This window comes from Maylandia zebra, linkage group LG23, assembly GCF_041146795.1.
Source record: "Maylandia zebra isolate NMK-2024a linkage group LG23, Mzebra_GT3a, whole genome shotgun sequence".
NCBI classification, from domain to species: Eukaryota; Metazoa; Chordata; class Actinopteri; order Cichliformes; family Cichlidae; genus Maylandia; species Maylandia zebra.
The window spans coordinates 3,999,017-4,241,582 of record NC_135188.1 but is presented as its reverse complement, the minus strand read 5'-3'; the positions used below and the strand labels follow the sequence as shown (position 1 = coordinate 4,241,582).

At 42.2% G+C, this 242,566-nt stretch overlaps 4 protein-coding genes across 16 annotated transcripts; 1 reads left to right on the top strand and 3 right to left on the bottom strand.

Annotated features, from left to right (window-relative positions):
- Positions 1 to 37,276: 37,276 nt before the first annotated feature.
- On the top strand, positions 37,277 to 113,563 carry tle2b (TLE family member 2, transcriptional corepressor b). Of its 3 annotated transcripts, none has more exons than XM_012920160.3 (20): positions 37,277 to 38,188; positions 49,345 to 49,442; positions 50,567 to 50,630; positions 67,271 to 67,315; positions 86,995 to 87,057; positions 89,718 to 89,792; positions 92,837 to 93,017; positions 94,339 to 94,355; positions 96,473 to 96,613; positions 98,460 to 98,513; positions 101,564 to 101,731; positions 102,061 to 102,211; positions 102,877 to 102,977; positions 103,460 to 103,536; positions 104,502 to 104,751; positions 105,054 to 105,301; positions 105,755 to 105,902; positions 106,556 to 106,706; positions 106,870 to 106,946; positions 109,380 to 113,563. In XM_012920160.3, exons 1-20 carry the CDS (start codon positions 38,165 to 38,167, stop codon positions 109,485 to 109,487), a joined length of 2,241 nt encoding a protein of 746 aa, XP_012775614.1. In that variant the 5' UTR covers positions 37,277 to 38,164; the 3' UTR covers positions 109,488 to 113,563. The 3 variants fall into 3 exon arrangements, with proteins under 3 accessions (XP_012775614.1, XP_004555035.1, XP_004555034.1); XM_004554978.3 differs by having other exon boundaries at positions 37,278 to 38,188; positions 92,840 to 93,017; positions 102,808 to 102,977; XM_004554977.3 differs by having other exon boundaries at positions 37,278 to 38,188; positions 102,808 to 102,977.
- A 9,074-nt stretch (positions 113,564 to 122,637) lies between these two features.
- On the bottom strand, positions 122,638 to 157,733 carry tle2a (TLE family member 2, transcriptional corepressor a). 6 transcript variants are annotated; one of them, XM_012920184.2, is made up of 20 exons: positions 157,155 to 157,733; positions 147,271 to 147,434; positions 137,399 to 137,462; positions 134,946 to 134,990; positions 132,765 to 132,827; positions 132,382 to 132,486; positions 131,685 to 131,901; positions 131,318 to 131,334; positions 130,558 to 130,653; positions 129,953 to 129,997; positions 128,791 to 128,952; positions 128,359 to 128,485; positions 127,239 to 127,435; positions 126,822 to 126,901; positions 126,064 to 126,313; positions 125,536 to 125,783; positions 124,634 to 124,781; positions 124,394 to 124,544; positions 124,030 to 124,106; positions 122,638 to 123,791 (listed from the first exon to the last, which is right to left on the bottom strand). In XM_012920184.2, the coding sequence occupies exons 1-20, from the start codon at positions 157,176 to 157,178 to the stop codon at positions 123,684 to 123,686; spliced, it is 2,388 nt and encodes a 795-aa protein (XP_012775638.1). In that variant the 5' UTR covers positions 157,179 to 157,733; the 3' UTR covers positions 122,638 to 123,683. The 6 variants fall into 6 exon arrangements, with proteins under 6 accessions (XP_012775638.1, XP_076736132.1, XP_012775640.1 ...); XM_076880017.1 differs by having other exon boundaries at positions 131,685 to 131,898; XM_012920186.2 differs by having other exon boundaries at positions 131,685 to 131,898; positions 132,412 to 132,486.
- Positions 157,734 to 178,575: 20,842 nt separating this feature from the next.
- plpp2b (phospholipid phosphatase 2b) lies at positions 178,576 to 195,310 on the bottom strand. 2 transcript variants are annotated; one of them, XM_004554980.5, is made up of 6 exons: positions 194,818 to 195,310; positions 185,512 to 185,663; positions 185,053 to 185,315; positions 184,816 to 184,873; positions 183,642 to 183,818; positions 178,576 to 182,706 (listed from the first exon to the last, which is right to left on the bottom strand). In XM_004554980.5, the coding sequence occupies exons 1-6, from the start codon at positions 194,876 to 194,878 to the stop codon at positions 182,551 to 182,553; spliced, it is 867 nt and encodes a 288-aa protein (XP_004555037.1). In that variant the 5' UTR covers positions 194,879 to 195,310; the 3' UTR covers positions 178,576 to 182,550. The 2 variants fall into 2 exon arrangements, with proteins under 2 accessions (XP_004555037.1, XP_076736184.1); XM_076880069.1 differs by having other exon boundaries at positions 195,044 to 195,310.
- Positions 195,311 to 203,656: 8,346 nt separating this feature from the next.
- Positions 203,657 to 219,706, bottom strand: mier2 (mesoderm induction early response 1, family member 2). Of its 5 annotated transcripts, none has more exons than XM_004554984.3 (13): positions 219,596 to 219,706; positions 218,266 to 218,437; positions 216,850 to 216,963; positions 216,515 to 216,623; positions 215,728 to 215,807; positions 215,069 to 215,138; positions 213,034 to 213,179; positions 212,445 to 212,526; positions 210,480 to 210,574; positions 210,254 to 210,384; positions 208,576 to 208,718; positions 207,889 to 207,989; positions 206,375 to 206,512 (listed from the first exon to the last, which is right to left on the bottom strand). In XM_004554984.3, the coding sequence occupies exons 2-12, from the start codon at positions 218,410 to 218,412 to the stop codon at positions 207,934 to 207,936; spliced, it is 1,173 nt and encodes a 390-aa protein (XP_004555041.1). In that variant the 5' UTR covers positions 218,413 to 218,437; positions 219,596 to 219,706; the 3' UTR covers positions 206,375 to 206,512; positions 207,889 to 207,933. The 5 variants fall into 5 exon arrangements, with proteins under 5 accessions (XP_004555040.1, XP_024654334.1, XP_076736391.1 ...); XM_004554985.3 differs by having other exon boundaries at positions 207,889 to 207,986; XM_004554983.3 differs by lacking the exon at positions 207,889 to 207,989 and having other exon boundaries at positions 203,657 to 206,512.
- Positions 219,707 to 242,566: the final 22,860 nt, after the last annotated feature.

Below are 242,566 nucleotides of genomic sequence, written 5' to 3'. Positions count from 1 at the left end.
TTGCAGAAGTACCCTTCAAAGAGATCGGCGAACGTGCACGTTTGATATCCAAAAGTGAAAATACATATGAGGGACTTTCAGAATAAAAGCCTCCGTCTTCTAAAGGTTCAGGTGATAAACTGTTGATGGCATTTGCTGGAGGACTCTTTCAATGATCCCCATTGTTGTGTATGTATGTGAATACATAAAACAAGGTGTGTATAAACACTTGTACAGATCCCGTAGTCGATGCTAAACCAGATGAAATGTGTTGCTGTTCTTACAACTAAAGCTAACATGCTACCTTGCTTGTGAATTAAGCTCGCGGCACGTCGTCCTCCCATCTAGCTGCATACTGTATGTATCTAGTTGCATACATACTGTACTTGTTGTAGTGAAATGCAGAGCGTGTAGACAAAGCAGAACACACACACACATCAATGCATGTCTGCAGGGGAACTGAGATTGATTTCTTTCTAGTGGAGACATTTTTTTTTTCTTTTTAAAGAATGTTTGATCCAAACTTTCTGTGATCGATGCACTCGTTCCTTTCCTCCCCCCTTTTCTTCGTTTTTAAATATTAATCGATATGAACTAGAGGGAGATTTGCAAGGCTGACGTTTTAGACGTACAAATGAAATTCTATGTATTTGTTGAAGTAGTTGGAGGTGCTCGCCTCTGTATACAGTTATACATAGAAAGCTTTATGTGTATATGGCTGCATCTTCTCTTGTCTGTCCTGGATGATTCTTGTGCTATTGTGTTACAAAACTGATGTGACACCAGGGGGGAGGGAAACTGCAGTATGTTGACCTTTTCACCCTTTGATCCCCCTTTCCTTTTCTCCCCCCTCCCACCACCCTAACACTCCCTCCCTCCCACCCACTCCCCTTGACTCCTGTGCCGCCTCTTTGCCCTCATAGCGTGAAGCATTGTAAGCGTTTTGAGCTTTGTAAAGGTCTTTTTTTAAATACTTATTTTGTGTATAATGTAAAACCTAAAAGTGTGTAATTTGGCAAAAAAAAAAAAATGTTTTGTGTCTGAAATCATAGCTTCATTTAAACAAACGAAAAAGAAACTCTAAAAAAAAAAACGTACAGCAAACATTTACTATAAATAAAATGAAATGTTCTGCAGTAAGGAAGGACTTCTGGTGCCTTACAAATAAAGTCAATCAAATCATAAACAAGTCTCGCTCGTCTTTGACTTGATGCACACCGTCTCCTGACTGGGAAGAGTGGCTCTTGTGGGCTTCCAACATTTTATTGTCCTTTTTCTGCTTATTGCTGGCAGGATGGAAGAATCGTTGCTTCCCGGTTATCTCAGCGTTCGAGTGTGAACTTGCAAACTGAAAAATTTGCAATCAACATTAACAATAACCAGTCCCTAGCTTGGCTGGCTGCTGCACCACTCACACCCCAAAAAGTTACAAAGAAAATGTTATTGCAGGGTAAGTGAGGTTCTTCAGGTATGCCCCACTGTGAGGGGAACCCTAGGGTGGATCCAGGACATGTTTCTTCTCTTGGCTGACCTGGGACCACCTTAGTACCCCCACAAAGAGCTAGAGGCCTGAGATAGGGAGGTCTGATAATCTCTGTTCAGGCTCGTGACTGGATAAGGACAAATGGAGGGATGGATTGATTATTAGGAAATATGCACGTTGTGATCAGGTGAATACCGTTGCTTTTCCAAGTGTGCAGGTTTAGCAACACTGACTCCTAAAAATAAGAATAACCCAAAACCCCCTTTCTAGATTTATGCCACTTTAGACAGGTGACAGTGAAAGTCTTATTTATTTTAAGGTAACACAAACCTAACAATTTTTAATTTCAGCTCTAAAAAAAATCACGATTGTGATCTCTGCCAATAGATCCCACTCGATCCTACTTTAATTACAGCATACGCCCATGAAGCACACTTCACAAGGTAACATATTATTTGGAACATGGGCAACTTATTTTTTTTAATTGGATGAAAGATGCAGAGCCAGTGATATATTTTTAAATCAGTTTCACTTCATGCTACTGAAGTGCTCTTTTGCCACCATTCAGAGAGACCGATTAAAAACCCAAACGCTGGCATGGCTGATTAATGTGCAGATTAATCAAATCTCTCTCGAGTGTTTCAGCTTAAACTTGAGCTTGTGCGTGTCTTTGGGAAACTGTTACTCATCACGCCAGCGCAGATGTTCTTTATAGTGGCACTAAAAAACTCAACATACGAGTGAATCACCCATCTTTTAAATTTTAGGGTCTAACTCCAAAGCTTAGATAAGAGAGCACTCAGTGTTTTAACATCAGCGATGTTTGAGGTTTTTTCCAGACCCGGAATTATTCATTTAAACGTGTCCTGATGTCTTCTGACCGCCCTAGGGTGGCTGTAGTTCACGTCAGATCCACCAGGAGGAAGTGTTGATTTACGTTTACCAGCCCTTTTCCCACTGAGGTGAACCCGGCAGGTAATTGCTCTGAGGTATTCTCACATGCGCTCCTGTGTTTGTGTGTCACATAGGAGGGGAAGCTTCCTGTTCTTAAGACTGCAATGATGAGATTTTATCTATTCTGCACTGTGTGTGTCCAGATTTGATGTTACATCTCGAAGGCAGCGGATCACGACCCCGCTTGGCGCCTGTACAATATCCCCATTTGGATGCTCTGTTTATCAGGTTTGAGCCCTAACTTGGTTTGCTGCATTCACCACTCCTCCTGGTCCATTCAGGTGGATGCACATCCAGTGGATTTTTGTTTTTCTTTGTGCAAAATTACATTGGTTTCTTTCTCATTTCCTCCTCAGTCTGTTTTCTCTTTTTCCTCCCTGTCACCGTCTCCCTCTGGTTGCCTTCCTCACTGTGTGTCCAAGCAGCTGTGTGTGTGTGTGTGTGTGTGTGTGTTTTCAGAGATGAGGGAGAGGAAGGCTTGTGAGCCCTCTGAGTTCCTGTGGTTGCAGCCCTTCCTCCCCTCTTCCTCCCTTTCCTCTTATTCTGTCTCCCTGCAGACGGCTCTGGATCTGACACTTAAATAAATATGAAAGTGCCCTATTTTTTTCCTCTTTCTGTCTGAGGATTCACACATTCCTCACAAGAAGCTACACAGGCAGCAGAGGAGGCGCGCATCTCTCTCATCCAGTGTTTTTTTTTTTTTATTATTTCTTCCCCTCCCCTCCCCTTTCTAAACCCCATTGGAAAAAAAGTGCCACATTCTTACTTAGGTTGTTTAATTAGTGGCACTTTAAAGGATAAAGTTGGTGTCATATTATGTGAACAAATCCCATGAAAAGATCCCTATTGTAGCATATTCCTCAGTGCTATCTCAGGACGACAAAAGCAAACAAAACATGCCATTAAAAAAAAAAAACTTTAAGATTTTAGCAGTCCATGCTGGAGAAAGTCAGTCTTTGGTCCCCTATAGCTCCTCTCCTCACTAGCACACATAAAAGACTCAGAGCTAGGACAGCAATATGCTGCTATTTGTTGTTAATGGTGCTTGGCGATGCAGGCCAGTGCCGGCCGCTGAGCTACATTTATTTAAAGGTGCCCAGCCCGGCAATGTATCGAGGCTGCGGGAGGGTTAGGAGTGCAGGGTTGGGGGTGGTTTGAGATACATTATACTTTGTATAAATGAGAGAGTCACAACCAGACAAAAGCCGCTCACATTTGTTGTGATGCTGAGATGTAACCAACATGAATTTTTAAAGGCACACTTGTTATGCTTGTCCTTAAATTCTGCCACATATATATTGTGGTATCCGATCTTGAAAGTCAGGCTTTGTGCAGCACATGAGTCAAACACAGCCCAGTATAATATTAGTAAGAGCGTATATACTCAACATAGGAATCTCGCTCACACTGCTCCACCCACTTCCTGTTTATACCTTTTGCTTGCAAGCGGCGGCCAATCAGAAAGAAGTTGGCTTAAAAATGTAATAGAAGGGAAATTGTGAGTCATACAAAGCAACTCCAGTAGAATCCATCAATAAAAACACGGAGCAGGAAATGAGCATAACTGAGACTCATTATTTATTTCTGCTGCTATTTGTTAAAACGGTTAAAATCTGACATGGTGCTCTCACTGCTGCATAAACAAATGAACCTCTTTCATTATAGCTGCGCTCAGAGCCCGTCAGTTCTCTGCTTGCTCTTTTCCCACCGGGCACTTTCCACCATTCAGCTGAGAGCTCTGCTTATATCCGTGCCCGCTCTTCATATAGCACACAAATGTAAGTTAGTATTGTCACTGCCCACTTGCTGCTTGTGTTGAGCTTGATGCTGTTGACAGAGTCGGAGTGGAAAAGTCAAATCTGTAGATCATGTGCATTTATATTTTAATCCATTCCACGTGCGTGACTCAAAGCTGCACGAGCCAACAGGTTTGGAACGGACACGTTTGAAGATGCCGGCTGTGGACCTGCAAACTGAATGAAAGCACCGACTCTGTATGCAGTTCTGATGGGAATGCACAGGGCCTGCACTGGAAAACAAGCGTCTGTGTGTGCGTGTGTGTGCGCGTGTATATGATGATGATGATGAGTGCAAGCAAAAAGAAAGAGGGAGAGAGCGGCGGAGAGCAAGAAGCGTCTTGATTAATCATGATTGACTCATTCAGAGCCCACTCGTCTTTTCCCCCTCGCTCCCTCGCTCCAGCTCTCCTTTATGGCTTGATTACGGAGACGTACTCTATCTCTCATTACCTCCCCTCCTCCGTCTCTCACTTCTTTTCTTCATCTTTTCTCTCTTCCTCTGACAACCCCCCCACCACCAATACTACTCACCCCCCCCCCTTCAACGCCTACCCAACTGCGCCACTTTATTCATCCCTCCCCGGAAAGGAGGCTGTCAATCTCCACGTCTGCCGTGTCTCCATCCTCTAACCCGCCGCCGCACTAGCCCTCCATCCATTCATCCCCGGCCCATCCATCAGTCATTCTTTTCCCTCTCTCCTTCCTTTTTCCCTCCCTGCCTCACTCATTCCTGCCACTTTGTGACTCTTTTATATATAAAATTTCCCCTCTTTCTCCGTTCAAAGCTTTCCTCTATTTATCTTCATCCCCCTTTTTCCTCCCTCTACTGCATTCAGTGATCAGTGTCTGCGTGTCTGTCAGGCACGCTCGGAAATGGAAAGAAGCAAACACACAAAGCAAAAACCCTCTCTCTCTCTCTCATTCTCAGCCTTTCTCTGTGTCTCTCTTCCTTTTCTCGCGGCCTCAGCTGGAGGAGCTGAGTGTTGACACAGCCTGGTCTAATACAGATGCTTCCAGGGATGCATCCTGGGAAAGCATCTCTTGGCCTGGTTTTCTAATCTTGTCTTCTCTCTGTACAGTTCCCGAACGCATGCACACGCACAGTTCATGCATGCTTTTATGTGTGTGCTGCATCTGATCTTTTCTGTGTGTGTGTGTGTGTGTGTGTGTGTGTGTGTGTGGCTGGTTTTCGAATGCAGAAAGAGAGATGAGAGACTATTCAAACTTTAATGCACTCATACGAGATACAAACGACCTTTCTCTCACTCCTTCATGCTCTGCCCTCTCCTTTACTCACCTTCCTCATCTCTTCTTTCCTTTTCTCTCATTCTTCACTTTGATATCTTCATCTTAAAAAAAAAACAACCCAAATTTTACTCTAACCCTTTGTCTCTCCGCTCTCTGTTCTTTCCTCTCTTTGCTCACCTCCTCTTTCCTCCTTGCTCATTCTCCATTCTCTTCATCATCTCACCCCATTTCATTCACTTCTCTTTTTCAGTTTTGTCTTTCATCTCTCACCCCGTCCTCGTGTTTGACTCATAACCACTCTCACCTTATCTCTATTACTCAGCATCTATCTCTGCTGCTTTTTTCCTGCCTGAGCCGCCTCTCTTGTTCTGCTGCCTAACGGCTGCCGTCTTCAACCAAGGCCTTTTTTTCCCCCTTTGGACATTTTTCGAATCTTTGTTGATAAAATTGTCAACACTGTCTTTTTTTTTTTTTAACAGTTGTTGATTTACTGTGAAGATAATCACAGAAATATTGTTATTAGAGTTTTTACACTGCTCTGTATCCGTGCTTTAGGTTTACAGCAAGGAGTTTGACTTGTTCAGCATGGCTGCTGTTAAAACTAAACACTTCTGAGCATGTGACTGATTTAAGAGCTGTTGTGTTTCTGCACAGACCGGGCGTTTCCAGGAAGATTTCAGGTTTAGTCACTGCATGCAGATGTTACTCACCAATGTTAGATGCAGGGTGTAGCTTGCTTAAAGTCACTATTACCACCACAGGCTACATTCACAGACTGACACATTCACAGTTTTCAGACCAAAGTATTTGTATATGAAATTAACATCTTCATATGTATTTCTTGAACAAAACAAACAAGCAAGAGAAACTTTAATTATATTTTCTTTTTGCCTGACATTTGACTTGGTTCTTGGTTGTCTTTGTATGTGGACAAAACACATCATTACTTTTGCAATGTAATCCCATCATGGATTAGGTTCAGGTGGGGCTTTATTGCACGCTAAGCCCACATTAGACTGCATTTGTCTACAGTTGAGCGTGCCTGGTGTTTTTGTTTGTTTTTGTTTGGGATGCTTTTAGGTCATAAGTGTTTGGGCAATGGCACAGTTTTCCTAACCTCGCCTCTGTACACGATCACATTAGATGTTAAATCAAATGATTAGATTGAAGTGCAGACTTTCAGCTCTAATTCAAGGGTACTAATTAATTACATTAACAGCTTCTCTGGGAAAAAAAGGAAAGACGGGATATTCTTCAATAGCCGACTTAGTCACCTGATTTCAAGCCAAGAAGGCATTTACTGAAAACAAAACTGAAGGCAGAGAAACCGTGTGGTTGCATGTTTAAAGGCCTGGCACAACACCTCAAGGGAGGAAATGCAGCATTTGGTGGTGTCCATGGGTTCTGCACTTCAGGGAGTCATTGACTGAGCGGTGTGCCTGGTTATGTCCAGTGTTGTAAACCTTGCGCCCTGCTGTGTCAGCCTGCGTCTGGTGCATCTCCATCCATTTATTCCTTCCGGCTCTTCATCCATCCAACCCATCCCTCTTTTCTCTCTTTCTTTCCTCTTCCCTCTCTGTTTCACTCATTCCCGAAGTTCCTTCTCTGCTGACTTTGCACAGTCGTTTCTCTATTTGTTGCTCGCACGCTTATTAACTCGCAATCACTGAAACAACCTCGAACGTTAGAGGGAATGAAAATCCCACCATCGCTCATCAAAACATTACCTCACGCTTCTGCCAGGGGTCAGATAGTCCTCGTGGTATTATCTGCCACCGATGTCATTCTTTCCATCTAGTTCTTGAAAATAAAGCAAAGAAGCTCCGAAACAGCTGTTCCCAAAACAAATTCTCCTCTGTGCTCTTTCCATTTGATTTTCATCTCTGCCCCCTAAAACCTCCCCACATCTCCCTCTGTAGTCTCTCTGGCCCCACTGGTTGTGTTGTTCAGAGTGGAGCCCTCCCCTGTGTGGTTAGTGGGCTGTTACCCAGCTGCCTCTGATACTTCCTGCCTGTCACTTCCAATCCCAGTGACAGTGTGTGTGTAGAACGTGCACACACACACACACACACTCCTCGTTTTTTTCCGACACACCATAGTTTAGGAACATTATTTAGCCGCCTGTCCAAAAGATATGCACAAACACGCACACGGATGTTTTTTGCACACAAATCTGCAGAACAATTTGCGTATTAAGATGCACAGAGACAGCCATGCAGAGGCACACACACACACAGAAACCATTGCTGGCAGTCATACATGTGTTTATATGAGGATATGAACATACAAGCACATGTGCCTACACACACACACAGGCACACACATTACTGGCGCAGCAGTGGAGTAGACTCCCCATCGCTGAAAGCCAAATTCATTTAGCAAGTGCCCTCTCCCTCCTCTCCCTCTCTCCCTCTCTCCCTCTCTCCAGCTCTATTTGCAGCCTGCCACGCTGCTCCTCCTCCTCTTTGTCTCCTGGCTGCCAGAGGAGAAACCAGGTCTTCTTTTTCTCTTCCTCTACCTTCTGTCTTCCCATCTTTTTTCTGCCTTCCATATTTGTCAGCAACTCGCTCTCCTTCTGTTTTTATATTTGCTTCGAGCCTTTGTCTGTCTGCATTTCTCACAGTTTTAACAGAACAACACTTACTCTGCACGCAGACTACTGTGCATTCACAAACTCTGCGTGTAAATAGATTCATACATTTACGTTGTGTACATAAGTAGCTTGGGAAAATTGGGGCTACTGTGCAGACGTTGTGAAACGTTTCAGAATGATGAAGGTCCTGGTGCCACGTTTCCACCTGTGAATGCACTTCATCTCAGTGGAAGTGCTCAGAGTGGTTATGATCAGGTTCAGTGGTTTGAAGTGGACTGATTCTGTGCACCGTAGAGATTTATGTATTCAGGATATCTGTGACATTTAAACAAACTCGGCACGCTCCCATCTTACTGCAACAAATGCTGCCATTCAGTCAAAGCCTCTGATGCATCCACGTCACTCACAAGGTGTCCTCTGGTCCTCGATGCACCGGCCACGGCAGCACTGGATGCTGCATCAAAAACCACATTAGTGGGTTGGAGTGGCAGCAGTTTGCATCCCATTCGGACCTTTGTTTTCACTTCCTCCATCATTTTATTTTGGTTTTAAGTTGCTCCTCCACAGCAGCAATGGCACATTTCATTATATGTAAACCTGTGTAGGATTTCAGTACATTGAGGCAGTGAAAACAGCAAAATGAAACATCAAAGCTATTAAGTGTAAATCTGTGTTGAGTCTCTTTTTGAATGCACAGGTGTATTTGACCTCAGGTCAGCAGTAACTGAAAGCACCTTCAGCACACTTAGATCTGATTCTAGGCTTGTAAACAGTGAGCAAGTCAGAAATGTACTGAGGAACCAAACCATTGAGGTACTTCTATAGTTCCCTGGGAACCAGTGAAGTGACTTCAGTGCTGGGGTGATGTGGTCAAATGTCAGCGTACCTGTAATTGTCCTGCAAATAGAGCATTTCAGTAATTGAAGCTAGTTGAAATGAAAGCCTGGAGCAATTTGTCAGAGTCAGTTTAAACTCTTCTGCATTAACACTGCACATCGAAGGATGCCTACTCCATGCACTTATTTTAACTTTGAATCCCTTGCGAGCATCCTTATGTGATCACATGGTAGCAGAGACACGTCAAAGGCATGAATGGGACACTTTAAGTGAGTTTGATGAAACTGCATTAATCGATTCTCTGGGAATGAGAGCAGGCCGGATGAGTCGTACGCTCCCTGATTATAATGGGTGATGAGGGCTTGGCACAGCGCTGTGTGTTTGCTTATAGGCGTCTGATTAAATTGTTTTCACAGTTACTAAAAGTTAATGCAACTAATCAGGATCCAGAATTATTCCTGATCTTACATTTATTTATGTGCTAAAACAAACATCGGACTTCACATGTTTCCTTTGGCTGTTTGTTTGCGGTTTAGGCTGAGACTCACAGGAGCCTTAAATATTATACTGTTACAATGTTACTGTACTTATTACATACTGTAAAGGGGTTTAAAATGCACGTCTGCTACTCCATATAAGGCAACATACATGCCATAATTCTACGTTATTGTATACAGCATAAATTAGTCATATATGTTTGTATATTTTTGTCATTTCATTTCAAAGTGTTTTATTTTTTGAAGTAAGCTCCTTGTTGCAGAGAAGGCCAAGTGTAATCACAAATATTTCTGCCTTCCCAACTCTTCTTTTGTAATGTTTGCAGATATTAGGCCAACATAAGTTTCCTTATTTGCATGTCTCCCGAGTGCCTGCCGGGAGGTTTGAGAGGAAGTTTAGTTCCATTCGTTTTAGATATAAACAGAAGACGTTATGCTGTTTTGATCATAATGGAGAACAAGGAAAAAGACCGTATTTATCATATGGATACAAATCTATGCAGATGAGGTGAATAAACCTGTTTACGCAGACTAGAAAATCAGCACAAGCGCACGCATGTTTAATAAAACACAGGTTTTGACGACTGTGGCTTTAACGTTACAACATTTTCTTAACTTTACTAATATATGTTTCATATAAGCTCTGTTTGGTCTTTGGTGTTATGAATAAATTACATCCCTCCTGAAACTCTCATGCAGAGGTTTTCTTTTTTCTTTTTCTTTGTTTGACCTCCGTTTTGTCTTACCTGTTTTTTGGCTTCCTTGCTTTTCCACCTTTTCTGCTTTTATCTTCAAGGGAGTGCTGTTACGCTCCAAGTGCATCTAGTTCATCAAAGCCTGGCTAATTTCTCAGCTTGTTTGATTTACTGTTAATTGTTGCTAAAATGCCAGCATTGAGCTGTGAACTTTGGAGGAAAATCTTTGAGCGGATGAGAAAAGAAAAGGAAAAAAAACAAGACTACGAAAACTAAAATGAGATAACACTCACACTGACAGGTCTGCAGATTGCACTGAAGCTCGGCTGGCGTGTGTGATACGTGTTGACAGTTCGTGGGTTCATGGCCAGCCCGTCCCGTCTATCACTCCGGCCTCACACCCTGGGCCTACCTGTCCCATGTGTCCCGGCTCTGTCTGGTCAGGCCTGTTGTTTCTGGAAAGCACTTTCATCCTGATCCTCATCACTAATTCATCCGCTTACGACCTCCATCCATCAGTGCTAGCTCAAGTATGAAAACACCTCAGGCTAACTCGCTACAATAGCGGTCTGGCTTCCTCCTTGCACCATGAAACCTGCTCTGCTTCTTTCTCTTTTTCTACCTGAGAAAAACACCATCTTTCTCCCAGTTTGGCTTTTCTTCTTCGATTTCTCTCTTCTATTAGTTACTGTCAGAGGTTTTTGTTTTGTGCCTCTTGTATTCTCTGTTTATTCTATTCTTTTACCATTTATTTCTCCCCTCTCTCTGTTTCTTACTGCGTTTATCCCTTAGATGGAAGCACTGCAGCGAGAGCCACTGACAAGATAATTGCCTTCCTCTAGTTAGTCTCCTAAACACAGTAATGCTAATGTTAGATCCTCTCTGCACCTTTGTGTGCTTCACAAATATATTCCTGGCAACACGTGCTTCCTAATTCTAATTTACCTGATTTTCTATTTTTCTTCTTCTTTCTTTTCTTTTGTTGTTTGTATTAAAAATGCATGCGACTCGTCTGCAGCACCGCTGCACAGAGATCAAGGTTGCAGACTTTTTTCACGTGGCCAACTTATTTGTTTTTTTAGTGTTTTTGTCCCCTTTCAGATCTGGCCTTTGGCAGCCATTTAGATCTTGTGTATGACTTAAAAATACACGGTTGTCAGCCTGTGAAATATTAGGTTTGCTCAATTGCTCGAATGCTGATTCCTCGGTGATGGAAGTGTTTCCCGCTGTCACCTGTGCCAGCCAACATCCCAATACTTAGAAAACCAGTGAAGTCAGTCCACACAGGATTTATCCACGCTAGAAACGAGATTGTACCGAGGTCGCTGTTTATCTTTTGGTCATTTGGACTCTTGGAATTTTTAAGTTCACTAATTCAGCGGACTGTTGTAAATCTTTGTGTAAATATTAATGATCCCATGGCAGTAAACCGATCAGCCACAACAATAAAACCAGCTGTGGGTCATTCCACCATGTTTACCCTCCCTAACCCAGTCATAGATTCAAAGACTCCAGAGGTAGTTTTAATGGGAATTATGCAAAATTTTAGATCTCTGTTGTCATTAGTTTCAGGAGTGCAGTTCAAGTTAACACAATGACAGTGTCGTGGTCCTGGAATTGTTTACCCTGCGTTTGACTATTTGGACGTTTTAATTTTATAGTTATTATACGAGATCCCAGCATTGTGTAATGCTTGTATTACTTATTGTATTCCTCCTCTCACTGTAAGTTTGATGTTCCTCCCCCCTGTTACAAGTCTCTTATATTGAGTTCCTTGGTGTGTCTGTGCCGTCCCCATTTAGTTATCACTACCTGTTGTACTTTGAGTCTTTGTGGTCCTGGTGTTTTGCTTTTAGTTCCCATCCTTTGTCTCGTCTGCTGTGATTTGGTTCACCTGTGTATTACTCTCCCCAGCTCTGTACGCTCTGCTAAATGACCCCTCTGTGTATCTATTGTTATCTCATCATCACAGCATCTGTTCTTCTTCCTCACTGAATCCGAGCCCTGGGATGTTTTCTAGTTTTCTCCTGTTATGTTCCAGCAGTCGTTGTTTTCGGTTCACTTGTGGACTTTTACTTTTGTACCACATTCAGAAGAATAAATGGCTCGCTCTTCGTTAAATGTTGCCTGCCTGAGAGTCTGCACTTGGGTCCTCAGAGAAAGTTTATGTCAATATTATATCTAAAAATTTTAATGTGGTATTTATTTATTTATTTATTTATGTAAGAAAATATAAAGATATTTGGGACCTGAAATTCCTGTCATAAAGTTGGAGTTTTTTTTAAAAGAAAATCTGTGAAGGTCTGGGAGGAGGGGGCATCCTTCTTCCTCTTCCATCTCAGGGCAACATGTGTCACCAAAGCAAATATGAGGTAACGCCACGAGTGTAGGAATGTTGGAGCTCTCTTTAGTCCATTCACTTAGAGCCCATTCATTTGGTAAATTGTGCTCACATTTTAAACATCAAATACGATCGCTTCTCTAGTTTGAATTTGCCGTGCCTGCAGCCAGTCGACCACGTGTTATCATCAAACAAGAACGCCTTTCAGTGCTGGAAATTCCACACTACTTTCCTCCTGACATCTGAGAAAGGCTCCAACAAACTGTGCAAAGTAATGCGTGATCTCTACTTAAGGAAACATCTGCCGCCTCTAGATATCCTTTCTGCTTTATTGCATGCTTTAAAACATTTGATGTAAGAGTAATCAAAAAGAAACCAAATGGATTAAATTGCATTTCTTTGACAAAATAATTAAAATAGTTACATTTGTCTTAAAAAGTGAAAGATCCCTGGTTTGATCCCAGGAGGAGGCACAAAAATCCCTTTGTAGTTGCATCAGGAAGGAAACAAATGTATCCAGTTACATTCTCACCTTGGAATTTAACTGGCTGCAGATCCACAGCGATGAGTGACGGTGAAAGGCTCATTTAAACCACTCATTTTTGATTTTTCAGCATCTTTGTCTCTTTGAATGTGAGAGTGAATCTGAAAGGGAGCGTCAGTTTGCTGCCAGGTAACACGCTCCTGTAGCTCGCTATCTCAGGTTACCTGTGCAATATAACGTTAAGGATTGCATGCAGGTGGTTATTAAGGGAAATTGTTTCTCCATGGTGACGTTGCTCGGCTGTCGGTAAATATAGCGGGCTTTACGCAGACAGGATGAGGACGGAAAAATTGCTCAAACTGGCTTCTTAGTCCCTATAAATGTCTTCTTCCTTCGTCTCTGTGTTTCTGCTCCGTTTTTCCTCCCCTGACAGACTGTTCCTGCCTTCTTAACAGCACTTCATTCCTCTTGCTAACTCTCCTCCTGTTGTCCTTCCTCCCTGACTCTTACTCCTGCCCTTCCTGCTCCACTTTTCTTCCTTCATCCTTTGACACTGCCATCACACCTGTCCTTCCTGCCATCACTCTTCTTCCTTTGTGTTTTTTTTATATGACTTTCTGTCTTTTTCTTTGCTGCTTTTCCTTCCCTCCTCCTTCCTCTCCCTCCCTGCACACAGCCATATGCAGCTCTGTAAATGGCAGGATGCTGTGTGGCTGTGATGTGGTCTGGCTGTGGTCTGTTTGCACTGCCACTGTGGTTCATTCTGCTTACCAGCCTGCTGCTTCACCCTGTCTGGACCCGGCCGGCTGCCTGCCTGCCTCCCTGGCTGGCTGGCTGGTTGGTCGTCCGATTGACTGACTGCTGTGTAATTGAGGCGGTAGATGCACACACATAGATGCTACCACTGTCGCAAGCCTGTCACAAACCATTACAAACTATCCCGTCGCTGCAGAGACGCAGGCCAGCCATCAGAGTCGCATTTACTGCTCTGTTTTCAACTTAATGCCCCCGTCGTCTAAATTTTCTGACAATACCACCAAATGGCATTTATCATCCAATAATTGCAGCCTGCAGAAAACTGGTCAGTGAGAATGATTAACGCGATGACTCATGGGCTGTGTTAGCCCACCTGATGGGAGCGGTGATATATTATGTGGAGCAGAGGACGGAGTCTGTATCCGAATGTGGGTAAAAAGTGTGTGCCGTCTGTGTGTTCTGGCACATACAGTGGAGCAGTTACATTAAACAGTTATATCCAGAGAGACACAAATTGAAAAGGTGACCATTTTGGAGTAAGTGCAGTAATAAGGTAATGTGGTAAAGGGAGACTTTCCATATGTGTGTTTCGCTGTCTGTGTGAGAGAGAGAAACTGAGTCAGACAGAGAGCAGACAGAGAGCGAGAGAGGAAGAGGAAACAGGAGGAGGGTTGCTGCCAGAGGGTGAATGTTGGAACATAGAGCATGCTGTGTTGATTTGATTAAATTCAGTTCTGTTCTATTTGCAGTAGGCCTAGTTACTCAGCTATATTTGTACAGTGCTGTCTGCAGAGTTTTAACAACGCTGACACAGATCCGAGTGAGAGCGGGAGGCCTGGGATTAGGCTGCAAAATACACTTTTGAAAAGGATACGCCAAGTTTTGGGGGAGATTAGCCCCGTTTGTACGGTTTATTTAAATTAAACCATGTGTCCCCCGTTTGGACCTGCTCTCAGTGCTAACACTTTAACAATTTATCGTACAAAAAACGTGGAGTGAGGACTAGCATTATATCAAATTTAAAAAAAGATGAAAGAATAGACCTTGAAGCGGTGCTATAAATAAACACCCAGCAGCGTTGTGTACAGTACTTCTTTATTTTGAATACAAAAGACTATAATTGCATCTGCATGGCTAAACATTGCCATTTATTCATGTATTCATTCTATTTTTATTTATCTTTTAAAGTGTCCCTTGTAGTGGATGTGCGTGACATCAGAGGAAAAGCTTAATCAGCAGCCCTCACTTACATTCCTCTTGTTTAAGAGCCAAAAAAGACCCCACCCAGGTTTTCTACTGGTTTTCTACTGGGCAGGAGATTGACTGGCTTTAAACCACAGTGGAGCTTCCATGGAACTGTAGGTATGCGAATGGCTGTTTTGTATCCTTGCACATGTATGAATGGTTGTTGTGTTTATTGATTTTTGTTTGTCTGTAACATATTCTGTGAATGAAACGAGCCGAAACACTGGTTGTATTCTGGTTACTTTGATATATTAAAGTAAGCAAGCAAACTACGTCACTATTTGTGGAGGAATTTCAGTGAGGTTGTGTGAATTTAGATTGCTACAGACAGTGATGGGAAGGTTATTTTTTAAAATGTATTCCACTACAGATTACAGATACAAAATACATTTTGGGGCATGTAACGTATTCCGTTACGTTACTCTCATTGAGTAACGTAACGGAATACTTTGGATTACCTATTATATTATCATGCTTTTTACAACTACATGAATGTACTATTGCTGTGTGAATTGTTACTTTTACTGAAGGTTACTCGCCATACCAATACCGACTAGATGTTTAAATCTTAATATAAATGAGTAACAGTAGGTGGACATTAGGTAAGGCTGCACGTTTTGCAGCGATCTCGTATAGAAAACAGTTTCACGCGTATATAAAACAGGACCGCGGCTCCGAACCGTAGTAAAGGGGCCTCTGGCTAATACGTCAGGTTCATGTCGGGCTCGTAGCCGAAAACTAGCTTTACTTTGTTGTGTGGGTCAACTTTGCTAGCGAGAGACAGAGAGAGGCGTTGAAAGGCTGCTCCAACAGAACTTATTGTTTCGGAGGAAAACACCAACACAGCGTACAGTCGAGTCTTAAGAGCGTACTTACAACTGGGCTCGCCAGGCACTTTTTTTGGTTGCAGTGGTTATTATTATATTATTATATTATATTATATTATATTATATATATTATATATATATATTATATTATATATTATATTATATTATATATATATATATATATATATATATATATATATATATATATATTATATTATATTATATATTATATTATATTATGCTTCCAGAGTCCGCTTCTATGGAAGCCCGTTTCCACCACAAAAAAAAAGGATCCATAACTCGAAATTTCAACTTATTAACTCAAAATTTCGACGTATTTTTGAGTTAATAAGTTGAAATTTCGAGTTAGCACTGCCAATCAGTAGTCTACGTGGATGACGTCATTTCCTTGTTACCCGGAAGCTGAAGCCCTCAGGTACAAATGCTACAGCTAAGCTACCGGTATTACATCCAGTCATGAATGCACAGATTGCTGAGTATTTTCAGCGTGGCTTCAAAAAAGGTGAAGTCCTTGTGTTATTAGCTGAATCACACGGCGTTACTATCAGCAAATGTACTCGCGAGGGCGGCAATTTGTTGCGATCTGGTTTTGAGTGGGCGTTACTCTGCGCCATATGCTTCCGGGTAACAAGAAAGTGACCTCATTCACGTACATTACTGACTGGCAGAGCTAACTCAAAATTTTGAGTTAAAGTAACTCGAAATATCAAGAAAATAACTCGAAATTTCGAGTTATGGTTAATTGTTTTTTTTTGTTTGTTTGTTTTTAGTGGCGGAAACGGGCTTCCATACGCTTCTGGTCGGTGACAGCTCGTACTTTTCCACTCTCCTTTTTCTCCCTCCCTCGCTCACAAACACATAACGGGTACGGCAGTCCATTCTCCCTGCAGCACGGACTACACTGCCCATGAAGCTACATTCTTTAGGGCTACGCCTGTAACACTCTGCCTATTGCCTTCATATTAAATCATTTTTGTGAATAATTTTTTAAAAATATTTCTTCACATCATTATGCGAACCGCAAGTAGGGGTGACATTGGCCGCGAGATTGAGACACAGACATTGGAGCCTCTTAATGCGTGTTTTGTTTGGGGCATGGAAACCAAAAATAGAGAGGACACAGCCGAACATATGAAACAGGAAAATACCGCCGAGTAATCCATTTATTTCAGCAAAGTAACTGTATTCTGAATACCACCTTTTTAAACGGTAACTGTAACGGAATACAGTTATTCATATTTTGTATTTTAAATACATAACGGCGATACATGTATTCCGTTACTCCCCAACACTGGCTACAGATTTGCAGTTTTTTGCCATATTACTACGAGCAGATTGCATGTAACTGCCATCTTGACCCCATTCGCTCGTAGACTGACTCCACCTCATCCTGCTTTTTATCCAAAGTATCCTCGATGACAGTAAGTGACTGTGAGTAGTTGCAGACCTGGTCCCATCTTCAAAGCAACCATTTCAAAGGCAACAGGATCACAAGTTCATTGCACACAGTCCCAATAATTTTGGTGGTGCCGTGGTCTGCGCCCTGTTTCCCCTCTTCAAACTTTACATTCTTCTCCACGCACCTTTGACAAAGGTGAGAAACTTTCATCCAAAGAATAAAATATGTTGTACTTCACTGAAAATCCTAAGAAAGAAGTTAGCATGTAGCTTTGGAACAAATAGTTTTCCCAGGGAAAATCCAATGCATTTGATAGTGAGGCTAGTATTTGAGACTTTCCTGTTGACAGGATGGTGTTTTATATGTGTAATCTTTGTACAATTTTGAATTTTTAGGCATTAGTTTGATGTTATTCTTTGACAGCAGCTGTGTCTTTCAAATGACGGGAAGGTTCGGTCTGCTCTGAAGCCTGGAAACAAACAATCGGTGTTAAGTGAAAGCTTCCCTGGTCTTGTTTTGCTCCTGCACTTTCATTTGAATGTGTATAACTTTCAAGCCTTTCGAGTGACAAACTACCCAAAACTCTGAGTGATATTTATGATTTTAGTTTAATTAAGATAAATCATCTTGATGAGAGTTTAGAATAAAGCTTAAACTTTGGAAGCATTTGGCTCCGGCTTCTCCTTTGTACTTTTTACCGCGTGATTATTAATACAGTTATAACTTTTTGCTCTCATCGGCTAAGTGGCTGCTAAGTTTGATAGGCTTATATACAATGTGTGATGTGACCGCTCAGACTAACCGGAGCTGTTTGTGGAGCCAGTAAAACAAATACAAGCTGAAAACTGTGCATCACCACCTCAACCCCTGCGAACGAATCAGATGTGCAGCCTATTATTTTATATTACACTGAATATTTGTTTATTTATTTTACGATTTTGAGCAAATCTTCAGTCCACCACAAAATAATCATTTTGTCATCAGGGGTAAATGACCACATCTGCTTCTTCTTCCTGCTTTTCCTGTCCAGTAGCACCTCTTCTCAAAAGCATGCTGGGCGCACTGTTAGTTGTTCTGACCTCTTTTTAAGCATTAAAGCATTTTGTTGTCCTAACAGCGCATGACGTTCCCTCCACCTGCAACTTTTTTGTTTCTAACAGGCTCTCAACATTTCTGAAACTGTCAGTTTTCAATGAGAAATGCTTTTTCAGAGAAGGCAGTTTGATACGACCGGTAAGAGGGTCGGGTGCACTTTTTCCTTTTAGACACCGTTTGACAAAATGGACAGAATGAAGTTGTTTCAAGCACTTTAAATCCCCACACAATCCAACAAGCAATCTGCATAAAGTAAGTCTGAGTTACTCTCAGAATTGGTGGTCACATGTAGGAGGCAGAAAGGGGCCCGTGGTCCAGTTAGAAGCCGGTTCATCTCTCATATCCTGAAATCATTCAGCACTGCAGACAGAAAAACAGCAGCGATGCTGTGGCCTGAATGCACGGTGCTGCCAGCGAAATCATTGAAGCCTTAACAGGACGAAATGTATCCTGATAGAGAGTTCGATAGGGAAATACTTCCTGAAAACAAATCCAATTCCAGGTGTAACAAAAAGGGAGAGATCTGAAAAGTAACGCTTTCAGTGTGAAGCTGAAATCGTTAGATTCGGCGTGGAACTCAGAGTTTCTCCGAGTGTGTTTTTGAATGTGATGGATGGATCGAGTCGATGTGTCGATGGTGAGTGTATAGGTGCCTGAGTCAATGTCTGGTGACAGCTTGGGAACAGTCAGCCAGCTCCAGTCCCAGGGGACACTCGGAGTAGGTCGCGCACACACACACACACACACACGGCCCAGACCGGGTTGATGCTCACTCAATGTCACTCTGACATTTACTCTCTGAGGGAACGCTGCTGTCACTGAGGACGATGTGTCATGAGATGGAGGCAAATTTTTTTTACAGCCTTACTCTGCAGTAAACACGTACAGTAATAATACAGGGGTGGATTTTTTTGTTTAGTTTTCGGAAGTGAAATCCTGAGTTTACGTTTCTTTTGAGATCCGTTTTGATGAATTAGTTTCCCTTTCAGAGCTCGATGCGGAACACATTACAGGTTTTTGTTGTTTTGATTTTAGGTGGATGCCCCGCTACTGCTGCATGAAACCCATCTGACCAGACACACAGCTTCACTTTCTGCTCAACAGACACACACACAGATGTACTTTACCTAAACTCTATAGCTTTCTCTCCTCCTGGTCTACAGCTACTCTTGCATACATAGCACCATTATCAGTACACACACACACACACACACACACACACTCCCTGGTTGATGTTGTCCCAGCTTCCTGCCAGATGGTGTCATTTGGCCAGACAAGGTTGCTCTGCCCCAGTTGCTGACAGAAATGTCAACTCTAGCAACTTGTTTATAGTTTCACTTCACCTCATATATATATATATATATATATATATATATATATATATACTGTATAAATATATACAATAAACTTTTCCGCTTTTCATTAGTGATGCCTAACTGTATATTTTCATTTGTTTACTTTTTTTTTTTAATTTCCTATTTGTCTCCATTCTTGCATGATGTACACAAACGGAGGATTGTTTTTGGCTCTTGGAGCTTTGGAATAAACAGTCACACACCTTCGCACAAACAATATCACCGTCACTCTGGATAATCCGTAGAGCTCACCTCACTGACAGTTGACTGAAAAGTGTAGCAGACTTCTCTTGGCCTTAAGACTGAACGCACAACTCGGTGCTTCCTTCCAATCCTCCAACATCCTTTGACTCCTGCGCTTTCCTTCGCACCGTCCCTGCCTTCACTGTATCCTCGTTTCCCGTGTTACCTCAGACAACCTCACGCTTCCACCTGTGTTCACATCCCATTACTTTTATATCTGTCAGCTCCCAAAGATGCCATTTCCTTGTTTAACTTCCCCCCATCACTGAACACAAAACTGGGTTAATTTTTATGGCAGATGCTCGGAAGTAAGTTTGCATGCCAGGGCTTTGTCTCACTCTTCTTGAATTGTGTGTGAGGCTCTGCAAATGTGTGTATTTCACTCTCACTTCAGGCCAGGGTTAATGCTGTGGATTGCTGGTAGAGTCTGACCCTAATTAGCATGATATAACCCGGGCATGGTGCCAAGCTCCGTTTGCGCGTGCTCATGTGTGCGACGGGGACGTGCATCGTGTCTTATTGTCTGTGTGTGCACACATGGTTGTGCTTCTGTTTCAAAAAATATCTCAAAATAAATTTGTGTGTGTAGATATGATCATTTAGGCACATGCAAAAGACGTTGCGTGCAAATACGTAGCTCGTTTATGTGTTATTATGTGCGCAGACATGCGGCGCAGGTGCCGCAAAGCAGGAGCAATATTTCATGTCATGTAGCAAAAGTAAGAAAAATGCATTTACTAACCAAAGCTTACAAGGTGAAGCCATCCAAGATTTTAAACTGAAACCTAAACCTGACCTGAAGCCAGTGCAGTGGAGTGATATGAGGCTGAGTTAATCGACTTACAGCAGCATCTTCGGGCAGACTGAAGGTGATTAAAAGATGCTTTAGACAGATGAGAAAAGCTGAACGAATATCTCTAGTTCACAACCCTGAGTTTAGCAATATTTCTCAAAAGACAAAAAAATCTCTGAAAGTATTTAGTTAAAATAGTTTCTTCAAATTCATGCAAATTTCTTTTCACTGCAATAGACTATGTGCACGTTAGCATGTGCTACTTCCGGTGCGGAAACTCCTGTGGGGAGCTTTGTTTCCGGTGTCCTGTTCGCGCCTTGTTTACGGTCCAAAACAAGTTACGCAAATGAATGAATCAAGCGGCGATTTACATTTCTATAGATGTCTCGGGCATTTACCCAATATATCTGTAAATGATGTTCATCGACTTGTCGATATTTTCCCCCGGCGCCTCAGAGCAAAAGAGAAAAGGGATTCAAATGTTATATTTCTCAGCTATCCCTCGTTTATCGCGGGTGTTATGTTCAAAAAATGACCAGCGATAGGTGAAATCAAGTAGCCAATTTTATTTTTTGACGGTGCAAAACGTTTTGTCGACATACAGCACTGCACTTCAGAGTCACACTGCTAGCGATCGATGCAGCGATTCTGTACTGTACAGGAGAGACGGAGGAGATCGTCTGCAGCGATCAGGACGCAGGACACAATGTGACGTAAAAAAAATAAGCACGCAAATTTGCATTAAAAAATCCGAGAAACAGCGAGGTGAAAGGTGAACCGCGTTATAGCGAGGGACCGCTGTAATTTTGAAGGTAAGTCACAACATAGTACCCTCATAAATACTAATGTATAGAAACCGTTACCATTCATTTTTTGTGTGGCTTTTTTCACGGTTTGTTGACATGCTGTGTAGGTGTGTACTTGACTAGCTGATATCGACATAACGGGGAAACATCTGGTTTGACTATTCTTCACCTGTAGTTTGAATGCTGAACATTTGCCTGTTTAAATCATAAGACCAGTCACTATACAGAGATGTGCTTCTGAGTGTGGACGATGTGTCTTCTGCTGCAGTGATGCAGTTCTGCTTGCGTTGAGTGATGTAAACAACTGATCGATCTAAACTCTTTAAACGTCAAAGTTGATCATTAGATTTTTTATGACACAACAGTGGTGAGTGTTCCCACCTTCTGCTCTTTGTAACTTAACGCCATCTTTCCGTTTTCGAGTTTTGGACATGATTTTGGAGGATATCTTCGCCGTAGCGATTGACCGCAAAGTAAAGCTACCGGAAATGTACAACCCCACATCCGGTCTCAAACCAGGAAGTTAGCATTTTCTCGTGCACAGGGTCTATTTTGAGATCTTGGTTTCTTTTACAGACCACGTAGACGAATGACGGTGCAACAACGACTGAACTGGGTCTTTAACCTTGCAAGAGAGGGTATATTGAGTGTACTGCATGCATATGAGCTGAACAGTTATGTGATGTGTAATTGTTTCTTTAAGGAGGACACTGTCTGCTGCACTACCTGTTAAGAGTGACCGTCTTCCTGTGATCACAAGTAGAAGGAGTGAAATACTCACTTTCACCCAATAAGACTGAAAGAAAGAAGACCTCCCCAAGCATTATCTTAAAGTTTTTATTGATTCATAAGAGAAAAAAACCTCTCCTGCACACTCCCTGGTGTATATTTCTGAATAACAGATTCAGTATTAATAAACCTTAAAGCTGGTAAAACAACAGTGAAACCTCCACTGAGATTCACGATTAAGAAATCAAGACAAATACGATTATATTACTGACATCAGGATTATTGAATCATGTTGATAAGACAACTCTTTCTAAACAAAAGCAGTGATGGCTCCTTAAAAAAAGTAGAACTAGAGAAGAAAATGGGGCTGTAATGAGAACGCTGGCTCATATTCAGCTCTGTGTGAGGCTCCGGGTTGGTCACGCCGGTCGCTGCCAGTTTCCATTACCTAGTGCAGAGTCCGAACCCGCTCCACTTGGGCTCAGAGTGCTCTGTTTGCACAAATGATCTTGGCACGCTAATGTCTCGAACACCTCACTCAACAAACACTGTGTCAAGGGAGCGGCCACAGAGTAACGTGTGTAATGGGGAGTTAGGATCACTTTGTTCATTGGCAAGGAAAACACGTCTTGTTTTCTCCAATCTTCCCTCGACCTTTATTGCTACCTCTGCCTCTTTTATTTTTTTCATGCATACAAACAACACAAAAAATGATTGATTCATTTTTTTGGACCAAATATTATCTAAAGATGGTGCTCATTCCTGATTTATTGCTGATCAGCCTTCTCCAACTGAAACCATTTTAATGAGAGGCATAAAAAATGTCTCCAGCTCACTTCATCAAAAAATACACTTTTTATGAGATATTTTAGTTGTTGTGTGCTTTTGTTTGCTTTGCTTGGCACAACACTGTTACCAGTACTCTGCAACCTGAAAAGTAGATTTTAGTCGCACTCAAACTGAATACTCAGGTAATCAATTTTGGGTAACACTTAACTTTTCAGATAATGATATTAAAAATAATATGACATAAATGTGACAATTAAATGCTCAGGCTAACAGAAGTACTGTTTACAGTTAGGTCCATATATATTTGGACACTGACACAAGTTTTGTTTTTCACCTGTTCAGTGAAACAGATTCCTGTTATAGTTATATAATAAACATGGACATAATGTGTAGACTCTCAGCTTTCATTTGAGGGTATCTACATTCAACTTGAATGACGGATTTAGGAGTTTCAGCTCCTTAACACGTGCCGCACTCTTTTTAAAGAGACCAAGAGACCACCTGACTCATGGGCAGGTGTGGGCAATTACTCCTTTATGTCATTATCAATTAAGCAGATAAAAGCCCTGGAGTTAATTTGAAGTGTGGTGCTTGCATTTTTAATATTTTGCTGTGAACAGACAACATGCAGTCAAAGGAGCTCTTCATGCAGATGAAACAAGCCATCCTTAAACTGTGAAAACAGAAAAAAAAAATCCATCTACAATATTAGGTGTGGCAAAATCTGCAGTTTGAGAAAGAAAGAAAGCAGAAAGCAGTGGTAGACTCAGCAATGCAAAAAGACCTGGGCATCCACACAAGACAACATTGGTGGATGATCACAGAATCATTTCCATAGTGATGAGAAACCCCTTCACAACAGCCAACCAAGTTAACAACACTCTCCAGGAGGTAGACGTATCCATATCCAAGTCTACCGTAAAGAGAAGACTGCATGAAAGTAAATACAAAGGGTTCAAGGTGCAAGCCATTCATAAGCCTAAAGAATAGAAAGGCTAGATTGGACAAACAAACAAACAAACAAACAAAAAAAACCCCTGAAAAATCTTTTTTAAAAAGCCAGCACAGTTCTGGAAAAACATTTTGGACAGATGAAACCAAGATCAACCTCCACCAGAACGATGACAAGAAAAAAGTATGGAGAAGTCGTGGAACAGCTCATGATCCAAAGCATGCCACATCATCTGTAAAACACGGTGGAGGCAGTGCGATGGCTTGAGCATGCATGGCTGCAGGTGGCGCTGGGACACTAGTGTTTACTGATGATGTGACACAGGACAGAAGCAGCCGAGTGAACTCTGAGGTGTTCAGAGACATACTGTCTGCTCAAATGCAGTCAAACCGATTGGGCGGCGTTTCATAATACAGATGGACAACGACCCAAAACATGCAGCCGTAGAAACCAAGGAGTTTATTAAAGCAAAGAAGTTGAATATTATTGAACGGCCAAGTGAGTCACCTGATCTTAACCCAACTGAGCATGCATTTCACTTGTCGAAGACTAAACTTTGGACAGAAAGGCCCACAAACAAACAGCAACGGAAAGCTGCCGCAGTAGAGGCCTGTCAGAGTAATGAAAAGGAGCAAACTCAGCATCTGGTGATGTCCATGAGTTCAAGACTTCAGGCTGTCATTGCCAGCAAAGAGTTTTCAACCAAGTATTGGAGATGAACATTTTATTTTCACTTATTTGATTTGTCCAAATACTTTTGAGCCCTTGAAATGAAGGGATTGTGTCAAAAAATGCTGTAGTTGCTCACATTTTTATGCAATCTTTTTGTTTAATACACTGAGTTAAAGATGAGATTCTGCACATTTGTTTAATTTACAATTCAATGTGGTAATGTACAGAAACAAAATTATTATTGTATAGTGGGGGCTAAATATAGTTATATCAGTGAAAGAAAAGCTTTGAAAATCTCTTCTTTTTGGTAATATCAGTAATGATGTTGCATTGGTTACCATAGTTAATCTAGTCAGAAAAGACTGGAAAAGTATAGAATGTATCAAAGAGGGTTGGCTCTGTATTGTGGGACACAACTATAACTACATATCTGTTGTTGTTGTTTTTTTCTTTAAAATATGTAGTGCAATATTAAACGTCATTCCTGCTCTCAGTTTCATGTATACTTGAGGAAATTAAACCAAGATTCGTTAAAAGATCAACAGATCTGAGGTGCCGGTAGGTTTTTGACTTTATTTTGTACTTGGTGGGAAGAGAGTTTGTTTGAAATCTGAATATATTTGTCAGAAGTGTGCTAACATGTTATTGTTCTGCAAATTTTGTGAAACAGATAAGTAGATCTTGGAACTTTTGTGTGACAAAGAAACCCCCGAGGGATAGATGAAACAGAAAACCAGCGAGAAGAAAAAGCCAAATACCAAAAAGATCTTTCTTTTCTGACTTTCTGTATCTCAGCTTCTCCATGTTTCTTACTTCTAACTCTTTCTTTGATCCCATGTCTTTTGAGTAGACGCACACACGCAATGCACGGGTCCAGTGTGTATTGCGTGTGCGTGAGCGAGTGCCGTGCATGCCTGCTCTGTAAGGCCAGTTGAACAACAAGATATCCCCCAGGAATCTCCAAACATGGCATCATGAATTTTTCAACACCGACATTCGCCATCTGCACCTCGACCAACACACACATGCACAAGCGTGCACACACGAGCACACACATCCCGATCCAGCATTCCTCGCACGCATACGTGCATCTGCTCTCTTTCAGTCCATCTCACCTCTCTCTCTTCCTCTGTGTGTTTTTGAACACTCTGCATCTGGTCGGAAGAACCCCTGCCAGTACATTTCACACTTACATAATGTATCCTACTGTCAGAATCTTTAAGAAGAGACGGAGAGAGGTGAGAGAGGAAGGAACAAAAAGAAGGAAAGAGAACAGAGCAACGGGGAGAGGTATTGATATTCCTGTTTGATTAGTATTATCGATAATGCAACAAACCATTTTTCCAGTCCAATGAGGCACGATGCAGAATTCGAGGCAGAGCTGAGAGTTGGACGAGGGAAAGCTTTGATATGCAGGATGTATATGGAGCAGCATGCCGAGATGGAAAACAAAACACAGCGATTGTGTTGTACTGCTGGATAAATGACCAACTATCACAAAGTAAAGAGCTGCATGACTTTATTTTCCTGGTGTCAGTGGAAATGATCAAGAAAAGAAAAATGCAGAGGCACAAATGAAATACGTTCTGCTGGAAGCGTTAGCTCGGCGGGGAACTGTTTTTGTGTCCTTGACTTTGAAATGACATACGTGCCTTTATTAAACCTTTTTTTTTTAAGTTAATCTATTATGTGTGTTTGTTCAAGTGTTTGTTTCAGACTGTGCAAGTGTATATAATCAGTCTACATTCAAGCTAGCACCTCTGTGAAGCCGTACTTTGGCTCAGCTGTGAATGTCATCGGCATGCTAACATGGTGATGGTGTTGAAATGGTTCCAATGCTGCGTTTGATATATTAAAAGCCCCATTAGCTAATCGCCACAAAACATAAAGGCAACAGGAATGCTATTTGTTTGGAGAGTAACCATTAAAAAAAACCCCTAAAAAAACGAAGTACTGAATGAATTAAAGCTGTAACGGGAACTTGAGAGCTCATTTCATGGCTATCCACCAAATAGCTGTGAATATGTAGAGCAGTTTCTCTCCAAACCACAAATGTCAGCTCTTGACGAGAAGTCAAGGGATCACCACAGGCGGAGGGCTTCATCTCTGGGGACCTCAAGTATGAAAATTCAGTGACGATCCACCCACAGCGGCTTTTTCAGTCTGGACGAAACTGGCTGAGAGAGCTGACAGAGCAGTGCTGCCATCCATAGAGCCACGCTGCCAGCTTGGCTAAAAAAGTAAGAGTAAATATTGCTATATGCATTCAGGAGAGACACAAGCAGGTCTGAGTGCGAGATGATGACAATAATGGTGGAAGGGGAGAAGGTATTTTGTTTGCTGGAGTCTGCCTCAGTCCAAATTAGTCACAGAATTGGCTCACGCAAAGCAGTCTGATCCCAGGACAGTCTACTACAGCCTGGAGGGTGTGAACACGCATGCCACACATGCACACACACAAACTGAGTTGTGCAAACACATCTGCATAGGTAACAGCTCTTGCAGCACAAACACAAGCGTTCTCACCGGGTGTCCAGTTTGTAGTCCACGTGTTTCTGAACAATCAAACATTTTTTGTAATTTTTCCTCTGTGCATCACCACAGACAAAATCCTCTGAATGCTTTGCCTTGTTTCCTGTGAATGAAGCGAGGACTTTCAGCTTTAATTCAAGGGATTTAACAAAAAAAGTTAGTATTCACTTTTTACAGGAACCATTTTCTACACAGTCCCCCATTTTTCAGATGCTCATGGGTAACTGGAAAAACTAATATGATTTTAAATATAAGGGTGTTTTGTAAAGATTAGACGAAAATCATTTGAAGTCTCAAACCCACAAACATCACTAGATGTTTGTGGGTTTGAGACCACAATGTATGTGGCTACAATGTAGCTGCCATCACCAGTGTGTGAATGTGTGTGTGAATGGGTGGATGACTGGATATGTAAAGCGCTTTGGGGTCCTTAGGGACTAGTAAAGCGCTATACAAATACAGGCCATTTACCATTTAGATCCTCTGCTGGGCCACCTTCAGTTGCTGCTTATTTGTGGGTCTTTCTGCTTCGGTTTTATCTTCAGTAACTGAACATCTGCTGGTTCAGGTGACCGACTTTGCCACTGAAGAATATCCCGTTTCTTTACCTTGAGAAACTCTGGAGTTGCTTTTGCACTGTGAGCGAATGAGCAGCGATTATAGACCTGCTCGCTTCAGAATTCATCCTGCAGTCACGTCATTAGAAAACACTGGTGAACAGATTTTACTGGCAGCTTTAAGTGCACACACTGTAACACTGGCTCCACTGTGTTTGACAGATGATGTCGTATGCTTCAGATCGTCTTGGTTTCATCTGCCCAAAGTTTCCAAAACTGTTCCAGCTGTTTATTGGCAAAGTTTAATCTGACCTTCCTGATCTTGAGTCTAACTCTCTGTATTTACAGTAATGAAGGTGTCCCTACCTGTCCGAGAGTGTTCCTGACCAGGCTGGATGGTGTGAACTGGCCTCCCCAGTTGAACTGACTTCACTTGGGGTCTCACATTCAACATGACAAGGAAAAGCTATAGAATACAAATTCAAAACTTTGAACCAATTCAAAATCTTTTATTTGCATCATTTGTCTTGAAATAATAAGAGTATCTGCCTCACCTGGCCATGAAGCTGACTATTAGTCCACTGTCCAATTAGATTTGAGATACTGATAATGTTAAAAATGTTAAAAGCCCTTTCACTAGCTGGGTCCACGTCCTCATTTTAGGTTTTACAGCTTTCAGTAGGTAAAAGTGAATGCTTTGACATGACTTGAGCTGCAGTTTGGGGAAGGCCTCGAAGGGGAGTGGAGATGGCTCCTGGGCCTGGCAGATCCCCATGCACTAAATAGAAATGAAGAAGCTAAAGAATTGAGAACGAAGAGGGAGGCAGGGTGGGGAACGTAAATGAGAATGAACAGCTGGCAGAACTGGGGGAACCTATATAGATGACAACCGGAAGGAGCGTGTTTGGAGCCGTGGTCCTGCTCCTGAAATCCCGATAGATAATCTCCAATAAATTAAAGCTGAAAGTATGTGTACAGTATGCACATGCATACATACCAGTTATGCATACTATATCATCATATTTTGGGAAAAAACATGCTGCAAACACATTACAGCTTATCAGATGTGGAGATAGCTGATACAAACCTTTTACTACACTTATTGCATCCACCTGTGGTGAGTGTGCGTCAGTGGCCTGACGTGACCAATCACACACACGAACAATATAGAAACAGGTCGTAGAAATGTCATGACTCCCCCTTCTTCTGAGATGCACAGGTGGAAAGCACGGAGTCCCCTCTCCTTTTATGTCCTTTCACGTCCCCAGATGCTGATCCCTATCGTCTGGATATTTGCCGCGTTTCCTGCTGAGCTGACCTTCAGGTGAACAGTCCATTAAGAGACATAAGGACTTCTGAGTAAATGAAAAATTAACCAGACAAACTAAGGATAGCATTAAGTGTTGTTTGGAGGAACTGCATTGTATTGTACCACTGACCTCTAAGGCCTGTTGCATTCACTGTAGGACCACACCCAGTTTTACTGCTATGTGTTGGTGATGATCAGCTGAAGTCACCACAAGATTATCTCCTGGCTGCATCTTTTTTTTTTTTCCCTTTCTGTTTTTGAAGCAAACTTGTCACAGTAAGATTTCCTGAACCAGACAAGTTTAATGTTCCTGGGGAATTATGCCGATGTTTGAGAACTTTGAACCTCTGAATTCAATGCCAGTGTGCAGTGCAGGGTACAGGAAGCGGTGCATCCAGCTTTCATGCAAAAAAAACCAAAGTTTGCCTCCTGTTACAGGCGGGCAAAACGTTTGATCTGAACATCCGTGTACTGGAGATATTATTAGCACTCAAGGAATTCTGCAACAGCAAAGATGATGGTAGAAATAATCTGATCTGACTGCCGATTCCATACACGCTGTCTTCATGCCTAGCTGACTATTGAATTTGAAGCTAATTTAGACAGTTCTTCAAAACAACTTCCTAAAAAAGTGGGCAAAGTGGTTTTGTTTCATTTAAGATCTAATGTGCCGGAATGCAAATCTTGCCCCATAGAGATGCACACATGCACATCACACAGAAGTGACACAGTTCTTTCCTGCAGCAAGGAGCAGGAAATAAGTTGGACGAAGATAATTATGGCACAGAGTGTTGCTGCACATATTCCACACAACCAGCCAGGAAGTCACACTGATCTTGCAGAAACATACACAGTCACACCCAAACACGTCAATACACGCACAAGCACGCACTCACACACATGCACAGATCCTTTCACAGTATAGCCCAATGTTTGCACTACCAGGTCAGGAGATCACATGTGTTTGCAGGCACTCAGGGGCCTGTAACCCACCGCAGGTATATGTACATGGCAGTTTTATTCGCACTGTGTGTCTGTGTGTGTGTGTGTAGGGGTCTGCTAGTAACGCATGTCGGCACATTCCCCTGTTTGTGTGTGCCAGTGTGTGAATAGGCGTCTATTTATCCGGCATCAACCACACCAGAGCTTCTCCAGACTCCCACATCACAGGGATAGGGTTTCTCCTTGTGCCGTTTCCTATTACTGAATAGATTAGTCAGTGCAGATCTGCAGATCGCTTCCCTGACTGACAGCTGTGTGTGTGTGTATGAAATCATTTAAACAAAACAGAAAACATCAGAATTGAATAGAAGATTCGAAGAAACGAACTCTAAGTCAATCAGTTAACTTTTTTTTTTTTACCACTGCGTCTCATAGTTGACATCAGCAAGTAAAGTCTACTTACTCCTGATCTTGATCCTCCACCATGTCCTTGGCAACAATTAGGTTCAGTCTGCAACTGAAACATCTGATAGACCCGACCCGAATACCTTGAAGTTTGATTAGAAAAACAGTAAAGTTTCACAGTCATAAAAGCAGAATAAGGACCAGCAAAAAAAGCAAAGAAATGAATTAAATAGAACGCACTTTAAATCTTACTAAAACTAACTAATATTACTAAAACTACTGAAAAGATACATGCACAAGCTTTTTAAATGAGGCTCTGCAGCCACAGTTCGAAGTTTTTCTTCTTCCTCTTCGCCTCCTGCCTGACACCTCCAACTTTGTCCAGTATTTGTGAGTTTGATAAATCAGTAATTCTAAAATGGACATCGGTGTGGACGTCTTTGTATATGTTTATATGCGCCTTTAAACCCTGAATCGAATAGAAGACTGATGGACAACAAAAGAACTTTCATCAAAGCTACAAAGGAGTTTGATTTCCATTTCACTTCTAATAATCTGAAACAGCAATGATAAATGTCATGGTTATGGTGCTTGACATTTCTAAAGAGCAAGCGATTGTTTCCAGACAAACAATGTGGGTATAAACCTACTGCAGAAGACGCAGAGATGCCAGTTGCTCTATTGACGTCCTACAGCAGGTGACGCAGCTACACGTGCGCTCCGAGCCAAAGACAAGGATTCGCATTCAAAGAAAATGTACTGCGGTGTGGAGTGCACTTCCCTCTAAACATCACTGTCTTTGGTGACCTCTTGGTTCTCCAGCATCCGTGTTCCCTTTAATGAGTAGGTACAGACAGACCCTTTTACTGCATTTCACTGCCACACATTGACAGTTTCCTCTGTAGCCTGTCCATAAAGCTTTATGCAGCCTTCCACACACCTAAAGACAAGACAGCGAGTACAATGGCACTCAGCAGCTTTTTATTTTTACCCTGCAGTGCAGAGTTGTAAAATGTGGTCCGTGAAGGGAGTCATCATGCCGGAGCGTGTTTTGTTGAGACACACCAAATTTGCACAGTATCGCTCTGGAGGTGCACGCAAGAGCTCAGTGTGTGTATGTGTGTGTGTCTGCACGCATGCACTGCATACAACGACGTATAGAACGTGCCACAAACAGCAGTAACTACGGAACTAGAAAATCATGTGTGTGTGTGTGAGTTTATACACTATGTGTGTGCGAGTTGCATCTTTAAAGATATAGAAATTATTTTACACAAAAAGCAAGACAGAAAGAGCTGGGAAAACACATCGGGCATGAAAGCCAGACGCTGCAGGTTGTTTGTCATATCCGACTCGTTTTATGTGTTTAGGTTAGGGTTGTTCCACATGAATGTTTACTTATTTTAATTTTTAAGTGTTTGAAGTGGAATAAAGGAGCAAGAAAAAAAGGCTTTAATTTCGTGCTGGACTTAACTGCATGTGAGGTGTGTGTGTGTGTGTGTGTGTGTGTGTGTGTGTGTGTGTGTGTGTGTGTGTGTGTGTGTGTGTGTGTGTGTGTGTGTGTGTGTACAGTATCCAGTGTGAGAGACCGTGTGTGTGTGCAGTAGAAATAGCGGGATTGAAATTAACGGCAGAATTTACTGAGCATTTATGTAGCGTGACTGACAGGGTGCGTGTGTGTTTGTGCGCGCGCGCAGAATAATTGGAACTTCAATGCCCACAATCCCCACAGACTCGTCGGCTACCCCCCTCCCCGCCGCCGCCACCACCGCCCACACCCATTCAATGGCCAAGCTGCACCACGATTGGCCCGCTCTCCTCATGACATCAGGACCCAACGTGGGGTTCCCTGAAGGCAATTGGTTAAAACAGGGAGACCCTCCCTCCAATCAGAACGCGGAGAGAGCCCCCAGTCAGAGCTGAGCTTTTAAGGTGGAACCGAAGTGTTGGGGTGTGAGGGATGTGGGGGGCGGTCCTTTTCTACAGTCTAAATTGAGACGTGTTAGCATGAAACTCGAGTTTCCCTCACCTTTACGGCGTGTTGTTACCTAACTAATAGGTGATCTTATTTGAATGTAAGTGTATTCAGTGTATTCAGCCACTGGACATTTTTAGTTCAGGCGTCGTGTAAAAATGCCGCCACTGCTAATTTGTCGATATTTTAACTGTCATTAGGTGCCATAGTTAAGTTGGCTGCACTAAGTTTTGGTTGCTAACTCTATGATAGGTTTTTGTCTCATTGTGTAGTGTTAGGTTGTAGTACTGGTTATTTTCCATTATAGACCATGAGAGGACCATGTTTATCCCATGATAAACATGAGCCTGATCTCGCTCTGCTAGAAATGATTACCACACATATAAACAGTGTATAAATCATCTGTTGCTGCTATTTAGGGCTTTGGAAGCTGAGATCATAGTGTCATTGTTGTATCTCATCATGTGACTTTTTGCATCAGTCTGAAGGCGCTGACTCAAAGGCAAAGGTCAGTCAGAACACACTCCTACGCACGCGTTTGATATCCATAGAGAAACTGTGGGTTGTCCAGGGTTTCACCAGTCCAGCATTTCAAATTGGCAAAAGTATTTCTTTCTTGTGATTTTCTGTGTTAGAAGACATTCAGTTAAGGCTCTAACATGAGATGAGTAGGCTCTCTGTGTATCCCAGATAATATCAGTTGTTGTACACTAACAGATTATGCCTCTATGAATGTCACTGATGGACCTGCTGGACTTGGTACTGTGATGTGACTTGGTCCTTTTGGGCTAGTGCACCCTCATAAACCAATTTAGCCCATATAGCGTTGCGTTAAAATCAGGTCGGCACTATAAATGCTTTGAACCGATCTGTACTGATGTCTGCATCTGTCTGTGTGTTTGCATGCTTACCTATCTGTCTCTCTTAAACCCAATGTGAGGAGTCGGGGGAGTAATTACCTGCATAATCCATTCTAGAAAATTAGATAATGCTGATTAGTACAATGGGCTACATGGGGAATAGTGGTGGGCATCACTGAATGACAGTATGTGTGTGTCTGTGTGAAAGAGAACGCTAAGAAAAAAGCTATTTAGAAAGAGGAGAGAGGGAAATCAGAGGGAAAAATGTGTTTCCTCACTAAATGATAGCTTAAGCAGACTTAAAAGTTTTTTTATTTTGTTTTGTGCTTCCCTCTCTCAGAAGTTTCCTCAGGTGACCTGTCCACCTCTAGTCCTGCTCGGATTAATTGTTTGGATGTGAATAATCCGGATGCGTAGATTTGATGAAGAAGGTGATGCGCTTCTTTCTTAACCTTTGGGCTGCTGTTGCTTGATTGCACTCATGATTTCCATTATGTCTCAAACTCTGCTCGATGCTTCAAGTGTAAATTTATGGAGAATGAACTGAGAGAGTAAGGACAATTTCAAACGCTGAAAATATAAGAGCTTCTGCAAGTTCTCTGTCCATTCATCCATTTTCTTAACCAGTTATTCAATTCAGGGTTGTGAAGGTGTGGAGCCTATCCAGACTTTTAAAAGACAAGAGGCAGGGCACACGCTGGACAAGTCGCCACTTCATCACTGAGCTAACGCAAAGAGACGGACAACTGTTCACACTCACATTCACACTTATGGCCAATTTAGACAAGCAAGCTAACAGGCATGTCTTTGGGCTGTGGGAGGGAAAACATGCAAACTCCACACAGATCTTTGGTTCATGTTACAGCTTAAATTTTGTATTATTTCCCATTGGTTAGTTAGCAATAGTAAGCAGAAAGGGGTCACTTTCAGAGTAGAAGTCATCCAGTATTATAGTGGGTAGAAATGCTTTTTAAAAATCTGGGCTTTTATTTTGAAAGGCATATGTATTGCGATATAACAGACATGAGACCATTAACCATAAGACATTAACTTGTCGGCTATTTTGGACATGTGACAGTCATGGCAGGAGTCAGTCAGTCGCACAGGCCTAGAGACTGGTCGTGAGGGGAAAAAGGAGTATGGCTGCGAATGGTTGCTGGCAGTCACTGGAAAAATGGTTGGTAAAGCTCCAGTCACACAGGCCGGTTACACCCCCCCATTTTTCTCTAGTGATCCACCTGTTGCTCTAGAAGGGGAACAGATAGGCAAAAACCTCGTTGTTTGCTTGTATGCTAGTCACAGACTAGTCTGCAAACACTGTCCAGCTTTTCTCTGAGCTGTTAGCTGTGAAGAGCAACGCACAACAGAAATGGGGACTGTTTGCCTTGAAATTAAAAGTTGGGCTTTTTGATACATTGATAGTACATTTCATGGTACTTATGGAGTATATGCAGACAAACATGAAAAACTACAGGCAACCATGGCAATCACTAGCAGGATTTGAGTGCAGCACATTCTTTGCAACCACTTTTTCCAACTAAAGCCAGCAACCGCCAGGAACCACTGCTAACCAATCGGGGGAATAGACATTTACACCATTTAACCCTATAGAAATTAAAACAAATCTCATTAGAGTAATAAAGTGGCACTAGCGTTTCGAATAGCTAGCTAAACATAACAACAGTACTTAATCTACCCATGTTTTTTTTCCCTAACCCGTATTTGGGGGGCATCCTTGTGTTTTTGCCCCCGACCATTATTCTGTCCTTTAAATGACTGCTGGATAATATGTAGGAAACATATTTTATCACTTTTAAATTTAAAGAGTTGACATCAAATTATTTCCCTTTTTTTGGTGAAACAAAACACGAAGAGTTAAGATGAATGAAAGACAGAACATATGAAATGGATCCTATTTCTTCTTTTTTGTTGATTAGAAATCAGTTACCTTCCAAAATGATCTGAAATCAATTCCAGTAAGACAGCTAACAACTGAAATAATTCATTTATCATAACAACAGATTGGTGTGTAACATCAAGGCTCATCACTCCCCACAAATATGCTTTATATTAAATTAGGGAGTGACGAGTACAATCCCCCTGGAGCTCACAGGTGGATCCTGGGGTGATGGAGGGGTTTTAAACAGCAGGCGGTGAAGTCAGATGGGCGTTTTGTTGGGCGAGACGGTAAATTTTGCAGCTTAAATAGATAAATATCCAAATTCGGATGGTGTGTTTGTAATATGACGTAAGGTGGCAGGGAAGTAAGTGTGCATGATGCATTGCAGCTTGCCTGAACTAGCTTGCAGGCTTCTCACCATTAATCAACAGATTGCAATTAACAGCAGAAATGTCTGGCCTCATCACCACCACAGCTGCCCGTCATAAATGTATAGTCTGCTGAAATTAACTGTAGAGCCTGTCTTAGTTTCAGTCAAATGACAAATCAAACATTTGAACAAATGTAGAACAATGCATTTCAGAGCGCACTGACAGCAGATTACTCCAGGATCTATAGTGTGTGGTAATAGGCTGTATTGGATAATAGGATGTCTGTATGTGGCCTTAATTGAAGCTCTGGAGCTGCCCTCTGGCTAACCCACTAGTTATCCAATGCAGTTTCTGTCTTACTGGAAACCCTCCACGGATGCCAAGACCGACTGTCCGATTCTACAGCGCCGGATTAATGGCTGTTTGATCAAGTTCAAAGGCAGAGCTGCTCTGGATAAACTCATTATAAACTGCGCCAAAAGACGGCTTGGCCACACTGTCGTACTGTACGTGGAAAGGCTTTAAATACCAGGTCTTAGTTGGTCCAGGTCCATTCTGGGCAGTCCTGTAAATAACAGGTGCGCTGGAGCCAAGAGTCAAAAGTAGGCAGGGAGACATTTTTATCTTGCTCTAGCTTGGATATTTCTGGTGCGTTACGCTGGTAATCCTCCAGTTACTCGACGTGTTGATTTAGATGGCGTCTTTGGCGGGAAGTGGACGTAACTGTAGCGTTCCTGCTCTGAAGTTTTGACAAATGTGGCCATAATTATCCATTTTAATTCAGAAGTCTCTGCAGGTGGCACGTCTAGTTGTTTATTCCAGCTGAGTGTTCTCGTTAAGGTGCAAGTTCTGACAAATAGTCTGTTTTTTAAACTAAATCTTAATGCCAACGTGTTTTTTTTAAATAATATACTGTGAGTTTCTGTTCACCTTAAGAAACCCATGGAGAAACAATAGATCAGAATTCAGAACCACCAAAAACAGTTCTGAGCAGATTATTTTTAAAAAGGGGCGTATGTGTTGTGTTTAGAGTTTTAGGCCCGTTGTAGAACATGATAAGGCTCTTGCTGTCTGCACCTTTAGTGTGGTAGCCCTGGAAAACTTTATCATTATGAAGTGTACGCCAAGCCCTGTGAATAGCCTCGAACTATGCGCATCAAGTGGCACCCTTCTTCCAGGTGAACCAGAAAGCAATATGAGACACCTCACTGGGTTGTATCCTTGTATCCCAGCCCGTGCTTTCATATTTAATCATTACTGCAAACACGCTCACAGCCTTTAGACATAAACGTGATAACTTTACCGTTACAGTGCGTACTTCCGTGGCACTCTTCTGTGTTAGAGAGGCTGTAGGAGCAAATGTATGCGGTCTGAACTCCTGGATGCAGTGCTTCTCAGGCCTTTGAGGTGTGAGGAGTCACATTGGTAGCAATCTTCAGCGCCGCCTGAGTGTGTTTACACCTGGATTTGTGCGCGAATAGGTGTGATTGGATTGCTGTCGCATCGTCCATGCCGCATTTTAATGCGAGGTGCAAACTGCCTAATAAACTTATCACTGTAATTGTTGTGTGTGGTTGGTGCTGCACATCGAGTTTGTCCGCATAGCTGTCGAGCGTTTTGTGTGTTTGAATCTCGATTCATATCAGTTTGAGCCCGACTCTTTGTGCATGACTGATTGCTTTGTGTGTCTGACCACAATTGAAAAGAGATCCATCTCTCGCCTCTCTCTCTTGCTGCCCCTCTGTGTGCGACTGGGTGTCTCTATCTACTCAGTTCCACCTTAAGAGGAGCTTTAGCAGGCTGTCGTGTTTGTGTTGAAGCCAACAGGCACAATATATTACAGTCTAGGGCTTGCTGCTGAAAAGCCCGCTGGATCCTCCACTGACCTGCTGTTCTTTCCTGCTTTCCTCTTGCATTTTTTTTCCACATTTAGATTAAAAACAAAGCTCTCACTCTCTCTCTCACACACACTCTCACTCCCGTCCCCTCCTCCTTCTCCTCCTCCTCCTTTTTCTTCTTCTTCTTCTTCTTCTTCTTCTTATCCTCCTTCTTTTCTGCGGCAGCAGTCAAGGCAGAGGCTTCAGTGTGTCACAGAGAGGGCGAAGAGGAGGAAAAAGCAGAGAAGAAGACTATTTGATCGAGCTGAGTGTTTGTTTACGTTTGTGTGTTTCGCCATTGGACGGCTGGGTGAAGGGGCAGGAGGAGAAGAGGGGTGAAGAGTAGGAGAAGTGGAAGAGGGGAGCTTGTCTGGATGAAATTCTCTGTGTCATGTCACTACGTGTGGACCCTGACTGATCACAGGGTGAGGAGAAGGCTGAGAGACGCTAAGGAGGAGAAACTGAGACTTTCACTGTGGAAAGGACAAGAGAGGAGGAGGAGGTAAAGTCCGCTGCTCCGTTTTGTCATGATATTATCGGATGAAGGAATTGACAGACTTCTTCTTCAGTTGTGCGTCAAGAGGAATATGCAGTAAAAGATAAATATATATATACATATATAGGGAGAGAGCGCGCGAGAAAAAGCAAAGAAGAACAGAAGAGTAAAGACTGCTGCGTTCAACCCTGCCAAGGAGCAGGAACTGGACTTATTGACTGGTGAGAGTGTGCGGGGGTTTGTGTGTGCGTGTGTGTGGCTGTGTAACCGGTGGAGGGCAGAGGAGTGGAGGGCCAGGGGACTAACCTGGCCATCAAACGGACTGGCAGCCTCTCCTCTCCTGGGATCATGTACCCTCAGGGCAGGCATCCGGTATGTACCTCCTTATGTCTTTTTTACCTGTCTGTCTCTGTCTCCCTTTTTATGTCTCCGATTGCATTGTCACTTTTTTTTTTCTTCAGTATGTCTCTTATCTTGCGTCTTTCTGATTTCTTTTTTCTTTTTTTAATTTCCTGCTGGTCTTTCCTTACATCCCTCCTCTTCTCAACTCTCACCTTGTTTATGTGTCTGTGTCCTTCTGTCTGTCTTTTTCTGTCCCTCCTCCTTAGTTTTACTGTAACATGAGGAGTGAGACGTGATGGGAGGGGAGGGGGATGTTTGGGCTAAGAGATTCCCTGTTATGCACACACACACACACACACACACACACACACACACACACACACACACACCCCTCTGTCATCTGCAACCAGGTGCCTTTGAGATCTTGTTGATAATTGGCAATGTAGGTGGCACATAACTGAATCTGCACCTTTCAGTGTGTGTGTGTGTGTGTGTGTGTGTGTGTGTGTGTGTGTGTGTGTGTGTGTGTGTGTGAGAATAGATCTGGCTGCATTAATGTGTGTGTGAAAGACCATCAGCTGTCTATTTGCTCATTTCTGTTGTTAAGCAAACACACACAGATGCCCAGACACACACACACACACACACACACACACACACACACACACACACACACATAGACATAGGCCATTTAATTTATAGTTAAATTCTACTTAATTCATTTCCATTACAACTACGAAAGGTCGTGAGTGCACAAGTACTTCCCCTTAATACCTCTTTAAAATCCCTCCTTCAGTTTCACCCTCCACCACCAGTAAGAATTCGCCGTTAATTTACCTGCCGGGGTAAAATAAAGGTTAAATACGTAGACTAAAAAGCACAGAAGGATGAATGACAGCTTAGGCTCAGTTTGGCTTAGGCCATTCGTTTCACAAGGGCCCTGGTCTGGTTGCTATAATCAGATTTGGTTGTCAGTCTCTTTGTATCTGCTACAAATGGGTCAGTGGCCACTTTGCCTCACAGTCAGCCAGCAAGCCAACCACTCAGTCAGTCAGCCAGCCATCCAACCAGCCAGCCAGCTATCACACAGAATTATGAATGACATTTCCACAAGAGGAAGGCATGAGGAATCAATTATACGTACAGAGAGAATGCTAATAAGGCAGCAGCGGGAAAAGAAGGGAGAAAAAGACGCTGGAAGAAACAGAGGAGTAAATACAAATGGAGAAAGTGAAAGATGTAAGAGCCAAGAAGGAGGAGGGGGGGCAAAAAAGGCTAGAAAGAATTCTTTAAAAAGGCACGGCTGGGGGTGGAAAGAGAAATGAAAATGAATGAGAGATGCGAAAGAAGAATAGAGCGCGAACATTCCTCTGTTCTCTCCTTTAGAGACGAATCAGAAAGCTTCCTGCTGCGATGCTCTGCCTTTCTGATAAAGTTCAATGCCAGATTGAGCCAACTCCAACCGATCAATAGTCTCCATCTCGCTCTTTCTGTCTCTCTCCCGTCTTTCTCCTCCTCTCTCGCTTCTTCCTCTGCGGCCCTCCTCTGCCAGAGGAACTTTATTTCTGGTGTTGCTGTGAAATGTGATCTGTGGAGAGGTGCGAGGGTGCAAAGAACGGTTACGTGTGTGCGCGCATGTGTGTGGTTGTCTGAGTTTTCATGCGCTTGTGTTTGTAGACACTGTGTGAGTGTGCTCATATGCATATACACATGTGCTCAGTTCAGACTTACTTATAATTTGTACTCTTAGCTTTTTAGCAGTCCGTCAGCTTTTCCACATGCAGGAATGCTAAATATTATTATTTTTCCCTGTTTTCATACTAGTTTGTTGTTTAGATACTTGAATTGTGCCTATGTGAATGGGAAAAGGTTGTAATAGGTATAAATATATACTCCCTTCAATAACATCAAGCAGGTTTCTAGGAATGAGCTTACATTTAAAAAGTGTGTTTCTAGTTTAGAGGCAGATTTCCCTTTTTTTCAGTCAAACATTAGTTTCCATTCATTTAAAAGAGGCTTGAAAGTTGCACGAGTCAGATCATCTCTGACAGTAATCGCTGTATTGCCTTAATTGTTTGTGGTAAAGATACACTTCTGTGTTGCTGTCTTTTTACACGGATCCCCATCAAACATTCTCCTCAAAAACTAGTCGACTGCATCAAACAGCTGATGAGTGTCACTGGTAAATGCAATCAGAAGACAAGCTGTAAGGAATGTGAAAGTAAAGTACGAGCTGTGTGTGTTTTTGATCACACCACAACAGTTTACGAAATCTGTGTGAAACCTGCGTTACCAAGAGCTGATAATGTAACTTTGAATGGTTTCATGTCACGACCAAGTTAGGTTATGAAGTATAACTTATTTGAAAGTTTGTCTGAAGATGTCTTAAATATACTTGATTTCTTCATCTAAAGTGGTGGTTAAGTCATGATTGATGATGTGATTTTTCCTCTTCAGTCTGACATGTCGGTTTAATTCCCAACAGGCTGCCTTGAATGTGACATGCTCCGACCCATGCCTATTTGGAAGTGATGTCTTCAGATTAATGGATAAAACGAGGATGCAAGGCTTGAACTGCATCATTACTGTTGTTGTCATTTTAATTGTTTTTGGAAAAGTCAGACTTTGTTCTGGTTCTCTGGTGGGAAAGGGTTAAAAACTGAGGGTTGATTTGCCAGGCGAGCAGAGCTGTAATTGGTTCCACTGGATTTTTGTGGCAAGCGTTATCAGAACTGTGTGTGTGTGTGTGTGTGTGTGTGTGTGTGTGTGTGTGTGTGTGTGTGTGTGTGAGAGAGAGAGGGGGGGGGGGTTTGTGCGAGGTGTGTTTCTGTTTAATGTGTGTTTTGCAGCGCGTGTGCTTTTTCTTTTAGGTGTCTATTTCCTTTTAGTGCTTTGCGAGTGTGCGCATATTTGTATTAGCTGTGTGTGAGTGTGTGTCGCCTTGTTTGTTGACTTAGATGTGTGTTTCTCAGTGTGCATTTCTCCAGTGTAAGGTTCAGTGCTGTCTTACGTGCGTTTGTGTGTAACCATATGCATGTGCTTGGCTGTAATGCTGTTAGTTTTTATTTATCAGTTAAATGCTCAAGAACCCCTCGTTCTTCCTGTTTATTTATTTTTATGGTTCACGTTTGTTTACTTGCTGCACATGGAATTTGGGACCAATCAGACAGCTCTATGCCAGTATTGCAGGGTGGATATGAACCCCCAAACTTTTGCATGTGTGTGTGCTTGATTTGGAAGTGGAAGTGCAAAAGGAGAGCCGTGGCGGTGTGTGTGGATGTGTGTGTATGTGCCTACAACAGTAACAATAAATATTGTCCCAGTTCGACCTCGACTGCTGCTGTGAATGTACAAGGCCTTGATTGGCTGCCACACCCCAGTGAGCCAGGGGGAGGGAAAGAAGGGGCGAAAGGGAGAGATTTCCAGTTTATTTTCACGGTTAACAGAGATGTCAGGGACTCCTAGCTTGTAGAGGGGATCATGATTAGACTCAAACTGAAATATACACGCGTACTTATCTTCTACGTCATTATATACAGTGTATTTCACAGCCACACAAACTCTCTGCACGTTTCTTTAAAGGTGCAGAATCTACACATTTTGGCTGTGTGTTCACCTTAAGCTGCTTCCCTGTGTGTGTGCTACAAATTCTTCCTTGGATCCCACATTTGCGAAGACTCTAGTGTGGAGGACAGAAGCATATGCAATTAGAAGAGAAAGAGCAAAGCATGGTCGAGCCAGGAAGAGAAAGGTGTTGAATTTTCCACAATTGTAATAATAAAAGGTTGCAAAAAAAATACTGGAGATATTTAACCACATCTATCATGATGTTACAGTTATTAAATTGTTCAATATTTGCCTTTCAATGAGTTTCCAGACAAGTAAAGGGGAAAGTGTTTGTTGCAGAACTTAAAATGTACAGTCATCTCTGTGCATGTATGAAATGAGCTTGCTTCTCCTGTGGCCATGAACAGACTGACAAACTAATTGCAATAGACGGCCACAGAAAGTACGTATGACTCAGTAATGAGGCGAGAGACGCCGAAGTGTTTCTGTGCAACTTAAACTCGTTTGATGAGTGTGTGTCAGACTAGTTGAGATGACTTCATTGCGTTGGCAGTAATTAAGTAATTGTTAGTTTGTTCTGCAGACATACAAATATGCAGCGTTTGCTTTCACATGCACACACTGGCCCTGCCATTTCTTCTTCTTCTTTTTTGCCAGCTGTGTTGGGTAGTTTGTTTTTTTCCAAACATTTGTGGCTGTAATGACATCTACGTATGGTAAACAGCACAGAGGATTGCTGTAACCTCCCACAGATGACATTCTCGCCTCCTCCCGAGACATTGTCCTTGTGTTGTTTACATTTAATTTCATTCAGCATTTCAGAGGCAACCTTCTAAATGGCAAAAAGTCAAGCAACAACAATACAGCTGCAGTGAGACGACCCGCAGGATAAGCAAAAGTCAAACAACTAACCAAGCAGCTACTCCTGATCAGCCATCAGCAGCCACCCAGATTAAGGCTCCTCTCTGATTAAAAACAGGCCTTTTTTCATCCTCAAATCCTGCGTTCTGTGTTCTTTTCTTTGCCATTAAAAGAAATGATCAGAGCGAGGCTTGGATCGAGTCCAGAGACTCATTTAGCTGCCAATCTTTCCCTTATTTGTAATCCACCTCTGGCTTAACGGCTGACTGGTGAGCTGCAGCTTTAACTGGCTTGCTTTCTGACTGACTGGTAACTAGTGGACTGACGGGCTGATTCAATGTCTATTTCACTTTCGGGCTACTGGAACACTGACTGACATTGATTAGATCTTATTGATACAAGCAGCGCATTTGATTTAGCTTGCAGTTGTGTTTTGTTAAGTTTTTTTTAATTGATCCTCCTCTCGATTGCTGAAAAAATATTTTTTTTGTTCTTTATTAGCATCCACCCAGCTGGGTTATTATCTCAGAGTGAGCTGAAGCTTTACTACAATGAAATTGAAATAATTATTGTACCACGTCAGGGTTTTTCCTCGCTCAGAATGTGCCTCCGGGGAGCGACTGTGCACTTGAGCGCAATTGGTCTGTGTATAATTCTGGGACAAAGTCTTTGTTACCTGAGTTAACAGAAGTTTATAGAGTTTAAAAGAAATAAGCTTGACTATATCAAACTGTCCAAATTTTTAGTACTGATGATTTTTCATATGGAAGACCAAAATATCCCAGATAGATGAAAGGAATTTCAAGCTTGAAGAATGCAATTCTGATGCATTAGATGATTTTTGTGCCGGTTCTCAGCCGGAAACAGTCTTGATTCAAATTCTTACCGACTGTAGCTGTTTCTGAACCTCATGGAGGAGTATGTGAAAATCCAAATGTCCTACTCAGTCAGACCCCGGCATTAAACAGCCTAATCCAAAGGCTGTGTAATGACCAATTGCGCTGATTTGTGCCATTGTGAAAATGCTGCGGTTAAAAATCTGCACGCTCCTTTCTGGCGCTTTCTTCGACTAAACCACACTGAGAGTCTCCAGTAGGGGGAATGCATCTGAAGTGGATTTTCTCCTGCTGTGTGATACGTGTGAGACAAAACCGCTTCAGACAATGTCCCAACCCGTTTTCCCTAAACTGTCCGGACTGCATCTCCTTAAGTGTTAGTTTGTTAAGATTTAAGCTTTTAAAGGCTTGAAAAACCAAATAACTGTTAATAGCAAAAGATGTCCCCGAGTTCTCAGCACAAAGAAAGAGCCAGAACCTCTAAACGGGACTGTTGGATGAGTGTTTTTCTCTTAGTAATAAATACTTTTGAGTGGAAATGCAGGGACAGACTTACAAAAATGAAACTCTGAGGGCTTCATAAAAACCTTGCTGATATGTAGGTACATTACATTACCATCCTTCCCTTAAGCCTCTATGTTTAGCTTTTCATCCACACACAGCCTAAACCAAGGAGCTGTTCCTGATGTTACTGCTCACTTCAGCAGACACAAATACTCAAGCTCACACATATGCAGGCGTGCGCACAGCACACACACACATATACACACATGCACAAGGGGCACTGACACTCCTCTGCCACACTTGGCATTTCTCATCTATTCGTGTGCCTTTTTTCCTAAATATTTCACCAGCCAATTATTATTTCATGTGCTATCTGAATGTGTCTCTGCTTGTCTCAGACAGACACACAGGGGAAGGGGGGAAAAAAGAGGGAGCAGGAAGGATGAGTAAAGAGCGACAGAAGAGAAGAAGGAGGGAAGAATGAGCCCGAACGGCAAGCGAAAGGGCACGAAAAAGAAAAACAAAAGAGAAAAGTGTTCTGTGGGTGTTTTGGTTGAATGAATGCGTCCATGCATAGGCATGCCTGCTTATACCGTGCGAATACTTATGTGATGGTGGAAAGTGTGCCAGGGGCTAAACAGATAGGTGGAGGAGACAAGCAGACAGAAAGAATCATTTCATTCCCAGACCTGAATCTGTTTCACAGTTGCCTCTCGTGCAGCAGCTATCGGTGCAGCTTGAACAGAAGACAGACAGGCAGAGAGACTGACACAGACGCAGGCTGACCTGATACCTGGCAATTTAAAAAAATAACTGAAAAAGTACAGAAAACAGACGTGAATTGAATAGTTGGAAAAAGTATTCATGCGCAAATTCACAGTCTTTAATACTTTTCCCACAAAAAACGAGTGCCCGTGTGTGTACCGTGACATTGACTAGTGACATTTACTGAATGACAGTTTGTAAAGGCTACATGAGATTTGACGATGCTGAGTTTTTCACCTAAGAAATGATTAAATTAATTAAAACACCAGAGTAATGTGTGTCTTTATTCTGTTTGTAGTATCCACACTCAAATTGATGCTGGCACCAAACATGGGTGGCGTGATTCACGTCCCGCAGTTGGTTTTTCTTTTATTTTGACTGATATGATGGTGCAAGGTAGTTTGTTTGCGCCTGATGGAAATAAGCAGGCATAGAAACAATGCAGGATTTCAATTATTTAAGAAACTGCTTTGTAAATATTTTATGATATTTCTGAAGAAGCACATTACTGCCACTTGTATCTCTTCAGTCAATGCCCACAGCTCATGGCAGTAGATGAGGATAGGAAAATAGATTGACCAGTAAATCAACAGAGCGCTAAAGCATCCGCATCGTTGCAGATGCCGCAATGATCCTCCTATCAATCTTCCTCTGGATTCTGCCTGGAACTTGTGAAGCAGCAGGTTTCCAGTCCAGATCATGCAAATCCACCAATTTTACTGCGGATTGGAGTTGCTCATTCTTACTCGCTCACCTCCAGAGTGTCCCAGTTCAAGCTGGAGGTCAACATCAACCTTCAGAAAGTCACGACACCAGCCCATCAAAACTTGGCCTCACCTAGAAAATCTGTCAGGGCTGAGGGTCGTTATGTCCTTACAGCCCTTGCAGTCAAACTCCTGACAGGTGGATCAGTTGACAGACAGGTAATAGTTGCGTCCAGCAGGTGGGTCCCTCCCCCGTGCCGTCTCGTGACACGGTAAAATAGGCTTCAACCACCACTCCCCTCCCCTCGCTTCCTACCATATACATAATCCTTCCTAATTCTCTGCTTACCCGTGCCAGCTCGTCCAAATTGTGATTGACTGCTGGCCCACATGGTGCATGTGTGTGTGTGTTTATGCACAAGTGACCTTTATTTCTCTTCCTCTCCCCTCTTCCACCTCCACCTCCTAGATTAACTGGATCAGTTTTGGGTTTCAGGATCCCCTATGCTGGATGATATGGTGCTCTCTCTGAAATGCACACACGCACACAGACACACACAGTCACACATAAAAACATGGGAGGCGTTAGGCTGTTTTTTGGCTCATCGTGACGCCCTACTGGACCCCTAACAGTCTGGTCTGCCATCTGTCACAATATAGGAGAGAAGGCTCACACATACACTCAAACAACAGTGTTTGTTTGGTGTACATAGAGCATTGCTTGCTGATGCTTCTCTCGCAGAAGTTCAATCTTACTCTTACTGGCTTAAGTGTCCTTGAGTAAGACACTAAGTCTCCTGTTATTACATTTAAGCATGAACTATTTTCATTCCAGCTTCCCATGCTGGTCTCTTCATTCTGACAGAAAGAGCTCAGCGCAAGCGTGGAATATTTCTCCTTTTGCCTCGGGACCTTATAACTTTTTTTTGTTGTATTTTTCATTTCCTTTTTCGTGCATAAGAAGCTTTATCGCTCCAGGCTCTTTGAAACTCATTCAAAAAGGTGCAACTGGCAAATCAAAAGTAAGACATTTTTCGAGTTTTTGTCCAGCAGATGAAAGGATTCAGGTCTCTCTCATTAGCGCGCAGCACAGGACGCCGTGGCGACACCAACGGTTGTGACTCGCAGATCTCTTGTATAATCCCGATCTGTGACTATGGGCTTTATTATGTGACTTAGTGCTGCTGAGCCAGCAGCACTTTGTCTGTGTGCTCATGTGTGCATGGCAGCAGATGGTAGAAGCAGTATTACCACAGGCCGACGGACAGGGTAGAGAGACCGGGCTGTGTTGACTACAGCAAACACAGCATCTCTCTCTCTTTTACCCGGTCGGTCTGAGTCTCTCTCTCCCTATGTCCTCTTCCCCTCGCCTCAGTGTCAGACGGATGAATGGCTGGCTATTTCTCTCAGTCAGCAGCCACACCACTTTTTCATCATCTGTCTCTCTGTTCGTTCTTTCATTCCCCTCTGGAAGAATGTCAGACTAGTCTATCACACCCTCCATCCCTCAATCCATCCACCCCTCTGTCTGTCATATGAGTATCTATCTTTCTTCTGACCCCCCCCCCCAGTCAATCCATCCCTCTGTCCCTACCCTCCCTGTGTGAGTTTGTGCGTCGTTTGTGTGGCACTGTGTACTTAAATTGTGAACCTACATGCACAGTGTAACAGTGTATGTTTGTTTATGTGTTTTTCAATAAGCTTATGCTGTGTGTGTGTGTGCCAGATCATGGTCTGCAAGCCCCCCCCCCCCCCCCTCCCGACACACACACTCCCGCCTCTCCTCCCCCACTGGGTGTCTGTGGTGTGAATCAAGGTCGGTGGGGATCTGTTGGCAGACACCATCATGTATCCCATCTATGCCCTCCCTTATACGCGCGCACACACACACCCTGGGGGTTTGTGTGTATTGCGTCCGTCCACCCATCTAGACGTCCCCACCATGCCTGCCTCAGTTCAGTTAAGCTCGGGCTCAGCTCGGCTCCCCGGATTAATTACTGGGTAACCCACCGCGTCTTTGACCTCCACCGTCGGACTAATTGAAATCTAATTGAATTGTGCTTGTCTAGACTAATGAAGAGCCACCACTGAAACCGCCAATCTTTTAGCCGTGGCTGTTGCCCGATAGCCACCCAACTGCGCCATAGCGACAGCACCAGTCTGCTCATTCTGATTGGATGGATGACTGCACAGAAGGACGCGTGGATAGGTATAGAGACAAACAATAGTTGATTTGGATAACCAAAGCAACCAAAAGAAAGCTATGAAATAAATATGATATCAACAAACTTTAACAAGGGCGTATTAGCCTCTGCTTAATAACCACCGTTAGCCTTTTGCTCCTGCAGTGCAGCCCTGAACTTTTAAAACTTACTTGACAAAGGTGCAAATGTTTGATGCAATCTGACTGGACATTAGCTGGTACCTCCTTGGTACGAAGTCCGTGTGATTTCAGATTGCAGAATGTCAGAACGGAGCTAATTTTCTGGTGCATTTACCACTAGTGTACAGCAGAGCTCACCTAAACCAAACAAAGCAAACGTGTCCGAAATAGGCAGCTATGTGTGATTCTCTCAAAATTGTCCCTAGTGCAAGTGTGATAGTTGTGATACAGGCAGAAAAGATGTTGGCATTGAGTTATGCACCTGTAGGACAGCGGAAGACTTAGCTCAGTTTACACTTCTGCGCGCCTGTGTTGCTCTGCAGTCTCCCTGACGAAATGCTACTTGGCGCTTCTCTTCAAGTTGATCCGTTTTCCTACAGTTGATTGGGAAAAATTGTGGCTGCAGGCTGCAACGACGTGACGTGCTGTTACTTTTATAGCAAGACGCACATCGGGTTACAACACAGGCTTTTGGGTTTTTGTGCAGCATAGATACAACACAGAAGCATAAATTCCCCTTTAGTCTCCAAACACTACAGGAATCTGGCTTCTGTCCTCAACTGCCATGCTCTTGGCTTTGGTGGGGGGGCTCATGGTCACAGCGGGGATTATTTGCAGCCTGGAAGCAGATGAGTTGTCCTTGTCAAAGGAATTTAAAGGGGATAGTGGTGAGACTGCACTCTGACAGGTCATAAGAAGTGCGAGCCTAGCAGACTGCCAGGTGCCAGTCTGCTAGGCTCGCAGTGAGCGTCATAATACAGAAAAATTAATCAGTCTAAATTCGGAGGAAGTAGGAGAAGAATGGAAAAAAAAAACTGGTGTCTTCTTACATAAAAATGTCCTCCGAGGATTGACAGTGTCATTAAAAACACGCTCGTGCTCTTCCGCGTACTCCAGCCCCATCCCCAAACAAAACAACTTCTGCATCGAAAAACATCAACACTGGCCTCGTTTCTCAAACTTTGCGAAGACTATGGAGAAGCAGGGCTGCTGTCGAAAGCGTTTTAGACAGGCACGGAGGGCTGGTGGTGGGGGACCCTTGGGAGATGCTTGTTTTGTTGGGCCTTCTTTGGCTTTTAGCAGGTGAGAGACGATGCCGTGATTCCCTATAAGTTATTCATTTGATGTTTCCTCCCTTCTCAGCTCTTTGTAGGCTGGAATACATTAGCAGCCTGCCAGAGTGAAGAGGATGCTAATGTGGAAGCGAGGGAGAGCGAGAGGAGAGGAAGAAAGGATAGGGGGGCAGTGGAGAGAAGGAGGCAGAGTCATTAGAGGAGGAGGAGAACAGAGAGAGAGAGGACAAGGCTTTTATGATGTGTGGGAAGGGGAAGTGACCTTCCCTCTCACTTTCATCTTGGCTTTTTTTCCTCCTCGTGCATTGCTCCCTCACACACAAAAACACACAAACACACTTACAGTTTCTCGCACACACTCCAGTATGCAGGTTCACATGCACCTGCACATTTACAGCAGTGCTTACAGTCTGCTCTCGAACAGGCACACACACATTCACACCTCTCTATCTGTTTTTCAACCACTCTTTGTTCTGTTTTCTCCCCTGTGCAGGTCCCCTTGCAACCTGGCCAGTCTTTCAAGTTCACAGTCCTGGAAACTCTGGACCGAATCAAGGAGGAATTCCAATTCCTCCAGGCTCAGTATCACAGGTACCTAAAACACATTACACAAATCCATTTGTGCATGCGTGCAGATACACAAATTTATTTAAAAACATAAATATTGTTGGGAAACGAAACAAGCTTCCTGAAGAAGCTTGAAACCAGTAACGCTCTTCTAGTCTTAATATAGAAACAACAAATTGTAATTCAGTTCAAATAATAAAGATAGAATGGCTGCACATGTGTCCTTTAATCTTTATAAGGAAATATGGGATGCCTGTCATACCAAATTCTTTCTCTTTAGCTGTCTCTACATAAGTTTCAGTCTAATAGGCATCCATTTACACTAATTTGGGGAGAAATATGCTATCATTGTGTCTGTCCGTATCAACCTTAACACGATATTAATAAGAAATAAATATATCACATCTAATTTTAAAATACTGCATTTTTTTTCAACAGTATAACTGAGTTTCCAACATAAAAAAAGAAAGTTAGGTAATTCAGGTCTTTTATTTTTAACTGCTGGAGGTGACTGATCAGCTTATCACGGCTGGCTGACCTGAAATGACCTCAGCTAATAGAGATAAAGAGTTAGGTTAAAAAATAAAAGCCTCTTTCTCACACCTCAGCGGGCAGGTTGAACAGCCTGCTGTGATACATTAACAGTAATTCACTGCAGGGTGTGGTGGATCTGTGCAAAACACACACATATCTACAAAATCAAAGAGCATCACTAACGCCTTTCATAATAATGACCCACTGGAACTTTCTTCGTTTAATCACTGTTGATTCGTTTTAAAACCACGCACTCTAAATATCTGTCACGTCTAGAAACGATAACAATAATAAAAATGCAGAGCAAATGTGCAGTTTAAGCAGAATTGAAAAAACGTTGCACTTGGTAGCACCGAATCGGACACCTTCCCACACACGTGTTGTTTCTGTGGTGAACTGCAGTCAAGAATGAGAGACGCCCTTCTGGCTGTTGCTGCTATAAAGGTGAACATTTTCTGTGCTACTTTAAGCAGACCTTAGACCTTAAATAGTATTTTTTTGGCATGTATGGCATAGCAACCTAAACTATGTCCTGAGTCCTGTGTAAATTATTTCACTGGATTCAAGTAAACCATTTCATTCATGTGTTTGTGCTTTTTCTCACCCTCATGCAGCCTGAAGCTGGAGTGTGAGAAGCTGGCCAGTGAGAAGACTGAGATGCAGAGGCACTACATCATGGTGAGTCCAGTCACATCTTTACCAAAGCTATATGTTAATTGACTAGTCTGACCAGGGCTCTCGGCTCTCTGAGAGGAGTCTGCTGGGTTAAAATCAAATAGATGGTATATATCGAGGGAAGTATCTTAAATATCAATAACAGCAGAACACGCTTGCACATTTGCACAATAGAGTCTTTGCTATCGAGAGTTTTTCTCACACGCCGTTTATCTCGCTCTCTCATACCTGCCTCCGTATCTCTCGCCATATTTTATTCCTCATTCAGACCTTTTATATTGTCTTTTTCTTTGGCTCTTCTTTTTCTCTGTTTTCTCCCGTGTGCTAACAGCCTGAGCTCCTCGTGTCGGTGTGTCTGCGCGACTAAAGGCTCACATGTATCGTAAGCCTTCGTCTGTGGTACAAAACCCACACAGAGCCGACCAGAATACGATATGCACCATCTGCTAAGCTGCTCGCATTTCATAAACCTGGGAGAGCAGGCAGGATCAGGGCCGTAAGCTAGATAGACACACAGATGGAGAGACATAAAGAGGGAGAGAGAGAGAAGAGAAGCAGACTGGCAGATAGACTGACAAAAGAGAGAGGGAAAGGTAGAGAGAGAGAGCACTAAACAGGCAAACTGGCAGACAGACAGATGGATGTAGATGGCCACAGACAGGCAGGAGATCAGCAGATAAACACACACCCACACCCACACAGACACCCACCCACACACAGGATGTACAGGGTACTCGTTCATTCATCCATACTTGCACACGACCTTGTTCCTCTGTCCTTACGAGGACCTGATACAAGTGCATGCCAAATGCTGTAACACATGCATTTCTCCAAATAAAACAAAATTCCTTTTTTTTTAAAAATAAAAGAGCATAAGAACACTCTCTAGCAGTTGCTATTCTTATTACGTACAGTAGTTTGGTAAGGCCTGACAGCCTCTGATCGCTAAGGAAATAGTGTAATTCCTGACCAGCTGGAGAGGTGTTGTTAGGGGTTGCTAGCTGTCGCTAGGTTAAATTAGTCGCAGAGACTGCGCTACATATAAATGGTAAATGGCCTGTATTTGTATAGCGCTTTTACTAGTCCCCCCTAGGGACCCCAAAGCGCTTTACACACCCAGGCATCCACACATTCACACACTGGTGGAGGCAAGCTACAGTTGTAGCCACAGCTGCCCTGGGGCAGACTAAAAAGACTAAAAACCTCCATGCAAGTGCTTTGGTCGTAAGCACAACGAAACAACCTGTAGAGTGCATGGAAGATGAAAACTAGTCTGCAAACTGGAAATGAAAGTAAAAGAAGAAGAAAATGCGCCATTGTTCAGCTCACTGCACTTGGGTGGCTTACTGCTGTGACCCTTACTTCCGTCCAGTGTCTCCTAATAGTTCTTTCAGCTAATATAGCATGTTTGGACAATTGTGTGATTGAAGTCACTGAAACTGTTTTCACGCATGCACTGCAACCCTGAACATTTCTGGGCGATACGTGAGAGCACAACTGCCTCGTGCTGTTGGATCAGACGTAAGCCAGTCAACCTGTGAGCCAGAGTCTGCGTGATGTCATTTTGTACCGATGTGCAAATAACACAGATAGTAGTACAGTGTTGCACGCACCATCCAGGCTGCTGCCAAATGACACAGAATACTTCCAGTTGTGCCAGCGCGTCTGAAGCAGGCTATATCCTGCTGTGAGAAAGAACAACTGTGGAAAATAGCCAACCTCATTATCTCAAAATTGGCTTGAGTTCATGTGTGAAAATGTCTTGAGATAACACGCTGATTGTACAATTCTTTTGTCTAACAAATATTTTAGTTTCACGAGAAGAAGACTGAGTGTTTCACCAGCAGATTTGCATGTTGCTCAGGTCGCTCACTCAGGTTATAATGACATCTTTAAAACGACTGGAACAAAAATCCGCTGTGCTGCTTGCAATCTAAGTGGCTGTTCAGCAAAAGGTATGCAAGCTCATATTAAAGTTATTTATTATTCACTTATTCTGATTTACAATTGAGTTATAACAGAATTTCTGATTTCACTTAATTGTATTTCCATGATTTGTCACTTACTCCCAATACGGGAGCCTTTTCATTACATTTTAAAGTTATTGCATTTTCTGGCAGCTGCATAAACACTATAAAACTTTAAATTAATGGCATACTGCATATCAATAAATTCAAGCAACTGGATGACGAAATGCTGATTGAGGATTCCAAACAACACAAAAGCATGTGCATTAAAGATGAAAGGTTGTCAAACTGACCTCATTATAAAGTTTTTAATGTGCTTCTCATTATAAAAATCAAGAAGATGCATGCGCACATAAATATGGTGCGGTACAATGTGGACAACTTGAGCAATTCAGGCACTCCCCATTTTAGCTTCACACATTTACTGTGGGGAAGAAAAAGCTTAGATAAACATCCGTCTTCCCCAGTGTAAATCTTCACCACCCTTTCTTATACAATAGGGGCAGCGGCATGCCAGAACAGATACATTTCCGTGTCTTTCAATAGTCAGCGGGATTTAATCGAACTTGTGCATATCATATGTCACAACCTCTGTGACCGCTGTGGATGGAGGAGGAATGACACACAGTATCCGCTGCTGTGTGTTTAAACACGGGGCTTTAACGGCTGCCTTTTGCAGGAGGTCAGGGAGCTGCAGATGCTGATGACATACCCATATAGGTTAGCATAGCAGAGCGTTAGCACCGCAGGCTATAATATTTGAACAAGGGCTCACTGTATTGTAGTGGATGGCTAACGCAGTGTAATGCTACTTCATAGGCATGGCTCAGAAATGAGAGGGAGGGAAAGAGGGAGAGAAAATGAGAGAGAGAAGAAAGAGAGGCTCAAAGGGAAAGATAGCTTGAGAGAAAAAAAGGCTCAGAGAGTGTCAGACAGAAAAAAAAAAAACAGGGAGCTGCTGAGGGAGGAAGGGATACAAAAGGAGGCAGAGATAAAGAGAATAAAAGAGGAGAGGGAGAGAGAGGGAGAGAGACGAGAGAGAAAGAGTGTGGAAAAAAAGCTGAAAAGGAATGAGAGAGAAGAAATGAGAAAGAGGGATACCAGGGGACGGAAAGATGGAGACTGAGGAAAAAGATGCTGCGAAGGGATGAAATGGACAGAAAGGGAGAGAGAGAAAAAGAGTATGCAACACAGAGTGCGAGAGAAAGAGATAGCGATGTGTTTGTGTGTGTGGTTGGGGGGGGGGGGGGCGTGAAATGAGAGGGCGAGAGAGATGGAGAAGGAGAGAGAGGGTGCACGCACAGACACGTAAATAATGTGAAGCAACAACGGACTCGCTGCGCCCACAGAGGAGATAACCCAGAAGGCTATATTTAGCTCGTTAGGCCTGTCATCCACACTGAGGCCTGTTTCCACAGGCTGGGGCTCTGCGCACCATGCTGCACTGCTCCTGCCTTTACTATTCATCAGTTTTAAGCTCTTTAAATACCAGGGTGAGGGGTTGGAAAGTAGGAAGGTAGTTACACATAACTGGAGCGCGTGTAAGTTCTTGTAAACTGTAAAAGCTTTACATTCAAGATGACATGACAGTTAAGAAACATATACTTTGTGCCTAAAGGTGGGAGGTCTGGGTGTCTCTTCGGCATCAGAAAGCCTGCTGCTTGTTTCATACAGGCAGTCACTTTAGAGCGGTTAAAAAAAAAGTATACTGGTTAAAAAAAGACATGCAAGTTGAAATACGCTTCAGTCTTTGTTTTAAATTGCTTTCCTAGTAAACCATTTTAGTAAACCTCAAAAATATTCTGTGAGTACTTTTTGGTTCCCGTTGATTTGGTTTTAGAATCAGTCAGTCGGTAATTTGTTTCCTGAACACGAACGAACCACATCAGAAATGTTTCCGTTTACTGCATTCTCAAGCCAATAGTCTCACACCACAAAAAAGATGAAAATAATAGTGTTTGCACAACACGCCATCATGCCACGATTGAGTCAACCCAGGTCGGGCTGTTGCTGCGTGCTCGCATGTCCGTGGGAGCGCCATCTCTGATCTGATTGTTCTTGGCTCTACCTGCACTTGTCCCATTTTCGGAGCAGCATCTTGCTCTGCGGTCGTTTCAGCAGGACAGCGCCCACCCACAAAGTACCAAAATAGCTTGCGTAGCCAGACTTCAGTCCTGATATGTATCTTATTGAGCATCCCTGGGACATGCTGGGCTGACATGATCATCAGAGGCAGTAATGATGCAACGTACAGCTACAGGCGGCACTCACTGAGGAATGCAGAGCAATTCCTCAACAGCAGATGCGGATACTTGAGAAGTTCATGCGCAGATGGGTGACTGCTTGTATCACATCCAGGGGGGGCATACCTCGTATCAAACATCTTGCACATATAAATTTTTCTAGTGGTGGTCTATAACATGTATTTACATTACTTTTTTTGCCTGCTATAATGTCTTTACCCAGCATGTGGTGGCGTTGCTTGGTCGGCCATTCCTCTGGTAACTTCTCAGAACTGCAGCATTTGTGCATTTATCACAAATGAACCGGTGTTATGATTTTTGCTTTGGGACATGTTGAAAACAGGTGTTAACTGAGCTGCTGGTGTACGAAATTACATTTGAAGGACAGTTTTTTTATGTGGAAAACCACAAATAACTCCTTTATTCTTGTAAACACGAATTCTTTTATTCAGTTTAATCACAGTGTGGTTGGGAATTGCAGGTTTTACAAATCACATTTCTTTGTATTAATCATCTTTAGGCTAATGATAATTGCTAAATGGAGGTAATAGTGCTGAGAAATACTAATTGACTAATAGCAATAGACTGGAAATGCCCCGTGTTCAATAAACTATTTGAGAGAATGAGGCACAAACAAATCAACACGAAAAATAAACTGAAGTTAGAAAGTAGCTGTAGTGTGTGTGTGTACACAGAAGGTGCAAGTTTCACTGTGCTGCTAGCTCTCTCCTTATGGCATTAAACTTTTGGGGAGATGCTTTTTCCACACATTTACCACTTTAATTCTATAGTTGGCAATGGGTACGTTTTACACATTTCACGCTTCAAGAGATGATGCCATAACCCCCTCAAATTGCTCCTGTTTGTGGCGTGTTGCCGCAGTAAAATAACACAGCCAGGTTTGGATGTAGTATATTTCTATGTTTGGCAGAGCGAGTCTCTGTAGCTCTTTGGATGGGATATATGTTTTATGTTGGCTAAGCTACTGGGCCGGCTCACTGGCAACGTGCACACACACACATGCGCACACACAGACAAACATCAAGACGTGCACATTAAGTGTCTGTGGGAGTCTTGCTCTTATCCGGCAGTTGCATTTATAATTCATGGCTCTCAGATTTCACTGCTCTCCTGGAATTCCACTGTGTATTTTTAAATAAGGTTACATTGTAGCCCTGGTTAATCAGCGGGCATAGACATGTCGGTCACATGCTCGCACGGTGCGCAAGCGAGACTTCCACCTGAAGAGCTGCGTTCGCCCAGCGTGGCCTGAGGTTGGATCTCGCAAAGAACAGATGAAAGGGCGCGAGGCTCAGAGGAATTTGAAAGGAAAGGAGTGATAAAGTTGTTTTCTTGCGTCATAAAACTTCCAAAGTCACCTACGGTTGAACCTCTTGTTTTAACCTCTCCTCTCCCTCCTTCCTTCATGGCTCTAGGCAACATGAGGGTAAGAGAGTGGGATGCTTGTGGGCCTAAGATTGGAAAAAACTCCTTGATGACGATTTTATGGCTGAAAGTTTTACAGTCAGTTCTAAGTCAGTTTTGCCCTCGTCTTCTCCATTTTCTTTTCTTTGTAGGAGTTAATGCCTTCAGAAGCCTTTTTTTTTCTGCACAGAGAATTGCCTTTGCTGCAGCTCTCCTCTCATCTCTACTGTCAAACACAAGACAAAACTCTTACAGAGGGGTGGACTGCCCAGCCCCTTTAATATAGAGTTTAAAAAAGACATGTCTACTGGAGGGTGACAGCTCGCAGTTGGGAATCACATTAGGTGGCCTCTCCATCACTGCGTTTGTGTCTATGTGTGTAAGTGAGGTACAGTGGAGCTGCAGGGGTCTAGGGTTAATGAAGAGCCATGCTGCTAGCAAGAGACAAAATATTGTTGCATTACGTTTCATGATAAAAAACAATCGCAGGATGAAGCGCTTGGTATGAAATTATATATTTTATAATTGTGTTTTCCCTTCCTGTACGAGGGGACTGCGAACAATAGAGCTGTCATCATTTCAAGCTACCGTTGAAACATAAAGCGATGATTTTAAAAAATTCAAAGTACACTTTGCATGGGCTCACCAAAACTGGACAACAGAAGGTCTTGATTTCTTTGAATGGTAGGGTCAGAATGGCTCCATGCTGCCTTGTATCAACAGTTTAGTCTGCCGCTGGTAGTGTAACGATGTGGTGATTTTTATTTTAGCTAACCGTGTCCCTGTTGGTACCAACTGAGGATCATTTAAGTGCCACAGCTTAGCTGAGTACTCTAACTGATCAAGTCCGTGCCTTTATTACCAAAAGGGAAGTGTAACCATCTTCTGATTGCTGCTTCCTGCAGGATTACTGTCAAAAAGCTCAAACAAAACCAGTTTCTTGAACATGACAGTGAGTTCACTGCGCTCAAATGTCCTCCTCAGTAACCAGATCGCAATCCAGTAGAGCACCTTTGGGATGTGGTGAAACAGGAGATTCCCATCGTGGATGTGCAGCTGACAGCAGCTGTGTGATGATATCATGTCAATAAGTACCAAAAATCTGAGGAGTGTTTACATCATCTTGTTGAATCCGTGCCACAAAGAGCTGAGATCGTTTTAAAGGCAAAATAGGGTCAAACCCAGTACGAGCAAGGAGTAACTAAGAATAACGTGAGCAGTGATTATAGCTTATTGTTTTAGTGCATGCTAAGCTTTTGTGGACAATAATGCAACAGTGAAAGACGTGGTTACTCATATTATATCCTCAATAGGCCTTGTTTGATGTTACACACCTGCTTTTTGTGAAACTGATCAACAAGTCTGACAGTATCAACAGATAACTTCAAAACTAAGCTAAGCCTCCTCTAGTGGCTGTAGGCTAGCATTACACCTCCTGCTGTTTTATGGCAACTTTTTGAAAAGCTTTTACTGCAGAAGTTTGCATTTTAAGGATTAGTTGGCATTCATTACATTAATATCAAAACTTAGAAACATCATGCTACTCAATTTTCCAATTTAAAACGATTAAAAGAAAACTGAGATAGAAAAAACCCACTGGTTGGTCACAGTAGTAAATAAGTAACATTTAATACTATTGGTATTTCATTTCTTACATAATTTATTACCTAGAAAGCTTACATTAATGGGGTTTCTTTTAGAATCACGGTGTGTATCAGGCTTTTCATGCTTTTGCTCATGTTTTGTCTCATGCAGTCATTTTCTGGAGCATTGTGAGGATGTGTTTGTGCATGGTTTCTCTGTCTTAGTTTGTGTGCGTGTGTGTGTGCAAGTATATATCTGTGTGCATTGTCCGTTCAGACCCTCAGGCAGGGACTATGTGTGTGTTAGTGTGTGTGTGTGTGGATTAATGCAGTGCTCTCAGCCTCTTACTCCACTCCCAGCTCATCTGTCTGATTCAGGATGACACACTGTGTTCTCTTCAGCAACATTACAGTCACAGACTGCTTAGGAAAGGGGGGCGGTGGAGGATGTAGAGAAAAGGAAGGAGGGCGTATAGAAGCAATGAGAGAGAGATGGGGACAGTGAGATAGATAGAAAAAGGGGTGAATAAAACTGAGATGAAAGAGAAATATGAGAAAGAGGCCACAAGGGCATTGGCAGAGAGAGAGGGAGGGGAAAAAACAGAGCAAGGACACTGCTGAAGAGAGAGGGACGGAGAGAAACCCAGAAAAGGAAGAAAGTGCAGATTTTTCTACACGAGGATGATGGAGGAGGGTTCAGAAAAAGAGAAATGAGAAGAATCAGTTGGAAGTAAAAAAAAAATAAAAGTGATGTGTGATAGGAGGAAGGCACAGGGCAGAACCCGAAAAGGGATCGGACCGTGCTAAGCTAAATGTTGCCCCACCATCCACGAGTGGGAGTTGGCCAGGCAGGGATTTAAGCATGGCCAGATGTAGGGAAGGATTGAGTCCGTTTTAAGAATCTTAAACCTGTCTGAACTGTCTGGAGCGAAGTAAACAAACAAGATAGGAGTATTCATAAAGACCGAGCGAGTCTCTGTTGCAGAACATACTGTACACATGTGTTTAAGGATAGAAACCCCTGAAATTCAAGGTCAGTTATCCGGCTGTTGTTGTGACTCTCTTTCTCTGATGAAACTGGCTGCAAGAGAAGCTGCAGTGAAACTGGATGTCGGCTGTGACTGATTTAGTCGTCACCCGCTGACAGGACACAACAGAAAGTCAGCGTCTGCTAACATAACCTCCGATGTGGGTTAGCACAGCGTGCTAATAAATGTTTTAACATTGGCGGTATGTGTGTGTGTCCAAGTGCGTGTGCGTGGGCGGGCAGATGAAAGAGACAAGCTCGCCCGAGAGACATCGGTGAACAATGCTTTTGTTAAGGCTTTTTCACACACACACACACACACATGCACACACTTACACCATGCTCGAGTAAAAGCATGCCTGTAAGCTACACACAGACTGTATGAATACAAACATGCTGTAAAGCATTACACACACACACACACACACACACACATGAATGTCCCATTTAGATAAATCACCTTGGATTAGACCCACTTCCTAAAGCTCATTTTAAAGTCTGCCAGCGTTCTTTGCAGAATGCATAGAGGAGATAGAGGGGAAGAGAGAGAGAGAGTCTGGCACTGTTGTCTGACACTCTCTCAGCACCATGAGGGTGGAGGGAGGGAGGGCGGGCAGAGTGGGGGAACGAAAGAGCAAACACTCCCTGAAGAATGGAAGAGTGGAAAGGAGGAGGGAAACACAAGAGCGAGGGAAGAAAGAAGCAGGGAGAGGGAGAGCATTTCATTGAGAGAAATGCAGGAATGCTTTTTGTCTGTTTGTGCCCCGATGATGACAGTGCAGTCCGTATGTTATTAGCAGGAGATGGATGCTAGATATGAAGTGTGTTCAGAAGAGTGGGATGTTACAGTTCGATCAGATAAACAAGAATTACACTGCTACCTCATTTATCTAAAGTAACCCGCCTGCTGAACTGACATAATGAGCCGAAAAGCAAGCAGAAAATGAAGGAGTGATAATGGAGTGAGTGAATGTAGACTCAACATGAGTATACAAGTATTTCCTCTCTCCCTCTCTCTCTGTTTTTGTCTTCTTCTTTTTATGTTTGGCTACACTGGGAATTGAAAACATTTTTAAGGATTCGCAGATTTTATTCTCCTCAGCTGTATGGGTGAAAAGCTTCACTTTAAGGAAAAAAGAAAAATTGCACACAAGTCAAAGAATTAAGATTTTGCTTTCTTTTCGAAAGGATAAAAAAGACTTCAGATTTGTAGAAAAGTAATAGTTTGCAGATGCAACTAAGTGTTTAATTAAATTAAACTTGCTCCAGTCTGTTAATTCATTCCTGTTCAGTTTACTTCCAGTAGAGGTCAGTTTTCATATTAAATCAAGCCAGTATCTTAGAAGTAAAGTTGCCTTTCCATTCACAAAGAAAATACTTTCATGGAATATTATTAAATTTACTCAGTCTGTGCCAAAACTAATATATATAAAAGATGGATGTAGCCACTGTGAAGTCACTTACGGGTTAGCGAAATCCTGGCTCAAAGCCTCGGGCCGAGCAATTTGGCTGTCGACACCTTGGTGTTTTGACACCGGACGTGACGAGTGAGGAGAGGATCTGACTGAGAAGCCGCGGTGCTACAATCGGAGGTGTAATGGCCGTTAGAAAGAGTGCAGATTTCTTTGTTTGCACACATTATGCTGCTAAAATCAATCTCTTAATTCCGAGATAATAAATTTTGGCTTCAAAACAAAATGAAGCAAAAAATAAAAACAACCCAGTTTGTTACCCAAACTATTCTGCAAACAATAATTATGTATTATTGTTCACGTTACCTTGGGGGGTTGATGACAATTTCGCTTTTACCGAGGTGAACTTGTTGTTTTGTGTTAGTGTTGCTAATGGATTGCACCTGTGTTGTCCGTTTTTCATGTTTTGTGCATGCGTGTCTATAATTTTGCGAACGCACAAGAGCACATTTAGGTTAATGCAGCCATGGACACCGATAACAATGTCTGCATCACATAAGACGCTCTCATTAAATGTCATTTGGCGATGGATTCACTTTAATCTAAGAGCGCTGTGAATGCCTCTGTGGCTATGTGCTCATGCCAATTTCAGTCTGTTCTAAAAATAGAAAATATACATAACCCAAGTAGATTAGTCTCACTTTCCCAAGCTCTCTGTTTGTGTCCTTACAGTTCCCATTATCTTCAGATGAAGCTTCACTGTCTGTTACAAATACACACACCACAGTACACGTGCGCACTTCTCTGTCTCTGCTCGCTGGGTGGGCAGTGCTGGGTGTTCTTGGTAAGTGATGTCAGCCGGTTGGCTTAATGCCCCTCTGCCAGGCTTAACATACCACACACATACACAAACACACATGCTCATCCAGCGCATGTGCCTTGCACTGTGTGCGACACACACACACACACACACACACATGCCCACAAAGCCTGCATACACCATAGATCTTACACTGAGTGCTGAATGAGATTGCAGTGGCACAACAGAGGGATTATATAAGGCAGAAGAGCAGGCATCAGTGGGTGTAATTGGAGGTTGGAGGGGCAAGCAGTTAAGAGGAGATGAACTTATTAAAAACAGGACTACAACAGACAAAACATACTGTAGTACAACAATTTCAACTGTTCAGACAGAAGCGTTATTAGTCATATTGTGCAGTCATAGTGCAGCTGTTATCCCCGCCTACTGTAGGGGACCGTGTGGTGCATCTGTTACTACTGGAGTGCATATGCACAATGCAGTCCCACGTTGTGATATAATTTTCCATCTTCAGTTCTACAGACTATAGTTAAACATATTTGCGAAGTGGTTGACTTTAGTATTATCAAAACAAAGACATTAATAGTGGTCTGTACTGTAAGTGCCAATCACGTTCGTTTTAAATCAAACTCAGCTTTTAACTGCTTCAACAGACCAGGCTCCCATAGGGTGCTGTCGCTGCCGCTCTGCAGAGATCGCACAAAGAGTACAATAGTCACTTTACTGCTGTCTGGCCAACTCCCACTGGACAACTGTTACTACATTTCAGGCTCCTCTTTTGTGCCTCTTCAAAGGAAACCCTGGCTGAGACAAGTTTTGGACCAGTCATTTTACAGTTTAAAGAGCCTATTTCTATTTGGAGCAAGTTACCAGTGTAAATCAGCGATGCTCTAAAAGATACGCTGGCTTGTGGCTTGTGTCCCATTCAGCTCTTAGCTTCTTATCATCTCTTGGTGTTTAAAATCCTGCAGATTTCTATGTGTGGGAATTCCTGTTTTATTTTCTTTATACTGACTTAGATTTAAGTCCTAGTAGTTTATATTTGGCATGCACACCATACTGAATAATTATTTGCTGCTTACGGAGGTTTTCCTTCCCCTGTACTCGTTCCTAAAATGTTTAAAGGTAATCCGTGCGTTCATGTCTTTTCTAATGAGCCAGGAGTGGTAGAAACATTTTAAACAGTGCACTCAAAGTATGAAAAAAGTAAAAGAAACCCTGTAAGACCCAAACACCCTGCAAAATTCAGATTTTTTTGGAACTGAGATGTTTACTAACCCTTATAACAAAATCCACAATTTTTGTTTTTGCTATATCATGTTGTGTATGATATATTTATTACATCGCATTTGATACATTGGGTGTTTTTGGCAACTTTTTGTTAACAACAATGTTAATTTTAGACAAAAAAAAAAGAGTTTTGTCCATAACAAGTATTGATCATGTTGCTGAGATAGAGGTCTCAGAAACTCATGTATCAAATATGATACAAAGGGCATTATTTGTGGGGTCAGATATCCTTATAGGGCAGCACGGTGGTGAGCAGTTAGTGGGATCGGGTAAATGGATGGTTGTAGATTGCCCGTATGTGTGAATCTTTGTGCTAGCCTGGCGACAGGTTAACGATCTGTTCAGGGTGTACCCCGCCTCTTGCACTGTAGTAGCTGAGATAGACTTCAGGTTTTGAAAGTTTTAGCCACTTTTCCTACAAATCAATAAAAAGTTGAAAAAATTTATGCTTTCCTGTTAGTTTTGGGCACCAAAACAACCCTAATTTAGGAAAAGATCATGGTGTGGTTTAAAATAGACCTTTTCATTTTGCTTGGTTCCTCAAGTGACGAGTCTCATCCCTACAGTATGCCCCCGGCAACTGCCTTTATTATAAAAATACTACATTTTAAACCGTGGACCAACATAGCTATTACATGTTTTGCTTTTGGTCTCATGCAAGCTAAAAAACATATTAATGAGAATGTGAGCAATCACAGTTGCTCATACCCTGTAATACTGCAAAAAGAAATTTTAGGCTGTGGCTTTTCTCAGTGTGTCTGATTTTCATGTGGATGTTAAAGCACCAACCGGTCCTAACCTGCGATGAACACAGGGGGCAGAAATCCTCTGTCAGCCAAAAGCACAAATAGTGATACTTACAGATACCTACAGGGATACAGTACATAGATCCAAAAACAACTGCACATACATTTATGCAAATAAAGCCAAAACACTGACAGGAAAAATCAGTATCCATAATAAGAAAAGTACCAAATGTGATATTCTGTATCATGCAATATAGTGAGTGATCAAATATACACATTAAAAAGCTATAAATGCATATAAAAAGCAATCCATTAGATGACCCTACATAACTAAATTGTTTATCATAGGGCCTGTGGTAAGACATAAAGACCTCTTAATGAGCACAACAATAATTCCTCATTTCATCCCGGAAGATATACTATTTGCACAGATTTCTGCTTTGTGCTGTTCCACTGCAGGATTTTGCTTCTGCCCAGTTTTATCTGTAACTTTTTCTTGATCTCAGTTCTCCCGCTACAGTGGAAAAGCTGCAGGTTAGCTTGATTTCAAAGTTTTAAATGTGAGAGAGTTTATCGAGCTCTGAACTTTCCCTGTCATTAAAGGCTCATTTTTAAAATCCGTTAGCTGTGGCTGTCTTTATTTATTTTTTCCACTTTACTGTAGGCCGTTTGCACATGGGTACCCTGCCTTTTGCATAACGTACAACTGTACAATCAGCTACTTCGTATAAGTCCAGACTGGAGTGTCCTTGCAAAGGTCGGCTGCTGAAGTGATCTGGCAAGGTTGTATTCAAATATAGGAGCCCCAGTTGTAGCACTCAGCTATTTGTGTAATGGGAAAAATGTTGATTACTACTTTTTTTTTGTAAAAGAGGAAGATGTAAGAGAGGAGGGAAGGAAAGAGTAATGACAGGTAGTGAGGCTGATGGCAGCGATGGAGGGAGAATTAATAAAGAGAGACAGACAGGAATCGAGTTAAAACGATGGGATGAGCTGAGGGGAGGTCTAATGATGGAGAAGAGAGAAGCTGAGGATAGATGGAGAGAGGGGGAGAACAAAGAGAGATGTCACATGTCCTTTATGTTGAGAGGGGCTGGAAAGGGAGACACCTTCATGCAAAGACCTACTCACATGTGTTTGTGTGCATTTGCTTTCAGCAAAGTTTGTTTGCATTTTCACAGGTGAACGAGATCGCAAGATTGCATCTGCTTTTGTGCACATGACTTCTTTTTCTTTCTTTCCTTTTTTTTGGCCAGAAATGGAAAGAATAGAGAACTAAATACACAGCGGAGGTGAGCTCGACAGAGGGAGAGAAAGGAGAAAATGTAGATATAGCACTCAACAAGGACGAGAGCAGACAAAATACACAAAGCAAGGGAGCCAAGTAGAAAATGGCAATAGAGCGCGAGAGCATGAAGCGGGGCGAGAACATAAAGGAGAGGGATGATTGATAGAAATTACTAAAAGGGGGAAAGAAAGGCTAAGAGAGTGTAAGGGACGGAAACAAAAATGATACGGCAGATAGATAAAACAAGGGGGGAGGGATAAAAGAGTGTAATGGGGAGAGGGAAAGAAGGTCAGAGAAATGAACGAAAAGGATAATTGGCCAGAAAAACAGAAAAGGCTTTGGCAGCTGAGAGCGAGAGAGGATGCAAGGGAGGAAGAAGGTGACAAAGGAGAGACGGGACAAAAGGGTGACAACAGAGGGAGTCAGGTTTGGTCGTGGTGGGGCACAAAGATGACTTGTGGTGATCTCGACTCCTGCAGTTTAAAAAAAAAAAATCCATTTCAACCTCTTTCTAAGATGTTTTACAGTAATGATGTCACTCTGTGTCTGCCATCGTTCCTGGCAAGCCAGTAATAATTCATACAGCCACTAGAGGCCCTGATGGGTAAATTGTACTGATGTGCCAATGTGATTTTCTATGCCTTGATTAAGGACGATCTGTCAACTCACAGTGGTGTCTTTTCCCCAAATAATAGCTATATTTTATGGAATGGAATCACTTTTATATAAATGAAAAGGTAAATTCTTTATTTATAAAGGTGGCCACTCATTTCTGAACTAGAGCAAAAATACCAAGAATTTCACACATGCACAGACGAAAAGCTTAATGACGGAAATACTGACACACCGAAGCAGCAAAATGTGCCACAGCATATCACTACCTGAGGGGAAAACCAGGGAAACTGTACCGAGCTTCTTCAAAAGTCCTCCTTTTGCTTTTGATCTTTAGTCGTTCTTGCAGTACGCTAGTATGTAACCCTGCAATATTGTAAATATATTGTAGTAATGCAAAAACTGCTTGCTTTTTAAAACACTGTTCTTATTCTTCTTTACATTTTCCGAGTATGTAATTTGAATTCGAGATGGATAGGTGAGTCCATGGGTAGAGACAGATAAAGGCAAAGATACAGAGTTCAGTAAAATGAGACAGGAAATAGAAAAATACACTGAAATGGAGAGTGAAAGAACATCTGACAGCTAGGAAAAAAAGGGAAGGGAATAAGTAGAGAGCAGCATGAGAGAAAAGATGGACTGACAACCCCTTAAAAGATAGAGATTGGAGTGAGAGGGAGGGACTGAATGAGGCGGGGAATAAATGGAGAGAAGAGAGAGCGATCGAGTGAAAATGAGCAAGAGAATACCGAGAGTGGGGGGGAAGAGAGAGAGCCGTGTCTCACTCTCATCAGTCAGAGCGTTGCTCATCCACCGGCAGAGGATGCCTTTGTCACCATGACGGATCCTCGCTGTCTGTGTGCCGCTCGCCGCCAACACCATTACAGAACATTACTGATGTACACACAGAAACACACAGAGGAGAGAGAGACATATTTAGGAAGGGAACACATGCAGTGGTGATAGCACACGGCATTTAATAAGAAGAGGCGCAGGTATTGTGTCAAACATACAAAGGAACACAAAACATACTCACTCAGGACAGGAGCCTGACATGCGCTGGTATTGATATGTTGTGTTATTGACCTCTTTAGATCTTGTTTTGATGTGATATGTGCACATTATGCACAACACGGCTAAAGCTGATAATAGTTTCTATGGTAGTCGGTCTGTTAGTTAAATAATAAGTCATTTAGTCCAGAAAACGGAGTAAAACGATGCAATAATTATTTGCATATAAATGCAGAAGACACAAGTTATTTAATCATTAAAATATTGCAAATGATTGACAGTCAGCTGAATCCATCATTAATCAGTTCGATAGCTTAAGCTTTTAGCTGGATAATGACATCTGATTGGAGGCGTTACATCTTGTGTCCCACATCAAGGGAAGCAGTGACGCTTTGCGGGCTCCTGTTTTTCTCTGTTAAAAAAGGGCCTTTGAAATTGGCAAAAAGCAGGAAGAAGGCGTACATTCATTTTTTTTTCTCGTGGCCACACTGTCTGCATTTACACCTCACCTGTGTGCTCACAATACCAGCTTCTAGATGTGGTTTGGCCAAGGTTGTAGCAATCCAGTTGCATTGTGTTGTGCGTGCATTTACGCCATGCATTGCCAGATGTTTTTTACTTAAAATACCCGGACAGATATTTCATGGTAATCCAAGGTGTGGAAAGAGATTTTGTGCCTGTAGAGTATTTGACACACAGACTATACACACACCGAGCACAATATGTTCACAGTAAGCATTCACAGAGTCTTATTATTTGGATACAACGCATAGCTGTTCGTGCGCATAAAACCAACATCCACACAAACGGTGAGAGAAAACAACATGCAGTTAACACACACAAGCACACTCATAATGTCATGCTCATTTGGCAGCTGTGCACAAATAGTCAAACTGTTAAAAGGAAGAAACCCTGACACACGCACGACACGCGCGCACATACAAATGCTCGTGTAACACTGAGACAAAAATATCTCATTACCTCCACGTAGACAGACACGCACTTGTTGTGCATCCCATGTGCGCTCTTCATCTTTTCCGTCTTTTGGCGCGCTCGTTTTCTTTCTGTCGTTAAAACCGCAGTGACAAACAGCAGCATATGCGGCTGTGCCGAGCAACAGCTGTTCAATGGGAGATTTTGTGTAAGAATGAATGTTAACGTGGGCTGTGAATAAAATGCTAACAAAGCTCCGTGTGTCTCTGTGTGTGTGTCTCCGCAGTACTATGAGATGTCCTACGGTCTCAACATTGAGATGCACAAGCAGGTAAGAAACTCTGCATGTAGTATGATTGGATTTCTTCCAACCTCCAGGTTGTTGCTGTGTGTTTGGTTGCCGTTCATATGTGTACAGAGTAATGTGGCTGGGTTTAAACTGTATTTTCTTGCGACCTCTATGTATGCAAACAAATAGGACACTTATTGGTTAAATGTATGGTTGTAATGCTGGTTAATGCATACCACCACCACTTCAAAATGTACTTTGCATATAAATACACACAAATATTTCTCTTGACTGAATTTGTGCATGATATTAGTATTCTGATAATGTATATATTTGGAAGGCATTGGGGTATTTTGTGGTTAGGAGTGTGTTCACACATCTTGGTTAATTTGTTCCCGTATTTTAAATGATTTTGTGCACACGCTTTGGTTTATTCGTGTGCTTGTAAATGGAGAGCCTGCACAGCAGATTAGCCTTTCTCCTCAAAGCATTAGGTGAACTCTGCCTGCTACTTAGTACAGAGTTGTTAAAATACAAGCACCGTCTGTTTCCTAGAGTAGTAAAGCACACAGCAAGCTACAGTCAAGTGTTTGTGAAGTGATTATGCTGACGCTACTCTGACTGAAGATATTGGACATTTTTGTATTATCTCGGGGCTCTTTGCAGATGGTCCACGTAAATTTGTCCTGCTGGGGTCGCACGTAGAAATTTCAGTAAGCCTCATCCAGCTGACCTACTGTCAGAGTCAGTTTGCAAAAAACACCCAAACCAAGCGAAACCTTTTATCCATTTATCTTTTTCTCCTACTACTATTATTGCTCTTTAAAACTGCAATGAAAGCAATAACTAAATATATGTAGCTCCCAGCTGTGTTTCTGTAGATAGGTTATGAATAAGAAAATTTAGCTGGGTACCATTTATAAGGCATATGATGTTAGTTATGCTCTTCCTTGTGTTTTAACTCCACAAAGGACTATAATGGTGCAGCACGGTTATAGAAAACCCAGCTGCTGGATTCAGACTGGCTGCAGTAGAAGGAGTGAAATATGCATTAATAAAGTTCAATAATTTGATTAAGAGTTCAAATACTCCACGGCCATGTTGGAGTTTAATTTCAGAACCTCACAGCTGCTCTGTCACTAGTAAATGAGTAAAAAGTGGCCTTGAAAGATTTTTCGCTCTATGGTTACTGACAGGCTCCATAGACGGAGTGATCCCAGTTTTTCCTCCTCATTTATGAAGACTAATAATCAGCCCAAACGTAGCAAGTTGTTTCAAAAGGCTGAAATTTTAGTAAAGGTCACTGCCCAACATTTCAGTTTGGAGCTGCAGCGATTCATCGAGTAACTTAATAACTTAAAAGTTTTGCTTTGATACTTTAAAACCGCGACTCTGCAGCGCTCAGTTCTCACTGTGTAACAGTTTAACGTGTCTGTCTGCACACACAGTGTTTACACACAAGGCTGATATCAGGGGTCTTACTATCACTGCAGTATGCAGGGGTGAGCCTGAAGGGGGGCATGAGGTGTACTACACCATGTTTATTTTAAGGCTTTAGTAACATTACTTTTGCACATGTAGTTAATATAAAATATAGGAAACGCATACACATGAACATACACCAACTCTACGTATAAATATTGTCAGTATTTTATTTTATGGCTTTGTGTCAGTCCTATGTATAACTATTCTATTTAACATCACTGTACTTGTGATTGTTTATTTATTTTTGCGTTTTTAAAAAAAGTTTTCTTTAAAAAAAGATTTTAATATGGCAATTAAATACAACGAAAGAGTTTAGTATTTGTGGACAGATGTTGGACACATTGCAGTTTCTCAAATGAAAACCAGTGAGTGCTTCGTTTTTTCCTCTTTGACTAACTAATAACTAGTGTCGCTCATGAATAAGACAAAAGTATTTTATGAGATCACTTGATTCATTGGAAAATTGATGGAATACTCAATATACCTGTGCATGCATCAAAAGCAAGCGCTGCAATCTCTGTATGAATGAAAAAGTCATCGGTTATCTCAAAATTATGATAACCTATGAATGTGTATTTGTGTGCATGTTTTGCTTGATCATTATAAAGCAAAACAAAGAATAATGTGTGCAAATGAAAGAAGATATAATTACTCGTGAGAGACAGCTGACCGGCACAAAACGGTGACCTTAGCAATGATGAATGTATGTTATACAAAACTGGTATTGACAGATTGAAGACAGGTGACACTAGCTCAATAAGGATTAGCTATAATCTGCAGCATGTGATATGATCAGGGTGTAAAAATCATTCCCCATGGTTCTCCTACACTGTAAAGAATACCATGTAGAGAGTAGTGTAAATTGTGCAGCGTTTCCACTTGTCCTTGCTGAGACTGGGTGTTCCTGTATGAAGACGTGTCTAATGAGCAGTGTGTGCTCTCAGGAGCCAGTGACTGCTTGAATTCCCACACTTGCTGCTAATTTGCTGTCTGTGTCACGTTACAGGAGAGAACAACAGTCAAACCGCACATAGAAAGACGTGCAGACAGTGAGATAAATGTCTTGGCAGACGGACAGACGTTGAGACCTGAAAGCTGTTTTTTTCTCCGTGTTGATAGAATTATTATCCGTGATTATCCACCTTAAAGACATTTCCTTTAAGAAGCCTGCATTTTCCCCCCACCTCCCTCTCTGTATATCTATCAATCTATCTGCGTCATGCTAACTCTCTCCCTCGCTCTCTGACTTAGACACTGTCATGGAAGAAAAGACAAGAGGGGTTTATTATTTTCACGTTTCACAATGGGCTCTCAACCTGCCTGTTATAGCCTTTCAGAAGGAAGCTCATTGTTTGAAATAATCTCCAAAACGCCTTTAAATGAAAGCCTCTGCACTTCAACCTCGTAATCATCGTGTCATTTAGCCATCAAGGCAATTATAGCGCAAAGACATCCAACAATGGCTCCACATGTCGAGTACTGTGTACATATGTGCTCCAAATCCTCTGCTGGGTGTCGTTAGCAAAGAGAAAACACATGTTTAGGGGCAAACGGGGCATATGTATCGATTGATCTGAATCAGCTGTATTAATTTGAGTCGAGATCTTTGTGTAAAGCATCCATCAAAAACACTGCATCGCATTCTGTTGTTGCACTAGAACTTCCTCTTAAATCACGTTGTGAGCGAACAGAGTGCAGCACAATACGTCTCTTTCCTTTGGTGAAGTAAGGATGTGTTGTGGATTGCCTCTTATGTTGTAGTGTTTTTGAAAACTACAGTTATACTTCAGCAGCCTATTCAGTGTTTGAGGTAGGTGAGACTGCCCATTTTTTAAAACTGTGACATAGAAATGAAGCTATCGTCACCTCGCTGAAAGTTCATCAGCTTGGTTCCTGTTTTCTTGTAGATTTTTTTAGGCCTACAGTCTGCATATCAGATACGTACTTAGATTAGTGATATTTAAGACATTATGTAACATGCTTGTGAGGCACCTTCATGCTAATTCAAATCCAGCCTCCACATCTTCATTAAAAATCATTATTCTGGTCTGCTATCATACATTATCTGTTTTTCCAGTGCACAATTTCTGCTTTCAAATATAAAACTAACACTATCACGCAAACACTCAGAGTTTAATGGATGCACTGGGGGCAATTTGAGGTTAAGTCTCTTTCCCAAGTACGCTCTAACATGCATAGTCTTCCAAAATTTAGCATATTTCTTTCTACCCTTCCTCAGCCTTACAGTGGACACTACTACATGGCACAACTACTGAGGAGCAACGATCAGAAAGAGTGGAAGACTGCAAGAGATGAAAAAAAAAAAACAAGAAGGGGGGCTAGAGTTGAAAGAGATCGCAGTACTGTGAAGGTTTTGTGTTAGCAACCATTTATTTCATAGAGGAACAATTCGAACTACAGTAGGATAGAGAATGTCGATACACAACTGCAGTTCATTATTACATCCACACCTGCATTTACTAATGTTCACTGTGTATAATGTCATATAATGATATGTCAGCTTTTATTAGTCCAACTGGGGAATTAAATATTTAAATAATAATACTTGAAACAAATAAAGCCAACCACTGAAATGCAATTATCTTTGCTTTCCTTGACATTTAATGCTACCCCCCTTTTAAATGTATTTTGGGTAAACCAAACGAAACGCAGTGAAAGTTTTATGTCAATCACAAAAAGGGAAACTATTACTCAGCAGGAAGGGAGAATAGATAAAGAGAGGCAGAGCGAGTGGGGAGAGAGAAATGTGGCTGGCAGCAAAAGCCAGGCAGAACTGGACTGTCAGCTTTTGTCGCCAAAAAAGAAGAAATGGACTCGGTGCTGGCTGCACCTCTGAGAGATGAAGAGAGAGGAGGAGGGCGAGGAGGAGGATGATAGGTGGGGAGGATGACAAAGAGAGACCAAAGGAGAAGTGAGTGAGGAAAATAGGAGGAGTGGAAGGAGAGATGGGAAGAAAAGATAGAATGACAGGAGGAGACCAAAGAGCCGGAGTGGGGCATATGAGAGTGAAAAAGAGAGAAAGTAATGAAGAAGAAACGGTCTGGTGTCAGGAACCAGCGAACGAGGCTGCGAGAAGAGCTAGCAGCCAGAATATGAGAGCGAGGAAAGGTGGAAACAATTTATGATTGAGCAGCGGGAAGGAGAAGTGCATATGTGCAGAAAGAAGGAGGGCGGTTAAAAGGGATGGGATAAGATGTAGGAGAATCGGCGTGAGAGGAAATGTGAAGCAGATAGCAAAAGAGTACGCACGGTATCACGAGTAGAAAAGGAAACAGAGAAGCCCAATTTGACAGAAATAGAATAAAAAGAAGGTGGTGGAAGGGAAAGTGGTCTAGCACGGAAAATTAGGGAAGTACTGTAAAAATGGCATCAAAAAGAGAGAAGATGTAAGAATTTTTGAGAGAAAAGAAAGTGGACACAGTCATTGCACAGAACGAGAGGTTGTGGAGGATGTTACAAAGGGAGAAGGGCTATAAAAGTGAGTGGAAGAGTTTGAAAAAGTAAGATCATTTATAAAATTGGGGACTGAAGACATAAAAGTACAAGTGCACGTAGAAAAAGACTGTCAGAGTATGGGAGATAGGGAAACTTTAAAAAAATGGCAGGGAGAGCCGATGTTGGAAAAAGTGTGAGAGCAGTGATGAGAAGGAGAATAGGAGAGAGAGATTAATTGAACGGATGAAAGAGGAGAGGGTAAACAGGAAGGATGGAGCCTCAGAAAAGACAGATAAAGACCTCATAGAATAGATGAGGGGAGGGGGAGCGATGGAGATGAAAATGAGAGCAATGGGGGGAATGGGAAAGAAAAAAAGGGGCAGAGCAGAAATAGGGAGACATAGAGAGAAACAGAGACATCAAGAGAGGGAGGGGAGCTTTGAGCTGCAGCACGAAATAATGAATCATGAATAGATTTAACAGTATCTGCTCTTATTTCCTCTCCACACACCCCCACCCACCCTCCAGCTTCCTCCTAACATCCTGTCGAGATCACTGCTATTGCCTCTCTCTTTCTCTTTCTCCAGCGCACGCTCTGTCATTATCTGTGGCAGGGCCATCTCATGTCCTGGCATTAATTGAGCTGTAACAGTCATCTCTTGCCTTTCTACCCTTCCTTCTACCCTCTTTTGATTTTTTTCTCCCCTCATCTCTCTCTTTTCTGTTCTTTTACAATTTAATTTTCACATTTCTTTAAATTTCACACCGCTTTTTTTATCTCTGCGCTTCTTTCTTTCACTCTCTTCCTCGTTCTTTCTTTGTGCTCCGATGGTAGCATCTCCCTCCTCTTAGGCTGTATGGATACACTGACATGCATGCACACACGCACACCATCACATTATCTCACTTCCATTATCATATCATATATATATATACTAGCTGTATCCCCAGGAGGAGCGAGGGAGGCTGTGAGAACTTTACGCTGCTCTCCGTGGTTATTCTGTATTCATTGATATAGCACTTTTGGGGCTTGAGTAGTTATTGCCTGTATCCCCTGCTGTGCACAACATGTATATTCAGTATATTTTGTAATTCATCCATAAACTGTGAGCTCAGAGTTGTTGGCAGAGGGAAGCTTACAGATGCAATAGTGTGCTGTATGTCTTGAGATGTGTTTTGAACAGACTGAAACCTGTTTTGTATTGATGCTTAATTCTGGAAGCAGATTGATAAGTTGGTGGGATGGAAGCTGTGTTAGACTCGTTTCCCACAAGAGCACAGTGCAGTCTGGGAGACTGTGAAAATGTGAAAGGCAGGAGGTTAATAAGATAGAGCCAATACTTGTTTGCTGTAGCAAAAAGACAATCGCAGCAGAACTAACCAGCAGCTTAAGATTCATAACTACGGTGAGCATTACACGCATTATTGGTACTTAGCAGACAAAAAGCTTCACAGGTTAGAAGTTCACGGTTTGATTATGATGACGTGAATACAAATATTTACTAAAATAGTCACAAGAACAACCTGGACAGACACAGTCTCAGTCGATAAAAGTGTCATTTTGAACGGATGTCGTGTATTTGAACTGAACCGGAGCGAAAAAGAGCAATACTGGCAGTAACGTGACACGCCACCATTTCACAAGCAATATACTATTGTTCCTTCAATTCATTGTTCATCAAAAATGACTGACTTGAACACAAGATGATACTTGCATCCCATCTTATATGATTTACAGGATGGGATGTAAGTAACGGGAGACAGACGCCCTCTCTACTTTTGAGATTAGCTGTAAAAATGTCTTGTGTGTCTTTGTCCTGCCTCTCTCCCCTTACTCATAACCAGTCACGGCAGATGTTTGTCTTAACAGTTCACTTGGAGAAGTTCCTGTGATTGTCACTATAATGACTTACTGGAACTCCTACTGGAACTCAGCCATCATTAATTTCACCAGTCCTTTCCCCGCTATGCTGAGTCAAAATGTCTGCAAAGACCAGAATTCTAATCAACCAGTGAGTGAAACCGTCTATTTGACGGATCATTAATTGTTGAAGAAGCTGTAATGTAAAGTGGCACAAAGATTAGCTGTGCAACTCGAATATAAAGCACATCAATCTTTGCGTGCTGGTATGCTGAGGTGTATACAGGAGTGTATCACTGAAATGCCAGTAAACCTGTGATACCTACATAGGTGGTCGATGGTGCTAGGTGCAGAGAAACGCCCCGCCTCCTAAACAGACTGCATCTTCTGCACTATAAGCTGGCTAACTGAGACTATTTTGGGGGTTGAAAATGACAACATATTCATGTATCTTTCCTCTATTTTGTAGTACAGCGTTGAACGGTGCATCCTCACAGTTTCAGTGGTAATATGCGATTTCAGCAGTAGGCTCTATTGCTTCTTTGCTGGGGTTCTGTCCCCTTGAAAACCCAGGGGGTCTGCAGGGGCTGTGGCAGCATTTCAGTAACTGCCTGGGTAAGTGTTTCTGTATGACTGGATCGGGATCTGACAGTGCCTCGCAAAAAAAAGAAAAGAAGCTCAGATGACTTCCAGGATTCAGCCTTAGGCTGCCTCTATATCTTCACCTCCTTCCTAACAAAAATAAACTCCACACATTAGTGTCTAAATTATACCTGGAAAGGAAGCAGGAGTGGATGAAACGCACATGGCCTAAGCTTATGTTGCATCATGTAGCCGCTCTCCTCCCTAACAGTCACTCCACAATCTTATCACTGGAAACAGGAAAATCCTGCCTTTGACTCCAATTTGGGAGACTTGATCTCGTTAATTCATTATGATTATGCATGTACAATGATCGCTGCTTTTAGGTGTGTATAAATGTCTGCCTGATTTATTTAGAAATCAATATCCTAAGGAAGCAAATAGCAGCCTTTATGAGTCAAGCTTGCGTGGTCGGCTGATTGAAATCCGTGATTTTTACATAAGGATCAACACTGAGCCGTGACAACAATTTTAACCAGTTTGACGTTTGAAAAATTATTCACACTGGGAAGCTGGGGTTGAAACTGCTTATTTGTTTGCATTTAAACAGCCTGATAGAACGCGATGCTACGACACAAGGCTACTGGGCAGCAAGGGCAGTTAATTAGGGATTAAACAGCAGGAAATTGGAGGAAAGTGTGAAGTTAAAAGCCGGGTCACAGCTGAATTTTTATAATGGTGCATACAATACATTGCTTTCATGGCAGAACACATGCATTTACCAACTCGTCTTTTTCTTACAAATACCTGTATTTTGCTTTCCGGTTACACTCACACGCAGTGTAACCCTACAGTGTGATGTTTGCAAGCCTTTAACAGCCGTTTTAAAAGACGTCTGCACCAAACTCATTAAATATTGAGGTCAGTTTAACTAAGTAGTGTTTATTAGCAACAAATAAGCACCTGTTTTATCCTACAGGTTCTTCCTCTTTTCTGCGTGACTAAATGTATGTTACAACCATGTTACAAGCAAGTAAAAATAAATCTGCATTATATACCTGTCATATAAGTGGCCCTGCCATTAAATTCCTCCACTGTCAGATATGTTTTGAAATATCCTCTGTAATAATTTTACAGGCTAAGAGGCAGAAAAGGTGGCCAAGTGGTGAGCGAGAGCATCCCATTAGTGAAAGGTGTCAGTGTGTCCTTGAGCTGGAGTGAACCCCTGGCTGGTTACTAATTTTAAGCCATTTAGGATAATAACAGCGTGAGATAAAAGCTTTAAAATTAGTAGCTGGGAATTTAGGAAACCAAACCTAAAACCTCAAATACTTATTAAAATATAAAAATTACACAGTAGACCGACGGCCAGCGTCTTTCCAGTCATCTTTCCGAAGTTTGGTTCCTGAACTTCAGGATGAGACTCAGTGAAATAAATACTCGGCACGAAGGGGACGCTACGTTATTTCAGCACACATTTCCCCTCAATAAAGAGCAGCGTCGGTAAGAATGCCAGATTCCCGCACTATATATGGCATATTATAAGAATCAGCGATGCATACATATATATAGCCTTTACATAGTGTTTCAGGATTCTAGTTAAAGAGATTGTGTGGTGCACAGAGCAGGCAGGATATTATAGGAGGCTGTGTTTGATAGTCAGGATGCTCAGCAGCCAGACTGTTTCCCCTGTGGACTCCTGAGGACAGATGAAGCAGCTGGCTGTCCTTCCTTCCTGTTCCCTCCTTTCATTTCACCACCACACATATGAGGCCGAGGGTGTGGGAGTGTGTGTGTGCGAGCGTGTGTGTGTGTAGGCGCGCTTTTGTGTGAGAGAAAACAGCGAGTTTCCCAGTCATTTTTGTACTCCCATTTATGTGGCGGGTTATGTTATAAAGTAAACAATTTTATATTTCTCAGCAGTGAAAGAATAAAAAAACGAGCCGAGTAGTGGTGGGAAAACCTGAGAAAAAGACAGGAAAGAGGCTGAGCAGAGAAATAAACAGAGAAGATGAATAAAACAGAAATGGGGACTAAGGAAGATTAAGAGAGAGTACAAGCAGGAGAGAGAGATCACACGGGAGAATATTTATCTGCTTGCGTCGTGTAAAAAATTGTGTGCATGCGCTCATCCTCCAGCCTAATTAGCCCGGGCTGTCTGGCCTTTTTATGCATGTGTTTGTACACATGCGTGTGTGTGTGTGTGTGTGTGTGTGTGTGGTATATTTGGCTGAAGTTGTGACCTGAATCCTCATCTCAATGGGGAGAGGGAAGAGTGAACGAGAAGGAGAAAAAAAGGGGGGAGAGTGTGAGCAGGAGATGCCTTCATATCATCTCAGCGCTTTGGTTCATAATAGGATTGGGCTTCCCTCTCTTTTCCTCCTTTTTTCCCCTTCTTCTGTCTCACTCTTTCAATCTCCTGTGCCTCAGATTTTTTTTCTTTCATTTTCACCACCCAGTCAGTGCATAATCCCATGGTTGCGGTTAGATTTTTATTTAAAGTGGTTTTATTTGAAGGGCTGGATTAAGATGAGGCTGGATATGTGGGTCAGCTGAAACAAGCTTTGGAGAGGTCAAATGACTTTGTTTGTGTGTTTGTGTGTCTGTGTGCGTGCGCGCGTCTGTGTTTGGACTCTCTTTGATAGTGGTGGTATAAGCAGTCTCCTCTTTTAACATGTTAGCATCTGTGCCCTGTGTGTGTGCGCGCGCATGTGCAAAGCTTTGATGTCTCACACTCTCTTTCCTTATCTCTCTCTCTCTCTCTTCAAACCGTGTGTGTGTTTGCTTTTGTATACATGTGTTGCAGAGCTCATTTGTGAATAATGAAGCATAGACAGCGAGAGCTGGCTAGTTTGATATAGCCCTTTAGGAATGATAGAGTAGAAGTTGAGAGAAAAAGAAACACAGTGAAAAAGAAAAAGAAAGATGAGTTGAAAGATAAAAGCATGTGATTAAATTCCCAGGGAGCTAGCCTTTTAAGATAAGATAAGATAAGATAACCTTTATTAGCGTAATAGCTTTGTCACATTGGCAGAGGATCTCTGGTTGCTTCACAGACTATATTGCCTATAATTCTGTGTGTGTCTGTGTGTGTTTTGACATGTGCATATATATTTGAAAGGGCTGTATGTTGTGCCAGCGACCTGTGCTTGAACTGGAATAAATAAGCTGGCTAAATTCGGAAGACACAGTTGTAGTTTTCACTATAGATAACATATTCTGGTGTTTGCTTCACGTTGTTTTGTTTAAAGACATTCTTGTAGCACAATGAGTGAGACGTTGATTTTAAATACCAAAGTAATAATAAAAGTATGATATTTCTGTGTTCCACTATCTTTCACTCATCATGAAGTTCACATTTTAAAATCCTTTTGTATACTTTTACAACTTGGCGCCTAGTTACCTTACTGACCTCATCGACTTGTATCGCCCCAAGAGAGCACAGATCCTCTAACCAACTGCTCTTAGTGCAACCAAGGCCCAGACGAAAGACTAGAGGGAACTGAGCTTTTGCAATTGCCGCACCCAAACCGAACTATTGATGGTCACACATCCGAATCCATACAATCATTTAAATTGTGCTTAAAAACTCACTTGTTTAATCTAGTTCGGATTTCCACCCGGTCTGCATTTGTGCTACATAACTGTAACTGTTACTGTAACTATAACTGTTTTTGTTATCTTTTGTTGTAACCTGCGTTCCGGCACTTGTGTGAAGCACTTTGATGAACACAGGTCCTTTTTAAATGTGCTATAGAAATAAACTTTGATTGATTGACATTTGTTATTTTGGAGGTAATGATTCAACCGATTTTAAATGAATTGCAAAGAAATTTGCTTCAGAAGTGCAACTAGACAAATTGATAAAAGGATGAAGAATTTAAGTACTGTCAAGTTAAACTGCTAAACATCAACACGTTAGCATGTTGATATAAACATTTAGCGTAAAGCATGGCTGTGTCTTTGTACTGAATTCGATTTCCTTCAGCACCACGGCTAGACTCTAAAGTTTAAGTAAAGTAGAAAAGTCAAGCAAAACGAATTCAAAGTTTGTCTGTGAAGTGATTGTTGTTATACTGACTAATACCGCTATAGGCAAGCTCATAAGTCTTGGCAAGACTGTTCTGATTTTCTGTTGTCCAATTTTTTGTGAGCCTGTGTGAATCGTAGCCTCAGGTTCCTGCTCTTTGGTGTCTGAAGTGATACCTGCTGTGGTCTTCTGCTGCTGTAGCCCATCTGCTTCAAGGTTTGACATGTTGGCGGTTCAGAGATGCTCTTCTGCTGGTTGTAACAAGTGGTGTTTTCAGTTACTGTTGCCTTCTCTGATCTCTGACATCAACAAGGCAGTTAAGAACTGCTTCTCATTGAGTAGTTTCTCAGTTTTGGCCATTCTTCATAAACCCTAGACGTAGTTGTGGAGAAAAATCACAGTAGATCAGCAGTTTCTGAAATATTCACACACGTCTGTCTGTCAACGACAACCATGCAATGTTTAAAAGTCACCTTTTCTCCCCCATCCTAAATGCACTGAGTTGCTGCCATGAGTTTGGCTGATTGAAGAGTTGCGCTAACAAGCACCTGAACAGGCATACCTAATAAAGTGGCTGGTGCGTGTATAGAGTGACTGTTAAGCAGATGCTGAAAAAATAAAAAGGCTAAATCTAAGAAACTGTGTCCCACACCATAGAGCATATGTTTCAGCATCTCACAGACCCGGCAACAATGAGATACATAAAAGCAACATTCATTAGCGTATATGTAGGTGTCGGTGTGTGTGATGCGCACGTCTTTGAATGCCTTTTCATGCGTGCATACTCTGCAGCCAGCTTTGCTACTCTGGCTACTTTGTGTCTGATTGCATTGTGGATGACATGGGTTTGAAGCCGTATGCAGTCTGTCAATGCAAGCTGGTGAGCTGGCACAGTGTGAATATGACTAATAGCTTAGTGTATAATAGAGTCAGAGAGCGCAAGATCTAGAAAACTATCAAATTTCAACCACAATTGCAAGGCAGAGATTTTGAATCTCATTGTCACAGGCTTGTGTGTGTGTGTGTGTGTGTGTTTGTGTGTTTGTGTATTTCAGAAGCATAGAGGGTGTAAGGACCGTGCATCTGTGCGTCTCGAAATTATCTATGTGCCTTTTGTGTGAAGTTTTTGCAAGTACATGTTTCGTACTGTGTGGCACCTCCATGTATGATTGGATACGTGTGTTCATGAGAAAGTCGAAGTGAGCTGTCTGTCTGTATTTTTTATTCTAAATGATTCTGCTGCCCGCTCCGCTGCCTATCTCGCATTGGTTCTGCACTGAAGGTTGAATCTGTGCCTGTGTGTATGTGCTGGAGCAAGTGTGCGGGTGTCGGTCCCATGCTGTGAGGCTGCTTGCTCTGCACACAGCTCTGTGTATGCGTGCTCCTATGTTCTGTTTAGATTGGTTTTCTGTGTGCTCTTGTTGCTCGGTCCGTGTGTATGTGCGTGCACAAATGCTCGCGGTGGCTTTTGTGTGCGTACTTGTGGGCTCAGTTGCGATATGCACAATTCCGAGGGTGCGTGCATGCTCGTATGTGTGTCGTTTTGGTGTATGTGTCTGTGTGTTTTGGTGCCCCCCTCCCTCTTTCTTTCTCTGTTTCCCTTCCTCTCCTTCCAGAATAGTGGGGCCATCAATCAGAGGCAAGGGGGATAGAGGAAGGGAGTGAAGGGTGGAGGAGGCGAAGTGGAGGAAAGGAGCTGGCTGGGTGCCAGGGAAGAGGAGCTGGCACGCTGCCCAGAGGAGAGAGAGAGGAGAGAGAAAATAGGAGGGTAGAGGGAGACTCTGGGAGAGAGAAACAGGGCAGAGAGATGGAGCAAGAAGGGGAGAGAAATGAGAGAGAATAAGAAGAAGGGCAGAGAGAGAGCAAAAGAGCAGAGCCAAGTGCACCGAGGGAAAACAGAGGGAGAGAGCAAGAGAGACACCGTGGAAGTGGGGAAAAATGAGCCAGCAGAATAGATAAAGAAGAAGGCTGATTGCTTGGAGAAAAAGAGGAAATATGGGGAGGAGGTGGGGGGGGTACTGAAAGGGAGGAAGTGGGAATGGTTGTTCTCACCGAACAGCGATGTGTCTGCCACCCCAATCAGTGGGTGATTAGTACGTCATTGGCTACAAATATTTACCATAACCCTCAAAAGTCACCACACTGCTGCTCGTAATGATACCAACCAGCAAGGGATCGCCAACGAGCTCGGTTTGCAGCCACATCTTCAGCCTCGTCCCATGAAAGATCGACCGCTTTCAGGTCCTCAATGAATGACCATCTCCATGTCTGTTTTGGTCGTCCGTGGCTCCGTGACCCCTTGGCGGGTCTCCACAACATGGCTATCTCCGGTAATCGTTTCCGATGTTGGCGAAGAACGTGACCGGCGAAATGGAATCGTCGCTCCAATACCATGTCCGCTAGCGGTCGTGAGGCAGTGTGCTCGTTGGTAACTCGATACGAAATCTTGAGAATCCGTCGGAGGCTGTGCTGTTGGAAAACATTCAGTCGTCGGATAATTGTTGCCGTCGACAACGTTTCACTCGCATAGATAGCCATCGGTACAACTATCGTATTGAACAAATGGACTTTAGATGATATCGAGATGGTGGTCGATCTCCAAACCGGTTTCAAGTTGCGCATGGCCGATGCTGCCTTTCCGAGCCGACAGGCAATGTCCTTCTCCGAGCCACCGTCCGGTGTTATCACACTGCCCAGATACGTGAACTGATCGACTTCATCAAGCGGGCAATGGCCGAAGAGTACCGGAGTATCGGACGAGTACCGGAGTCCGATACTCTGATGCCAAACGATGATGATTAAAATGTGTTTAGTATTACATAATATTATAAATTTTGAGGATTTTCTCTTTTTTTTAAATAAACTGGATCTTTTACTTTATCAATTACTGGTTTCTGTTATCTTGTGTTGGAAGTAGAGAGTGTATTTGAATGATTATGAGTCCACTCGCAAAACGCATACGTTTGCAAAAACTTGCACAAATGTATACGATGCTTTTAGAACAACTTTAGTGCCATGAACGCAGTAAGATGAGCTTTCATTGTGATTTACAAATACTATGAGCCACCACTTGTATAAATTACGAAGGTCAGAAGCTCATTACTCCTTCTGTCACCACAGAACAGTTTTGTAAAACCTTTTATATCGATGTGAAAATGACTGGATATTCTGTTTTCAGTAGCATCATCTGCCACGCTCACTGTGGAATGCATTCAATTTAAAGTTGCCCGTTGCCTTCGGTGCTCCACTCTTCCTTTTTCCAACCAGTAACTATTCCAGCAACAAGCAAGAGGGGGAGCAAAGAACAGAAACGGAATAGGAGCTAAGAGAGGTGGCAGAGATTTTTGTTAGGAGCAATTAGAGCGAGTAGAGGGGTATCACTCACACACTTATGCACACACAGACACACAAAGCTGGCTTGCTCAGCCATAGTGGGACTCAGAGGCTGGCACAGCTGGCAGTGCCAGAGCACACTGGGCACCATCTTCCTCTTCCCGTGCCAATCTCAACCCATGCTCATCACATTCAAATTCACCAAGCTTTATTGGCAAGACGAAGGCGGTCAGTGTTGCTCGCTGTCATGCTGAGAGACCAAATTGAATGCTGATCTTTCACAGGGAAGTGGCTTCCCCATTGTTCCAGCTCAAGTTTACTTTAATGTCAAAAGTGAAAATGTGTGTGCTCGGAGAAATGGGACTTTCAGTTTAGCCCTTCATTTGAGTTTCTCTGCATTTAGTCTTCGTCGCTTTGTCTGGCGATATGTTGAAGCTACACAGGATGAAAAAAACACAAGATGCTTTGCCATTCTAAGCAAACAGCTGCGTGCAGATTGTAACACGTAACGTGTAACACAACCTCCCTACGAAACAAACTTTGGCTTTGTCAGAGCAAAGCCAAACTCTTGCACTTTTTTTTTTTTAAGAAAATTGCATAGGCAGATACGCCATCATTCTGCAGTTGCTTATCTTGTGAGTGTTATAATTTTCTTTTTAGAGTACGCACAGCCTCATCTTCCCACCTGTCTGGACTATTTCTACTTCAGTTAGTCATTTTCAGCATTTTCCAGAATGCATTTTGACAGCCTTCATAGAACAGACAGGAACATGTTGCGTTTATCGTGTGGGTTAAATATGTGGGTGGACGGAGAGCAGCAGATAGCAATTGCAAAGTAAGTGCGGGAGAATGAGTTTTTTTTTTTTTTACAGTCAAACTCTAAGAATTACACCTCTAACTCAAAGCGTCACTCTTGCCTCTGCATTATGGTCCACTGAGCCGAATGCTGGTGTGGAAACTGTCCCTCCTGCCTGTCTTTGGAGTTCCTCCTGACTGACAGCTGAATGTGGGTCCAAAATGTTGGGTCAAGGACAGTTTATTGGCATGTATGTCTGACTTGCATTCAGATTTTTAATCATGATGTCAAATCGTGTGCTGCTGACCACTTTAAAGAGAAACATCAGCTCAACACATCTGTCTTTTTATAGACTAAACTCTTCACTTCTGCTGAATTGCAGAGATATCATCATGCTGGATGTCATGTTTCTGACAGTCTTTGATGTGACTTAGTACAGTGTGCTGTGTCTAGGGTACTGACATTTTTTTTAGTGGTTTCACGTAGATATTTATGTATTTTACAATATGTGGTATATAATCGATGCGGAATATACCTGCATAAGCCTGGTAATTGCATAGTTGTTTTAGATTTGAGAGGATTGCATCCTGTCAGCGATGAAAAGCCTAGGTGTGCTTCTACTGAGTGAGCTTGTCTGTTACATGAAGACACCGTCATACATGGAGCATGTGTGTTTTTATGCCTGTGGCTCGAACAGTCCTCAGGAACAGACTGTCTTTGTCCCAGCATTCCTTCTTCTTCCTTGTCTTCATTTCTTTCAATTTCCCTTCCTCTGTCAGTCTGTTTATTCTGGAGACTGTTTTGGTAGATTTTTGCCCTTGTGATTGAAAAGCTATTCCCTCACCTATATTTTCTCTCTGTTTCATCTGAAGCTTTTTTCTCTGTCTCGCTGTCTGACTCCATGCCAGCTGGCAGGGTATCTGCCCTCAGGTGTTTATTGACCAGTCCCTTGCTTTCCTTTGTATCTATCCATCCATTCATCCCTCCATCCAGCCAGTCTTTGCCAGTCCTCCCCGGTGGCTGTGCTTCGGTTGGACAGTGGAACGACAGTGTGCTGTGTTGTTTCTGAGACCCGGCCCGGCTCAGGCTGCTTCAGCAAGCTCGCTTTCGTCCAGTTGTAAAACCCATCAGTTATTGGTATCTTGTGCTTATAATACCTACTGTCTCTCAGGCATAACGTGGAGTTTGTTTGTTTATGATCTTCTCTTTAACTTTTGTTTTTTATCTTTCCAGTAAAGTTTGTTTGTATGTCGTAAGATCAAAGTTATGGGGACAGTAAATAAGAGTGGCTTCATAGACCAACCATGTTCAGGTCAGTCCCTTCAGATTGTATTTGGTTATCGGACATATGGTTAAACATCAGTACTGTCAGATCGGTTTCCTACTGGCCAAACTGAACCAGGTCATCTGAATTGATCTGATGGCTGAGCACAACCTGTTGCATGATAAGCGGCAATCTGGCATAGTTGCAAAGATAATTAATGGAGGAGAACATTGAACACTGAAGTGTACTGAACTATACCCTGCATAATTAGCAAAAACTCAGTGAGAAGTGGTTGTGAACCATCTCACAAATTACAAAATGACAGTTAATCCTCAAACATGTGTCCACTTAGAGCAATTTGTGGATCAAACTGTTCCCAGAGTGTGATCTTTTTTAATTCATAAGAACTTGTTTCCTATTTCTAAAGCTGTTCGTGTCAACTCAGAGCAACAACAGATATACGGTACTGTGCAACAGTCTTGAGCCACCCATTATTGCTTTACATTTTGCTTCCAAGCAGCCAGACTTTCTTCTAATGTTTTACTGAGGCCTTGAGGAATAGTTCTTCAGGCCATCTGAAAGTCTTTCAAGATTTTTCTTTTGACATTTGCTGCTTTTTTTCTCTCATTTTCACTCCCGAAATTGAGGAAGAGTCCTTGTACCGGACTATGTTCAAGGAAATGTTTTCTTAACACTGACCCGTGAATTATTCAAGCGTAAAAAAGTCACCTAACTCCAGGGATGAACCACTTTAAATTCTGTCTCTAGTCTCTTTGTTACTAGCACAACACATCATTTTTTCCCATTTCTTTAGTTGAATCTAAATGCCATGTTTGACTGGCATAAATGATATTTTTACACCAACAAGGTGATTCCCAAAGAGCTATTAGCTGAAAACATGGCACATCTCAGCAATTTGAAATTTCTTTTTTTAACATTATCAGGAAAGAAGTACAACAATAGTCCCACAGACAATGCAAATGCTGTAAAAGCATACTTGGATAGAAAAAAACACAGTGGAACACAAACGGTTATAGGCTGGCCTTCCTCGAGCGCAGACCCGAAGCAGTGTGGGATCATCTTTACAGCAAATGGAATAAAAAGCAGCCAACATCCAAGGAAGAGCTTTGAATGACCTTCAAGAAGCTATTGCTGACGACTACCTAAAGAAATTACAAGAAAGCTTGACTAAGAGAGTTCAGGCTGTGTTAAAGAAGTAAAGATTGGCAGAACTGTACAAATGCTCATGTTTCAATATATCCCTGCTTCTATTTCCCTGCATCTATTACGAGTGCTTTGATTTATTTCCATCTGCGATCTAGTTGGACAGATTGAACGAGCAACAGGCTAAAGTATAGTCAAGCAGACTGACCAAGGTTTCAGAAGAACAGATACCACTTGAATACAGAAGAACGACTCCCTTGAGTTTAATGTAGTAAAAGTTTCACATTGGCAGCAGGCGGATAATCTACTTCCAGTTATAAAAAATATATTCAGGTTTGCCAAGTTCTTCTTTCTAACTCTTTGTGGTCCTCACATACATACAGACACGCATGCTTTATAGAAATACACCAAAGGAGCTGAGGCACAGTCATCTACACATGAATGCATAGGTTTACACACGCATGAAGCTGTGTCTGTCCTTGGAACTGAGCCGGGTGTCTGGTGCTAATTGTTTACGAAGCCTCGTTGAGAGTAACCGAAAGGCTGGTTGAATGGTGCGTGTCTCTGAGAGCCTTTGTATGATGGCATACACAGCCCCGTCAGTCCTGCGCTGCCCTCCATTGCCACGTCTGCTGTCTTTTATCTATTCCTCTTCAACGCCTCTAAGTGCCAGCAACATGTGTTAGTGAGGATGAAGTGATGCAGAGAGAAAGAGAGACTGAAAGCAGGACGGGCAGATGGAGGAAAAAGGGGGGAAAAATAAGACTGTTGGAGAAAAATCACCGAAAACATGAGAGCGACTGATGTTATAGAGGAAGAATAAGAGCAGCTGAGGGAAAAGGAGGGCCGACAGATTATAAAAGAGAGGAAATAATATAGAAAAATAGAAAGATGGGGAAATAGACAAAGAGAGCAACTGAGGGGAGGGAGATGAGAGAGGAAGAGAGAGGGGGAGAGGGATGGGAGGAAGAGGATGAATAGGGTAATAATGGCTCAGTGTGAGAGCTGTTGTAGAAAAAGAGAGAACGGCTGAGTGAAGAAGAGAACAAAATGAGGCTGAGGGCACTCAGACAGATAGAATTAGACACACCGCAGAGGTTCACTGTGCGTGTGTGTTTGTGTGCAAGGCTGAGAGGGAGTGTGCTTTTGTTTCTGTGTGTTTGTGTGCACTGGTGTAGAGTGTGTGTGTGTGTGTGGGCAGCAGTTTTCTTAGGAAGGGCACTATTGCTGCTGGTGTGAATGGATGGATGGAGGATAAGGGGCCCAAGAAAAAGCATTTTCGTGAATTTTCACAGTTTTCGGAAATGGACAAACATAATAACATGAAATAGCCGGCTGAGACAGGTGGAGAGCTCGGGAGGAATTTTCTGAGGTTTTCGGCTCTCTGTGAATGTTCGTATGTTTATTGTTGGATCGTGAGGACAAGCTGAGTGAAACTAGTGTGAAGGTGCTAAAAGACCCAAATGATGAGCGTAGCTCTAATGCTGCCTCCATCCCACCACCTCTGCTGTTCGCTCACACAATCCCCCACATGTTTCTTCTCTCAGTCTCACAGAAATGTCACTGACAGAACTTCTTGCTCATTAAGAAGGTGTTTAAATGCAACAAAGGCTTAATGTGCTGTAGAGGTGTATCATATGCTCTGTGCTCATTGTGTACTTATGATCCTGCAATATGCAACATGATTATATATCCCCTACTACTCTCTCCTTCTGTCTCTCACTCTCATTTCTCTCTCTTTCCATCACAGGCGGAGATTGTCAAGCGTCTCAGTGCCATCTGTGCTCAGATCATCCCTTTCCTCTCTCAAGAGGTAAGTGTTACTACAGCCAGAGACATTTACACATGCACAAGCAACATGCTGGCACAAAAAAGGGGAGAAAACCACTCATACCTCAGACACTTCCTCACAGAATATCAGAAATCATATACTGGATACAGCAGCGGTCCCCAACTTTTTTTGCACCAGTTTATGCCCGACAATATTTTACGGACCGGCCTTTAAGGTGTCGCAGATAAATACAACAAAATAAAACTAGTACCGGTACCGAAAAAAAGAAGATTTATTCATAACACACGTGAAAAGACCCAGGAAAACCGAGTTAACGATAAAAACTATAACAAAATAATGCTGAAAACCGATAAAACCCCTGAAAACCATACATTTCACACCTGAGCCGCAACTCTCGCGGCCCGGTACCAAACGACTCACGGACCGAGGCCCGAGGGTTGGGGACCGCTGGCATACAGGACATTTAACAGTTGAAGAATTTAAATACTAATCCTGATTTGCTACACAGATGTTAATTCATCCAAATCCTTTACATTTTAAAGTAAGCATATTGATAATGGAACGTTAACTTTCAGTGGAATGTTGTCACTTGGACAGAATTCTGTATTATATACAGTTAGATCCATAATTTGTTGGATAAAAACATTTAGTGTTGCCTCTGAGTCCCACAGTTTCAGGCTTAATGTCAACTGGACAGTGTTTCATTTGTATTTCACTTTATTTTCACTGTAATTTTGCCAGTGAATAATTCCACCATCGGGCTGAAAAAGCAAAATAAACCGAGAGAAAGCAAAAACTTTACGAGTGGCCAAATCTACAATTTGGTTTATTCTTAAAAATAAGGACTCCACTGACCAGCTCAGCTTTTTTAACAGCAAATCTGTGAGAAAAGTTGGAGGCAATGTTACGGCTGCCAGTAGAACCATGTCAGTAGTGTTTACTGATGATGTGAATGGAAAATGAACCAAAGCAGACTGAAAAAACAACCCAAGAGTTTATCAATGAAAAGAAAATGGGTACTTTTTAAAGGCAAAAAGTGATTCACTTGTTCTCAAACCAATAGACCACGCTTTTCAGGTATTTAATACAAATCTTAAGGCAAAGAACCGACAAACAAGAAGCAACTAAAAGCAGCTGCAGTAAAAGTCTAGTTGAGCATCCTGAGGTAGGAAACACAGCATTGATGTTCATGGGTTCTAGACTTTTTGCTTCTGAAAATGTGGAACTGTGTATAAAAATATCAGTAAATACTAAACAGTTGAATATTTCTTTCTTTTTTAATGACTTGAATTAAAGCTGAAAGCCTGCACTTCAATCATGTCTTGAGTGTTTGATTTTAAATCCAATGCGGCGGTGCACAGAGGCGGCATTATTAAAAACGGTCTCCAACAAATTATTGATCTGGCTCTGTTAGGCGAACACAACAACTGGCTAATTTTTAAGATAAATAAATCAAACCAACAATAATATATAACAATAACAATTTCACAGTTAGTGTAGCAGATGTGATTGATACTTCTACATTTCTGACTTGAAGGGGCCACCATGTCATGTTACAGTCAGCTAATATTTGCTACTATTATTATTATTATTTAATGTAATGCCCCATGGTGAAAACAAGGTATTACAGTCATATGCATTGTATGTGTTTCTGGGGTTATTTACTAATGAACTATCCAATAGCGAATGGCGCTGATAACATAATAAATCTCACGACTTTCAGTGTAACTGGAGACAAAGCAGAAGTCTTTAGCATAGACGCAGCTATACAGCACATCATGAAGTAAGCTCTCTGACTACTCTAAGTTAAATACATACTTTTTTTAAGAGCTTCAGGGCCTCTTATCATTCAGAAACATTATCACCATTCCTGCACGAGTGTTTTGCTTCATTAATTGCTCCTTAAAGCCGTAATTTAATTTGTATGTGCTTAGAGGAGCAGAATTATTGATGATATATTGTTACATTGTTGCTCTGACTTTGGGCGAGACAACAAAACAGATTAAATGAGAGGAAACCATTTTTATAGTTTAATTCTACTGCGTCAGTGTGATTTTTACTGTACATTTGTGTGTGCGTGGAGGGTTTTTTGTGCAGGTGTGTACATTGTGTAAATACAAACCTGCAGACACCCTCCTTTTTTTTGTCTCCAAGTGTGAGTGTACACTGAGTGCGCTACCTGGAGACAGCAAGGTCACAGCTTTGTCAGTTTGATCAATATTGACACTGTGTGTATTCTGTGTGTAGGTGTGCAACAGCGGCACACACATGTATGTTTGAGTTTGTGCGACTGATTACATTGGGATTTTGTTCAAACAGAGCTGAGGTTTTCGTTAGCCTTGCTCTCGGTGTGTGTGAATGCGCACGTATCTGTACGTGTCTGGCTACAGTGTGTGCGCTTCCGTTTTTTTGTGACGTTCTCTCAATGTTTGTGTTGTGTGAATGCATGGTTGCCCCATCCAGACCATCTTATTTGCACTACCTGTACCGGCTTTGGATGGAGGCAGCAGCGTTTCTCTAGCTTGTTTAATGTAAAAGTCCCCGTTGTGTCATTACTGAGTGTACATGCAATATACTCTACATCACATTATGCTTACAGTATATATCCCAGTACACACCGTGGATGATTATGCACTGTAATATGTCTTTCTTTCACTTTCTCCCTTTATGTGTATGTGTAGCACCAGCAACAGGTGGTCCAAGCTGTGGAGAGGGCCAAGCAGGTCACTATGGCTGAACTCAACGCCATCATCGGGGTGAGTCACCTTGATTCATCAACACAGAGGAACTAAGAATGATGGGAATTAAATTATTATTCATTCTTAATGTCTATAAATACAAACGTCTGTGATGAGCAGTCCTGTGAAAATGATTCAGTAGCTTGCAGAACCACCTTTAACAGCAGTAACTTTCCATTTCTCTCACATCCTTATGGAGAAGTTTTGCCCCCCCCCCTTCTTTACAACTTCACTTCACCTCATTGAGATTTGCGGGCATCTGTTTATGCACAGCTCTCTTAAGGTCCCGTATCAGCATTTCGATCAGGTTGAGGTCTGGACTTGGACTCCACTGCAACACAGTCATTCTTTTCTTTTGCAGTGATCCTGCTGTTTGCTTCCTCTTGAGAAACATCAGGTGGTCACCCAAAAAGTTGATTCACAATACTTTGAATACTAACTTATTAGACTTATCAGAGTATTTTTGCATCACCAAAAGCACGCCCTTGCACATTTGGCTATATTGTCCTGAGTATGCATGTGCCCCACTGCACATTAGGGCTGCCACGATTAGTCGACTAGTCACGACTGATTTAATAGTTGACACGCCGTTTGAAGCTTTGTAAGATCACAAAAGACTCAGGAATAAGTAGTAGGATTTAAGAGTGTAATAACGGACTGAAACAGAAGATGGCAGCACTGCATGTACAAGGATGCCAGTTGCCATTAAACCCCAAAGAAGAAGAAGTAGCTCTGTCCCAGAATTCATAGCGCAGCCCAGCTCAGTTTCCAACAATGGCGGCAGCTAGTTAGTTTTAATATTACTCTTATTATTCTTTCTGGGTCACAAAATAAACGTTTAACATATTTTCAGGCGAGAATGTAGCTGTGTAAAACTTAAATATCTGCTCAGTTTATCAAGACACCGCATATTTTGAAAAGCGCTCTGACGTTTTCAGAGACGTCTGTTACCCACTAGCTCGATAGCTAGCCGGGGGCAAGGCTAACTAGAGCTGTGAGAACACCGGACTCTGGGCAAATCGTTTTCAAACCCACCGCCGTCTGTCGCTACTCAGGTTAAACATACATAAGTCACTTAAATGTTATTGTTTGGCTTTTTTTAGAAGTGTATTTATTCCTGAGTAAATCGGTTTGGCTGAAGTTATAGTTTGTCCTGTTATATTTTAGATAGCAAGGAGTTTATTAAACTTCACCCAAACAATGCAAAACTATCTTGTCTTTATTTTTAGTTAGCACATACCTTAAACACTTAAAGCTGTAAGCTAATGATAGTTATATAAGAGCAGATGCATGCTGGTGCAATAAGCTGTAGTTTTACATCCAATGGATGCATGATCTGATTAGTCGACTAATCCCAAAAATAATTGGTGACTAGTCGACTATCAAAATAATTGTTTGTGGCAGCCCTATTGCACATATATGTACGTTTCCTCATTTCACCGTGAGATGATATTGGTCGCATCTAACCGGCGATGCCCTCATCATTTTTCATTGCAGCGGCAGCTTAAACCAAACTAAACGCTCGCCGTTAACGTGTGGGAGCTGTGGCGCCAGCATCGTTCTCCTCCTCTTCTCCACCACTGTTGTGGAGCTATGTTTAGCTCACAGGTGCTTCCTCAAATTTGAAGGGGGGAGCTTTTCGCAGCTGACAGACACTTTACACCTGGGCACAGTTTGCATTTCCCTGTGATCTTCCTGCCATTTTCACCCACAAACTTAAAATAATGTGGATACTTCCAAAACATAAAGGCTTTCATCGCTGCCATCTTACTTGCAGAGCTACATGCACAGCGAGACCATTTGGCAAATGTTGATCATGTGAGCGGAAGGTCAGCGAGTAGAAGAGGTCAGATTGAACAGGAATGGTTTATTAATCTGAAGATTTGACACAACTAAATAATGAGTTGCCTGAATCATCAATTCAAGAACTTTACCAATGCTCATATTGTGCATATGATCTGCTTGTCTGTATATACATATATATGTACGCACAGAGAGACACAGTGATGCTCCTGAGTGCTGTAGTAGATGGGGCTTTCCACAGCTTGTCAGAGCACTGATCACATTACTGTCTACTTAAGGCCCTTTGTTCCTCCCAGCACTACAAACACTGCTGTCTCTAAGGTGTGTGTGCTTTTGTGTGTGTATGTGTGTCTAATACACCGGCTTGACAAAACAGCACACAAAAACACATCATAATGCTCCCCTCAGGATAATAGCCTTTCTTTATCTGTAGCTGCTCCTTTGCTCTCCTCTCTCTCTCCTCATTTTTCTCCATCTCTCTTTTTTTCTTGCCTTCGTCATTTTCTTTCTGGATTTTCCCCACAATCTTTTATCGTTCTCTCCATCTTACATCGGCCGTGTCCTCATTTCTTCTCTGCCATCATTTTTTTTCTCTTACCTTTTATTCTCCCTACTGCACACTTGCCTTCCCTTTCTTCCTGCACTCATTTACTCTTTCCCCTGTTCATGTAATTCTCCTTCACTTTTCATTGCTTCCTATGTTATTTCCTTCTGTTTCTCCTCATCATTTGCTCTGTGACTCAAACATTTTCATCCTTCCCTTTAATCCTCCCTGTGTTTTCCCATGGCCCCTTTTCTACCTTTTTCTTCTCCTTTATAATAAATCCCATTGCCTCGATATCTCACTCTTCTATTCACTTCTTGGTTTCATTCTCAACTGCCTTTGCTTCCTGGGTGTATCATGATCATTCAATTTCATTCTGCCTTTCTTTCCTTGTCCTCTTTCCCATCCTTGGTCTCCATCCTTTCACCTGTTAATCCTCTAATCACTTTCACATCCTGTCCACTTTCATCTTAACATCCTTCTTCACCGTTTGGCTCTCCATGTGTGTTTTATTTAATTCGCCTTCTCCCTTTCTCATGTTTTTCCTCAATTCTTTTTCCAACCACAACACTGCCTTCCCCCTCACTTCACTTCTCCCGTTTTTCATTCCCTTTTCTTCTTTACCTTGTCTTTTCTAACCACACACTCCCTTGTATCTCACCCTCCCTCCCCTTACTCCTTACCTCCCCGCTACTTTCTTTCCCTGTGGCCACAGCAGCAGCAGCTCCAGCACCTGTCTCACCACGCCCCTGGCATCCCCCTGACGCCACACCCATCAGGGCTGTCCCTGGGCGCAGGGGGCTCAGGACTGCTGGCACTGACGGGGGCTTTGGGGGTCTCAGCCCACCTTGCCTCCAAAGATGAGCGCAACCACCTGGACCCTGAACATCTCAGAGGTAAAGAAGCGTTTATCCTCTTCGTTCTCAGTTTTGACTGTAAAATCAGGATTATGTGTTTTGGTAGAGTATCTGTCATGAGGATATTCTGAGTGAGCAGCTAGAATAAAAGACTGTGACTTTGAGCAGCGTTAGTCTTTTCTACTATTGAAACCGGCTGCCTTTACTTGCACTCACACTCATCAGAACATCTTGTTTCTTAATGTGGACGTTTTTACCCCTAAAAATCCCTCCAGCCCTGAAGTGTACCACGGTTGTTCCACAGTGAGAATCAGTGTACTTGTTTTTGTTTCAGGTTTACACAAAGTGCTTGATCGATGATGAAATCAATGACAGTATTGAACATTTTGAGCAGATTTGGTTAGCTAGTTCTGTACATGTGAGGCTGAGGGAAACGGCGCGTGCACCTATCGAATGTCAAACGCGCAGAGATGATTTTTTGCTTCCTAAAATGTGTCTGTTTTCCAACATTTGCATTTCTGATTTTTGTCTTTAATTGGCTTCATTTGTCATCCTAGAATCGGCGGATAGTAACTCGTGACAGCTGCAGAATAAGAAAAAGACCATTTTTTATCATTTTTAACCACACAAAATGTAGTCAAAAATGCAAAGCAGCACTATACATCATCTCTGACAGGCAGCTGCTTTGTAATTTGTCCAGGAACTCACCTTTTGGACTCAGTTTGAACTTTCCTGTTTCGATTGCTGTCTTACCATGACCAGATGTATTCATGGCCTTTCTGTAAATGCAGGAGAAACGCTCTCTCCCTATGAACTTCCTTTCACCCCGATAGAATATCTTATCTTTGTGCAGTTTTTCCGGCAGCGAGCCAAGAGAGACTTTCTCATGAATAAACTGAGAGCTAGAAAGAAAAATGGAAGGAATCGGTGAGAACAGAAACAGGGGAAAGATAAAGAGATCACTGTGTTCGTATTGTCACGTTAAGCATCTGTGTAAGAGCTTATGCATGTCTGCAGCTGTGTGTGTTTCTGTTCTTACATATGAGACGAAGAATGAGGGAAAAGATGGTGAGCGTTGATGGCAGCAGGGGAAGACAGCGAGCTTTGTCTGCTTGGAGAAGAGAGAGAGGGAAAGATAGAGAGGATAGAGGAGGCTGGAGTCGGGCACAATAGTGGGTTTGTATCTTTATTAGACAGAAGTCGTCGTAGTTCAGCCTAACCTTGGCTGACTGGGGACTGTTGTTGTTGTTATCGGCACTGACGTCAAACTTTCTCTCTTCTCCCCATTTTCCCTTCTTCATCGCTCTCTTCTTTTTCTCTGCTCGGTTTTCTTTCCTTCCCTTTCTCTGCCCCAACCCAGAGGGAGCGCCCAGCAGGGTGAGTAGTGTTGCATGTGTGTACCTTGATGTAAGTGTTTTGTACGCCCACGTTTCACCGTGTGCACGCGCGTGTGTGACAGTGATAAACTGAGAGAAATGGAGACGCGCCGCAAAGTGGCCTCTAAAAAAGGCAGTGTTTTGCTGGAGCTCAGCCAGGAGTAGCACTGCTCAACACCGGCACAATAGCAGCTCATCACCATCAACCTTGAGCTTCTCAAGGTTTTCCACATTATACTAACGTCTGAGCTCGCTGCATTCGACCGTTATCTGGAGGAGCCTACGAACTGAGTTAATGGACTGTTTCTTTATCAGCGCCACAAATATTCGGGTAATCTACAACATATACAGAACATGAGGAAGGATTATATCTGAGTTAATGTTAAATGCTGCCCAAAATACCCCAAAATAAGAAATGCAAGTAAAACCGCTAAATAGTGGCCGTGAATCGCCAAATATTCCTGAACAGCAGATCCAACAGCGATTAGATGCTTCAGAGTCGAAACTATCCTTAGTTAATATTAAACCTAATGTGCAAAAGTGCCGTCGTCACCATGAAGTGAAATCGCTGCACCAGAAAATCAAAATGCTGTTCACCATGAATGGATGAACAGTTCAAAGGCTTATGGAGTTTCTAGCCTGCAGGAAGTAATGTAATGTTTGAACACATGTTGCTCTAAGAGCAAAAATGATCAGTTTACCAGCCCGGTTCCAAAAAAAGTTGGGCTGTTGTGCAGAATGGAAATAAAAACAGAATGTGCTGATGTCCAAATCTGAAAAAGATGTTTTATTAACAGCAGAACATAGGAAACATGAGTGGATGCATGGTGGACGCAACATGTTTCAAAAACTTTGAGATAAAATGAACCAGAAGATTATTCGACATGAAACAAAAAATATAAGAAGTTTGGGTTAGTTAGTTTGTTCGGGTTTGTGGTTGTTTGACAGTTTTTACATGTACAGTAACTTATTCTGAGTTTCATTGGGCACAATAAGAATAAACCAAAGTGACACAGATGACATTACAGTAGCTGTCTTTTCTTTAAGGTGACATTTCACTACAGCACTGACCTGTTGGAGTTTTTCCATCAGAAGCAGCAAAATTCTTTGTATGAAAACTGAAAAAGAAACTAAAGAGAAGAAACTTGAAACTGGGTGGAGGGGAGAATGTGCTGGCAGCGGTGGGGTGTTGTTAAAAATACCAACAAGTCTTTGTTCTAGCTTTATTGTGAAATAAAAATGATTTAGGGCCGCTGCTGACTTTACTTTCCCTCGCTCTTTCTGCAGTGAAAACCTTAGCATAATTTAACTGCGAGCACAATGCCGATTGTTAAGCACCAAGAAAATATTTCTCTCATGAGCGGAGGTTTCTGCTGAACTTAGCCAAGCATTACCGCATTTGGGGAAGAAAGGGAGGAGGAGGAGGATGCATATCAATTGACATTTATCAGAGAGCCCCACGCTGGCAAAAACAAGTTTGAATTTGAAATGGAGGGGGGGGGGGGAAAGGGACAGCGAGAGGAAGTGAACAGAAGAGGAGAAAAAAGGCGGAAAAGAATGACACGAGGGAAATTTGCGGAGCTGCACTGAGGTCCATTGTGCAGCCTCTTCTCTCGTGTGTTGTGCTCCTTCCTGCCGTTCCCGTGGGCTCCTTCCTGTGTGACTCACTCGTGTGTTAAACCCTCGCTGTTCTTGTCCTCCCCACGGGGGGACAGAGAATGACAAGTGGCCCTCGCCGAACCTCCGGCCCTTGCCCCAGTCCTAAAACAACACAATGCTTTGATCGGATTTTCAGAGTGCTGAGCACCAGGAAAGGCTTGTAAATATACCTGCACAGCTTTATTGGCCAATAATGAGACTCATATTTTACACGAAGACTGCTGTGTCGAGGGAGAGCAGTAATTAGCTTTATAGGCTGGCCTGTGCGCCGCTATGACCGTGTCTTAACCTGTGCTTGTGTTTTTCTGTGTGTGTTTACTTTGCTGTGTTTGATCATTTGCAAGTGTGACGTGAATCTGCGTGTCATGCCCTGGGCGGTCGTTACCTGTGCTTTTGCTGTGAGGTCGTGTTCACGCGTTCATACTTTTGATTGTGTTCCTGTCTTTTCTTTTCCCCCAGAGTAAGTCGGTGTCATCCACAGACAGCCAGCCAAATGAAGAGCGTCAAGGCCCATCAGGAGGTTACGCCTCCTCGCAGGGAGGAGCTGAGGCCAAGAGAAGGCGCTGTGACGACAAAGAGTCTCTCCCGCCACATTCCTACGTATGTGTTTGTTACCTTCACCAATGTTATTAAGGGTTGGTTCAGTAGTGAAGGACTGAGGGGGCTGCGTAGGTGGTGAATCTCAGATCAGATACAGAACTGGATCCAAGTGTTTTTTGGGAGGATTCTTTTCCATTCTTTCAGAATTTCTTCACAAAAAGCATATCGACATAAAATTTAAAAAAAATGTATATATAGTCTTGATGTTCTTAAAAAAATTGCAGTGACCCAGATTCAGATGTCCTACACCAGGGGTGTCCAACTCCAGGCCTCAAGAGCCAGTGTCCAGCAACACAGCTGATTTAAATGCTTAAATTACCTCCTCAACATGTCTTGAAGTTCTCCAGATGCCTGGTAATGAACGAATTATTTGATTCAGGCGTGTTGACCCAGGGTGGTATCTTAAACCTGCGGGACACCGGCCCTCGAGGCCTGGAGTTGGACACGGTGTGGACACAATCTCGGACCCAATCCAAGCATGTTGCAGTGGGAATTTTCAACCTTGGTGACAGGAAGTGTGTTATGTGACTTTGTGCTTATAATCTGAGCCTGAAACGATGCCACTGAGAAAAATAAAATGCAGCAGCGGAGGTAACAACCAACGGGAGGAATCATAAAAGTTACATGTAAACTAACAACTTTTGTTCTTTATATCAACCAAAGATGTCTGTCTGATGTGTGGTTGTGTGTGTCTGTATGACATTGCCTATGACATTACGGGCCACCCGGGGGTCGGGGGCCCGTGGCCAATTAGAGTCGTGTTTGGTTTGGATGGGTCCAGTGGGGAAGAGCAAGCAGCCAGAGGCGATGTAATGCCAGAAGAGAGATGGCCAAGGCAGATAGCTGTAATGAATTAGATGGCTGTGTGTTTGCAGTCTGGAGGATTGATTGACACCGGGAGTCTGTCTGTGCAAGACGGCCTCCAGCTAAGTCAGTTTGGCATCAGCAGCAACAGTCCAAATCTTCCCATTAGTTCAGAAAGAGAACAAGCATAGAGAGCTTCCACTTTCTGAATGTTTTTCCTCTCTTTCCGTCTGTCGAGCCAAATTACGCCTCCCATTTCTCTCTGTTTACCTTTTCCTATTCTATATCTTTCTCTGTCTCTTTACCGCTGTTTCTCAGTTCCTCTTGCTTTTTCGCTCACGCTCCACGCTCTACTTCTTGTTTCCTTTTCATTTTTATTCCATCTGTATTATTTTCTGCCCTTTTTTCCCCCCCTTGAACTTTTTTCTCGTCCCTCCTCACCATCATTTCCACACTCTCTCTCTCGTTTCATCTCTTGCTGTTTTTTTTGTGTGTGTGTTTTTGGTTTTTGTTCCAGGAAGGAGGTTGTAGACATTGTCCTGTTTTGGCTCTGCATAATAAGGCACTGATGTCACTCCACACTGATGTCAATAGGAATATCAGGCCATGATCACATCAAAGCGCTGTTGCCATGGTGACTAAGTGCCATCGTTCTCACCCCAGAAAAAAAAAGGAGAGAGAGATGGAGAGATGGCTAGACGAAGAGGGGAAAAATGTGCTGTGTGCGTGTGTGCGTATGACTGAGATCAAAAAATCTTTGTACAGGGGGATGTTTGGTGAGAATATATGATATACAATATCTCTGTGTTAAATGTTGCATGGACGGTGGACAGAGATCGAAAGGAAGCAAAGAGCAGCCAGTGATATTGATATATCGATCTGTGTGCGCACTTGTGTGTCTTTATTATTTAACTTCTCCATGTACACACGCAGCATATTGTATCTCTGTGCTGGTGACTGAGGAGGGAAAAAAAGCTGTTTTATCTTAATGGATCTTGAAAAATCATGTTTTCCCCTTTCTTCTATCTTCTTTGCTCCTCAGGACAGCGATGGAGACAAGAGCGAAGACAATCTTGTAGTGGATGTCTCCAATGAGGTGAGACGCCAGTCTTTCTAAATGATTTTGACAGCACCTTGATGTGGCTGTTATCAGCAGGTTTTCATGAACGCATATATGTAAAAGAGGTCGCTTGTAGTGATGAATCCACAGAGAATTGTCACTTGACTCTGCTTTTCCACCTCCACTCTGTGGAGCTTTTTAGAAAATTGTCTGCTAATTTTTTTTCCCTTCATGTTCATCTTCATAGGCTGTATATAAGATGGATATAGATTCTGTGTGTCAATATAGAAGCCAGATAGAGCTGCATTATCTTTAAAGGCCACCAGGGGGCAATAGCTGTGGTCGCAGAAAGATTTATTGTCTGTGGGGAAAACGGCTCTCTGCCGGGACTTTGGCAAACACATTGCTTCTCAGTTTATGGCCTCTATCACTCATTTTGGTTCCCACTGAATAAAACATAAGACCTGCTCATTACCAAATGGCAAACAGCAAAAGTTAGCGGCTGGCTTCTGAATTTAGCGGCTAGAGTCCGAAATCTCTTTCACAAGTTAGCAGTCAAAAGAGCCAGAATCACAGTAATGAAGAAAATATCTTTAATTGGTAATATTAATGAATGCATGGTGGTGGATGACAGTTCATTATACGGGATTTACAGAATTTTTTCTTCACTTTCTTGCCAGTCAAAACTGGTAGAGCGCACACAACGACCAAACTCTGAAAGACCACTGGTTTCTTATTAATAGAAGTTCAGTCTAATTTGTGAGTGACCTATCAGGAAAATACAGACTGAGCTCTGTGCAACAAGTACTTAACATTTGTTAATAGTCAAATCTAATTAAACATCTCAGAGAAATGAAATTTAATTTTTTTTATAATTTTTTATATTTTCTTCAAAATATTTTGCTGTTTAAGAGTCATTGAAAGCATTCTTTATCCAACACAAGCTCTGTGACACAGAGGTGCAGCCACACGTGAATAAAGCATGAGTCCAACATTGGAAGGACCAGTGTTGCTCAGGGAGCCTACTGCCACCTCCTCATAACCCTGCGTTTGTATATATGTGTGTGTGTGTGTGTGTGTGTGTGTGTGTGTGTGTGTGTGTGTGTGTGTGTGTGTGTGTGTGTGTGTGTGGGGTGCATCTGTGAAATGTAAAACGAGTCAGCAGGTATGTAGCTAGTTCAGCTTTCTGCTGCAGTTTCCTTGTAAATAGGAAGAGCTCCTATGTAAGCTCATTATCGGCTGCCACTGTTTATGCTTTCTTCTCGTGAACCAAGTCTGTACACACACACACACACACACACACACACACACACACACACACACACGCGGTACTCACCTATTTCTTCTCATTTACCTCTTCTGTGTACATTTGCATCCTGTAGCTTCTGTTCTTCCATCTCTCCACTTTTCTCTCACTCATTCTTTTCCACTCTTCTTACCCCGCTCCACCTCCTTCTTTCCACCTCCTTCCTCTCATTAGATAACTGCAGTCGGCTTCATTTAATATATGCAAAGCCGTTTATGCCCCTGGAATATTTTAGTTCTTTAAATACTTCACGCAGTGTACCAAAATATGTTTCATCTAAAGCCTTCTGTATTTTGATATTGCACACAAAAGCAGAACCAGCCTCTTGTGTGATTTGGAAATTGGTACAAAAGCATAGAGGAGAAAAAAATTTGACAAAAGTGGGTAATGGAAGAAAAAGGGGAGGGAAGTGTGTGTGTGTGTGTGTGTGTGTGTGTGTGTGTGTGTGTGTGTGTGTGTGTGTGTGTGTGTGTGTGTGTGTGTGTGTGCTAGAGAGACAACCTACATGCATAGGTTTAAACATACATGTAAGCTTGTGAGTACGTGTTTGCCTGCAATTAGCAGATGAATGTGTGTGTGTGTGTCTGTGGCTTGGAGTAGAGGATGTTATTTGTGTGCGTGTGTGTGTATAAGCACTAAAACGTCTGTGCTGATCACTGTGACCCAGAGAGAAGTGCTGACACCAGCACTTTGCTCTGGGGGAGGCAATGCTGGCTCAACAGCGGCTCCAGCCAGTGATGAAAGCATCCGTAACAGCAACATTATCTCCAGGTCCACACACTACTGCATCAGCAACACCGACAACCTCTGCTGCTTCATGTGGTGTTTCCTGAGCTCTCTCTCCCTTTATAATCCAAATAAACTCAGTGACAACAGAGTTGCTGTTGGCTTCATTAGGCTACTTAAAAATGAGAAGTAAGTTAAGTGCAGATGAGGATCTGCTATCTCAGGAAAACACACATTTGTCTTTTAGAAGTAATGGTAACTGTAGTAATTAAATAAAACTTGAAATAAAGGTCAAGACAAAGCTTGAAGCTGTCACTAAGAGCGACAGCGTTAATGAAGCCCCAGGTACCCCAGCAAAAATATTTTACTGGCACTATTGTTGGCCTGCTGTCAATAAGCATCCTGTCATCTGTGCTACTTATCATCTTTTAGCATTATTAATTGTTAAGTACTAAGAAGTTGATCCTGGAATTGACTTGGTTAAAGATTGCTCTGTTCTTCCAGTCTGTTCGGTCCCGGTACGGTTCTGGAGTGACAGAAGTTCGGGAGATTTTTGTTTGTTTGTTCGATTTTTCCTTTTCTTTTTTCCTGACGGCCTTTTGGCTGACCAACTGATCTCCAGGGCTGTGTGCATAAGGCCTCAGCTCGCCTCTTTGGTTAACGATGTGCACTTCTGATTCACTGAGATGTTTCACTGTCAAAAAGAAAGGCTTAAAATTCAACGTAATTTTTAAAGATAAACCGCCCAGCCGACTCCTCGGAGTATCTTTTAATGAAACTATGACACTCAACTATCATTCAGAGCACTTTTTCACACGTGCACGTTGGCTTCAAAAAGACATGTATACATATATTGGTAAAATTGTTATAGAAGAACTGCAGAAATGAGGACGAAGGTCACATCCTGAAAGACAATATGCCACAGTGGAAGAATGCAGCGCTTTGAAGATCAGGATAGAAAGAGAACAAAGAAAGCATTGTGCGATCAGAAATAAGATCTCTTTTATACTCATGTAGAACATTAAATATTTTCTCACCTCTCTTTGTCGCTCAGGAGCCTAACTCTCCCGCAGGCAGCCCTCCTCACTCACCCCATGGGAATGGGTTAGACCGGGCCCCCACTCTGAGGAAAGAGCTTCCAGGGTCCTCGAGCACAGGAGAGGCACCGTCCACGCCAAACCCCCGCAGCCCAACCACAGGCAAAGCCAAGGACCCTGGACAGGTAAGATAAACAGTTGCTATAAAAATCCCTACTTTGCTTACAAAGCACTGTAATTTTTAACATTTCCAGTAGAAAATCTCTTCACTTTTTACCCTTAGGCCATTCATTGCTGGCGTATATTACGCTATCATATAGTTTTGCTCTGGGGTTATAAAAAAGCTCATACATTACTTACTTATGCACACTAAATGGCTCTGATACAAAACAAAAGTTTTGTTTTTTTTTCACACCGAGAATGTTTAAGCAGTGTCATTCTGGAGGTTACTGCGACAGATCGGCCATGTTCCTTTTTTCCCCACTTTCTTTTTTATTGTTTGACATCTCTGCAGATGGATAAGTCCCAGTCCCCGTTGTCTAAGTCTGGCACCCCGTCCCCATCCCACCGTGAGGCCCTTACCCCAGGAACACCAGGAGCTCCTGGTCCCAGCACCTCCTGCCTTCGCCTAGTCAGCAAAGCAGCAACCAGTGCAGATCCCCTTGGTGAGACTCTCCTGACTGACTGACAAGCCTGCTGTAATTTAAATCTAAAATAACTGGTTATTATAATTTCACTGTAGATAAAGGCCCTCTCTGTTACTAAGCTATGGTGACACTGTTTTTTAGTATTTGTAAATTGTACAGATCATCACAGTACCACTGCCCTTGACTTTCAAACTGAGCTGCTTTACTGCAGGTCTTTTTCATACAACCAATTGGGTCAAATCAATCTTTTAATTCAGGCTTTGTACCCAGCTGACCTCTGCCCTTCATGCATTTTAACCTCTTATCCCACTTTTTTCATTTCCACATTTGTTTATACTTATATACTGAATAATCTTGCTTACTCTACGGTTTTGTTGCAAATTTGCTTAATATGATCAAAGCAAAGTTGATATACTTAATAATGTGGATGCAGTGTGGATTTGAGCGCTTCTTGGTCTGGTGTCAAACTCGGTGTATAAACAAAGTTTAGTGTAAAGAAACATTTTCCATTCTTCTCAGTCCCTCTGTGACTGTGTCTGTGCTTGTATACTGTGCATTGTTCTTCCCTTCATCCCATCCTTCAATTCCTCCTTCCTCTTTCCCTCCCTCCCTAGCTCTCCGCAGTCCCATGTCTGTGCCCCCCGGTTCATACCCGGCTCATTTTGGCGTGGTGTCCCACGCAGGACTGAATGGGGAGCTGGCCAGCCCAGGAGGCTTCGGAGGGGCTCTGACTCTCTCCCCGCAAATCAGCGCCGCGGCCAGCGCGTACTCCAGAAGCCCCATGGTGTGTAAAGGCCAAATTTATCTTCTCTGTCAAGCTCTGATTTATTGTTCAGATGCAAACTTTTGACTTTTGTAGCACTGTTCAAAAACTTGATGAATCACTTCTGCGCCATCAACTGCATTCGTTATATACTCGAAGCCGTCACATTTACATCCTCAAATTCACTTTCATATAGTGCTACAGTCATAGAGAAGAGAAACTTTACTACAAAGAGTCTTGCCTTGATGGATTGCATCTATGTTACATATCAGGAAACGTGGGTGAACAAGAAGGAGCTGAAAGAGTCCAGTTAAAGTCTGATGTAGAAGAATAAATTCGTCCCTTCTAATCGCTTTACATTGCAACTATTTTTATTTATTTGGAAAATAGATTCTACTGGATAACTTCTTGCACCTTTGGATGATAATTGGAAATCATTCTGAATCTTTAAAGTAGCCTTTGCCAGTCTGTCACTTTTTTGTTCACGCTTTACTTTCCACCAGGTGGCGTATGACTCTCGGTCTCACCTAAGGGCCCCGGGGCTGCCCTCCTCTCTCCCTGGTTCCTCTGGTGGCAAGCCGTAAGTCAGAGCTTCTATCGCGCACTAAAACAAGCCCAGATTAGACGATGCTCAAGCGTGAAGAGAGATAAAATATAATGATTCAATGTGCTGCAAATTTTATCTGAAGCTGAGTCTTTTTCTGTTTTGCAATTAAAACCATCTACAGTTTTGAGGCACGTGTAATAGCATTAGTATTGTATTTATTTTGCATGGATGTGCTGTATAATTGAATGAAGCAGTTACATTTTTAATCTTATTTTTAGCTGATGGTGCTTATAGAACAGCAGAAAAGGACAACGACACAACAGGAACATACTTCAAATATTAGCTCAGTGATAACCCACAAATATTTGCCTTGGATGGGAATCAGGATGAACTGTAGCTGCTCCTCTTTGTGTTTTTAAAAGAAAATAGAGAGCATTTCAAAGATGTCCATGAACCTTTTTTGATGTCTGAAATGCTGGTGTGATTTTTAAATGTCCCGGCACCTACTCAGACAAATTTGCAGACTGAGGAATTGTGTTGTTTTTGTCATTCATTGCAGAGTGGCAATTCATTCTTGCGGCGCTAATTTGAAATCATAAAGCAGCCTCGGCTTCCAACCGCTACAGTATCGATCAGCCATTAGCAAAGCCACGCTGACTCTGCCCTGTAATATAATCTGCCATTATGCATTCCTGCCCGTAGCTACGGTGAGCCCAGTAATTGCCAGAGTTCGGGGAAATACTGCTGGAGTTTCAAGGCTATTATGGTGTTGTCACACGTCACACTGCCCACTGACATATTTGTGGTCATTAATGAGTTGTGTGTATTTACCCCTAGCACTCTGCTTTTACTTGCTCGCTAACTGATTGATTGATTTTCATCTTCTCTCTCTTGTCTTCATAGCACCTAGGAGTCCAATTTTAGTTTGTTTTTTAGCTGTTGCTCTTTCTGCCTGACTGTATTGATTTATTTTCCCTCCTCTCTCTATCCCTTCTCAGCGCCTATTCGTTCCACGTGAGCGCGGACGGCCAGATGCAGCCCGTGCCCTTTCCTCCCGACGCTCTGCTGGGTCCGGGAATCCCTCGTCACGCCCGTCAGATCCACACCCTGAGCCACGGAGAGGTGGTGTGTGCCGTCACCATCAGCACCTCAACTCGTCACGTGTACACCGGAGGGAAGGGCTGCGTCAAGGTGTGGGACATCAGCCAACCAGGAAGCAAGAACCCCATGGCCCAGCTGGACTGTCTGGTGAGACGTGAAAGAAAATGAGGCACACACAAGTATTAAAAAATTGAGAAGAGTACTCTCGTAACCACTCGCACGTGAATCCATGAAAACCAGTGCATGCATCCACAGAGCAGATTTGTTTTTACTGACCATGTCGTGTTTCCTCTTCCACTTTGGTAACAGACATTAAAACGTCCACATTAATTTCCTGAATGTCCCTAGTGTTGCCATCTGTCCTGTAAAGCCTCACGCACTTTCCCCCCCCTCCTTGATCAAGTTACAACAGCCGTAATCTGACTGGTTTCTTTATCTTGTCAAATCAGAACAGGGATAACTACATCCGCTCCTGTAAAATCCTCCCAGACGGACGAACCTTGATTGTTGGAGGAGAGGCCAGCACGTTGTCAATCTGGGATTTGGCCACGCCAACTCCCCGCATCAAGGCGGAGCTGACGTCGTCCGCTCCCGCCTGCTACGCTCTGGCCATCTCCCCTGACAACAAGGTCTGCTTTTCCTGCTGCAGCGACGGCAACATCGTCGTCTGGGACCTTCACAACCAGACGCTCGTCAGGTAAGAAGGACCTCTGCAGGTAGACTGTAGTGAGACGAGAGCAGAAAGAGAAAGGTGAGAAAAAGAAGGTAGAATATTTCAGATGGAGGAAGGGAAGATAAAATATGTAAGAAGAGAAAGCGAGTGAGAAATTGTTGCAGTCTGTGGCTTCTTTAACTAACACCAAGGTCAGTTGCAAACAAAAGGGATAATCTAGCCATAGGGGATGTGAAGAGGATAAAACAGCTCTGTTTTAGCAAAGCTGGGCTTAAATAAAAAGGAAATGAGATGCGGAACACTGTCGGTTCTACGGGGAGGCAAGAATTAAAACATATTTAATCTGACACCTCTACCAGGAAAGAAGCAGAGAAACAACAGGGAGGCAGAGTCCGCTTTGCTTGTGTATTCAAAGGGCTTCCAGTTCGGTTCTTAGACCCTCTTTTGTGCGTGTTTGCGTGGTCGTTGTCCCGGCAGGCAGTTCCAGGGCCACACGGACGGAGCGAGCTGCATCGATATCTCCAACGACGGCACCAAGCTGTGGACGGGAGGGCTGGACAACACAGTCCGCTGCTGGGACCTCCGAGAGGGACGCCAGCTGCAGCAACACGATTTCACTTCACAGGTGTGCGCGCACACACACAGACACACACACACACACACACACAGTAATCATATTCTGCTCACGCTTTTTAACATGTTGATACAGGTACAGCACTTAAATGGTAATAGATCCCTAATATTGCATCTGTAATAAGATTCACCTCAATAAGGGATCGTGCACAGTAAATACAACAATAATCTACACACACACACACATTTTGTCTCTCATTCACTATTCACTGTGACGACAGGACTACAGCTGACCACTGGTGTCAAATGAGTTTCGATCCACAGTATAATGACTTTCTCTGTCTGCCATCTGAGGTCTGTTTAGTTCACTCTATATTTAGCTCGTTTATATCACTCCACTCTTTCATTTTTCCTTTTCCCTACTTTCCACCTCTGATCTTTTGTTGTCCCATCATCTTTATCTCTTCTCTTTAATATCCTCCGATCCCTAATTTTAAGTTCTTTTATCTGTCCTCCCTACTTCCTTCCTTTGTTCTCTTCTAATCAACCTTATCTTCTTTCCCGCCCCTCATGTTGTTTTTCTTTTCACTTTTTTAAAAATAACTTCTGCGCCCTTGCTGTTGTCGCTTCTAATCCTTCTGTGTTGCCCCTCATTTTGCTTTCTGCTTTGCTTTATTCATCTTCTTTCTCCCTCTTTGTCTCCAGATCTTCTCTCTGGGCTACTGTCCGACAGGCGAGTGGTTGGCTGTGGGAATGGAGAGCAGTAACGTGGAAGTCCTCCATGTCTCCAAACCGGACAAATATCAGCTGCACCTGCACGAGAGCTGCGTTCTCTCCCTCAAGTTCGCCTACTGCGGTACAAACACAAGCACTTTATTCCGTTCCTAAATCGATTGAATTCCAGCCACTGACCGACATGTGTCCGTCTTCTCCACGCTCTTGCTTTGTAGTTTGTTTTTCCCCTTTAGTTACTCCTTTCTCGTTGATTAACATGTGTTACTGTTGCTTTGTTGTTTCAGGGAAGTGGTTTGTGAGTACAGGAAAAGACAATCTGTTGAATGCATGGAGGACACCTTATGGAGCTAGTATTTTCCAGGTGAGAGATAAGCACCGATGACTGGCTCTGATGACGTGTGTGTGTGTGTGTGTGTGTGTGTGTGTGTGTGTGTGTGTGTGTGTGTGTGTGTGATATGTCTTTTGTCAGTGTGCCATAGGGAGAGAGTCTCTGCAACACAGAGCCTTTAAGGCAAAAGAGAGAGAGATGACAGGGTTCAAAGGGAGAGAGCGTGATAAACCTCTATTTTTTTTCACTTTCAGATTTGTTGATCCAAGGTGACTTGTGGAGATTTATCAGATGGTGCAGACTGACGCGCACACACAAACACACACAGTGAATCAAAACACGACAAACACCATCTTTCCATTTCATTCAGTTGCTTCGTTGGAGGAAATGTTGAAACATGAATATGCAGGGAATATTTTTAGCTGAGCGAGTACATCTGGGTGTGAATGAAACTCGAGAGACGAAGGCACATTTAAGCTGAGCAGTGTGTGTGTGTGTGTGTGTGTGTGTGTGTGTGTGTAAAACAGTGTGGTTGTCATATTTCTGTAAGCTACAGTGGGCAGCAGGGTTGGCGGCTCCCGTCTTTCCCCGTGGACTGAAAGGAGAATACCGGCTATCTTGCTTTGTTATCCAAATGCCAAATGTTCCTCCTGCCAAACAGCTCCCTCCTGTCACTGTGTTAAACAGAGCTGCTCTCTCTCTCTCGCTCCTCTTCATCGCTGTCCTCCTTGCCTCTTTTCAAAGCGCCGTTTCGCTCTTGTCTTATTTTTCCTCTCTGTTTGTTGTTGTCCTCCCTCCCTCTGCTCATTTTTATCTTTTCCTCCAAATCTGCCTGGATCTACTTTCTTCTTTGACCTTGTCCTTTTTATTACTGTCCTTTGCTTTCATCGCCTTCCTTTATTTTATTTCCTGTTTCCGCCCTCTTTCTCCTCATGCTCGCTTTCATTCACGTCCTTTAGCTGGTGTGTGGCATCACTCTCTTTGTTTGCTTTCTCTCAAGGGAAACTGGAAAAGGACAAAGGTCATAAAGAGTACAATCCAATCAAGATATGCAGACTGAAAGAAAACAGATGGAACAGTCCGATGAGTCTCGAGTTCAGAAAGTTTAATGAGGGCGACTTTTGTGCAGTGCAAAAAGTTGTTCTCTTAAATCAGTGAGATTAGAGAAGCGACTATTTGCGGTGCACAGGGAGAACACAGGCATCCACTTGTTTCACTGTCCAGCCGGTATTCACACCATGAAGGTTTCCCCTCTTCCTTTTTTCAGCTTTTATTGAGCTGTTTTTCGCACCGAAATGCCAAACATGCTCTCATCCTTTCAGCGGTATTGGCTCAACAAAACAAGCTGTGTTATCATTCTGAAATGTTGCTTTTTATAAATGTTCATTCTCCCTGCTATAAATTTTAAATATGACAGTTAAATGGCACATTAGCTGAAAATCTGTGCTGCCAGGTACATGCCACCGTGTTCACGTCACATGGTAGCATGCAGCTTCACATTTTCAATCACAAAGATGTTTTTTTATATACAAGTTCTTAAATAATGATACTTATTTTTAGCTCGTTCACTTCGTAACTAATGTGTTACCGAACATTTTAGGCTAAAAGATGAATCAAATAAACCCTGTGACTCTTTTTCCAGAAAGCAGACAGTGTGAAAAAGACAAAAGTCACAGACATCCAAAAAGTAAATCAGAGTTTTAAGTTTCTCTGGGTTTTTCAATGTCTTCTTTACTTTTCTCATCTTTAAACTCATCCTTTAACCTGTCACTGCCCCCCCCCTCCTGCTATCTTGTTATAGTTTGAGGATTCCTGTGTGAAATGGCCTCTCACCAGTGCCCTGATGATTGACAGCCCCGCTGAGCTTGTAGCGAGGAAAGGAGGAGAGGGCAGAGAAGTTTAGAGAGGGAGAGGAGGAGTCGACACGAGAGCTGGGGCCTGAGTGAAAGGGGAGCCTAAGAGGATAGAGAGCGGTGGTGGAGGAGGAGGAGAGTCTGGGAGGAAAGGGAGGAAGATAAATGATGATGGAACAGTAGGGGGGGAAAGGAGGTGAAAGGGGGAGGTGGGGTTTAGAAGTAGCTTTAGATCATCTAAAGCCAGGTGCCCAGGTCTGGCTTTGGGATACAGGGGGGGAAAAGAGAGCGAATAAAAGGGAAGGATTGTGCATTTTTCCAGTTGAGGCTACCAGGCTTATGCTGCTTAAAACCTGGAGTTAATGTGGCAGTGTCTCACACTGGAGCAGACGAATGAGTCAGCATCCTGGAGCTGTGGAGTTGTCTGTTTGGAAATAATTGCCGACTGTTTTGAAATGCAAATATGTCTTGTATGATTGAGTATTAAATGATGAGTCACATCTTTTCTAACATCTCTTTGTGTTCCTTTCTCTCCATCTGTCTTCATCCATTTATCATCACATCCCTCTTGCTTTCTCTCTCACCCCACCCCCCACCTCTCGAACACTCCCAGTCCAAGGAGTCTTCATCAGTGCTGAGCTGTGACGTCTCCCCAGACGACAAGTACATAGTAACTGGCTCTGGGGACAAGAAGGCCACGGTGTACGAGGTGGTGTACTGAGGGCCGGGACAAGATGGGAAGAGACAAGGTGGAGATTTTAGGGGCGGGACACTCTGCCAACCACTCCTGATCCTCATTACATCAGCAACAGCAGCACCTCCGTCTCAGTCGTCTTGAGTCCTCCTGACTCTTACCCCCAAAACATCACTCTCCCCCCTCTCTTTTTTTTTTGCTGTGATATAAGCTACTGTGGAAGCTCCCAAATGCCATCTCCCCTCCTCCCCCTTCCACTTTTAGCCCAAGGATGAGGCATGATAGCAGAGAGAGAGAGGCAGAATGGGGAGCAGCAAGATAAGAAGGACAAAGGAAAAGGGCGGTGGAGCATAAAGATAAAGTTTGGAGGAGAAAGAGGGAAAGATGAGGAGAAGAGAAAGAGTGAGTGCGGAAGGAAGAAATGAAAGGGAGGAAGAGGACGATGAGAAGGAGGAGGAGGGAGGCAGGGTAATTAGGGCTGTTTCCTGATTAAGAGCTCAGTGGAAGGGAGGCCCCCAGAGGAGGTGCGGAGCGGCACTGTGGGAGCGCCAGCCAGGAGCACTGATACCACACAATCGATTCATTAGCCAGACAGTGGAAGCCTTAATGAGGCTGACGCCGCAGCTCGATCTCCCCAGCGAGAGGTGTCAGGAGCTGGGGAATGATGACGCTCCGAGACGGAAGGGGGCTGCTTCAGATATCCACATACACTGACGTAAAACATAGACCTGCTAATACACACACACGCGCGCGGCATCAGGCTAGAATACACACACACTCGCTTCCACCCCCTTGAGGTACTCGTATGAAGAGAGAAACACACACAACACATAGAGCACCCAATTAAACATTCACCGCAGCGCTCCCCGTCTCACTGCTAATATCTATTTTATTTTGGTCTGACAAAGGCAGCGTCTAATGAGCAGCGGAGTCAATGGGATTCTCCCAGGGCCCAGAGACACAAACAGAGAACATCAGCCGAGCTGTTCATTCTAATTCCTCTGGATTGTTCTCCTGACACCGGGCGCTGCACTCACTCTCATTAAAGGCACTGTCAGCTAGATGAAGTAGCAGCACGCCAGCTTCACTGTAAGGCGGACGAGGGGGCAAATTAACACCACACGTTTACGCTATCATCAGCAGCCAACTAAGCAGCGACTAATCCGATTCCTTTCAAATTTTATGCAACTAGTTGCTGTTTTCATTTACAGACGAGATTACATGTTTATCAGAGTCATTATCTCCATCTCTGCCTGCCTGCTTACGTGCTAGTGTTCAAGTGCTCGGGCTAATTCTTGTTTCATAAGCTATTGATTTCTATTAACTGAGATGCTAAACACCTTAAAGAATTTTTTACATTTTCACTTGCGAATTACGATTAGAAGATTTATGCCACTCTCATGTCTGTAAATTCGCCGCAAGCAGCCTTCCAATGTAGCTTGGCCAACAGACAGAAAACAGGTGCCCAAAAGAGCATTTTACTCTTTTAAGGGCGTACAAATCGGTTTTTATTGACAACATTTGATGCACTACACTAGCTGGCTTAAACACCTTACCGCTGTCAACTGCATGCTGAAGTTTCAGTGCAGCCAGAATAAAAATAGTTGAAATTACTTGTGTCAATATGTCACAAACAATGCAATCAGTATCGTCCATGAGTTCAGCTTCTTTTGGCCCGTTTATGCCAGACCGGTCGCCTTGCATGCAAACAGCTCCATACCACCGTGTAGGGGAGAGCAGCGTGTCGTGATTTATGAGCTGAATCATCATCACTATGCAAACACATTTTAATGACAGCTAAATCACTGTGATTTTTACTTTCCACTAATTAGTTAGAAACACAACTTTCAGCCTTTCTTATATTTTAAAATTGGGGTTTTTGGAGACCTGGGATTTTGGGTCAGCTTCTGTTGTGTGTTCAGGCTATAAATAAAACAGACGTGACAGTCAACACAAAAGGGTTCAGACATTTTTCAAAGTGCCTGTTTGTTAATTTAACACAAATCGCTAAACTTACAGGACAGAAACTACATATCAATCCTGTCAGGGTAGTATTGATCCAGTACCAATAGCAGCATTGGTATCGTTACTATGGCAACATTCAGAAAATAAAATAAATGCATAAATCAGAGTTGTTTTTTTTTCCAGAAAGCCTGATGTTTTCAAACTGTTGCAACATCTCCCTCTCTGTAGTGTGTGACTCTCCAAGCTTCTGTTACCAATATGTGCTTAAACCAGTGGTTAAAAACCAGCACAGGCGTAAAGTCAGTGAGCATAAATATGTCCTTACAAGCTGGAGACAGGTGCTTTTGGTGAATTTGGTTTGCATGCCATCAATAAAGTTTGGCCAGGTGCTTCCTCAGATTGGATGCGTTACCGTGGCCACCTTCACATTTAGCACCACAAATGTCACAGAGGGCGTCGTCTGCATATATCACATCAGATCGCTCAAACGCTGCTGAAGTCGAGGTTAATACTTTCTCCACTTTTCTGTTTGTGGGCTAAGCTTACTTGCGTATTAGTGGCCCTGACTAATAGCAGGCTAGTAAAACGATGATTCTCCCTGTTTTTCTTCTGTGGCTACACTGAGTATTAATCTATTCTGAAGTGTTCTAGCACGTTGTACGGCTTTTACTTGGCTTTTTGTGGATAAACGCATGAGCATTGGAGATGCTGGTAAGGAGTTTTTAGGGGTTTTTCTTTACATTTCAGACAGAGTCAGGCTACCCGTTCTCGTTTCTGTGTACTAAGCTATCAGGCCTTGTAATTATTGTACAGACATGAGAGTACTATCAGTCTTTCTAATTCTTGTTATGACAGCAAATAAGAAAAATATCAAGCTACTTCTTTAAATATAATCCTTACTTTTGATTCCTACTTGTATCATATTCCAAACTGGCAGGCAAACTGTATATCGGAGCTCTCTGCTTCTGTAGAACATGCATCACCAATGTTTAGACTAAAAAGGCACATTTCAAGATTTTCTTTGATTACTCGTTAATTTCTGAATTTTTTTTTTTAATAGTGATTGCTTGTCTTATGTAATGATGTGTTTATGTATTGGGGTTGCCTATGATTATGGGGAGGAATGCACTCACACATGGAGACAGAATATCAAGAGGAACACAGGTGGGACTACTTTTTTGTCTTCTTTTTTAAATCAGGGTACCTTTTATCCTTGGTAATGGTGATGGGCAGAGGGTGTACAACATCAGCAATCCAGTGTAAACAAAAAAAAGAGCTCCTCTGTCCACTCCTTGTTTTTATTATCCCCCTTTTTTTCCAAAGTGGTAGTGCGTGTATTTTAGTCTGTTTTCAGTCCTTACTGTGTAGTAATAAGCCGTTTCTGTTGAGTCTGTGGACCGTGTACAACAGGCGTTGGCTGCGACATGAAAATATAGATTTAGCCATTGATTGATCAATCGAGGTTCCACTTTTTATTGCATGTTTGTTGCATTAAAGCTCCACTGCTGGTAGAACAAAATCAATCTGGTTTCGTTCGGTAAATACAGCGAACGGTCTCACAGCCGCAGTTTTACACAAGAAAATCTTAGCGTGACAGTATGCAATCTAGCTCATCTGTATAAAATGTCAGCAGGACTCTTCCATGCTTCTTGCTGCAGCACTAATGCAGAATAGGAGATTTACGAGAGACTTCTGAGATGGCTTGTGTACCAGCCAGGAGTCAGAGATAATCTGTACAGTTTAATGCCTTTGCCTGCCTGTTTCCCTTTCTGCCTGACAGCCACAGGCAAATCTAAACAATATTCTCATACACAAGCTTGTAATCTACTCAAAATGATGCTGTATAATGGCTATGCATTTGGTGGTATAGCATAAATATTTGGGACATTGTATTTGATACTTTTCTTTAACAGTAGGTAACACGTCTCCCCTGCTTGTGCTTCTCTGTTCCAACAGTGTTCAAAACTTATTTTCCCCCCCATTTTACAAGTTCATGTAAAGTTTCTCTTTTAAAAAGCCAAGGAACTTCCTCCTTTTTTTCCTTTTTTTTAACTGGGTCTTCCCTCCTGAAGTGTTTTCCCACGTGCTGTAAAAGAAATACTATGTGTGAAAAATAAACCAAACTTGTGTTCATCCTTTCCAGTGTCTTCTGTGTCAATTATTCTACTATGGGGATGGCAGTGGGTGCTCTGCTTTTGGTGTAAATTTTAACATCTCTAGAAATGAGGCCAATGTGAAAAGTTCCCTAACATGCATCTCCTCTCTCTATTGTCTCTGTAACAGCCTCAAGTAACAGTGGTGAGAGCATGCTTTGTTGAAGATGGATAGCACTACCTAGATACACAGGGGACCGACTGCACTGTGGAGAAGAAAGCCAAATCCTAATGTGAGCCAAATATTAACTTTCATTTTAGCAGTTTTCAGGCTCGAGATTATCCCAGCTGTCGTAGGTTGAGAGGCGGTGAACACCCTGGACAGATTACTAGTCCATCACAGGGCCAACGCAGAGTCAGCCAACCATTCACACTGACATTCACCCCTATAGGCAATTTTGAATCAGCCATTAACCAAACATGCATGTCTTTGGACTGTGGGAGGAAGCCACGCAGGCACAGGTAGAACAAACACAAAAGCCCCAGTCAGCCAGTAGGACCTTGCTGTGAGGTGCAAGTTTAACCACCAAAGAAACTGATTCCATTGTTTACCATAATCTCATTACTGTTTGCAGAACCTGTACGGCATGCGTACACATCACAGGTGAGCAGAGAGGAGTGCAGTGAAATGGTCTCGTCATGTAACTTTACACCATCTACTTATCTCCACTTTCTTATGATTGCTGTAAAACAACAGTGTGTCTTAAAGACAATCACTGTGGGCTGTGGAGGCGAATCATGGCAACTATATTAGGCATATCTATTCAACGACTCATTAATGCAGCTGCCTGATCAACCAATCACGTGGCACAAACTAAATGCATCTAGGCATGTAATCATGGGCAAGACGGTCTGAAGTCCAAACCGACCATCAGAATGGAGGAAAAGGTGATTTAAGTCTCTCTGAATGAGCCAAGGTTGTTGGTGCCAGATGAGATGGGCTGAGTGTTTCAGAAACTGCTGATCTACTGGGATTTTTACAACCATCCATCTCTGGGGTTTACAGAGAATGGTCCAAAAACGAGAAAGTATATAGTGAGCAGCAGTTCTCTGGGTGAAAATTTGCCAGTAGATAATGGCAGGACTGCTTCAAGCTGATAGGAAGGTAACAATAGCTAAAATAACTACTTGCTATAACAATGACATGTAGGAGAGCATCTATGAATGCTTAACATGTCTAACCTGGAAGCAAATGGGCTACAGCAGCAGAAGACCACACCAGGTTCCACTTCTTTCAGCTAAGAACAGGTAACCGAGGCTATGATTCGCACAAGCTCACCAATATTGGACAACAGAAGGCTGGAAAAACACAAGTCTTGATTTCTGCTGGAACATTAAGATGGTAAGGTCAGCACTTGGCATAAACAACATGAAAAGTGTAACCTTGTACCGGCGGTTCAGGTTGGGGATGCTGGTGGAACAGTGTGTGAGAGAGATTTTTTGGCACACTTTGAGTCCTTTAGTTCCAAGTGAGCATTGTCTAAACACCACAGCTTACCCGAGAATTGCTGCTATCCATCCCTTCATGACCACAGTGCTAGTACAATAGTACATCATGTAGCAAATCCTTTTACACGGGTTTGTGTGGAAGCCATTGTAGTCAAATGGCTTCGACAGCCACCAGAACTCAATCTAATAGAGCAGTTTTTGGATTTAGTGGAATGAGAGATTTGCACTGTGGATGTGCAGCTGACAAATCTGCAACAGCTGTGTGATGCTGTCATGTCAATATAGACCAAAATCTCAGAGGAATGTTTCCAGGAATGTGTTGAATCTGTGCCACAAAGGGAAAAAAGAGTTCTGACTCTAAAGGCAGGTTGTAACCCTAATCATTGCTGCCGGTGGTGTGGGGTAATTTCTTTCTAGGAACTCAAGTGAGACAATAACCCTGAATTATTGGACTGAACTCTATCATATTGTGCAAAAACAGTATCAGACACAGGGCCATCACATGCTTTATCAAACTGACACTGTGTCCCGCTTTCTCAGACACTTTCATTTAAAACGTATTCAGCACATTTAAATTTTCATGTTCCTATCATTAAACTACCAGTAGGCTGCCTGTATTAGCCACTGGTTACAAAGACTATTTTCTTCACACGCATAAAACTGTCTGTCCTTGCTTAACATTTCAGTTTAGCACAAATGTTCATTGCCTGACAACATAACAGACCAAAAACAAGCCTGCGGAGGTTATAATCTGTCACCATACAGGTAACAAACAAATGCTGCAAACACATGGTGCTAAATCCAGCCAAGCAAGGTTCAATGCACAATTTAACCACATCAAAATATCACACACTGGTACACTGGCACTTCAGTCAACAGCAAGGCACAGAAGTAGAAAGAGGTTCATATTTGAGGTGGGTGGAGCGATTTAAATATCAACCGTATCAATACCAATGCTGGATCGATAGTAGTGCATTATGATTGATGATGGTTGGTTTCTGTCATCTAAGTTCAGTATGTAGCACATTATACTGTTTTAAACAGAGGTGTGGACTCGAGTCACATGACTTGGACTCGAGTCAGACTGAGTCATTAATTTTATGACTTTAGACTTGACTTGAAAAAATGTTCTAAGACTTGTGACTTGACTTGGACTTTTACACCAATGACTTGGGACTTGAATTGGACTTGAAAAGACTTGATATTTTACCCCAAATATAAAATTTAACATGCATATTATATAGAGATTGAAAATGTGACGTCATTCACGGGTAGAACCGCAAAGGATTCTGGGAACTCGTGGCAAGCGGTCAAGCGGTACTAGCGCACGCAGGCTTTCAATTAAAATCAGTTATACAGCGATAAAAAGAAACACAAAAATGTCAAGAAGCTGTTGTATTATTAACTGCAATAGCCGGTCGCATGACAGCCACGGGAAGCCGACGGGTAAAGAGATCGGTTGTTATCGGATTACGTCGTTGAAGAGAAATTGTTCGAGCCATGTTTCCGAAGTAACAAAGACGCGACGGATGGCCTGGATCGCAGCCATTCAAAGATCAAATATAACGTCCCAGAACACTCCAGCTCACAGGTTAGTCTGCTCCAAGCATTTACACGAAGGTCAGTGTTTTTTAGTAGTTAATGCGTCATTTTCATAACATAATTGGTGATATAGGTTACAAGCAAGTCTGGCGCTGAACAGAAATTGTCGCGCTATGCTCCTTTATTTATTGTGCATAAATAGTGAATTGTCCTGACACAATATTGCGTTTCGCTTCTGTTATTATGGTACATTGACAAAAACATATACTTTTATTCACAGGATAAAACAGGTTTTTTGTATCACTAATTGCCCAGTACGATTACAGCATACAGTATTATTGTCACTGCTACATTTCTGTGATGCTACCAGAAATTATTTCCACTGCTAATTAATTACCGTTGAGCTCAAAGGTCCTATTAATAAACGGTTAACGAATGTGTATTTATGAAGACGATTTGTGAGACTGGTAAACTTATGATACGTACGATGGTCTTTACTTTCTACACGGTGCATTTCAAGGTCCTGTACCCATCCGGCGGTAAACTGTACCTGGGCTTGTTGCAGTGACCTGAAGTTACTAAACTTCATGAGTGTGTGCACTCACTCCAAGAACCGTATGATTATAAATATGCATATAAATATGCTAAGATAGCTGACTTCATCTAACTAGCAAATGTTTTCCAGGCTACGTTGGTGATACAGTTTTTTTTTAATGTGTATGATATTTTTGTCATGCGATTTTAAAGCTGGTCCTACAACCGCATCCAAGAATAACATGCAGCGTATCTCAGAACCGTCGGTGAAAATTATTCTTGGAGCTAGGTTTAATTGAGCTGCATTTTAAAGAGGTGCAATTTCACAATTTGTGTATATTTTCTAAGTTCACTATTTTGTCATGTGTTGAGAAAAACACAGATTTAAAAATTACATGGTCTAATATTTACATTTAGCATATAACTGCAACATTCTTTTTTCTTTTTTTTTTTTTAAAGACTCGAAAGGACTTGAAATTCAAAGTTTCAGACTTGTGACTTGACTCGGACTTTTACACCAGTGACTTGAGACTCGACTCTGACTTGCCTGACATTACTTGAGACTTGACTTGAGACTTGAGGATAAAGACTTGAGACTTACTTGAGACTTGCAAAACAATGACTTGGTCCCACCTCTGGTTTTAAATAAACAATTGTTTTTGGAAATAAAAAATATACCTCAAACATGCACTATGACGTTTTTAACCCAAAGTCCTTTGGGGCATATTTAAATTCCTGGTCTTTTCTCCAAAAGCTGAAAGGTGGGCTTTGTCGTAAAAATCACAGTGATTTAGTGGTCATTAAAATGTGTTCAGAATATGCAAATTAATGATAATCAGAGATGGGCAGTAACGCGTTACTATTGCAAAAATGGTAATTAGATTACGTTACTTTCCCGTAGGAACGCTGCGTTACTGCGTTACTAAAACCGTGATTTTTTGCGAGAATGTCTCATGACAGTGACGTAAGCGAGTGTTGGTGACAACAGCTGTGTGCAGATCAACAATGGATCATATATGAGTGCAGAGAGAGTATGAGTGTGCAGCGTTTAAAGCGTGGAAGTACTGACCTTACTTTGAGTTTGATTCCATAAAAAGTGACAAAAACATTAGTCTGTTGTGCGTGGGAAGAAAACTTCTTTTTACAGCGACAAAAACCCCTAAACTTCCGAGCAAGCACCGAGTGCGCAATGACGTAATGGGAAACTCACAGAGAAACTCGCGGATTCTTCCACTGACCGCGGCACACCTGCACCAGGGTAAACCTCCGCCTGCCCTGCTCCTGCTTTACAGGTGAAAATAGAGCAACAGGACCACTGAGTCTTTGTCTTTATTTATTTTCTGCTGTGTTTTACTTGCATCTATTTGAAAGAGTGAGTGTTAACACACAAAAATCGAATTTCCCAGAGGAACCCACCCGAGGGATTAATAAAGTTCTATCTAATCTAAAAAAAAAAAAAAATTTTATGTGCTGGAATGTGCAGAAAATAGGTTTAAATGTTAAACAAATTTCTTCCAGTCAGTGAATGTTGCATATAATTAAATTTTTGCTTGATGCATAAAGTTAAAAGATTAAAACTAATAAAACAAGTTTTAAAAAGAGACTTTTCCATTTGATTACATTTTGTATGATGGATTGTGCAGAAAAAGTAGAATTGGGCTGAAAGATCTATCACTTTATCACCTCTTCAGGTTGTAAACCGTGTTTTTAAAAAGTAACTAAGTAACTAAGTAATTAATTACTTTTGAAAATAAGTAATCAGTAAAGTAACGGGATTACTTTTTGGGGGAACTAATCAGTAATTAGTTACTGATTACTTTTTTCAAGTAACTTGACCAACACTGATGATAATTAATTTCATAAACCATAAAACACTACTCTCCCATGCACAAATTTGCACTATGTACAGCTCTGGTGCTCTGGTGTCTTGCTCACCAGTTTTTGTAGAAGTGCCGTCTGTATCTCTCTTTCTCTTTCATGGTGGCCAAGTTTTTTAAAACTCATATTCCAGACTTTACATTTATTTTCCACAGAGTCAGCTGGTATTTTTGTGCACAAGTGTTCTTTAGATAACTTCTTTTACAAATCTCACAGCAGCATTGTGAGAATGAATCTTTGCCACAATGATTCAAGGCCAGAGAAAAAGCAACTGAAGTTACCAGCTAGCTAATGTGCTGTTGGAAACTCTCTTGCAGTGTGTGCTTTCTGCAGATGGCTGCCCCTCTGAGGTTTCTTCCTGTTAAAAGGGACTTTTTCCTTCCTCCTCTCGCCAGTCATGTGATTGTTCTCTGTATTATTGTAGTGTCTTTACCTTACAATATAATATGTTTTTGTGATTAGGAACTTATAAATAAAATTGCATTGAATAAGCAAAAAAGGGGGAGGAAAAAGAAACAAAAGAAAGAAAGCATGGTGCTCAAAAGAGAAAGACATGAGCAGGACGACCACCATTACTGAGCATTTGAGCAGTGCTGTTAATGACTTTGCTGAACACAAAGCTCAAAAGTCAAAATTCTGAAGGGCGAGTGGTTTATGTGCTTGTAAAGGTTGAAACATTGTCACCATGTGTGTGTGTGTGTGTGTGTGTGTGTGAGAGAGAAAGTGCTACAGTTGCTACAGTATAATATGGCTGTAAGCCCCCCCCCAAATATCTGCCCCAAGGCCCTTCACACAGTTGCTCCGCTTGTGGATAACATGCTGTAATTCAACGTGCAAAAGTCAAAAGGATGAATGGCTCCTGAATAGTAATACTGTTCAAGTACTATTAGTATTCAAGGGCTCAGGCTTACTTTGGCAGTTGTATAATTACAGCCTCACCTGATTGGTTAATTAAGTTGTTTTTTTTTAACAAGGTAGCCGTTGCTTTTTACACCGTTTTTTTTTTTTTTTACAGCCATGTCCTTAGTGAGAAATGGGGACGCGATAACAACAGCAGTTAAACACACTTTTTAAAATGAAAATGCCTCCACCCACTGTGACTTGAAATTATTATGAGATTATCTTCTTAGGTGTGATGAGTCGTGTGTATTTAAGGACAGAACTGAAGGGTGGCTGTAAGATATAACACACACACACACACACACACACACACACACACACACACACACACACACACACACACATCACCCTCCATGTTGCAGCCTGTGCAGCAGTTTCTTGCCCACTATGGGATACAGTGCCAGGTGCACAGAGCCAGGTCCATACCAGACAGCAGAGGCAGCGATGCCCGAGGATGTGCCAGCAGAGCACGGCTCTCCATCCATGCACCTCCAGTCCAAATGTATTCTCTCTGTTAGTTTAATAGTCTCTCGGAACTGCTACAACAAGCTTGCTGCTGGCTTGTTGTTAGCATTGGCTAAGTGTGGTGTCTAGCTATTGGTCCATTACAAAAAGAAAAATCGACATGAAATGAAATCAGAAAATACAAAATGTTCTACTTTCAAACAGGTCTAAGCAGAAGTTTTTACATCACTCTGGTCTTCACACACATTATACATTACAAGTAAAAAGTGAAGGATGATTGGACCAAATCTTGCCAGTAATGCTTTCTGGTTGTTCTTCTGGTTGTTGACTCAGAACATCATTAAATTGCATTGAATTCATAGAGGTGGTCATAGACAAAATAGTGCTGTCCTCCTCTCTGCCCCATGCATACAGAATTCTATAATGGAGATTTTATATATATTTTAAACTTTGAGGAATCTCCTCCGCCTAAATGGAGCGGCTGCCATAGATGCAGGAAACATGCAAATTTATGTTTTGTTCCCTAAAACTCTGCATCAGACCCAAATGAAAGGCATCAATCAACTCTATAAGAAAACACTATAAAACCAGCAGGGGCTTCAAATTCAGCTTTATCTTTAGGTTCATGAATGCTAGCACCAAATGACACCAGCAGTCACCTAAAATCTCTTTATGTTGTAAGGTAAAGACCCAACAAATAATACAGAGAATACCCCAACAATCAGATGGCCTCTGTGAGCAAGTACTTGGTGACAGTGGGAAGGAAAAACACTCTTATAACAGGAAGGAACCTCAAGGATGGGCAATCGCTGTGACCAGTTGTTGGTGAGGGGAGGGAGACGGGACAAAGGACACACTGTGGAAGAATATGTCCACTCTCTTCTACAACAATCCCTCCCTTTAATGTAAAATGATTCAAATGTAAAATCACTATGGAAGCAGACATTTAGTCTTGATGTTTGGATGCTGAAAGAAAAATCTGATTAACGAGAGAAAATTCATTCCCTCCGCCTCAGTTTTACCTGATTTGACGACAAACCTCTCTCTTCATCCCTTCATTCATTTTCTTCTGAAAAACGTTTTGCACACTAAACATGACGTTTGACCCGTGACAGTACAAAGACAAATTGATGCCACAATGTTTTGCATAACACGGACAATACACAGGAAAAAATTATTAAAAAACCAGGCACCCGCTGACCCTATTTGATGTGTTGGAGGTTCTTCAGGATTCTAAATAAGTTGCACGCATCAAATAAAGCAGATACCCAGGCTCATTTGCACACATTTCCATATGTGTCAACGTTTAAAAAGATCCCAGTACTTTGGGCCTAAATTTGAAGTACAAAACCAAACAAATGCCTTCCAAAGCTGTGTTTAATTGGCAGTCCGCATTCTCATTTATCTCTATTCAGTCTGGCAGTGTCAGCTCAGTGATACAACTAATGCCCAGAGCAGGTGAGAAATCCATTTTCCCTGAACACTTTCCGTTCTGCTCTAGCTTGCTGCCGCACCGTACAAAAGCCATAACTTTGTGGCAAATCAGTGCTGCGATCGCAGGCACTGAAGTGTTAAAACCTGCATTTCAATCCTGCTCAAATTGAAATTAAATGAAGCTAAATGCATCATTATCCACAAGTATGCCAACAACCCTACACTCCAGACAGGAGATAAATGCTTCACTTGTTTTGTTTTTCTTTCCTCAGGTTCTCTTCTCACGCAGTTAAAGCTTTGTCTTGGCAGAACAGTCACCACGACACCCATAATCACTGAAGAACTCCCTCTTGGGCATTATTGCAATAATAACCCATCCCACAGTTTATTGTGCTGCAGATCACCTTTGTCTCATCACACTACAAGCTCACTCTGCACAAAAAAGAAAGAAAAAAAACCCACACAACTGTAAGACGGCATTATTTACTGAGAGCGCCAGTCACAAAGGAGCTGTGAATCAGAGCTCGCTCATGCTGTGGGTTTGAATCCCAAGACGCTTTCTCACATGTCTGAAGATGCAGACTGGAGAAACACCGTATTCCCTTAGAACAGTGTGTGCACCCTCATTCAGATCCCTCATTTTTTATATTTCTAAGATGCTTTCTGGCACCACGCTGAGAGCGCGCTTTTCTGGCTGTTAGGGTTTAAACAAATATTCAACAAATGGTTCATTTTAAATGTCCGAGCCAGACTTGCCGAGAGCCTGACTTGGGTTTGCAGTTAAACCCCCCCCCCAAAAAGCCAACAAATACACACACACACACACTCCAAGAAAATTCACAGTCACAGATTACGTCTTTGGTTGCCTTTAGAGAACTTTATTTACATGTCCATATATAGCAAGGTTCAAGTTCATGATGCAGCTGTGAAACTACCTGTCTGTCTTTATGTGCCCTAACAAATACATTTAAAATAAAAAAAATTTAAAAAACACACTTAATGCAGAGTGAGTGTCAATGATGTCCCGATACTGGAGAGTACTTGTTTGAGTTTAGTCTTCCGTCTGATTTTGGTTTCTATCAAACATCTTCAGAACACGTTTGTCTTTGTTCTTTTGAAAGAAACAGGAGGAAAAAACCAGTAAAACAACAAAGACAATGTGAGTCTCAGGACACCTTAGAGGACCGAGCCTTGTTCTTGTCATGTATGCACTAGAGATGATACAATCGTGTTGCTGCTTAAACTTAACCAGGAGCAAAAGAAAATAGCTGGAACCTCACGCCACATCGTCTCGCCATCTGCCATGCATCTGCCGCCCCGAGGAGTGGCTTGGTGCTGTGGACAGAGCTGGACCGGACCGGGCCGAACGAGGCCAAGCTGACTCAGACTTGGACTTTGTACACAGCACAGAATATGGACCGGATTTTTCCATCAAGGGTTTTCTGAACCCTCCCCCACGTGTTCTCAGTCCCACACCTTTGTCTTTTGTTCCTCCACTCAATGCCATCCGACTGCTTGCGTAAAATTCAAAGGCTAAAAAAATACTTTTTTCCTAATTTCTTGTTCACTACAGAGGTTTCATTTTGTTTTTTTTAAAAAAAGGGACAAAAAAAGGAAACAAAAACAAAAAAGTTCTTTGGAGGAATCCCACAGTTGCGCAGCTATAGACTAACCAGCATTCTTAGAGCATTAAAATCAGTTTTTTTCTTTTTTCCAGAGATGTGACTTTGCCTCTTTTTGCTTCGCTTTCTTTTCTTTCACAAACATAACCAAAACGACAAAAGTACAAGTTGAGTGTCTCTTGCTTTCCATGCCACCAACGCTCTGTACAGTCAATGCTGCAGGAGGGAGCCTTGGCCCCGCCCCCTGATTATTAGTTTGCTTTTTTGGAGCCAATCGGAGTTCAGTACATAACTTCGTAGACTGTGGCTTTCTTGTCCCCGGAGCCAGTGACGATGAACTGGTCGTCGGGTGAAATGTCGCAGCTGAGAACCGACGAAGACTCCTTAGACTAAGCAAAAAGACAGAGACGACATCATCAGTGAATCAAAATGCAGAAATTCACAGCTGTTATTTAAAGGTACTTTTGTGTCCCCAAATTACCCTCTGATATTTGAAGAAGATGAGCAGGGAAATGAAAAAGCTTGTATTATTTTTAAAGCTTTGACAGCTCAATTGTTTCCAGACCAGAGATCAAAATTTCTCATCAGATCAGGCTGCGTGTCTTGCATTAAACTCTGGGGTTTTACCTGAAATATGCTGGATCCATAAGGTGTCCTCCATGCATTCAGGAGGTTATCTTTGCCTGTGCTCACGAACCATTTACCTACAGGAAAAAACACACACGGCCATCAGCAGATAAAGCCTCAGGGGAGGAGAGATATGGAGAAGTCTGAGAGGCTGCGAAGCAAAAGCAGAGAGAAGAGGCGAAAGGGAAAGGACAGCTTCTGTGTTCTAATGAGAGAAGCAAAAGATTTGTTCTGCTTCCCTCTGATTAGATACCCTCAGGTAGTGTGATGTAACCAATCCATCAATCTAATCGGTGTGTACGTGTCGTCTGTGTGTGTGTGTGTGTGTGTGTGTGTGTGTGTGTGTGTGTGTGTGTGTGCGTACCACAGTAGGCGAACTTGAGGGAGAGAACGCAGCTTTCGTGAAGGTGCAGCTGGTACTTGTCAGGTTTTGAGACATGCAGAACTTCCACGTTACTGCTCTCCATTCCCACAGCCAGCCACTCGCCTGTCGGACAGTAGCCCAGAGAGAAGATCTGGAGACAAAGAGGGAGGAAATGCGATGATGACAGATGTAAAGTGTTATTGGTAATGAGGTTTATGTGTATTAGACTTGTGTGTGCACCTGTGATGTGAAGTCATGCTGCTGCAGCTGGCGTCCCTCTCGGAGGTCCCAGCAGCGGACTGTGTTGTCCAGCCCTCCCGTCCACAGCTTGGTGCCGTCGTTGGAGATATCGATGCAGCTCGCTCCGTCCGTGTGGCCCTGGAACTGCCTGCAGGATAGACACAAGGTAGTCAACACAGCTAGACTAAACTACAACCAGAGAGACGTTCCTTAAGGTACACAGCCCTGACTGCATTTCATTTAAGTACATTTAATATTTAATCTTTACAATTTGTTGAAGTGAGCAATTTTTTTCTGCATTACTCAGCATTTCATACCACAAATAGACGAGAGAATTCAAGGCTACAGAGATTTTATTAATGTTTACTTAGCAAAATTAAGTTGCATTTAGCATCAAAAGCACAAATTTATAGTGTTTGTGTTACTTTTAAACATCTGAAACTTCCATAAGTGCAGACAAGTGTCTACACAGGTAAATCTGAAGATTGTATTTAAATAAAAACTGTCAAAAGCAGAATGCTGCACACGTGAATGTGGAAAACCACCAGTAAAACCCATTTAAAGACAGATAGGAAGGAAGACTGTAAGTCGTCACTCTGGCTAGAAGATAAATGCACAGCCTGAGCTCCAAACTTACAAAAAAGTCGTTGCTTTGGTGCCCCAAGTGCAGTTTTTCCTGGCGCTATGTCTATTTCATGACTGACAGCGCAGATTGTAAAATTACACCAATTCCTTATACTACTCTCCCTCTCTTCTCAACATCCCACTCGATACCTTTTCCATCAGTCTCTCGTCTCCCAACCTGAAAATAATCTGGCTATTTCCCACTCCCATCTGCTCTCCTCATCTGACTGCAGGAAACCGGTGAAGACGATGAATCAGCCACTTCCTCCTCCTCTTACCTAACCAGCGTCTGGTTGTGAAGGTCCCAGACGACGATGTTGCCGTCGCTGCAGCAGGAAAAGCAGACCTTGTTGTCGGGCGAGATGGCCAAGGCGTAGCAAGCGGGAGCGGACGACGTCAGCTCCGCCTTGATGCGAGGAGTAGGAGTGGCCAGATCCCAGATTGATAGCGTGCTGGCCTCTCCTCCGACAATCAAGGTTCGACCGTCAGAGAGCAGCTTGCAGGATCGGATGTAGTTATCCCTGTTCTGATTGAGCATCATAAAATGATAAATGCATCACTATAAAATCATACCGACAGATATATTCTGGGTAGTTCAACAATGTGATATAAATTAAAGCATGTGGTTACAGAAAAGTATAAAGATGCTGCAGGATTGATCTTGAAAAGGTGATTCATCATTCAAAGTGTGAAAAGCAAGCACATCAATTTCAGCAGTAAAATAACATTACTAGACACGAGATGGGCAGCAAGCTTTAAAACCGATCTGCACAGCATCCATCTATCTGTCCTCCTTTATTTCTCACCAGACAGTCCAGCTGGGCCATGGGGCTCTTGCTTCCTGGTTGGCTGATGTCCCACACCTTGACGCAGCCCTTCCCTCCGGTGTACACGTGACGCGTCGAGGTGCTGATGGTGACGGCGCACACCACCTCCCCGTGGCTCAGGGTGTGGATCTGACGGGCGTGACGAGGAATGCCCGGTCCGAGCAGGGCGTCGGGGGGAAAGGGCACGGGCTGCATCTGGCCGTCAGCGCTCACATGGAAGGAGTAGGCGCTGAGGGAAGAGAAAGAGATGGATAACAGATTCAGTGCTGCAGTAACCATACGTCAGGACAAGTTACTGTGACGGGCACCGTTCTATGTATGCAGTTTAAAAAAGCACACATGAAGCTCTTGTACTTTGGTCATATCTCTGTGTTTAAATTAAAACATCACAGAACACTCTGGCTATTCATCTGCTAAAGTAAGAAATATTACAAGAAATTGAAACGAGGCACACTGCTAACACTTTTAAAGACATTTCTCAAATGCTTTAAGGATGAACTCACTTACAAGCTCTTAATGCATGAACGCCACCTTTCTAATTTAAAATAAAATGCCTTGGTACATTTTGGCCTAACGAAGGTTTAAAATCTCAAAAGGCTTCAAAATCTCTAATTGTTCATCTTTTGTTTTCTTAAAGCTCTGTAACTGAACTCTGAGGACAAACTGAGCTTCCTAGTGCCGTTAATAGTGAACAGGAGAAGATCTGCATGATAGCAACCAAGGAAGAGGAAACTCACGGTTTCCCGGAGGCAGCAGACTGCAAGCTGGCAGGCAGCCCAGGGACCCTCATGTGTGGGTGTGGAGACTCATAGCCCACCTGGAAGAGTCAGAGATAAGTCAACATAGGGAAGAAAATAACACTGAAGACTATGAAGTAAAATAGATGGTTCATGGTAGAGGACAGAAGAGATCACAGTTAATTTGTTAAAATTGGTCAAACAGAGGCAGCGTAAATCTGAAAGATCAAAATAAAACGAGATGACATATATGATTTCTGAAGAGCAGAGCCTGTAGATTTTAAAAATGACAAAGCAGCTGCTCTCTTCTTTTCCATAAATATCCCTCTTTCTGCCCTCTGACTGGTTTATATGCTGAGGTATGACATATGACAGTGACACTGCAAAGACAAATTATGTGCAGAGCGTCGAGCTCACCACAGGGGACCGTCCATAGCCTGCGGCAGCTGCTGCCGCCGCCGCTGCAGCTCCATTCATTTGGGGGGAGACCAAGTGGAGACCAGCGCCATAGCCCGCAGCCCCGGGCAGGTCCCCATTCACCCCTGGAGGGGGTAGGCCAAAAGCCCCCGGTGGGTACGCTCCCTGCACCGCCAGGGGGTTTCTCAGACCGAGAGCTGAAGGGAAAAGAAGGGGCAGAAAAGATGATTTGTTTTGGATTAGTCAGGTGGCAAAATTACTGAATGAGACCTGAGCTTCATATTTAATTTTGATTTTTGATTTTTTTCCACATAGCTTGGAATAACATACACATGTTATTAAGGTGACTCCCTCTGCAGAGTCTTTTAAAGCAAGCGACAGCTGTGACTGACAGGCTGTGAATAAGCTGCAACAAAAGGCTGGATGATATCAGCACTAGACCACTACTGACCCCTGCTGGCCAGCTTACCATCCTGCAGGGGAACGCAATGTACGTCTCTGTGCGCTCAAATTAGCATCCTCTACATCCCTCCATCTGCACGTGTAGGTGCACCTACGACGGCGCATGCATGCATACATAATAGTGTAGATGTGTGTGCGGACAGAAAACGGAGCAGAGGCTAACAGGTGACGTGAGAAAAGAGAAAAGAGATGATACACTGGAATAGATGGAGGCTCATTATGAAGCAGCTCACAGTCACAGTCCATCACCTCCCCTAATCTTTCCATTTAAAAAGTGAGGCACACAGAATATTTTTGCCCACAGCTGCTTATTAAGTCCAGATGGTGGTGGGTGGTGGGGAGCTGGCTGACACCCATACCAACTACTGCAGCCCGATGTTGCTAGAAACATTTCGTGTAACAAAGCCAATGTAACAGAGCTAAACGCTCGGCTCTGCAGATACAGAGTCATATGTTTAATGGATCCTCTGAGCAGCATGTACGCACACTCCAAGAGGATTAGGAAATAGTACAACAAGAACTGCTCGTCCGCGGTGCCCTCGGCTGTCCGCCTCACACTTTATCTACAGTCTCCCTGAAGTCCAGTGAAGGGTTTTAGCAATAAAGCACAGGCTATGCGCCCTTTAGGGGAATTAAAGAAAGCTAAGGACGTTCTCACCGAGGGGGTCGACGCCAGGCTTGCCGGGGACAGGTCTGAACTGTGGGGGTCCGCTTGGTCCTGGGGTATTGGACTCCTGAGACATCGGGGTCCCTGGCTTCATACCTGGAGTGCTGGATTTCTCTCTCTTTTGGGGGAGAGTGGAACAGGAAAAAGAATGTTTTCAATCTGGGAGGACTTAGTAATAAAGGACAGAAGGAAAGAGACAGTGAGGAAGAAGGATGGGAAATAAAACACAAGATGACATTAAGAAAGACCAAGAGTGGACGGGACCATTGTGGGATGGGAGCATCCAACAAAATAACGTAGAGACAAACTATCAACCATGAAGAGAAAAGCTGACTAAAATGCACCCTACAGTAAATTAATATATTAATGGGGTTTCTTGCTTCACCTTGTCTCCATTTGAGATAAAACATTGTGTCTGTCTACCTGTGGGGGCTCTTTGCCACGGGACGGGGAGGTGGCACTGCTGGATGAGGCCAGGGAGGTGGGACTGGCCTGCGGGGGACCCTCTTTACGGGACGGGGGCATTTTGTCCAAACCATTTTCCCGGGATGAGTAGGACTGCACACTGCGGGGCGACGATGGATCCTGAGTTTGAAAACACAGAAGTTAGAAGTCATATCTTTCCCGACTTCAAACAGACACATTTCTATGTTTTCCAAAAAAGCCAGGAAACAAAATAACAAAACCAATTTCTCTCGCTGTAATTCTTCTGCCAGTTCATAAGGTGAAAAATGTTTGGCTGACATGCTTTCCAGTGTAAATGACGTCCTCATCCTTTGCCCCATTGAGTAGGTAAAGTCAAATCGGTAAAGACGCGTCTTTTGCATTCACACCTTGCGAAACAAAGAATTTATTTTGGGCTTTTGAAGATAAAAGACGACCCGCGGGTTGAACAATCGCTGTGAAATCTTTGGTCATTGCTTCAATGGAGGTCCTACACCGAACGGTCGGAGCCTGCCATTGTAATGGCCTCGTAACCCAATTAAGCCTCACTGCTAGATATTTGAAGCGACTCATAAAACATCTGTGGCAGCAGAAGTCTTGTAAGATGTGTAAGATATATGACCCAACATGATAGATGCACAGATTTTATCTGTGTTATTTTTAGTGGAAACTAATTGCTTACATAAACTTGGAAGATCTACTTCTGCTGCTATTGTTTGTTTAATTCATTTTAAACTAACACAACATTTTTAAAAGCCGATATAAGCTCACCGCCTTGCTTTGATGCTTATTCTTTTATTTGCATAATTTTAAGATAAAGAATAAATGTGCTGACTGTTTTTTTTTGTTAATCTTTGCTGTAAATAAATTATTTTATTCCACTTTTTCATAACTTGAAGAAAAAAACCCACCTCTAATCAAGAGGCTTTTTAAAATGAGGACAGCTTGAACCACAGTGGCGTTTGTGTACCTATGTATTTTATAGCTCTCTGCTGCTAAATGAGGACAGGTGGAGGTGAAGGAGGGTGGAGAGGGATTAGTATAATTACTATTCACGTGTTCCTGCTGGGTATGTTTACATGATGTATGCAGATGAAAGCGGTCAAGTGAGGCAAACAGAGGCCAGCGGCCGCCTACTAACCTCATCTACTACCAAATTATCATCACTCTTATCCGCATCGCTGCCCTGAAAGAGAAAGAAGGTGAGATGAGACACTCCCGCTCTGCGGTCTGATGTATGCAGATTACATGTAGAAATATACAACACACAAAGTCACACGCAAACAAGTTTCTCTGTGTGTAGTTTATTGCATTTGGAAAATTTTTGATTAATACCCGGTGAAGGTGAAGTTCAGTAAACGTGGACAATAAACGATAGAAATGTAATTAATTAGAGATTCTTAACTCGGACATGTGAAATCCTCTCAGGAACAGGCTTGTGTTTTTATTTTAGGTCTTGAACACGTTGATAATTCTGAACTTCGGGATAAGAGGAGGCATTTATCTCTCACTAAAACAAATCCTCTCAAGGTCTGATATATCTGATCTCTCACAATTACTCCAGCAGCAAAGTAAGCACAGCAGAAAGTGAAACTATTTCAATTACTTTGGAAGAAAGAGCAGCTTTAAAAAGTCTGCTGGCCTCTCGCTACGCAGACACCACCAGTCTTATCTGACGAGGCAGAGTTGGATGGAACTTTCTTACAGTTGCTCAAACATTTAAGAGCGCTATGAAAACGTCCTCACATAGTCTGTCATGAACTCCTTCTCATCAGCTTTCCTCTTCTTGCCGTTGCTGAGGTAGTCTGCTGGGCGACCCTTATCCCCATTGGACAGAGAGCTCTGCGGAGAGGAGGGAGAGAGGGCAGAGAGGATGGAATTGAGACAGAGAGGCAGGGAGCGAGGGGGAGGTGTGTGCGGGGAGGTGCAAAGAAGAGGAGGAGATGAAGGTAAGAAGGACAGAGCAGTGGAGAAATATTCGTGAGGGCGCGAAGGAAGAGGGTGATAATGAGGTGAGAGGGACTGCATAAATCATGTCAGGCTCATAAGCTGCAGAGATGAATGTGAAAGAATATCAGGCTGCATCGATTGGCCGGCTCAGTGAGGAGAAGAAAGAATCTTTCAAGTTTTCTTGAAGGCAGCAGAAAAGAGTGCCGAGTGGTCAAAGCATGATTTGGCACTGATACCATTTTTTTTAACCCAGCCAGATAAATATTTTATAGCGCTGGCATAAAAATTGTTATCATAGTGGTTCCTCTATAGCCGACAGTAACTCTGCGCTAAAAGCTACGTTACTGTTGTTAAATGAGAACGAGAAGAGCTGTAAAAACATGTCGCCTTTGTGCTCACATGCAAGAAGGAAATGTTTACTTATGCCGACATACTGGAAAATGTGTCTGCAGGCAAATAATGCGCAACAGTAAAAGAAATTGTAAATAAAGAAAAAAACATCCATTATAACATCAACAAATAATATATAAGCGACTGCGTAGTAAATTGTACTCACTGGTCCTGCTTCACGATCTGTTCATTCCATGCAGAAGCACATCCAGTCAGAGGACAGCAGGACGGACAGACACACACATAAAGATACACAAACGTCAGACTACATGCCATCACTATACATCACGCTGCAGCTGATGACTCAGTGGGAAAATATCCCTGAGGGGTGTTGCGATCAGCAGCGCTCCGGTGCCCTGCCAAAATTCCAAAGCAAAAGGCGATCATTGGAGCTCATAGAGCGCATTCTGATGTTTGCTCTGCTGCTAACCCAGCGAGGTGTAATCCAGCTCGTCTCTCGGGCACGAACTCATCTGGACTTTCACGTGTTTTCCTTTGAACAAATTGAAACAAGAAGTGCGCTGCCGCTGTACCTCGGTGATGCTCGGCAGCGGCGGCGGCGGCGGCGGCGGCTGCCTCGAGGTGAGCTCTCTCATCCTTGGCAGCGAGCTGGGCACCCAAAGCGCCAGACAAGGCCAGGAGGCCGGACCCGCTGCTGAGGGCCAGGCTGGGGTGGGGCAGTCCTGATGGGTGTGGGCCCACTGGCAAACCCTGGGCGTGCTGGGAAAGGTGCTGAGCTTGAAGCTGCTGCTATAACGAGAAATACAAAGAAACAGAAAAAGAGGAGACAGAAATATCTGGGTGACTTACAAGCGCAAGCTTACTTCACAGGAATTGATCGAGAGGAAGAGAAGAGGAAGGAAAAGAAGGGAACTAATTGCTGCGATGTGCACGAGAGGAGGCATGTTAAGGTCGAGGGAGTGGCTCTTTAATATGGGAAGCTTTGCAGTCGAATTGAAAGGGATGGGAAGTAATTTTAAAGCAAGGCCAAATTTTCCATGAATTTAATTTGCATCTGAATTCCAAACAAACTACCTGGGACATCATTTAAATTTATGACTTTTGGGCCTTTTTTAGGTGGTTGTCAGACACCATAAATAGTCAAAAATAGTCTTTTTTTACAAAACAAAAATAAAAAATCAACATATTTTAGAGCTGGCCAATGAATATTCTTACTAAAAGGAAAAGAACAGAAAGAAAAATAAAAATGCTGGAGTATAAGGTACACACGCTATGAGGCAGAGGGGGGAGCCCACGTACCCCTATCGAAGCATTTAGCTCCCCCATGGTCACCTGTTTGGCGCGTTCCATGGCCTGGACCACCTGTTGTTGGTGCTGTGGAACAAATCAAGGTGTCAGTAAGGGCAGGTAGATGGACATTTAGTCTGTTTTTCCCCCAACAGTGAACTCATAACAAGTATAATTTATAGCATTTGTGGTTTGATTTTAGTGGCTGAAGAAAATGAATGTGCTCTGTCCATCTGCAGCTCTGTGTGTGACAGTGATGAATGTGTATGTATGTGCACACCTCCTGTGTGCGTCGATCTCACGCAGGAGAGAAAAGAAAGAGGACTGAATGTGACACATCGTGTGTGTGTGTGTGTGTGTCCCACCTCCTGTGACAGGAAGGGGATGAGCTGAGCACAGATCACGTTCAACCGCTTGGCAATCTCCGTCTAAAAGAGAAAAAAAGGTACTGTCACTTTGATGAATAAACACACACACAAACACTCGCACAGCCAAGATTCAGCATGAACACAAAGAACACGCACACCCTCGTGAAGGTTACACACACAGGCGCACGCACACAGTGTGGCTGTGGCCTGTTTCTCCCAGGGCCAGTGTGGTAAATATTTCAGCTGCTTACATCTGGTCCATGCAAATGGAAACTCTGCCAGAGAGTTTGGCTAAAATATTCATGGACAGCATCTGCTGTGGCCACAGCCAGCCCACACATCGTGTGTGTCTCTGTGGATACACGCCCAACTCACCATCTTGTGTGTGTGCATGTGTTCCTGGTGTGTCCTTGCATGTCTGTTTGTCTGTGTGTGTGTTTGCATTTTGCATGCTTGAGTGTGTGTGTGTGTGTGTTTCCTGCTGGGGGTCAGTGATTCTTGCTGTGGGTGTGTGTCTGTCTCGATCTGCTCTACTACACAGCCAACAGCAAACTCTTCCTCCACGCCCCCCCACCCCCACCCCCACTCACCGCCATTTCTCTTTCCCTTTTTCCTTCCATCCCACTCCATTTATCGCTCTTTCCATCCATCTATTCCTCGTTTCATTCCTCCCTCCCTAATATTAGCACAGTAATCAGTGTTACAAGCTCCGCCATGTAACGTCTAACGCACACACGCGTGTGCACGCACGCACGCACGCAAAATCATGTTTAGCGGCAGGCCCAACAAGGCCGTTAGGGCCAGTAATGATATGCATGCAGAGATCATGACAACATCATTATGGCCACAGGCTGTTTATCTTGTTGACAGCTAGACCCTGTTCTGTGTGGATGTGTGCTCGCATGTGTGAGAATCCATGTGAGTGTGTTTGTGTGCATAGCCACACTCACCCCACCCCATTCTCTCTCTTAAGTGATTTATTGATGCTGGACTGAACTTCCACCCTTCCTTTTTCTTGCTCTTCCTCTCTCATGCTCTTTCTCTCATTCCTCTTGCTTGCCCACCTCTCTCCCTCCCTCTACTCTCCATTTGTCAGCCAGCCAGAGTGCCCCCCTCTACTCCTGCCCTTCTCCCCTCCATCCTCTGAATCCATCACCCCCCACCCCAAGGGAGACACAATGATTTCTTGTTAGAGAGCTCCAACTACTAAATGACATCTTCAGGAGGGAGAGAGAGAGAGAAGGAGCGAACACGAGCAATCGAGAGAAAGAGGATAAAGAGGGGAGGACAAAATGAGAGAGGGGAAATGAAAAGAGGAGGCAGAGGAAGGAGAGGAGGAGGAGGAGGAGGAGGAAAAGGGCAGATTGGGTTGAGGAAATGACAGCCAATGAACGAAGGATGTAGGAGGGAGAAGAGAAATAGAAAGAAGAACAGAAGGAAGGCGGAGGAGGAAAATCGAGATTGGGAAGTGGTGGTGGTGTCGTGTGCATGTGTGTGTGTATGTGAGGTGGGAGTGGGGTGGGGGACAGCAGCATGTCAAAAGCAAAGCGATTGAGATGGCGAAATGAACGAAGAGAAGGAAAGAGAGCAGACAGCAGGAAGGCAGTGACCTGATTTAAAGTGAAATTCAGCATGGACTGTATGTCTAGAAGGAGACAGAGGTGGAGACGAGTGCACGGAAAATAGGGAGATAAAGAGAAAGAGAAATCAATCAAAAGGAAGAGCGACAGAGATGGTGAAGAAATGGAGATTAAGCGCGGGGAGCATTAAAAAGATACAGTAAGACATAAATTGAAGGGAAAAGATAAAAAAAAAAAAAAGGAAGATGGGATGGAGAAGTAGGGCGACAGTGAGAGAATTGAAAGGACAGAGGGAGGGAATAGCAGACGGGGATTTATGATGGGCAAGAGGGAAGGGCAGAGTATTCTCATCTGTCTGTGGTGGAGAAATGAATTCTGTTTGTGGATCCTATTAACACCTCCACAGCATAACACCGCTCTACAAGTCCGTCACAATTGACATAACAGCAGCAGAGACGGGAGATTTTCCTTAAAAAATAATTCTCACAGTTTTCGAGCTGATTGAGGGCAAAGGAAGGCAGAAGTGATAATACAAGAGAAAGATGCAAAGCTTCGAGATGGGGGTGGGGGTGCAGAAAGAGAGAGAATCCTGACTCACCTGTTTGTGCATTTCAATGTTAAGGCCGTAGGACATTTCGTAATACTGAAACAAAGGAGAATATCGGTTAATAGACATGAACGTACATAGAGAATAAGAGACTGTGAAACACAGCGGTAACACAGGATGTACAATGAAATCATCTCCCATGGATACACTGTAGGAAACAAGTCATCCGCTGAAAGATAAAACACGGACATTAACATAAAATAAACCCAGTTTATATTTTTCGGCAACTCTCATTAAACCAATAAGGCTGTGATAAAACAGCCCAACAAATACACTGCTGCAAACTAGGCTGCTAAGTCAAAAGTATTGAAAGTCTTGGCATTTTCACAGGATCAATAGACTTTAAGCCTAATTCAATAACATATAAAAAGTATATTTCTGTCTCACCTGAAAAACAAATATTCTCTAGACAAGGAGTGTATACCCAAGAAGAATACCTATTTTCTTACACAAAAGAATTGAGACAAATCAACTCTCCCGGACCACTCGCAACCTTTTCCTTTGCTCCCAGTTTCCCGACGTTAGGCCAAGCATGAGCACTCTGAAGTGCCCGCATGTCCCTAAAAGCTCATCGCTGCTAATTTCACCTTGAATCTGCTGAAAGTCAATGGCAATAAAATGACCCTGAGGCGTGTTTCGGAAGCCAGAAACCCAAAGCGGGGGAGGGAAATTGTCACCGGGCAGAGGAAGGTGGCAGACGATTGCAATAATCATGTCTAATATGAGCTATTTGACCCTGGCTTTTACCCGAAAGTACAAGGAGCTGCAAGGAATGCACGAGGTGTTGAATGCCAGAGAGAGAGAGAGAGAGAGACAGGTAAGGATCTCTCTCTTTCACTCAGTCTCCCCTCTTCTCTTTCAGAGATGGACCGAAAGGGAGAACATTTTAAAGTCAGATGCCTTGAAAAGTGGCAGGCTGACATTTGCTTTTCAGCGTGGCTGGTTGTGGAGAGATGAGATTGGCAGTTGGACAGCCAGAACAGGCTGGCAGGATGGGAGTGGAGATGGCAGGGGTCCTCTCTCTCCAGACATCTTTCCTGGCAGTTAGCGCACATGTGTGTGTTTGTGTGTGTGTCTGTGCAGGTGTATGTGTTTTTTAGCACAAGTCTCAAAGTGTGTAGGCGTGTGCATCTATGTGCTTTGTGTGCATGCTTTACTGTGAGTGTGTGTTTTCAAGGCGCGTGTGCACGTTCCCCTGTGTGTGTGTGTGTGTGTGTGTGTGTGTGTGTGTGTGTGTGTGTGTGTGTGTGTGTGTGTGTGTGTGTGTGTGTGTTTGCCTGTAAGCCTCCATAAAAGACGCCTTTCCTGGCAGCTGGCAGCTCTGCTTGGCAATTGCTTTGCCAAGTTTCGTCTGTTGCTAAGCAACATCCAAACTCCCCCAAATCATCAGCCAGCAAAGAGACCTGGCCTGTGCTTGATGCCAGCTACCCCCTCCTCCCCATTGCTAAAACTTCAATCCCCCTCCCTGCTTCAAGCCCCCCGCTCTGTGCCAAGATTGCCACATAGCTCTTTTTTGGCACAGCGGGTTCTGGGCAGCCTACACTCTGTAAGCTGTGGTTGTTTATGGCTCTGATCACAGGTAAATCAAGGCTGGAGGTTTGCAGACTAAAAAAACAGCAAAAAAAGAGAAGAAGACAAAGAGTTTTGGCCTTCCCTTTATCTGGAAAAAGATCTGCTGATCATGTATCCTTCACAATCAGTCGTACCTCTAAGTAGCACGGAGGTAGAGGGACCACTTTTACGCTTTGTTACTCTTGTTGTCATGCCCAGATTTACAGATATTTTCTGCTATTCAAATCACAGCCTTGCATCAGCTTCTATAACTTTCTCTCATTTTTGTGATGAGATGCAAATGTTTCAGACTTGGTGGAATATCTGCAATGACTGGGCACATTACGCAGCAGCACCAGAACAGACAGACCAGAAGTGATCAATCAGAGCTGTGCTGGTGAGACGTCTAACGCTCTGAGTAACGCCAGTTTTGGCGATCATTTTCAGCTCCAATCAATGAACAAAAAAGATCCCAACAGAGTCGAAATAAACCACCTTAAATTCACATTCAAGACAATTTTAAGACATTCATCACTTCTGCCAATCTGTTTCCTCCTTCGAGGAATATAAAGTATTTCTAATAAAGAGTTTTCTTATTGGAGAAAATAAACCACATTTTTATTTTTCTCTAAACACAAACGTACCAGTACTTTCCCATCGAAAAAAAAAAACTGTTAAAATTTGGGTTTATTTTGTAGTTCGCTAATATGTGTTTGTGTGTGCATGTGTGGTCTTGTGTGTGGTTTTTGCTGGGTGTTGTTTGGCAGCTGTTAGCAGATGAAAGGGATTCAGGGGACTTGGCTCTGCACTTGTTGTGAGTAAATGTGGAAAGATGTGTGTGTGTGTGTGTGTGTGTGTGTGTGTGTGTGTGTGTGTGTGTGTGTGTGTCTCACCATAACATAGTGTCTCTGGATTTCAGTCTTCTCTGTAGCCAGTTTCTCACACTCCAGTTTCAAACTGCAACACAGAGAAGAATGGAAACAATATAGGCTGGCCATTTTGATTTGTATCACACGCCAAAATAAAAAATACACAGTGTAATTAGCAACATGACAACAAATTATTCCCTACTCATTCTCTTCCCCCTACCCCTCCTGTTTCCATCATTCACTGGGGAGGAGGGAGCAGGGTGACCGGGATGCTGACAGCCCATTATCACCTCAGAGCAGAGCAGAAATAGACAAAGTCACGCTCGGGGCCTGAAATTCAGCCAAGACTGCAGGCAGGAAGGCACATCCGAGGTGTCTCTCCCTCGTTCTCTTTTTCAGTCTATCCATGTGTCATCCATTCATCCTCATTTTGTTGCTTTCCCATTTGCCAGCCAGCCTGTTTGTCTTTGGATCTGACCGTCCCCTGCTTCAATTTGAACTGCAAACTTTGCCAAGTTTGACTGAAGTTGAAGTTTCTGTTTCAAGTGGGTCAAGTGTGGCAGTTCTGTTTCACTTGTCTGTGCGTGTGTTCGGGACGTGACCTGTGTCTGTCTGTGAGCGTCTCGGGATGCTGCTTACTCCGAGGCCTGGCGTGGAGTCTAATGCAATCAAACACAAAAATGTATCTGAGGTGATAGCAGCCAAACACAGCTCCCATGTGTCCTATATTTCTGTCTGTCCTCTTCGTCTGCTCATCTCTCCTCACACCCAAACTGGTCCCTGATGTCTCCTAAATTTGGATGATGTCAGTTGCTAGACTTGCGCGCACACACACACACACACACACACACACACACACACACACACCATTTCTAAATGCGCTCAGGTCCGAGCAAACAAACACCTTCCTTGTTACCTCTGCAGCGCTCTCTTCATCTCCCGCACACAGAAATACACTGACCTCAACCCCCCACCCCCAACACCCACACCCTCCCTCCAAACAGACCTAGTACATTTTGGGCCTGAGGCAGTTTACGCCAACTTGTTTGCGGGCAGCAGATAGATTGATTGGGGGGGGTTGCGGTGAGGTGGGACATTAAAGGTGGGTGCTGCGGGAAAGAGTGTGCGGAGGTGGTGTCGGTGGTGATGTGGGGGTCGTTTGGCGGAGGAAAATTAGAATATGATTAATACCGCAACATTACCCCCAGCCGCAACAGGTAATAACAGCCCCATCCGCTCCCTTTCTCCAGTGCAGCGTGCACACACACACATAATTGACTCATTTATCATTGCCAGTCAGTTGAGGAGAAGAGGGACGAGGGAGGAGATGGAGAGAAGCAGGACGCAGAGTGAGAGAGGAAGGTGGTGGTGACTGAGGAGGAGGGAGGGTAGTGAGGATTAACCTCACCACCCCCACCCCGCCACCCTATAGATTTTATTACACTGGAATTGCCTCTCGGCAGAAGTCACTCACAGCTGGGCTGGGAACTAATGCAACTCCGTATGTGTGTGTGTGTGTGTGTGTGTGTTTGCATGGCTTCCAGTGTGTTAATCATGAAAAACTGGGAATATACTTACAGAATAGCTGTGAACACAAACACACAGAAACTGTCCACCGGCTCAGAGCTAATCAAGCGATTCTCTATATAAATAAATACAACACAATCATGAAACAACGGCCATAATGCAACACTTTCACCATTTTCCAAAAAAAAAAACAACACACAATCACAATAAACTGAAAGGACAAAAAATAGGGAATGCCATGTGAAATCATTCATGAGTGGTCTGATTTGCATTTCCCCTGCGCAGTTACCCATTTCTCCTGAGTGTTTCTCCTGAAAAGTGCAAAACGAAAAAATAAATGATGATGAAATAATGATAATGATAATAAAAAAATGACTCACTTTTTAACCAATTATCATCAACACATTGTTATGTATTGTTTCCCACTTTCTTTTGCTTCGTTTAATAAAGCTGATAACGTCCATCAGAACGCGTGCCTCCTTACTTATTTTAGAGAATTCACAACCGACAACTAAAAGACAATCACTAAATCACCACATTCACTAAATCAGCAAATGAGCAACAGTTAGTCATCCTATGAACCACTAAAGTGCAAACACCTCCATACCCCCGATCTACAAAATAATAAAAGAAAAACAAACATCCATGTAGCCACAAAGTCTTGCAATGCTGCTGAGCAATTTATGGAGCGCTGTGCCAAAAACAAACGTATGCACATATACACGCCTACACCCAAACAGCGTGCAGATGGACAGCTCTTGTGCTTACAAGAAAGACCCCAAGGTCGTACTCAGAAAGCAATAACCATTCCCCAGAAAATGGACTTCAAGGATTGGAATTACTGCGCGAGTGTGTGTTGTCATGATGGGACTGTGGGAGCATAAAAGAGTTGGAGCGGGAGAAGAAAATGAGGGAGAGAGGGGAGGAGAGCGGTGAGCAGGAAGTAGGTATTTCATGTCGAAATGATTGCCTGTAATAATTAGTCTTTGGCTCAGCACCATTTACTGCGAGGGAGGGAGAGATGGTTTCCGAGGATGGAGAGAAAGCAAGATTGAGCGAGCGAACAAGAGAAAAAAGCAAGAAGAAAAAAGAAATGGCGTGTGTGTGTCTGTGCGCACACGTGTGTGCCTGTGTGGCATGGTGGGCTCGGTTCCTCCAATTTTTCACTGGCGGTGACAGGAGATAAGATGATCAGCCGAATGCGCTACAAATCTGCAGCCTGCCAGCCTTCAGACAGCTCTGTCAGTGCTGCCCTGCTACTGAGCACACACACACACACACACACAGACTCACACACAAATGCTCTTTACGCACGCACACAAGGAAACGCGCAAACTAACCACATAAAGCATGGGAGAAAATGGTGATGTGTGTGAGAACACACTAAACCAGCATATTAACCGAATACACTGCATGTGTCAGGCGCACGGAAACATAACGGACACGTGAGCACAGACTGTACATACACCCACACACGTGCACACGTAGCTGCTAAATAAACACAGCGAGGAACACACACACACTCTAATGAGAGCCTACAGACAGTAAAGCATCTAATTCTGCACTTGGAGAAGAAATGTGCCGACTGCTTTTTAAGTCGCCGTGTTTTAAAATTGGGCTTGTGGGTATTATAAAAATGTCAACGCTTTCCTCCCTAGCATTTGTTTTTCTAAACAATACTTTTCCTTTTCCTTCATTGATTTTTTTATGCTAAAGGAACAAAGGTATTTTCATATTTTCCCTCAATAACACGCTTGTCCATTGCTCCTGCTTACTTGAGGATTTTTTTTTCAGCTAAGGGGACAAGAGGAGCATTTTATTTTTCTTATGAGTGATCAGATTTGCAGAAATGGGATCTCTGTAAGCTAGTTGATGAATGATGGTAAATGATGAAACAGTAATTGCCAAATTATTTGTTCTTTTCCTGTGATAACAGATATTTTTTTCTGCACACGTTGGGCAAGTGTCGCTAAAGACCATCAAAATATTGACAAAATATTAATTTCTTCCTTCCACAAGCCAGTTATAGGTGTGGTCGAAAAATCTTCTCCCCAGAGGTGAAGAGAGGAGCGTGTGAAATGAGGCAGGACTAGATTTACATTATAAAGCTTTTACCACATTATATATAACATTTAAATCTATTTACATTCAGAAAAGCGTAAACACAGAGGAGTTATTTAATTGTTATATTTCTTGAAAAACTGCAAACATTAGCTGGTGCCAGATTCACAGATGTTTAATTAATTTCGTAGTTAATATAAGCAAATATTTTAGGGATTTGGAAAAATAGATGACCCCCCCCCCCCCCCCCCCCCCCCCCCAAAACAAACAAAAAAAACTTGGGTTTTGAGCACTTTTGAATAAAGTGAATAAAGACCAGCTGAGAAGAAATGATGTGTGGACTGATCGTAACAAAAACGGTTTGTCAAATGGTGTCAAGTGCCAAAAGCTGGCAGAGAACTTTTGTCTTTAAATTTTTGTCTCAATTATTTCCTCTTGTAAATCACAGGATAAACACCGAGTTCAGAGTGATAGGAAACAAAGAAAGAACCATCAATTCAGACAAAGTGCTGCAGAAATACAGAATACTAACTAGTAATCCCAGCTTTAAACATACACGCATTATGCACACATGCGCGCGCACACACACACACACACCGATGGGAGCGACTGCGCCAGTGTAGTGCCTTTACAGTGTCAGGACCATTTAGCCTGCCAGCCTGCAGGTATGTGACTGTTCACTTTACATCTCATTAACTATTGATCAACCTCCCCTCTCTGCTCTGCCACAAAAACCTCCGGCCTGCGTCCCAGTCTCTGTCTTCAAATACACACACTGTCTCTGAAACGCACAAACATACATACCAGGGACCCACCCAACTTGCCAGTGTACTCTTTCATCATCTCTCAAGGGCAAGTACAAGAGCAAACACACACACACACACACACACACACAAGCCAGGAACTTGTCACACAATAAGAGGCCAACTGTTACCCTCTATGCCGCTAGGCTTACTGTAAAGGCTGGTCTTTTATAACTGTCTCCAACAAATGCACACAAACAACCACACACTGAATTAAAAAGGGAGAGGTTGCATCACACAAACCAACCCACAAAAAAAAAGAATCACATTAAGAAACCACAAACCCTCAGCCTGCTCTAAAGCAAATATAATTTTATCATTTGGTGAATGACAGTTAAACACAGGATACCCGTTTTATCCAATTATAACTGTAAACACGCACAAACACAACCTATCTATTTACATGCGCTGTAAAGACGTATTCAATTCAGGCCCACACGTGGTGGTGACAGCGTATGTAAGTCGACTTAGTACAGATGCAGCGATTCTGACATTATTGGCCGATACCAACATCTACGGCGTTTTTTGTTTTGTTATTTGTTCTGCCTTTTGTGCCAGTGAACCAAACAAAAACCAACAAATAAATAAATAAAAATTTTAAAATTATGGCTCATCTTTGAAAATCTACCAAGCCAAAAACCAATGCGGCACAAAAGTAAACACTGGCCACTGCCATTGCTAAATGCCATCGTATTTGCAGATTGACTGATGACAGCGAACGCATCACGCGTCACCGTATTTGTGCATCTCGACCTTCTAGTAAAGAGCCAACAGGCGTAGTTACATACTTGTGTTTAAGCACAAAGAGGTACAGCAAAAGCTTCTAAAGAAATTAAATACGCTTTATTCGGTGTTCATGCAGCACTGTGTAATATATTGCCTAACAGAGGTATGCAAATGACAGAGTTACTTAATTAGCGCTACTAATTTTTTTAAACTTATCATTTGTGCCTATTAACATAAATGAAACCGTGAAAAGATTTCAGTCTGAGCACTGTCTCCATATGTCTTATCTCTGTGTTATGAATTATTGTCCAAACCATTATTGTCCATAACCCAGAGATAATTTGTTGGATAGAGACAGTTTTTGAATTTTTACCTCTCTGCTCCACCTCAGTGGATTTTAAATCAAACAATCAATATGTGATTGAAGTGCAGATTTTCAGCTTTAGTTCAAGGGGTTAAGAAGAATCCTTTAAGATGCTCTGTTGCTGCTTGTTTGTGGGTTTCTCTGCATTCAGTTTTTTTATTTAATAAGTGAAAAGCTGCTCTGTGAGGTTGAGATCAGGCGACTGACTTTGCTATTTGATATTGAAGAATATTCCGTTTCTTTTCCTTGAGAAAGCCGTGGGTTGCTTTTTCGGGATGCTTTGGGTCATTATCCGTTTGCACTGTGAAGCGTTGTCTGATCGGTTTTTGCAGCATTTGGCTGAATCTGAGCAGAGAGTATATTCCTGTGCACTTCATCCTGCTACTTCTACCAGCAGTCACATCATCAATAAACACTAGTGACCCGTTTCCATGCCATAACGCTGCCTGTGCCATGTGTGATGTGTCCGATCATGAGATGTTTGTCTTCTTCTCCATATTTGTTAGTGTTCCCATCGCTCTAATTATGAAATAACAAGCAAACAAACCTCACATGGCTATGAAACTGCTTGTCAGTCAATTGTCCAATTGCTTTTGAGCCTGTGTATAAAAATGACCACAATTCTCCAACAGTTTACGCAAAATGATGTAAAACCCTCAAAATTAAAGCTGAAAGTCCGCACGTGTCTCGTGATCGGTCGGCTTTAAAACCCTGTGTGGTCGTGTACGGACGCAAAACTAGAAAACGGTATTTTTTGTATAAGGTTCAATAATCAGACGATCGGTTGATTGTGAAATTATTACACGCGCGCAGCACTGACTGTATGTGCGTCAGTGCCGCTATGTCGTATTTGGGCAGAGATGAGTGGAGGGGCTCTTTAGTGATGAGTGGCAGCATATTAGTGGTGAGTGGAGAGTCTATCTTACTCTGCAGACCACACACACACACAGAGTTACAATGCAAGCACGTCTGCAGTCACCGAGAACAACGTGTGTGTGCGTTTGTACAGAAAGAAAATTACTGTAATGAGAGCTCTGTGTCAGCAGCTCCTCCCGTCTCCCTTCAGCCTGCTGATTACAGCCTGTTTAGATAGTTAGCACACACACGTGCGTGCACATGTACACACACACACACACACACGAGCTGACCCAGCAATGACCCTCTAATTAATTAACTCTTCCCTTTCTTTAGGTTGCTTAGAAATCTTTCTCACTCGATCTTACCAACCACGTGCAGCACCTAAAAAAAAAAAAGGGACACATAAATTTAGAAACGCGCCCTTACCACCCACCCATCCATCTATCCGCCCGCCTGCACACACAATGCACAGTTTCAGCTCATCAGCCCAAATCCCTTCCCACCATCTCTTTCCTGCCATCTAATCCGGCATCTATCAGAATCTGGCCACTTTCCCTGTGGCCAAAATACACAACTAAGCCTAGCTATTTCCAGACAACATCTATTTGTGTGTGAAGATAATTGGGGAGGCCCGTACATGTGTCTAAGCGTGTTAAGCATATGCATCGGATTGGGAGTCTGTCTGAACGGGTCAGTGTGTTTGTGTCTGTCTCTGTGGGCGTTCAGGTCATGTTTTCCCTGCAGGGTGAATAGTGTACAAGTGGATCTGATTACATAAAGGTGTAGCCTGCAATCAGAAGTGGTTCTGTGGTGCAACCTGTCTGCTGCTGGACTAAACAAGGCCACTGCTAATCATACTGATTGCCACTGTATGCATGTGTGCTCCTTTCAAAAACTGCTGCCAAACTGTTGGGGGGAGGGGGTAACCGAACCAAACAGCTTCCAGGAGTTACTCAATTGTGAGAGGGGCAAGTGGCTTTATTGCGCCACTTGCAATGGTAAAGTATTGCTTCTAATTTTACTGCACGACAGTGGTTTTATGACCTCACAGTGGCATATGGCTCAAGTGAGGCTGGCCTGCATATTTTGGTTACTTGGTGATTTTCGTGCACACTAACCCTACTTCCAACATAACTACACATTCAAGGTGGCAGGATTATTTTAAAGGTCTGTTGTACATGACTGCATTAGATTTAGCTTGGTGCACCTAATAACTGCCTACTGAGATTAGCCCGAGTTAACCTTTAGTGTAATAAATTCACAAAGCAGTACATTGTTTTGCTTTACATATGTTACAATGTAAAATTTGGTTAAACAAGTTAAACACCAATTAGATAATTGTGATCCTGGCTTGATTGACTCTTCATTGAATAATTCATTTAAAATAACTTTTTTTACTCCTAAAAGATAAGCAGTATAGTTGTTTTTGTTCCTTAAACACAACACGAGCAGCAGCTCAAGTTTATTGCTGTTTGTACGCCAATTATGAGCGAGCCAAACCAGTCAATCCAATTAACAGATTCATCCCCACCTGCCAGATTAAACATGCACCCGACAGATACGTGAGAAGATGTCTGATAACACAAGCTGTTCCACTTGCAGAAACTGTTGCTATTGTTCCAAGCCATGGTTACAGTATTAGTTTTCAGTTGTAGTCATATGCAGTGAATTAATCTGCTCTGATTCTTTGTGCTCTAAACATCCCGCAGGGCTGTTGGGAGAAACCTTGCAGGGTGGTTAAACAATCTTTCCTGGAAACCTGAACCCGTTAAAACAACACGCCGACTTATCGAAACTGGACGACGCAGATAGAATCCCAATCCCGCTCTCGGTCGTGTTCTTAATCACATCATTAATTTATTGTTGATCCTGCTCAGTAGTTCTCAGTACCAGCACTTGCAAGAGGGCGATGCTCCAGGTGTTTTGTAACATGAGGTGTTATGCTAAGCTCCCGCCAGAGGAGTTCATCACCATGAGATTCAGAGCTAACTTGTGTTCAGTGAATGACTGGATCTGTCGCAGGGACAATGCAAATAACGAGGGAGGGGGGCTTGTTCCTGACAGCGATGACAAGGAGATAAACTGCTTCATCCATGCAAACAAACACATCAAAAACATATCATACGGCTTAGAAGTGGCCGGCATCATACCTCTAGCATTGCACTGAATAAGTGTGCATATGTGACAAGACTGGAAAACTGGAGTAAAGATATATGTTTTTACTGGTTTGAGGTTAAAACAAACAGCACATGCTGCCTTCTTCTCACTGCTTGCTTTACCATTTATACATCGTTTACTCCAGTCGGTATTCGTAAAAAAAGTCTCATGACTAAAAAAAAATGCTGCACAAACCAGAAGTTAGAGAAACCAAACAGGCATTGCTAAGCCTCTAACCGGCCATGCTAATTACAGATTTTACATTTATCTTCGTCAATGTGACTCTTATGCATCTCCATACAAACTTTATGCTCCGGTTCATAGTCAATAGAAAAAATTAGCAGTATATGCGGAAGCAATCCACTGGAAAGTATGAAATTTGTGTGTTTTCTTTCTCTAGATTTATACTTTCGAGCTTGTGGTGAACAAAACGGACAGTGAAATAAGAACAGCAACACATGCAGGCAGTGGTGTGAACAGGGGTAACAGTAGCCGCAGGGGTTAGAGGGGCTGTGCACGGGGAGGGATGGGTGTACAAAAGAAGTTTGAAGTGGGACAGAAAGGGAGGGAGAGGAGATTCTGGCCAGCTATATCAAAGCAGGATGAGAGGAGAAGAGTTGGGAGGCGGGAATGACCCTGTGAAGGTGTGCCAAGAGAGCAGAGAGAGGGAGAGAGAAAAGAGGGAGAAGGCTGGGACTGCACAGCCAGCCCAAATCCCACATTCAAAGGCATTCTGGGCACATTCCTGCGCATCAAGCACACCATACAGTCAGGCAAAAAGAGTAGATGTCAAAACGTCACATAGCATTATCTTGCATTATTTCAGCCAGATCAAGTGTGTTTGCATGTGTATGGCATGGGCGAGAGAAACAATTCCAGTGTGTCGCCTGGGAATAAAGCTGAGCCTGCCTCAACTTCTGCCACGACACTTTACTGCACAGTCATGTGGCAGCGCTGAAGATGCTAATTCTACTATTTAGCCCTCTGCTTTTCCCACAGATAACAGCATGGATGCTGCTGTGATCCAGAGTTGTAGCTCCTCTAGTAAAATAAATCACCGCAGTCATTTAGTGACTGATAAGCTTTAAACTCATTGATTTAACACCAGGACAACACCTTCGTGTCACCAATACTTTTTTAGCAAATATTGGGGGGGGGGTATATTTAAGTGTTCTTATGCAGGCTATATTTAAAGTGTTGTTTTCAGACTTTATGCAGCTATGATCAGTGTTAAAATCTCATGTAGCTGTTGTCCATTCCAATGTGAAGTTTACAGAGAAGTGATCATGGTGCGACTCAGGCATGAAGCTTTCACATGATCATTTAATTTTCACCCTGAATGCCCAGGGCACTGGAACCAAACAGACTGCAAACAGTACTGAAAACTGCTCCACACCCACCTGTGGTACTGGGTCTGAAGGAACTGAAACTCCTCCTTGATGCGGTCCAAAGTTTCTGGGTAGGTCAGTTTCAGTGACTGGGGCGTCCCCGAAGCTGCAGCCGCCGCTGCCGCTGCAGCTGCCACCACTGACGCAGAGGATCCTGGGGGTGCCTGTAGAGGTGCCTGAAAATACAAGAAATATTTATTAAAAAGATTGTTGGAATTAAATGTCAAAATCGCGTCATTCCCGGTGTCCTTGAGGAATTTGCTACAGTGAATGTTATCAAAGAAGCAATAATCGTGAGCACCGTATCTATTCTCACGTCTGTGAGGAGCTGCTGAATATAGAAATACTGTTATTGCCAGATGTGAGCGGGTCAGCAGAATAGGGCGGAGAGACACAAGAGCTTCTCAGCCAAATGAGCACACTTTGTTTAATTGCAAGTCTGGGTAGAAGAAAAAAGAAATAAAGGGCAAAATAGAGCATCGGGGGTGCAGAACGGGGGAGGAAAAGGACCCCATCGTGGCCAAAGACCCCTTCCAACCCCTGTGTATAGCCTCTCCTCTCTGCGGGATCCAGAGCAATTAGGAGACTACAACCATAGGGGTAATGCTGCAGGACAGGCAGACAAAAGGGGGCTAAGAGCAGGCCTAGGAGGGTGGTCGGGGCTGTCAGTCCATTTGTCTGTCTGTTTGGCTCTCTCTCAAAATAACAGAGGGAAGAAAAGACAGCCGGTTCACAAGCTTCATGATTGTCATCTAAGATGTTCATTTTTAGCTTCTAGCACTTAAGAAATTATATCGAACTAAAGCATAAGTACTAAAACTTATATTTGGTAGGCCACAGATTTTACTCTACACAGCGCTGCTTAATCGATACATTTAAAATCTGAAACAGCTGACGATGTTTTGCCGTTTTTAAAATCAGGAATTGTACAAACAGACTTGGAACGTTGAATTTCTTGAGCGTTTTCATGATATAAATGCAGATTTCTTCTCTCTTGAAAAGAATAAACCAAAAGTTTGGGCAGTGTTACAATTCCAGCCAGGGCAGATACGACTTGTCTACTAGTGCCACACACATTGTGTTTACCCTGCGGCATTATTTTCTCCTTTGAGGGTAGTAGAAGAGTGCAACTCATTTTTCTCTTATATGCATTCTTAACTGGTAGTCATGTAGCTTTGCTACGTTTTGTCTCGCTGCCTGGAGATTTGCTAGGAAGTACTCAAGTTCCCTGTGCAATGTGGAATATTTATGCTGAATGCAAAGGGAGAAAGCTGTGCTCACACCTGCATTCTGTCGAACCCAAGCATATAGCAGACTGTGTGTTTAAGTTAAACACATGCAGGGTTAAACATTTTTTGCTTGATTCCATTTTTAACGATATACATTTCCCATCCAGTTCTTCCGGAGACTACATTATATATGCTATCCTGTCTTCCAAGCCATCTGGCTGGAATTTCTCCATCACAGCGTGTCCAAAAATAATAAGCTGCCCACCTTGTCATCAAATAACCTAAAAGGTTATTTCTCTAAGCGTGGATTGTGACAATTTTTAATTTGGTTTCAAAAAATAACCCCACAAATCCTGATGTTGTACAAATCAGCAGTGTCTGTGAGGCATTAATGATGTATAATTAAAGGCTTAATTACAACATCGCTCAGCTACAATGCAGCAAAACAGTGTGTAAAAGATGTTAAATAAAAACGTGCGTGTCCACATGTGTGCAGACGCATGAAAGAAAGATACACCAGGAGAGGTTTGCCAGCAGGTGAAACATTATCTGAGGAAAGGAAATTAAATACTGAGGAAAGACGGGGAGTGCAAGGACAGAGAATAGAGATGAAATTGGGAGGAGAATTTAAAGGGGGGAAAAGGTAAGACTGATGAAAAGTAAAAATGGACAGATAAGATGGATGAGACTATTTTTGGAGATACACAGAGAAGAGGTGAATGAGGAAGAATTTTCTAAAAGGAGATTTAAATGGAGAAGAGAAAGGGGGGAGAAATGGAACAAGAAAAAGGAGAAAAGAGAAGAAATGGAAGGAAAAGAAAAATGGCTGATAGAAGAAGGGCTGTGGCCTCATTGTTCCTCTTTCTTTCTAACAAGCTGCTCTCAATCTGTCGGCCAGATCCCCCTCCTAGAGCACAGAAAGCCACACAAACACGTGTGCGCGCACACTCCGTTTTTCCCTTACACACTCAAACCCAGTATTACAAACACTCACCCCCACAAAACACACACATTTTGTCAGTCACACACTCCCCACACACTTCTGATTAAACGCACACACTCCGCTCATTCTCACGCACGCACACAGACACACGCGCGCACACACGGAGAGCAATTACTCTTCACAAGAGGAAAAAAGAACACCAAGGCCATGGCCATTTTATAGGACAGTGGAAGGTGTAAGAAAGAGGGGACTTTTTATCGCTCTCCTTCCTCCTCTACTTCTCTTCAACATATTCTGGACGTTAGAAAAAAATATCCCCCATTTTATCTCATATTCATGTCTTCAAAGGACAGGTGAGAGGAGAGACTGTGCCTTCTTCAAAAAGAGAGGATTTTATCCCCTCCGAAAATAAGGAATCTACCATTCCCCTCTTATGTAAAATGTCAGTCTGTTGGGTTTTTTGTTGTTTTTTTACACTGATGCACATACAGATGTTGCCTGTGAAACACTAAAGCATCCATCCTATCACAGCATAGCGTCTTAACTCCTCTCCCACGAACCAGCGCTCTTAGTCTGTCCAAATCCCTGATCTGGCAAACAGCTGAGCAGGCTTAAAAGTGAGAGGTCAGACCATTAAGCTGACCTGGTAACCTCTGGGAATAGATCTAGGCGGGGAGCCTCACCTGATAATCCCACGGTCAGTTATTCCCTCCCTCCTCTGCCGTGTCCCAGGCTCGAAGGCAAACAAGAGACATGCCGTCTGCCCTTGAACAAAGCTTACATAGGCTGAAAATCACTGTTACACAATTACAGGCTCGACCTTTTTGTGTGTGATACAATTATGAAGTCAGGTTCTGTAATACTGGGCAGGGATTGCGGGAAGTTGGGTGGCAAGGAACACGGAAGGAAAGCTTATCTGTTATGATGAGAGATCATCTGATTACTCAACTGTTCAGTTAAATCATTATGAAACTGCTCATTCTTGTGTAGAGAGAAAAGTTAAAGTTAGAGGTCCAGGACCCTAACTTGCGACCCCATCAGATTAAATGTATATGCGAACACACACAGACATATTCGCCACTAATCTTTGTCAGTACTGAAAAGCCTAGTTCAGTTTCACAGATTTAAACAAGATCTTTCCTGGAAGAGAGCACAGCCATCCATAAAGACAGATATTATTTAACATCAAACACTGCATCCAAAAATCAAACACAGCAGCGTGGCCGTGACAATCCAACAATGCAACCGACAGTGCAAAGACAAGCAAAATTATAAATGTATGAATAAAGGAGAAACTAAGCACCCATTAAAAATCTGATGTAAAGGGACCATTGCCAGTGTGGTGTTTTCTGAATTATATCATTCCTGTTTTTATTTGAGTTACCTCAAATTACACCACGAGCAGCAAACCGCCATGACCTCACATCCTTGCTCGAACCCCCACGCTCTCAAACAAACATGTGCAATCAGACTCACAGATGAGACAACACACCCACACATGACCATTATAAACATTAAATTTTCCACAAGTATTTACAAGCACATATGCACTTCATTGCATTCACACATGACTGCAGCTCCAACGTCAGTATCAGCGGAAACCTGCAAGATGTGTCTTCGTCCTCGCTACTCACGCTGACCTACAGTGATACAAAATTCACAAATGGAGCGGAAATGGGGCCGTCGCTGTCATGAGGTAGTTGTGTCCACTCTGAAGAATGCTTTTCAGTGTCTTCTTTATAAGGATGCAGGTAATTAGGGAAGGAAGAGATTTCCAGTGGACAAAAACAATAACTTTTTTTTAAACTGTAGTCTTCACCACTAAAAAATGTGTTTTTCCATATGCACAATCCAAGAAAGAAAAAATAAAAGATTTGACTTCCACACTGCAAATCCTGAATAGTGCCTTTGCAAAAGAATGCAACCAACGCCAATATTTACACTGCAGCAAAACATGTTCAACTTAAAAATAAGCCTGCTCACAGTAAAACAAGATTGAGAGTCTCAAATAACACTAGCAGTTAGGTGAGACATTCTCCACACGACAGCGTCAGCAGTTAGTGGATATATTTACCATGTCCACATTCATTGTGTGTTAGCGTGATTACATTTTCCAATCAAAAGTTCAACTCTGATTGCAAAAGAAATGATGCTGTAGATGTAAACAAAACAGAAAGAATGGATTTGTAAATCAATAACACAGCATTTTCTTTAAAATGTCACCATTTTATCATAATTGAATATTATGTGTTGATTTGAAAATTTAATGCCAGCAACACGCATCAAAAAAGTTTAAAACGTGGCAAGTTTGTGCAAGGTGGTGCGTGGCCTAGTTTTTTTAAAAAGCTTTTGTCATATTTTTCGTTTCATAATGTGCCAAATTTCTGTGGGTGGCAGATCTGGGCTGCAGGTAAACCAATTTAGCACTCTGACTCATACGAGCCACGGTGTTGTAATAGAAGCAAAACGTGATCTGGCATCATCTTGGCGAAATAGAAAAGACTGTTCCTTCTTGGGGTTTTTTGTTGTCTTTTACCCAAACCTGTGGGTGCAGCTCCAAATTATGTTTTCAGGAGTGTCCCTGAGACCATGTGCGGGCTTCCATTACAGAATCATGCTTTAATGCAGTGCCGTCTGAAGGCCAATAAAAATCACAGAAATTCAGTCTTAGTTTTCAGTCTTCAGCCTTGCATACAGAGATTATTCCAGATACGGTTCCAGATTTAAATCCAAATTCTTTGAAACTTTATGCTGAGCAGCTTAACAGAATCACCTTCCTAATAAAGCCATAATCTTAAACTCAGAAAGACGCTATATTTCATAGAAAATCCCATTTTGAACATTCAATCTGTATTTCGTTACATAGTATCCAGGCTCTTCTGGGTAGTGGGTTGGAAACGAACTATAGCTGAGACGTACTGAAACATCATAAGTAAGAAAGAGAGCATATGGCAATATTCTGACTTAATGCCACTAGAAAAAAGAGTCAGGAGGTCAGGAAAATGATTGAAATCCTTCGTGAGGGGAACAGCAATGTAACAATGTAGTCAATGAATTTGTTTCCACAAATAAAATATATATACAGGAACATAATAACACCAGTGAAAGTCAGCAGGATTCACTGCTGGGGAGGCATAAATGTCAACAAAATTTCATTTTCATCCAGCCAGGACATAATGAGACATTTCAGGCTGGACCGACACCAAGTGGCGGACCAACCGACTCATCCCTCGAGTCACTCTACTTGCATGACTGAAAAAAAAAAAAACCCTTGCCAAATATATGTTTAATTGTTTCATCGAATGTCAATTCCTCCGTCTGTCTCCTACAACTGGGAAAATAATTTACTGCTGCCTCCCCTCATATAGCTCATTAGTCAGGCTACTAATTACACCGCTTACCCACAGAGTCGATCAGAGTAAACACCCACCGAGCTCTCTCCTGTTGTGTCTCATCTGAATACCACCAAGGACGCAATGACAATAGGTCTAACCCCGAACAGCATGTCCGAATGCGTATCTGTGTGTCGCCACCCCCACACCTACTCATCTCTGAGGGCCACGAAACGTGTCGATATCCTGTCCTCTCAAAAAAGCTTTTGAAATTAAAGCCTCTCATATGAAATTATTCAGGCATGACTGTCAACATTTGACAGTCATTTGCATTGTTAAAACAGTGTGCAGTGTGGAAGAGAAGTTGCCCCCACACCTCTGGCCCCCCGCCACCTTCCATCGAGTAGGTCTCGGTGCTGGAGAAACCTGCTGGTAATCTCTCAATGACTTCTCTTCTTACAGGGGAGGGGTTGCCAGGCACCTGTTTCATTAGTGCCACACATCTTTCTTTCTCAGTTTTCTTCTCTCCCACCACCACCAGCACCCCCCCACAACCACCTCCTCATTCCCGTCTCCTTCCTCCCGCAAGCCTCGTTATTCAAATTTCCCTGCTGTCAGCCCACATTAGCAAAGCGCCACAGTTTGCCTGTCAGCTGGCTTAATTGCTGGAGGTGCCTTCTTTTATTAGGTAACCCCCTCAGCTCGTTTGTTCCTTCCGCCGAGACACATCGCCACAACAGCTTGTATAAACCTGAAATCCCTTCAGCCTCTTTTCCTTCATTTTCCTCTACCTTTTCTTTCTCTCTCTAATCACTGGCTGAGCAAAGCAGGCAAGCTGCAGATCGATAGCCACGCTCTCACTATAGGACAACACTGGTGATAAAGAGCTAAAAGCATGCTAGGACTACGGAAGTGGGTCTTGCTTTATGCTAGCTCTGAGGGAGGAGAGCCGATGACTCGTCTCTCTGACCTTTTCTTTTCTTTTTCTTTTTTGCATTTTACTCTCACTCTAGATAAAATTAATTCAGTAAGAAATACTCCTTGCTTGGTGTTAGTGGATAATAAGGAGATATACAAGGTGAAAATGCATGCCTCCTTTTGGTCTCAAAAGCAAAACAGTAATTCGAAAATGATGTAGACCTTATGATTGAAGCAACAACAGCAGCAACGGTGAAAATCTAGAGATGAAAAAGCCAGAATTTAAAAACACATGGCGCTCCTCCTGCAGCTCTCCCATCTATAATCTAAGCCCCTCCTACCAGACAAGCTGGGGCATAAGCCCTAAAATATTTCTGCTGATTTCTGGCCTCACACTGGATTTGAACCCTAGGCTTCCATCAGGCACATCTTAGCCTTTTTCATTATGTTTGTCTGTTATGCTACTCTAGACTAACTACCAGACCTAAAAAAAACAAAAACAAATGTCCTTAGCAGCTCAAGCTTTACTTAACAAACTGTGAAAAGAGAGACCAAAGGAGATCCAGAACTCTAATTCCTGTTGTCCCTGCTCTTAAAGGTGCTGGGGTGAATTGGCATCAGTGAGGTAATGAGTTAGGCTGAAAAAGAAATGCTTTATATTAATCAGCAATAATGTCACCTTCACAGAAGTCTACAATATTTCCATCTAGGATGTTGTGTTAGATTTGCTAACTGATGTCTGTAATTTCTGGAGAGACCTCAGGTGAGTTTTCTATCAGTGCATCTAACATTAGCCACTACTAAATGGATAATAGACAGTTTTAATCAGACATAATGACTTAAACTAATAGAAACCAACCCCTTCCCCTTAGACCAGGACATTGCTTAGGATAAAATGGCAGGTAGGTAATTATGTTATTGCCCCTAAACTCTGACAATAAAAGAATCAGTAAAACAGATGGTCAAGGAATACCTGACATCTAACTAGCCATCCAATAATCATCACATTTATCTTACATGTCATTAATGTATATTAAATGGTTAGGGTCAGTGTAGGAGGTTTCCTATTTAAATATATTTTAATATTATGTTTCTGATGTTTTTCTTCTTTGTGTTTGTGCGTGTTTGTGCCACTGTGGCTGATCTGAATGAACACTAATGGCCTAAGACAGCCAGACATGCCTGCCATGCCTGCCAATTCTTATTCTCATGTATATATCTCATGTATATCTCATGCACATATCTTTCTTTCTACATAGCACTTTAATTCTTATTGTCTGCACTGAAGCACCGCAGCAATTTCCTAATGTTGTAAACCTCAACATCTGGCAATAAACCCATTCTGATTCTGATGATCTATGCACTTCTTTCCTATTCTGTTTTTGGCATCGCTTGGACCCTAAAATAATCTGAAAACAGACACTGAATTCTTCCATGCGGTGTTAATGCTATTTTGGCATAGGGATCTAATTTGTGCACATAATTTTACTTTGATTAGCTGGTGAAAAGTTCAGCCCTGGCATGCAGAGCGTTCATTTTCCAAGATGTGCAAGATGTGTGATTGAAAAGTTAATTTCTGATTTGCCTCTTGCACTTTACAACAGTATGTGCGTATATTTTTTTTGAAGGTAAGAGTCATTTCTAGTAGAATATTTGAAGCTCGTGATTACCAAGCACCTCCTGTATTTGAAAGAAGGAAATCGGGAAAGAAGATCTGTTGTAAGAAGCTCTCACGATTCAGGTTATTTTACCTGCTGACTGCCAGATACAACCGCAAAGTCTCTTTCTTAGAATGTGAAAATACATGCAGCATTTTACAGTTACCATTTGGCAACTATACATGTCAGAATACGTGACTGCGTGTTTGTATATTATATGGGTCACTTCCTTCAGAGCACACCAATATCCAGTGATGACAGGTTACTGCCAGCCTAGCATTTCCGAGATTAAACAGTTTGCTGGGTTGAGTGGCCCTTCACTCCGAGGTGCAAACAAGAGCCGCTGATGGCCGTAGACTTCCTTATGACGGCTGCCTCACATGGTACCGTTAAGCTCTGTGGAGAGTTCAAATCAAAAGGGACCGCTGTCCTAAACATCCCACCCAGACCCGCCACAGTCTGCTACTCTCACCCTGGGACGCCTGCCCATACATTAAGATGTGGTTTCTTAGCTCTCACAGGAACACAGTGAGGAGAGGCTGGATGAGAGGGATTGGGTTTACAGTGCAAACCACAGACCCACAGTCTGCCTCCTGCCCTGCCTTCCTGCACTCAGCTATACTACAAGCACAGCTGCTGCTAGTGTGTAATCTTTCTGCATGTGCTGTATGTTTGGGACGGGGGCTCCAATAATGCAGTCTTTCCTACAAGGAAGTATAGGTTGAAATGCTGAAATAGACACAATGGCAAACCCACAAAAATCCAAACGATGTCTTTCTAGTCTCCACCTGCTTGACTGGATTTGTGAAACGTTAATTACAATGGCGTACACACACATTCCCATGAACTTTTCAATACGAGGGACGTGAATGTCAAAACACTGTCAGGGGTGGGGTGCAGGGTGGCATGACTGAGGGATGTAGAGGAGGGTTAGGCAAATGAGCAGGTCTTAATTGATACTTCACACAGCTGGAGGACCAGTGTTTATGTATTTCAGCCTGCTCAAAAGCTCTCCACATAAACTCCACTAAAGCAAATTAAACCCATGCAGCACAGATTTCCTGTCCTAACCTTGCAGAAATCTATCTCAAAACACAAACACCTTGTCATTTTCTCTTTTCGTTTATTTTATTTTTCTTTGAGCCCACGTGCTGTTACTGAGATCGTTTGGCACTAGCAGTTATCTTCTTGAAAAGGGTTTATAGTTTCCAGCATCACATCGGTAAATCAGGGCGATGAATCACTTGATATGATGGGAGGGAAAAAAAGCAAAAGCCGAATTTGTAAAAACAATGAGTGGCACTTGAGAAGGGCAGGCCATTAAGGGAAGGTGACATGCCAAGCTGACTCACTTCCCCCCCTCATGGTTCACGAGGAAAGCAGAAACAAACACACACACTTCATCATCTGGGTCAAGTCCACAATAGTGTGGAGATGGGAGGCTCTGCGTTTCTGGTGGTGGCCACCAAGGACACGAGATTTACACACAAAGGCAGTGGGTAAAGTTGGACGTTGTGTGAGTGGGGCTTTGCCTTACTGACAACAATCTTCCTGACCTTCATAAGACAAAGCCTACACCCAGCGTTAGCAACGAAGGCAAATAATATATGTTCTAGAGAAGAGCCTGAGGAGAATCACACTTTCCATACAAGAGAGTCCCCGGAAATACACACTGAGGACAAAAGACAAGCAATTTTGACTCGCACTTTCTCGTTGAGGTTCAAAAAATGTTTCAATCACACTGAATTTAACTGCTACTCAGTCTGATACAATAATCTCAATAAGCGCGTGGTTACATAGTAGCTAGCTTACTTACCGGTGGTCGGTTCTGGGGAAACATTGTAGCCGCCGACTTGTGAGTCTTTGCGTTTATTTATTTTTTTGTCCTTTTCCCCCCTTTTCGGTGCCCAAAGCTTCGTCGAAAAATACGAGCAGTCGATGTACTATTGTTGGTCTCACAGAGGCATTTGGCCGGATTTCAAAGATAATAGCGAAGCTAGCCTCGACTCGCTCATTCCTCGCTTCAAGACTCCTTTGTTCTGGGTTATATCTCCAACCCCACACCGCACCGCGCTCGACGAGTAGTAAGGACGGGGAGAGGAGGAGAGGGAGAAACACCCGGTCCAAGGAAGCTCTCCTCCAAGTCCTCAACTTCACGCTTCCAGCAATTACACTGAGGCAAATTGTTTCCCTCCTCTTCGATAAATATATATATAAATATATATATTCGCCGTCTGTAGCGTAAAACGCCAGAGAAGGAAGGGGGAAATGTGGTTCGCTTGTGGCTTCGGAGACGGACACACCACCAGCACACTGAATGCAGCCGCAGCCTCTTTTGTCTCGCTCGTTGGCCTGCACTCTTTTCACACAACACTCCCAGTCCCTCACTTCTCTCACTCCCCCTTGCTCTGATCCTCAATGGGACATTACATATGAGTAGCTTTCTTTGAGGAAGGGGGGGCTGGGGGAGAACCTTAAGACACGGTTTGCTTCACAATTATCAGCCTTAAGATTTTCTATTGTTCTTTTAACAGAATGAAATATTGCACATATAGTCTATGCAGGATATAAATAGAGGGCAAATCAGAGCATTTACACAATGCTGTTCTTCAAACAGCCTGATGATATTTGCCAAGAAACCTTAGCATGTGTCTTGTTAGGGATGCACTGTAACCAGCTTTACTCGCATCCAGCGTCGGAAATAAAGACGTATCCGCACAACTGGGAATTTTTTAATTTTATAAAAAAGTCCAAAATGTATTTAGAAAGAAGGGATTCTGAGGAATTGTTCAGTGATTGAATGAAATCTCCACGTGGGGCTCGGCCTCGGCACGGTAAACACTGGTAAAACGAGCCAATGAGTATGGAGAACACCCACGTGGGGTGTGGCGACCGTTTGCCGATTGGAGGGGATAGCTAGCACAATGCTCCACGCGTCAATCAAGCGGGGCTACAACCGCTCCGTCAGGTTAACCCTTTCCTGGCTTCGTCTAGTGACTGAGAAGGCGAGGAGTTGTGTGGTTGCTGTATCAAGACTCAGTGGTTTTCCTTTTTCTCCCCACAAACTCGGCAATGCATTCGAGAAAAAAAACTTACACACCCCTCACCCCGCCTTTCATCCTCGTCAGTGTGGAAATAAATAGACTTTGCACTAATGTTTGCATCATTTTAGTCATTTGTAGATGAGAAAAAAATAAGCTTGACCACAGAGAACTGGCAAAACACATTAAAAGTAAGGCATCTGAAAACCACATAAATGCAACAGTGATGATGGTGCAACACTCACAAGGCTATTCTTTTGACGTGCACTTTGTTGTTACCTGGAAAAGGAGAATTATTCTGGAGGAGAAGGGAGAAATGGTGGAAAAATTGGTATTCTGGTGGCATGACCCCTTTAGCTGGGCTCATAATTAGAGAGAGAGATATTGAAAAAGCAATTTCTGACAGTGGAAATCACAACCTGCCAGAGGTGGAGCTGGAAAATATAGATGGGTGTGTGAGAGTGTGTGCGTGTGTCTGTTTGTGTGAGAATATATATGTGTGTGAGAAAGAGACAGAGAGAAAAAGGCAGAGGGGGGTAGGGAGGGAGGGAGGAGGAAGAGAATAAAGGATGAAGGACAGCAGGGGGGATGCTGAGAAAGACGAGCCAGTAGGAGGGTTAGGAGATTGAACAAGAGAGAGAGAGAGAGAGAGAGCACCGGGTGATGAAAAAAAATGAGTGTGTGTGTGTGTGTCGCTTGTGCATGTGGGTTTTGCGTGTGCGTGCATGTGTTGAGCAGACAAGTAAGGGAATGAAAAAAGAGAGAAGGGCGAAGGGGAGCAAGTAGGGAGAGTAGAGAGGGAAGGAAAGAAAGAAGGGAAGAGAGAGAGAGAAAGAAAGATTTTATTGCCATTTTTTCCCATGAATTTTAATGCACAGCACTGGTCTCCCTCCCGGATTCTGGGATCACATTTATTAGAAAAAAAAAGTCATGAGGAATGCAGTGCTTTGCAGTCTGCTGCTGCACAGGGAGATGTTTCTTGTTGTGTGTGCACGTGCGTGTGCGTGTGTGTTGGGGGCATAGGGAAGAAGGCAGGTGGGAGGGTTCATGGGATGTATGAGGCTATGTTGTGCTGGCGGGGCATAATAATATAGATGATAGAAAATGATAAGTGAAGGACACATATTATTGCTATTGGCAGGTCAGGTGAAGGAGTGCTCTAGGTGTGTGTGTGTGTGTGTTGGCTGAGCTCCAGTGATTAAACACACTCCGTCCACAGTGCCCTTATACTCAACCGCTCGGAGCAAAGGGACATAAAAAAAAAAAGCTCTACAAAAAGGAGAGGAAGCCGTGGTCGCAACGTCACGGGACCTTTCGGTTTTACCTCAATTATGTGAGGTTGTTAAGAGAGGTCTATCAGACTCATGTGTGCCGAGTTTAAGCAAACACATAATGACCGCACACACCTGTCTCGGGGGGGACGGTGGAAAGTTCCCAAGGGAGTAGGGCTGCTTTGCTAAGAAAAGAAAACAGGAGCGAAGGCCAAGACGCTGGTTATGCATAAAGTATCACCGAGCAGCAAAACATCAGGAGGGAGTGGCGATGAAAACAAGTTCGCTTCTCACTATTCTTTAGAGACAGCTTCATTCCTTGTGGTTGCCAGCAGCAATATCAGTGTCAAACTGTGACTGATATTCATACTAAATGATGCCCCAATAACAACGGACAAAGCCTACCGAACAGACATCCTGTTGAGACGATGGACCGTTGTATGTTTTGTTTCCGGCGGGCAGCGTGATGAGAGTGGTTATTGCTGCTTTGCTTGGATCAATAACCTTCACCTGTCTGGATGTTTTATCCCTAGACATGAGAATTTGTGTTATTATACAGTGATACTGCATCCAGAAATAAAAATGCAAGCTGCTACATGTTCTCAGAAAGTCAAGAAAGGATAGCAGTGATGAAAGGAAAAAGTCTAGATGACCTGACATCACTTCAGAGTACTCAAGCTAATACAGAAAATATAGCCAACTATGTAAAGCATTGACGGTTTCAGAGATAGGCCTTCAAAATACAGGGTGGACCATTTATATGGATACACCGTAATAACATGGGAATGGTTGGTGATATTAAAGTCCTGTTTGTGGCACATTAGTCTATGTGAGGGGGCAAACTCCTCAAGACGGGTGGTGACCATGGTGGCCATTTAGAAGTCGGCCATCTTGGATACAACTTTTGTTTTTTTCAATAGGAAGAGGGCCATGTGACACATCAAACTTATTGGTAATGTCACAAGAAAAACAATGGTGTGCTTGGTTTCAACATAACTTTATTCTTTCATGAGTTATTTACAAGTTTCTCTTTGTTCACAGCCATTGACATGTTGAAGAGGTTAACGTGAGGAGCAGATCGAAATTGTGTTGATATCTGGTGAACGCAGTAACCGGGTCATTGCAGCAGATTTCAATGCAAGACACCCTACGAGACCACCCATCTCCCATGCTACAGTCAGCAAACTGCTTGCTAAGTTTCGTGAAACTGGTTCAGTGTTGGATTTGCCAAAATGTGGACGCAAGAAAACTGTCACTAATGAAGAAACATCAGTGGCTGTCCTAGCTTCATTCAGCAAGAGCCCACAGCGTAGCACTCGCCGCATGTCACTGGAGAGTGGCACTAGTCGAACGTCCCTTCGGCGGATATTAGCTACTCACAAATGGCACCCTTACAAACTCCAGCTACTGCACCATCTCAACGAGGATGACCCAAAGCGGCGCACAGAATTTGCAGAATGGGCAAAACAAAAATTGGAACAGGACCCTCAGTTCACGCAGAAGATTTTGTTCAGTGATGAGGCAAACTTTTATGTGAATGGTGAAGTTAACAAACAAAACCACCGCTATTGGTCTGACACTAACCCACATTGGATGGATCCCTCCAAGACTGTTGGAACAACAAAAGTGATGGTTTGGTGTGGTATATGGGGTACAACGATAGTGGGTCCATCCTTCATCAATGCAAACGTCAAGGCCACTGGATATTTGAAATTGCTACATGATGATGTGTTTCCCTCTTTATGCACTGAAGCTGGCACGTTCCCTGAGTTTTTCCAGCAGGATGGTGCACCACCACATTATGGGTGCCAGGTCCGAGCATTCCTAGAGGAACAGTTTCCTGGAAAGTGGATTGGTCATCGTGGGCCAGTTGAATGGCCCCCAAGGTCTCCCGATCTGACCCCCTTAGACTTTTATCTTTGGGGTCATCTGAAGGCAAATGCCTATGGTGTGAAGATACGAGATACATTTTTATTTTGTATTTTCTGTATTTTCCCCACATTTGGGGTTAAAATATTTGCTATACACTATAAAGCTCTCAAGATGCTTTTGTGACACTTTAACTGTTTTTTTTATTAGACATTATTATTTTTATTGTTTATCCTGTTACTCTATCTATCTATCTATCTATCTATCTATCTATCTATCTATCTATCTATCTATCTATCTATCTATCTATCTATCTATCTATCTATCTATCTATCTATCTATCTATCTGCAGATGTGGATCAGTGAACTTACCACACATACTAGGGCAAGTTGACTGTGAACGCACAATATCCCCCATGTGTTTTGCAGTTTTCGAGTAAGGTCAGGCTTTGAAACCAAATGCACAAGCTGAGGTGTGATCTCTTTTTAAGTTTGAAAAGACACATGAGGGGTACTTCCCAAAGTCTGACCTGCATAGGCTGATCTGCTTAATGTCCTCTTTGGTCATGCTGGGCACAACAGTTGTGGCAGAAACACTAAACTGCTGTGAACCGAATAATTAAACTGAGGTTGCAATGCAATAACTTATCGCCAGTATGGTTGTTTATGGTTTTCATGACCAAAATGAATTAGTGTAACTTACGGAGGCCCATCCATAACACGGACGCTGTGTAACAAGTTAAATTCCACTTTCTTCTAAATGTTCTGAGATCTGAAATTGCTTGATTCAAACATTAAACACGTCTCCATAATGTAGCGGTTTACACATTCACCTAAGCAGAAAAAGATCCCCAGTTTGATCCTGGGTGGAGACACAAATCCCTTTGGGGTCGTGTCAGGAAGGGCATCAATAAAATCTGCCAAATCAAACATGTGGAGCTACCCGCTCTCTGACCTCTTATGAATCAGGGAGTAGCCGAAAGCAGCTTTTAAGCCCTCGAATAAACACCATTGTCCTGTAAGAATGTAGGCAAATAAGAAGAGTTTGTTCATCTCAACTTTCTCCAACACAGCAGCAAAGGGGATGGATGATCTTAGATTAAGGTGCCCTGCGTGGGTCAAACTTTAGGTTTCCCAGCCTCACCCCCTCTCCCTAATTTCATCAGTTCCTTTAGTTTGGTATAGAGAACGGCTCCTGCCTTGCATTGGCTTGAGTGACAGGAAGACAAGGCCACAGTGTTGTCACAATGCCCCCCCCCCCCCCCCCCCCCGCCCCACTCTCCCTCACCCCTCCCCGCTGCCTTACTTTGACCCCCACCCCCCTACCCTTCTTTCTGTCCCTCATCAGACAAGCTGGGTGTCAGCGCAGAGACGGCCCTGTGATTTATTGGTCTCTACTCCTTTGGGACCCCTCCTCCCCAACACACAATCTCATCCTCTACCTCCTTCTCATCCCCTCCACAACACCCTCCATGTTTCCCATCCCCACCCCCACCCCTGCCCCCAAACCCTCAATCCAACTCCTCCCCTTCTGTCCGCTCCTGCTGTATAGCCCCCCGGGGAAAAGAAGGGGGTAATGACCCACATCAGCAGCAGCTTCACTCACACACACACACACACACACACACACACACACACACACACACACACACACACACACACACCTTCTCTCCTCGTTGCAGGCGGATACAAATAAATACTCTGTGTGACACCCACACATACACACATATGCGCACATAAAACAGGCGCTGACACATTTATGCCCACAGGCATGTGTATCTTAGAACTGAGGAATTCCAGTGTTTCGGCATAACATTGTGTCCCTGCTCAAAAGTCTCCCGCAGTCTTTTGCCCACATACCATAATGCTGATGAGATCAATACAGAGCAATCTTTTCCTTTGATATTTGCTAAATTGTTCCATTTGTAAATAGGACGGCATTTTCATCATGACCTGTTGTAGCCTCGGGAAGATGGAATGCACTCCTCTCCTTTTCACTGGCATTTTTTTTCTTTATAAAACAGAACAATGGAGTGATTTGTATGACGGTGAAGCCGAATAAGATCTCCTTTTGACTTTCCAAATGTCTGGCGGTGTAGCTGCTTGCACAATTTGGCCATGAAATCTGAAATGGCATTGTGTACTCAGAGGTAACGATGAGGCAAGGAAGCGTCTTAGAGGGGTTTCCTCATAGACCCCCATTGCAAAAAGATAACTTCATACGTGCCAGAGAAATTTCGAGACAAGGTCAATGCGATGGTTCATATTCCCACATTTTCTTTTTCTTTCTTTTCATTTTTTTAAGGAGCGAGTGAGAAAAGAGCATCTTTTCAGAGTTTGATTTTGAATGCAGGAAGGGAGGGAGAGTGGAGAGGTTAAATCTGAGCATTGACTTGCAAATGCTACTGACAGCACTCTGCGTGCGCTGTCACTCATCTCACACAGCGGTGGGATGCTCTCCTGTGAGAAGTATGCAGCCACTGCCACAGGTTTCCGCTGTAACTGAGTGCTGTGAAAGTGGAGAGTGCAGATCGGGTCATAATTTGTATATTTATAAAAAAAAATTTCCACAGGAAGAAAACTTACATAAACTAGAAAACAAAATCCTGTTGAGTTGATAGAATTTGTCTCCAAAATGTGTCTATAACAACACGACTCTCCTTATCAACAAAAAACTAATAAATAATTTGAGTACCTCACATTTATGCATGAAAAACATTTTAAAAGAAAAAGCACACAGTTACAGCTTAACTGTGGTCCTGTAGATATCAGGGTTCGTTTAAATAAAAGATTAAACATAGAGCTTTTCTTTTTAAAAACAACAACACAAATATATCAAACTCCTAATATGTATTTTGTGAATTTGTACTTAGACGTGCAACGAACAAGCTACCACATTGCATTATGCTGCCACCTGCTGTAATCTATAAGTAATGCAATCAGCGGCATATGCAGTACCGTAGGCTACATTGTATACTGTATCTTATTTATGTGTCATTCCAGGACGGTATAAATGAATAAATCATTGTCTACGCTGTCTGTCATACCTCATATAGCTTCATATGTTCACTGGGGGTTTGTAATAGCAGCACTGCGGACTATGAATCCTTTGACCTCGTACAACCTGCTTTTCCCCCAGGGGTAAGGTCAAGGTTACCCGCTGGGCAGCATTTTCCACTAAATCCAGGAGCTCACCAGGCGGACACAGACACGCTGACAGACTGCATACCCATCAGAAGCTCTGCTGGGCGTTTCTAATCGCCAGTTTCACTGCGCTTGTCCGTCTCAGACGTTGAAAACCTTCATCAGTGAGTGGAAACTGACGCTAAATACTGTCGCGTGCCAAGACGCCACTATCCTGTCCCAAACTGCAGTGAAGAACTTTCACCACACGGTGTCACCATTACACAGTGAATCCCGTGCTGCGTGTAGCTCTGTTGTTCCGCTCAGGAATGAGCCAAACAGAAGTTCACACTGCGGTGTACTGATGTAGGTATATGTTTGCCTGCCAGGTGCTTCACACTTATTTTTGTAAATGTAAGTGATTGACCTTTTTGTGGAAGAATTTTGGCCCATTTTTCAGTTGTTGAGGTTTGCGGGCTTTCTACAAAGATCCCACTACAGCGTTTCAGCCGGATGGTTCAGGGGCGATTCTAGGAATTTCTAAATTGGGGGGCTTCACTGGCAATCACAAAAAGGTATCAGAACACTTTTGTAACTTGTCTTATAAGCCAATGTTATATTGATTACGTTTTTTACATTAATACAACAATGATCAACATTTTTAGCTATTAAAAGCTTACAGTCGAGATTATCAGTTTTAAAGTATTTGTAACAATCATTTAAGTGTATTTGCTCTCAAACAAATCAATGTTCTCAGCTTGTGCTGTATAGATTTTAAAATTCTCTTACATGCTTTGTTCCCTTACAAACCACAAGCTTTATTTAAAAATACAGATAAATTTAAGCTATTAACAGTTATGCAGCTACAAATCCAAACAGAAGTAAGCCAGTCACATGAAGTAAGATAACAGCCACATGTTTTAAAATCAGTATTTGCCCTCATAAAAGCTATTCTAAGCATTACAGCAGTATTTGGCTGTATACTGTGCAACACAGAGAAAAACACAACATCCCAGTTCACAGCTTTAGAGCTTTATAACCAACCATGAAGAAAGATGTGATCGGCAGCCAAGTTGTTTGAAAAAATTATTTGAAGGGGGCATGTGCTACCCCATGCCACCCTTCAATTTGGTATAGCTTTAGCTATCAAATGGATGCAAACAGCTCCATGATCTGCTTGGTGGATGGTATGAGGTGTGTTTGTGCTGTTTTGGTTGATTTTTTCCAAATGTGGTGCTGTGCATTACAGTCCAACAGGACATAGTTCCAGAAGTCTTGTGGTTTGTTTAGATGCAGCTTTGCAAACTTAAACCGTGCAGCCATTTTTCAGAATGAAGACGCTTTTTCCTGTTAACCCTTCCAAACATGCAATACTTGTTTAATCCATATCTAATTATACTGTTGTGAAGTTTAACATTCAACATGCTATCTAAGACCTGTAGTGTCTGAGATAGGGCTCTTAACTTTTGTTTTTGTGTGTGCATGGTCTGACTTTGGGGTGGGGCAGCAGTGGCATGGTGGTCAACTCGATCATCAGGCCGGGCTTTTCTTTGTGAAGTTTGCATAGGTTTTCTCTGGGTACTCCGGCTTCCTCCAACAGTCCAAAGATATGTAGTTAGTGGGGTTAGGTTAACTAATTCTAAACCCAGCATTATTTAATCTCCTGATTACTAAACTCCTCCCATCTGCACTGATTGGTGGATACCTCTCCCCACTCCTGGTCTTACAGAACAAGCTTGGGATTCTTGAGCAGCTGCCCGTTCATATTTGAAACTGAAGCTGAATTTCAAACTAATTTGTAATTAGGTTGCAACAGTTGAACCAGATAATAAAGGACTGACATGTTGATCCTCTGTGTTTCTGTCTTACTACTGAGATGATGTCTCGCATTTTGATTGGCTGCAGAACTGAAAAGTCAGCACTGCAGAAGAGACACTTTTCTAAAGTCTGGCTTTAGAAAACAGTGTGGAGGAGGCTGGGAAGACTGTCATTATGGGTCAAGTGCAGGTTAACATGTCTTCCTTTATTTTGCTGCGTGTTCTACACTCAACAGGAAATACTGCAAGTCACCACAAAGTTACAAGCTGTGCAGATTTTTACAGAATATGATGGAAACTACCGCAAATAAAGAAAATGCTACAATAAATACTGAAAAGGCTGAAATTAGTTCTTAGTGTACTTTGGCTTAATTACTATTAACATTTCAGTTTTGCACCTAAAAGAAGAATAACATCAAATGATGTGCTTCTCATAAGAAACCCTCAAAAACAGAAGTGTGTGTGGAGATGCATCCACAGTGAAATGCGAAAGTGACAATTAGACTGAACAGCACAAATAACCTTTAATTTTTTTTAACAGTCATTCCAAACAAAGAAGAAACCAAAAAAGAAGGACATTCATGAGTGTGAGAAGATTACTGAACAACCTTCAGCTTCTTTTTATAAAAGTTACTTGCACATAAAATGCTGTATATTTGTGCTTCACATGCTGAACCATAACCATAGTTTGTTTAGATTTTTGGTCAAAATTTCAGGCCACCTTACTGAATTAGCAACATTTCCCATACTGTTCCACACAAACAAGCTCTTTGTCCCACATTTAGTTGGTTGGGATCAGGTCTAACCACAGCACTGACAGATCACTGACCAGTAATGGTTCCACCCCAGCCTGGGCTTTTTCAGCTTTGCAGGGAATTGCTGGCATTGTTTTTCCCACAGCTGTTATCGGGATCCATGATAATAACCAATTCTCCTGCTTCCCTTTCACAGTTGTGACAAGTGTGGAGTAACCTGGGGCCAAGAAGGTCAGTCGTCGTCTCCTACCAAGGATCTCGGTCACTGCACACAGCCCGAAGGAGGCAGTTTCTTTCAAGGACTTTTTACAAAGTAAAGTAATATAAAACGAAACATTTTTGCTTGAGGTTCATATATTATTAAATTGCCTGTTGCTGTGGAAGTTAAAATTACTACTATATACTAAAGATGATGATTTTGTGGTTGCTGAAAGAGGAACTGACAGGATGTGTTTGAGTGACCTTCACTGCCTAAACTTGGTCCCCGGCAAAATTTACTGCACCAAAATTGTGTAATTACCACTTGTAGCCACGTAGGCTGCTTTTGCAACTGCTTATGCTGCTACATACTGCAATTAATTTTGACTTTGAAACAAACTAAAGTCTTTTTTTTTACTTTGATGTTTCAAAAGCATAATAGTGACCTCCTGGAAAAGTTCCCGTGTCAACATGAGCCACAAAACATACAGACTGCTAAAAAGGAAAAAGACTTTAATTTTAATGTTGTTGAAACAGTTACCCTTTGTTGGCACCTTCTGTGATTAAGTGTGTGTTAAATGTCAAATCTCACAAGGTTGGTGCTGATGGAGTTTTTAAGCATTAGAGAGGTAGTGGAAACTAAATGGGTCTGAAATTAAAAGCCGTAATAAAGAAAAAATAATAAGAAAGCTGTAACCATTAAAGGATTTTGGCTTCTATATACTGTATCCCACAAGCTATTTGTACATTTTACATATCAGAATAAGTAAATTCAGATTATAGTAACTAAGAATAAAAAAGCATCGTCTTTTTCTTGGAATTTTTGTGTAAAGTCTGCACAAATTGGAAATTTTGTAAATAGTATGGAAATATGCAAACAACAGTAAACCTACCCATGAAAAGAAAAAGTCATTTAACAGTCATTAAATGCTTTAGCATAAGGGCTGTTTGAGGATTTTTTTTAATTCATACAAAAGAAAAACAGCACTTCAAACTCACTTTAAAGAAAAAGCTTCCAGTATTACATACTTTACCTACCCTATCTTTAAAAGAACATAATCCTTAATGTCTCAGGCCAGACTGTAGGTTTTTCTTTATCAGTTTTACCTTCTGAGACAAAAGGAACTTTCTTTCTTTACACCTCCTAGTAATATCTGCCAGCACTTTCCTTTCTCCAGAAGATTGTTGAATTTAAGAATATGAACCAGTCTTTCCTTCTCCGTCTTGGCTGGCATTAACTACATTAACATTTTCCCTTCTTTTATTCACTGTTTGTTCTTGATCTGCAGATTTCTGGCACAGGAAGGCAACTTGTATAGTTAAGCAGACCCGAGCCTCCAGTTTCCCCTTGTGGTCCTTTTTTCTTTTCTACAGCTACGTGCACTGCGGCTACAGAGGAAGAGAAAAGACAGTTGGAATGATTGAAGATCATTTTTCTGACAGTCTACAGAGAGGAAAAACTGACTTAATGTTATTCATAGCGAGAGTGAAATCTTTTTCAAGAGTCAGAAGTCAAATACTCGTGTATATGTAGAACATCCTCATTCTGCTTTCTCCTTCTGGTCCTGCTGTTTGAAGAGATCATGTAATCTTGAACACAGTCCAATAGAAAGAGGGGAAAAAATCTTGCGAAGCTGTTGATTTCATATTTGGCTCTTTATGACAGACCCAAGTTAGAGTCGCAGTATTAAATGACAAGCTCTGCATGATATACAACACCTCCTAACCCCATTGAGGTGACTGTCTGTGTACTGATTTAACAACTGGTCAGAACGTTTAGTTTTCATTCCCAAAAAATGCTGTTAAAGTGTTATTTAAGAAATACGAGAATTGTGAATTACCATCTCGACACTGTGCAAATGCTGAGTTAGAGAGTTTGAACTGTATGTCTTGGCCTTACTGTGGGGTTCAATCCACAAATACAGTGCACTGACGCCTGTATCTGCTCTAAGTTTCCAAAAGATAGTACACATCTCTCTGGAATCTAAATCTGGAAACTCCAGCACGGCATAACAAAACTATAAAACAGACTCATGGCTCTTGGCTGATGAGATGGGTGGTCTCTGTAGAGTCTTTTACAGTCTGTTACTGTATATTCGCATATTTTTCCTGTGTAAACATGTGACAGAAACAGAACTACACCTTTCCGGATTAACCTTCTTGTGCATTAATACTAAGAGATGAATATATGTGGCCTCGACTACATCGTGCACTTCCATTTGCAATGACATCATTTGAGTCTGAAACAGAACCTTGGGCTGTTTCCCAACGCAGGCCGTGTCACACATGGCAAGGTTTGTTTACCTCTCTGTGTCACTACTATTCCACAGTGGGACACGTTTTCCCCTCAACCATAAATCTACAAAGTCTTGCATGACTTGCAGAGTTGAGGTGGAGGGACATGAAGCCCATGGTCAAAGCAAGTAAAGCAGTGTGTGTGTTTAAATATATAAATCCCTCATCAGGGTCACTGGTGGTAGTGGCGAGGATGGCCAGCAGCCAGATAAGCTGCTTCTGCTCTCTCTCCTTCTGACTCTCTCTGAGCTGCCTGAAAGAAATGTGCCATTATCCAGCGAGGCCCCTGCAGCCGGGCCCCTGAGCACAGAACTAGTGTCCAAAGCAACATGCAAATGCCAAGACACTGGAGACTGGAAGCTGCATGGGAGAGAGCTTTAGATACCTCCTCAGACTGTTTACGACCACCTCTGCTACAGCCAAAAGTTCCTCCTGCCTCACTACCCTCTCTTTACTACTTTTTTCTTCCCAGCAGGCCACTGCTAGTTAGAATGAAGCGGTTTCAGTGAAGCTATGCAGGCTTTCCTCAGCCAGTGTGAGGCTGATCTCCAGAAAATTTAAATTAGTCTGGAGACTTTAGAAGGCTTTTCTCAAACCAAAAGTCTCACTCAGCTGTCCAGACTGCAGCTAAGATTGCAAGAGTCACAAATAATGCATTAAATGTTCCTGCTTACTATATGTTCATCTGACCGTTAAGCAGTAAGACAGGCCTCAGTAATTCCTTTACTCACTTATTTCTCTTGGACACTTTGTTTCAAGAGCTTTGATGGGGCAAAAAAAGGTGATGACTAAAAGCATGCTGTTCAGCAACAACTTCACGACTCTATATGGATGCTCATTCCTTGATCCATTCTATGGTCTTTAACTGAGAGACTCAGTGGGCTTTCCAAGCAGTGCTTGGAGCCAGGATACGATACTGGTCAAAGTCAGATCGCAGACATATGTGCTTCACATGCAAATATTTGACAAGAGGTCAAAAAGTTCATTTAATCATTAGTACAACAATGGCTTTAGAGTCCTATCCTTGGACAAGTAATGGGCAACTGTTCGTTACAGAGCAGTGCATCAAATAAGAAACATGATACCACTATACAGTGGGGCAAAAAAGTATTTAGTCAGCCACCGATTGTGCAAGTTCCCCCACTTAAAATGATGACAGAGGTCAGTAATTTGCACCAGAGGTACACTTCAACTGTGAGAGACAGAATGTGAAAAAAAAATCCATGAATCCACATGGTAGGATTTGTAAAGAATTTATTCGTAAATCAGGGTGGAAAATAAGTATTTGGTCAATAACAAAAATACAACTCAATACTTTGTAACATAACCTTTGTTGGCAATAACAGAGGTCAAACGTTTACTATAGGTCTTTACCAGGTTTGCACACACAGTAGCTGGTATTTTGGCCCATTCCTCCATGCAGATCTTCTCGAGAGCAGTGATGTTTTGGGGCTGTCGCCGAGCAACACGGACTTTCAACTCCCGCCACAGATTTTCTATGGGGTTGAGGTCTGGAGACTGGCTAGGCCACTCCAGGACTTTCAAATGCTTCTTACGGAGCCACTCCTTTGTTGCCCGGGCGGTGTGTTTTGGATCATTGTCATGTTGGAAGACCCAGCCTCGTTTCATCTTCAAAGTTCTCACTGATGGAAGGAGGTTTTGGCTCAAAATCTCACGATACATGGCCCCATTCATTCTGTCCTTAACACGGATCAGTCGTCCTGTCCCCTTGGCAGAAAAACAGCCCCATAGCATGATGTTTCCACCCCCATGCTTCACAGTAGGTATGGTGTTCTTGGGATGTAACTCAGTATTCTTCTTCCTCCAAACACGACGAGTTGAGTTTATACCAAAAAGTTCTACTTTGGTTTCATCTGACCACATGACATTCTCCCAATCCTCTGCTGTATCATCCATGTGCTCTCTGGCAAACTTCAGACGGGCCTGGACATGCACTGGCTTCAGCAGAGGAACACGTCTGGCACTGCGGGATTTGATTCCCTGCCGTTGTAGTGTGTTACTGATGGTGACCTTTGTTACTTTGGCCCCAGCTCTCTGCAGGTCATTCACCAGGTCCCCCCGTGTGGTTCTGGGATCTTTGCTCACCGTTCTCATGATCATTTTGACCCCACGGGATGAGATCTTGCGTGGAGCCCCAGATCGAGGGAGATTATCAGTGGTCTTGTATGTCTTCCATTTTCTGATGATTGCTCCCACAGTTGATTTTTTCACACCAAGCTGCTTGCCTATTGTAGATTCACTCTTCCCAGTCTGGTGCAGGTCTACAATACTTTTCCTGGTGTCCTTCGAAAGCTCTTTGGTCTTGGCCATGGCGGAGTTTGGAGTCTGACTGTTTGCGGCTGTGGACAGGTGTCTTTTATACAGATGATGAGTTCAAGCAGGTGCCATTCATACAGGTAACGAGTGGGGGACAGAAAAGCTTCTTACAGAAGACGTTACAGGTCTGTGAGAGCCAGAGATTTTCCTTGTTTGAGGTGACCAAATACTTATTTTCCACCCTAATTTACGAATAAATTCTTTACAAATCCTACCATGTGAATTCATGGATTTTTTTTTTCACATTCTGTCTCTCACAGTTGAAGTGTACCTCTGGTGCAAATTACTGACCTCTGTCATCATTTTAGGTGGGGGAACTTGCACAATCGGTGGCTGACTAAATACTTTTTTGCCCCACTGTATGTGTATGTGTGCTTTGGCTCTAGTTTCTTCTTTTGCTAATGTGCTGCAGTAAACCGTGCGGTCAAAGTGGAGATTTTGAGATCAGCTTATCTCGTCCACTTTGTTGGCAGCCACGTCTGTGTTGTCTGTTAATACAGTGTCATAGAGCTTAAGACGCCTGGTAACTACCGATTATGACCTTTACTTCTCGAGAAAAACATCTGCAAATAAAATAAATACAATTTTAGAAAAAGAGTTATTATCATAGTGGTAGCTTCTCATAAAATAGTCTTGATATAGTTCACAGCTGTGGCTTCCCTCCGTAGAAAATGTCCATAACTGACCATCAGTGAATTAAATACAGGGAGAGCCTACTTGTAAACTTTATATTACAGGCGTAGTTGGGGTTGTAGTGTTGTCGGGCTCTGGCTACAGTTACTGGCATCTGGCATCACAACTTTTGCTGCACAGTAATTCAGTCAAGCATATCAAGGCCAGAAGTTGGTATCTGTTTGTAGTGTTGTTGCCCTCACCAACATTTTAATCACTCCCATCGTCTACCAGTGTAATTATAATTTACCAACAACTGCCAGTCAGTAACAGAATTATTCTGGTATTTCAAATAGAAAAACATGTAAGAACAATCAACCATCCCGTCTTCTGAATAAAATTTAAAAATGCATTCAGTTTGGGTGAATATATGGATGTACCAAAGACAAGCAACGGGTTTGTAGGCTGGAAATAAACCATTTAAATGCACATAAAAAGGAAAATAGGATATTAAGCACAGCATGTTAAGAACAAATATTCTGGCTGAGCTAAATGTAAAAGAAATACATTTTACTTTGAAAGATAATGATATCTCTTTAAAAATAGCTGGGCAAATGTTTTAAGAACCGTAGATGTTTAAATTATTTAAACATATGTTTGGTCTTTTTGTCATTGTGCAGGAAGACAATAGCACAAACAACCAGACAGAAGTGTGATGAACCTGACAAAGAGATATAAAGTTTCCCTTGGATAATGGATGATTGGGTCAAAGGTAATTGTTAAAATATATTTATACAGAAAAACAAGACTCTTGAGATTGAGTGTAACACATAGGACCTAAAAAAAGAAAAAGAAAAAAAAAAGATTAACTACTAAAACTCTAACCATAAAAACTACAAAAGGGTCACTCCAAACTATTCTTCAGACTAAAACTTGAGAGCCAATTATACTTTAACCTAATGGTTGATGATCCTGCATAAATAATGTCGGTATGTTTGAGAATGTCCTTTTGTATGAGGAACAGAGTGGGCTCAATTAATGTGTCTCTTTGCAGAAGCATAGCGTTTAGCGATGATGAAAGGACTAGCTGCTGTCTATAATAGGAAGAGAAAAACAACAGAGACTAGCTGCTCATTTCTGGAGGCATTTTAATTGCTAGAATACAGAGCCAAGCTAAAAATGTCTCCACTGGCTTCCAGCATGAGAAAGTAACAAAAGCTGCTCCCTGTAACACCTCCAAATCAATACTGGAGGGGAAAAAATGGTAATTTTCAAAATTAACATCATACAGCAATGTACTAATAGCGCTAGATGAAACTAGTTTTCCGCATCAAAAAGCAAAAAAGAAGGAAAAAAAACCTGCTAAAGTTTACAGAGTAAAAAGATATTCTCAGTCAGTAGCACCAGTAGTTCCAATAGTGGTGCTCCATGCATATCTGTGGTTATGAGACTCTAAACACTAATTGATTTAGATGCCTGCCCCCCTTTAAGTGCTGAAAATATGATATAATCAGTTCCAGCTCAATAGAAGCCACAGAACAATTAAATTAAACACTGGAGCCACTTCTGCTTATATAAAACAGCTCATGTCTGATTCCGACCTTCCCTTTTCTACTTGCATACTCCCTTTCTCTCTGTCCATAAACTGAGATAGACAATACAGATTATTGTGATTGATTATCACTTCCCCTCATTATATTAAAAACTATAATTTTTCCATCAGAAATTCACTCATAGTTACAAAGATACAGCAAGAGGAAGAGAAAAAAGGGACGAATTAAGAAGAAAAGAGTTCTAAATAAGATGATTTTCATTGTGTGAAATAGGATTTCAAGCAGCACCCCTTCCTGTTTTAAATATATGGCCATCTTCCACGGGGACGTTGACCAAAGTGAGTATATAACATCCAGCGTTGTCTACCGCAGCATCAAAATACTGGCAACTAAGTCTTTTTCTGTCATGCGTTACTGCTTTCAGTGCTGAGGTTTTTCCAAAACCAGTCATCTCAAGAGCCACTTCGCACCAGACTCTCAGTCATTCACATAATTCCATCTCGGAGGACGGGACCATTCATGGTTTGTGATGGCTTCTAAGGAATATTTTTCAGCTTGTTTCCGTAGAGTAGATCCGATCCATTTGTTGTTTTTTGTTTTTGTGCTTTTTGAACATGCCCTTGAAAGGAGTGAAATACTGGAACTGCAGAAAGTAGCTTAAGTACAGATTAGAGTGTTTCTATTTATTCCCATTCAGCTGACAAAAAACATTGTTCTTACTTCTGCTACACTTGAGCAGGTGATGAATAGCTCTATGATTTATTTTGGTAATAATATAGACTTTTGCACACCACACTCTCCTGTCTGTACACAGGATCTATGGAAACGGCTTGTTAAGCAAGCTTCCTAGTTAGCTGATAACTTTACACACCACTGTTTCCTAAACACTAGCAGGGGCCAAAGGGCTAAAATAAAATGATCCAAACAGGAGTTCACCAAACAGCGCGTGAGTCATGGGTCTAAGTATACATAACCATACACAGAGTCTATGGTTGGAACTACCACTACTACTTTTAGTTAAGTACAGGATGTTAAGGCACAATCAAATTAGGATTTTGATGCATCACTACCATCATTACTGAATATTTCTTCCTCTTCTTCTTCTTTTTAAAAAAATCTAAAACCAGTGGAATCTCTGTCTGCACTCTACCTGAAATATTTCTTTAATCTTTCATTAACCTTTAGTTAATTGTTTAGTAAACTCATAAATGCCCTGGTTACCAACATCTCGTGACACAAAGGGTTATATTTTTCACCAGACCTGCAGGGTAATATATTCAGTAGGGGTATAGTATGCATTTCTCTGGAGAAATTAATGACACAGCGGTGAACTCACATATTGTAAATCACCCTGAAGAAGAAGCAGCTAAATGGCTAAATAGTCACGTAAATAGAAGACCTTAGTGTTTTCCATTTCTACTTGTTTTGACATCGCAGTAAAAAAAATCACCCTGTGTCTGCGTAACTTTCACAACATGCAAGTGAGTAATATTGTTTTAAATGAGGAATGGTAGTGGTTTTCAGTACCGCTGCCAACAAAACTCCCACAAATGTACCCCGTGGGTCCAGTGTTTATTTCGTTATAAATATATGTGTTTATTTTTGTGGCTTGTTCCATTCTCCAGCCGAGACGCACTGAGACAGCAGAGCGAGGCTTGATTAACCCTTCCTGATTCATCAGCAACAGGATTTTTTTTTCATGATGAAAAGAAATACATTTATTCAGTATGTCTCCCAAGGTAAAACTAAATAAGAATTTCAGTGCAGCAGCACTCAAAGCATTTGGTATATCTGAAACCTCACATACTGTGCGAGTCAAATATTCCCCATTTTGACGTTTGAAAGCAGCAAAAATTCCCTAAATGTGATTTATTTACTATAAAAGTCACTGACTTTTCCAAAAGTGACCACAAAAACACAAAAATGAAAATATTTTTTAAATTTTACACCACTGTACAAGTGCACCAAATTTGTGTATATTGAGGCTGCTCCTGTTCAAATTTCACCGGTGTGGGTCAAATCAAGGAAAATTGTGGTTTAGGGAATCTTGGAACCGTGAACCAGTCCATCCCTATCTGTGTGTATTTGTTTATGGGACAGTGGTGACAGAGATTATACTAAACCTTGACACTGTCAAAAAGAAATATTTGTATTACAACCACATTTTCCCATGTTTCTGCAGAGAAAGGTACCTGCTGCCATTTGAAAATATGAAATAGTAAAACACTAAAGGACCAATCTTACGTGGTGCACACGTGGAACAGAGGTCATACAGAGGTTAGAGGGTGCCCTAACGCAGACATGAGATCTGCCCCTGCAAGCACTATACATAATCTAAAAATAAATTAGAACCAGGCTGAGATAAAACCAGAGGGGTTTAAAGGCACCTGAGTATATTATATGAAGGTATTTAAAATCCCATCCAAACAGTTAACAGCATAACAGGTTGTCCATTTTCTTCTCCTCACTTCTAATATAAAATATTCCAGTCTGTGAGTTAAAAACCTGCTGTGTTGTAAACTGTTTGGATGTTTCTGGGAAAAGAGATTATTTTATTGTATAAAATAGCGCTGCTGCTCAGTAAACTCAGCCAGACAAGGAAAAATCCGTCTTTGACTCCAGCCTGTCGACGCAGTGAACTCATTCTCATTTAAAAAGTGCTTTACAAAAAACGAACATTACAGCTGATGCAGCTTATTCGCAGCATCAGGTGGCCCTGAATCCTCCCTGAGTTATGCTGCAATAAGTCTTGGCTGCTGAGGGTTTCCCCTGATGCACCGAGAGCTTCTTCTTCACTCACTATATTTTTGTACACCACTTTGCATTTAATTACTATTATTAATCTCTTTTTCACAATGTGTCTTTTGTCACGCCATCAAACCTCTGGCAGAACAGGTTTCTTTCTGTTAAAATTCAGTTTTTCCTTCCCACTGTCAACAAGTGCTCATTGTTTGGCTAATTGGGGTTTTCTCTCTATTATGGTAGGGTCCTTACAATATAAAGCACGTGGCAACCGTTGTTGTGATTTGATGCTATATAAATAAAACTGAATTGAACAGAAGTCAACTGAGCAGTAGAGGTTTGGGAAATTTAATGATAGATACCATCTCTTGTCTCTGAAACTTTAAATAAGGATCAATCATTACTAAAGTCAGAGGGACTGACATTTCAATATCTAATATTTCAAATAGATCTCTAATTTAAGATTAATTACACACAATCATTATTAGTAATTCTTGAGTCAAAACTAAAGTAGTCTGCGTTTAATATGGCTTTTGTGTTGTTAACATGTTTAATGTTTTGTATTTTCTTCTATTTGATCTCAAAAAGCTCCTAAAACAGTCAGTGATCACCGCTGACCTCCCTCGGCTTTTATTACCGCTAATCATTTATTTAAGCTCAGTTTTTAAAACCTTAGGATGTAACTACAGCACCGCCCATGCAGCAGTATATGAATGACTAACCTCGTATTGTGGATGGATTATCTCAGTTGTTCTCCTGGCTGAAGTTTGGTCCTTTTACAGCATCCTGCCATGCGATTACATTTGTTCCTGACCACCGAGAACACTCACGTTAACTTTTATCGAGTGGGAAAAAAGTTAGCTTGTTTATATTATGCTAACATAGCTGTGTCGCTAGCGGTCACGTAGCACATCATTATATACCAGCTAGCCCAACTTCAGTAACCCTACAAACGTCGCTGCTGTTTAGTTTTCTGTCTTCATTTATGCTGGAAGTGATAACAGAGCTGTACATTTTAATTTGTTTCCAAAACCCCGCAGTCAGGACATGCTATATTATATTTAGATTGAAGCTAGCGAGCTAACTTCCTGCTAACTTCTAACTCCGTTAAATGTCATAAATTCCGTTTTCATGGATGCCTGAATGTTAAACTCAGTTGTTACACCTGGTAGAGGAGAAGGCTGATCATTTTATTAAAGATGAAAGACTTAAGACAGTGTTTTAACTCTCAGTAATGCCATAGTGATCATTTGATATATGGACCTGCAGCAGAGTTTAGGCCCAGACACGGCTAGTGACGTCAGACTGAACGATCGGATACTCCCACTAGGTTTAAATCTGGGACTCTCCACCATTTGACCCTAGAACTGAAGAAGCTTCTCGGATGAGAGGTGAAATGTCTTCAAGCAACTTAAAGAAGTCCAGACGCTTTTCTTTGCAAGCTCCTTTCACATAACTCTCTTCAGCAACCTAAACCTGAAGTAATGCCTTTATAAAGCATGGCAATATCTATATTATATATGAAATCTATGAAGCTTCAAATCTTATTGTTAACGCTTTTCATAGTCAGCTCTGCTTGTATTGTAACATCAGTCATGCTAAAGAGATACATTCCAACAATACATTTGAAGTGTAAATTATAACTTTATTCAAAATTTGCTGCTTTAAAGACTATAGATATAATCTATAGGTTACACACAAGCAAACACAACATGAACCACAGGCACAAGTCGATATATAAACAGAAGTATCAAATCTAAAGTATTAAACCAATAAAGCATACACATGGAGACTTATCGCCAGCTGAGAACTTTAGTTTCCAAAAAGCTTGAGGGGAGTCGAACACCATGATACCTCTACACCGTCATCCTCATTTTCTGCTAGGGATGGGTATCGTTTAGGTTTTATCCGATACCGGTGCCAAATCGGTACTTTTGAAACGGTGCCGGTACTTAAACGGTGCTCGAACCGGTGCTTAAAGAATGGAGAACACAAACTTTGTCCAAAAACCTCTCACGTTCAGCTGTTTTTTTTTGTAAAAAGATAACAATGTTAGCCTTTTCTGCAGCTATGTGGCATCACTCTTGGCTGGAAGCAGTGCTTAAACAATGGAAAAAACACAAACTTAAACCCTCTCATGTTTAACTGTTTCCCACTTTTTCTTTGGTCATTTTAGCCTTTTTGGCCAGGGTGAAGGGAGTATCTGCCATCAAACAAGAGGACAGCCGCATGTAGCTATGATGATGTTTGCTAGTTCACCTTACATGCATTAATGTAATAACGTGGTTAGCCTACTCAACGTAAATTACACACGAACAACATGAAGCTACTCATGCAGAGAAGAACGGCTGCTGCTGCCATCATCATCCTCATCATTTCTGCTACACTGGCAGGGCGAGGGGCCAGGACTCTATTCTTCGGGTTTTTGGGGGATGTTGCTCCGGGCCCGATAACTGGCAACCCACCCGACGTGCACGGTGTGAGGTCTCGCAGCAAGCTATCAGATACGGCGCATTTCTCGGCTTTTAAAAAAAACGCTATACGTCGCCAGGTGTTTCATCGGATTTGAGGTGTTACCTCCTTTGACAGTATCACAGTATCAGCTTAAAGCACTTGTTGCTGCTGAGTTTGCATATTTTGCTGTGAAGTACAGCCAGACTTTTAACCGCTTCGCCTTGGACATTTTTAATCTGTAGCTCTGCTCTAACAGAACGTACGTACCTGGACCCGCCTACTATCCTCGGAAACGTAAAGTGATTGGCTAGACTTGTATCACAGCCCAGGAAAAAAAAGCACCGAAATAAAGCACCGAAATGTGCGCTGCTTTTCGGTCTGGTTACTACCGTTTATGTCAGAACCGGTGCCATGACACCGGTACCCATCCCTATTTTCTGCCATTCATCAGGTTGAGTTATATACACATGCTTTAGATATAAGTAGCAAGCACAAGCAGAGCATTGCACATCTGTGCAACCACTTCCAGATGCTTCTTGTTGTAAATGTGCACTTTAAATGTGTGGAAATCCCTGTGGACTAAGGTTTGCCATAGGATACCCCACCCCCACTACAGCACAGCTTTGGGGCCTCACAGTCACTGCCAGTTAAGATTCCCTCTGTGTTCTTTTCTCACCAAGTCCATCAGCCTATCAGGTTTGTGGTCTGTCTGATCTATTGTCCATCATCCCGGTGCTTGTTTATACACTGTACAAGATCTACACATGAGACCTTATGCACACCATTCATCAGCACAGGAAGGGGAAAAGGAACATGGACCAATGTTTGAAGTGGAACCAGAGCAGTGTTACAAGCTTCAAATACACAGCTGGGTATGTAACTCTTCATCATTACAGCAGCCATTTAAGAGCCCTGCCAAGGCATCTGGCATCCGTTTGGACCTGGAATTGGATTTGTTTGTGTAGCAAATCCAACAGGCACCAGTCTGAGAAATCCCGGGCCAAAGCACACTGTACAGGTAAGACTAAAACATCCCTACATTTGAAATAAAAGCATACAATTTATATATTAATCATTCTTTTTGTTGTCTGTTATTTATTTCAAATATAGGTGTATAAACACACACGTACTTCACAAAACTTAAAAACATGTCTTATAGCATTCATGGATACAGTATTTGTGGCTCATAGTGGCAAGCTGGGGTGATTGCACAAAAAACCTTAGAGCTGGCACTTCCAACCTTATAAAAGTACATAAAGAACATTTTATATTCAAAATAACTTATTAACCACTTTCAAAATGGCTGTCTCGTCCATCTTTGATTATTATTTGCTAAACAAATTTTTTTTTTCTAACAAAAAATTAGAAAAAAAGTGGAAAAGGGACACAAGATAGAGGCAACGTTTCTTAATATTTGATTGATTGTATAGTAGTGGTATGACACATCAAGTCCAGCAGAAATAAAAGCTACAGGCATCAATGGTGTCTGCTACTGCAGTCCATTTCACATAGGTGATCAAACAAATCATTAATCTAATCCACAATTACATGTTTACATTTCAGAAACTTTCCAGTCTGGACATGAGCCTAAAAGCTGAAGATTCGATGTGTCCTCACCTTAGCTCAGTTTCATGCTAAACGTAATGAAATCAGTGATATCACATGACAGTTAGTGAAGTCTGCCAACATGAATGAGCACTAATCTAATTAGTGTGTTGTCAGCTGGTAAACCTGTCTAGCACTTTAAGAACAAAATGTTTGTTCTAGCAGAGACACAGATCTGTTTGTACGGCAGTTATGAAACATTACTGGATGTTCTTGTTTCCCATGTTGGTTAACTGGCTCTACAGCTCATGTAAGCAGCTCTGGATGGTCTATAGCTAACGTTTCAGGAGTTTTTAGGGCCACATGCCAATAAGATTTTAGCCAGAGCCAAAGAAAAACCACCACAAAATCAGCAATGTAATAAAAAATTATAACAACATTGTTAATTCGGGTAATATTTACTCAAGCATTTTAAAAATGTGTTTATCAAACAGGCAGCAAGATCCATAGATGTCTGTTGAACGAGGTGACACGGACTCCACGATTTGGTCGACTGCCAGGAAAAAACCTGTATTTTAGCTTTTGAGACATGCTGTCAACAGGATGGCATTATATAGGAAAATAAGTTAACCGACAGTCAGAAATTCAGTATTCTTCTACTGTAGGTCCAATAAAATGACATGAATCCACCAACACTTAGAAACATTCCTGCCTGAACATTCTTCTCGTTACAATTATTCTAGACAAATTTGGTTTTCTACTTTCACAAATCAAAAAATACACTCTGATGTTAAAGCTCCATTAATCGGTGTAGTTTTAATTAAAATTAAAGAACTCACTGGAAGTGAAATAGCTGCTTTGAATTCTGAAACCGTGCCCAGATTCTGGTGCAGTTTTTGGCACTTTTCAGGCACTTTTAGGTTATCACTGCATTCGCTCTGTATAACTGAAATCTAGGTGCTGTCACTGATCCATTCTGGAACAGATAACATGCATACTGTATAATAATAACAACCCTAATTTGCAAGTAATGAGTAAAGAAAGTAGAATATGTATCAACCCAAATGCAGAGAGACTTTTATCTGACATTATTTTGTCAGTGTGCTGGAAAAAGACACTGGAAGCTTACAGCTATTGAAACCTGCATTGCTAACACAGGTAACAATGTTACCCATGTTGCATTTGGTAAAGCTTTTTTTGCTTTACCGTTAATAATGATAGCTTGAAAATATGCTTCTTTCTCTCTTACAGGAGAAAAGTGTCATGGTTGTGTCTCAGGTGCCTAGGGATGGGCTGCATCCCTCAGTCCAGTGGAGCAGGTGGAAAGTGAGTGGTTGATGCAGAGAAAAGAGGTTGAAAGTTACAGGCCAGAAGGCTAGCTTTTCCTTTCTTTTTTAAAACACAAATACAAAGGGCCGATTGCAAAACTTACCAAAACATTAAAATTTGACACAGTTCCAGGACAGAAGGCATCCTGCGAGTCAGGATTGCATATAACCCAGGTTATTACCTGATCTAACCAGGTTGAAGCCCCTGGATTTGACGCTATCACACAGGTTTGTGGTCTGCAGGTTTGCAGTCTTTGTTCCTAAGTCCACTATCACACAGTGCCACGACTGTGGTAGTTGTAATGGTTGCTGTTCTCAGAGTCTGCAATCTGCACGCTGGGTTTCCTTTCTGGTTCCTCACCATCGCGAGTGCCCGGCCTCTTGGAACGTTTAGGACACTTCTCGAAGAAATCCGACACAAAGTGCACCTGCAGAGGAGAGGAAAGGAGAGATTAAGAGGGGACAAAAAAAGGAAGCCAGACAAGATTGCAGGTCACTTAGAAAATTATTTGTGCTACAGAGATTGGAGTATAAACAAGTAAGGGACACTGAGGAGGTCGGGCAGAGCTGGAAACTGTGATTACACGTGTCTGGAGAGGACTGTGAACAGCTGTTAAATGACACACTAACGCAGACTCTCACACACATCAGAGAGGAACACACAGAGAGCAGGCACAACCCCTGCAGACCATAAAATCCTATGCCCAGGAGGGTCTCTAATTGCGCGCAGCACTGTGAAGGCCAAAGGTGCAGGCTCACATCCCAATTAATCATGCATGGACACACACAGACACACAAACACACGCTCTACCACTCCAGAATTTCCACGAGGCAGAGCTGACAGTGGTTCAATCATAACAGGGAAGTGGCCAAACAATAAAGAAGCCCAGCTGGATGAAGCAGGTGAATGGACTTGTTACCTGCCAGCTGTGAGTATGTGGGTTTGTATCAAGACACACCATGCTGCTGTCACACTTCACTCTACTCATGCTTCCTCTCTACATGGCTTTTAACTTTGGGAATAAAACTTGGACTTAAAATATATGTTTTGAGCTATTCTGCTAACGTTTCCACTAAATGTCATTTTTATGATTTAGACGGTCACACCCGTGTTTGCCTTTCCAGCACTTGGAAACCACAGGACTAAGATGCAAAGTTAATATGTCATCAGGTAGGAAGCTGGTGGTGCAAAAAATGTAATGAAAAAAAGTCTCCATGTAATCATAAATTCTCAAGAGGAGAAGTAAAAAGAAAAACTGGCAAAAGTTCCCAGGCGTAAGCTTTTAAAAGTAATGGCTGTGTTACTATAAAATCACTAATTTTTGTAGCATTTATCTTGTAGGACGTTGCCGTGGAGACTCACATTTAGCAAAGCAACAAGCGCTCCCTGCAGCAGCCCCACCAGCACATCGCTCCAATGGTGCTTGTAATCAGAGACTCGGGTGTAACCCACATAAACCGCGAAGGCCACCAGGAAGAACTGGATGGTGGGCCGGAGAAGTCTGGCCCACTTTGCCACAAATCTCGCCTGCACGTAAAGCTGGAGGTGGAAACAGAGAGGAAAAAGAGAGCAATGATGCTATTAGCACTGCTGGAACCTAAAAAGGTTATCACACCAATACATAACAGCATAGTCACCAGTTATATTATGGCAACACTGCATCATACATCATAACTGCAATGTGATATGCTAACAAAACAGTAAAGTAGGGAAATTTCTGCCATTTCTAAATGTGCTTAAACTGCAGCACTATCAAGATACTGGTTGGATCCTTTAAAAAAAAGCCTATGACTTTGGTGCTTGAGTTTGCAGTGAAAACAGTAGCTGGCACCTCTCAAATTAGATTTAACTTTAAAAAGGTGCTGAGTACAAATCTAATTTATGTTCTCCACAGACTCGAACCCCATTTATGCTGGAAAGCACCGATGCCAACAAAATATGAATCTGGCAATAGTTAAAAACTCTGCTCGGCTGCTGTTAAAGGTGTAAAAATTGGCATCGCACCACCGTCCGCCTGCCATACAGCTACGCTGCATTCAGCACTATAGCATACTCTTTCAAGGCAGCCCAGGGGACAAGGGCTGGATGTCACAGCTGAGCTCTATGTTTGTTTGCAGCATATGCCTGCAAAACAGAGAGTGCCAAAGACAGGAATGGACACTAGCTGGACGCTCTTTTCTTGGAACTGAAAAAAATAAAAGCTGCTTTGCTTGGAGCTTGCTGTCTAGCTGCGGTGCCTTTTAAAACAAAGAGATGGGGCCAAGTGGAATGAGCTGAATAGGCCTGGAAGACAGGTCAGAGCTCGTGCTTTGCCTTCATCATTGCTGGGAAAAGGGTTGCAGACTATTCCAGATCATTTGTCTCACTACATTCTTCCCCTGGACTCCACTTTTCCCTTTTATGTCTCTGAGTACAGATCTAAATGCATGAGAATGCTCTTAAAGGAGCCCAGAGGTTTAGGAGTTTTTTTATTTAATTTTTTTTAACTGTACAGAGAGATGGGTTTTATTTCTTGAAGCTCACGTTCTGTACTTACCGCTAGGAAAAGCATGCAGTACATGCTAAAAGAGGAGTGACCAGAATAGAAGGACAATCTAGAGAAAAAACACAATTCAGATGTAACTGCTTTACACAGGATATTTGTACAGTAGCATTTTGCAGCATCAATATCATGTAAAATGTGTTAGATTTACAGTATGTTACAATCTGTGTAATTTGTGTGAGGTTCTTGTTTCCTCTATAAAGAAACTGATGGAAGTTCTTTCCCTCCTACCTAGACTCTGTGACATCCTCAGGAGTCCCAGTGCAGTTGATCACCAGCATGTATCCTGTGCAGACTTTCGGTGCACATACTGCCATGAAGTTTGGCCTTGGACGCCCAATAGTGTACTTTGCAAGGTCAGTAAGCGACTGGCTGACAGCTCCTCCAAACAGAAAGGTGCCTACTACCTTGTAGAGTGCAGCTATATACTGATTGAACTGTGTGTTAGACTGAATCCTCTGTCTGTAGACCAGATAAGCCTCTCCAGATGAGATCTGAGGAGAGAGAATAAAAAAAATCAAAGATTATTTCTTGGGTTTTTTCCCCCACATTTTTCCTCCATTACATAAAAAGTCTTCTCCTACTTCTATATCAACTTATTGTCAAGTTCTGGCAAAATGCATCCATAGAATCGTGTCAAATGAGTAAAGTCAGCTAGAACAATGTCATGAAACGTCCTGTTACACTTACAATGACGAGAGTGCAGCAGATGGTGATAGCTGCCAGCATACCGGGGGTGATGGTGTCTAGTTTTAGGGGATACTTGATGCTGTCATCATTGCAGTAAATGCCTCTTTGGTATGGCTTGGAGACAATGGTCATAATGATGAAAGGCAGTGCCGCTGGAGGGAAAACAAACCAGATGAACAGTCTTATTATGTTAGACTAATTGCATATCTGGATAAATTTTGCTCTTGCTGGCATGAGATGGATGCATAGGTGTTCGACTGTGATGTAACAGAAGTTCCTGGGTTTCGGCCGTGATTGGGCGGCACATAAGAGGATCCCAGATCCAAGTTAATGTACTTTAAAATCAAAGACTAATGAGGTAGAAAAACACATTTGGCTATTTTTCTGTATTTTTCAGACATTACCTCATGTCCTAACTTGGGGGATGAAATTTTTTTCTAAGGATAAATGCTAAGTTCACAAGGATGAAAACAACCCACAAGGAGAAACACATTTTGTGCTTTAAATGTAGGCAAAAATACACAGTGGGAAATAGATTTTATATTCATGAGCATATGCAAAAAGAAAAAAAAAAGATCAGACATCAGACATATACCCATGTGTACAATATAAACAGTTAAAAAACTGTACACAAATTCCTGCAGGCATGTGGTTGTGTGCAATATTAGCCCAAATATAGCTGCTTACAGCTCCCCCGAGAATGCATGATGTCCTCGAGAGGTTCAGAAAACTCAATTCCTAAACCACACGCTCACCATCTTCCTCTCTGTCTAACAGACACTCACTAACAAGCACATTTCAGAATGTGAAGAACTAATAAACAGTTTCTGAATACATTTTGCAAATTGCTTCTTTGCTATGTGAATCAAAAACCTGTTAAATTTGCAGAAGCTCAAATGAGACTTGAAGATATGAGACTGCTGAAAAACAGCTGATACTTATTTCTACATCTTAGCAATGTGACCCAATTAAAACGAGCTTCTAGCTGTCTTTGGCAATCCCCTTTCAAGGCTACAATGCAGAGTGGTGAAGAATGACTCTAGGGAGATTTAGACAATATGTGAGACAAAGGCCTTATATGCACAGGTATAGGTATCTTTTGTCCCTCACATGGCACTGCAAACTTGTAGTTTTATAGGGTTACGGGTATTTCTGACATTCATTAGAGAAGTCAAAGACTAAACAATCAACTGACAAATGGCTGGAAATGATCAGGTGTTCCAGCCCTAGTAAGGAATGTGTTCTCCACCCTAATACTGCTATCCATAGAAGGCGGACAGTCTTGGGCCCACTGTGAAAATACCAAGTGCCTGCATGCGAAATGCAACAAAAACAGCAATGCAAAAGCATCGCAAGAACTTGAAAAGTTCACTCACCAATAGCATTGAATTTCTGCGTAAATGAACTGTGCACCCCTCCCATTTAAAAGCAAAAAAAGTCTGCCCTTGACATATTTCTAGGAAGACTTCCAGTGAGCCTGACTGATGAGAGACCATTAAGACTGAAACTAAAGGAAAATATACAAGAGGAAGGCGGATTGGGATTCAGCTGAGATAAATGCTCTGTTGATTCCATGTTTAATTCCACCTCGTGACAGATATCGGAGAACAGCCTACTGCAAATGTATGAACACTGTCACAAAGAAAAGCACTACTTAGTTTGTAAGTGGACCCGAAAACTGTCACTTCAGTACATTTAACAACTCAAATTCTTAGAAATACCCCTCGCTATTGTTCAGTATTCTCGGCAACAGGCCATGTATGATGACAGAAGAAGAATAACATGCACTTGATCTTATCTCTCTATGTCGAAGGTGACACGGGATGAGATGGGATATAGAGACATATCGCCTGCACACCTGTGGACAAAGGGTTTTATGGGCTCAGTGAGCAAAGGCAGCAGCAAAATACAGGCTTTGTGCTGAGAGCAGAATAAACAATAGTGCTCAATTGGATGAACACATGATTGTGCATTGACCCCTGCTGACCTGGCCTTGATGGAGCTGGATTTAGACTAGACAAACATTGAAGGAAAAAAAGTAGAGACGTTACCTTTAACAAAGACAGTGTTCAGTCACAAAGTAAATTTATTTAAAAGCCTTTTGCCAGACTAGTCTTTCTAATCAAAGTACCCTGGGGAGGACGTGGGAAGCTTTCCCACTATGCGTAAAAACAATCAGAAACATTTTCCAAAACATGCAACTATTGTTACATGCAGCAGCCATAAATGTTTAAGTAATTTTAGTGCCTACAGGCAGTTTAAGTACATTTATTATTTTATTTCTAAGACCAGTAACATTACAAGCAGCAGCTGGTTGTCACCTTTCACTGTGTGGCAGATTCCCACCAATCACTGCATGAGCACAGGACTCCAGTGTGCAGGATGTGGTAAACCAGGATTTTAAAGTCCTATTCCACACATTTTCCTGTTACAGCCACCAAATCCTGTCTGTGATAACTGTAGTGTAATACAGTCTCTTATATTTAACTAACATCCTGTCTGAAGCACCACAGGGGAGCTCGCTGATGCAGATTTACTGATGTGGCTTTTGGGTGGCAGCTTATCCATCTGTATCCTGCATCCTGCTACCAGCTGGAAAAAATGGAGCAAACTTAAAAAAAACCCCCAACAACTACTACTTTTTATTTCTCTGTGGAGTCAGGAAAAAATAGTTGCACTAAAATCAGAGTCAGGTTTAAATGAAACCTACCTCCATGAATACATAGCACCAAGTTTGAAGGTTTTTATAAGGTTGGCCTAGACAAACTCTAGAGAGAAGTTTATTTACCTAACACAGAATGGTAAATGTCAAGCAGCAGTACAACATAATTATTTCTATGCTGGAGTCACATGATAGAACCAGGCCATTAATCACAGCAAAGCAGGAGAAGAATTAAGGGGGAAAAAACCTTTAAAATGATGTGCCAGCTAATGAAATATCGCACAAATTCACACATGGCTAAACAGCTTTTGCACGTCCATCATCACCATTATTCTACTGCCTGCAAAAATGTATTCATCTCATCAGCTCAATATCTTTATGTTTTTTAATGCTTACTAAATCCTCTTAACAGGACAGGGTTTATGGACTGAATGAAGTCAGCCTGAAGGTCTTTAAAAAGCCCCTCTGACTTGTAAAAAAAGTATTAATTTTTCATGTCTGTTTTCATCCATGAAGCACTAATTCAGCTGACACCTGCCTTTAACTTTTAAGTCATGAATCAGAAGCTCAGATGAAAAGGGGGGGGAAATGGCAGAAATAAAATGATGTAAGGAGTCTGGACTGCTCTCATGGGCAAAATAAATGGTACGCCCTGAGGTGCGTATGCGAGTGTGTCTCATGAGCAGTCCCCCTGCGTATAATATCTGCAAGAAACAAACCAGCCAGTCTCTGGAAAAGCAGACATACTCCAACACAGTTTTCAGACAAAATTAGACCCATCGGCACACAAAATAGGCCTCCAGCATACCACGAGACAATCCCACAACCCAAACTGACATTGCTCCAGAGCTGCCTCCACTTAAAGACCGAGCAGTGTCTCTGACTCTACTGGAGATTTTTCTGTTGAGAAAATCTGAAAGAACACAGAATACATGGAAGTAACAATAAAAAGAGTAGACTTATTTCTTTAGCGTGCGAAAAGCCTTGTTTTTGGATGTTTCCTCCAAAGATTGAGGGAGGAAAATGTGGCCAGGAAACGCTCCTGCCTGAGCCTCTAATGTGCAGTCCTTCTGCCTCCGTTTAAAGAAGGTTCACTTTAGAGTCTTTGGTTCCACTTTGCAGTAATACCTTGGTGACTCCCACTGCTACAATGGATACTAGAGCAAAATGAAGCTATATGAGAGTAACTGAGAATGACTGTCTGAGGAATCCAGCTCAGTCAGAAGGAGATTTCTGCATTAATTGATACATGAACAACAGCAGCATGTTCATTCTTTCCACCGCTGCTGAATCACATCCTCTCCCCCTGTTTCTCTGTCATGCTTAAAGCCATTCATTCTTCTCTTTCTGTCACTCACTCGATCACAGTGTCCTCCCACACACTTCTCCCTCTGTTGTAAATATAGAGGCCTCACTGGGTAATGCTTTATTTAGCTGGTAGATGTGCAATTATGCAGGACCATTTGGACCACAATCGCACTCTGGTGCTGACATTCAAGGCCCGTCACATCCTCTGCTAGCTTAGGTCTTTTTCTTCCATTTCCCTTCCCTCCTTTTCATGTCTACATGTATTTGCTGTACAGGGTCCATTTTTCTGCTCTGGAGACCTTAGTCCCTTCAGTCAAACTGCCATGATTATCTGGAAGTCATAGTTTGAGAATAACTGACACCTACTCACCGTGGTTTCTCTGACATAACTTGCTGCACCTGCATAACCACACAGATGGACAATTATGTTCCCTAATTTGAAAAACATACAGTCTGGGTTTTTATTATGCATACCTAAAGAGTGCATAGCCTGTGTGTGGCGTGAGATGGGTGTTCCCATGCCCTTAGGATGCCCTCCCTTCGGGGTCGTAGCTGGAACATTTGCTCTTCCATCTAATTTCTTCCACTCTGGTTTCCTGCCTTTGCAGCATGAAGGTCACCTTCTTCTTATTGTATTTCTAGCCTTCTTTTCTTCCTGTTGACTGTTTTACTTTCATCTTACATTTCACCGCTTCTTAGAAATCTGTGTCACTCTTTAGTCATTTACTCAATTCCTGACTGCTTCCAATTCCAGCCTGCGTGGATGAGGACAGAGGGAGGCTCTCCCCCCCTTTCTTTTAGCTGGAGTGTTTCCACTTTTTATTCCTTTGAATAAAAATTTCTCTCCTTCGTTTGTTCCCTCCAATTCAAACATGTTTTTATGTCAAAGCAGGTCATGCTCAAGAAGATGTGTTGCAGTTAAAAAACCAGCTAAAGCTCTCTCTCCTTCTAACTGTCGCCCCTCCAAGCTGGACTGACTAATGTGGAAGGTATGTGCTGAGCCTACAACCTCTGCCGGCGTAGGCCTCTGGAATTCTAATTCACATGAGGAACGCCCAACTTCACCAGTCACACCAAATCCTGCTGCTGCTGTGGTCCATTCTTTATTTTTAATCCCACTGTTTCACTCCGTCCATCATTTACGCGTGCTTAGCTTCAAGCAGAGCAGAAGGAGACATGGCGGCAGGCGAGGCTGTGCGAGTGGTGGGAGAGCAGCTAAATCTGGGTGAGCAATCAAAGAGTCTGGGTTTGGAGGGGATCAAAGAAGTAGGCCACACAGGTTTCAACCTAAACCAGAAAGGCCTGCGGGAGGAGTTAAAAGGCAGTCTGATGTGTGCAGCTACAATGAATAATCCTGACCTTACTAAATAAACTGCTGCCTTGCTGTGTCGTACTTTATCCTGTATATATTTGATGTTGCCTTTATACGTTCCCAGCTTGTTTGGATTAGTCCTTAAAATCTAGTTTGGCTCGACATTAACAAGAAACATGTCTTTTAGACTGCGTTTGGCTTATTTACAGCTCGTATCTTTTTCTAGTGATCAAACAGCACTGTTTACATTTTTGATACTCGAGGTTTTATATGATGTCAGTGACAGCTCTGGCAGTGAGCACAGCAGCCCCAAACACCTGCTGTTCATCATTCAGAAAAAAAGGTTACCTAAGGAGAGAAGTGCTTATAGAGCTTATTCCAGAGTGCACGAATTGGGGGGTTACACCAAAACAAAGATTATTTTGAACTGTGAATCATGCTAAGCTCTGCTAAAGTCCAAAATAATAACGTAGATCTGCAAAGAGCAGTGGGTATCCTGTAATAAACATCAATAAATATACAGAAAAATAGAATATTGGATGTCGACATGGCAGAGCTACATAAAAGAACATACAAATAAAAACTTAAAAAAACTGTAGAAACAAACAGTCAAAAATAATCAATGTATGCCTATAAAATACCTGAATTCCACGCTCAACCTCACTTTCAACGATTTAAAATAATTTGAATATCAGCAACCAAAATATAAAGAAACTAAGTTCTCTCAGTGGAACGTGTCTGTTTGTTTAAAAGGGCTTCAGTTTCCATGACATGGCTCTCCTAAGGAAAACCATTCCCATCAAGCATCTTCATAGCTTTGCTCTGAGAACTCAAGCCAATCAGTCTTACCAACAAAAACCACATGAGAGGCCCGGCTCCCAGAAGACTCCGCTGGATGGCTTCACCGACAAACTAACCAGGGTTGGCAAGCAACACAGCAAGGGGACAGAGTGCATTTAGAGTAAAAAATGCAATGAAATGTGTAGAAAGTCTGACAGTTTTCCTGCCGTGGGAATCTGTGAGCAAGCGCTATTGTATGTGTCACTGTGATTGTGATCATATAAAATACTGAGAACAACTTGATATGTGCAGGCCAGGCGCAAATCAAAAACTCTGCTGCCATTGTTCTTTAGCTGTGCAAAAGAAACCAACAAATGCAGAGTGATAAGTGATAAGTATACAATTCTCTGAAAACAAAATTATAAAATACTGTAAATCTTAGAGATTGGCTCCAGCCCCCGTGACCCTAATTAGAATAAGCAGAAGAGACGGATGGATGGACTCTAACACCATTTTAAGAAATGCAGGTATGTTTCTTTTACATAATATCAACTTTTACATACTGTACAATACATACATAACACGTTTTGTAAGTGGGTCAGCAATCAATGACACAGAACAGGTTTGGCACAATCTTACAGACAATAACGAGCGGACACATGGGAAAACAAGAATGCGTTGGCAGTGCCTCGCCCCAAGGCCATTTAGTCTATTGGCCTGGTGTATTATCGAGCGCATTACTCACGATTCAAAATGTCATTCATTTTTCCAACAGGAGCACCCATGAAATGAGGTGAGCTGTGACATACATGTTACACCTGCAGAGCTGTGGGCAGGGAGAGGTTAAAACCCGGTCTTTCCTTTCTCGAGCCAACACCCAATATCTATTTGTGCTGAGTGTAGACTTACACAGACGGGGTAGGGAGAGTGGGAGGAAGGGAGGAAGAATAGACGAAGAACCGAGGCCAGAAGCTCACAATAAACAAGAAATTCAAAACCAAGGTAGATCTTTGACGAGTACAACAACCTCGAATGTCCCTCACAAAAGAAAAAGAGACAGGAGGCTTAAACTAGACAAATAATACACAATACGACAGACCTCGAGTAGGAAGGCATCAGTAAACTACCACAAACCAGCTATTTTACACCACATTCATCCATTAAGGTGCTCAGTAACTGTGTTGTGGACTGTATTAAACAAAAAACCACAACAAAAAAGACAGAGGCACATCTATTCGTATGATACCACCAGTTATCAGTGTAGTTTGACCTGGGCAGGGCAGGGTGAAAGAGATAGAGAGCATGCCAAAGAAATCTTTCTTTCATGTTACCATTGATTTTGGCCTTTGGATTCCTGAACAAAGGATAGATGAAGGCAGTCTGCTGAATGTGAGACATATTTCTTCGGCTGAGCAACAGTCCAGAGAGAAGAAAAAGGCAGATTTGAAAGGCTCACAAATTCAAGAAATGTAAACAGTCTGAAAATGCAGAAGAAACCCAACTCAACACTGTTTCCATACAGGCTAATGGTCAGCATAATTATAAGCTCTATCGTGTTGTTATTACACGCCTGGGGAAACCTCACATAAACTTGGGGTTGACTTGACGATTATTTGGGTGAATGACATGGGTGGCAGTAGGGAAAGCGAAGGCAAAAAGGGTGGATAATCCATCGAGATCTGACCAACCATCCGACCAACCCAGACATTAATCCCAGACTTGTGACAATCAAATGGTAAGGCTGATCATGTTCAGCAGTCTGTGGATATTCCCACTGATGGAAAATACTCCTAAGCTCTTTGTAAAGCCCGGGATGGAGTGGGGGCCCTGGAAGTCTTTGTCCTGAACTCCTTCCTCTTTTGTACCTCACCGGTAGAACCGAGACAAAACAAGTGATAAACAAGGTGCCAAACACCAGACCATTGCAAAACAGATGGCTGTCGTGCTCATGTGGCATTAACACAGTGAACCAACCTCCCACCACACTGGTATATTCCACATGTGCATATTATCCTTGTGTCCGCATCTGAAAACAACTTCTTCTGGACATGTCAGCTCAGACTTTTTATGTTTGTTGTTTTTTTTGTTTGATAAAGTTGATCTCATCATTATCTTTATGATGAAAACATTTGTCAGATTATTAAACCCGGTGATTTATTTATTTTGGCATCTGTATTTATATGTTTTTAACAAACCCCCTTTGAATCTCAGCTAATTATTAAAAGATTCACACGTCTGTCAAAAGTCTGTACAGTATGTACATGGTTATTTTCATCATGCAAATCTGAATACGGTGACATTAATATTATCTTTATAATGCATTGAGTTATTGATACAGCTGCACTGATTAAGTAATTTCATACAGTTCGTGTAAATCTCCAGTAATGGATTCATTGTTTCTTCCCTAATCGTGGTCCATACCTTGAAGATGAATGTCAAAAGACTCTCATCAGTGTGGAAAGCTGTTACTACAATGTTTGTTAGTATGGTGCATTTTCTGACACTATCCAGAGAAGGGAGGAGACGAATCCGATACATATTAGTTCATTGGTTACAGCAGAAAATACTGTTTCTGCCTGAAGTTAAACGCGGAACATCCGTTTCCGAGCGCAGCAGAAAGTCAAATGTACCAAAATGCACCAAACGTAGGAAGTTGGGAGCAGTCTTTTTAGGATTCCTGGCAGACAAAATATGTGGAATAAGCGGGGCGCACACATGCGTATCAGATTTCCATAAACAAATATTCAGCTTCCTGGGGCACTGTAAAGTCCTGCAAAGTTTTGGTGAGTAGGTTGAAGCATGCAAGCTTGCGAGGAGGATGACACTGAGATTTCCTCTTATGTTCTGCCATGGTGAAATTGCACCAACATTTAAGGCCGGGACGTTATCCCAGCCCGGATCTCCATAAACAAAGTGAGTGACAGGCTGCTCATTTAGCGCCAGACCCGAGTGTGGCAGTCCAGCTGCTGGATCAGCAACAGAGATTAAAATCAGCAGCCAGCCAGAAAACCTTTTGTCTGATTAAAAAAAAAATCGCGCTTGAGTTTAACGTGCAAATAAACAAACACCGCTGAGTTCCCATTACTACAAGAGACCCTAAGCTGCTGTTATCGGTGCAAAACACACACAAAAAATGCGAATTATGAGAAGAAACGGATGTAGCCACAAATATATTACCAGCGACGCCTGCCGACTTTTGCGCATTGTCCGTGTGCTAAATAAAAGGAACAGGTTGTTAACTTACCAGCTGTAACGCACAGCACATCCACCACCACGAACAGCTTCTTCTTCTTCTGATCCTTCATTTTCTTTCCGCTAATTTACTTTACAATCAGAAACTTTGAGAGATAATTTTTTTCTTGAATAAAGTAAACAAGTCCATCTGAGTTCGTTCACTCAGAAACGTACAAGTAACTCTAAAAACAAAGGGTAACCCGTACAACGAGTTCTTCCGGGATCCTGGTTCGTACCTGTGCTGCGATGACAGTGACAGCGGAGGTGTGTAAGTTTCTTATAGCGCCACTTTATCCAAACTCCTTTCGGAGCAGCACACCTCTGACGCTCTGCGTCCTTTTGCGCACATAACTGATTTGGGTATCAAATAAAGACCAGAGAGAGACCATCCGATTGAACTGTGACGGAGGCGTCCGCAGAATCCAGAATAAACTCCGGTCAAACCACGCCACTGCTCCTGATCCCTCCTCCTTGCTTCCTCGTCTGGCTCTTCTCTTCATCCGATCACCACCAGGCACCGAGCTTTTGCGCACATGTGCGCAGAAAACAGGGAGGAAGAAGTTTTTTTCTCTTTGTGCTTTTGCCAGTGTTACGCCTTTCATGTATGTTCAGTAGAGACGACTCAATTACTGCTTTAATTGGAGCTGAAAAAAGTGCACTCGGATTTAAAATACGAAGGAAGAAGGAAGATGCCATTTCCCGAAACGGATAAATGTATTAACAGAAGGAATTGACTGATGGAGTTAATTATTAACGTTTACTTAAATGAACTAAAGCAGCCTCACGTGAATATCCAGCTCCCATTTCTTAAATCACACCCACACAACAAACTTGGTGCCATTTTCTCTTGAGATCTTTCTTCCCCCAAACCCCTCTCACACATATAAAAGAGAGATATTAAAGTATGGCTAAGAAGTAAACATATTAGCCAACCCTTTTATATAAGTTAGGACTGAGCACACTTGGTAGAAGACAGAATTTACATCCCAACAAAACCAGGGAGAGTTTTACAAGGCATCCTGCGGCTGAAGCAAAATTAGCATGACTTTACATCAGTAGGACTCCAGGCCACAGTGCTTTATGCCCCAGGCAGTCAGGATGTTTCCCCTCCGCCAGTCATTACAAGGTTTGCTGTCTGCATGCAGTCATGTGTGTAGAGCTTTAAGTCATGAGTGTGCATTAACAGTTCACTCTGTTTGCATGCCAAACAGCACGTTTACCCCCCGAAGTATATTAGTTCAGCATCCTTGAGTTAAGCAGATAATCTTGCATGCACACACTGAAGCTTTACTTGAATTTTACACGTTTTTAAGCAGTAAAATCAACTCAGTAGATAAATTAAAATGTTATAGCGTGCAAAGTAAACATCAACAACACACAGAACAACAGAGAGCTGCATACTCGGAGTCATTTTAAAGCTATGGCTTCTCTGCCCCCTTCTGGTTGTTCTTAACCATAGACGGCTTCTTTTAGGTGCCAGAAGAAGCCAGAAATATGATCCTCCCCCCAAACCCATTCGCCCCCAGTTTACAGTACAGAAGCTAGAAACAGGGATTCACAGAGTCATTCATATACTGAGCAGGCAAGAGCTTCACAAGTGTAGTATACATTCATACGGGAATGAATGGTTGTGGTACTTGTTCATGCTCAACAATCCAGAAAAGGAAATCCCATGTGGACATAGAAATGCTGCATCCAGATGAACAGATTCAAATTTCAGGTATAACATTAAATGTGTACACTACTGACCTGAGCGTGTAGATCAGTGAGTTATCAGTCTGGCTTTCTTACTGTTTAACGGAGGTTTTTCTTTCCCACTGTCACCAAGTCCACACTTACAGGGGATAATCTGATTGTTGAGGTTTTCTTTCTAATATTGTTGGGTCTCATTTTTACAATATAAAGTATAAAATATATATAATATATTTTTTACAATACAAACTAGAAACTTGAAGTGAAAACTCAAGAAATTCAAACACATCAATACAGAGATGGAGAACAATGCACAAGGAGCAGATTGTCGTATAAAACGCCAAGAATACTGCAGAAATATTATTCCTCTTAAGCTGACACATTCATGAACACTGCAGGGAAAATGTTAACATGCTAAAATCAGTGGAACTATTGTTCATGTTTGTTGGGAAACTTGCTTTGCATTTTGGAGATTGTACCGTTACAGTTATGGACACCAAGCATTTTTGAGTGCGATCAGTCTCTTATTATTTTTATGTAACTGTAGTAAATATAATGCAGACAGGCATATTTCACTGACCAGCTTTAAGAAAGCAAAAAGTGATTTGCAGCCAACAGGAGTCTGCAGGGTGTGCCAACACAGACCTCCACCAGGAACAGAGAGGTGAAGCAGCCAGCTACAGCACCATTAATGTGAGCCTGCAAGCCATCAGCTGGCAGCTTGACACCCTGCAACTCCAAATTCATGAGCTCAACAAACTGTTCCAGAGTCACAGCTTTTCTGATGAAATTTCTAAAGCTAATGAGGAGCTGAACTATAAAATTCACACTCTGTAGCAACAAATTTAACAAAAGCCTGAAAGACATAGCCATGGCCATTGACTTTAATTAAATTAAAGCAGAACGTGAAGCCATAAACCAGCAGCATGAGGTGCTCAATAATGAACTTGAGCACATAGAGGAAGAGGTCCACAACAAAATAGCCTTTGAGGAAATGTGTGGTGAGATAAAAAAAAGTCCACAGAGAAAATTAGACAACAAAACACAGCAATGCAAAAGGAAATCCAGCAACTCAAGGACAAGCATGAGCAACCAAACTCACTGGATGTCACAAAAGCAGCAGAATGAAGCTTCGCAACAGGAGATTCAGGAGATCCACAGACACATCCAGAGCAAAATCTCTGCAAGAAACCACAACAGTGTAGTGTCAAAAGAGGCCTTGAGTCATCACAGTGATGCCTTACGACGGGAACGCCAGAATCTCTTCAAGAATGAAAGAAAAAGTAAATACTGGAGAGGCTCTGTGCGGTTAAACACAATGAAAAGGACAAATTGGAAGCTGTTGTCAACCATCAGCTGCAGATCGAACAAACTTTAAAGGACAGATACCTTTAACTGGAAGCTGAGGAGAAGGTGGCACCATGCAGGCACAGAGCAAAGTCCTAATTAAAACTCACGTGAAGGTCTACAGAAAGGTTCTGAATGAAGAAGCTTGGAAATATAAGCACAAGCTGAGAAAATAACGCTGATGCCTTGAAGAAAAGAATTACTCTCAATGAAAGTCAAAGTTTATGAAACTTTGAGTACTTATAAGACTAGTTATAAGTCAGGAGGTGCTGAGCAACACACTCTCAAAGGAGAAAGGTTTGCAGGAGAAAAATAATGAGCTAAAAGCTGAGAAACTCTGCAACAGACTCTGAGGTGAAAAAAATCTATGGTTTTATGTATGACTCACTGAAAACAGAGAAAGATGCCATCAGCCAACACATTGATTCTTATTTTGTTTCCTCCCCAAATTGACCACAATTTGTCATTTCATTAAAGTAACCAATTAATCAGTCACTCAGTCAATCAAACAAATTTGGAGATCCATTAAAATAAACAACTAAATAACTATTTTCATCTGTAAATGTGTGTTTAGTTTTCATTTCAAAGTCTTCTAACACCCTGGTGCACCTTATCGCCTGGTGATGTGTCAGCATGACTGTCCTATCAGAACGAAACAGCTGCACATCTTCATGCATGTAGGTTGATCCAAGCAGGAGGTCCTGTACTAAGTCATCATAACTCTTAACTGCAAGTCTGCTTGATGTTCAAGCAGCTTGTTCTGCTTATGTTATTTCTGCAGATCAAGTAAAGAGTCTGAACAAAGAAACCTTGTCTTTTCCTGTCTTTACACGCACGCTTAATGTGATCCTTAAGGTTCTTAATAAGTCAGAAGTGGTCAGACTCAAAATGTTTTCCCAAGACTGAGAGCGCTCTCTAGTGGCAGATCACTGAATACAACGTCCACGTTCTCACTCCTGGTTTGTCTCAGAAGGTGGTAAACTCTCAACATGTATTTGGCATTTACCATGAAGCTGTGTAGTCAGAGTGCCCACATGGCAAAGAGTTTATGTGCAACTCTGGCAGGCTAGCATCCTCAGCGTGGACATAGTTTGCACATCCAATTGAGGAACCTGCTTTAAACTGATGGGTGGTCAGATCAAGTCCTGGTGCTTCCATCAAAGCAAGCACCAACACTTGTAATCAGCTGCTCAAAAAAATTAAAGAAAGACTTTGAAAACACGTGAGGTCACAAAAATAATGCTGAATAATGTATTAGGAACAAAAGGATGCCACATCAATTGTCACCCTGCAGATCAAAGTGACAAAATGATGCGGCAGGCGGGTCCCTTTTGCAAATATTTCATTGCAGCATCTGTGAATGGTACTCACAAGTTTGTTTGACTTCCACGTGCCTGTATGCATGTCTGACAACATCAGGGCATGCTCCTAATGAGAAGACAGATGGCGTCCAGGGAGATCTCCCAGATCTGGATCAGGGTATCACTGAGCTCCTGAAGCTTGTGTCGTTTCTTTGCATCCATCTCTCTTTTTTTGTGGTAGGTGAATGTAGTATTATTTGAGTGTTGAGTGGTGGATACACACCTTTGTGAACTTTTAACACACATGGAGCTGATGCCTGGGAAAGAATGCATGGAGCTGCAGTTTTCTACTGGTCCAATCTTCTTCTCGTTCTCATGCTCAGCTGTTTGAGAGGTGACCTTGTTTCTTTCAGTGTCTCTTTGACTTCTCACGGTCTGATGAATGAACAGAGTGAAAGATAGGACTGTAGGTGATCTCAGCTTCATTCAACACAAATGTATAAAGGTCCTTGAAATTCTTGTGTTGTGCTTACACTTTCTGTTACTTGCCAGATTTCAGATTCCAGTGGGAAGCTTTCCAGTCTGGCAATTAATGAACAAGCTTGTGATGTTTCTCACAGTTAGTCAATGTCAAGCCCCTTGACATGAAGCAGGGCATCTTAACAGACAGTTAAGAGTCAGCACAGAGAGTCTAAGATGTTTCAGAGTGCTTAAGCATTCTTTGCTTAAATTCTAGGCCACTGGGTGAGTCTCTGAAAGCTGTCTGAGTGTCAAATATCTTGCTAAAGCAACAATTCAGGCATGCTAGTAGGCTTCATTATCATTTCTGTAGAAGGTAATGTCCATTTATTTTTTCAGTCTGAGTTATTCAACTGGAGTGATTGTAATTTCATTAATGAGGAGGATAAATACTGCAATACTCTCATGAAAAAGTGTTTGAATGGAGTGGTTTTGAATTGCTCTGCAACTGGAACCTTATTTAAGGTGACCCAGTTTGGTAACACCTGAGCAAAGGTGGAAACATCTACATGAGAAGGTGTTGGTATTGTTGTTACTAGCATGTTTTTTGCATTCATGTTTCTTTGTTTTTAATGTGCTTAATGTAGCATATAAAACCACAGTTTTGTCTCATATTTTATTACAATGAGCACAGAACACTTATCAAATGTTTAAACTGAGACATTTTACTACTTCATGGAAAATATTAGCTATAATATTAGTCTCAAAATACTGGAGGAACGTTTTCCGACTTATTAGTTTCACTGGCAACAGGTCAGTGAGATGATTAAGTATATAAATGGTGTCTTAGCTCAATTCTAAATCCTACATCTCTGACAGTATAGAGTTGCATTAGTGCCATTAGTTTCCACATCTGGAAAGCCATCATTTGTGATGAAGAGAAAAAAGCATTTGCCTCCTTCCCTGAGTTCTTTGTTTCTGTATTTATCACACTTTAATGTTTCAACACATCAAATAAATTTTGATATGAGATTAAAAAACACTTAACCCAAGTAAATATAAAATGATACTCTTTATGAAGGCCGTATCTTGCCTGTTGCTCACTAAACCCGTCATCTATGGCTCTGTTTTAGACAGTGTTGAGGACTTCTGTTGTCATGGATATGTATCAACATGTCTTCTTGAGTCATTTCAACGTATGATGAGATTTAACACTCAAAAATAAATGTTTTCTGTGTCTTTCTTATTTTTCTTAGGTTTCTTTGTGAGATTTCTTACTTTGCACACATGAATCTTCCATTGCTCATACACATGCAGCAGCTTGGGGACCTTTAGCTAGATTGCCCTCCTTCGGATTGTTACCTTGGAGAGTATACACCCACTACCAAACATTGGTGTGAATGTAATACTTTCTTTCCTTTGCTGTACTTGATCACTGCACTGAATCCATGAGGGTACTGCTGAAATTGCCAATTAGCTCACGCGCTGTTGTGTGGGAGCACACGCTGACCCATAAATCCACACAGACAGCATGGAGCAAAGTAGCATTACCAGCAACAAACAAGACCTTCCATCATTTATCTGAACCCAGCTCATAAATGTCAATAAATGAAGGGCGTACTGTCGGGAACCAGGCCAGAAAACAGTATGCTGAAATATATAGAAGTTCTGAGAAGTAATTATATTCAGTTTTAAAAGATAAAGACCATAAAAAGAAGGGAAATATATGGATAAAATATTATCAGTGTGGCATGTCAGTGACAAACCTCTTTACTGTTATATACGTCAGCTCACACAGTCATAAAACAAACACTCCCGTCTTCCCATTTGAGCTTTAATATTAAAAACTTTCAGGCCTTAGGTTGCAGAGTAGACTCGCAGCATAACTTTGCTTCTTGTTGAGAAGAGTCTGTTAAATATTTTAGTGCTGCATCGTTAATCTGTGAGAAAAGGCCCCAATATGTCAGAAACACAGCTGACAAATCAGTGGCAGTGGCGGAATTAGGTTGACTTATTGTAAACCTTCCTAAAAATTATATATAATATTTAATTGAACTTTCTTTTTTTTCTGCCTTTGTTTTTACTGAGTGATGAAGTCCATGCTTCTCCACGGGGCCATGGTCCGCGTACAACGTAGGAAAGCTGCACTGCTGTTCTGGGTCTTTACCTGCAGCCTGGTACCACAAGAGGGCGCTAGAGAATCAAGTAGTAAGAAGGCACAAAGCTGTTTAAATAACAGTGGAGAGGACACAAAGGCAAAATCTCTTAAGATGGTAAAACACAAAATCTAGAGGGGTAAAAATTTGGGCAGAATTAAAGTTGTACTGACAGCAAACTCTGTTCTGGTTCAGCTTCTGATTTCCCAACGTAGTCTCCACAGCGGATAGATCCACATGTGATCTGGCACTGGTTTTATACTTCCTGACACAACCCAGGCTTGGGATCAGCACTCATGATCCCCTGAAGGTGGGTTGGTGTTTCCTTGTGGACTATTAAAGTGAATGTGTTAACAGCTACATTTGGAGCCAGGTTAACCAGCAACAGGCCCATTAACAGTTGCTGTTTTACTATAAACAGAGGGGGATAACACAGCAAAAATATTGATATAAACATATAACAATTATATTAAAGAAAAAAGAAAGAAAGACAGAAAAAAAGGAAAACAAAGAGCTTTTCTTAAGAAAAGTGGCCATCATTAAAGATCAAGTCTGAGAGCTACTGGAGCAGCTGAGCTATGGCTCTTTTGCAATCAATTTCTCCCACCGCAACTATTAGCTGTTAAGATTTCATATTTTTGTAGAACACTGCGTATTGCACAAACAAGTGGTGCCACATCACCTGTGAAAACTAATAATACTTTAGGAATAAATTGAACATTTCCATTGTTCTATTTATTTATTTTTTAACTTTTTCAAAGCGATTACAAACAAATAAGAAAGAAGCAGAAGCTTATAGATGGATAAATATGCTAGTAAAAAATAATAATGATAATAATGAAGAAAAGAGAAATGCTGTTAAATTAACTCCTTTTCCTTTGCAAATAACAAATGTAGAGAAAAAGGCCAGATAAAAGTCTGCTTTTTTCATGAGTAAGCCATTTATGTCTTAAAAGCAAAGATCATAAAGACAAAGAAAATATACAGACAAAAATAATAATATAAAAATAATTGTACTAGTTTTCCTTTATTGTCTTATCCAAAGTGCCTGCATATATAAGCATTTAACAACAAAACAAGCACTGATCTGAAACCAGCATTAAACCTGGAGGACTGAAAGGCCCAGCACAGAGAGAAGAGAAACAGGGATAGATGGAAGGAAACAGCTGGGGCCAAATCTTTGTTTTCTGTGCAACTTGGACTAAAACTTACAGACATGCAAGTTTAGTACATCAATGTACACATTACATATGTACAATTATGATTCTGTGAAATTACCAAAAGAATCCATGAAATTGTTCCAGTAAGAGTCAATCTAGTAGTATGCTGTGTATCATGCACTATACAAATATATATATATATAAACTGGCATTCATCATCTCTTGAGTCATCATCATGTTCGCCTCTTTTTTAAGATTTGTTAGCTGAGTGCTCTTTTCATTCAGTCGAGGCTCTCAGTCACTTTGTGGCTTGCAGAGGTTTTGGGACATGCCAGCATGGTTCAATAAATGATCAATTATAAACTAAAAACTTGTCATTTTAAATATATGAGGCTCGAAGAGAAGAACGGGGAATTCCTCAGATCAAAGGTGGGACTTACCTGGGAACTTGAGACAAGCAGGTCTCTGAACTTCTATGATGGCATAATCTTCACACACGACGTCTCGGACCAACAAGCTGTAAATATAAACCACTTTCCTCTCTGGATGTTCGGAGTGATGACTGACTTTACAAAAAGCATCATTTTACCAGAAACTGAGAAAACTGTTCACCTTCATTCATCAGAGTGGAAAAAGCATTAAGTCCACTCGTGCAGCATCACTACACTGTTGAATGTTTAAGTCAAACTTTGGGCAATTGGGTTTTATGCTAAAATAAAAACACGAGCAATATATGAGTTTGTTCATCTTCTGGATTCTTTGTTGCTTTATTTGAAGTGCCCTTTGGATGGGATATACATAGAAAATTAAAATAAAAAACAACAACCTCCAAGGCACTAGCTGGAAGGCAACACATGTAATATCAATATTCTTACAGCAAGGTCACATTTAATCTATAAAACTGAAGTTTTTAATTTTTTTTTAAATATTTTATTAAAACATTTAATTTATTATATTAAAAACAGACAAAACAGCAACAAAAATCTTGATTTTTTTAATTACTCAGCGTGTTGGCTTCAATGTTCGACAGTCCTCTCAGCTGCTCCTTGTTGCTCTGCCTTTCTCTTTAAAATACTCATATGGTGCTCTGTTGGATTCAGATGTGGTCGTCTCAGTTTAAACTATTTTCTTCCTATGGTACTTTTGGCAGTGACAATCTTTTTTGAAAATTCTGGAGACTTGGAGTCATCCTGTCAACCAGTAATTTATCTAAAGACATTTATCAAGATATCAAGAAACATTCCCCCAACACTTCATCCAGCCACAGTCCCACCTCCCTGCCTCACTGCTGGGACTGTATTCACTGTGGTGGTCTTGGCCCAGCTTATGCTAAACATGCTGGAACAAATCTAGGGAAAACAAATTCATCCGTCATCTGACTAAGAAATCTGCTCCTAATAAGCGTCAGGCTTCTTCTCATGTTTGTAACAGTTTTGTGCTGGAGAGAGACTTCCTATTCGTTGTGGTGAACGTATGTGAGTCATCTAACACGTGGCTGTGTTTTCAAGAGCTAGCCCGTGCTAGAGAACAGCTACTGTGGTTTGATCTACTTCTTCTGATTATTTATGCATCTGTTCTTTTGCTGATAGACACCCATAAATAAATAAACTGTACGTTCTGATGCTCATGTTAATGGATCCAGGCTAACTGGAGATCTGAGAAGGACTTGTTTTGGTTTCAGTAATCAGATTTTCTGACTTGTCGCTGATCTTTTTGTTGTGGTCAGAAGTTTACATACATCATGGGTATGAACTCTACCAAATCTGCCAAGAAGAGGGGAGAAATTTACAGCTGGAAATGTCAGCTACTAAGGTGTCTGGTTCAGCTGCAGGTCGATAAAGGAAATTTAACCAAATGTATAAATCTGAAAAGCTCTATGTACATTTTTGACATTGTGTGGATTAGTGAAGATCGAAAACAAATTCAAACACAATTCATGTTTGTAAAGTCACTAAAGATGACTCCCCAGAAACTGAACAGTTCAAAGAAATAATTAAAAGCCCCAGATTTCAATGACATTCATGCACATGATGACTCGTGTGTAAGCTTCTGACCACAACTGCGTTTGTTTGTTTTTGTGCTTATGTATATTTTATGTTTTTGTTTTATCTTTATGTGGTGGAAATATTTCACTCGTGAACCGTTTTATATTTCAGCGATATTGCACACGGGTATTCTCACTTCTGTATATGGCAGCTTAGCATGTAAAGTTTTATATTTCAGTCTTTCATTTTTAAGCCCATTATATGAAACAGGCTCGTCATGGTAGCAGTTATTCATCATACGAGAAATGGTGTTCATGACTGATGACAAAACCCTGCACCTTTATAAATCTATATACATTTTCAGTGGTGGGAAAAAAGAGGAAAATTTCCACAGAAGCAAAAAGAAAGGAAATTTAAAAAAGAAATAAAATACAATAAAACAGGAAGTTATTGCGCCCCATTAGGCTCCTACATTGCTGCATATTCAAATCAACCGTAGAACTTTTTTTCCTTTAAGGTGTTCATATTTTTTTAAATCTTAAGAAAGATGAACTTTTGTGTAGAATAAAGACAAAGCAGATATGTAGGGCCAAGAAAGGAGAAAACATTTTAAGTTAATGTTTAAATAAACTACTCTGTAGTCAGACCCCCCCACCCCCGTATTACATCAGGTGAGGTACAGTCCAATAGCAGATCTGAAATGGCTGCAGCAGTGAAAATGCTGACTGATATGAAGAGCATAAAAACAGTCATGTTGTCTGTATTCACGGTAAGAATCTGGGGGGAAAACCAAATCTGAGCAGCAGTCAAATTTGTCTGTTCTGATAAATAAGAAAACAAAGCAGCAGTGGTCAACATTGTCAATAATCAGTTTCAGGAATAATGGACAGCAGCACATAATCAATGCCTGAAAGTAGTGATTAACACAGTCATCATTCCACAATGGGCGTAGGATTCGAGCGCCTCCTTTTAAGAAGAGGCACACAAGTCACCTGCTAACACAGGTAATAGGTCCATCTGTTTTCAAGCAAGTTGCATTAACGCACTTTTTGTCCTCTCATTTCTTTTTCACCCTGCTGTAAAAGATCACTACCAACCAAAAACACACAGGGCAAATTACACAGAGTACCACTTAGATATCTCCATGTCCCCTTCACTGTGTGAGAGAGCGAGGATGCTGGACGGGTGAGGGGTGAAGCAAACTGCTGAATGCCTGGAAGTGTGACGGGAGGACAGCGGTTGAGGATGATGAAGAGGACGGCAGGCTAAATTCCACCTGCAGCATGTGGGAAGCACTGGCCCCACCGCTCACTGTGCCACAGTCAGGGCCCTCAGAAAGTAAATGTTCGCCACGCATGTGTAGCTGAAAGAAACAAGAGTTTGGGAGCCCGTGGTTGTCATGGAGGGCCGGAGAGTTCCCGCAGGCCCACTGGGAGGTCTCAGCAAAGAGCTGAGACTGGAGCTGGACTGGAGCTGAAGGACAACAACTATCTGAGCCAGATTCCTGCAGGCCGTCTATGGGCGGGAGAGAGAAAGGACATCCGAACAGCTGCTGAGGACACTCGTCGCCGCACAGCTCTGACAAGCCCATCACCAGCTCGCCATCTGGACAGACGTATAGAAATTCACAGGACGACAGATTAATAAAACCTCCATTACTGTTGTCATATATTCTAGGATGTATGTTTGATGTCTATGGTTACAATGGCATCTGAGGAGTGCTTTTGTGCTCTTCTAGCGTACCTATTTCTACTACAGAGTACCCAGCAAACATTTAAACGGCTGGCGGTCTTTTCTCGAACGATAGTCATAGTTCCAAAATGAAAGCTGAACCGATATCAAGAATGTTACCTTCACATCAGCACCAACTTCCTAACATAAACGAGGTTCTTGTCGAACGTCCTTGTTAGATTTTCAAGCACGAGAAAGTTTGTGTTTAAAAATTCTGTTTTACTGTCAGAATAAAGGAAATAGAAATTAAATTCTCTCAAGAAAAGCATGAGAAGAAAAGAAGAAACCTTAGTGGTGACTCAAACTCGTGACCTCACGCTTTCAGGTCGAGAAAACCGAACTTCATGTTTGAATGAAGCATTCCTGAGTCGACGTCGCAGACAGAGAGGGAATAATTGTCCAATGTGCTAAATTCACCAACAAAAAAATGAAAAGAAATTCAGATTTACGAAACTGAAAACAACTTAAAAGTGTTGTTTATTTAAAACATTTAAAAAGATTCCAGGAGCACGACTCTGTGAGTACGTGACGATGTAAAATCCACGGAAATATTCATGTGGATATCTGCTCACAACCACATATTAGTTGTGAAAAAATAATGAATAAATAATAAAAATGGCTATCATTCCATCTTTGCAATAACTTAATATTCATTTCTCACCGTTTAAGAGACGAGCCGACGTCCCTTTTGTTCTATGCGGAAACAACATCTACATCCATCGCTCTACATCAGCGTCGCACCCCGACCTGTCCTGACCAGGGACGCGACGTCGCAGTTTGAACCATGTTTGCTGGGTAATCTCCTCAAACATCTTCCTCATATGAGGAGATTATGAACTATCTGAAATATCTACACAACTCTGTTTACTGCATGTTTTATACTGTGAATTCTACACATGCTGTGCTGTGTATATCAGCGAGCCACTGCAATAAATGCATTTTTTTTTGCTACACTGATTTTGAAGTTTATTTTAATACAGCAGTCTTATTTTGAAAAGATGTGACGGTATATAAGGGAAAAAACTGTATTTGGAAAAAAACAAAGGGAAAAAAGCAAAAAGCAATATTTTAAATAACATCTCCAACATTATTCAGACACTATTTGCAAATGCGCTAATTATTACACAGCCAGAGGAGGCTGTTTACATTAGACCCGTTTCTTTCCTTTCTCATTAAACTTTGTCTATTTATTTGTCTGATTATTTCCCAGTGACCACATTATTTTAGTTTTCTGTACTCATCCTCTTTACCTGCAGGCTGCTCAACCTGCTGTCTGTGGCCTGAGTGGACTGAGGTCATGGCTTTAAGAGAAAACGGGGAGTTCGTCTGCGCCTGGGGCGGCCCTCTTCTTCTGGAGCACCATCAACATGCACAACATGCCCAAGCGCGCACACACAGACACACGCGCAGACGTGCATACATGCGAGCAAAAACACAACACAAAACAAATGTATACCATGAAAATATTGGGGAAAACAAAGGAAGGGAGACATAAAATGTTTCATATGAGACAGGGATAATAAATATGTCAAAATAAACAGGAAGAATATATAAACAAACAGGAAATCAATGGAGCCCATGTATAACATGACTGAAAGATGATTTGGCATGTATGTTTCACATGGCATGTAAATGGTTTATGTACAAAAAGATGGGTAAACATACATAGCTTCAGTTTTATCAGACACTGAAACTTTTGTTTATCTACTTTTTCTTTTGTGAAGAAGAAGAAGAAGCTTGTGTCTTTACTTTGAATTTAAGGCCACAGTTAATAACACTTTAGACTGAAGCCTTTGCTTCACTATTATTTGAATATTATTTTAGTTCTCTGTAAGAAAGGACATTTTGTGTGGCAAGAGCTCACCAAAGTAAATATAAAGAGCTTCCATCTGAGCCATCACGTCAGGTGTTTTTATGAGGCGACCTCTGGTTTTTACCTTGTTTGTCCTGGTCCAGGTTCGACTGTGGAGGTAATGGGGACTCCAGCTGCCCTGTGCCCATGGAGCTGTGAGGCAACAACCTTGTGGAACTGTTGTTTCCCTCGAGTTCCACAACCTCCCCATCCTGGTCTCCATCCTCCCTGCAACACACAGCAGAACTACTTCCAGCTCTGATAAATTATGTGTTTGCGACCTACAGAGCTCACAGTTTTCACTCAGACAGTAGTTGTTGTAAAATCTGTTCATATAACTTGGATTAACCAGCTCTTTGCAGACCACCAGCATCTTTAGACGTCCTTTGAGGTGAGAGACTTTAACAGATAGCTCACGAAAACTTTATTTGCTTACAGATCAAGTGAGGTGGAATTTGTCAAAATGCTGTTAAAGTGAAGCAAAAACATGTGGGAATGAAGAATTAGGCCCATCCAGGTTCCAGTTGTAATAGGTCATCTGGTGTAACCTGATGTAGTTTTAGTGTAGACCTTTTACTTACCTGTACTACATTTATTTAATTTATTCGGTGGACTGGAGAAAGAGCGTAACAATGGTTTAACCTAATAACGCACTAAAAGCGCGCATCAGGTTTTCTAATTTGCAAGTTAGGTCAACAATTTTTATTTATCATGTTCTTAAAAATTCTGCAACATCTAGACCAGTTTAATCTAAAACTGAGCGAGCAAGAGATCATCAATACCATCAGGATCATCAGTAACCCACAGAATATTAAGGAGGCCGTGTCTCATGAAAATACTGCCCAATGGCAGCATGTAAGAATTAAAAAGTAAGAGATTTAGAATTGATCCTTGAGCTACCTGACAGGTCTCACGCTTAGAAAGTAGACCTCTCTGAAGTCCAAAGCCTATCTGGCAATTTTACAGGAAGTGATTCTAGACATGTACCAAAGTGTAAATTAGCACTTCCTTTACCCGAACTCTACCTCTTTATCAAGTGTCATGAAAATGAGCTTCATAGTTTTTGTATGATTCTGTTATGAGACAGAATCATACATACTGTCAGTGCGCCCCAGGGTGGCTGTGGCTACAATGTAGCTGCCATCACCAGTGTGTGAATGTGTGTGTGAATGGGTGGATGACTGGATGTAGTGTAAAGCGCTTTGGGGTCCTTAGGGACTAGTAAAGCGCTATACAAATACAGGCCATTTACCATTTTTACCATTTAGAAAAACAAAATACCAAAATTTTTGCAGGGATCAGAAAAAAACCAAAAATCTTAAAGCTACTTTGAGCTACTCTGGAGAGCATGTTTGATATGGCAGAGTTTGGAAGTACTTCCTGACACATTCCTAAAAGCAGGTTTCCCCTTCAAGGCTGTCTCCTTGTGCAACACTTTAACACTTCAGAACTGCTCTCTGTAAAGTCCCACTCGGATCACTTGCACATGTACATTTGCTGGATTTCTGTAGTCCAAACTGTTTCCATTTAGATTTCATTGTGGAGTACAGGACAAATTCACAAAGAGGTTTGAGTGAATTTGTTGGCCATAATTAAGATGCAAGTGGACAGATGGGAGCAGCGGGGAGCAGTGCAGTGCTCCACAAGGAGACAAACCTGAAATCCGATGGCTGTTCTTGCTTTTTATGTGCCGTTCTTTCTGATTGCACCTTTTATCTAAAAGACTCTGGTTATCTTCAGATTGGTGTCCCAGCAACACTCACATGCTCCCTGATTGCAGGCTGTACTTCTTGCGGCTCAGCCTGGTAGCCTGCTGAGTAAAGTACTTGTGACGCTCAGACTTCTTCCACATGTAGTAATACTCCACACACTCGCCCACTGAGCGTGTTCGTACCTGTGGATAAGAAGAGGTTGTTTTTGCATTAGCGGAAAATAGTCAACACTTTTAAATCAGCATATCAGGTAGCAGGTCATCCTCTGGGTGCTCACCTTATTTGCCTGAATGAGGTGGAAGTTTTTCCCATAAACTCGATACCCATGCTCAAAGTTCCTGCACTCCTCCTCGCTCCAGGAGCAGAGCTCTTCTAAAGACAGCGGACATCAAAAATAAGTTTATAAAACTACATAATAATTTTACATTTTTACATAATTGTAATTACAATCACATAAACTAAATAGAACAGAAAAACTGAAATGAAAAGTGACACTCTTAATATCATAATCTGTTAATTTTGCTTTCCTGTTTCTAGCATAATAAAACTGGTCTTAAACTGGAGGCTCATTTCTGATTTGAAGGTCATGAGGTCACATCAGTGAGTTATTCCTTCTCTGCAGTGATGAAGTTGGCAGCTATAGTTCCACCGAAATGGTAATGAAACGTCATACTTTGCACCGGAAAAGAATTACACTGGCCTTGGGTTGTTGAATAAGCCTGCATTTCTCTCTTTTATTAAGAATACCACAGATTTTTCATTGACACTGGTATGCTGTTACTGCAGATCTAATTCTAACACAGGCTTTATTGAGAAGACCAGGGGAGGCTGACTTTCAACGACTGAACTTTTTTCATACTCGCTTTTTTGTCATGGATACTTGAAAATGTTGTGGTAACACAACTATTTACACATCTACAGACCAATCAATTCTTTTCCCTGAAACAATTCGGCTTTAGACCAAAATATTACGCAGAAATAGTAACCTGTTATTTTACTAACACCATTAAGGGCTTTTTTGGTGGCAGTTTTGTGGGGGTGGAATACACACAAACTTTTGAGGGTCTTGTTATTCTTGATCTAAAAAACGCATTTGACACTGCCAATCACAATATACCCAAATGTGCAGTGTGTGATGGATGAACAAGAAAGAAAATTAGTGAAACTATTGAAAAGCAGAATGGGCATTCCCCAAGGACTGCTACTTGTTCCAATGCTTTGCACTCTGTTTATCAGTGATTTGCCTGCAAGCTACCCAGAGGCTGATGATAACATTTTACGTTTTTAATAATAATTTGAGATCCGCAACTCAAATTTGATAAACATGAAACAAATTCAAAGACTGTTAAGACCAATCTGAGTGTTTTCAATCTTATTCAACACTAGATGAACTTTGCAGCAGCCCAGCTGTTTATGCATTCTTTCATATTTTCGCAATTTGTGATATTTTATGACAGTATGGGTCTAAGTATCACCATCTACAACTAAGCACCTTCTATCTTTTTATAAACAGACTCTAAATAATGAATTTAAAAAAATACAGTCCACTTAGTTTTGATGTTTTCATTCATATCTTTTGTGTTAAAGTAGTTTTTAAATGCAGACTGGCCGCATACCTCTAGATGCATAAGACGGTGACGGCAGTCACTAGGACCATGTTGGACACTGTAAAACACCACATCAAAGATCTAAATTTGGGCAATCAGCATTCGCCATAATGACCTGTCACCTATTCAGGAAGCATGTCCTGTCAGGCCTCCTGAAATCAAATTAATTATAGATATTGAATCTTATTAAAAGTCAAATTTTGGTTAATGGCAAATAAAAATCATTTGTTAATTTCTGTATCGTTTTATGTGCATTTCATTTTATTTATGTTTTTCCCTAGTTATCTCTATTTATTGACTTGTATCTATATTGTATAGTATGGTAACGGTTTTATGTAACTAAATATGATAAAATTTTGTGTGTTGTGGGTATAAATGCCTAACTAGGGTCAATGGTTGAAAATAGGCCACAGTTTCATGTCTGGGAATTCCTCAGTTAAGTTTTGCCCTTGCTAATGGATTAAAAAATTGTATAAAACACTGTAACTGCAAAAACCTGTGACATATGGGTGCAACGATTTTCTGATGACTTTAAATTTACATACTATCAATCATTATTACAAACTTATTCTGGGTTGTTCACAAAGGTGTAAAATGCCCAGTTGGGGAAAGTAGGACAACGGGATAGTTCTTACCACTGAATACTTTCACGTTGAAACGAAATCGCCTCAGTGCTTCTTCGACATTAAAGTTGCATTTCACTAACTCGTACAGTGCCTGAAGGTTTAGAGGAAACACAAAAACTGTCACTCAGTGAAGACTTACCTCTCGGTTTAAGGCAAGTTAAAGAAAACAAGAACTCTTGATTATGGACATAAAGGCTGACCATGTTTAGCCATGGTCCACTATGAGTTCAGGTAATGCAGACTAAACGAGACAAGTAGAAGAAGTCTTCTGAAACGTCTTAAGGAGATTGGGATGAGGTTAGTAATCCAGACATCTGAATAACAAGACAAAAGTAAAATCTTCAAGTACACAGATCTAATAATACATGGACTTCTTTTTATCCAGCTGTTTGTTTCTTTCAGCGTGTACAGAAGGCACATTTATTATATTTTACCACAGCTAAAAACTGGTTAAGATGAGTCATTCGCCTTTGTGTGGGGGGCAGTTGCGACATTGCCATGAAGGAAGAATACTTCGTTACTGAAGAGGGGCGCTTACGTGTTACTACAGACTAGCTTAAACAAACAAAAGTAGCCAGCAGTGTTTGCTGAGATGTACCTGTTCATTGTCTTGGACAATGACCTCCTCGGTTCCTACTGCCTCCTCCTGGCCACGGGGTCTTTGTGCATTCAGCAAGAACTCCTCCACTTCATGCACTGGCAGAACCCCTGGCCTCCACAACAACTGGTCTTCGGTGCTGTAAGCTAGAGGGTGACAGGCACAGTTTCTCAGACTTACAGCGGACACATTAGACACGTTTACTCTGTATCGTGTTCGTGTTTGCACTGTGCTTTACATTATGGACTTGAATACACCTCGGTTTTTCTCAGTGCCTCAGCTCCTCTCTTTCACACTCACTCTCTCTTTCATGCATCAACATGCTTTGAAAGGCAGTCTTGCCGAGCACAATGAGGTTGATGTATTTTTTTGTGGATGTATTTGGGCGGTTTTTTAGAAGCAGTGACAAATTGTCCTCCCACATTCCTTATAGATTTGTTAATAATGTAACAGCAATTTTTAATGAAGGCAGCACGACCACACTCTGCACACTGAGCTGAGTCCAACAGAACTGTGCTGGTCCTACATCTTGAAGCAGGTCACAGCACAGTACACATCAATCACACCAACTCTGGGGAGTCAAAAGTGCTTGGACACAGTACTAAACACGTAATCCCCTCTTCCATTAGTACCATCTGATCAACTCGCCACGGTTCACCACAGTTTTCAGGATTTTCCATTAGATCATTCCTAAAAAAACGTACCAGGCACAAGGTACACATGCTTGGCCGGGGTTCCAAGTGATCTGAGCAGATACTAAAATGTGACATCGTCAGACTGCATGCCACCGATTGGCTGGTCAGCGGTGTCACTTAATGAGTCAAGAGAGTCTCATTCACGAAACTCAACATCGCCATTTTTGAAACCCGGCAACGAGGGAAATGTCTACAGAAAACAACACTGTGGTCCCCGAGTGTGATGAAAAGCCACAGACAGAGCAACAGGTCTACTTCCGAGTCGAGTATATATATGTATATATATATTAGGGGTGCAACGATACTCATATCGATATTGAACCGTTTGATACAGTGCTTTCGGTTCGGTACGCAAATGTATCGAACAATACAAAATTTTTAATTTATTTTATCAACTTTTCTTCTGACGATGCTGTCTGTGTTGAGAGCTCAGTGGATCTGCGTTCGACTACTCCGCCTAGGCTGCACTTTTGAGCGCAGATCCATTACTGAGCGCAGCGCAAGCTAGCAAGACAGAAGCTCGTTGCAACATGGCAAACTTCCTCCCCTACCCTCATTCAGATCTGGCCTTTGGAACTATTTTGGTTTTCATGTGAAGTATGACCCTGAAGGTAAGCGCGTCATGGACAAAAGTAAAACAGTATGTCGGATGTGCCACGCAATGCTCAATTACATGGGTGGGAACTAGTGTGTTAGCGCAGTTTTCTCGTTAACGTGTTGACGCTGGACGGCAGCACGTTAACGGAGATTTGCCGTGTTGTGGCGTTAACGTCATTTCAGATTAACGCTGACAGCACTAGTGGGAACACAACGAATATGACTGCACATTTACTCCGACATCATCCTCGTGCAAAGACAAGTGGAAGCAGACAAAAACAACAAGCACGCATGCTACAAACTTTACCCGAGTCATTTAGACAGCCGTTAGCACAGGATTCTCCTTATGGGGACCTGATATGTTTAATATGCTGCTGAGAATATAGCCCAGAAGAAGCGTATAGTATAGCTTTTATTTTGGAAAGAGCCATTTCTCTGTAATAAACTCTCTTTTCCAAAGATTAGTGATTTCTCGATCAGATAGATTTATTTTTTTTATTACTTTGTTGTTTCAGCAACATTAAATTTAAAAACTGTACGTTTGAGTTAAAATATATATTTATAATTTTAATAAATGACAAATTAAAAAGGCATGAACATTTTTTTGTATCGAAAAAATATCGAACCGTGACACCAAAGTATCGAACCAAACCGTGAATTTTGTGTATCGTTGCACCCCTAATATATATATGTGTGTATATATATCAGAACAACTGTCAAAAATGACAATTTCAGTTGCTTACCTCTCTCCTGGTAGGTGTACGGGCTGATTGGAGGGATTTTTGCCTGATACATGGAGCCAACCATGATCTCCTAAACAGGAAATCCAAACATGAATAGTCATAATTGTGAAACGTGTGATCATGCCTATAAAAGCTGAAATTTTATTTTAAAATGTACACATGTTAGTGTTCTTTGTGTCGACCTACAACCATGAGAAACACAGGCCTGTCCAAAACAAGCTGTTACATTTAGAAAGCTGAGCCACTGTGGTTTTAGAACTTGGGAGATTTTTTTCCTATTAACCATTTCTCTGGCTTATATGAATTTGAATTTTCTTAAGTAGAGCATTTTTGGCCAGCCCATTAAAAGCATCGTGGTTCTGTTGAAATTAGGTCTCAGCTCAGTAGCCTAACTTTGAATTATAATTAGTGCCAGAGCAGGAAAAAGTGTCATGTTTATATAAATGTAACCAAAGCCTAGTGTATATTCAGCCTTTGATTGCACTGATCAAAAGAACCATTACCAAAGGGTTGATAACCCATATTTTATTGCTGCCTAACTGTCTTGCTATTGGCATTTTATCTGATTTGCTTTCCCATAAAGACAAGTTGCAACGTAATGTGTCTCCCTTAAACTTAAAGTCTTAGTCAAAATAAGATTACTATGCTCAGTAACCCACCTTTTGCTCTTCATTGGATGGAATAGAGACATCATCAGAGTCTTCATCTGATGAACTGATCAATGTGTCTTTGTCTCCACCTAAAACACATGAAATATTAGAGAAAGATCAGGAGAACATTCAAATAACGCCACAAGATTTTCCATGCCATCTTAAAAGCCAAATCTTTCTGCTGATTAAGAAAGGGAATCTTAAGCATATTTAAAACCACAATTCTTTATAGTCATGATAAAAAATAAAATGACTATACACTGCATCTAACTCAGTATGAACCACAATTCAGTATAAAGCAGAATATGCACAACATCAATGAGCAAAGTGGCACCTCCTCTTTTTAACCTGTTCAGTGTGTTCAGTCTGTGCACCATGAACAACACTAAAGCTGCATACCTGCTGTACATTTGGTTTTCATGTTTTATAGAGTCAGCACCTTTCACATAGAATCACTATCTGGATATGACTGTTTCAATATATTAAAACTCCTGTAGATTGAAATATCTCTCTGCCTTTGATTTAATGGTGTCATATGAAGAGTGACACATATATGCTATCAGACAGGAACATCTCATAACAACTTCCACAGAACTGTATAAAATCAATGCTTATTATGAGTGCATTTCCCTAGGATCACAAACCCTGACAGGTTGTATTATTTGAAATGTCATCAAAGCACCAGAAATTCGATTCGATTCAATTTCAAACTGCGAACCTTTCTTTAGCTCAGAAAATTTCAGCGAGTTTTAGTGTTATATGAAAATGTGTTAATGCGTGTCTCCCTGGGTGTTACCTTGGATGCGGCGAAGCAGATCCGAGGTGTTTGAGGTGACTGAGGGGGTGAGATCGTCGGCTAATGATTCTTCCTGCTCCCCAGGGAAGAGATCCTCAGTTATCTGATCCTAAACCAAACATATAATAAGACAAAAAAATAAAAACAAAAGACAGAACAGTAAAAATAGAAAAACAGAGTTAGCATATTCATTAGATGTACAATCATTCAATTTGATATTTTTGACTGATTCTCAAAAGTTCTCTGACCAATTCGACCAATCAAAATCTGTTTTGATGAATAAATGAAAGATGAATGAGGCCACGGGTGTGTTCTGTGCACCTCAGGTTGTATACCTTGTCCAGTGTCATGTCTGGCAAACTGGCAGCCATGTGACAGGTCTCCTTCTCTGGATCTGATACTGTATAGCCATAGAAAGCCAACAGCTCCTCCAAGGGAAGCTCACTGGCCTACAAATAAGGCACAGAGGGAGGCAGTGACAGGTGGAGGGGAGGTGATGGGGTATAAGAGGGAAAGAAACCACAGAAATGTATAAATAACACCCACATTTCTTGAAAATCATCTACATGTCTGTCAGTTTAGCTATCTCAAGCACACTTGACACTTTTCCCTGGTCTGTCCAAATAATGCCATCAGACTGATTGAGCAGTCTCCTTGTAAGATGCCTAAAACACCCCCAGAGTGTACTCAGTTTACTCAAAGTAATTGAACTGTTCTGTAAAAATGTCAGAGTCAACATCTGCACGTCCCATGTCATTTCCTGAACACGGTGTTCAGAATTTCAGCATTTTTAAAGGTAAAAATGAATATTTCTTTACTTTACATGTTATGACAACAGACGTAGAGATTATGAGAAAAGTAAATGGTTGCGTTGATTATTTAAATCATCTTCTTCTTTGACTGCTCCCTTTAGGAGTCGCCACAGTGGATGATCTGCCTCCATCGCACCCTATCCCTAGCATCCTCCTCTGTCACACCAACCCTCTGCATGTCTTCCTTCACTGCATCTATGAATCTTCCTATTTTCCTGCTGCCTGCCTTTCTCTCCTCTGCACATGTCAAAACATCTCAGCTTCCCTCTAACTTTTTTCTCCAAACTGCTCGACCTGAATTGTCCCTCTGATGTTCTCATTCCTAACTCCACCACCTTATTGCCATCTTATAAACCTTTCTTTTCACTCTTCCTGCTATACTTCTGTCACAAATCACCCCTGACACTCCTCTCCACCCACTCCACCCTGCCTGCGCTCTCTTCTACACCTCTCTTGTGCACTGTCTGTTGCTTTGGATGGTTGATGTCAGGTACTGAAACTCATCAACTTCAACTTCATATTTACTCCTCTGTTAAACTACAATTTAAAATAATTCTGTTGAAATGTTATATTGAAGGCAAATAATGCCCATAAAAAGGGGGGTTTATTAAGAGTTATCGATGCTGCTGGTTAGAGTAATTATTAAAATTCACATTCACTTGCAGTATGTTGATAGATTTTGGTCCTCAGACTGTTTTTCGTTTTTGTCAAAAAACGCTGCTGTTAAAATTTCTATGAACTAGTAACTGAATTATTTCAAAAGCAAATGTTACATGACTTTAGAGTAACAAAACTGTACTGAACAATAATAGTCGATGCCATTACTGTCAGTGATGTAGTACACCCTGCAACTATAAGGTTCCCATAATCACAGGAAGCTATTTTGCTGAATATTTTTGTGTTTATCACACATATAAACATGGCAGAACGTGATCATACAGTGTGGGATGGTGTCGCCATCTTCATCGAGCGAGGACTCTTCTCCTCCTCCAACTCCTCTAAGACCCGTAAAGACTTCTGCTTCTCCAGATGAGGGCCTTCATTGCTGTATCTCCTCCACTCTCCACTAGGCCACAAGCTCTGCATTCATGTTTAGATGCTTATCACCCACCTACAAACATGCACATAGATAAAGACAGTATGTCTGTTATGTTGCATTCAAACTCATGTAAAATAGCACAGTACATTAAAATGGTGCCGTGGCACTCGGCACAAATGAACACATGAACAACACAGGATCAAATAGTGGCTGATCCTGGCTCATCCCATTACAGGTCAGCTGACTCCTCACTTTTCAAGGGCTCTTCTTTCAACTTATGAGACCTTCTGCTATCCAGACTTAGGTGTTAAACTTAATAACAGATTGATCATAGCACTTGTGGGAAGTTTAAGCGCAATGTAATGTAACTTTAAAGATATTTAAATGTCCAAGAGCTCATTGTGAATTGTCACCACAGGATGGTCGGTTTTGCTGTGATACTACATTAACAAAAAAAGCTTCACGGTGGTTTTCCTGATTCATCGACACGATTCCAGGCTCGGCTTTGGTCTGAACTAATCAGATACAATGTACGTACAGGATGAAGGCCACATAAAGAGTTTATAACCATAGTGGGAAACTTTGGGTAACACGCTTACAGCAGTAACCGTACAAGAATCTCGCCCAAACCTACTTCACATGAAGTCCAAGCGCTCTCTAAATTAGATTATAATCTACTTCTCACGACGCCAAAAGTCACCAAAAATCTCCCAACCCGTCGGTCGCTGTCTGACTGACCAGGGGCGCTTTCCTGCGACTTGGTGCTGAACGCCTCTTCCTCTCTCCGGCTCGCTACGAGTGGCAAGAAGGAAATAACTACTTCTCAATATTTCTGAAAGAGACGGTCGGAGTTTACCGCCGCCGAGTCATGACATGTCTCCCAACTTTTTCACTAAACCCACTTCGCCGGCAAGGCACACCTGAAATAGTTCAGCACCCCCGTGTTAGACCCTACCGGGCTCCCTATTGTTTTCTACGGCTTTACTATCAAGGCTGAGGGAATGGCTCTTTAAAGCCAAGAACGCGGAGAGAGGCGATACGCTGGAGAGGTTCTCCATTTCTTCCGCCGCTTCCCAGTTAAATAGCCCCCGTAGCTCTCTTTCAGCGGTCGTTCACCAGCCGGCCAAACCCTCGGCAGTCTTGTGTATCGTACGGAGTGACAGAAGTCTTAAATTCGGCCCAGCTTCTCTAACATTTGGGTCATTACATTTCTCGTTTTCGCTCACTTACCTCCGCCATTCCGTTTCTGCGCAAGCTGACTATTGCCCGGATGTTGTAGGTCTACTCTTCTCTGCTGCTCCGTTTATTGCCGCAACGATTCAGCAACAGCGGCTGCAGTGCAGCGTCGCACACAGTTACAATGACTTTTTTTCAGTAGTTTAGTTCATTTTGTTTAAGTTTACAACTTTTTTTTAAAAATCCTTCGTAGTTTTAAGTAATTTTTTTAAATCGCCCCGAACCAACACTTTCGGTATCATCTCTAAAAATGTTGTTTTACTGTAAGTAACAATTCTAAAAATATTACTAGAAAAAGAAAAGGGAAATGTATCGACTGATCAGTTCAATTATTCTTCGCGTTAAAACTTAACATAATAGTGACCCAATTTCTGCTCTTCTGCTATTAAATTAGTAAACAATAGTTTGGCACTGAACGCATCTTTAAGTTAAATGTAAATGCCCCCCTTTACCAACACGTCCACGTGCGGTTGCTGAAAGACACTACGGTTTGTGCTGATTATGCGAGTGGAGGAGGGGACAGGACATGGCCAAAGCAGATAAAGATTGCTTATATGGCTTTGTCCTCAGCCAGTGACTGCTCAAAGTTGTCAGCGATTATAGAAGCATATAATGTAGCTCTACGTGTTGTCACCATATTCTCTGACATGCCTCAACTAAACTTGAATATCAAGCAACGAAGGTGAGAATATTAAAAAAGAAAAAAGAAGCAGTGGGAAAACAAAAAGTATCAACATTTAACTAAGAAGATTAAAAAAAACTTGTTAAATACCGTTAACTGAAGAATGTCTGCGTAGGATGGCATAGTATTTGCATAAATACTATTCAACGTCTTCAAAGTCTTGCGCCACCTCTTATCTCTTTACATTTTGCTTTCAAGGAGCCAGACTTTCTTGTAATTTTATAAAATGGTTTCTGAAGGTCCTTCAAAATTTTTCTTTGGACATTGGTTGCTTTTTCAATTATTTTTAGTCCAGTTGTACCTGACCATTTCATGAGGAAGCTTTTTCTTGTTCACTTTACCTTTGAATCACCGAAGCAGAGAAAAGCACCTAACTCATGAGACGAACCAGACAGCTTAGCAAAGCCCTCATTTTAAATTGTGTCTTCAGGCACTTTGTTACTAACAGCTGAAACACATATAATCTGTTCCTATTTCTTTAGTTGAATCTGTGTCGAATGCAAAAGATAACACGGGCACAAAATAATATTTCTGGACCATCAGGGTGCTTCCCAAATAGCTATGAGCCAAAAATTGGTATACCTTGGTATAGAAACTTGGTGCAGTTTGTCTTTTACAACAGCTGGACATGTGGAGAACAAAAGTAGAAGTGGGCTAAACGCTATCTACAGCAGATGAACAGTATCTGGAATTCATGTCCCTAAGAGATATGAAGAAGACCTGACACAGGATCTGAGACATGCATCAGGCCCTTCAGTTGATCGAGAAGCTCATCTTAATGAGGGAAAAAGAGAAAAATTATACCAGAGCTGAACTGAACAATAGGTCTCACGAAGTGGTGAATACAAATTTGACATTTGTGGTTCAAATTGTTGTCAGTATTTGCAGAGGAGGTCAGGAGAGAGGTACAGCAGTGAGTGTAAAGCATGGTGGAGGCTCTGTCATGGTGCATGGCTGCATTTCAGTCAGTGGGGTTGGGGATTTGTCAAAAATTGATGGAATTTTGGACACATAAAAGTAGAGTCAAATTTTAATGCAAGATGGAAAGCATCTGGAAAGCATCTGATTGGCAATGGCTTTGTGACAGGGTTCCCAAACACACGGCCAGTGCAGTAAAAGCACACCTGGATACAAGAAGATACAATGGAGCCCTATAAGTCATGGAAATGAACTCCCCAGAGCCCGTGTGTGGGATCATTTTGACACAGAACAGAACAAAAAGCAGCCAAGATCCAAATAAGAGCTTTGAATGTCTTTCAAGAAGCCCAGAGAACTTTTCTTGAGACTGAACTTGTCACGGTTCTGGATCATTTTGACCCAGCTTTTTCTGTTTCTGTTTTGGTGTTTTTCTAAATTATGATTTGTTTGGGGTTTTCAGTTGTGCTGGTTTGATTTTGTATTAAGGGTTATTCTTGGTTTTGTTCTCTTTACGTTATTTCTTGTTCTGGCCTCTAGTTTAAGTCACTGTCTTCTCTGTTTTATGTGTTATATTCTGCCTGTCGAGCTCTCTGTGTCAAGTTTGCGTCTTTGTGATTTGTTTCTTATTTCCTGTTTTATTTTGATAGTCCCAGTCCTATGTCAGTGTATTCAGTTTTACCTGCCCCCGTCTCGTTAGCCCTAATCTCTCCCAGCTGTGTCTCCCTCCTGTTTCCCATTCCCTGATTACTCGCCTGTGTATATAAGCCCTGTGTTTGCCTTTGTGCTCTGTCCTGTCGTACTTTCTCCATGCTGTGTGGTTCTCGTGTTCCAGTTCTGAGTTGAGTTTAGTTTTTGTGAGAGTTATTTTCAAGGAGATTTTTCCAGCATTAAAGCTGCGTCTTGAGTTCCAGTCCTGTCTTTGTGAGTCCTGCATGTTGGGTCCCTTTTCCTGCCTGCCTGCCACACAGCCATGATAGAACGACACGACCAGTACATGGACCCAGCAGAACTCGTCCCATCTGATGAGCTTAAGGAGGATATAATTTATTCAGTGAATAAATTATGTGACCTGTGGCTGAATCATCCAGAGGAGGGGTTTCAGCGTGCTGTAACCTACCGGCTACAGCGACTGGTTTTCGGTCTCCCCTGGCTTTTGGACTCTCTTCACCCACTCATACAGGAGATTTTCCTTAATGAGCTTCATCTGCATTCCCCTGCTGCTACGACTTACTCACCCAGCTCGGAGAAGGATGTGCTGCCCGGCCTGCCGGATTTGGAGTTGCCCGGCTCACCGGAACCATCACCGAGGAGGAAGTGACGGCAGCGTCACCCCTCAGCCAGATTTCGCGATATCACTCACAGGCTGTGGTGAGTGAAAAAGACAATTTTTCTGTTGCTTTGGACAATGGGACTATTTATTCTGGGGCTATGTTTTTTGGATCAGCTGCCCAGCCTGAAGCGCGTTCAGCTGCTCAGCTGTCCCCAGTTCAGTCTTCAATTCTGTCAGCCACTCAGTCATCATCATCTCTATGCAGGGAGGAAATCTCATTCCCACCCTGGGTGTTTCTCATAACTTAGCTGCTTTAGGTACATTTATTTACTCCAGGGCCTCCCCAGAGGCTAGATCTCAGTCCCCAGCTGATTCTGGAACCCTGAAGATTAAGCAGCCACCTGAGAACTGCACCGTGTCAGCGCTGCCAGAACAAAGCCACTGTCCTGTGCAGCTCCAACCAGCTTCGTTCTTGCCAGAGGTCTCCGTGCCTGTTGGTCTCCGTGCCTGCTGGCCCTGAGCCTGTCTCCGCTGGAGGGTTCGGGGGGGCCCGTTCAGCTGCCTGTCTCCGCTGGAGGGTACGAGGAGCCGCTTCAGCCATCTCTGCTGAGGGGCCCGAGGAGCCGCTTCAGCCGTCCGTCATTGATGAAGGGTCGGAGGACTCTCTTCAGCACCTTGTGGCCGCTGACGGCTCTGAAACCAATCTGCCACCTCCTGCGTCGCCTGCAGTGCCTTCATCAGGGGCTTCCACGCCATCGCCTGCAGCGCCACCACCCGCAGCTGCCACGCTGCAGGCGATGGGGCTTCCACGCCATCGCCTGCAGCGCCACCACCCGCAGCTGCCACGCTGCCGTCTGGATACGCAGCTGCCACGCTGCCGCGTCTGGATACGCAGCTGCCACGCTGCCGCGTCTGGATACGCAGCTGCCACGCTGCCGCGTCTGGATACGCAGCTGCCACGCTGCCGTCTGGTCCCGCCTCGTCTGGTCCAGCTCACCTCTGCCAGCCACTTTCCAGGCCTCTAGCTGGACTTCATCGCTGTTGAGGGCAACCCCCTGAACAAGGTCGCTTCCGCCACTGCCTCCCGCGTGGTCTGCCTCCGGACCTGCTCTGTCGACGCTGCTGCCGTCAGCGCGGTTGGCCACATGAACTGCTTTGTCGCCGCCACTGCCTTCCCTGTGGTCGGCCTCTAGACCCGTTTTGTCTCTGTCACTGGCCTCCGGGTCGGCCACCTGAACTGCTCGGACTCCTGTGCTGTCAGCCCCCGGGTCGGCCTCCTGAGCAGTCTCAGTCGACTCTAGTTTGGTTAAGCTCCTGGACCCCCTACCACCCACTCTTCTTTGTTTTATGTGTTATATTCTGCCTGTTGAGCTCTCAGTGTCAAGTTTGCGTCTTTGTGATTTGTTTCTTATTTCCTGTTTTATTTTGATAGTCCCAGTCCTATGTCAGTGTATTCAGTTTTACCTGCCCCCGTCTCGTTAGCCCTAATCTCTCCCAGCTGTGTCTCCCTCCTGTTTCCCATTCCCTGATTACTCGCCTGTGTATATAAGCCCTGTGTTTGCCTTTGCGCTCTGTCCTGTCGTGTTTCAGGTCCTCTGTTCCTCTGTTCCGAGTTTTGTGTTTTTGTGAGAGTTATTTTCAAGGAGATTTTTCCAGCATTAAAGCTGCGTTTTGAGTTCCAGTCCTGTCTTTGTGAGTCCTGCATGTTGGGTCCCTTTTCCTGCCTGCCTGCCACACAGCCATGACAGAACTACAGTCTAGTAATAGTAAAGATATTATATTACCCTACATTTGTTTTTACATGGTTCAATATGTCTGTCATCTTGTTAATTATGTCATGTTGTTGTTGTTTTACATATTGAAGAGATTGAACATGAGCTTTGGACATAAATCAACATGTGTACAAACAGTAGGCTATAAGAGACAGTGATAAACTCCCTCACTGAGAGTGGGGTCATACAAGCAATGACACTCATTCCCTTTGTTTCTTTGGGACTCATTAACTGAGAGTTTATGCTTTATGTGAGAAGGTGAAAGTTGTCCACAAAACAAGCAAGTGAATGTTTGTGTAAGGTAAGACTTTGTTGGTGCTAAAAGTTGTATGAAAGTGTAAACGTTACAAACACTATACTTAACAAATCCTTCCATCACAAAATGAGAAAAAAGGGAAGCAATTGATGAGGGGTTAAAAATAGTACCTTCTTTTTGAATGTAGCAATAATTTATGCATAATATGTGCATAACTGGTTATGCACATAACAACAGATGAGCGTAAGCTCTTGGACTCAACTGGGGAGAGATTTGTTATCTACCATTTACATCTTCAACAAATATCATCAGTTGTAATTTCTAGTAAACAACATTTATATCTGAGATAGTAGTTATGCATAATAATAAATGACCTAAAGTGGTATTTATACTAGCTTGTTAAGGAGGTTTTGCTTCTGTCACACACTAGGAAAAAAAAATCATAACTCAATGAAAGAAGTCATGTTAGCACACAGACCTAGACTTTTATGGCATGCAGGGGAAAAAAGCAGTTTGTGCCTTATGTGAAAACTACCTTCCAAATATTCATACTTAGAGAAAAATGAACAAAACAGAAGTGGAGTGTAAAAGTTATTTTTATAAGTTTACTGTCAGGGCCGTAAGTATTTGGACAGTGTCACTTTTGTATTTTTACCTCTGTGCATCACCATAGTGGATTTTTAAAATCAAATAATCAAGATGTGACTGAAGTGCAGACTTTCAGCATTAATTCCAAGTGTTTAACAAAAGTATTGCTTTATCTTATTAAGAATGAGATTTTTATACTTATTTCTGTACTTGTAGAGTCAAATAAATAAGCATAATTTTCAGTATAACAATTGTTTTTAATTCTTGGTTGAAAATCAAATTCATTCAATGACTGTTAGGAGTCCCAAACCCAAAAGCTGTGTTTCTTCCCTTGAGATGAACAAGTTCCCTTCGGTTGTTGTTTGTTTGTGTCTCATGCTTTTTTTTTAGTGACAAAAGCATGGACGACTGATAAGAGAGATCAGGTGACTGACTTTGCTATTTGATATTCATGCATTACTTTTTGGTTCATTATCCCCTTTGCACTGCAAAGCACTGTTCAATCAATTTTGCAGTATTTGGTTGAATCTTAGCAGACAGTGTACACTTCACAATTTGTCCTGCTACTTCCATCAGCAGTCACAGCATCAAACAGTAGTGGCCCAGTTCCACTGGCAGCCATACATGCCCATTCCATAACATTGCCTCCACTATCTTTGGCAGAAATGTGGTATGCTTCAGATCACAAGCTGTTTCTCTCCTTCTCCAAACTTTGTGTGCATTTTTAAAATTAGAAACTGTTATTAAGAAAAAAACCCCAAAGTGAAGCAAACTAAGATATTGAGGACTCTTGAAAGTTGTATATTCAGTATAGACTGCTTAGATTATGCCTACGTATTTAGTATTATATGGGTATTTGTGTGAATACTGCTGGTAAGTGGAGGGCATGTGTATTGCAAAGTCTGTTTAATGTCTGGACTGGGTGATAAGTGAGGAAAATACCTTCACTCTGTGGTTCTGTAGACATACAAATCTGAGCAATTCAACTGAGGAGTAAACAAACATGGTGTCTTTACTTTATATTCCATCTATTATATATAATGCTTTGAATAGTATGCCCATACCAAAGGTCAGCCATTCAAAGCAACAGACTATGCATACAAGAGGCGAAGAAGAGAGTGCAGGCAGGGTGGAGCGGGTAGAGACTACTGTCAGGAGTGATTTGTGATGGAAGGAGGAAGAGCGAAAAGGCAATGCTATGACGTCAGGTTGGGAGACAGTGGCACTGGCAGAAAGACAAGATGTGGAGCTGGAGATGCTAAGGTTTTCATTAGAAGTGATCAGGAGCTGCAAGATCAGAGAGACAGAAAATTACAAAGAAGATTCATGGATGTAGTGAAGGAAGACGTGCATGGGATTGGTGTGACGGAGGAGCATGCTAGGGATAGGGTGAGATGGATTTAGATGATCCACTCCTGTGATGCCTAAAGGAAGCAACCAAAAGAAGAAGATGAAGACTTTGCCTGGTATTCCAGACAAACTACAACTTGTGAATCCTGATTTTAAGACATGCCCAGAGTCCTGACAGGGAGAGAGCAGATTTCTCCTGTATTGGCTTCCCTTCATTGGCTCCCTGTTAAATCCACAATTGAATGACCTTATAGTACCATATTAACCCATTAGAGCACTTCACTCTCACACTGTAGGCTTAGTTTTTGTTCCTAGAGTATTTAAAAGTAGAATGGGAGGGAGAGCCTTCAGTTTTCAGGCCCCGTTTGGATTCAGGAGACAGACACTATCTCTACTTTTAAGATTAGGCTTCAAACTTTCCTTTTTGCTAAAGCATATAGTTAGGGCTGGACCAGGTGACTCTGAATCCTCCCTTAGGTGTAGGCTGCTGGGGGATTCCCATGATGCATTGAGTATTTCCTTTTCAGTCACCTTTCTTACTCACTATGTGTTAATAGACCTCTCTGCTGAATCAGACTTGTTATTAATCTCTGTCTCTCTTCCACAGCATGTCTTTATCCTGTCTTCCTTCTCTCACCCCAACTGGTCACAGCAGACGCCCCCGCCCCTCCCTGAGCCCCTCCCTCCGCCCCTCCCTGAGCCTGGTTCTGCCGGAGGTTTCTTCCTGTTAAAAGGAAGTTTTTCCTTCCCACTGTTGCCAAAGTGCTTGCTCACAGGGCGTCATATGATTGTTGGGCTTTTTCTCTGTATGTATTATTGTAGGGTCCACCTTACAATATAAAGCACCTTGAGGCGACTGTTGTTGTGGTTTGGTACTGTATAAATAAAATTGAATTGAAAGACAGAGTGGATCAATAATCCAAATTATCCTTAATTTTCTCTGATTCCTGGATTGAGGGTACACTGAAAACCCTAACCCTAACTAAATATTCTGCATGTGGTGTTAATACAGGAGAATTAGCTGTGCATCACAGGGATCTGGGACTGAACCATGACCCACGAACACCATGCTGTTATGGGGAGGACTACCTGTTCCAGCTCCAGATGAGAGGCAGATGTGAAGCAGGGATTATATTTAGTGTCTCATACTGTCTCTCTTTTTATGACTCATTTTCTGTTAAGTGTACTGTATGTTTTATAAACTGCTTTAACATAAAATATGTGTAAAATGAAATGTAAGAAATACATAAACTGTACATTAAGTTGTAACTATTTTCATTTGTTAAAAGTCAGCTTGACTGTTACAATGTAACAGCTATCACCCAGTGTCTTTTTTTAAGACAGAGCAGAAAGTCAGAGAAATGTAAACACAGAGAGGACACACTGCAGACATTACAACGTGATGTAAGTGATTAGATGTTAAAATGTTCATTAGAGCACACAGAAGATCAGATGTTTTTTTTTTTTTTTTTACTCGGTACATATGCTTTTCAAAAGAAGAACTCACGTCAGGAGGTTCAGACTGTCCAATCTGAGACTCGTTTGGAAGCTGTGCTATCCTGACAACCTCACGAGCCCCAGCAGAATGCTACAGGGTAGCAGTCAGCTGATAGGCCTCAGGGCACATTAGGGTTTGTTCCAGAACAACTGCTTTGCACAGAAAAGTAAAAACAGTAACAGAGGTGGGTGTTTGTGACATGGGCATTTGTTTGCGATGATTGTGAATATGTGCGGTCGTTTAAAATGGATCGCTGGATGCACTGTATGCGATTAGTGATTGCTCTGCCTGAGTGCAACTTAGACACGTGGTAAGCACTAAGTTGTCACAAGAGTCAAAGTGAAATGCCAACTGTGCAGCAAAGAAATGTGATCTCATCCCATGTGATAAATGTTTCAGAAATGATGCACTGAAAACACATTTAGTAATCTTGGGATTGATTTAATAAAAGCCAAATATACAGAGGTTTTTTGTAATATGAAAAGTGACACTGTAATGCAATTAAAACTACTACAAAGTAGTTAAATGTTTTTTTAATTACTAACTTAAGTATTAAAATGGTAATCTATGATTTGACAAAGTGTGTAAATTATTTTGGGTAAGGTACTGGGTAGCTGGGGAGCTAATGGATGCCTACTTTGGTAGTTTGTTTTAATTTAACATCAACAGGAACAGGAAATCAACTTTTTTGTACGTTGTAAATAAAACTTGGTGTTGACATAGTTTGGGAGGAGGTGGAAAACCAACAAGCAAAGCATTTTGGAGTAGTTTCACTATCTGCAGCTGATCTGTTTCACCTTTTGTAGTTCCTTATTTCACAAAGTAATTAGAAAAGAATGGGAGGAAGAAGTTATTTCCTTACTCCTCAAGTGACTTCCTGGGAATGACTTTTTGTTTTTTAAGTGTGGCTGACCGCGTTCATTTCTTTACCGAGCTCATGATTATCAACTTTTTAACCACCACAGCTCACCCAGTGTAACACAAAAAATGTCAAGCTGTGTAAAAACACGAACCTCCTTTTTTAACTTTAAACATCTGTTTTATTCTTTGTATACTGAGCTGTGTTTAATGCATTTAAAACATATATTAAACTGTACTTTTAATAAAGTACGACAATAGAAATACCTTGTGCAACTGGTCTCCTGTGCACGTACATCACTGCAAAGTGTTTACAATGTTGCTAGAATAATGCTGACCTATACATTTTCTGTTTACAATGTTTCTTTCTTTATTCTTTTAAGGAACAGTGAAGCTTTGTCCTGATTTCTGTCTTCGTTTTAAATCTTTCTCTTCTGTCTGATGTGACTCAGAATAAGGCCTCTAAATATTTTTTCAAAACATATGACAAATTATATGTAACAGTATGCTTTCTTTTACACTGTAACTACCATTCCACAAGGGGGCAATGCTGACTTATGTATTGTTCAACTCAGGAGCTCGAGCTTGGCACTAAACTACTCTGTTTCACAAACTACAAGTTTTCTTAACCATTAGCTCTATTAGTTCTACATTTAGTATACATGTCTGGGGGGTTTTCAAAAGTTTTATAGCAGTACATTTTGGATATAAGTGGTCTTATTTTCAGGGTACTGGCTGGCATGTTTCCATCCCAGGTTTCTCTAGGCTTATTAACATCCCTCATCTTCTACACTTAGTGATCCTGCATGGACACAAATTCTAAGAAATGCAAACACGGGTCCTGACAATCCTGTCTCTAGCCCCAGGTAGTTCTGGAACTTTCTACCCACCTTTTGTAAGACATACTTGCCGTTACCCGTTCTCATTCACTTATTCAGGATATTCACTGGAATTTCATTCTCTTTCTCTTTCTCTCTCTCTAAACAGGATGTTTGTGTCTCAGCGGGGACGCAGTAGACCAGTGGAAAGCTGATGATCTGATAGCCTCACCATGGAGTGTCTAGCTTCCCCAATGATGTGACAGATTAACTGGGATTTAGGGCTTCTATTTGGATTCCCCACTAAACCAACACACTGAAAGAGACAGCAAAACACAGGAGGTCGTGCAACCGACAGCGTGTGTTGAGAGTGAGGCACCCCCCTCCCCGTGTGATATTTCACATTGCTTCTCAGCCTCACGTGTCATACCCAAGCAGGCTCACACTCTGTGTAAAAAAAGAAAGAAAGTAAATGTTCAAAGAGATCTCAGGATGTCATACTTCTTATCTACAGGAGGTGATCTCTGATTTGTTTGGGTGCTAAAGATCAAGTGCGGTAAAGAATGTTAGCGCTGTTATATATTATGACCAATAATACAAAGATGAATACAGTCGTAGGTGATATAATAAGACTCGGGAGACTTGAGTTTCCGTGTATTGTGTTGGTGTGCGTGTGAACAAACTCCAGTTAATGTTAGATGCCTGCCTGGGCAGTGATTTGGTAGCACAGGATCTGAATCATGAGTACAAGCTATTTCATGGCAAAACAATGTTGCCCAGTGTGAGTTATCAAAGCACGACTTAGAAGAGAGGGGAAACCTGAGGTGGGGCAAGACTGACATTTTTTTCCTTTCCTGTGCTTTTGCAGAGTCTTAATTGTTTCATATAAAGTGACAAATGCAAATTGCAGAGTTACTTTTACTGAACTGGGAATAACTTAATGTAAAATACAAAAATATATGCTATGGTTACACTCATATCCTAACAGCATATTCTGTCCTCGTATTTTATTAATAGTCTGCATGACTTTTCCTGTAGAAAAAGATGTTTTCGTGGAACAGTTGTGGGCATTTCCTGTGAGACACAACAAGCTCAAATAAAAACACAGGAGTGGAAATTTGTATGTGGTTCTGCCCTGTCCCCTTTTAGTGCTGCTCCACCCTCTGACTCCCATATCACTCTCCGTTTCACAGAAAGTCTCCAAACCACGTTTCCTCAGATTTACCATTTTTGGCCCCAACTTATTTCATTAGTAGCTCAGCAGCTGAGTTGACTTGAAACATTTCATCTTTTTTTAAAAGGCATCGTTTTTCAGGTAGTTAATGTGCAACATTACCAAATGATGCCCGTTGCACTAAAGCGTCAACAAAATTCTATTTTAACCCAGAAGAAGGATCAAAGCAGGTCAAACATCTCCCATCTGACTGACACAAGTGATTCTCTGTTTGCAGGATTTCCGTTCGTGTTATTTTTTCAAAATATGTACAAGAACCTGAGTGTGAATTAGGGCGGTAAGTGGTGTCATTAAGTCACTGACGCCCAGACACATAGGCCTTTCACTCTGAAGACCCACTGGTGTGTGTACACACAAGTCCCATAGATACAGCACACAACCTGTCTACTGTTCCCAATCCACAGTTAATCTGCGATCGTAACCAGCTGCCTTTTACTGGCTCACAGTCATATGAGTGGATACAGGCTGTTTGAAATGTTACGCCATTACTTAACGGTCGCTGGTTTGCTACTGTAGATCACATAAGTCACTCAATCTTGCTCCATGGAAATTGTTCATATTCCTTATTGATTTTTTAAATAGCATTTTTCAGTTTATATTTATATGTGTTTGCAATGATCATACTTAATAACGAACAACCTAAACTAAAGTAGGAAAACCTGTCCCAGTAGCCTGTGCCCGTCTCTATTCTGATTGTTAACAAAAGTGGTGTGGTAATTTTCCATGATGACTGTTTTCCCTTAAACGGTTTACGGCTATATTGGAAGTAAAATGTTCCAAGACAACAAGAATGCCAAGTGAGCGAGTGCCTTTGTGGTGACGGTCTCAGAGAACTGGCAGTCCACTGAGAGGTCAGGTCTTTATCTTTTGGCATGTGTCCACAAAAAACAAGACACAAAAAAATCCATTGGGTTGAGAATTGCAGAGGAAACAAAGAGGCCCAACCTCTTTAGAAATGCAAGTTTCCCTGTTTTTATTCGTCTCACCTTGATAAGCCTTTGCTCTGATGAGCACCTCAGCAGTATGATAAGGTGCAGAACCAAGATGGGAACTGTAGCAGTACAGCAGGCTGAAATATGGGTGCTGGAGACAAGTTCAAAACCTACAAACACAAGATAAATTGCCCTTCTTATTTGCGACTGCTAGCTTTTCATAACAATTTAGAGATCTTATCTAGAAGACAATGTTTTAAGAAGTGTGTGCATGTGTGTGTGTTTCCAGAATGGTGGCTTGTAAAGGTGACGGCTGTGTTGGAGACATATGTCTACTTTCCTGTGGTTTGATTGTTTTACTTTAGCCTCCAGGGAAAATGGTCCAGAGGTCCAAGGCGAGGGCAAGGTCGTGGCAGTTGTGCATTGTGCAAGGTTTGTGCGTGTCTGCATGTGTGTGTGTTTGTGCATGTCTGTGCAAATGTCAGATTTACTTTACCTCAGTCAGAGACGTTGTGGAGACATTGGCTTTATGGCTTTCCTGTAGGAAAGGATGATCTCACAAAGCAGGCAAATCTTTAGTGCTTATACGCACAAAGCTTATACAGAACTGGATCTGACACACTGCTGCTGGATCTACCGTTTGCAGAGCAGTTCATTTATTTTAACAGCACATTCTCCCCGGGCAACTCCAGTACACCTCTTCCACCCTCATTCCTCTTGCTTGTTCCTTTCAGCCTTCATCAATAAACAAACTGTGACGATCACAGCCACATTTTCTCAACATGCCATTGTTAGACCCTCTCAGAAACCACCAGAGCTCCCACAGCACACTCGCAGGGAGAAGATGACAGATGTGGCATGACTGGCTGGCTGGATGGGAGGTGGAGCAGACTGCTGTGATCTCAACAGTGTGATGGACCATCATGTGTTGGAATCATAAACAAAGGTAGACTTCTGAACCGCTGTGTGCCTTCTTGGAAATGTGTATGTGTCACCAGATGAACTGCAGCAACATGTGCCCCGCAGACGGCCCGAGCTTTTGTAACACATTTAGTATACAGTGGCTGAAAACATCATTACTCATCACTGTGTTCAATCTGAGGAATTTGAACATTTCAAACCTGTGTGCCAGTGAAAGCATGTTGACCAGGAACTAAAATTCAGTGCTTTACTTAAATGAAAGAGTCGCAGTAATGTGTGATTTGATTGTAATTATACTTATGCAATCAAATATATCTATCTACACTCAGTTAACTTACTATAATGTCAAAATTTAATAAATTAGAGTGACTGGTTTCAGTTTGATGTCGATGGGAAAACTTTTTTTTAAAAAGGTCGGACAACTAAAACAAGGTAGTTGCAGTAGGCTAACGTTAGTTTTTAAAAAAGAACTTACTTCCAGATGTTTCTTTAGGTTGGAGGTGGAGTCTTTTGACGCTGAGAGCAGCAGGTTGCTGACAAACAGACTTTGCATTGCACGGTCAGATTTCACCCATCCCTTTCTTCTTTAAATATGAAGTGGTGTTGGAGTTTCTAAGTAAGAAATCTATTCCTGCCCGTGCACTGCTGGCTCTGTTGTGCTGGCTCCGGGTCCACCGTGTAACTGACACCACCGACATTAACAGGACGCTTACATTAGAGCATCTTATTGCATGTTTTGTTTGGATTTCCGGCAATGCATTTAATTACCAAAATTAGAGAGGCCATAGGCAAACATATGAAACAGGAAAAGACCACCGTGTAATCCAATTATTTCAACAAAGTAACTGTATTCTAATTATCACCTATTTAAACGGTAACTGTAGCAAAATACAGTTACTTATATTTTGTATTTTAAATCCGTAACGCCGGTACATGTATTCCGTTACTCCCCAACACTATGTGAGGCAACAGTGCTAACACCATTGTACCAGGCTGCATGACAAAAACATGCTTAAAAAACAAGTTTTTTTGAAGCTTAACATAAACGGGTGGAAAAACACTGATGCATTGCCTGGGCAAATAACTCAAAAGTAACTCTTCTCAGTAACCAAACTTTTAAAACTGAATTATAATCATTACTCCTTAGTAGAGTCAGATAATTTGTGTTGGAATGAAATGGATGTGATATTCAGGCCCTTAGGCACTATTGCAACAAAACTGTCATGCACCCTTGGTTGGTTGTGTCTACACTGTGTCTGCAGTTTTTGTACTGACATGTGGGTTCTATGATGGGTTCACTATTTGTAGTTTTGCTTTTCTGTGTTTGTGTTCTTGATTGAGATCTTTTTGAGTTTTGCATGGTGAATGTTTGCTGTTTTTTTTTTTAAATGATTTTATTCTCAGTTTAGTTGTTGCCACCCTTGAAATCTACTTTCTGTTTGTGGTTGAGGCTGTGGTTTCTATTTGATTCCTTGAGCTTCAGTCTACGCGTTTCCCTGTCAAGTTACTTCCTGTCATTTTTCTAATGTGTCTTGTATTTATTTTTACTTGTGTGTCATTACATTAGTCAGTGCTCCACTTCCTTCATTACCTGTTGTATATTTAAAGCGTCAGTTGGTAAGTGCTCTCAGCCAGAGCGTCTGTTTACCGCAACTTTGTGAGTTCCTGTTTATTGCCCCATTTTTCTTTTTTGTTATTGTTTTCTCTTCTTTTGACCATAATAATGAAGGTTGGTTTATCAGTCTTTAAACCTGTTCTGTGAGTGCTTCCTCTGGTTGTTTTCCTGCTCCCTGTTTTAAACTTTCATGAAAACTGATATGATCCTGTAATGTCCTAGTGTTTTATGCATTACATTAAATCCACAGTTCATTGCTGCATTTATGTGACCTCTGGAAATCCCTTCTCTGGGCCTGAACTCATTTAAGGTGAACTGGGGGGATTACTTCAGTAAGACAATATGAAGCCACTTTGTAAATGGGTTACTCCAGCATGGATCTCTAGGAAAACAGTCTTGCTATAAAAACAGCCTGTCTTGCAGTCTGTTTTTATTTTTATTTTAAAAACCATGCAAACATTTTAAGTATCATGGCTGTTTTGGTATGACAAAGGGTTTCTAAGTAAAAGTATGTTAGAGGGGTAATAATTATTCTTTACAAGCAGGTCTACCAGGTAAACATTTGATGATTTGTATTCCTCACATGCAGATTTTGGGAAGGTTACATGGTCAAGTCAACCTTTGTTGGGCCCTTAGTCGGTTATCACAGTGGGCCTGTCTAATGAGATGTGAAGTGTGTGTTTTAGCCTTTATTTTGTCCGGCATGTCCCTGGAGCCAGAGAGCTTTAGGATTGCTGTGTCCGATGGCCAACCTGTCTTATTGTTGTTGCTGGTTGAGTGGTCACCATGGCAGCCTTTACTACCTCTGCAGATCTCTATCGAGCCTTTCTTTATGTGAACCATCGCTATGTCACACAGACCACAGAGCCCACTGTCAGCGAGAGACTGGTACCCTGGCTGAACACCATTCACACAGTAATTCATTCACAAACATGCACCATTCATCTCAAACAGTGACTATGGCAAGGTCACGTTCTGTCAGAATGCCCCTGAGCATGTCCACATAGTCCAGCCCCATATATGAAAGGGTTTTGCTGTTTAATTTATCAGCACTATAGGAAGCTCCTTATAGTTAGTGGCTTACCTTGAAATCTCTGAAAAATTCAAGAGTTATATACAGAACACAATGAACTTTAGTTAAAAAGCTAAGAGATCAGAGCAAAATGTGTCTGCAGAGTGTTTTTTTTATAGCAATAGAAAGTATTTGAAATGTCTGTTAATGTAGTAACCATATCTGAAGAGCAATTTGATCAGCTGAACCAACATAACTTCATTTTCCTCATTTACATTTTATAATATTTAAAAAATGTAAGACTTTTTTGTCCATCCATCCATCCATCTTCATCCGCTTTGTCCGGGGCCGGGTCGCGGGGGCAGCAGCCTAAGCAAAGAGGCCCAGACCTCCCTCTCCCCAGCCACCTCCTCCAGCTTATCCGGGGGAATACCAAGGCGTTCCCAGGCCAGCCGAGAGATATAATCTCTCCAGCGTGTCCTGGGTCTGCCCCGGGGCCTCCTCCCGGTGGGACATGCCTGGAACACCTCACCCAGGAGGCGCCCAGGGGGCATCCTTGTCAGATGCCCGAACCACCTCAGCTGGCTCCTTTCGATGTGGAGCAGCAGCTGCTCTACTCTGAGCCCCTCCCGGATGGCCGAACTTCTCACCCTATCTCTAAGGGAGAGGCCAGCCACCCTTCGGAGGAAGCTCATTTCTGCCGCTTGTATCCGCGATCTCGTTCTTTCGGTCACTACCCACAGCTTGTAGCCATAGGTGAGGGTAGGGACGTAGATCGACCGGTAAATTGAGAGCTTCGCTTTTACACTCAGCTCCCTCTTCACCACGACGGACCGGTGCAGCGTCTGCATTACTGCAGCTGCAGCCCCAATCCGTCTGTCGATCTCTGGCTCCCTTCTCCCATCACTCGCGAACAAGACCCCGAGATACTTGAACTCCTCCACTTGGGGCAGGAACTCATCCCCGACCCGGAGTGGGCACTCCACCCTTTTCCGGCTGAGAACCATGGCCTCAGATTTGGAGGTGCTGATCCTCATTCCCGCTGCTTCACACTCGGCTGCGAACCGTTCCAGTGCGAGCTGGAGGCCCTCACCCGAAGACTTTTTTGTATTATACAAAAAATTTAAACTTGTAATTGTGCATTAACATGCTATACAACAACTGACATGCTGAAAAATTAGTTATTAATTTTGTTACACCGTACTTTAACAAATTTACCAGTTTGTCGTGGTTAAGAGAGAGCTGAGTGTAAAAGCGAAGCTCTCGATTACTTGTCGATCTATGTCCCTACCCTCAGCTATGGTCACGAGCTGTGGGTAGTCACCGAAAGAACGAGATCGCGGATACAAGCGGGGAAAATGAACTTCCTCCGAAGGGTGACTGGCCCAGTGAGAGGCGCGAGTAGTTTGGCCATCCAGGAGGGACTGAGAGTAGAGCCGCTGCTTCTCCACATCGAATGGAGCCAGTCGAGGTGGTTCAGGCATCTGACTAGCATGCCTCCTGGGTGAGGTGTTCTGGGCATGTCCCACAGGGTGCAGGCCCTGGGGCAGACCCAGCACATGCATGGAGAGATTATACCTCTCAGCTGCCCTGCGAACACCTTGTTATATCCCCGGACAAGCTGAAGGAGGTCTGGGCTTCTCTACTTAGGTTACTGCACCCGCAACCCGGGCCCGGACAAGTGAAAAAAAATGGATGGATGGATGAATTTTGTTACCCTTTTTGCAAGTAAGAGGAGAAAACAAATGCCAAACTGAGTAGCTAGTGCTAGCTTAGCTTGACTTTGCTAGAAAAACTAACATATTGTGACAAGCTAATACTTACTTATATTCCTACTATTGTATACTGATGAAAAGAAAGAGTTCTGTCCTAGCCTGTCACAGTATATATTTTAAATCTTATTTAATGCCTTAAAAAAATGTAATTTAGAAAAACAATGTGGACACAGCTGTGGGCGTGTGGTGCTCTGCAGCCACAAGATAAGATACAAATCAAACTAAGAAATCGTAAACTTTTTAAGCTAGTTAGCAGGTGGTTAGCTTGACTTAGCAGAAAGAATGGAAACAAGACCAAAGAGCCAGCCTCTGTAGAAAGATAACGCAATACAGAACTTTTATGTAATGTATGCAACATTTGTTAAATACATTTTTGATGAAAATTGAGGAAAAACAAAACGATATAGTGACAAGCAAATACTTATTTACATACTTACTTTTATATACTGATGAAAAGAAAGTGTTTTGCCCTTTTGTACCACGTAACAAATTTTATACCTTGTTTAAGTCTAGGTGTGTTGCAGGCATAAGATAAGATACAAATACAACTCTCTATAAGAAAACTGAGCATATCAACATTTTAAAAGTAAAAAGTAGTAAAAAGTTAAAAGTAAAAAGTTTCAAGTGACCACATTTAGTTTAGTGGAAGCAGCTGGAAGATGCGTATGCTGATGTCACACAGACATGGACATGGTCTAATTCTGACCCTGCCACTCAGATGCTGAAATCGAGACTTATCAGGCCAGGCAACATTTTTTCTGATATGCTTTCTGCAGTTTCGGTGAGTCCACGTGAACTACAGGCACCGTGCCACTTCAAAGTCACTGAAATCACCTTTTCACTCCAACATGTGTACCTAATGAATTGGCCATTGAGTGTATGTGTATCTACTGTTGTATAATTTAGCTTTGTTTATGAATTTAGATCTGCACTGTTCGTGAGGTCGGATCTGTGTACCACTTTGTGCTACTAGTTAAAGGACAGGGAGGGGAAAGCATGCACGTGCTCGTCTTTCAAAGGTCTGAGTGATTCTAAATCTGCACTGATGGCATTTGTAGATTGAGCCTGGTATGCTTCTGTCAGTGGGTTAGTTCTTTCTCAGGCTTCTGCTGCCTTTCTTTTTAGGAACTGAGAGTGTGGGGTTCGGTAAAGGGTTTCTCTGCACTTGGGAAGATTGCTGGTAATGGTGGATGTGGGGGTAGCGGATAGTGTCTGATTGGGGTCAGCGGTACATGTGTGGAGCAGACACACTGGGCTCATCTCAAGGGAAATGCACCTTTGACATCATCGTAAAGAACAGCAGCCGTAAAAATAACAGGCGGTGAAAATAAACCTGAAAAAACAGGATGCATAATTCCTGAATGTAAAGGATGCATATTTTCTTCTGCATGACGGCCTCTTAAATGTTTGTGTTTGACAAATAGTCATGAAAACCACATGAAAACGGAGTACGGAAACACATACACACAAAAGTAATTAGACGCAGACATGCATCATGCCTACAGAAAAACTCATTCGTCTTACACACATGCACGCACACACAGAGGATTCTTTCCCAGACATTAGAGAAGCAGTTCTGAGAAAATTGGGCATGACTGTTTACATGAGAGGGGTCCAAGTTATTTTTACCATTTTTTTCTGGCAAATAGTTTGAAGTTTAGTGTTTAGAGCCTTGAAGAATATAAATAACATCATAAAGATCTTGACATGTGAAGTCGCAGGCTTATTGTGTGAGAAAATAGATGGTGACATTTCAAAGTTGGGGGTGGGGCGGGGGCTGGACGATGAGAAGTTGAGATATGGAGCTGTGTTTACATGCACTCAATGTTATTTTGAGGTCCACAGCTTTTTCATTGTGTTTTACTGCGAATCTTGAGAGTTTAAGTCATGCAGCTGTTTCTGAACATGAATTTTGCAACACAAGAGATCTCAACCTCCTGTCTCAGATCAGTTTTTTTTTCACACTTTTCCAAAGTGCACAGCAAGAAGGGTGTGTTTGCGTGTTTGTGTGTGTGAGAGTGTGAACCAAGAAGGGCTGACTGAGGATTTCTAGCTGATAATTCCTCTGCCTTCCTCCCCCCTGACAACTGATTACAAGCAGGATGAAGTCTTTGTCAAATCACACGTCGCTTTATCTTCCCATATCCTACGTTCATATCTTCCTGCACCTGTGTGTGTGTGTGTGTGTTTATGTATATAAAAGAGAGACTTTGATGGAATCTTAATGTAATGTAACTGTGCCAGTTAACAAAGCTAACTTACCGCTAAATATGTACATCCATCTGTCCTCCAATTATTATTCCAGCTGTGCGTCCTTTGATGGAACTATTTTGAGCTAAATGCAGATAAGAACGTTATCTAAAAGAAGCAGTATGGCTGTATCTCAGACAGGCAGTCACCTTGTGCCCTTAAAGATTTCAGACCTCTGCTGATAACCCACCAGCAGCACCAGTCCTCCAGATACACTATCAGCCCTCAGAACTCTACTCACAGCCTCCAACAGTGAGGTAACATGATTCACGAAAGAAAATATGTGATGGTACTCAGTATCCAGATAATGTTAAAATCATGTGGGCTGAGCAGAATCAAACAGGGGGTTTTGTTGTTATTGCTGTAATTTTCTGTTTGGATCCGCTAAGTGCAAATAGAATATTTTTACTCCGGGGAAATCAAAGGAATAATACCTCAATTTTTGTGCATATTCGATAATGAAATTTAAAAAAAAAACACTAAACCCCAAAAGAGAGAATGCATTTATGTTTTAGTAATAAGTAACCAAGCGAGTGAGGTAAACAGAGAGGATGTTTTAAAATAAAACCAAATAAAAGTTGCAAAAAACTGTAAACAGATCCATTTCTCTTAGAACCATCAGTCGCTTCAATCGACACCAGCAGAGTTTTTTTTTTAATCTGTCAGGAATTAAAAGGAAGTCACTGATGTAGTCTGAGGTGATCTGGAAAGTGATTTGAAAATCAGAATAAATAATTTTGCCTCTAAGCAGTAGAGCTGCTTTCATTTTAATATTTGTGATCATTAGTTTGGTTGCAGCTGTGCAATCTTGATCTGTGGTTTGTTTCCACCGTGGATGTCATAATGCAATAATAAAGACAAATGTAAACAAAAAGTGTGGGTGAGTCTTCACTTTTGTTGTGTGAGAAGATGCTTTAAGTGTTATAAGGCTTTTGATGTTTAAATTTTGATGAATTTAAAGGATTCCAGACTCAAGATTGAAGGCTCTCTATGGTCATTACAAATAAAAACTTAAATAAGATAAATATACTGACACATTATAAATAAAAATACAATAATTAAACACAAGTTAGTAACATGTATTAAATAGTAAACATGTTTATGTATATACACACACCCGCACATATAAATACGTATATATATATATATATATATACACACATATATATATATATACATATATACATATACATACATATATACATATACATACATATATATATACATATATATACATATGTACATATATACATATATACACATATATATATATATATATATATATAAAAAACACCCAGCACGCCCCTGCGGGCGGTTTATCCTTCAAGCTCGGGTCCTCTACCAGAGGCCTGGGAGCTTGAGGGTCCTGCGCAGTATCTTAGCTGTTCCCAGGACTGCGCTCTTCTGGACAGAGATCTCCGATGTTATTCCCGGGATCTGCTGGAGCCACTCGCCTAGCTTGGGAGTCACCGCACCTAGTGCTCCGATTACCACGGGGACCACCGTTACCTTCACCCTCCACATCCTCTCGAGCTCTTCTCTGAGCCCTTGGTATTTCTCCAGCTTCTCGTGTTCCTTCTTCCTGATATTGCTGTCATTCGGAACCGCTACATCGATCACTACGGCCGTCTTCTTCTGTTTGTCTACCACCACTATGTCCGGTTGGTTAGCCACCACCATTTTGTCCGTCTGTATCTGGAAGTCCCACAGGATCTTAGCTCGGTCATTCTCCACCACCCTTGGGGGCATCTCCCATTTTGACCTCGGGACTTCTAGGTTATACTCGGCACAGATGTTCCTGTACACTATGCCGGCCACTTGGTTATGGCGTTCCATGTATGCCTTGCCTGCTAGCATCTTGCACCCTGCTGTTATGTGCTGGATTGTCTCTGGGGCATCTTTACACAGCCTGCACCTGGGGTCTTGCCTGGTGTGATAGACCCCAGCCTCTATGGATCTTGTACTCAGAGCTTGTTCTTGTGCTGCCATGATTAGTGCCTCTGTGCTGTCTTTCAGTCCAGCTTTGTCCAGCCACTGGTAGGATTTCTGGATATCAGCCACCTCCTCTATCTGCCGGTGGTACATACCGTGCAGGGGCCTGTCCTTCCATGATGGTTCCTCGTCTCCCTCCTCTTTCTTGGGTTTCTGCTGCCTGAGGTATTCACTGAGCACTCGGTCAGTTGGGGCCATCTTCCCAATGTATTCTTGGATGTTCCTTGTCTCATCCTGGACTGTGGTGCTGACACTCACCAGTCCCCGGCCCCCTTCCTTCCGCTTAGCGTACAGCCTCAGGGTGCTGGACTTGGGGTGAAACCCTCCATGCATGGTCAGGAGCTTTCTTGTCTTTATGTCAGTGGCTTCTATCTCCTCCTTTGGCCAGCCTATTACCCCAGCAGGGTACCTGATCACGGGCAGGGCGTATGTGTTGATGGCCCGGATCTTGTTCTTACCATTCAGCTGACTCCTCAGGACTTGCCTGACCCTCTGCAGGTACTTGGTGGTTGCAGCCTTTCTAGCGGCCTCTTCATGGTTCCCATTTGCCTGCGGGATCCCCAGGTACTTGTAACTGTCCTCTATGTCTGCAATGTTGCCTTCTGGTAGTTCAATCCCCTCAGTTCTGACTACCTTCCCTCTCTTTGTTACCATCCGACTACACTTCTCCAGTCCGAACGACATTCCAATGTCATTGCTGTATAGCCTGGTAGTGTGGATCAGTGAATCGATGTCTCGTTCACTCTTGGCATACAGCTTGATGTCATCCATGTACAGGAGGTGGCTGACAACTGCTCCGTTCCGTAGTCGGTATCCGTAGCCAGTCTTGTTAATGATCTCACTGAGGGGGTTCAGGCCTATGCAGAACAGCAGTGGGGACAGAGCATCTCCTTGGTAGATCCCGCACTTGATGGTAACTTGTGCTATGGGCTTGGAGTTGGCCTCTAGTGTTGTACGCCACATCCCCATTGAGTTCCTGATGAAGGCTCTTAGGGTCCCATTGATCTTGTACAATTCTAGGCATTCCAGTATCCAGCTGTGGGGCATTGAGTCATAGGCCTTCTTGTAATCAATCCAGGCAGTGCACAGGTTGGTCAGTCTGGTCTTGCAGTCTCGGCTGATTGTTCTGTCTACCAGTAGCTGGTGTTTTGCACCTCTGGTATTCTTGCCAATTCCTTTCTGTGTCCCGCTCATGTATTGACCCATGTGCCTGTTCATCTTAGC

What these genes read in the sequence shown, in the direction of transcription:
- plpp2b (XM_004554980.5), bottom strand. Translation starts at nt 194,878, where the DNA reads ATGAAGGATCAGAAGAAGAAGAAGCTGTTCGTGGTGGTGGATGTGCTG. An exon ending in TCTGCTGCACTCTCGTCATT is followed by an intron (nt 185,316 to 185,511) that starts GTAAGTGTAACA and finishes CTCTCTCCTCAG; the next exon opens with ATCTCATCTGGAGAGGCTTA. An exon ending in ACTGCATGCTTTTCCTAGCG is followed by an intron (nt 183,819 to 184,815) that starts GTAAGTACAGAA and finishes TTCCACCTCCAG; the next exon opens with CTTTACGTGCAGGCGAGATT.
- tle2a (XM_012920184.2), bottom strand. Translation starts at nt 157,178, where the DNA reads ATGTTTCCCCAGAACCGACCACCG. An exon ending in TCTGCTGCCTCCGGGAAACC is followed by an intron (nt 126,314 to 126,821) that starts GTGAGTTTCCTC and finishes CTCTTCCCTCAG; the next exon opens with CGCCTACTCCTTCCATGTGA. An exon ending in CACAACCAGACGCTGGTTAG is followed by an intron (nt 124,782 to 125,535) that starts GTAAGAGGAGGA and finishes TCTATCCTGCAG; the next exon opens with GCAGTTCCAGGGCCACACGG.
- tle2b (XM_004554977.3), top strand. Translation starts at nt 38,165, where the DNA reads ATGTACCCTCAGGGCAGGCATCCG. An exon ending in CTCTCCCGCCACATTCCTAC is followed by an intron (nt 96,614 to 98,459) that starts GTATGTGTTTGT and finishes TTTGCTCCTCAG; the next exon opens with GACAGCGATGGAGACAAGAG. An exon ending in CGTACTCCAGAAGCCCCATG is followed by an intron (nt 102,978 to 103,459) that starts GTGTGTAAAGGC and finishes ACTTTCCACCAG; the next exon opens with GTGGCGTATGACTCTCGGTC.
- mier2 (XM_004554983.3), bottom strand. Translation starts at nt 218,412, where the DNA reads ATGCAGAGCTTGTGGCCTAGTGGAGAGTGGAGGAGATACAGCAATGAA. An exon ending in TGGCGACACCATCCCACACT is followed by an intron (nt 216,964 to 218,265) that starts GTATGATCACGT and finishes CCTTATTTGTAG; the next exon opens with GCCAGTGAGCTTCCCTTGGA. An exon ending in ACCTCATTCAGGCAAATAAG is followed by an intron (nt 210,385 to 210,479) that starts GTGAGCACCCAG and finishes TCTTATCCACAG; the next exon opens with GTACGAACACGCTCAGTGGG.